This window comes from Sturnira hondurensis, unplaced genomic scaffold (assembly GCF_014824575.4).
Source record: "Sturnira hondurensis isolate 20B ecotype Veracruz unplaced genomic scaffold, ASM1482457v3 Scaffold0008196, whole genome shotgun sequence".
NCBI lineage: Eukaryota > Metazoa > Chordata > Mammalia > Chiroptera > Phyllostomidae > Sturnira > Sturnira hondurensis.
The window spans coordinates 17,944,273-18,188,065 of NW_028080827.1; the positions used below are offsets into that span (position 1 = coordinate 17,944,273).

The 243,793-nt window shown below is 48.2% G+C and overlaps 5 protein-coding genes, 3 non-coding genes and 2 pseudogenes across 15 annotated transcripts in view; 4 read left to right on the top strand and 6 right to left on the bottom strand.

The window, feature by feature from the left end:
• Positions 1–3,114, bottom strand: part of CILP (cartilage intermediate layer protein) — a 12,948-nt gene extending 9,834 nt beyond the window's left edge. Inside the window, exons 1-2 of the mRNA XM_037054141.1 lie at positions 2,908–3,114; positions 1,260–1,433 (exon numbers count right to left, since the gene is read on the bottom strand). Coding sequence (XP_036910036.1) covers positions 1,260–1,350 — 91 coding nt within the window. The 5' untranslated portion in view covers positions 1,351–1,433; positions 2,908–3,114. The remainder of the gene's footprint in view (positions 1–1,259; positions 1,434–2,907) is intronic.
• Positions 3,115–37,781: 34,667 nt separating this feature from the next.
• On the bottom strand, positions 37,782–60,386 carry PARP16 (poly(ADP-ribose) polymerase family member 16). 2 transcript variants are annotated; one of them, XM_037054142.1, is made up of 6 exons: positions 59,549–60,386; positions 47,405–47,542; positions 44,752–44,958; positions 41,915–42,086; positions 40,409–40,550; positions 37,782–39,039 (listed from the first exon to the last, which is right to left on the bottom strand). In XM_037054142.1, the coding sequence occupies exons 1-6, from the start codon at positions 59,720–59,722 to the stop codon at positions 38,901–38,903; spliced, it is 972 nt and encodes a 323-aa protein (XP_036910037.1). In that variant the 5' UTR covers positions 59,723–60,386; the 3' UTR covers positions 37,782–38,900. The 2 variants fall into 2 exon arrangements, with proteins under 2 accessions (XP_036910037.1, XP_036910038.1); XM_037054143.1 differs by having other exon boundaries at positions 37,782–39,036; positions 59,549–60,385.
• A 6,696-nt stretch (positions 60,387–67,082) lies between these two features.
• On the top strand, positions 67,083–67,696 carry LOC118992527 (rRNA-processing protein FCF1 homolog; annotated as a pseudogene).
• Positions 67,697–68,745: 1,049 nt separating this feature from the next.
• On the top strand, positions 68,746–68,861 carry LOC118992689 (U5 spliceosomal RNA). The gene has a single exon (XR_005067692.1). It is a non-coding gene; the product is annotated as a U5 spliceosomal RNA (small nuclear RNA).
• A 12,880-nt stretch (positions 68,862–81,741) lies between these two features.
• LOC118992654 (small nucleolar RNA SNORD35) lies at positions 81,742–81,828 on the top strand. The gene has a single exon (XR_005067674.1). It is a non-coding gene; the product is annotated as a small nucleolar RNA SNORD35 (small nucleolar RNA).
• Positions 81,829–86,218: 4,390 nt separating this feature from the next.
• IGDCC3 (immunoglobulin superfamily DCC subclass member 3) lies at positions 86,219–127,034 on the bottom strand. Its single transcript, XM_037054436.1, has 14 exons — positions 126,923–127,034; positions 124,289–124,594; positions 94,832–94,976; positions 94,345–94,475; positions 93,783–93,920; positions 92,262–92,420; positions 90,963–91,128; positions 90,497–90,744; positions 90,143–90,307; positions 89,700–89,891; positions 89,424–89,528; positions 88,816–88,954; positions 88,438–88,657; positions 86,219–88,219 (listed from the first exon to the last, which is right to left on the bottom strand). Exons 1-14 carry the CDS (start codon positions 127,032–127,034, stop codon positions 87,995–87,997), a joined length of 2,451 nt encoding a protein of 816 aa, XP_036910331.1. The 3' UTR covers positions 86,219–87,994.
• Positions 127,035–129,583: 2,549 nt separating this feature from the next.
• Positions 129,584–165,938, bottom strand: IGDCC4 (immunoglobulin superfamily DCC subclass member 4). The gene is made up of 20 exons (XM_037054144.1): positions 165,869–165,938; positions 155,794–156,144; positions 154,956–155,097; positions 150,587–150,723; positions 148,846–148,986; positions 145,887–146,042; positions 144,811–145,224; positions 144,129–144,293; positions 143,443–143,580; positions 142,357–142,527; positions 141,130–141,366; positions 140,874–140,975; positions 138,397–138,580; positions 137,584–137,711; positions 135,864–136,034; positions 135,472–135,609; positions 134,695–134,800; positions 133,932–134,163; positions 133,012–133,173; positions 129,584–132,497 (listed from the first exon to the last, which is right to left on the bottom strand). The coding sequence occupies exons 1-20, from the start codon at positions 165,933–165,935 to the stop codon at positions 132,096–132,098; spliced, it is 3,744 nt and encodes a 1,247-aa protein (XP_036910039.1). The 5' UTR covers positions 165,936–165,938; the 3' UTR covers positions 129,584–132,095.
• A 13,398-nt stretch (positions 165,939–179,336) lies between these two features.
• DPP8 (dipeptidyl peptidase 8) lies at positions 179,337–240,899 on the bottom strand. 7 transcript variants are annotated; one of them, XM_037054145.1, is made up of 21 exons: positions 240,703–240,899; positions 238,701–238,836; positions 231,948–232,217; positions 227,580–227,692; positions 225,067–225,240; positions 223,841–224,009; positions 216,707–216,817; positions 215,089–215,217; positions 214,267–214,328; positions 208,907–209,007; positions 208,052–208,229; positions 206,808–206,967; positions 201,843–201,922; positions 198,255–198,407; positions 197,842–197,977; positions 195,430–195,575; positions 189,924–190,070; positions 188,549–188,701; positions 186,898–187,040; positions 186,254–186,365; positions 179,337–183,348 (listed from the first exon to the last, which is right to left on the bottom strand). In XM_037054145.1, the coding sequence occupies exons 2-21, from the start codon at positions 238,735–238,737 to the stop codon at positions 183,226–183,228; spliced, it is 2,697 nt and encodes an 898-aa protein (XP_036910040.1). In that variant the 5' UTR covers positions 238,738–238,836; positions 240,703–240,899; the 3' UTR covers positions 179,337–183,225. The 7 variants fall into 7 exon arrangements, 6 of the variants coding, with proteins under 6 accessions (XP_036910040.1, XP_036910043.1, XP_036910042.1 ...); XM_037054148.1 differs by lacking the exon at positions 240,703–240,899 and adding an exon at positions 240,439–240,693; XM_037054147.1 differs by lacking the exon at positions 240,703–240,899 and adding an exon at positions 240,251–240,693.
• Positions 190,423–190,557, bottom strand: LOC118992660 (small nucleolar RNA SNORA38). Its single transcript, XR_005067679.1, has one exon. It is a non-coding gene; the product is annotated as a small nucleolar RNA SNORA38 (small nucleolar RNA).
• Positions 220,124–220,688, top strand: LOC118992324 (40S ribosomal protein S20-like; annotated as a pseudogene).
• Positions 240,900–243,793: the final 2,894 nt, after the last annotated feature.

Consider the following 243,793-nt stretch of genomic DNA (forward strand, 5'->3'; position numbering starts at 1 on the left):
TTTCTGCCTCAGAGGATTGTGGGGATTAGATAGGCTCATTCATAAAATCCACTTTGAACAAAGCCTAGCCCATAGTGCTTGGCAAATAAATGTTAGCAGCTTCTGTTAGCTCAGTGCCTGGACAATGATGTCCACTTCCCTTCTCTTGGCAAGGTTTGGCTTTGGGAGTCCACCCTCCCCCTAAAGGGTTTTGGTTGTTTTTTGGTTTTTTTTTGCCCTACTTGGGGTAGTAGTCCTCAATTTTCTAACCCAGGATGGCGGGCCTGCCTGAGGATGGGTGCAAGGCAGCTCCCAGCCCCGCCCCACCCGAGGCTGGGTTGGAGCCCCGGAATGGGAAGGAGACAGGAGAGCAGAGGGCTACAAAAGCTTTGAACGGCAATGAACTCTCATGTGAGGAGCCAGATGAGAATTCTCTATCCCGTTTAACTGGGGTGATAGGAGTTCTTTTAACCAAATGATTCTGATTTCCCCTCCATGGTAAAATTTTAATCCTCCACCCAGGCAGCAGCTGTTGGGAGGAAAAGAGCAAGGCAGGAAGCAGGCACATAGGGCCTGGCTGAGACGGCCTTTGCTCCTGCACCTGTGGTCACAAAGCCTGCAGGGCATGCAGCTCTAAAGGAAGGGTTTGGCAATTTCTTTTTCTTTACCTGAGTATGTGCTTAGAAACCAGGAGAGAAAGGGGAGATGGAGAGTGTATACAGGGTTGTTCTGGGAGCTCTGGTACTTAGAAGCCTTAGAGAGTCCATTAAGCAAATTCTCGGTACCTCTTCCTTTGAGAACTGTGTCACCAGAAGATGGGGTTAGAGGACAAGGAGCCCAGAAAGGGTTCTAGTGTCTGTGAAATTTAGCTTCAGGGTCTAAATGAAACTGAGCTTTAGGCCAAAAGAATTTTCATGAAACTAAAACCAGATTGAACTTCAAACCTGCTTTTGAGAACTCAGTGATCCCTTGCGATTTCCTTTTGCTTTGGCTGCCAGGAGGCCCAGCGCTAAATTGATCATACAGGAGTGGCAACCCTCTTATTTTTTTCCCCTCTCTAAATGGCATCTCATTCTTCTCATTTAGAAGATTCTGTCCTGTGAGTTTTAACATTGGGAACCACCTCAACTCCTTGGGGGAAACAAGCAGGGCATAAATTTGGAATGCGTCTATAACCCAGTCTCAGGTCTTAAGGCAGATGCATAGTTGAGTTCCAAAGCAGACGTGACTTAACTATGTCAAGCTGGTGATTTGGGAGAAAGCAGATACTTAGCCTGTACCCAACGCAGAGGTGACCTCCAGGACCAGGAGGAAGAAGAACACCCAGGCCTTGGCCTCCACCATCTTCCCCCCAGGCCCTGTGGGGAACATGATGGAAGGTGGGTAAGGATGCTTCACAGAGTCAGGTCGTCCCCGGAATGTGGTCCCCTAGGAAACTTCTTGGATCCAATGACCTGCAAAGAAACCAAGCCTGTCAGGCTCCACATTTCTGGGTCATCTCTTACGGTCTCAGCAGAATCCTCTTAACCTATCAAGGTGGAAGGGCGGACAGAGAAGGAAGTCTTGCGGAAGGTCACACCTGACGAAGCTGCAAAGGCAGGCAGCTAGGAGGGTGCAGAGGTTCAGAACCTGGGTGCAGATGAGGCAGACCTGGATTCACACCCTGGGCCCAGGTGCTAGGGCCCCACATCAGAGTGGGGCAAAAAGGAGAGTGAGTTCCTTGCCAGGGAGGAGGAGCCTGGGCTCACTCCCAGCAACTTCTGGGTGACTCATGAATCACTTCCAAGACCTGGGTATTGGGGGCATGTTTTGCCACCCTTTGGTGGGGCTCACACTCTTACACAAAGGGCCTACATATTAAGGCTGTGAAGCCCCAACCCCAACTTCTGTGTCCTCTCACAGGGCAGGCAAGCTGAAGGGCACAGAGGCTTCAGACATGCCACCTCCACGAACACATTCCCAGATGTGCACAGGCTGCAGCTGGAACACATTTCCGGCCTGCTTATGTGGGGTCTGGCAGGAGTTATGCAGCCAGGAGCCCACTGAAGGAAAGCAGGGAGGATGCGCTGTGAGACTCCAGGCTCCCCAGTACCTGCTGGAGCGGGAAGAGGAAAGCAGCCGAGCAATGAGGACAGGGACCCGCAGGGTGTGGCCCGGGCTCCTGCTCTTTCTTCTCTCTCCCCAGAGCTCTGGTCAACCCAGATCTGACCAGTTCTTAGAGATTCAAAAGTGGTTCCCTTCAACTTCCAAAGTCCAGGATATGGTGGGAAGGGGGAAGATTTCTCCTTTCTGGAAAAAAGATTCGAAAGTACTTAGCTAACCCAGGGGAAGAACAGATCAGTCTCATATTTTTGATTATCTAGCTCTAAGCCTTCATCCCATCACCAGCTGTTTCTCAGTCCAGGGAACGGAGGCACAGGCGTCCTGTCCCCAAGGTCTCCAGCTCTTACGTGTCTTACCGCAAGCTCCGCCGGGCTCTGAGCGGGGAGCAGAGTGCTCCGCGGGCCTGCGCGGCATTCGGTCTGAGACCGCTCTGGGAAGGTCTGGGAGGCCAAGGTGGCCTGAGGCACCTCGTGGAAAAACCATTTCCCATCTGGCAGCCCACAGAAGTTTCCTCGGCATATGCTCTGCTGGTTAGGCTCCCCATCCTACAGTCCTCAGAACTCGCAGACCAAGCAGACTGGCCGACCGCAGGAAAGAAACAGGGTGCCCAGAGGTACGAAGATCCTGGCTGGGATCGTCTGAGGGCCCCTGACCTCAGAGGGGGGATGAAGAGAACTTTGGGCCAATGGGGGAACAGAGAGACCTCCAAAGCAGAAAAGGGGTTCTTCTCTAGGGGAGCTGAGGGGTGGGCAGGGAAGGGCAGGGATAGCTGAGCCAGACGGTGGGGTGCAGGGATGGGGTGAGGAGAAGGGAAGTGGGGCTCACCGGGTCCTGAGCAGGACTCCTCAGCTGGGGGGTCCAAGTCTTCGTCTCTTCAGCAGCCCAGCCTCTGGGCCTTATATAGCACAGCTGGTGGCTCAGGCTGTGGCAGTACGCCACGGGAAGCGGCCGGGAAACCAGATCTCAGCATGAGGAAGCTCAGCCTCTCTCTCCCCTCCCCACATCCCAGGCAGCTCCCAGAGGCTGGGATTTCACTTCCAGATCCTTAGGGGGAGATGCCGCAGGGCCTGGTCACTGGCCAAGTGGACAGCGGCCTGGGGCTCCACAGGCCAGAGCAGAGGGATGGGTGGGGAGCTGGGGTGGGCACTGGGAGCAGCCCTGGGAAGGGGCCAAGGGGAATCGTACGTCTGGGCAGGATTTCATGGCTTTGCTTGCTGATCCCCCACGTTCCCCTGGCTGTGGCCCACTCACAGAGAAAAGACTTTGTTGGTTTTATCACATACTTCAAACTCTTTTAGACACACAGGCCACTTGACCTTTCAGCTGGGTGTGCCTGGCTGGGGTTGGACAACCACTCAGCTTCTCAGGCCTCTGAGGTCGCACTCAGAAATCCTCAGAAGGAACAAGGAACAAAGGAACTGCAGGGCACAGGATGTCACCTGGGAGAACAGGTCTTCCCTGACCCTATCTCCTTCCATCTGGGTGTCTGTCTGTGTGCATTAGACCCCCAGAGCCCCTGCATGTGGACTCTGGGAGACCCTGTGCTGGTCTGGGAGTCCTTGTCTGACTCTGGTAACGGGTGCCCACCAGCATGTGAACAGCCCACCTTACCCATGGGTGGCATTAGCAGCTGCCTGTACCTCGGGATTTCACCTACCTCCCCCTCAGCGTGAGTTTGTCCATTGTCTCAGGCAATGGTTCTAGTTTTAGCATTTGTCAGAATGCCTTGGAAGGCTTCTTAAAACACAGATTGCTGTGCCCCACCCCAGAGTTTCTGATTCAGTAGGTCTGAGGTGAGGCCTGAGACTTTGCATTTCCAAAAGCTCCCAGATGTTATCGATGCCACTGGGTCATGGGCCTCACACAAGGAGAGAGTCCCAGCTGGCAGCAGGAAATGGGGAGGGGGTATCCACAAACTACTCGGGGCTGCCTCCTGTCCCACCCAAGCTCACTCAGCCTAGGCTGGGCGTCCTGCCTCGTGCTGGGGCCTGGAGATAGAGGCCTGGCCCCTGTGGCCTTGCCCCCATGCCAGCGTCTGCTCTCTCCTTCCACATACCCTCACTGAGGTTCTGTTTCAGGCAGGCTTTAGGCTGAGTATTGGGAGGCCACAAAGGTCCTTTCCTGCCCCTAAGTGGGTCTGAGCTGTGCGCTGCACAGAACTAGATTGGGGAGATCTGAGTATACCCCTAACCCCTCACCCAAGGACTCCTTGGAAGGACAGGCTGCTGCTCTCCTCAGCCAGAACCCCAGGAGAGAAAGACAGACAGACAGGGCTTGGGAGGTAGCCACAGGTCTAGACAGTTCAGCGCCTGACCTGGATGGGTCAGCCCTGGCCATAAATGGCCATCTGGAGCTTCTGCAGGCCAGGCTAGTCTGCAGCAGCTCCAAGCCTCTGCCTGGAACACATTGGAAACCCATCAATCACCCCACCCCTGTCCAGGGGATTGGGAGGGGGCTTGGAGCCCAGTGTAGCCAGGCCACCTGTGACCTAAGCGTATGGCCAAGGGTTCTTACACTTCTGAGGGGAAAGGAGCTTAGGAACACTGGGAGGGGTCCAACCTGATGCTGGTGGCTCTGGAGGAAGATGCTGTCTCTAAGACATTGTCTGATCCCCTCTCCCATGCTCTCATCATCGCCCCCCTGAGGCCTGGGGAGGCTTTGCAGGCCTGACTAGGGACAGGCCACCAATGATCCCTGGGGACTGGGGCACCTGACTGAAGCTCCAAATGACCATCAAGTTCTGCTGGATCCAGTACCTAGGGAGCCCAGAGACCTGGAGTCCAGGATAGTGGGAGAGATGCCCCTCTGACCTTGTTCTTCTCCCTGTCCCAGGTACAGTTGTCACTGTTCCACCTCTGTGCCTTTATAGATTTACTCCCCAGCTTCCTAATCTGAAAGACAGCCTCTCCCCTCCACTGGTGTGCATCTTCCCATCTTTCAGAGCTCAGTCTCCTCCCTCCTACCTTCTCTGACCACCCAAGTCCACCTTGATTGTTCCTTCCCATGTCTCCGATGATGATGTTCAGTCACATGCACACGGCACTCTGTGATTTGCCAAGCACCTTCATGGTCATTATCTCATCCTGAGCCTCACAGCTGAACGATGAGGCAGGGATGATCACACCCATTTTACAGAGGAACACTGAGGCTCACAGAGGCGAAGTCACTCAAACACAGTAAGTCTTCAACTCAAAGTTGACCCTGGGAACAAGCAGTCTCATGTAGACAGAGGGGCTCCCAGGCAAATCACACTCCAGCTGTATGCTTCTCAGTGAAAACATGCCCAGGAGAGTCTGGCTCTGTCTGTCTATCACATGCCCCTCCATTTCCTACACATACACTAATTTTGCAAATGTTCCCATCTACGTGACCCAGCTAGCTATCATACTGAGGTGGGTTAAATATGGTCACAAATTCTTAGCAACTCCCCAATATGAGGTGGAGTCTATTTACACATTCTTTTGATCTGGGCTGGTTTTGTCACTTGTTTTGAACAAAAGAATATGACAGAAGTGACATTATACAACTTCTGCAGTTTAGGACTCAAGAAACCTTGCCACCTTCACTCTCTTGGAACACTGGCCTGAGACCATCACACAAGGAAGGAGGAAGTCAGTCTGTCCTCCTGGAACATGAGAGAGAGACCACGTGGAGAGGAACGGAGGCCCCCAGCCAACAGCCAGGTATGTGACTGAGCCATCCTGCACTTTCCATTCCAGCAGCTGCATGAGTGAGCCCAGGCAGGACCCGCAGAGGAGCGGCCCAGCCAGGCCATCGTTGTTGTAAGCTGCTGAGCTTTCGCAGGGCTTGTTGTGCTGCCATAGGTAACTGATATGCGCACTAAGAGGAAAAGCTCTTTCCGTTGCAAGTGACAAAAACACAACTCGGATTGGCTGAAGCAGAAAAAGAACCTGATGGTTCTCATAACTGAAGTCTTGGGGAAAAAACTGGATCCAGCTTCAGATATCATAAGGACTGTTCTCTTTCCATTTCTCAACTGCTTTCTCTGAGATCACTTCATTCTCAGGGAGGCTGTGGCGGCCTGTGTTTCTCAAAGACGGCTGCAATGGCAGCTTCCACTGCACGTAGTCTTGCGCGATGAGACTTCACTATTCCACCATCCAGAGGTAGAATCTAGGGAGCATTTTTAGATCTCGCTCCCTGGCATATGCATCAGTTTGGTTCATATAAACCCTTATAATAACCTTCTAAAACATTTTATTTATGTATTTTCAGAGAAAGGGGAAGGAAGGGAGAAAGAGAGGAAGAGAAACATTAATGTGCGAGAGATGTCGCCTCTCGAATGCCCTCAACTGGGGACCTAGCCAGTATGCAACCCAGGCGTGTGTCCTGACTGAGAATTGAACTGGCAGCCTTTTGGTTTGCAGGCTGGCACTAAATCCACTGAGCCACACTAGCCAGGGCAACTTTTGAAAAAGAGGTAGAATGCCATTTCCCTCCCCTTGAATCTGAACTGCCCTCTGACTTGTTTGTAACCAAGAATGAGGTAGACCTCTAAAAGTAGGTCAGAAAAGGTCATGCAGCTTCCATTCGGCTCTCTTGAGACATTTGCCCTCGGGAAAGCCAGCTGGCGTATAAGAAGGTCTAACCACCCCAAGATCACCATAGTGGAGGGACTGGTGTCCGTGTGTGGGTGGGTAGTCAGTCCCGCTGGGTCCAGCCTTTCCGCCTGCACCACCCGGGCACTAAACATGTGTGTGACAGTCCTGGACCCTCCAGACCAGACCGGCTTGTTCACCAGATGAGTGTCATGGAGTGGCCTCAATCAATGTCACAAAAAGCAGAATTGCCCTGTCAAGCCCTACCTGGTACACTGACCTACAGAACTCATGGGGTATAATAAAACAATTGTCATTTAAGCCACTACAATTTGGGGCAGTTTGTTACAGAGTGGCAGTAACTGCAACAGAGGCTGTTCCCACGCAGTGTTATTTCCAGAAGCTCTAGGCTCCCTCCTAGCACATCTTAAATCTCCGGTTGAAAGAGTGTCTCTCCCACACTTGTTCCTGGGAAAGGCTCTCGTGGCTCACCCCTGACCCAGCCCCTGTAGCCGTGGGGACAGAAGCCCCAAGCAGCCCAGTTCTGAAGTCAGGGGTAGATCACCACACTGGGATTACATGGACTGACTTTTCCTGAAGGAAAACTGTGGTGACAAGACTAGGAGTAATGGATGCTGGGACATAAAAAGTGGCATGTACCCACTAAAAACACAACCCCACAAGCACCCTTTTCCCAGTAGGAGTTAGCCCGAAATGTCTAACTACTGACCTTGACATCAGAAGCTGAGTCTTGAGAGACCACTTTAATAGCTGTCAGCCCCAGGGCTCACCCTCGCTTTGTTCTGTTGCAAACCCACCCATGTATGACTCTCCCCACCTCCTAACTGCATCAACACACCCTGGAAGAGCTGAGCAAAACTGAACCATAACAACTCCAGCTTAGAAAATGGAAGATAAAGAAACATTCAGGACCACGCACGCCACGCAGGTTGCTGTGCATATTGCAGTCTGCGGGTCAGCAGGCGAGGTGTGCTTACTCAGTACAGATTGGAGGTGGAGACAGATTCGCTGAGAATGAGCCATGAGTCTGGTGGATACCCCACGACACGTCCAGTAGAGCCCTCTGCCTTATGTAATGTGCTTACTGTGGTCATCATAGAACGCTCCTTGAGCCTAAAAAGAGGGCTACCTCACTGTCCCTATAGTCACAGTTACAACTTTATGTTCATATTCAGCATCTTAACACAATGCGTCCACCACCCCCCCCCCTGAGGGCCCAGTGTTTTCCTCACTGACTACGGGATTCCCTCTTTGTCACCTCGATGTCCACCAAGCTTGCCATGGTGTGCTCATTTTCTTATTGTCCCACACTTTACATTGGGTTAGCCAAAAAGTTCATCTAGTTTTTTCTAAATGATGGCTCTAGTAGTGCTTAGTTGTCTTTAACTTCATTTGAAACAATTTCATTAGTTGTATTGTGACAGCTGCCATATTGGCATGCATTTAAAAAAACATCAAAATTGGTCAATATTTGTGTAGCCATTTTAATATTGAAGATGGAAGAAAATATACAACACTTTTGGCATTTATGCTTTATTATTTCAAGAAAGGTAAAAACAAAACTGAAATGGAAAAAAATATTTGTGCAGTGTATGGAGAAGGTACTGTGGCTGATTAAATGTGTCAAAAGTGGTTTATAAAGTTTCTTGGTACAATTGACATTTTGACCAAATAATTCTTTGCCGTGAGGCCGTCTTATGCATTAGAAGATGTTTAGCAGCACCCCTGGCCTCTACCAGAAGTCAGTAGCGGGAGATAGCCAACATACTCAAAATATCCAAATCAATAAAGTTATTGGTGAAAATGAAAGATGTGTCTTTTATTTTATGGAAAAAAACTAAATGGACTTTCCGGCCAGCCCAGTAGTCAGCTCACACCCACTGACATTTTAGTGTTGACAGCACACACCAGTGAGTTCATATTCTGTATATGGACATCATAGTGTCCCAGCAGTGCCCCTGTATTTGTGAAACACCCACATTCATGATTTTGTCTAGGATTAGGGGTGCTCCCTTACCAGGGTGTCATCTCAAGAGTGTTCACACTTTCCTCCCCTAACTAGACATACCCATGTGACATGTTTGCCCCAGTTGTAAATCCAGTTGACCCCACGCATCTCCCAGATTGTGTCCTGTGACTTGAGGCCTCTTTTCATGACTCCCTAAGAGGCCCCAGGTGGCCCTGGGTGTGGTACGGCTTCAGCTCTGAACAAGATTATGGCGGGTCAGAAGAGCTTTCGACAATGACAGGGGTGGCCTTGCTTGGGGATGAGGTGACGCAGATGCCGAGTAGATGTCCTCTCTGGCTGTATGTATCTGGACATGCAGCTGTTCTAGGGACTTGGAGATGTGGAAAGCTGAGTGTGAGGAGCCTCCTTCTTTCCAGGCAGAATCCTTCTTCACCCACACAGTGCCAGGGCCGTAAAGGATCTGGGACTCCCATGGCCAGGGGGAGTGGGCAGACAAGGGGAAAAGCAAATTAAAATGGTCTTAGTGGCTACTTCTGGTCAAAATGGTGGCATAAACAGACACAGCCGGCCTCTTCACACCACCACATCAAAATTACAATTAAAATATAGAACAATCATCACTCAGAACTGTCAGAAATAGAATTAAATGGAAATCTGACAACTAATGGAATTAAAGAAACCACATCTATCCAGACTGGTAGGAGAGTCACAGATGAGGAACAGGCTGGCCCCACATCCACGTGTGGTGGATAAACATTCAGGGGCAATATCCTGGGAATGAGGAGTCCCAGACTCACACCAGGCCCTCCAGCCCAGGGTTCCAGTGCCAGGAAGATAAGTCCCCACAACTTCTGGCTGCAAAAACCAGTGATGATTGAATCTATGGAAGAAAATTCTGGAGCTCCAACCAGTTCCTCTTAACCCACACACAGACTCACCTACTCAGACTCACTGCCTCTGAGCTCCGGCACCAGGTTAGCAGCTTGAAAGACACCAGTGTCAGTGAGGGAGAAACTGAAGTGTCTGGCATCAAGGCCAGCAGAGGCCATTGTCCCTTTGCTAAACCCTCTCCGCACAGTGCCCGCAAGCTGGTGCCATATCTGAGGCTCCATCAACCTGGCTAGCGCTGTTTGACCTGCCCTGGAGATCCTGAGAGACTCTGCCCCACCCAACTTACAGGACCATCAAAGCTGCTTTTTTATATGAATGGCTGGTCTTGGTTCCTGCTTCACAACCTTCTAAATCCTCTCAAACAAGCAGCAGCTATAATCAGTGAGCCCCAGGCCTGGCACTGGCAGAAACCAATTTAGATTCACACCTCAGCTTTGCCTGGGAATCTCCAAGCCCAGCACAAGTAGTAGCCATCTCAGATTACTTTATAGCTCAGGCAGGATGGCCCAGGGAAAAACACAGGTAGGGGCTGACCTTAGCCTGCATGACTCGGGAAACCTCACAGCCAGTGCACCCAGTAGATAGCTACAGACCACATCAGAGTACCACCACCCTGCCCCTGCACAGCTGATCCTACATGGAGGGCAGGGGTTGGTGGTCAGTGGTAACAGCCAATCCTTGCAGCTGACTGGCCTGGGAAAATCCTTCCCATTGATCTGCTAACAACAACCAAGGCTCAACTACAAGAGGAAGGTGTACCCAGCCCACACAAAAGGCACACCTCGAGTACCCAGGCTGGGCAATAGGGGAGGCTATGCCACTGGACCCTACAGGACATCTACTACATTAGGACACACTACCAAGACACAGTCAAAGCAGCTCTACTTAATACATAGAAACAAACACAGAGAGGCTGCCAAAACAAGGAGACAAAGAAACATGGCCCAAGTGGAAGAGCAGATCAAAGCTCCAGAAAAAGAACAAAACAAAATGGAGATAAGCAATCTATCAGAAGCAGAGTTCAAAACACTGGTTATGAGGATGCTCAGGGAACTTAGTGAGTACCTCAGCAGCATAAAAAGATCAGTCAGAAATGAAGAATAAACTAATTGAGATAAAGAACAATTTACAGAGGAACAACAGTAGAGTGGATGAGGCTGAGAATCAAATCAATGATTTGGAACATAAGGAAGCAAAAAACAAACCATCAGAATAAGAAGAAAAAATAATTTAAAAAATGAGGATATTGTAAGCAGTCTCTGGGACAACTTCAAGAGGTCCAACATTCACATCACAGGGGTGCCAAAAGGAGAAGAGAAAGAGCAAGAAATTGGCACTCTATCTGAAAAAATAGTGAAAGAAAACTTCCTTAATTGGGTGAAGAAAATAGACATGCAAGTCCAGGCGGCACAGAGAATCCCAAACAAGATGGATGCAAAGACGCCCACTCCAAGACACATCATAATTAAAATGCCAAAGTTTAAAGATGAAGAGAGAATCCTTTTTTTGAGATTTTACTTATTTATTACTAGAGAGAAGGGAAGGAAGAGAGAAGGAGGGAGAGAAAGAGCCATGTGTGGTTGCCTCTTGCACGTCCCCTATTGGGCACCCTGCCTGCAACCCAAGCATGTGCCCTGATTGGGAATGGAACTGGTAACCCTTTGGTTCACAGGCTGGTACTCAATCCACTGAACCACACCAGCCAGGGCTAAAGAGAGAATCTTTTTTAAAAAAATATTTTATTTATTCATCTTCAGAGGGGAAGGGAAGGAGAGAAGGAGAGAAATATCAATGTGTGAGTGCCTCTCGTGAGTCCCCTGCTGGGAACTGGCCTGCAACCCAGGCATGTGCCCTGACTGGGAATCGAACCGTGATCATGTGGTTCGCAGGCCCGCACTCAATCCACTGAGCTATACCAGCCAGGGCTAAAGAGAGAATCTTAAAAGCAGTAAGAGAAAAGCTGTTAGTTATCTACAGGGAAATTCCCATAAGACTGTCAGCTGATTTCTCTAAAGAAACTTTGCAGACTAGAAGGGACTGGCAAGACATATTTGAAGTCATGAAAAGCAGAGACCTACAAGATCTGCCAAGATTGCTCTACCTCAACAAATTGCTCTACCTCTACCTATTATTTAAAATCGAAGGACAGATGAAGAGCTTCCCAGATAAGAAAAAAATGAAGAAGTTCATTATCACCAAACCATTATTATATAAAATGCTAAAGGAATTTATTTAAGAAAAGATCAAAACTACCCTTTATCAGAACAATAATATGGCAAAAAATACATATCTATCAACAAATGAATCTAAGAAACAAACTAAGCAAACAAGAAGAACTGAGACAGAATCGTGGATACAGAGAACATTTTGATGGTTGCCAGATAAGTAAGGGGTAGGGGAGAACAGGTGAAGAGGTGAGGGGATTAGGAAGTACAGACAGGTAGTTGCAGAATAGGCATGGGGATGTAAAGTACAGTATAGGAAATGGAGTAGCCAAAGAACCTATGCATGACCCATGGACATGAACAGTGGTGTAGGAACTGCCCGAGGGAGTGGGGGGTGCTAGGTAGAGTGAGGCAAAGGGGGGAAATCAGAACAATTGTAATAGCAAAATCAATAAAATATCATTTTAAAAAATGGCCTTAGTAAGCAAGCTTACCAGGCAGGGTGGGACAAAGGGAGACTGATATGTGGGCCCACAGACATTCTTCTTAGTGGGCTGGCCTTTTGTTCCAGAAGCAAAGCAATGTTCGGAGAGTTTGGATCAGGGCATTTTTTTCCCCAGGAAAACATAACTTTGAAAACAGGATGCTGGAGGTGACAAGGAAGGCAAAGACAGAGAAGAAAAAAAATCAATTTTACCACTCCCATTAAAAAATTGAAGTATAATTTTCATACTATAAAATTTACCCTCTTGAGTGTACAGTTCAATGATTTTTGACAAATGTCAATAATCATGTAACTACCATACAATCAAGATATAAAATATTCCCATCATCTCAGAAGTTCTCTTTTTAGTCCACCCCCTCCCTCCCTTCCTAGGCGCTGACAGCCACTGATCTTTTTTTCCCTGTAGTTTTGACTTTTCAAGTATGCTGTATAAATGGAATTCTTTGATATGAGCCTTTTAAAAAATATTTCATTTATTTATTTTTAGAGAGAGAGAAAGGGAGGGAGAAAGAGAGAAACATCAATGTTTGGTTGCCCCTCATGCGCCCCCTGCTGGGGACCTGGCCTGTAACCAAGGCATGTGCCCTGACTGGGAATCAAACAGGTAACCCTTTGCCTTGCAGTCTGGAGCTCAATCCACTGAGCCACACCAACCAGGGCTGACATGAACCTTTTAATTCTGCTTTTTTCCATTTAATGTACTTACCCACGTTGTTGAACATGTCAACAGCTCATTACTTTTTTACTGCCAAGTAGCACTCCTTTGGACGGCTATACCACAGTTTATCTACTCATTCACCAGTTGAAGGGCATGTGGGTTGTCTCCAATTTTTTAGCAATTACATCTTAGTTATAAATGTTTCTGCACAGCCCTGGCTGGTGCCCCAGTAGGGGGTGAGGGAGAGGCAACCACACTTTGATGTTTCTCTCCCTCTCTTTCTCCTTCCCTTCCCCCTATCTAAAAATAAATTAATTAAATCCTTTTAAAAGTAAATATTTGTGCACAGATTTCTGTGTAAACATGTTTTTCATTTATTTTGAGTAAATACCTAGGAATGGGGCTAATGAGTTGTGTGTTAACTTTATAAGCAACTGCCAAACTGTTTACAGAGTGATGGTACCATTTCTATTCCTACCTGCAGTGTTTAAGAGTTCCAGTTGCTCAGCATTCTCATCAAATCTTGATACTGCCAAAGGTTTACATTTGATTGTTTTCTTGTTTTTAGCCCTTCTAATGGATGCGTACGTAGTATGACCTCAGCCTGGTTTTAATTTGCATTTCTATATCGACCGATGATGTTGAGCATCTTTTTATAGTATTTACCATGCAGTTACCTCCTTTGGTGAAATGTCTATGCAAATAGTTTGCCTACTTTGTAAGCGAGTTGTCTTCTTAGTGTTAAACTTTGAGTGTACTTTATATATCCTGGAGATAAGTTCTTTACCAGATAATGTGTTTCAAAATATTTTTTCCCAGCCTGTAGCTTGTTTTTCATTTTCTTAACAGTGTCTTTGGAAGAGCAGTTCTTAATTTTGATGAAGTTTAATTTTATAGTTTTTTATTTCATGGATTGTGCTTTTGGTGTTGGAACTAAGAAATTTTTGCCTAGTTCATGATCACAAAGAATCTCTCCTATGTGTTCTTTAGCATATTTTTAGTTTTCGGTTTTATCTTTAGGTCTGTGGTTCATTTCTAACTTAGCTTTCCGCATGTAGTACAAAATGTGGGTCAAGTTTCATTTCTTTTGCATGTGGATGTCCAATTGTTCCAGGACTGCTTGTTGAAAAGACTGTCTGCTCTTTTCATTGACCACGCTGTTTTTTGTTTTTTGTTCCTTTAACACTGTTGGATGTTTGAGGCATTGGCACAAGAACCCGAGAGCTTTCTTGAGCATAACAGGAATGAGTGTCTCTCCTACCTGATCCCAAAGCAGGACTGCTTATGCCCAAGATGCAGAGTTGTCGATGAAGTATCTCTTAGAGCTCTCACTTATAGCTCCTCTGCTCTCCCCAGGAGACTCGAGTCTGCTGAGAACTGCAGCAGGAGAAGACAGCTAGGAGACATTCCTGGGTCCAGAACTGCCCCTCCTGTGGCTTGCCTGTCTCCCAGGACACTATATACTAAGCTAATCAGCCTCGGTCAAATAAAGGGAGAGGCCCTGGGAAGACATTAGCTGCCTTTACCTTTCTGGCTGCTTTCACCTGTCAAAGTTGCTGAGGATTTTCATTTTAACCTGACCCTGCCCAGTGAAGATCAGCATACTCTGCAAGGTGTATGAGACTTCTGCCAAGACCTGGCTCTTGGGGGAAGCTTAGGAACTTGATTCATGCTCAAACCCAGGTTGGGTGTCCTAACTTCCAATCCTCTGATCTTTTCCTTTTCTCAAAGTGGCCTCTCATACAGGATGGTCAGTGAGTCGGCGGCTCTCTGGGATACCAGGGAGATGAGGGGGCTCCTTAACTGGTTATGTACTTCAGGGGACAAATATGATAACTCTCTGGCAATTCTGAGAAAAAAGGAGAATTGTTATAAAGATAGTCAAGTCAGGAGCCGGGGCTGGGCAACTCTTGGACACATCCCTCTCTCACAGGCCACCTGGTATTTCTTCTGTAGTATGCCTTTGCTCTACCCAGGAGCTCCCCTTGCCTTTTGCTCCTGACAGGTCTATCATCTGTGTTTTCTTAATTCAAATCCTAGCAGGAACCATCCGGATTGGCTCAGCTAGTTCCCACCTCTACCCCTATTGGGTGGTGAAGCCTTTCCCATGAAGCCCTTCACCAGTCACCAGCCAGCCTATGAATGGACTGGGTTTAGGTCAGATGCTCAGCTTGAGCCAATTGATGGTTACTCCTGGCCAAACACCGTGGTGGTCCAGCTTCCCCAAGTAGGGGGCTGTGAGTGGGCAGTTAGAGCTAGAAGGGGATCTGGGGTGTGACAGTACCATGAGGGTTGCCAAAAATGAATATAACTTTTAAATAGAAATATTTATTTAAATTTAGATATGTGTTTTGGGTATTATAAAGGAATCTTAGCATTTATTTTTGAAATACGGATATTGCTTTCTAGAGTTACACTTTTAATGCATAAGCATAAATAATTAAAAACAAATATATAGATGCAGAATTAGTACTACCCACGTACAATGCACATTCTTATTGTTCCCTCAAAAATCTGAGTTAAAAATGTACACATTATACGCAGCAAAATACAGTATTTCTTCCTTCTAAACTGCCAAGCCCCAGCTTCACCATCTCTCATGTGGCTCCACCCTGCATTGAAGAGCTCTTTGCTCTACCAGAAAATGCTGTCTTCCCTCCCTTGAGCTCCTGCAGTGTGAAGACCCTGTATCTGGCTCAATATAAATTCATAGATCTCAAGAGGGGAGGGGGTTTATCTAAGTCCATTCATGGAGGGAGGGGCAGAGCCAGGGTGGAGCCCAGGTCTTCCATTCCGAGTGCAGGCTCCTCTCTACACCCCAGTAGGCTCCCTGGCATCTCACTGAGATGAAACTAGGGAATCACAGTCCCACTTCTGGGTCTGGAAGCCCTTTGGCTCTGCCCTGAGATGCTAGACATACTCCCTGGAGGATGCAGGCCCAGCCCTGATGCTGGGGCAGCTCTGAGTCAGTTCTGGGGTGAACCTCCTGCTCTGCTGGAGGAGGCCTCCAGGGAATGCTCCAAGCAGACCCATAGATAGCATGAGTCCAGGGTCCCAAATGCTGTACTTCCCGCTATGGGCCACATGACTCGTGAGGGTTAGAGTGGAGGGGGGAATAGGCAGACAGGTTTGACCCAGCTGCTCCAGCTTAATGAGGGACCAGAACCTCCCAAAGTGTACACAAAGCTAACCCAGTGGATAGCACCTGCAACTGTAGAGTGGCAGTGTGCACCCCTGTGTGTGTGTAGGGTGAGCAGCTGTGCGGGAGCATGAAGCTGTGTGTTGTGATGTGCATATGTCCACACTTAGCTCTGACTCCCAAGTGCAATGTAACTAGGCATTTCACCTCCCTGCTCTGGACCTGTTTCCTCCATAGTGAAATGAGAGGATTGGATGGCCTCTAAAGCTTCCTATTCCTCTTCCACCGCACTCCTTATACCTCCCTCCAGACCCTTTTCCCTGTGTTCAGTAGAGCAATTTCCCCAGCCTCTGAAATCCTGTCCTTGCAGACTCCCAGCCACCAGGAAGGAGCCTTATCTTCTATTCCGAGTTCTTACTAAAACTGTTCTCATATAGGAACCGCTCTCTCACCGAGATGATTTCTGGTACATACAGCACTATCTTGTACATGCACATGTGCTTATGTGTAATTGTGACCACAAGTTTGTGCTTAAATGTGTTTGTGATGGGCAGTAGGAAAGGGAGAGATGGCAGGGACCCCCGTAGGGAGAAGGAGTCCATGTGCTTGTGTCTGTGTCTTTTTTCCAAACACAAGAGACACACTCCTAAGGGCATGTGCTCAGAATGTGCCCAAAGCTGTACCCACGTGACAGCTTTGGGCACATTCGCACATCAATTCGTAGCAAGACTCAGCAGGGGCCACCTCCTCCAGGAACCCTTCCTCGTTGCCCTGGACTGAGCTAACTGTGCCTCTAACGTCTTCTATAGGACCTGTGCACTCCTTCTGAAGAGCATCTCTCACATTCTACTGACATGGTCTGTTTTCCTGCCTGCCCTGTCTCCACAGGGAAACTCCTGGTACACAGGGACCATGTCTCACTCTCTCAGCACCCAGCACCCAGACCATTTGGAACCCGTGTGTGGTCTGGGCTGGCCTAGCTCAAGTGCTCCCAATAAGATGTCCCGGCTCCAATGGCCTCACCCCACTATGCCCACCTTCCCCTCTGGAATGCGGGGTAAATTAAACCTAATACACCCATGGGCTTTCCCCTTGGAGTCACAACCCTAAGACCTCCCTCTGGCCCAGGAGAGGCTTGCTCTGACCCTGAACATGGAGGCAGCCTGGGGTGAAGGGCATGGGTGCCTGGCTGATCCTACAGCCTGGGGGGGCCCCCACTGCAGGGAGCTTCCCTCCCTTTTTCTGAACTTCCTGGCCCTGCTGCGAACCTTGCTGGCACCCATGGGTTTTTAATATTTTCCGTTCCTGGCTGTTATACAACATTTCACCTCAAGAATGCATCCCTCTCCTCACCAAAGGACACGCCTTTCCAGTGAGAGGCACGGGGAGCTGGGTGAGTGGGGGCAACCTGGTGTCCTGGGCTTGGAAGAGCCCCGGCCCAGTGCTGCAGGGAAAGAGGTGACAGAAATGTCTTCACGGCCAGAGGACACCAGCTCCCAGGCCAGCCTGAGGTCGTGTGGTTCCACTGAAGCCTTAACCCAGGAGCTGCCTGCTCACTCCATCTAGGACTCCCGTCCCACCCCTTCCACTTGTCCTCTGACCTTGGCCAAGTGTCTTTACCTGTCTGAGCCCCAATGCCCCTGCCTGTACCATGGGGATAGCGAGCCTGTCTAACAAGGTCCGTGTGAGGCTCAAACACTGCCCTTTCAGGTCCCCTGGGGAGCTTTGAGACACAGCCCTGTGTGTGTGCGCCCCCCCACCTCCCCAGAGGTGCCGACTTCATTGGTGCGGGCTGACGCCTGGACCTGCTGTTTTTAAAAGCTCACAGGTGATTCTACTAGCAGCCACGGCTGAGGACCACGTGCTCTGGTGGGAAAACACTTTCTAAGGGGACTTCTGATGGGTGCCAGCTGCTGGTTTGATGAGCTAAGGAAGCACACCACCCATTTTCCAGAAAACACGACTCCACAGGTGCCTGAAACCCACTGGCAGGGTGGAGGGAAAGCACTTAGAAAAGGCAGGTGCGCTCTGGGACTTGAGAATTTCCAAGCCCATCCTGCCACAGACAGATGCCTCTGAGCCACCAGCCTACCCCAGGCCAGGACCCAGCAAACCTGCCCTGGTGACGCTTCTGCAGGGCAGGCCAGAGCCTCCCCAGAGGGACCCAGGCTTGTGGCTGAGTGACAGCCACCCGGGCCCGGACACAGGCCCTGAGTGGGACTGGGGGTCGAGGCCACCCTGTTCCCATCACCCCCTCACTGCTTGTTGGTGTAAGGGGCGGCAGTCACCAGAGAATTAAACGAGAAGAGCCATTTGTCCTGTGCAGGCGGAGGGGGGCTGTGTGGGGGCCTGGTTGGAAGAGTGGCACCTGCTTTCTCCATCCTGAGGAGGGAGCATCTGCAGGAGGCTCCACAGCCCAGAGGAAGAAAACAGCTGGAGAGGCAGGCGCCTGGGGAAAGAGAGCGGAGAGCACGTGGCCTCTCCCAGCGACAATAGCATCTGCCCCAAGGCCACGCCCAGAGTCAGCAGGTCTTGGACAAAGGAGGGGAGGACAGGTTCTCTCCAGGGGCAGCTCAGCTCCTACCTGGGGAGCTTCCACCAAAGTCAGGCCCCAGTGGAGGCCAGAGCCCTCCAGGCCTGAGCTTCTCCAACAGGGCAGTGAACAGGGTGGGGGGACTCGAGCCCCCCGTGGGAGACTCCGACCATGGGAGGTGGCTGCTTTTCCTCAGGTGAGCTGTGGTTGAAACAGGCTCTCACTGAGACACAGTTCTTTTGGGATTTACTCACAGTGCTGTGCCCCAGGCTCCTGGCCAGAGAGAGCAAGGTACAGGGAATGTGGTATGGGGCCCACCTCCAAAGGCAGGAAAGAGGAGCGGACAGCAGAGCTTCAGATTGGGCCCCACCAGAGGGCACCCAGGAAGAACAGAGGCCACAGCCCCACGCCAGGGAACACCGCTCTGCCCAGGTTCTTCTTTCTCCAACTGGGGGCACATGAAGCGTGGGCACAGGGAGGATCTCGGCCCCTTGGGCGGGGCTATGGCCTCCACAGAAGCACCTGTATCCTCAGCAAGACCAGACGAGACACGGAACTACTGAGCTGAGGAAAAAAAACAGTCTCAACAAGTCTGCCTCCACCCCCTGCTATCTCAGGTAGAAAACGCATAGGTTTTGAATCCAGAAAAATCTGCCTTAAACCCTCCTTGCCTTTAATACAGATTACCTGTATTCACACAATCATCCCTCAAATATTTTTAGCTTCTAATATGTACCGGGCCCTGAGCTAGGGGCTGGCTGTTCAGAAAAGAATGAAGCACCGTCCCTCCTTTGAGGAACTCACCCCATGGAGGGGAAATGGGGCCAGAAACACGTCCCTAAAAAATGGTTAGTGTGTATATATGTGTATATACATATGCATGCATTTCTACCCTCTTATTTTGTATTTTTCCAAAGCTTTTCTAGATTTCTTTTTCTATTCTTTCTTGCTTTCTCAATTATTTTTCTTATTAGATTTTTCTCCCTTATTAGTTTGCAAATTATGACTTTTTTGCTATTTTAAGTGGTTACACTAGAACTTTTAATATGCATATTTTATTCATCTAAGTCTAAATTTAATCAGTATCTTTATTTTTGTGTGTGTAAATAAAACAAGGACCTTAGAGCTCATTCTAATTTTCCCTCTCCTACCTTATGTATTATTGCTTTTATGTATTTGACTCTTACCTTGTATTTTCTAGCCTACAAGACATTGTGATTATTGTTTACAATATTTGTTCTGGTTTAGTCACATATGTACCATTTTGTTTGCTTTACATTCCTGCCTGCCTTTCACTCCTCCCATCTGGGAACCCTTTCTTTCTGCCTGCTGGTGGCGAATACAGTTTTTGTTCATCTTGTTGTGTCATTATTGTTTCTTACTATTAAAATATCCTTTCACTGGTTTCAGAACTCTTGGCTGATAGTCATTTCTTCTCAGCCCATTGAGGATATAATCCCGCCGACTTTCAGCTATTCAGGAATCAGCTGTTTTAGTCTAACTGTCGCTGCCCTGAAAGCAATCTGTCCTTCACACGTCTCTGTCTTCGGTATCCTGCATTTCTGCCATGGTGCATCTGCTCGTAGATTTTTTAAAATTTATTTTGGGGTGATTTATTGAGATTCTTGAGTGTACGTAAAGATTGGTGGATTTCTGGGTCTCAGCCACCAACCCCAATATGACTTCTGCCCCATAACCTCTGTTCTGTCCTTCTGGACCCCCTGGTTATATGTTTCTTGGACCTTCTCACTCTCGCCTCCATGTCTTTTAATTGTTCTTTCACATTCTCCATATTTTTACATATATTTTAGAGGGTTTCTTCAGATCTATCTTCTAGTTCTAATTTTATTATGTCTGATGCAGTCAATTGTGTCTAATCTTCTATCAAACACAACCATTGAATTTGTAGATTTAGTTACGATTCTTTGAATTTCTAGAGGGGCATTCTATTTCTTTCCTGTTCAAATACACTTGATCTTTCTTCTGAGTCTCTTGTTCCCTGCTCAAATGTTCAAGCTTCTCTATTTTCAGCATTTTAAACAGTTATTTTAAATGATTTGTCTGATAATTCCAACATCTGAAGTCCATGATGATTTTTTTCCACTGCATGTTGTTCCCAGGAATGTTTTGTGATTTTCACTACAAGCTACTCATTTCTTGGAACTTGGTGGGGATTCTCCAGGCTTCGCGTAAAGGTGGGGTTTTTCCAGGAAGGTTTGTATCTGATTTGCCACAGCATTACCAGACTGGGCACTCTTTAATGTTTGACTTAAATATTTTAGACCACTTAAGTAGTAAGAATTTGGGCTTCAATCCACTTAGCTATGGCTCCTCATTACATATTTTCAGGGGATGTTTCATTTTCTCCTGAGAATAGGGAAATCAAGGCAGACGTTTTTCTTCTCAGTCTCTTGGGAGGTGGTGTTGCTTATACCCAGCTCATCCATTCACTAAAGTCTTGGTCTTATGTGGGGAAGGTTTTATTAGCCTTCCCACCTGAAACAGATCCTTGGTTTCTCTCAGCAGTGCTGGAACTGGCTCTTATCAGCTCAAAAGAACCAAATATCCAGGAATTTTGCATACCAGTTCTTAACACCAGTAATAGCTTAAAATTGGCCATAGTGGAGTATTTACACCATGGAAATCAGCAAACACTAAAAACAGGGTGTGTTGCCTTATTGGAGAGGCAATTACTAGCACCCCACTGGTTTCTCTCAAATCATCCCACCCCAACAGGACCATAAATATTCAAGTTCAAGTTTACTGAGTTTTAAAAAATGATAAAGTTTCTGTTGTGCAAGATAAAAAAGTTCTAGATATCTGCTATACAACATCATGCTTATAGTTAATAATATCACACTGCACATTTAACAGTCTGTTGGGCACAGATCTCATGCTCTTTGTTTTTTTTATAAATAAAATAAAATAAAAGTGTGCTCAAGGCAAAAGTCAATTTCATCACTCAACTTTCCTGTCTGGTTTCCTGAGTGATCAGGCCTGAGTATTCCTCACTTTCTTGCCGGCACAGCAATGTGTTTTTAACGAACTATAGAAATGATCCCTGAAAGTATAGTCTTGCAATGTATTTTTAAAAGATTTCTTTTATCCAAAACTGTTTTCAGAAGGAAGCTTTTTCAGGGTGCCTAGTCCACCTCACTACCTGAAAAGAGGGTCCTCAGTTTCTTAACGTAGAAATTAAGAGAGTTGAACTAATCAGTAGTTCTTATCACTTTGAGACCTTTTAAAAATCTGATAAAAATTAGATCCTGGAGATCCTCTCCCCACAAAAATGCACACCCACACAGAGAAAAAGTATGGTTTTGCTGCCCTGAAACCAAACAGGGATTTAAGAATCTCCAGTGACGTGAATGCTCTCTCCGAGGTTCCTACCAGAGTTAACTTTCGATGGCCTCTCCGTGGCCTCTGCCCAGAGCAGAGACTTGCCACGAGTCTCTCTCCCCTTGGGTGGGTACGGGGAGGGCAGGCCTTTGCATTTCCAGGATCTGCAGGACCTCCTGGGGAAGGAGAAACTGAGAGTCGTCAGCTAAAACCTGCTAAAGCTCAGGCAATATGCCTCCAAGCAGAGCTCTCCACGTTTAATCATGCAGTAAGTATTTACTGGACTCTGTTCTAACTATCTACTGTTACATAACAAATCATGCCAAAACTCAGGGGCTTATATAATAACAACTTTATTTTTATCTCCCACAGTTCTAGGAGTGACTGGGTTCAGCGAGGTAATTATCCCTTGGGGTGTCCCGTGTGGCTGCAGTCAGGTGGCAGCTGAGACTGGAACCATCTCAAAGCTGTCCTCAGCGCCCGTCTGGCGGTCCACGCTGGCTGCAGGCTAGGTTTTCAGTGGGGCTTTTGGCTAAACCACCTACATGTGGCCTCTCTACATGGCCTGGGCATCCTGACAGCATGGCATCTGGGTTCTGAAAGGGAGCATCCAAAAAGAGAGCAGGCCAAGAGGATGCCATATTAGCTTTTATGGCTGACAGCATCATTTCTGCCACATTCTGTTAACTAGATGCAAGTAATTAGACCAGCCCCTATTTAAAGGGAAATCAATTAACTCTATCTCTTGTCGGAAAGACATGTTTTTGCAGACATGCTTCAAAACCACCACATACCCCTTCTGGGTGCCAAGCACTTAACAAGGCACTTGGGACAGAGTGGTGAGTCATACAAACCCTGCCCTTATGGCACTTATGGTCTAGTGGTAGAGATAAATATGCATAAAGCACTATTACACATGGTGCTATGGAAGATAAGGGAAGGGAGCCATGAGACAGTATATTACACATTTGTATGACCTGGACCAGGAGCCCAAGGAAGAATTCCCTCAAGAAGAGACATCTGGTTTGAGAGCTGAAGCATCGGTAGTTGCTAACTCTGTGAAGCAGGTTGAATAAGAGGGACTCCCAGGAGAAGGGAACAACAGCCATGGCCGTCAGGCAGAAAGAAGATGGCCCAGAGGCAGGCAGTGTTTCTGGACACAGACAGCCAGGGAGGCAGGCAGCAGGTGTGACACAAGGCTGCAGCGATGGGCTGGGGCCTGGCCCCCAGGCTTTGTACGCTCGGTGAGGATATCCATCCAGCTATCCATCTTCGGCCTAAAAGCTGTGGGAAGCTGTTTAAGGGTCACTCACTGGAGAGTAGTATCGATAGCTCTGCATTGTAAAGACCACTCTGGCAGCTGTGTGGACGGCCACTGCCAGATGCTGAGTCATGACTGGGAGGGCTGGGAGATTCCTGTCTATTGTACTTCCCCTCTCCACGAGACTCCCACACGCATGCTCAGACCAGCAGCAGCCCACGTCCTTTACCTCCAGACTGGGCTCCTGTAACCTGTATGCAACCTCCTCAGTCCCTCTTCCCAGGCACAGGAAGTCCTGCCATCTTGAATTATTCAATTAGTCATTCCTTTAGTTTACCAGTCATTTGGTGTAGTGTCTTGAACTGTGCCCCCCCCAACATATGCCTACATTCTAATCCCCAAAACCTGTAGTGTGACCTTATTTTGGGGGGGGAAAGGTCTTTGTGAACATAATTAAGAATCTCAAGATGAGGAGATCATCCTGGATCATCTGGGTGGGCCCTAAACCTATGACAAATGTCCTTAAAAGAGTGGGGCAGAGGGAGACCTGACAAGGACAGAAGAGGAGGAAGTAATGTGATCATGGTGACAAACCCAATGTGGCGAGAAGTCAAGGAACGCGAACAGCTGCCAGAAGCTGGGACAGTCAAGGAACACACCGTCCCCTAGAGTGCGGCCCCAGTGACGCCTTGATTTCAGGCCAATGATCTGATTCTGACCTTCTGGCCTCCAGACTGTGAAAGAGTAAACTTCTGTCTGTTTTAAGCCACCGAATTCGTGCTAATTCGTTACAGCAGCCCTGGGAAATTCATACGTCGGGCACTTCTCCAGTCGTTCCTCCCCAACTGGAGCTCTACTGGCTCCTCGGGGACCTCTGGGCGATGGAATACCCAGGGCTGAGTCCTCAGTCTCTTCTTCGTCTCTGCCCTCCCCTGTGTGACCTCACCCACTCATCTGGCTACAGAACGCCAATTACTTGCGAACACCCTCCAAAGTTTGTCTCCCTCCAGACCCTTCCTGTGAGCCCAGCCACCAGCACAGGCAGATGAAAAGAGGCCTCTAGTTCTGCTCCCACCCTCACCCCCAAATCTGCCTGGCCAGGCATCCCCAGCCACTCAGAGCTCAAGTCAGAAACGTGTAGCCATCATCCTAGGTCTCCCCATCTCCCTCATGCCTAACGTACGATTGCTAGCAGGTCTTGTTGTTTAGGTCTCAAAATATTTCTTCAATCTCCCACTCCATTCCCACTGTCACCACCGCCACCAGCACCTCTCACCCAGACGACCGACTAGCTTCCTGATGACTCCCAGCTGCTCCCAGCTGCCAGAGTGAGTTCAAAAAAGTTAGATCGGGTTTCAGGTTTTTGAACAACTTTATTGAGGTATAACTGACATGTTAAAGTGTACAACTGAGTAAGTTTTGACATATGTATTCACCCATGAAATTACTAGTACAATAGAAATAAGGAACCTATCACTCCAAAACACTTCTCAGTGCTTCTTTCCAATCCAAGCCTGCCTCCCAGCCTCCCACCCCCAGATCAGCAGGCAACCACTGATCTGCTTTCTGTCACCAAAGGCTAGTTTGCATTTTTAAAATTTTATAAGTGGAATAATACGGTGTGTACTCTTAAAAAACGTGTTGATTTTTTTTGAGAGAGAAACATCAATTTTTTTGCTCCACTTATTCATTGGTTGCTTCTTTTTTTTAAAGATGTTATTTATTTTTAGAGAGAGGGAAAGGAAGAGAGAAAGAGCGAGATAGAAACATCAGTATGTGGTTGCCTCTCATGCACCCCCAACTGGAGACCTGGCCTGCAAGCCAGGCACGCACCCTGACTGGGAATTGAACCAGCGACCCTTTGATTCACAGGCTGGCGCTCAATCCACTGAGCCACACCAGCCATGGCTGGTTACTTCTTATATGTGCCCTGATGAGAGATCGAACCCACAACCTTGGCAAATGGGGATGATGCTCTAAGCAACTGAGCCACCTGACCAAGGCTGTTTGAACTCTTTTTTATGTGGATTGATAATTTTAAGATTCATCCATGTTACTCACTGTATCAATAATTAATTTTGTTTCATTGTTGAGTATTATTCCATTGTATGGATGGACCAGGATTTATCTAACTATTCACCTGATGATAGGTATTTTATAGCTATTATATATAAAGCTGTATACACATTCCCGTGTAGGTGTTTGTATGGACTTATGCTGTCATTTCTCTTGGGTAAATACCTAAGAGAGAAACAAGGGGGTCAGATTAGAGGTGTGTGTCTAACTTTTTGAGAAACTGCCAAACTGTTTTCCAAAGTGTTTCTATTACTTAACACTCCCACCAGCAGGGCAGAAGGGTCACAGTTGCTCACACACTTGCTCACACTCCGTACAGTCAGTCTTTTCATTTAGCTTTTCTAGTGGGCGTGTAGTGGTCTCCTATTGTTTTACTTTACATTTTTCTGATAGCCAAGGAGCATTTTCTCAAGTGCTTGTTTGCATATCTCCTTTGAAGAAGTATCTATTCAAACTTTTTGCTCATTTTTCAAAAAACGTTTTGTCTTCTGAGTTGCATATACTTTCAAAATATATTCTCAATGTAAATTCCCTTTTTCATATATTCTATGTATATAAAGAGGTTTTTAAAAATACATTCTAAAAAAAATACATTCTAGACACAACTCCTTTGTTGGATATATATCTTGCAGACATTCCCTCCACTGGTAACTGTCTTTTCATTTCCTAGTGGTACCTTAGAGAGCACAGGTTTAAATTTAATGGAGGCCCTGGCTGGTGTAGCTCAGTGGATTGAGCGCGGGCCTGTGAACCAGTCGATCCCGGTTCGATTCCCAGTCAGGGCACATGCTTGGGTTGCAGGCCAGTTCCCGGCAGGGGCCGCTAGTTCCCAGCAGGGGATGCACAAGAAACAACCATACATTGATGTTTCTCTTCCTCTCTCCTTCCCTTCCCCTCTAAAGATAAATAAATAAAATATATTAAAAAAATAAATAAATGTATTTAAATAAAAAATTTAAAAAAATAAATAAATTTAATGGAGTCTAGTTTACCAACGTTCTATTTCATTGTTAGTACTTTTTGTGCTAACCCTATCTGAGACCTCTTTGCCCAACACAAAGATATAAAGCTTTTCTCCTTTGTTCTCTTCTAGGAGTTTTACAGTCTTTGCTCTTCCAGGTAGTTTGTGGTCCATGTTGAACTAATTTCTGTGCCTGGTGTGAGACGGGGTGGCTGTTCATTTTTTCCCACATGGACACCCAGTTGCTCCTGTGCCGTGTGTTGAGAAGCTTATCTTTTCCCTAAGGATGCCCTGGCAGTCTTTGTTGAAAGCCAAAGGGCAATACCCGTGCAGCTTTATTTTTTTTGGACTATCTTTTCTGTTCCATTGATCTATATGCTTATGTTTCCATCAACACCATGCTGTCCTGATTACTATAGCTTTGCATCGAGTCCTGAAATCAAGTAGGGAAAGACCTCCAACGTTGTAATTCTTTTGAAAATTGTTTTGCTATCCAAGGTCCTTTGTCTTTTCACATACATCTTAGAATCAGCTCATTGATTTTTTTAAAAACCTGCTGTGCCCTGACTAACAGGGCTCAGTTGGTTGGGCGTCGTCCTGAAAAGCCAAAGGTTGAAAAGATTCTTTGATAAGATTCCAGGTCAGGGCACAGAGCCAGTCTGTGGGTTTGTTCCCCATCTTCAACCCCATCCTCGTGGCCCAAATATGAGAGGCAATGGATCGATGTTTCTCTCTCAAGCAGATGCTTCTCTCCCTCTCTTTCTCCTTCCCTTCTGCACTCTCTAAAAAATAAATTAAAAAAAAACCTGTTGAGACTTTGATTGGAATTATTTTGAATCTGTATATCAACTCGAGGAGAACTGCCATATTGACAGTATCAGGTCTCTGGAGCCATGAACACAGGGCCTCTCTCCGTTTACTTGGGTCTTATTTCATTTCTCCCAGCCCTGTTCTGCATTTTCAGTGTACACAGCTAATCTTACACAGCTGTTGTCAGATTAGTCCCTAAGTATTTCATATTATTGACAGTATTGTTAAAGGTATTGTTTTTGCAATGCCAATTTCCAAGCATCCATTATTCAAATACAATTGGTATTGTATTTCCTTTGGTATTCCTTTTTTTAAAATGATTTTTAAAATTGTATTTTATTGTTTTTATGCAATTACGGTTGTCCCAGGTTTTCCCCCTTTGCATGCCTCCGCCTACCCCTCCCCCCCCCACTTCCTCAGGCAATCCCCACACTGTTGTCCGGGACTGACCCTTGAATAACGCAGGTGTTAGGGGCGCTGACCCCTGCCCCACCCAAGCAGTGGAAAATCTGCAACCCAAGTTGGCCCTCATCATAAGGGGATCCCAATCGTGGATCCGACAAAACTGCAGTTGACCTTGAATACTTTTTACACGCAGATAAGCCTCTTTTCCTTCATGTTAGAGAGAATTTGGCAGACATTCTAGGCCTGGAGTTTTCTTTATAGGAAGATTTTTAACTATAGATTCAATTCTTTAGTGGACATAGGGCTATTCAGGCTATTTCCTCTTGAATGTGAATCACACTTTCCCTTAAAGCCCTCAGGGTCTTGCCCTCACACCTGAAGTCCTTCCTGTGGCTGACAAGGCCCCCTCTGCTACGCTCCTGCCCATCCCTCCAACCTCATCTATGTGCCGCCTCCTCCTCACTCACTGTGTCCCAACCACACTGGTCTTCTGGTTACACCAAGGTTATGCCAAGCTCTTCCCCAACGCAAGACCTTGGCGTTGCTTTTGCCTCTAACTGAAAAGCTCTTCCACAGGCTCTTTGCATGGTTTCCCCTGCCCCCCAATTCTCATCCCCCAGGTTTCAAACTATGTAGCAGGGAGGTCCTTCCTGACCATTATGCCCAGGGCGGGGCCTGCTGGATCCCCTCTCCCACACAATCCTGTCTACTGCCTTCACATAATCACACTGTCACTCTTTTGTTTGCTTATTGTTAGCTCCCCAAGAGCAGGGATCTCGTCTCTTATTCACTGCTCTATCCCCCGCACCCAGCATACGACCTGGGACAAACAAGATGTTTAGTTACTATTTTTTGAGTAAGTAAACTAAATCAGTGAGTTGGTCTGTTGATCAGTCAGGCCACACGTGAGTCCCGTGAGCCTGCTGGTCCGACTGAGGATGTTGGTCAGCCTGGGGGAGGTCAGGCAGGCATGGCTGCTCTGGCTGCTCTGTGGGGCGGGTCTGTGCGACTGACGAGGCCCTGTGAAGTCAGCCCAGGGTTCGGGGGCACACAAAGACGTCAAAGGCTAAGGCCCACCACCAAGAGGCTTCTCGCCCACCTGTCTACTTGGAGGCTCACCTTCGCACTGCCCAGCCAGAGGGCGAAGTGGGGGCATACAGGGTGACTAGGGGAAGGTGCAGAGCCTGGCCCAACTCTGACAGCTGCAGCTCTGCCTCAGGGCTTTCGAGCCCCATAAAAGTCACTCACCTGGTGACTGCAGTGCTCAGGAAGAGCCTGTGCAGGAGGCACAGAGAGGCCTTTGTGGCTTCTTTCCCACCCCACCCAACTTCCCGACCTGGGCCCTCTGCTCATGGAAACTCCCACGCTGGTCCTGGCCGCCTGGCCCATGGAGACTGGCGGTGGCGCACGTTGCCACTGCCTGCTCTGCAGGGGGGCAGGACATGGGCCTGTACCTCTGGGGGCCATTCCTTGCAACCAAACCTGTCCTGGGTCCCCTCTCCATAGACCAGAGAAGGCCTAGCTCTCTGGTGGAGGAAGAGGCCTTGCATGGGAGCTGGCAACTTCACAGTTAACCCCGAGCTTCCCCAGGAACACCCTTGGCTATGGGGTCATGGCTGTGGCCAGAGTCCCATCATGGATGAGGATATGTAGGAGGGTGTCAGAGCCACTCGTGTGGAAGGCAGCTGTTTGCAATAACTAGGCAGTGCACCCCGGCTGCCGGCAATCCCTGAGCCTCCGTCCTGCTCACTGACACACTCCATGACCAGGGGGCCCTGCGTGGTGACATCACCTTCCTCACACAGTGCTGAGGGAAATGAGCTCAGGGAGGCCATCAGAGGCGGCCTGTTTACTTACAGAGACCCTGGCCGTCAGCAGCTCTTTGACCAGACATTTCCTGTCCTAGCCAGCATGAAGCAGAAATTTCCTTAAACACATTATTTTGGCCTCAACCCACTGCTTGCTCCCTTGCTTTGAATTTTTTTTCAAGAGGAAAATTCCCAGTTCTGGTCCCAAACAGAACAGCCTAGAGATGGTAGGGGGAGATTCCAATGACCCCCAAAAGGGCCTTATGCAGTTTAAGTTGTTCCTACCTCCCCAGTAATCCTTGGGGCTGGAGACCATCAGACCAATCCTCAGTCACCTATGTGTGGGGGAGGGGGTCAGAGGGGTGGTCAGCATCACCCCAAAGCAGACCCTCCCCCATCTCGCTCAGGGCCTCAGCCACCCTCAGCTCATATGCACTGCATTTCCCAACTCAGCAACCCTGGCTAGGCCCTAGGCTCCTCCCTCCTCCCCTCTGGGTCAGAGACATCTCAGGAGAGCCCAAGAGCCACGGGTTATCTCAGGCTCCAGGGGATTCCCAAGATGGCCACCCCCACCAGCCTTGGCTGAGAGGCACTGTCGCCTGCCCTCACCCACTCTCTTCCTGTTGTTCCTGCTGGAACTCAGCCATTCCACATGCCTTGAGGGTAGAGGGGACACAGAGGTCTCTTCAGTCCCCCAGTGCTCCAGGATCCTAAGGCCATGTATGCCAGGAGCAAAGCAGTGCCCTCCTGAGAGATCAGTCACGGGAGACAGGTGCCCTCTGTCTTGCTGGGTGTGCCCACAGTTAGGGCTGGTCAGGCAGGCTCAGACATGCTGGGGAGCCTGAGGCCCACCTGACCCGGCTCTGCTCTGTGGCCTGATCCTATTTAGCTCAGCATCCTGGGCACCAGGATGGGTGCCCAGGGTGGGCTCGGGGGCAGAATGAGGTCAGAGGAGGGCATCAAATCTGTGTTTCACACGCTTTACACGAGACGGAGAAACCATCAAGGGTCCCCATCGGAAGAGAAGGGAGCAGCTCATGCACAGATCTCAGCTGGCAGCTTCTTAGAAGACACTGAAAAAAGAGCCAGATCTTCTCACCTAACTGCCCCCGGCCCCGCCGCAACCAACATAAACATGTGGTTCTAGTGATTTCAGTTAGTCAGCGTGTCTACTGAACCCAGAATTTATAAGGTATGAAAGTTGGAAAGACCCTCCCTAAAGACAGAAACTAACACTCACAGGACGTCTGTGAGCCTGGCTCGGTGCCAGCCTCTGCACACGTTCCTATCCAAAGCCCATGCTCAGAGCGGGACTGAGCAACTCTGAAGGAGACGCTGCTCCCACATGGCAGAGCGGGACTCTCTGATGAGGCATCCCCAAATCTGGCTTCCAGGAAGTAATCACTCATGAAGTCAATCATACTCCTTCTATAAGCCAAGCAAGACTTGCAAGTTAAAGACATGGGAATCCAGCCCTTTCATTCTATAGATGAGAGAACCGAGGCCAAGTCGCAGGACTGAGCATATGACAGTTGCTTGGACCAGGGCCCCTCCCACCACCCCGAGCTGCCTCGTGGTCCTAAGTCAGCCCAGGTGAAGGGAGGGTGGGAGAAAAGCTATGGACACTGCCATATAGAAGACCAGACAGACAGAGATGAACAGAGAAACACACACAGACACACAGACATCCACGCAGGCAGACATGCAGAGACATGGATACACAAGCAAAGATACACCCAGGCTCTTGTAGCCCTGTGCTGTTTCGCTCTCATCTCTCTATTTGATGTGTGGTTCCTTTTCAGATCGCAAATTCCACGAGGAAACAGGCAAAAAGGGCCCTTACTCTGGGGGCCCCCTCTAGGTGGCCACACTCCATTGTAGACAGTGAGAAGTCCAGGGGCCAAGGGAACTGGCCCTCCGGGAGCCCAGACCCTCCTCAATTATCAGGCAGGTGCATGGGACCCATTACTTCCTACTCAGAGCCATTTGGGCAGACTTTGCCAATGCCGTAGGCACCCCTAGGCCTAAAGGATGACCAAGAGGCAGCCGCTTGTGGAGTGCATGCATGTAATTTGGACACATGTGAGGAGAAACACATGTACCCAAGGCCCCTGAAGATACAGGACAGAGCCCCTAGCTGGGTGTTGCCAAGTTCCAGCACAGAACTCAGAGGAGTTGAGCATTCAAAACTAAACCCGGCCTTCTAGGTTTTTAGAGTTGAGTATTTTCCTTAGCAGTTTGCTTTTGACTTATTAACATTTAAATATTTAGACATAAAAATATAAGCCTTCATTTGTACTCTTGCCCTGGGCCTTGCAAGTGTTGGGAGCTGCCCTGAACACCTCTCTAACTTCTCAGTCTGGGCCCAGTCACAGGGCAAGCACTTTGCAGATGTTAGTAAACAAGCAAATTGCTTTATGAATGAATTGATGAATGTGTGAGTGAAAACTTCTGTACAAGCCTTGGCTGGTGTAGCTCAGTGGATTGAGCGCGGGCCTGCAAACCACACGATCGTGGTTCGATTCCCAGTCAGGGCACATGCCTGGGTTGCAGGCCAGATTCCAGCAGGGGACCCATGAGAGGCAACCACACATTGACGTTTCTCTCCTTCTTCCCTTTCCCTCTAAAGATAAATGAATAAAATCTTTAAAAAAAAAGAAAACTTCTGCACAAATGTACACAGAAAGGCATACATGCTTTCAGGAACTCATCAACACATTATTAATAAATACATGCCCATGCCCCCAGAGACACACATGTCTAAACTTACAGCTGGAAAGTCAAGGACATATGCACAGCAAAATAAGCCAAGTGCTCACACTCATACTCCCCAACACAGGCAGGCAGGAGAGGACCCACTCATCTGTGTAAAGACATAGAGACCTGTACTTTCCCTTGAAGCACACACGTGCACAGACCTGGACACGAACACATGCAGGCAAACACATAAGTACATGCCTTCCCCGCCCAGGAACCCAGCTCCAACTGGAAACACAGCCGCCTTCACATACAATCCACACTGACACACACAGCTTCAGAGAAAGCTGGAGGCTGGAGACAGACTGTGAGAGAGACACCTGTCCACAGAGACCCCAGGGCCACCCTGGGCTCCCGCACTGTCTGCTTGCCCCACCCCCCAACCCTGGCCGTCTGCTGCCAGAGGGGCTCCTGCAGGAATTCCTTTTGCGGACTGGCTGAGAAAGGCTGCTCTCTCCTTCCCCAAAGTCCGCGGTCGGAGTCTTAGGGCAGAGAAGTAGATGGCGTGTGCTGGAAGGGTGGGGGTGGGGGGAGTCCACCGCCCCAAGCTCTGCTCTCTGTCCTGTCCACATCCCATGGCCTGGTCAAGCCCAGATGGGGCACTGGGCTCTGGACAGTGTAGGACCCCACTCAGGCCCCGCTGCCCCAGCTCTGCTCCTGACAGGATGATTTAGGAGGAGCTGGTTGGTGAGCAACCTTTTCCAGAAGCCTTGCTTCCTCAGGAAATGGCTCGGCCTCCAGCCTGATCTCCAAAACAGGCGTAGGATGAAAACACCTCTGCTCCTCTGCAAAAACATGGGCTGCCCCTCTCACGCGGAGCCCCGGGCATCGTCCCAGCCACCACAGTAACAGCATCCCCAGGCAGTGGACGGCAATGGAAGGCCCAGTCCTGCTTCTGCTGCTGACTCAGGGTGCCCACCTCTATAAAATGAGCCGTTTGGGTGTGATCACTTCAAACCTATCTAGAATGATGCAGGAGTCTCAAATTCCCCAGGAAGCCCTGGGCAAGGGTGACGGGATTTGACCCCAGGGACAGGGGCCTGGTGTGAGCCTCCTCGTAGGTCACAATCATTAGTACAGAACTTGTGTGGGAAGTGGCTTGAGGCTGAGATGCCCAGCACTGGGGCGAAATGGGCACTCAAGGGAAGGAATGTCCTGTGCAGTCTGGAGAAACGACCTCCCCTCTCCCTTCCACTCACTCCCCATGTCCCCCAGGCCTCAGCTGGAGGTGGACACAGGGCTGCAGCCCCACCCAGCCGGGTGGGGCAACAGACATACTGCTCATCACAGCTGGCTGGACAGGGGAGACTGTTTATTCTCTGATGTCAGAACATCGCAGACAATCGGGGAATCTGGCTGCTGGCAGCTCCTAGATGTGAGGCCTGAAGAAGTCAACCTAATCAGAACAGGCCGATGTCCACACTCTGAGCAGGCAGCAGGGGTGCCAGGGAGGGGCTGACCCTCCCTGCCCCACATGCGGTGCCACGTGTGCCTCTGAGCTCACCTGTTAGGTCTGTGGTGATGGGGCTGCAAAGGCCGCTGAAGCTGAGCCCAGAGCTCTTGTGCATAGGGTGGGCATCGGGTCCCACTCTTAGGTGCCCTGGGGATGTGGCCAACAGTCTTAGCCTGGGAGGGGAGCTCATTTTGCATCCCCTGGCATGGAGGGTTTGACTACAAGGGCCCCAGCCTTCCTTTTCTCCTCCCACCCTCTCAAAGCCCCTCTCACCCTTGAATCTCTAGTGGTCTCTCTCTGTCTCACCGCACAGGCCCCCACACTCATTACTAAAACCTGTTCTTAGCAAAGGCCACCATCAGCCTTTTACATATGTGTTTGAATAAGCCTCCGATCAATATTTTAAACCTCTCTCAGGCCGGTTGCATTTCAAATCTAAGCCTTTTTAGTGAAACAAAGGCTCTGTCCTGCCTACCTTCCACTATTCCCAAAGGAACTTCTGGTGACAGAAAGCAAATCGAACTCCCTGAAATCAAGCAATAGATGTTCACAACCTTCTCTGAAACCTTCGCTCACCCACACTGCCTTGCCAACGCACCTTCTCTCAAATTTAACTTCATCTAATCCCCTTTCCTGATGTTTAATCATGACCTACTATGGCAAGAGTTTGGGCATCCTTTCATCCATCTATTCACTCAACAAACTCTTTCAACTGTCCACCGTATCTTCAATACTCAGATATACAAAGGCAACCTGGACACTCCCCTTTGGCAGCTTGCAGTTGAATTTTAATGCAGGAAACATCCCTAAGCAAAGCCCAACCCACTAGGTGGCATACAGGAGGAATTCAAAAAATGCTGCTTCCCCTTCTCAGGGCTGCACTATATGGACATTGAAGTGAGACACCGGAAATTTTCTAAAAACCCTCCCCAGCTGGACAAGAGTGCCCGCAGGAGTGAGTGGTTTCTCTCTTGGTCCAGAGCACCGTGATTTGCCTGGGATGTTCCTAACATCAGGTTGGCGAGGCATGAGAAGGAGAGGGGCTTATTCTAACCAGATCAGGGCTAGGGCAGCCCGGGACACCGTCTCCATGGTGCAGAGCCCCAGACAGTTCGGAAACAAACAGAAACCCATCCAGAGGGAAGAGACTGACAAAAGCAAAAACAAACAAAGACCAAGAGATGGAAAACTCAGGAGGTGGGGCAGGGTGGAGATGAGGGGAGAGGGGAGGTGGGTGTGGGCTTCAGAGGGGACTTAGGGAGGGGCCTGGTCCTGGGATTTTTGTGTATGTGAGGAAGGAATCCAGTCCTACACCCCCGACCCAAGAATCACCATGGCAACAGGGAGGGTGAATGCTGCTGATTCCAAGCCAACACAAACCTCCTGGGTTTAGCAGCAGGAATGGACTCAGATGCATGGGGCCATGTTCTAAAGAAAAATATCTGAATTGGGCTCTTTAAATCACAAACTCCCCATCCATTCCTGGTTTGGCAGGCGGGCAGTGTTTAACGAAGTGAATTAATAAGAAACAACAGTGAGCCACATCCCTACTCCACATCGCTCACAGTCACGGAAGCCCACAGAACAAAAGTCTTTCCTCCGGTGGTGGAAACTGACAGCTCACAGGGCTCTCAGCACCTCCCAGAAGCAGGTACCTCACCCGTAGGAGACTCACTTGCCACCCCTCCCAAAGCTGTCCTCCTTGACAGCGACTTTGGTGACAGAGTCACTTTGGTGATGGGATTGCTTTCACAAGACCAAGGCAGCTGGCGCTTCAATGTGAGAAGGTTCCGACCGAACCACCGTCCAGCCTCCTCTGCCATCAGATGCCCGGTGAAGCTCTTGGCCCAGGGGGTTGGTCAGCACAGACACTGCTCCTTCCTCCTCCAGGAAAAAGTGTCTAAAGAGGAGCCTGCCGAACCACTCCCAACACCCAAAAATGTGCCTTTGCCTGGAGCTGCCTGGCCTCTGGCCTTAGATGTAGGGTCAGTGCTACATAGAACTGAGTCTTTAATGTCCCTCCTACCTCTCTGTTCCCAGGGACACAGAGACCTCATCCTCTCCCCCACTACCCTAAGTCCGGGCTGACTCACCCATTAGGCATTACAGGCACAACGCCTAAGGCCCACATGGTGAAAAGTCTTCACTTCCTTTATAATCAGAAGGAAAGAATGCGCTTTCAAGTGAAAGAAAACATTTTAGTATACAATAATATATTCACCTCTACACCAATGTAGTCATAAAATATAATTTTAAGTATTTTTTTTATTGAGGAAGGGGCCCACAAAGACAAAAGTTCCCAGGGCCCTCGAAAGTCATCAGGCAGGCCCACTCTAGTCTTCCCTCCTGCCAGCGCGGGTCCTCAGACGCCAGGGACTTTCTTCCCCACGTCAGATGCGTCTGTCCAGTGGCCCCCTCCAGCCTGGGAGCTCCTGGAGGGCAGGCCGTCCTTCACTCACCCTCACGTCCCCCACACACTCAGTGCCTGTTTCGCTGTCACGTCAGATATTGCACTGCCTCTTTTTCTGGTGGGGGGTGGCACTCAGGAAAAAAGGACTAGGTCGTAAATAAACATCGCCTGAGAACCCTTGGACACCATGCACAACATTTCACATTTATGCAGTCAGACTTTGTCCACATTGCCTACCCTGAACTCCTCCGGCCGGCCAAGTTCACCAGGGAACTCCAACTCAGTACATCCAATAGAAACCTCTCAGGTATAACCTTGACTATGCAGCAACATTTGACACTGCTCATCAAGCCCCCCTTATTGGCTTCTATGACACTGTTGTCTTGGTTTCCTCCTATTTCCCTGGATATTCCTGCTGTCTCCTTTGCATGCTCATCTCCTCTGTTAGGCCACTAAAAACAGCCAGTCAGAGAAAGACAAACACCACACAATCTCATTGATATGAGGAATCTAATGAACAAAATAAGGTAGCAAACAAAATGAAACCAGAGGCATGGACACATGGAACAGATGGACATACCTCAGAAGGGAAGGGGTGGGGGTACTGCAAGAGATTAGTCAAAGAACACACATGCGTACATGCAGAGCCCACGGACGCAGACAGCAGTGTGGTGAAGGCTGGGGATGGGGAGGTTGGGTGAAGGGGGGCAAGGGGGGGAAATTAGGGATATCTGTAATATTACTATCAATAATTTAAAAAAATAGATTTTAAAAAAGATACAGGACAATAGAATAAATAAGAGTGACAACGACGATGATGACAACAGCACTGAAACATACCAGGTGTTTATTTACTCTGTGCTGCACACTATTGTACATATCAGTTCTTTCAATCCTCGAAATAATCTTAAATCCATTCTTCAACCACCAGCCAGTGGACTGAGTGCAGGCCTGAGAACCACCCGATTGCGGTTCGATTCCCAGTCAGGGCACATGCCTGGGTTGTAGGCCAGTTCCCAGCAGGGGACACACAATATCAACCATACATTGACATTTCTCTCCCTCTCTCCTTCCCTTCCCCTCTAAAGATAAATAAAATCTTTAAAAATTTTTTTTAAAAATACACATCTGACCTTCCACTTAAAAGCTCTGCTTGAAACCTTCTAACAGCTTCCGCAGCCCAAGTGTGTCGGGTCCTTCAGAAGCTGGCCCCTGCCCTCCTCTCCAGCCCTGTTTCTCACCAAACCTCTTCCCAGGCCCCTCCTGCTCTGGGCTTCTCCACCAAGAACTCGAGGGCTTTGCATGTGCTGTTCCCACTGCCTGAAATACTCTTCCTCCCCCTCTCAGCCAACCACTGATGGCTCTTTCAGGTTTCAGTGGAACATCACCTGTTCTAGGAGCCAGGGCTGGGGCTTGGGGGTGTATTGTGTGGCAGTTACAAGACCAACACTGAACCCAGCCTGCCAGGTTCAAGCCCCGGCTCTACCACTTCCTAGCCAAGTAACCTGGGGCAAGCTATTGAAAATCTCTGTACCTTCGGGTTTTTACCTGTCGTGAGGATTAAAGAAATCAGGACATAAGGCACAATGCAGGGCCACGTGTGTCACTTCCATACTTCTAAGCCGTGTTAAGACGTTTTGCCAAGTATTTTCCAAAAGTCCGCTATAATAATACCACATAATGTCAGCGTGACTGCTGAGAACATCCATGTGCCCGCCGAGCCTGACTGCCAGCTCGGCGAGGCCAGGGACTTTTTGATCTTGGTCCCGCCCACTTCTAGTGCCTGGCACGCAGCAGGTGTTCATATTTCGTGTATCAATGACTAGAAATCCCACACCTACCAGATATCCTGATGATACATGCTTTCTAGTAAACAGCCATCTCAAGCAAGGAAGGAAAAGGAGGGTAAGGTTTTTTAGCAAAAGTTCATACATGGCAGACCCAGGCTGGGACTAAACACAGTCACGAAGACGACCTGGTAATTAAGAAAATACTTTTATTATTTCTGAAATGTTCCAGTATTCAATGTAAAAACCATGATAGTGGCTTTTTCACAATTTCACAAATTATGGAAAAATGACTTTGCCCCTTCTTTATAGAAATCCACCCTCCCCACCATCTCCAAATGAGCCAGGGTTCCATCACGACTGAAACAGGGCAGGAGGGGGGATACAGTAAGTAACCCAAGGCTCTTCCTGCACATGTACAGCCCAGGCGGAGTCCCAAAGACCCATGACCCCTCTGGGGGATGGCTCAGTCTACACGCATCAGTGACACAAGGAGGCAGGCCTCTATCTCGAAGGCCGGCAGCGACGGAGGACCCGAGGCGTGGCACTTGTGGCTGGCGGGCAGGCCGCAGCGGAGGCAGCTTGGTGAGAACCAGATCCGGAGGCAGGCCTACAGCTATAATCAGTGGTCGGTGATATTTTTAAAAAGACAACTTGAGTTGCTCACTGTTAGGTTTTTATCTTTCATCGGATCTGACTCCCTCCTTTCTCATCCACAGTCGGGCACAGGGGTTACGGCTCTAGCAGAATGCTGTTTGTTGATTTGAGAAAAACTGAAAATGTTTTGTACTCACAAAGGCGGATGGAATTCAAGAACCGTCCCACCAATTTTTATGAGAAACATGACTTCCCTCCTGAGTGTCTCAAGTCAAAACAAGGCAACCGCCTCGTGATTTATCGCCCCCACTGCACATTTTCCGCCGTCCAGAAGGCATTAGAGAGAGGGCCAAAGTCCTCCAGGAGCGATTGTAAACATACCGCTGACAGCTTGGACACTTTGTTTTTAAATGCAGCAGGACTCTTTCCTTTGGCCCTGATCGAAAAGCCTACTCCCTCGGACTGATTCGGCAGGAGTAGACAGGAGGGCTCCTGGAAACCTATGGGTTAGGGACCGGCAGTCCCTGTTGGCCGGAGCGCGGCGGCCGGAAGTATCATCAAAGGCAATCGAAACATTTAATGGCATATGAGAACTGTCCTGTGGTCCCCAACTGGCCCCAGGCTCGACCTGACCAGACACGGGACACGGGAGGTACAGCACAAGTTGTTATAAGGCACACGGCTGAGGCGGTCCCCACACCAGGCCCCAAAAGATTATCTTTTCGCACGATTCCAGAAGTGCTGGAAAGCCGAGGAGTTGAGAACACTCACTATGAGCAGCAGCAGCAGATACAGGGAAATCGAGACCATAAACCAATGGCTGGAAAACCAGGACAGCTGGCTCGAAGCCCTGCTTAGGGGGGGAAAAGAGTGATGTTGGCAAAATGTGGAAAACATTTTTTAAAAGTGTATGCAACAGCTTCTGGCTCAGAGATGAAATGATGAATTTCACCCTCTGAGTGAGCCATGAAATGAAGCTTCGTGCGTTCTCCTTTGCTCAAAAAATCTGAGGCTGTTTGCCCTGGCGCTGACACGCCTTTCACCAGAACATGTTCTAAATGTACAAAGACAGCTACGCAGTGAGCTCATCCTGATCTTCTCTTTTAGGGCTGCTCCTCTTGGACATTCTCTAGCCCGTCTTTCCTTAATCAGGACTTTGGAACCTAGAAGAATGACCTCGCTCAAGGTGTCTGCCCAGACGGCAGCAGAGGGCAGGTTACTTGGCACAATCTTTTCACTTTTAGACATATACAGATACCAGCCCACACTGGGGAAATCCTCTTTGGCCCACTGGGAGACGATCTCTAAACCATCCGAGCAGGCACTGAAGAGACATGGGAAGGGAGAAGTGGGCAGGAATGCAAATTTCAAGTACAAAAAGCCAGATGATTTTAAACCAAAGGATCATGTCCCCCAGATTCAGGAGCCCTACACAAATTTCACAAATTTCCCAAATTTGAGGGGAGGGCAGGTTTTACTGGCTTATGAAATCCTGAAGCATGGAAACCACAGGTGTGTACCAGCAGGAGGGGGGAGCACTCAAAGTGACCCCCTTCCCAGTCTTACCTGCTCACCTGCTGCTCCTCCCCAGGAGAAGCCAGGCTCCAACCACGTGACGAGGTCTCAAAGCGACCCTGACCTTGGAGGACCCTGTGTACAAACTACCTGCCACCTGCTGAGAGGCGATGGGGCACCCACCAGGGCTCTTAGAAGCTGGAAGACCTCATCTGCTGTTGGGTTCACTACATTCCCTTTAAAGATGAAGATGAAACATCTCAGATCCGGAGAGGGGAAGGTGGTGATTCAACAGCCACCATGGAAAGTGACCAAGCTGGGCGGCACACGTCCCAGCCAGTGTCTAGTCACACCCTGCTCCTCAGCTTGATCTAATCAGTGGGTTTGAGACTGAAATCAGGAGCCCAGGTGGCTGAGGGGCCGCACAGTCTGGGCCAGCCAGTCTGGCTTCACTCGGTCCCTCCTGTGATTTGTGTTTAAATCTCTTTCTGTCTTCCTCACTAGCGTGCACAACCCCCCAAGGGCCAAGACCACACCTGAGCCAACCTTACTCTCACGCCTCACTGTGTCTAGCACAGTGATTTACATGCCTTATACACAGTGAGGCCTTCGGCTGGGGGCAGAGGGTGCTGATCACGAAGAACCCAACACTTTCAACGCAGCCCCCAGTTGCCCTCCTGGGCCTCGGCAGGGCCCGTCCGGCTCACCTCTTGGCCTGCTTCTGTGAGTACACCAGCAGGTACCTCACTCGCAGGAGCTGGTTGTTGGTGACCACAAAGTACTTTGGGGGGACATCTCCCCCTTCGCTGTGCTTGATCCTCGCTCTCCTGCGATCTGTCTCCTTGGAATCTGAGTCAGAAGAGTAAAGCACAACTTGACTAGCGGATGGGGAGAGGAATACACTCATGAAAGAAGCAAATTATGAGTATAAATGGGTCAGGGGTCCTAGCAGGCGGAGGAATGGGCCTGTGTGTATATGTGAAGCACAGTATAAAACAGGAGAATCGACAGAGACAAACAGGAGAAGGAAAAAGAAGAAATAAGAAAGTAAAAGAGGTACAAGGGGAAAACAAACCTGAGATGGGGAAAGCAGAGGAAAGCAGCAGATCCATTCCCAAAACGAAATCTTCGGGGCGGGGGAGCAGGACTGGGCCTGAGCCACGCCCCCCGCAGGCATTTAAAACCGACCGCTCTGGACTCCAGCTCCTCAGAACCCACCTCCCGCTCTCCGTCCCAAGGCTTGTTTAAACAAGCAAACAGGAACAATGCTTTTCTTTGAACAACATGAAACGCTTTAGCAATTTTTAAAAAGGCCAAAGTTGTGTGACAGCAGACATTGCGAGGTTTTGTTCTGATGTTTAATGTCACGATTTGCAAACTTCCTAAGCATTATAAATGCAAATATTCACGTTGTCTGGTTTAGGAGGGCGGCGTCAGGCCTGGGCCTGTTCCTCAGAGTTCCAGTTGTTTTACATTAGGGGCCAGGAATGGACGGTTTTTCCTTTATTGGTGGAACCAACAGACCCCTTCTGGGGAATAGAATGACAGTTCTGTGAATCTTCATCCTTTGCAGGCAAAAGAGTGGGGGGGTACAGGCCAAGTGATCTGAAGGACATGTCGGGGAAGAGGACTGAGGTGGCCAGCTGGTCACCTGTTCCCTGAGGCCTGGGCTTTTCTGCCCATGGCTCAGCAGCTGCCCACATCCTCCAGGAGCCCCAGCACACCCTGGAGCAGCCCGCAGAGACAGGTCTAAACACACCTTTAGCTTTGGTTTGGCAAATATTTATTGAATGTTAAGTACATACCAGTTCCCTACTGATACCAGGTGCCCAAGATGGAATGAGACCCACTTCCTGCCCTCAAGGAACCCACACTCTGGCCGCACACACCCCCTTCAGCTATCACACTCACTTCCTCCCCAGAGCTTGCTCTGAGCATCGGGACCCACCAGGCCAGCTCCTTCCTCTGTGCTGCCCCATGGATCCCATCAGCCCCCTCTCCTGGCACACTCTGCCTACCCCCTGGTAGTCCATGCTCCCTTTTCCACTGTGCAGTCCACAAGGAGACTGCTCACTGCTTGAAGGCAGACCCCTGTCCTGCATTGCTCTGGACTCAGCCCATCCCTTGGCATGCAATGCCAACAGCTGGGCCCACAGCCAGAGCCCACCCACCCTGAGGCCTGCAGCCCAGGTCTGGGCCATGTGCCCACTCACCTTTCCTCTTGGTTTGGCACTTGACGTCAGGATGGTCAATGACCTCGCACACAGCCACGCAGCTGAGGATGGGGCCGAGGAGGCTACGCTGCCACCCATGGCCGTGGGGGCTATAAAGGAGGGCCAGGCTCAAGTCGCTGGTGAGGTAGGTTCCTTCCCCGAACAAGGACGTCTAGAACGGCAGAGGCCATCAGAAAAGAAATAAGGCTGGGTAAATATCGACTGGCACAGCAAAATGACACAGGTCTTTCTTCAACAGAGTCATAAACACAAAATTTTCAAGCCTCTTTTTCTCCCTGCAAAAGGTATAAGATCAAATAATCCTATGACATCATCACAGGGTGATTACTAAACACATTCCTACCCAATGACAGTTTAACTGACTGTAGATATACCCAACTAGCCTGACAAACTAGTAGGTTGAATGAGGTCAAGGTTGAATAAAAAAACATAACAGTCCAAACAGACCTGAGTTTGAATCCTGCCTATAATTCCAACAAGCTGGCAAGTTATATCGGCTCTCTGGGTCTCAGTTTCTACATCTACGAAACGGTGATAATGGTATTTCCTTCATTAGGTCGTGGGTGGGGACTCAATGAGGTAGTGTGTAGAAAGCATCCATCAGGACACCTGGCACACGGGAGGCACAGACACTCCGCCGCAGGACCTATGCCGTGGTACACGGAGTCACTCCTGCCCCATGAATGCGCCAGCAGCAACACTGAGGGGCTCGCGGGAGCGAAGCCACGCCCCTGAGTGCTGAGGCGGGGATCACACCTGCGGGGGGAGGTAACCAGAGCCATTACTTAGAGAATGAATGACTCTCTCAGACCAGAAACTGTAACTGAACAAGGAAGGCCTACAGAGGGGGCAGGGTTCAGTGACCTCTTTGTACTGGTGCTGACCTAGAAAACGTCCAAAAGTCTAGAAGGCAGGTCCCGGGTGGCACATGCTACCCCGAGGCCCTCCGTGAGGCGGCATGCCAAGTGAGAGAGGAGGGTATCAGGTTAAACACCTCAAGCAGAAGGCACAGCAAACACATCCTTTGCCCATGGGAGACGTCGATCTTCAACCGTGATGGCCAACATAACGACATCAACCCTGGTACTCACTTTCACTGACTCAGAATCCTCCTCAACACAGCATTCCAGGCCGCTGTTCCCCAGAATAGCTGCTATTCTGGGGCCACGGCATCAGCACCCCGAGATGATGAGTGGGGATGCCGTTGGAGCACACTGAACATCCTGTGCTTGGGAATTGAGAAATGTCCTATTCGGTGGCACTAGACTCCTCCAATTCCAAGCCAGTGAAGTGAAGCTTGGGGGACGTGAAACGGGCCTTTGCAAAGCCCCTTGTCGGGTTAGGCAGAGTTCCCACGTCTCAAAAGCTGACACAGACCTTCAACAAGGACAGTGATGTGCTCTGGTCTGACCCCACGTCCATTCTCCCTCTATGCCTGCTATATACACGCCCTTCCCCAGACTAGAGAACCGAGCATGGCTGCAGTGAGCAGAAGAGAGGGAAATGTGGCATCTCTCTACCATGACAACAGCCTCCCAGCTTCAGCTGGCCGGCCCCTCACTGAGAACCCAGACAAGAGGGGGCCGGAAGAGCAGCCACTTCACTGAAGGACTCTGATGAGACTCGACTAGGCAGCAAACTCCCGGGCGCACTGAGGCGGAGGCCCCGTGTGAGAGACTGATCAGCAGGCAACCTCTCCAGGCTGACTCTGCTGGGCAGGGAGGCCCCGGATTCCAGTAGCCTGGCCGGAACAATCTGCCCAGAGCCAGTGTAAACAAGCCCGTCATCCTCAACAAAACTCAACCGTGCTCCTCGGCTGCAGCACTGTGGGGAAGGCTCTCCCGCCTGCGGCTCAGGGAGCCAGCCCCTCAGACAGGGCAGGCGCCGTCCCCGTGGGAAGGGCTGGACACTTCGACTACTCTGGTCCCTCTCCATCAGCCTAGGAAAGCAGCATCCTTGGTGCTTAGTACAGAGAGGGCCCTCACACACACAAACTGCTTCAATCCTCCCAGCATACCAGGGGTGGGTCATGGCGTCCCATTTTACAGATGAGGACACTGAGACCCAGAGAGTTTAAGTGGCCTTTTGGGCTCCTGTCTGCACACTTTCTTCTAAACTTCACTGAGAGGCAAAAAAGTGGCAGCAGAGGGTGTCACTGCTTTGCAAGGGAGGTAGCTGAAGGGAGGCAGCAAGCTCAAGGTGGGAGGAGAATGGCCTCTCCAAGGGCCCCTACACCAGTGCTCCCCAAACCCCAACGTGCAAGTGAATCCCCTGGGGAGCCTGTTAAAGTGCCATTTCACAGCAGGTGGCCTGGGCTGGGCCCTGGGATTCTACTAGTCCAACAAGCTCCCAGGTGACACAGATGCCACAGGTCCCAGAACCACACTGAGTGGTGAGCGCTGCCCACACACTGGGGTCGCCTGGGGAGCCTTTACAGCACGCTGCCTGTGTCTGCGCCCCACTCCTTGAGATTCTGACTGAGCTGGTCTGAGATGCAGCCAGGCAGGGGGATTTTTACAAGCTCCTCAAGGGATTCTACACGGGCAGCCAAGCTGGGAACCATCTGTAAGTCCAGCTTCTCAAACTGTAATCGGTATAGGAATCAACCAGAGATCTTAAAGTGCAGGTTCTGGTTCCCGAAGGTCCTGAGTGGGCCTGAAACTCTGCATTTTCACAGGCTCCCCACTGCTGCTGCTGGTCTGCGGACCACACTTTGAGCAGCAAGGACTTAGTGACCTGACCCTCCCTGGCCCCTCCCCAGCCCTCCCCAGCTCTGACCCGCCCTGTGCCCCCAAGCCAGCAGGTGCAGGCCCCACCTTGTTCAGGTGGCAGTGCAGGCCATTGTGGAGGATGGAATGGAAGTTTTCTAGGCGGCTCCCGTGGAAGGCGTAGATTAGTTCTCGGTCTCCTTTGGTCTCATAAAATTTGGTATTTGCTGGGTCGGAGTACTCGATCTCAAATAGGAAGTCCGGCACGGGAACAGGAGTGTGAGGGGCACCAGTCAGCTTTTGGATCTTTTCAAACTTGAAAACACGAAGGGAGGCGCAATTTTATTTGGGACGCTGGTAAAATGTGCTGCCAAAATGGCCTCCTAAAGCCTTGGGCTTAAGTCCAGTGGACCGCACTCACGGAAACAACTGGTTTCATGAGAACAAAGACATCAATTTATAAATAAGCTCCGAGCTTATAGCTCAAGACTGCCTTCCTCTAATAATGGTTTTACCCCTACAATAGGCTGAGAAGCCTGCACTGCTCCCTCTAACTAACGATCACTTTTAATTTTCATAACACCTGCACATCTAATTCCTGTATTCCATCTTTACAACACTCTCAGCAGGTAAAAAGGTGTGATGAATGGCAAAAAATGGCCACATTCTGTTTCTCCCACCCCTCCACATGTGACTTTGCAGGTGGAATTCCACCAAGTTTCCATAAAGAGATGGAAACTTGAATCTGGGCTTGGCCATGTGACTTGGCTTAGCCAATGGGACCTTGGTAAACATAAGGCAAACAGTGACTTGAAAAGGACTTGCCCTTCTTGCCTGCTGCTGGGACCCCTTCACCCTTCACTGCTATGTGAACATGCCCTGTTAGCCTTTAGGCAGATGAGAGCCTCAGAGAGGAAGGCCCCACCCACTGCAGCCATCCCAGCTGAAGCCCCAGACATATAAGGGAGGCTACCCTAGGTTATCCAGCCCTAGGAAGCCAGTCCCACCCAAAAGAACCACCCAATCAATACACAAAATCATGAGGAACCATCAGTGTTATTTTAAGCCACTGGTTTTGGGGATGGTTTGTTACGCAGCAAAAACTAATTGATACAGAATGGTGAACTCCTTCCTGAGGAACAATAATTTTTTTTAAGGCAGAGATCACATTATTTCAGTGATTTCCAAACAATAAGTCACAGTCTATGGTGAAGTCACAGTCTGGGTTGTGATCAAATAAGGAAAATTAAGGCATCCTGGCTGGTATAGCTCAATGGATTGAGCACAGGCCTGCGAACCAAAGGGTCACCTGTTTGAGTCCCAGTCAGGGCACATGCCTGGGGTGCAGACCAGGTCCCCAGTAGGGGGTGCATGAGAGGCAACCTCACATTGATGTTTCTCTCCCTCTCTCCTTCCCTTCCCTTCTCTAAAACTAAATAAATAAAATCTTAAAAGAAGAAAAAGAAAAATTAGGGCAATGTAACAGATATAGTTATACTACTTTCAGGTTGCCATAATCCTCTCTTTGGAAGGACTGTTCCATATTCATGGTCAGGGCCATTCTCCTTTTTTGGTGTTAAAACATCCTTTTATAAGATGATGATTCATGACTGGCTCATGTCTTTGCTTGGGCACAATAAAAAGCTAATAACCCTGGGAGCCAACAATCCATATTTTTATGGAAGTTAACTGGTCCATAATCAAAAGCCAACGAACCATTGCATGAGCGACTTTACCTGAAGTGACACCTAGGAGGTGCCTGATGCCCAATGAATAAACGAGTCTCGACTTAACCGTTGACAAAGCTGAAACCCAGAGACCGCGTGGGAGTTAACAGCCCAGCCTGGACCTGACGGTGGACCTCCCGATGCGCCCGCTCGACGGCTCCCTGTGTTTCTTTCCCATCCAACACGGGTGACACCAGAATTCAGGACATCAAATTCTTTGCCACTTAAAGAGGATTTCTGTCCTTAGTAGAAGCTTGTAACACTGAGTCCTCTTAAATTAAAATTGATTCACTAAGTGAAGAACAGTAGAGATAAACCCCTGCTGCCTCTCAGAGGAAAGAGCACCAGACTGGGGACCTGCCATCCCACACTCTGGCCCTTGTCATCCCAGCCTGTCCCTGGGAGACCCAGCCAGGCAACGGACACCGAATCATGGAATGTCTGGTCCATGCCAAAAACCATACTGTGTGACACACATTCTATTATAGCTCCCCTCTGAGGTAGCCGTTACTGTTCTCAACCAGGAAAAGGAGATCCACTTATGGATGGGAGTGGAATTTGAACCCAGAGCCCGGACTTTTCCATGACTTCAGTCTCTGCCTCTCTGTTTCCTAACAACTGGATTGGGCCACTGTTTCTGAAGGTGCGGTCAAGAGTCCGCCCTCATCAGAATTGCCTGCGGTGCTTGTGACACCCAGCATCCACTGAGCCCTCAATACGTGCCCTCAGGTGTTGTTCTAAGTGTGAAAATTCATTCAAATTTCACTGCCACTTTCCTGATGGAAGTGTGCTATTCACATCCCCATTTTATAGATGAGAAAACCGAGGTACTGAAACGGACCAAGAAGCCTGCTCAAGGTCACACAGCAAGTAGGAGAGAGAACACAGCTTTGCACTGCCACTGCACAAGTTCCTGGGCCTCACTTCCGACACAGATGCAGAATCTCTGGGGGCCGGGGCCAGGAGTCTGCATTTGCAACATGGTGCACAAGGAGGTCCCTAGGATCACAGGTTCCTAGGGACCAAAGCCTCACCTCTGACTTCCCTGCACTGTGGACTGTCAGGACCTTTGAGGATAAAATCCAGTTCAGCAGGTCCCAGGCCCATTTGTCTCTGTCTTCGGAGGACTGGAGAAGTTCTTTCAGGTTGGGTAACTTGCTGGCATCTGCAAGCTGAAGTGAGGAAAACCCCTGTTAGCGAGGATCCTAGACAAAATGAGAACCAGGGGCCCTCTAGTGGTACAGCAGACAACCTGCACCATTTTGGGGTCATGAATTTCCTAAGAGGAGGAGTTACACAGGTCTACCTTCTACCATTCCCTTTCCAAATAACACCTGACCCCAAAAGCTCCAAACACTGAGAAGTTGTTTTGTAACTCCTCTGGTACAAAACCTGCCCTGAGCTGATGTGTAGTTCACTGAATCTATTTATCCCATTTCATGTTACATTTTGCTGCAGGAATATTAATTCTGATTATGGGATGCAACCTCACTGGAGGTGTTACCAAACACATGATATATACACATGGGTGGACAAAGGGCCCATGAAGTAGGAGAAAATAAGCTTCAGTTAACCTCCTGTCAGCCTGTCCCCCTGAAGGCCGGAGAAAGGTAGTACGACAACTATATGTGAGGGCTGTCCAGACTAAATCTAGCCAATGCTAATGTAACAAGAACCGTTTGCACCACAACCATGTGACCAGGCAGCCAAGGAGAGAGGACTGGAGTGCACATGTGTGAACAATGACGACTTCACTGTACTTGTCAGTGGGGGCGGTAGATGCCGATGAGTGAGCATGTGTTCTGTGTGGTTGTCACATTCAAAACGATTGAGCAAGCAGAGCAACAAATCTCCATCAAATTTTGCATTATGCTTGAACATTCCTCTGCAGAAACTATTTGGATGATTCAGAAGGCCACAGCTATGGGCAGCTGGTGATTGGCAGCTTCATCACAACAACACACACGCACCATGTCTACTGTGGTTTTGACAAAACATCAAATTACTCAGGTGATTCAATCCCCTGAAGCCCAGATTTGGTGCCCTGTGACTTCTGGCTTTTCCAAAACTAAAATCACCTTTGAAAGAGATATCAGACCGTCGATGAGATTCAGGAAAATACAACAGGGCAGCTGATGGTGATTGGGAGAACTATGTGAGGTCCCAAGGTGCCTCCTTTGAAGGGGACTGAGGTGTCATTGTCCTATGTACAATGTTTCTTGTATCTTATAACTTCTTCAAGAAATATTTCTATTTTTCATAGTGCATGGCCGCACGCCTTCTGGACAGACTGCATACATAACCAGGCAACAGTGCTCGTGGTGAAAGTGACCCAGAATGGCAGGCTGCGCCTTCAGTGGGAGGACCTGCGAGCGGGGAGTCCAGGGTGTGGGGTTTCCCTGAGTGTGGTGACCTTCTCTGAGGGCCCTGGCAGCTCTGTCCATGGCACTCTCGCCAGAGAGACCAGCCTCTGTGGACATGGGGCTCCATGAGGCCAGAGCAGCTCCTACACCCAGATGACATGAATGCCCTCTCCTCCTACGAGCTGTCACCCTCGGGGACAGGCTGGACCTCTGTCCTGGCCTGCCGCAAGGACTTCCACAGAAACAGAACACCCTGCTGAAGGCTGTGACCTGTCCTAGGGCCTTCTGATTCGGGCTGGCGCCCGTGTGGCCTGCAGAAGATGTCGGTTTGGTTGTGCCTTTACACCACATTGCTACCTTTGGAAACTCCGGCAGAAGCTGAATTCCAAAACACAGTGGGTGCCGGGCTTTCTGATGAGAGACTAGGCATCTGGACTGACAGCTACCAAGTAACTAGCTTTTCCTCAGAAATCATGACTAGAAGCCAGCTCTCCATAGTGTAGCATTTAAAAACACCACTGCAGACTGGTGCCGTCTGTGAACGTGCCTTGAGTTGTACCACCTCCAACCTGGTTCACTCCACACCCTGGATGCCCTTTCCTCCACTTCTACCAACCCAGCCACCTTCTCTCTGAACCCCGCAAGCACTCAGCCCCTGCGCTCTCTCCCTAGTATGGCCAAGATTCCCAGAGGCCGGGGACAGTCTTGTATTTTTCTAATTCTCCTCTTTCTTGGATGCAGGAGGAAAAGTGACGTATCCCGGTTAATCCAGCTCCTTAAGCAAAGCGCTGGCCCAGCCTCAATCTCCTCTCAAACATGGGAAGCCCACTATTTCCACGCCAGGTTGTCAGGAAGATCAAAGAAAGTAATGGAATCCCAGCGCCTGGTCTCTACATGTCCATTTCTTTTTCCTTATTTGTATTTCTCGCTGACAACACTCCCACACGCTTTCCCTGGGGATGTCGTTGGTAGTTCATGGTATCAGTGGTTTTTTCCCAGTGTTTTACACCACGGATGCTGACCTTGGGGGTTTTACTCTTAAAATCCATAGTTGAAAACTGAAAACATTTCAGGGCTGCTTTATTCCTGTCTCCATGCCAAAGAGTCAATCAATAGCCTCAGACTCCTAATAAAACTATTTGTACATTCCTTGTGGTACAATAGTTTAAAAAAAAACACCATGGGTGCGTGCGCGTGCAAATGCACCATGAGCATCGGTGCTGCGAGTGGGGAGTCAGAAACGTAAACTGTGACTTAAACCTTCACTGTCACAGCAGAGATGGATACAAACTACTAAGGAGACCCAGTGGGACTTGTGTCGGGTGGAGGCTTGGGGACAAGCAGGGGGTCAGGAAAGACTGCCGTGTGACCCGGTTTGATACGCAGAGACAGAGAAGCACGGGAGTGCAGTGAGTGGTCAGGGCAGCAAATGGGGGCTGCAGTGAGTGGTCAGGGTAGCGGATGGGGGCTGCAGTGAGTGGTCAGGGCGGCAGATGGGGGCTGCTTACTAGTGAAGGCTCTCCTCCCGGGTAGGCGGGGTCCAAGCCTGGGCTCGAGGACCTGAGTGAGTTGCTATGACTTTCTGTGTCTTGATTTCCTCAAACACAATGGGATAACATGAGCAGCCACTTCACAGGATCTCCGTGCAGGTGAATCACGTTAAACAGGTGCCGTGCTTACAGCGATAGGAAGGCATGAAGTAGGTACTCCAATGTCAGTGGGACTGCCATGGGTGTTGTCAACATTAACAGCAGGTGGTCTGGTGCCACTGGAGCCTAGAGTGTGGGGGAGGGGTTGCCAGGAGGTGTGAGAAGGTGATGAGATCAGCCTGGGAAGGCCTTGGATTCCAGCCTTGGGGTCTCTGAGCTTTGTTCTGTGCAATACAGAGCCACTGAGGGTATCTGAAGATGTGTTCCAAATGGTGCACCCTCAGGTCGCCACCCATATGGCCCGCTGCCTGCCCAGCCCAAAGGACACCCCCCAGCACCCTGGGATATCCCCTGCCCTGCTTTTCCGCTCCTGGTCCACACCTTTTTTTTTAAGATTTTATTTATCTATTTATCTTTAGAGGGGAAGGAGAGAGGGAGAGAAACATCAATGTATGGTTGCCTTTTTGTGTGTCCCCTGCTGGGAGTTGGCCTGCAGGGAACCCGTCTGCAACCCAGGCATGTGCCCTGACTGGGAATTGAACTGCGATCCTCTGGTTCACAGGCCCGCACTCAATTCACTGAGCTACACCAGTCAGGGCCACACTTTTTATCCCAAAGCCAGAGCTGAGTCTTCTCTCCCACAGTTACCATCCCCACCACCGTTCTCAAGTTCCGCCTGCGAGCCATGGTCCTTGCCAACAGTCCAGACCTGGGCACAGGAAGCCCCTCAACATGACAATCAGCTAAGCCAGGTCCTTTCAGGGGCTCCATCTAGGAAAGTGGAAGAGACTGTCCCCAGCTCTGAGCTTGGCCCAGGCCTCGCCTGAGCTCCCTGGGAAAGGCCCTCTTCCCGGGCTCAGGCCCACCCACCCTCTCCTGCCCTCTCCCACCCGCCTGTCCACCCGGCTGTGACCCACAGGCTGCTCTCTCTGCTCCCCACTCTTTAACCCCTTGACGGTCCTTCCTTAGGTCCTACTTTGATTTTCAGGCCACTCTGAAAAATAAATCTGCTCCAACAAGTTAACAGGATTCTTCCTCTTGGAACTAAAACCTGTCTGCGGGGCCTTTTGGAGACCAAGCACACAAGCAGGGCTGAATGATAAAACACAGTCTGCCCAGTTAAATTTGAGTTTCAGATAAATAACAAAACAAAACTGTTAGTATAAGTATAAACCCATGCAATAATTGGGGCATATCTACATTTTAAAAATTCCTTGTTGCTTCTCTGAAATTCAAATTTAAACAGGTGGCCTACATCTTCCTTTGCTAACTGTAGCCACCCTGTCTTCCAACGAGGCCCTTGGGAATCTGCTCTGGCCTCTCTGCCTAATGGCACCTCCTGCGACACTCTTCTCACCTGCTCCCTGCATGCCAGTCCTCACGTGCCCTCTGTCTAAAGTCACCTGCCCTCACCTGCCCGCTCACGACTTCTGGGCTCCCCTGTGCTCCATGCAGAATCTGACATTGGTATTGACTCTCTGTGGCCCCCCCAACTCTGGCCAGGATGAAGGGCCAACCCCACCTTATGAATCCTGGAGCCCCTGCAGCCAGCCTAGAGCCTGGCATGGAGATCAGAACAAGATAGTGAAAACTAATATTTACTGAGGCCTTATCACACACCAGGCACTGGGCTAATGCTACGTACGCGTCAGCCATTTTATCCTCATAACCCCCATTGGAAAGGGGAGGAAACTGAGGCTTGGAGAGGCTTGGAGCACCGTGCCTAGGACCCTGCAGCTCTCCAGTAGCAGGACCATGAAGCCAGACAGCCTGACTCTGAGGTCTGATTTCTGTGATTCTCTCCTATCACGGGAGAAACTTACAATGGACTGAATATCTCAGCCCAAGGGAGCAACTCCAGCAGAAGTTTAAGAGGCTGTTTGGGAAACCAATCAAGTAGGTGTCTGGGGTCTCCCCCCACCCCACCTCCAAATAACACAAACAAGACAGCTGCCAGCTGTGCTGAGGCCCTGTAGGAAGTAGGAAGACACATGTCATGTGCAGTAGAAGCGGGCGAGGAGACAAGTGTTTCGACCCATCAATCACGGTGGTAGGTTAGTGAACTGGACTGAGGAGAACACGTGTTCAGGAGGGCAGGCATTTCGGGGGGATGAGGGAGACGACAGAGGGAAGGGTTCATGGAGCAGGCAGGGTGAGAATGGGACCTGGAGGATTTTGAGAGAGAGCCTTCCCAGTGGGAAGGAGCTTAGCAGAGAGGCAGGTAATTGAACAGTGCCTGTTCCAAAACGTGGTCCCAGGCTCAAGTGCCCCAGAGCCAGAGAGGTGATGAAAATGAGTAAGGGGGGACTCTAGGAAGGAGTGGTGAGGGCTATTGAACAGAGGTCCCCGGCCCCCGGGCTAGCAAAGGGCTCAGCCACCAGCCCCCAGGTCCAGCTGGTTTCTGCCCAGGAGTGATCCTTACTCAGGCGGCTGAGCCTCAGAAACCAGCCCAGACTGGCGTGGCTCCGTGGGCTGGGCGTCAAGTTCCCAGTCAGGACACTGACACTGGGTTGTGGGCCAGGTTCCCAGTTAGGTGTGCAAGGCAGCCAATCCATGTTTCTCTCCCTCTCTTTCTCCTTCCCTTCCCTTTTCTCTAAAAATAAATAAACAAACTGTTTTTTAAAAAATAAGTAAATAAAAAGAAATCTGTGCCCTGGCTGGTGTGGCTCAGTGGATTGAGCGCTGGCCCATGAATCAAAAAGTTGCTGGTTTGATTCCCAGTCAGGGCACATGCCTGGGTTGCCAGCAAGGTTCCTGATTGGAGGCATGGGAGAAGCAACCACACACTGATGTTTCTCTCCCTCATTTTCCCTCCCTTTCCATCTCTCTGAAAATAAATAAAATCTTTTTTTTAAGTTTTTATATTTTAATTTCCCAATTTCTTAAAGGTTAGAGGACAAGCAAAACCTGTCATCCTGCAGAACAGCCTTTTGCAGCCTCTGCTCTTGGGAACAAGGAAGGATTCAGTGGGAGAAGAGGCTCAGGGAGCCAGGGCAAGGCCTGAATGGCGGGCAGTGCCAGGCTGTTGTGGGGTGTGAGAAAGGAAGCCTCTCAAAAGCAAGGTGGTTTGGGTGACCGAGAGGCCAAGGGCAGGAACCAGCAGGGGAAGAGCAGAGAAGAGAGAGGACTAATGATGCTGGAAGGAGACAACTCAACCTCCCTGCTTTGAGTCAGGCGACAAGATAGCCCAGCGGACACTAGGCAACCACCCAGGTCACATTCTCCTGGGGAGGAGGCCCAGGAATCTGTTTGCAGAAGTTGCCCCAGGTGCTTCCTGTCTCCGGGAGGAGGTGGGTGCACTGAGGTTTAGACAGTAAGCAACATTGTCCTAGAAGGACTGGCAACAGGGAAGACAGAACATCTGAAAAAAATCCTTATCGAGGAAGATGCCAGAGGTGGAAATTACTGGATGTGGGAGCAGTTGCTGGAAGGAAATGAACCAAAGGTACAGCCAAGGTCACCAGCCTCAGGACCATAGTGACACCTACAACAGCGGGTAGGAGAGGTGGGTGGAGCTGGCAGGCTGCCGAGATGCGGCTGGAAAGGTAAACACTGTGGTTACATCCACGTGCGCCTGGCTTTGCACAAACCTAAGGCATGAAAATCACTAACACAGACTGGGGGTGACAGTCTACTTTCCGAGAGATCTCTTCACAAAAGGAGTCATCATGGGGCCCTTTAACGGGGTGGTTCTTCACCCTGCCTTCTCGTCAGCAACACCTGGCAGCTCGGGGGTGGTCTGCCACCAACACACACCCAATTGGCTGATGGTGACAGAGAATCTAATAGAACCTGTCTGTACCCCTGGATTGTTAGGAAGGGTAAATGAATTCCACATAGAAACAGCTCAGACAGTGCCCAGCAAGTAGTAGGACTTTAAGTATATTGTAAGTGTTAGGTACTGTCCTATGATTATTAATCAAACACCCCTTTCTACTGCTCTCCAATCTGCCGAGGAAAGGCCTGCATTTCTGGGGTGGCTGGGAAGGGAGGAGGTGGTTTCCACCTGAAAGATGAACCCCACCCCTAGATCCGCTCATCACCCCCCCACTGGCTAAGGAGCCCTCCCAGCCACACGCCCACCGCCAGTCACATTCCATTATATCGATGTCAGTATCCATATCTTTTCATATCTGTATATTCCCCCTGTGCCCAGATACCATCTTTGAGGGTAGGGAAATTAAAAGGTAATCTGACAGACTGAGAACTTTAATGTATGTACCTAGACGAACACTAACTGATTGGACTGAATCTCATTGTTATGATTCCTCAATTAGTAAAAAAATTTTTAATTACATATTTTCTGCTAATAAACAAACAGAAAAGTCCCCATGCCCAGGCTCCACCTCAGAGCAATTAAACCAGAATCTCTAAGGGTAGAGCCCAAACAGCAGTAGTTTTTAAAGCTTTCCAGGTGACCCAGTGGGAACCAAGGCTGAGAGCCTTGTAAAGAGTGATCTCCAGTAAATGTAAATGTTCAGTTTCCAATCTGGAAATGAGCATCAAAAACCTTCCTCAGAAAGCTCTGTTAGCCTTTGAGCTAGCACGTTCACTTTCCAGAATTTATCTCAGGAAAATAACAATGATTAATGTGGATGGGCGTTTATCATAGTATTATTTATGTATAAGATAATACATAGTCCTGGCTGGCGTAGCTCAGTGGATTGAGCACAGGCCTGCGAACCAAAGGATTGCGGTTCGATTCCCAGTCAGGGCACATGCCTGGGTTGCAGGCCAGTCCCAGCAAGGGACCCACGAGAGGTAACCATACATTGATATTTCTCTCCCTCTCTCCTTCCCTTCCTCTCCAAAGATAAATAAATAAAAATCTTTTAAAAAAGATAATACATAATATCTTTATAACATCGTAAAGGAACCGTAGGAAGGACTCCTAACCGCTGGGGGTGAAGGCACCAAGTATGCAGAGGTTTCAGCTGTGTCCTAAAGGATGAGGAAGTGTCTGCCTGGACAATGTGGGGGATGGCATGGGGAGCGGAGGCCTGCCCTGGGGTCAGGACAGGGAAGAGCTTATTGGTGTTTTTAGCCCAGACACGGGGATCCAGCTTGTCTAGAGAGTGCAAGCCAGAGACCAGAACCAGGAGGGCAATTACAGCAGTTCAGCTCCCAAATGGTGGATGGGAGCAGGGCAGGCTAGGTGCAACGCTTGCCAGACCTGTTACAAGTGCAGACCTCACCCTGGCTGGTGTAGCTCCATTCACTCAGGGCACAGGCCTGGGTTGTGGGCCAGGTCCCCCAGTTAGGGGCGTGTGAGAGGCAACCCATCCAACTGATAGATGTTTCCCTCACAGACTGATGTTTCTCTCCCTCTCTTTCCCTCTCTCTACAAAAATTAAAAATAAAAAATCTCTTTTTTAAGATTTCATTTATTTATTTATTCATTCATTCATTTATTTTTAGAGAGAAGACAAGAGGGAGAAAGAGAGGAAGAAAAACGTCAATGTGTGGTTGCCCCTCGCATGCCCCCTACTGGGGACCTGGCCTACAACCAAGGCATGTGCTCTGACTGGGAATTGAACCTGAGACCCTTTGGTTGGCTTCGCAGCCCATGCTCAATCCACTGAACTACACCAGCCAGGGCTAAAATCTTTTTTTTTTTTTAAGTGCAGATCCTGATTAGGTAGGTCTGGGGATAGCTGGATCTGACATCCTGCATTTCTAACAAGCTCCTAGATGCTGCTGCTGCTGCTGCTACTGGTCTTCAACCCCACCTTGAGTGGCAAGGGCCCAGAATTAATACAAAGAAACCATTCACACATACCCAATTTGATTCCCCGAATACCTGATAAGCACCTTCCAGGCCAGGCACGGGGAATACAAAGACCTCCCAGTGTAAAATTTAAGTGTTGACTTAGAATAAAAATATCCTCAAAACTAGGCACCTAAGAGATGATTTGGGACTTTGGGGAGTGTGAGAGAACAGAGTCAGAGCACAGCCTAAAGCCAGGAGTTTGTTTTAGCAGGGGGCATTCTCAGGAAAGCAATAATCAACAAAGTAATTCAAGCCATAGCTCTAATTTTTGGAAACTGCAACATATGTATTTTAGGTGTGTAATGACACCCTGCAGTGCAGAGCAAATTAATTACAAAGGGCTGAAAATGATAAACTGTTACACACTACTTTCAACTGCTTTTAGCTAAACAAACGCAAATGAGAGGCTTTTTTAAAAAACAGCTCCACACCTTCCTTCCTTCTTCAGGTAACGACAAAATGATGCAGAACAAATCCAGACCCCATTCCCCTTTCTTTGAATCAGATATAGGCCCAGATGCCAAATTCTCCACATTTTTTTCTGTAACTCATGTAACATGTGGTGAAATGAAACCTGAAGTGTGTTTATATAATTCTAAGCACGTGCTGGAGAGTGGCCTTGTCCTGGGTAGCGGTCATTAAAGCCATGCCTACAGACAACCCAGAACTTCTATGGCTTGGGCTGGTTCCCTCATATAGCGACAAAACAGGCTGGTAAGAATCTGTTTCTGCAGCAGCCCTTGAAAGAAAGGGTGCGCTATAGAACCAGCACAGTGAGCCCCATGAGGGCGACAGGCTGTCCCTCTAGAGGAGGTGGCTCTTTGGGGCTGCCTGCTGCTCTCTGAGGATACAGGAGGACTGGAGTGCCCTCAACTTAGAGCACTGACACCTATAGGGAGGGATGTTCGGTAGTGTGAGCTCTGTCAAGGGCACTTTTATCACTCGGTTGGTGTCATGTGAATTTTTTATAACAAAAATATATTCAAACATTACTTGCATAATTAAAAATAATTCTTTAAAAGCATAAACAGCCCTGGCTGGTGTGGCTCAGTGGACTGAGCTTGGGCCTGAGAACCAGAGGATCGCGGTTTGATTCCCAGTCAGGGCGCATGCCTGGGTTGCAGGCCAGTTCCTGGCGGGGGACCCACGAGAGGCAACCATACACTGATGTTTCTCTCCTTCTCTCCTTCCCTTCCCCTCTAAAGATAAATAAATAAAATCTTTTTTAAAAAAGCATAAACAAAGCAAACCATTCCAAAGTTCCCTCTGCATTTATCCCCTGTTCATCAAGCATACCTGCCTGTTTCTGTTCACCAACAGCCCTTCCGGCAGGAAGAGAGGCACAGAGCAGCCCAATCTGCTTGGATGTTTATGGTAAAAATGAATGAAGCGCACAGTGGGGCACCATCTCTGAGGAATTCGGTCCCTCCGACTCCAGTCTCTCCTGGACAGATCGATTCCTCTCTCACCCTGCCACCATGGCCGTCTTTCAGAAGTGCACCCTGGATCTTGCCAATGCTGCCCTCCGACCAAGGACAAAATCTACACACCTTGGCAGGACATGACAAGCCCTGCATGCTCTGGCTGGCCTCCTTTTCCTGCTCCCCATAAGAGCCACACTAAAATACAGACTTGTTCTTCTCAGGGAGCTCCTGGCGCCCGCCCATCCTGCTACTCCTCCTAGGATAGTACTTTCCTCCTCTCTGCTCCTCAAAATCTCCTGCATCCCTAGCCTGGCATCAGCCACTGTCCCTGGTTAGTGTTCCCTGACTCCAGCTCAGTGCCAAAGGCTGGGGTCCCTGCTCTGGGCTTCTCCGTCATATAATACAGGCATACTTCATTGTATTGCACTTCACAGACACTGCACCTTTTACAAATAGACTGGCAAAAAGACTACAACTACTTTATCACGGCGCTCTGGAACCGAACGTGCAATATCTCTGTGGCACACCTGTAGGGGAGTTCCTCCCTGAGGGGTTTACACCACAGTACAGCTGAGCACATTGTTAACCTTGCTGGGGGTCCTTCCACATCCTCAGCACCTGGCCCTCAGCAATGCTCCATTAACATCTATTGACAAAAAGGTAGGGTCGTCCCCAAAGCCCCAATACCACAAACACAAAACTGAACACCTGAATTTACAGAACAAGTTGTGGGGAAAGTCAGTTGGCTTATCCTTCTCTGACCTCCCACTCCCTGTACCTGAAAACACCTGTGCATGCTGGCCTAGGCCCGAGGTACCCTCCACACATCCCTAGCCTGGGCTGCAGTGCACCAGGTGGGGGCCAGGCAACCCAGCCTTTGCCCTTTGACCTCCTGGAAGTCAAACCAAGGAGGGAACCCAACACTGACCACCTCAGCAGAGATAATTCTAAACATCTCCTTTAACCTGTTCATGTGGTTCATGACACTGATTGATTTTCAAAGGTTGAATTCATTTTGCATTTCTGGGATACACCCAACCTGTCATTGAGGACTTATTCTTTTTATACGTTGATGGATTCATGATTCTAATATTTTACAGAGGACTTCTACACTTATATTCATGAGTGACAATGGCCTGTAATTTTCTTATATCATCCTTATCAAATTTAGGTTATACTAGCCACTTTTTCAATATTTCAAAACACTGAAATATTCTTCAATATTTCAGCTGTACATAAATTTTTCAATAATTTTCAGTACAGCTGAAATTATTCCCTCAGTCATTGCTACAACTCACCAAGGAAACCAGCTAGGCCTGGAGCTTTCTTTGAGTAAATTACTAATTCGATGTCTTTAATGATTATAGACTACTTCCATTTTCTATTTCTTATAGAATTGATTTTGAAAAATAATATTTTGCTAGGTAATTCCAATCATTTAGATTATAAAGATAACTGATACCTGGAATGCGGAACCTGAAGTGAACACTGTAAGAAATTAAGTACCTTGTGAACCATCACAGAGATAACAGCTCACATGTGTACTGTAAGTTATAATTTACACCAGCACTGCCCATATAATTACCTCATAAGGTATAAGGGTGGCTTTGGTTATTTTTGGTGTGTTGAGTATTTGCAAAGAGTTGGATAACTTCCTATTTGGCGAGTCAGCTGATTCAGATCAACACCCTACTGCTGGCCCCACTAGGAAATCTTGTGGAGGCCTATGTAGCTATTTAATTCCTCACTTCACTCTTGCAAGTCACTTGTAATTAACTAGAGGAAGCCACAAAGTGCCTTGGTAGTTTGACATTAGCGCGCGCATATGTGTGTGTGTGGGGGGGGGTGTTCTTAGCTCAGGGAAACCTTTTCCAAGGCCAGGTTGGGGGCTGGCATGGTTACTATCATGGGTTCGACAGTACACGTGGTATGGGAAGCAGTGGACAGCTCCGGGGAAGGAAAGCACACTCACCAGGGCCTCAAAGTCCTTGCAGTCATGGCGGGCATATGATGCGGGAAAAGGCCGCAGTGCAGAGTCCCGCTTGTAGCTCTGCAGGGCCGAGGTGAACAGACTGCACCGCAGATCAGCGGCCAGCGAGTCCCGGGCCACCGCCTCCCTGATGGCCGCCCGGCCTGCCGGCTGCATCCTGGGTCGCGGCGCGTCGACGGGGTGGGGAGGAGTTGGGAGGGTTGGGGCTAGGGCCGAGCCTCTGGTCAGTGCAGGGCTGGGCCCGGGGACAAAGGGCCACCGGGACAGGGCCTAGGGTGGAGCTAGGCAGAGGGATACGATGACCGGAGTGAGAACGTGCTGACGGGTGCCTTCTACTTGGGTCTCGGCCAGGGCGCTCGCTGCCCGCGGAGACAGACTGGTGGAGGAGAGGAACAGGACAGGGAACACGGGTCAGCACACGACGTGGGGTTCAGAGGTGGACTGGGAATAATGGGGCTGGAGCGGGGCGGGGGGGGGGGTGTCCCAGGCCTGGGGGACGGGCTATGATGGGATGAGACCACGACGGCAGGGACGGGCTGAAACGTGTCCTCTGGAGGGGCCTGGGGCTGGGGGAACACCTAGAGGAGACCGCGGACAGAACCCCTTCCCCGCGCTGCGCGAGGCTCAGGCGCCACCGGTGCCTTCCTGTCCCGCCTCCGGCTGGGCGCTGCCGAAGCCCCGGCGCTCGCCCGGCTGTCCTCGGCGCCGCCTGAGTTCGCCAGCTGTGCGGGTCCCCTCACCGTGCCCTACCTGCGGGAGGAACTCCCGCTTACGGCGCACGCCCCGGCCTACCTCCCCCTTTCACTCCACGCTCCTGAGGCTGCTCTGCGCTCCTCCCAGCCTGGCGAGACCCCACCCCTTCCTGCGATCGTTCCCGCCCCGCGCAGGGTTTGCCCGCCCAACGCTAACCGAGTGTTTCCTTGCTGCTAGGTGTGCCACCCGGCAAAGTGCCTCACGCTGCTGCGTGCCATTCTCACGGAAGCCCAGAGTAGAAACTGATCCAGGCTTCCTGTGATCCGCCCTTGGACTTGCCTTTGTCCCAGTTCCGCGGACTGTGACTAACCTCTTCTGGGGAATCGCTACTATCTACAACCTCCCTCTTGAATAATTTCCGTCCTAAACTGGCTGCGTAGAAGGAGCCATTTATCGCTTAGTGAAACTGAGTCTCAGAGTGCTGCAGTGCGTATCCAATGTCCCACATCAGGACCAGGTTAATCTGGTATTCATATCCAGATCTGAAAACCAAAAGACCTTCCCTCTGCCTTTCAGCCTCAAGAATTCTCTGCATTGCTTAAGTTTATGGCCTCTTAGACAAAGCATGCCAAGACCCTCCCTTGAGGCCCTCTCTGAAAGGGAACTTGGGGGCACTGACCTAATTGCAGGAGGCAAGGGACTAGACTCCCATCCCCTCTGCCAACTCACAGCCCCATCAGGGAGAAAACCCCAAAGTTTGGCTGGCGGTCACATGGAAATCTAAGCCCAGGATCTTGCTACTACTTAGAACAAGAAGCCCCTCAATACTCTGCCCACCCTATCATCTTCAAAGGAAGGAACTTCCCCTCTTTCTGCACCCAGGCTGAGCTGGGCCCAGGGCTCAGAGGAGGGGTGGTCTATGCCATTGGATTGTATGACTTTGGGAGGAAGAGGTACGCCGGACCCCAGACACCGAAGGCTTCCCAGGCCAGGCAGTGAGTGCTGTCTGCTCCCAGGAGCCCAAGTCAGACCTCTGGTTACTCTGGGGCCTGGACTGGTCCAGAAAAAGTGTCCTCGTGTACTCAAAGTCCTGGGGTCCTCAAGGCACCCAGGAACTTTAACATGGCTGCTGAAGGTCAGGCCTGGAAAGGCAGACCCTGCAGCAGTGGGGCGGGAGGCCTGGGAGCGCCCCCATCGTTTCACCTCCTCTCCTCCTTGGGCCCTCCTCATTGTTGGATTCAAGGATTGTTGTTGGATGAATAGTGGAAGCTGCTTTTCAAAGCATACTGATAATAGCGTGTTAATGGTGGGGGCAACTGGGTGCGGGGTGAACTCTACACTAGCTTCACAATTTTTCCACAAATTTAAAACTTTTCTAAAACACAAAATCTCTTTTCACTATGTTATTGTCAAGTTGAGTTTAAGCTATAAATGCTGGGATGATTTATAATCTATGAACAATATCTTCCACATTGTTAAAGAGGAACCACAGACTCAACATGGCATCGCTTGTGCTAAAATCCTGTGATGCCAAGCCTAGCTTTAACAGCTAACCTAATGGCGGTTTCAGCCTCTCCCCAAACTGGATGCTTTTATTTTTTAGATTTTTAAATATTTATTTATTTTTCAATGAACAAGGAAAGGAGGAAGAAAGAGGGGATGAAACATTAATGTGAGAGAGAAACATCAATTGGCTGCCTTCTGTACACACCTGGACCAGGAATTGAACCTGCATCCCAGGCATGTGTCCTGACCAAGAATCAAAACTACAATCTTTTGGTTTGCAGGATGATGCTCAGCCAACTGAGCCACACTGGCCAGGGCTAATTTTTTTTAATTGTTATTGATTTTTTTTTTTTGAGAGAGAGGTAGGAAGGAAATATCAACTTGTTGTTCCACTTATTTATGCATTCATTGGTTGATTCTTGTGTGTGCCCTGACTGGGGATCACACAACTTTTGTATATGGGGACGATGCTCTAACCAATTGTTTAATTTTGGGCCAGGGCCCAAAAGTGGAATTTTAAACCAATCAGTTTGGAATTTCCTGATCCACATTAGTGAGGTAATCTGCCTGTTAAGATCCTCTGCCTTCCCCTAAGGAAGGTATCCCTGCCTGGAGTAATCCACTCTCAACTTCATGGTCCTGCCTTCTTTTTGCCTATTAAAAAAACTTCTATTTTGTAGACCCTTGGGAGCACCCTTCTAGTTAGTGCTAGAAGGTATGTTTTTGAGTCATCAATCACTTAATAAACCCAATTAGGTCTTTAAATTTACTCAGTTGAATTTTGTCTTTTAACAGCATTAATAGATTAAAAGGGAAAATTCATGATGCTCTCCATACCCACCTATGCTATTTTAAAAAAGTATATCTGTTTTTCAAAGCAAACTCAGACTAGACTTGGGGTGGTGAACACACAATGCAATATTACATGGTATATTATAGAATCATACACCTGAAACCTGTATAATTTTATTAACCAAGGTCACCTCAATGAATTCATTTTTTAAAAAAGCAAACTAGGAATAAAATGGAACTAGCTTAATCAAGAGTATCTACCAAAAACCTGTTGAGACCCAGTACAAAATGAAGACATAGGACCTTTGTTCAAGAATTATTAAGAATTTTACAAAGGCGATAGCAGAGCTGGGGCCCAAGGAGCACAGGACCCAGAGTGACCGGGCGCACAACCTTTCTGCACCTCAAGGGCCTGAGGGTGCAACTGCGCAGACTATTTGCCCATGTAGCCCACCTGTCTCCAGCAAACTTACCATGCTAATCCTCTCTTGCTTTTCTCCCCGCCCCCCCCCCTTCCATCCTTCCTCAGAGAATTTAACAGAAGAGCTACTGTACTAGTCAGGACTCTCCAGAGAAACAGAACCAGGCTGGAGAAGCAACAGAACCAATAGGTTTTATACAGATATAAAGAAAGATTCATTATACGACTCTGGACACTGAAAGGTCAGTCCCACAATCTGCTGTTTTCAAACTGGAGGCCCAGGAAAGCTGGTGACATTGCTCCAGCCAAACCTGAGAACCTAAGAACCAGGAGAGACGGCGGCCTGAGTTTGGTTTCGAGGCCCTGAGGCAGGGGTGTCGGAGTCCTTGGGCGGAAGATGAATGTCCCAGCTCACTGCAGAGAGTAAATTTACCCTTCCTTTACCTTTCGTTCTAGTTGGACCCTCCAAGGGTTAGATGATGGCCACTGCATTGGTAAGGGTGATCTCAACTCTACTGATTCAAGTGCTAATCTCTTCCAGAAACACTCTCAAAACACATGCAGAAATAATGTTTTACCGGCTCCTTGGGCATCACTTAGTCCATCAAGTCGACACGTGTAATTAACCGTCACAGCCAACCTCATCTCTAAGTTTCATCCTCATAACTACCGCATGCGGGAGGCTACTCTCTGTTCTCTCTTTACCATTCTCGGACCCAGAGCACCCCAGAGCACTGCTTCTGTCCTGAACTGCAGGCTCAGTTTGATTGTCTCTCCTTGCACAATAAATCCTGCCCAGCATCTCCTTCTTGGGTGGTTTTCCTCCAAGGCTGGTAGCCAGGACAAAAGGATCCATTCAAACCCAGGGAAACGGATGCGGGGAGTGGTACAGGTCACAGGGTCAGAAGGGTGGATCTGGATTGCCATCCATGTTGCCTTTCAGCCCTAGGAATTTTTCACATCGCTTTAAGACTTTGCTGTCCGATGTCTCAAGATTTTCCTTTGGGGTCCTCTGTAATGGGGTTGGGATGAGGGATACTTTGACCTATCTTCAGAAGAGAAAGGTCTAGAGTCCCACCTCTTCTCCCTCTTAAGAGAAAACCCAACAGTCCAGTCCATTGGTCAAGTGCAAAACCCAAGCCAGAACATTGTTGAAATTCCCTAGCTCTGCGCTGTCCAATATGGTAGCTGTTAGAATGCACAGGGACTTGGGCCTAAGGGCCTAAGCCACAGCCTATGCTAGAACAAAGAAAGTTTGTGTCACTGGCTAAACACCTGACCTCGAGATTTCCTATTATCAGAAGCAACTGAGGCACAGCCACAGGCATCCTGCTGGAAACCAGCTGAACCCTCACTGCCCATCCCCTCTCCCTGGAACTTTTTCCCAGAGGCAAGGCCCATAAATCTCCCAGACTTCCGTCCCCAATCAGCCATCCCTGAGCACAGGACATGGTCTTGCAAACACCTGTGCCCAGGACACCTGGGGCAGATCAGCAGGGTGACCCACCCTCTCCGGCAGATCAGCAGGGTGCTACACACCCTTAAAAACCTTCCATCCTTTCCCTTGCTACTACAGTCTGCTGGAACCCAGCCCGCTTGAGTGCAGTGTCCCTCCTTGAATGAAAGCCCTTGATTGGACCTTTTTGCCACCTCAGCTACTAACAGTAGCCTCTAGACACATTGGCTATTCAATTTAATTTGACTTAATTAAAAATTCAGTTCCTTAGATGCACTGCTCACATTTCAAGTGCTCAACGGTNTATGGTAGCTGTTAGAATGCACAGGGACTTGGGCCTAAGGGCCTAAGCCACAGCCTATGCTAGAACAAAGAAAGTTTGTGTCACTGGCTAAACACCTGACCTCGAGATTTCCTATCATCAGAAGCAACTGAGGCACAGCCACAGGCATCCTGCTGGAAACCAGCTGAACCTTCACTGCCCGTCCCCTCTCCCTGGAACTTTTTCCCAGAGGCAAGGCCCATAAATCTCCCGGACTTCCGTCCCCAATCAGCCATCCCTGAGCACAGGACATGGTCTTGCAAACACCTGTGCCCAGGACACCTGGGGCAGATCAGCAGGGTGACCCACCCTCTCGGGGGGTCTGCTACACACCCTTAAAAACCTTCCATCCTTTCCCTTGCTACTACAGTCTGCTGGGACCCAGCCCGCTTGAGTGCAGTGTCCTTCCTTGAATGAAAGCCCTTGATTGGACCTTTTTGCCACCTCAGCTACTAACAGTAGCCTCTAGACACGTTGGCTGTTCAATTTAATTTGACTTAACTAAAAATTCAGTTCCTTAGATGCACTGCTCACATTTCAAGTGCTCAACGGTCACATGAATTGGACCGTTCAATTCATGGACAGCACAGAACACAATAATCTCCATCACTGCTACCCTAGGCCACGGAGCTCCAGACACCCACACCCAGGGCAAGAATCACTGAACAACCTCTCCGCCCTAGGGAGACTGGGCTGGGCCTGGCCGCACAGGGGAGGTGGCTGAGGAGGCCTGCTTTTCCGCTTCCATTTCACTGACTGCCCTTCTCCTACTTCCCAAAATAAAGGTTCTCCTGTCATCCGCCCTATACCTTTCCCAGATGCAATGCTGGAGGATCAAAACGTGTTCAGAGCTCCCAGGAAATGTCAGTGTAAACTGTCTTCAGTTGCAATGAGGGTATAAGGAGACTAAATGTTCATGGAAAAAATACAATAAAAATATTTTAATACATAAAGTATTTTCAGGCATTTTGAGGAAGCGGATGAGTCTGGACAACAAATTATTCTGTAATTTAAAAGATCCCTACCTTTTTTTCTTTCAACAGAATTTAAGGAGGATTTAACTCAGTTGTCACCTGACCATTCACTGAATAAACTCCTTCCATCAGTTAATTTATGAGAACAAGGTTTTTTTTAGGTTAGCCATAAAAATGAAAGAAATATCATTGGGACTAAATCCTGTCTCCTCTGGCAAAAAGTAATATGTATACATCTAATTAAGAAATGTAGTTCCAATGTAGTTCCAAAATGACACTTTCATATTTAATAATTATCAAAATTTGTAGTATATTTATAGTGGATTGATAAAGCAGGTACCACAAATAATTGTAACAATAAGTCAGTCCAGAAGAAAATCATTAATGCACAGAACTTTAAGTTCAAAGAATATGGGAAAAATTTAAAAACTCAATTATTAATGTACTTATTTTGTCATAAAAAATATGATTGGGTAATTAAGAAAACACTTCCAGGTACAAAAAATATATTTGTATTCAGGTCTTGGATAAATGGAAGTGGTAAACAAGTTCAAGAACAAAAATAATTATGCAAAAAGTTAAAATTAAGAAATTATGATGGTATCAACTCTCCTGGGTATTTACCTTCCATTGTTTAAACTTCAAAGTGATGTAATAGCTTAGAATATCAATATTTACAATGTACAAAATATTCACCCTTCCCATCCACTCAAACCTATGCTATCAGCACCTCAGCCCTGGGCCAAGCCCTGGGCCAAGCCCTGGGAGGTATGGCTATCCTGGTAGGATAGGAACCTTGCTTGTCTGAGGTCTCTAACTTTCCATTACGTTGTGAAATATAGCAAGCATGCAAAAGAGTATCAAAACAAATGTTTGTGTGAATGACCCTGACATTATGTTAAGGAAAAGAGGCCGGTCACAAAGGTCAGCTTCCATTTAAGTTGGCCAACCAAACACTGATGGAAAAATATTCAGGAAAAAGTGTTACATTGTTGCTGATATGCACAAAGTAGTAATGGGTTCAGAGTTCCTTTTTGGGGTGACAAAAGGGTTGTAAAATTCGATTGTGGTAATGATCACACAACTCTGTGAATATACTAAAAAACACTAAATTACGCACTTTAAATGGGTAAATTGTAAGGCAAGTGAATTATATCCAGTAAAGTTTTTTTTAATGTAGTGTATTAGAAAAATTTAAGTCGAGTATATGTCAAATATGATTGACTTGTTAGCAAAGGAACCAGCAAAATGTGCCAGTTCAGAAAGCTGTCAAAGCTGGGAAATGGGATGTTTGCACAAGCAGCCAGAAGTAGAAGGAAAAAAAAAAAGAAAAGCAAGAGTGCCACGTGATCATGGGGAAGCAAAAGAAAACAAGGAAATATGAGATCATGAAGCTAAGGTGATGCTTAGTCTGAGAGAGCAGAGCCTTAAAGCAAAGGATAGACTAAAACGTAAAAGGAAAGAAAAGAGATCCCAGTGCACTCAAGGAAAAAGAAGTCCCCCAGTGCTCTTCCTGCTTATTCTGCCAATATAACACAAAACCGGGCCCACCTTACCACATCCGGGTTGATACCAACTTTATCAACTTTTCCATTAAAGGCTAAACTCGACTTCGTGCCCACAGTGATGGACTGTCCCTATGCCAAGTGTATCCCTTGTGTAACTGACTGGCAACTGCTGAAACTGAGAAATCGGGGCAGAAGGATCCAGTGTCTCTAAAGATCACCAAGGATCCAAAATTTGAATGATTACCATGCACACACAAAGGAACCTGTGCAGATGACTGTTTAGTAAAGAGAAGGGGACACAGGGGACACTAGCGACACAAGTGTTAAGTTGTGGCCACCATTGACCCCAACCTTAAACAGAGAATCAAAAGATTCCTGGAGTTCCCATCAGGTTCATTTCTAATCACAGGTACAACACTGAGCAGATACCAGATGATTATGTAGCCCCAAGGTTTTGATACTTAAAAGATGAAGTTCCTCTGCTTTCCTTCAACTAACTTTCTCTGTTGCCAGTTTACTAAACATGCTACAGAATGAAAAAAGAAGAAAACAAACAACAAAAAAAGAGCTGCAGTTTTCCTTACCAAGGTTGTTCAGGTACCATGATGGACCCGCATCAGTGAATTGTTAGGGAGGCCCGTGTACTCTGGTTGGATCTGGCAGCTGAGCGCCACAGAGGAGAGAACAGCACGGTTTAAAAGCACAGGATGAAAAGATGGGAGATCTGAAACACGAGTACAAGACATCATTCTGCAACATTAGCGTCTGGCTGGGAAGGAAACCTGAAACTGAGCAAGCAAGCTCCAATTTTAAGCAGGATACTGCCAGGAATTTTTCTCAAACGGCAAAGATGGAAAATATTCCAGAGTGTATACCCTGGAGGTGCACGGTTAAAAAAAGAAAGGGGGGGAAAAAAACCCCAGGAAGCCAAGCACCCGTGCGCCCACCATGCAGCTTAAGAAAAAAGAAATTGTTGAATTTTAAACCCCCTCGGTGCCCTTTCCCAGTCATACTCCTAAATCCCCGCCAAAGGGAGAACCACCGCCCTGAATTTTGTGCCTGAATTTTGTGTCAGCGACTTATTTGCTTTTTTTCATTTTCACTTTAACATCAAAGTCCTTACTTAGCAGAACTCAAAGTCAGGTGTGTAAATGCATACAACACACACAAAAAACAAGTCTCATAGACAAACGTGGCGTTTAGATCCCATTCAGGGAACTCTCCGCTTCGCCCCCTATTGGTGACACAAGCCACCGTCTGAGTAAGATATTTCCCGAAAGAACAGTGACTGGCCTTATTTACATACCCACAGTGCACTGCACCACGTCCAGGTGTAAAATGGCAAAACTTTAAATTTTCTTCCACTTATATTTTCTGAAAATTGGACTTTTATTTACAGAGTAATCTGGAAACTTTTATTCAGGTACTGAATCTTGGAGTCAACTAGCCACCATCAGTGCAATAGAAGTTTCTTTTACTCGAGGTGTGGATTAGACAGTAATTACTCATACTCTGGTTTCTCTTCAGATCGTATAAATCTTTCGCCTTTTACTAAAGATTTCCGTGGAGAGGAACAACTCTGAGTCTTAACCCAATTTTTTGAGGCCTTGTTTCGGCAAGGCTAATAACTGTGTTTAAAAAAAGACTTGTTAATTTCTATTCTCTTGTTTAGATAGAAACTAAGTAAGTAATAACTAGGTAGGGCAAACTTAGCTTTTAGCTTCTAATGGCATAATATAATAACACTCACAAACTTCGTTAGGGCTTGTCAACCTGGGAAGTAGTATTGTGCTGAATTTTGTAAGTCCAGTGTATGCTTTACACTTACCACATTTCAAACACTTAGCAGGCCTTTGTGACCTAAGGTAACCATGGGACAGTGTGACTCTAGCCTTACAATATGTCAACAGCTTAACAGTTTATAGATCCATTGTCCCTGAATGGAGGACTCACCCCACCCCATATACAGATAATGGTTATTAGAATGATGTTACACATGGTGAGCAAGTACAAGATACTCTTTCTCTGAAGCGTGGGATGGAATCATTGCATCTAGAGCAGGTAGGAATAATACTTTTCCCCCAAATTGAGTGTACCCATTTACACTCCCACCAATGGCTTCAATGTATTCCCATTGCTTCTCATCCTGACAGGCCCTTGGTACCTTGACTTTAATTTTTGTCCATCTGGTAGGCATCAGATGATATCTTACAGTGGCTTTAAATGTACTTTTCCCTAATTACTAATAAGGTTCAGCTTTTCAAAGTTTTTCAGGCCATTTTTAGTTTCTCTTTTGTGAAATACTTGTATACATGTCTTTTGCCTGTTTTTTCTTAGATTGAAAATATTTTTCTTAGTGATTGTAGGAGGTCTTTTTTTTTTTTACACAGCCTCTAGACTCCAGACTTTACATAGTAATTCTTTATTGATTATATGCCCCTTCTCCCATTTTTCGGGGGGTGGGTCACAACCATTCAGTCTATTGCAAAACCCAGCTTGGTCATATTATATTTTTGAACATTGTTGGACTTAGTTTGCTAATATTATGATTAAGCTCTTATGTTTAAATTCTCTAGTGGAATTGGCCTATAAAAATATTACTTCACTACACTGTCCTTGTTTTACTATCAATGATATAAAACTCATAAAAGAAGCTGGAAAGTATTATCTCTGCAGTTTTAACTTTCATTGGTATATTGGCACACAGTTCTTAACATTATTTTTTAAGGTCATTTATTCATAGACAGAGGGGAAAGGAGGGAGAAAGAGGGAGAGAAACATGAATGGGTGGTTGCCTTCACATTGCCCTCACTGGGGACCTGGCCCGCAACTCAAACATATGTTCTGACTGGGAATCGAACCAGCGACCCTTTGGTTTGCAGCCCACACTCAATCCACTGAACCACACCACCCAGGGCAGTTCTTAACATTCTTTATCATTTAGGGCTCTGCTGTCCTCTTTTTTTCCCTCCCAGTATTATTTATTTCTTCTCTCTTCTTGCTTATACTGTAAATCTTGTCAGAAGTTGTCTATTTTATGAGTTTTCTTTTTCAAGGAACCAAATCTGGAATTTGATGGACTTCTCTAGCATGTCTTTTTTTTTTCACTATTAATTTGTTACACTTCAATATACCCTCTGTTTACTTCCTTTGTATTTTTTCTACTGTTTTAAGAGGAATTTCTGTAGCACTCAACAAGCTGATTTTTTAACACATTTGGGAAGGGAAAAGGTGTAGATTACTCCTTTCTAAACCCTCCTCACAGTGATGTTGTAAATCACCACACCCAGCTTCTCAGGCTCTGCTGGATGACATCCTTATCCCTGCAACAGAGCTTTCCTGCCAGCCCAGGTGCTCCATCCAGCAGCCTCGGCCTCCCTCTCCGGGCGCCCCTGGCCAAAGGCCGCAGCAATGGAAGTAGTAGGTCCCAGAAATGTGGCAGGGAGCAGCAGGAGGAAAACAACCTCTCCTGAAGTGGCCTCAGGAGGAGCCCCTCCTCTCCGTGAGAAACAGGGTGTGGTGTCTAGAAGAGAGGATGGGTCCCAAAGGGAAATGTGGTCAAGTGATACGCAGAATCAAACATTGCTCTAATCTTCCCAAACCAGACAGTAGTAACCCAGAGGCTTCCTGCAGAGCCCGTTCCTGTGTCTTCAGTTACAGGTGTGGCCTTCCCCAGAAAAGCAGAGGCCCTCTATTCAGTGACTGCCCCTCATTTTGGGTGTCTTCAGGGGGTGAAGGGACCCCTCTCTCATGCTCAGTCTGCTGCAGAGCCAAGAAGGCAGCCCCAGACAATCACACTCTTCCCTCGGGGCCCAAATCAGCACTGTTAGGGCTGGGAGGGTCATTGCACAGCCCAGAACCGCTGCCCCGGGCCCTCCCGAGGACCCCATGGCAGGCAGCACGTGCAGCTGCCTCCCCTTTCAGAGCCCCCCCCAAAGAACCCTTTCCCACCCAGCCTTTCCAGGGGCAGCCCCAGGATGGTCTCCAGAACACATAGGAATTCTAATTACACCCCCTTTCCAGAACAGTTGGGCTGTCATTGAGGGGAGCCCCTTTCCTGTCATAGAAAAGCCTCTTCATCTCCTCAAAGACGATTTACCTCCTGAGGGGATGCAGAGGACTCCCTGGCCTTTTTTGTTTTGGCGAAGGGACCAAAAACCACTCAAGTTCAATCTCTCCCAGGCTCCTCTTAATACTGTCGGCCTTCATTCTTCTGTTCCAAGGACATTTCCAAGACTTTCATCAAAGATACCATTTGTAATTTTTTCTCATGAACTCCACCTACTGTAAGAGGTTTGCCCACTGTATTTATCAAATAAGAATTTGTTTTCCATTTGTAATGAATCAAAAGCATATCTGACCACCAACTACAGTCCGGCGTGAGAAGACCAGAACACTCTCCCAGAGCTCGTATAAACCTGGCCCAAAGTGGAGACAGTCGGGGGAAGGGCCCAGTGTGGCCATATTGAAGCAGCTCCAGACTGCCAGACACCTTCTCTCGGGTAGAATGTTCTCACCTGCAGCCTGGAACCGTTGCTTTGTCATTTGCAGACTGTGGAGCAGACCCAAGCCCGGGCAGTGGGGTTGTGGCGGGAATGTAAAACTGGGTGCGGGGTGTATGGATTCTCATCCCAGCTCTGCCTGGGACTGGCTGGGTGACCTCCTCCAGGCAGAGTACCTTCTTTGTCAGGGGAGGGGCTGAGTTAGAAAATCTCCCAATTTCCCTCCAGGCTCTGACATTTTACGATGATAAACTCTGGGCTCAGGGGAGTGGAGATAGGAACAGCAGAAGACACACAGCACCCCCCGGGGATCAGAGTGCTCTGCTGTCAGTCACTCAGCGGAGCCAGTCAGGCCCCTCCCTCTGGGGGATGAAGACTCAGCAAGGCCAAAGCAGGGCTGCTTGGTCACACCAAGATGTCCAGGCTGGACACGCTGGCACACACCCTCACAAACATGCACAAGCACAAATGCACATGACGCATGCATTCATACATGCACTCAGTGCACGCACACATGTAAAGATGCACACACACAAATATGCATGTGCACCTGCTCACACATGCACAAACTTACATGCATAAACACATCCATCCCAAGTGCTGTAAACTATGCAGCACCACAGGGTCTTGTGGGCCTGCCCACTTCTCTGCCCTAAGTCGCCAGCTACCATTTCTTGGGATCTATGAGGCTGGTTATGGGGCATTCTGCTGGCCCAAATGAGTAGGCCTCTGGGTGGGCTGAGTCTACAGGACTGCGGCCTGGCTTTCCAAAGCAGACAGCAGGCACAGAACACAGGCTTCCTCTGCAAGCATGCTGCTCTGGGTCTCTGCTGCTGGTTCCTGTTCACTCCTGTTTCATGACTTTTAACCCTGCTCTGGTGTCTGCCACAGGGCGATGGAGGCAGGCAGAAAGGGGGCTCTGTTGCTACTTGGGGTGGGGGAAAGGACAGCGGGAATGAAAAGGGTGGAGGGACAGACACAGGCAGATGGTAGGAGCTGACCTGGTGTTGGCCCTCCCAGGGGAGAATTCCAACATTCACATTCATATCCCTGGCATTGACCACAGAGGTAGGCACCTCCTGGGTTGGAGAAATGTTTCTTGAAAGGATGAATGGATACCTGACTAGATAACGGAGATAAGAAAATAAGATGCAAGGGAGGAGGGAAGCAGGTGGGGAAGGGAAGATGAATAAACAGAAGTGAGAAGGGACAGGCCCAGGGGAGTTTTCCTTTGAGTCTTAATTAGAGAGGGGCTGGGCTGACACTGCAGTGCCTGGGGAGGGCATTAAATTGTGGACCAGGCACTACAGTTTCCCTCCTCTTTCCTCTTGAGATAAAATCTGTCCCTGTTGTGCCATGAGCCTGGGTGATCTCTCTCTGAGCCTTAGTTGTCCCATCTCTAAGATGGGCCTACCTTTCCCTCAAAGGGTCATTAAGAAGTTCAAATGAAAGAACAGAATAAGAGTAGTGCTTTAGAAAACAGGTCTAAAAATAAATACATATGGAGGCATGGGTAGATACATGGTGCCTCCTTGCACAACCTAAAGAAGGACAACAACAGATTTAAAACCAAAAAATAACCAGAACTGCCAAAAAATTCAACTGTATGGGAGCCCAACAACCAAGGAGTTAAGGAAAAAACATTCATCCAGACCGACAGGAGGGGTGGAGACAGGCAGCCTGGCGGAGAGGACTTGCGGCACGGTGGTGGCTGGAGGACCAGGGTGGGTGAGGACATAGCGGCTGGCAGACTGGATGGTCCCACATTCTCATGCAGATAACTGGGAGGAACCACTGGGGAGAGAGACAGACTGCACAACCCAGGGTCCCTGCATGGGAAAATAAAGCCTCTAAAACACTGACTGAAAACACCTGTGGGGCTTGTGTTGTCAGGAGAAACTCCAGGCCTCACAGGAGGGTTCATTGGAGAGACCCAAGAGTTCCTAGAACATACACAACCCACCCACACGGGAATCAGCACCAGAAGGGCCCAATTTGCTTGTAGGTAGCAGAAGAAGTCACTAAAAGCTGGTAGAGAGCCCAGCAAGCAGCATTGTTCCCTCTCTGACCCCTTCCCCACATACAGTGTCACACAACCCAGCAACTGGATTGCCCTGCCCTGGTGAATACCTAAGGCTTCGCCCCTTACTACATAACAGGTGCCTAAGACAAAGAAATATGGCCCAAATGAAAGATCAGATCAAAGCCCCAGAAAAAATACAACTAAGCAATGAAGACGTAGCCAACCCAGCAGATGCACAGTTCAAAACACTGGTAATTGGGATGCTCACAGAAATGGTTGAGTATGGTCACAAAATAGAAGAAAAAGTAAAGGCTATAAAAAGTGAGATAAAGGAAAATGTACACGGAACCAACAGTGAGGGAAAGGAAACCGGGACTCAGATCAACAGTTTGGACCAGAAGGATGAAATAAACATTCAACCAGAACAGAATGAAGAAACAAATATTCCAAAAAATGAGGAGAGGCTTAGGAACTTCTGGGACAACTTTAAACATTCCAACATCTGAATCACAGGGGTGCCAAAAGGAGAAGAGGAAGAGCAAGAAATTGAAAATGTATTCAAAAACATAATGAAGGACAACTCCCCTAATCTGGCAAAGGAAATAGACTTCTAAGCAGTCCAGGAAGCTCAGAGAGTCCCAAAGAAGTTGGGCCCAAGAAGGAAGACACCAAGGCACATCATCATTAAGTTACCCAAGATTAAAGAGAAGGAGAGAATCTTAAAAGCATGAAGAGAAAATGAGACAGTTACCTACAAAAGAGTTCCCACTAGACTATCAGCTGATTTCTCAAAAGAAACCTTGCAGGCAAGAAGGAACTGGAAAGAAATATTCCAAGTCATGAAAGGCAAGGACCTATATCCAAGATTACTCTATCCAGCAAAGCTTTCATATAGAATGGAAGGACAGGTAAAGTGCTTCCCAGATAAGGTCAAATTCAAGGAGTTCATCATCACCAAGCCCGTATTATATGAAGTGTTAAAGGGGCTTATCTAAGAAAAAGACAAAAAATATGAACATAAAGTGACAACAAACTCACAATTATCAACAACTGAATCTAAAAAAAAGAAACAAAAACAAAAAGGAACTGAGCAAACAACTAGAACAGGAGCAGATTCACAGAAATGGAGATCACATGGAGGGTTACCAGTGGGGAGCAGGCGGCAGGAGAGAGGGGGAAAAGGTACAGGGAATAAGAGGCACAAATTGTAGTACAAAACAGACAGGGGAAGGTTAAGAATAGTACGGTAAATGGAAAGGCCAGAGAACTTATATGTATGACCCATGGACATGAACTAAGGAGGAGGAATGACAGTGGGAGGTGGGTACAGAGCAGAGGGGAATAAAGAGGAGAAAAAATGGGACAACTGCAATAGCATAATCAGTAAAATACATTTTTAAAAAAGGAAAAAAAGAAAACAAATGTATGTGCCTAACTGGTTGATGTTTCTCTCCCTCTCTTTAGTCCTCCCTCCCTCTCTCTAAATTCAAAGTTAAAAAAATAAGGGATATATGTGTTTAATTCTACTTATTTATTTTTGGAGAGAGGGGAAGGATGGGAGAAAGAGAGGGAGAGAAACATCATTGGAGAGACCCAAGAGTTCCTAGAACATACACAACCCAGCTGTCTCTCCCAGGCCCCCACCTGGGCACCTGGCCCATAACGCAGGCATGTGCCCTGACCAGGAATTGAACCTGCGACCCCTGGGTTTGCAGGCCCACACTCAATCCACTGAGCCGCACCGGCCAAATAAATAAATGAATAAATTTAAAAAGAAAATATGTTCCAATGATGAGAGTGGTATGCCCAACGTTAGAGCTTGAAAGGCAGCCTGCACGCTGGTCACCACCAGGCCCCGGAGCCACACTGCCTGCATTCTGATCCCAGTTTTCCCATCCTGTAACCTTGAGAAATTTGCCTAAGTTTTCTGTGCCTTGATCACTTCATCTGTGAAGCAGATGTGATGATAATGGTTTCTACCTCACAGGTTTAGTGTTGAGTGTGTGAACATGGGTACTTGGCCCCTAGGCTGTGCTGTGTAAGAGAAGCTATTGAATCATTTCTAAAGCAGTTCAGGTTGTTGGAGTTGAACTAGCTGTCTATCAATGGGCAAAGCTTCTGGAACCACTCTTTGGTCCTCAGAGCAGCCTTAGGAGAAGCAGAAGCTGCCTGTCTGAGACCAAAACAGTCTGGGTCCTCTCATAGACGCCGACGATGGAGGGTATGGATGCACCGTCACTTACTGGGCTCCCTTGGGGGTGGTCAGATCCGCAACGCACATGCCTCGCAGCCCAGCAAACCCTCTCGTCCCTGCTCTACAGAAACACACGCTGATGAGCACAGGGAGCCGGTGTGAGGATGTCCTTTGTAGCGCTGGAAATTAGAAACACTTTGGAAAGGTAAATGGCATTATTTAGTACACCATGTATTTGATTTAGGTGTGTATGAAAGTGTATAATTACACAGGAAAGGGCCTGGAAGGACACCATTAGCTCATAAAAATTACCCCGAGAAGAGACTGGGCTTGGAGTGGTTGCCAGAGGAAATAATGTAACATTTTACTTTTTTTAAAGGGAGAATGTTTTTGTATATTGCTTGCTTAACTTAAATTAATAAAAAAAATTTAAGACAGAATTACCTGAAGAAGAACCAAATTCATCCTGATGGAAGAGGAATTTGGGCAAGAATGAGAGAAAATCCAGGACAGACCGGAGTTGGGGAGAAGAAGGGGGGTTTGGAGGGGAAGGAGGGGCCATGAGGCAACAGGGAGAAAGGTGGGCAAAGAGAGTAATCAGGACCCTGGTGCATAACACGTAACGTAATCCATCCTCCTGTGCCGCTTCCAGGCTATTCAGCAAAGACTTAAACAGTTTTTCGATTCGTTTTTGGATGCTGGATTTTCTTTCAAATGTAAAACTAAGATTGATTACAAGGCAGCCTGGTTTTCTTTGAGTTGAAGCTTTTTTGACAAATATTTATGGAGAACCTTCCATGGTGGGCACTGAGCTGGGACCTAGACGGACCTAAGGAGCCTCTACTACCTTGAGACAAACCATACGATGAGGCCGAAACTAAGGGTTGTGGAAGAAGAGAGGAGGGAATAAAGGAAATTGATCCTGCCTCAGAGTCACGAAGGGGACTCACGGGGTCCCCGTGAGAAGACACGGGAAAGTGCAGGGCAGACTGTGTTGGGTGGATTCCCTCCCAAGGTTCTAGGCTGCCGCCTAGAACCGGTGGGGTTGGAAGAGTCCCGGAGAGCGCTCGCCTCCAGCGGCTGAGGCTAAGGGCACTCCTGCCCGCCGCCCCGCCCCGGGGAGCCGCCAGGGGGCGCAAGAACAAGCACTGGCCTTTGGCTGGAAACCCCTCACGGACACAGGGGCATCCTGGGCCTCCAATTGGGATGCCCTAAAATGTACACTGTTCATGGCAAAAATATTACCTGACTCCCTAGGCAGGAGGCTACATGAGACAAATCCACACTGTGGGTCACTCTGCAGAACAAACGACCTTGTCCCTTCAGCAATGTCAATATCAGGAAAAACAGAGAAGGCTGGGGCTGTTCTGAACAGGGGAGAGTAAGGAGCCCTGACAACCGAGAGCCTGGCTGGGTCTTGGTTGGATCCTGAATGGAGGAAAAAAGCTGAGAGGAATGTTGTGGGACAGCTGGGGACAGTGGATTATGGACTCTATGTTACATGACAGTTTTCAACCATTTTTTCTTTTGATGATTGAAAAAAAATCATGGACAATGTTGTTTCCCTGGGGTGAAGGAGGCAGGGAAGGGAACCCACGGTTTAACAAGGAAAACAGAAGCCAAGGCGTCAATCCTGGCATGCCACTCCCCACCTGTGATGCCTGGGACCGTTGTGTGACCACTCAGAGCCTGCTTCGTCATCCGGGAGAGCGGAGTTACCGTAGTGTCCACCTCCCGTGGCTGGGAGGGCCGACTGAGCACCCACAGGAGAAGTCATGGCCAGGGGGGTCATCTCACTTCAGCCCGAGAGGAAGGCTTGCCGGGGCTGGCCGCAGGGGCAGCGTCCACGAAGCCCGTCCCTCTGGGCGCCTGCTCCGAAAGTGGGAGGCAGACTCGGTGGGGAGCGGGGTTGCGTCCTTTTTGTCCCTCCACCGACCCCACCACACCCCATTTCCCAGCCAGCCCTGTCTGTTATAGGTGCTCCCAGCAAAATTTCTCAACCGCAGGGTGCTCAGATCCTCTGTGTTGGTTTCTAGCAAATTAAAATTTATCTCTCAGGGAGGAAATGAGGGGTCGGAATGGGGGGGTGGTTCCTTCTTCTTAATGGGCCCTGATGCAGGAAATGAATGCAGGGAAGGGATCAGAAATCCGATCCACCGCCAGCCTACTCGGAAAGGTCTGGGGGCTCCCTGCACCCTCAGAGGGGGCAGCTGGGCGCAGTGTGTTTTATTATGTAATTAACCTTGACCCTTCTGGGTTCAAAGAGAGAGTGTAGTTGGAAATAAATCAATAGTCTGGTCTGGTCACTTCAAAGGCTTCAGAACCCGCTGGAAAATTCCATGTTGATTCAGTGTGTAAATTAGAATAGGGTGTGCAATTCTTTTTGAAAGGTGGGTGGGGAGTGAGTCTCAAATTGAAATTAATTGTGTATCCGCTTCCTTTAATCAAGCAATCAGAAGTCTTTATTGTGTGTCTTGTTGGGGGGAGGAGGCTGGGGAGGCCTAGGAGAAAACACCATGTGACCTCTGTGTTAGCCACTGGGCCGGGCACCAGGACAACGGACACCTCTCCAAGCTTAGGAAGCGCCTCCCCTCCCTGGCAGTGTACCGCTTTTCATTTCAGCATGTCTGGAATTCTTGGAATCACTGAGCCATCACCACCATGACACAGCATTCACTGTGGACCAGGTGCCAAGGATTTTCAGGCTGTTTTCTCATTCAACCCTCACAACAACCCAATTAGATAAACACCATTATTATCTCCATTACAGATGAGGAAATTGGGCTCCAGAGAAGCTACACAGCAAGTTCAGAGCCACTCAGAGGTTTGCAAAGTCCGTTCTGATGCCATGGCTCAAGCAATGAAAATAAGACCCATCGAAGAGCTGCCCATCACCCCAAACCTGCAGCCTCCGAGTTCTTTCCCCCTCCCCACCCCTGAAGTCATTAGCAGGGCAATGGAGCCGGGGCTGCTTTCTCTTAAAGTCTGTCTTGGCATCATCTCTAATTCACCTTTCATCCTCTCTCCTTTCTCTTCACCTTTCGTTCTTGCTCCTTCCCTCCCTCCCTTTTTGCTTTCCTTGTTTCTTTTCCACAAGCATGTTCCAAGTATTCAGCACTGCTCCATGACAGCCCTGATGGGTCATCTGGAGACGAGACACTGCGCCTGGCCTTGGGAAATGCACATTCGAAAAGCTCGGAGCAGGGGTGACGGAGTGCATTTTGTGCGTATCCTGCTGCAGGAGACTGAGGGCTAAGCAAGATGCAGAGGAAGGGCAAAGGGAGACGTGGTGCTAGCTGCAGAGGATCAGGAAGGATCAGGCAGAGGCGAGGTTTGGAAGGATCTGGACAGGTGGGACGGTGGAGCGGTATCATTCCAGGGTGAAGGAACATCCTGCAGGAACGCCCGGAGGCAACACTGCACAGCACGTTCCAGAGAAGTCAGGATCCCACCTTGGAGGATTGGAGTCAGTGACAGGAGCAGAAAGATTAGACTCCGTTAATAATAAATAAAAATAAGATGAGCAGCAAGCATGGTCCTAAGTGCTTTACATAACTGACTTATTGACTGTTCACGGCAACCTGTAAGGTGGGTGTGACCTTTATCCATAGTTTATAAAGAAGGAAAGGTGCTGCAGAGGTTAAGGGATGTCCACTGGGTCACACAGCCGGACAGCGGCTGCGTGGAGAATGCAACCCCAGGCTGCTACTCTTGACCACTGAGCCAGCGAATTCCAGGCCAAAGGTAGTGACTGAATGGGCCCTGAATGCCAGGCCAAAGGCAGTGACTGCTCTGGGAGCGATGGGGAGCTATGGCAGGTTCCTAATCCAGCCTGAATTTTAGGGTGTTCCCAAGCCTCCTACTCCAGGGTCTGGTGTTCCTGGGTCTCCCCTCATTATTCAAAAAGAAAATCTCTCTGTCAGCCAATATAGACCATTCTCTCCCTCCTTCTCCATCCCTACGTCCCTTGCCCTTTCTCTTCTGTACACAGATAAGCCATCAGAGAGCCTGGGCTTAGAACAAGGAGGCCAGGTTCAAGCTCCAGCTCCACCACGTCACTTTTGGGGGCCTCAGTTTGCTCATCTGGTGTTAAGTGGGACGCTGACAGTACGTCCAGCCCCGCCTAGCACAGGGCTTTGAGAAGACTCAGACGTGGTGATATGGAGGCATTCTGTCACACGCCACAGGAAGAAGTGGTGGAGTTGTCATCACTAACACGGGGGCACTAAGGACTCCATAGGGGCTCTTTCCCTTCCCTGAGGAAGTTCTAGGCTCCTGACCCTCTTGCTGGGTTCCCTTTCCATCTGGTCAGCCACAAATGGCTTTCCTCAGACACATCACTATGCAAAAAGCACGTGCTCCGGAAATGTGGTCATCATTCCCGTATACATGTATTGAGCACCTACTGAGTGCCGGACCCCGTGCAGCAAGTGACACCTCCTGGCCGCTCCGTGAGCTCACCATGCACTTCACACCTGCAGCCTGTGCCCTTGCGGTGTCTTCAGCCTTGAACATCCTTTCCCGCTTTTCCACTCCTCTTCAGAGGCTTCCTTAATCCTGAACTTCAGGGAATCACATTTCTTTTTGTTTCTACAGCTTATTGCTGGTAGCCATGCAAATAAGTGTATAGATAGATTGCAATTAATTTTTTTCAAGCCTGTACTGTCAGCTGGCTGGGTCTGTCTCTGGCCTGCATGGGGCAGAGCACATGTTCACTGCTACCTTCAATGAGATCAGGCCGTATTCCCCTAGCTGTAATCTTCAACAATTCCACCAGGTGGCAGCAAACCCCGCCAGTCGCAGCCCTTCGGGAGCACAGAACTGCCAGGCTCCCTGAACTCAGGCCAGGCCAGGCAGGGGGGCCCTCGGACTGTACTTTCCACTGTCTCTCGCCCCCACCCTCTGCTTTGGTCACTTTGCCTTGCCCGCCCGTTTCTCTACTTGTAGTAACGGATCGTTTGAACTCTTAAATTGCATAATTCACTTATGAACGTAGTGAGTCCTCATCAGCAAGTTTTTTTTGAGAGCTTTATCAAGATGTAATTGACATACTATACAATTCACCCATTAAAGTGTGCAATTCAGTGGTTTTTAGTCTATTCACATCATTCTGTAAACATCGCCACAATTTTAGGACATTTTCATCACCCTCCAAAGAAACCCTGTATCCATTAGCACTCACCCCTCATTTCTCTCCAACCCCCAGCCTAGGCAACTACTAAATCCTTCATCTAAGGACTTGCCTATTCTGGACACTTCATGTAAATGGAATCACACAATATATGGTCCTTTGGAACTGGCCTTTTTCACTTAACATAATATTTTTCAAGGTTCATCCATTTTTTAAATTTATTTACTTATTTTTATACAGAGTGGAAGGGAGGGAGAAAGAGAGGGAGAGAAACATCAATGTTGCCTCTCGTGCATCCCCTACTTGGGACCTGGCCTGCAACCCAGGCATGTGCCCTGTCTAGGAATCGAACCAGCAACCCTTTGGTTCACAGGCCAGCGCTCAATCCACTGAACCACACCAGCCAGGGCAAGGTACATTCATTTTAATGTTTAAAAAAATTAATATGTATGGATATACCACATTTAGTTTCTTCGTCAGCTGATGGACATTTAGGTATTTTACATTTTTCCTCCATTATGGATAATGCAGTTATGAATATTGGTGTACAAGTTTTTGTGTAAACATGTTCTCAGTGGGTTCCAGGGGATGCTGAGGGACTAACTCAGGGGTCCCAGGTCCACGGGGGAGGTGAGTCTGAGGTCCCCAAGACTGACAGATGATGGCTGTTTCTCACGATGGTCTGCAGATGCCACTGTGGGCAGCACCGTTAATGCCAATGGCTTAGCTGATGCCGGGAGGAGCACGGAGCCGCTACAGGGGTTTGCCTATCTAGGGTGTCTGGCTCATGAGCTTGGCTGGAAGTGCCAGGCAGTTACAGCCACTCTAGAGAAGAAGAGGACGGAGAAGGCCCAGATCTGTTACTGGAAGAAAGAACAGCTCATGAAGCTATGGAAAAAGGCTGAAAAGAATGTGGAGAAGAAAATTGAGATACACAGAGGCCCTCAAGGCTCATGGACTCCTGGTCTGAGTCTGATAAAATTGACTGTTAATTCCTAAACAAACAACAACAACAAAAACCCAGAAACGTGTTTTTCCAGGAATGGAACTGCTGGGTCTTGGGTCTTACAGTGACTGTATGTTCAGCCTTTTGAGGAGTCGACAGGCTGTTTCTCACAACAGCTGTCCCATTCTTTCATTCCTGCCAGCAGTGTACGAGGGTTCTGATTTCCTCCACATCCCTGTCAACACTTGGTATTATCTGACTTTTTGATTCTAGCCATCCTAGTGGGAATGAGCTGATTTCTCCTTGTGGTTTTACTTTTCATTTGTGTATAGTCTTTTTTAAAAGATATGTTATTGCCTGGCTGGTATAGCTCAGTGGATTGAGCATGGGCCTGAGAACCAAGGGTTGCCGGTTAGATTCCCAGTCAGGGCACGTGCCTGGATTGCAGGTCCCCAGTAGGGGGTGCTTGAGATGCAACCACACATGGATATTTCTCTCTCCTTCCCTTCCCCTCTCTCTAAAAATAAATAAATATAATTTTTTAATCATATTTTATTTATTTACTTTTTAGAAAGAGGGGAAGGGAGAAAGAGAGGGAGAGAAACATCAGTGTGCTGGGGATACATGGATCAGCTCCCTCTCACTCACTCCTTGCTCACTCCCAACTGGGGGCCGGTGCTCAACCCACTGAGCCACACCAACCAGGGCCATTGCGAATATTCTTTAGAGAAATGTCTATTCAGATCCTTTGCCCATTTTTAAATTGGGTTACTTGTATATTTATTATTGAATTATTATTATCAAATTATAAGAGCTCTTTACATTTTCTAGATACAAGTTCCATATCAGAGACATAACTGGCAATTACTTCCTCCTGTTCTGTGGCTTTGCATTTTCTTCATGGTGTTACTTGACACATAGAGGTTTTAAATTTTGATGGTGTACAATTTATCTATTTATTTTCCTTTTTTGATTATGCTTTTGGCATCATATCAAGGAACTATTGCCTCATGGAGAGTCCAGCTGGGCTGTGGGCATTCTGGAGTGAGGGCCAGGGCCAGACCCTGCATCGGGCAGTGGGCACAAGGCACGGCGTGGCCGGCTGGCCATATGTGTGCGCCAGAGCTTCTCCCACATCCCTCCTGAGTTCAAGAAGCAAGGCGCCTCCCAGCCTGGCTCCGCCCTCGGCGCCCCTCTCCGCCCCTGCTCTCCCCACCCCCTCCCTGCCACGGGTGGCTCTGTGAGGCCCAGGGGGGCAACCGGTCTCCGGGCCAGTCCTTATAACACCTCCTCGTGGGAGGGCATGGGTTTAGACGTCCCTCTCCCTCACGCCGGCCTGAGTCCAGAGCTCAGGACAGTCCCTCCCATTGTTGGTCACTCCCGCTTCATTTCCTGTCTCCAGTCCAGCTTCCCCTGTCCTGGGCAGCGCGACTCCCCTCACTGCCCACCTCAATCCCCAGGTAATAACCACCTGCCCTCCCGTGCTTACCCTGGCCCCATTCTTCCCCCTCTCCCTTCCCTCTGGGCTCTCTCTGGGCTCTCTTTGGGCCCTGGAGGGGCTGAGTGGAGAGGGCTCAGGTGGGGTGTGGCTGTCGGGGGCTCCACCCCTTCTGAGCTCTACCTCTAATACCCCTGTGACCCTGAAGGACCCCTGCCCCTCGTGGACGCTGTGTTGCTTCGTCTGTCTCATGAGGGGTCCGTGGTCCCTTCCAGCACTGTCATTCTGGCATCTGGCATCTTGGGAAGGCAGGGTCCTCGGGCTTGCACCAGCTCCCCTCCCCCTACTCCGCCCCCAACTGCGTGAGGAGATGGAGCAGGGAGTGGAGAAGCCCCTGTCCAGGTGTTCACAGGAGCCCGGTCCCCCTCCCTGCAGCCTCAGAGCCAGCCCCCTGGACTGATGCTCACCAATAACGGAGACGGGACCCACAAGCAGGCTTTAGTAGTAGGAGTGGGAGTGCTCCCCGACCTCTGTCCACAGCACGGCAGGGGCCCCTCTGGGCTGCGCCTCCCCTCCCCTCACGGGGCCTCTCGGGGCCTCTCCCCTGGGCCCACCCTGGCTGACACTCTCCACCTGTCCCTCCGGAGTCGTCCTGTGGTAAAACACGTCTGCTCCTCTCTTACTGTATTGCCATCAAGAAGGGGAATCCAATTCCCTTCCCTGGAATATGACCTCTTTGGTGGCTTGCTTCTAATGAATAGAACATGGCAGAGGTGACACTGTGTGACAACCAGGGCTAGGTCTGAAACAATGACACAGTTTCCACCTGGCTCTCTCTCTCTCAGGACGCCTGTCCTTCCACCCCAGCCACCCTGCTGTGAAGATGCCCAGGCCACATGGAGAAGCCACATGGGGGTGACGGGCCTGGCAGCCAGCATCAGCCACTGGATATGTGAGCCAGGAGCCTTCAGCTGAAGCTGGGCTTTAAGCTGCCTCGCCGATGCCGAGTGGAACAGAGACAGCTGTCTTGCTGAGCCCTGCCCAAACCGCAGAGTTGTGGGTAAAATACATGCTAGGGGGAAGCATTAACTTGCAGGTGGTTACTGAGCAGTAGCTAGTTGCAGCAGGCTGCTGCTGGTTCCTGACCAAAGACAGTGTGCACACGTGTCCCCGAGCATGTGTGCATGTGTGTCTGTGCATATGTGCAAGTGTGTATGTGTGTGTACGTGTGTGTACATTGTGGGCGTCTTCAGCCTGAGGCCTCCAGATTCTTTGAGATCTCAGGACCCAGAGTCCAACCGGGCCTCTCAGTTTTGATGTCCATTTCTGCTAAACTCCTAACTGCAACCCTGCTTCTCCCTCTATTTCGGCCCAGTTCAGAGCCTTGTTAGCACAGGCCCTGCCTGCATCTGATGTAACTCGTGCGTGATTTGCATCCACCTACATGAGTCATATTAGGTGGTTTCTAAATGTCTACCTGATGCCTCCATGGGGGAGGTACTGGCATCTCAGACACTCCAAGGGGACAGGGGCCCTGGAGGTTACCTGGTCTAGTCTCCCACCCTTGCAGGGTCTGTTTGAACAAATGACAAACCCGCCACCTTCCCAGGCAGCCCTTGGGTGGCTGGAGTTGGTGAAGAGTTCCTGTGTTGGTCCAGTTTTGTGTAGAGAAAGGTGATGTAATCTGTCCACATTGGGGTTTCGTTCTTTCCTCAGAGAGGATCAGGGCAAGTCAACTATTCCTCTCTCCGTGCCCCCCACCCTCCCCCCACCCCGGACAGGCACCATGGTGGCCTCAGGCTCTCTTCCTTTGTCTAGCGTCCACAGTACCATCTGCTCTGGCTTGCCCTCAGCCCCAGCCACCCCAGCAGCCTCTTCCAGAAGTGCCAGACCAGGGGCTTTCAAAGTTCTTTCGGGTGTAGAACCCTGTTTTCAAGTGAGATCTCATGGTGAGGCCAATGTAGAAGGCAGATGAACATGGAGCTGCTCTGGGTGAGGGTAGGCAGGAAGAGCAAAGCCCCCCATACAAGGGAACCCCTAGCCACAGACAGGGAACCCAGCTTGCAAGCCATCGTCCTGGTCTGCTCCCCTCCGAAGGTCCTGTGGGGGGGTGAGCCCCAGCTCTCCCTGTCTGCAGCAGGGGGCATTGCCAGTCTAAGCAGTGGCCTTATACCGTGCCACGCAGTAAGCCTGAGGCCTGCTGAGTCCCTGGACCCTGGTCAGCACAACTACCCTTAGGCCAAGGCTCTCCACCTGTCCTATGCCTCAGCAGCCCCAGACAGCTGCCTTCAGGAGCTGGGAGGAATGGAGAGGCCCGGGCGGGGGCTGTGGTCGTGTGCCCTGGAAAGTCCCTCACTCAGGGCCCCCGTTTCCTTCACTGTGGAGGAGGAATCGGTCCTTCCTTGTAGACAATGCATGAAAAGCACACAGCCCTGCCCAGAGCCTGGCTGTCCGTACAGAGCGGAGGGCCTGGCCTAGGGTTTCTCTCTGCTGGCTAAGGAGGCGTGGCACGAAGACCCTGGCCTGGAGGCCAAGCCTGATCCTGCCATCACTGGCTTATCCCTTCTATAAAATGGAGTTGATGAAAACTAGAATATCTACCTCCCGGGGAAGCATCCCCACCCGTGGGAAAGACTCAGCATGCATGGTGCCCGCTGGCGGCAGGAACTGTGAGGGTACAGCCTGGCCCACACTCTCGCCCGCTCCTCCAGGGCCTGACACAGCCACCAAAACACATGAGCTTTACTTTGGCAACAGGACTTTTATTCAGTCAGAATGAGTAGCGTGACAAACACCAGGCCGAGTCAGGCCAGGTGGTGCCCCCGCCCCTTTCCTCCCCCAGACCCACCCTTCCCACAGGGGAGGGGGTACATGACGAAGCAGGGTGCAGAGAGGCTAGTGTGGCGACCAAGGGGGCACACCTGGGAGCCTTGGGGAGCCCTTGGCGTGGCCCCAGCATTTGGGAGAAAGGGCGGACTGCCCTTCTGGGTCCATTCGGACACGACTCGTCTTCTAGGAAAACATCACAAAGTCTACCGTCTTCAGCTAATTAACTAAGGTCCAGGGTGAGGGGGTCCCTAGAGGGCTGGGGGTCAGGGACCTTATTATAGTCTAATCTCACACTTCAGGAATACACGTAATCTTTTTTTCCTTTAAAAAAAAGTTTTCTTTCTGCTATTTAAAAAAATGTTTCTGAGTGTAACCAAAAATAGGTATTTGTTTCCTTGGTTTTCTTTTTTCTTCTTTAACTAAGTATTTCAAAGAACAACACAACAGAAAAGAGAAACAAGAAGTCACAAGAACAAAACAAGCTTTAAACACACCTCGTATAAAAATAGTTTCTGGCCACATTTGCTGACAGTGATCGTCCCACTGTCCAGGGGGTGGCCCAAGGTGGCTGTGTCCCACGGGACAGAGGCCTCGAGCACCTCTGCTGGGGGTGCCCCCACACGTGTGCACACCCACCACGCACACAGTACATTCCAGGGACCAGCCTGCTCCAGGGCTCTGCGTCTGGGCGGGACAGGAGGCAGGCTTCGGAGTGACATCCCGACCTCCCGAGGCCCAGGAGGAGAGAGGGTTATGGAGACCCCAGTCAGGGATGAGTTGGCTGACAGGGTCAAAATGGAAATGGACACACAAGACAAGACAGAACAGAGCGTGGGTAGCGTGCTGGGAGGTGCCTAGTCTGGAGCAACAACTTATATTTCCTCTCATATTTGGCTTTTTTTTTTCACATTTTCTTTGACCAATTCCATGTTTATGTCTATAGGCCCCAAGAGGCCTACCCTTGGTGACGTAGCCTGTGACCTCCTCTCTGGGGAGAGAACGGGGCTGTGGCAGGAGGAGGAGCCCGGAGAGGGTCCAGTGATAACAACACAGGCCCGAGAGCCCGTGCGCCTTGAGGTAGACGGTTTCTATCACACCTGGAAATAGGGAAGTGCTTTTTTTTTGCGTGTTTTTTTTTTTTAAAACTCTGGACAACAATGTGGGGAGGAGAGAGGGGCTGCCCACCAAGGGGCTTGAGGTAGGAGTGCATTCGGGGCTCTGTCAGGGAGGGGCCTGAGGCCAGGCCGCTCCCCCAAGGACATTCATTCCGGCTGAGGTAGGTGCTGAGAACCAAACAGCAAAATCCATCCTGAGAAAACAAGGTCGGTGGGGGTGACAGTGCCAGGGCCCGGCCGCAGCAGGGGCGTGTTTTCGGAATCTGATTCATCTTCCTCTCTCTTCTCTTTTTTTCCATTTTAAGTTTTTTTAAAGAAAACATTAGTTCAGTTCCAAGTCATGTGGGTACCAGGCAGAGGTGAGGGGGTATTAGCCCAAGGGAGGACTCCTGCAGCGACCCCTCCAGGTGCTGGGGTGGGCGGAGGGGGCCTCTCTGCTGAGGCTTCTTTAGGTCTGGACAACCTGTGGGGCAGCCAGAAACGCTGAGAAGCCCCCATCCACATCCCACATGACAGGAAAGTCTTGCCTTTGACCTGAGAATGGGGGGGTGCCCCCTCCGGAGTGGGCCAGACACTGGCTACTGTCCCGAGAGAGCTGACTGAGCAGCTAGTGCTGAGCAAGGCGGGGCAGCTTGTCCTTCACTGAGGGGGCCGGAGCCTTTGTCCCGGGGTGAGGGCGCAGCTTCGGGGCCTGCACGCGGGGCCTTGGCCTCCGAGGTCCTCTCCTCCCGGAGGCTGAACCCCTGACGGGGCAGCGTGGAGAGCTGGGTCTCCTCACACAGGGCAGGGGCCACCAGATCCTGCTAGGAAATCAGCCAGACACACAGGTGTCAACATGGGGGCCAGGGGCCCCCAAGCCCTCTGCCCAGAGGCTCGGGCTCTGGGTCCAGTCCCGCTCCGGGCTCAGGGGCTTGTTTTGTGCCTGGAGAAAACCTGGAGCTGGGTGAAGGCCGACAGCCAAGGTAAAGAGAGGGCAGGATCGGGAGGCGGTCAGAGCCCCCCGGGAGGTAGGGACACTCACCGTGGGTCTGGGGTTGGCTCTGGGCTCGGGCTGGCCTGTGGCCCCCCCCGGGGGGAACAGCTGCTCCAGTTCCTTCATGTCCACTCGTTTCTCATCTCGGCTCAGGTGGCCCCGATCTCCCAGTCTGGCCCCATTCAGTGCCAGGACACCAGGGTCCCTCTGGCCCCGGGGGCCCTGAGGAGGGGACAGCTGGTTTTCTACATCCTTACACAAGAGGACCCTAAGGGGTGAGCCAGGAGTTAGGGGAGGGCTGTGGAGTGGGGAGAACACGGGGACAGAGACAGCGAGCCGGACTCCCCTCTCCCCTGAAAGCTCCTCCTCCTCCAGGCCTTCGCACCCCAGGTCAGCGCAGCCGCCTCTCCTTGGCCCAACACTCACCTGCCCCTTCGACCAAACAGGAGGAAGAGGACACAGAAGATGATGCAGGTGACCCCGATGTGGATGCCGATGACAATGCCTGTGGTGGACATCTGGTTGGTGGCTTCCTCCTTCCGGCAGTCACATGGCGGGCTCAGGGCTGTTGGGGGGCAGGTTGCGGGCTGTGGTTCTTCGGGTCTGAAGCACGCCCCAGACACCCAATCTCTGGGGCTTCTTATCCCCACTTCCACTGCCAAGTCCACTGATCTTTGCCCTTGCCCATAGGACTCCAGCCCAAATTTTCAGTTCGTTTTACCAGTTACTGAGCATTATGTGCCAGATACGGGGAATAACACTGTATATCCTTGGCATGGCTCTAATAGAGTAGTTATTATTATCCCTCTTTTATAGAGGAGAAAACTAGGGCTCAGAGAGGTTAAGTAACTTGCCCAGTGTCACACAGCTAGAATGCTGCACAGCCAAACTTCAAACCCAAATCTAAGCCTATGTTCTCAAGGGCTGCATGCACTCTTTCACCCTCTTACCTTCCCTGGGTCCCTGCTCCCTTCTCCCCTCAGCCCTGGCCTCCCTGAGTGCCAGTGGCCCCACATCCCACCCCCAAACCTCACCTGTCCTCTCAGAAGCCCCTCTCAAAGACACGAAGCGGATCGTGGCATTGCCATCGCCGTGCTGGTTGTAGGCGAGCAACTTCACCTCATACACCGCAGTGGGATCTGGGGGGAAAGCAGGGAGCCCTGCTGAGTGACCAGCCCGTCACCAGTGGGTGGCTCTATCCCAGCAGGGAAACAGGTGACTCCTGGGTCCCGCCTCCTGGCCCAAGGTACTGCACCCCTGCCAGGCTCCCCAGGCTCCCCAGGCCCAGGCCCAGGTAGTGCCTGCCTCACCGAGCTGGCTGAGGTTGTAGGAGGAGACAGTTCCAGGCAGCAGGATGGGGCCGGTGAAGGAGGTCTTGCTGGCTGGGCGGTAAAACAGCTTGAAGCCGCCCTGGTGCTGGGCTAGCCGGGGCCAGGGCTCCCACAGCAGCTGCAGGGTGGAGCCGCCCAGGACTCGCACTGACAACAGGGGAGGGGCAGGGGCTGTGGGCAGAAGAGGCCAAGACGTGAGGACCTCTTCCACCTTTCACCCGTTACCCACACCCCCATGAGCTCCACAGCTCTCTGGCTTTTGACCCTAGCCCGCCCAAACAGCAGCTTTACGTGAATTAGAAAAGACAGAACCAGCCCCCACTGGGCCTGTGTAGTGCAAGACCTGAACCAGCGCACATATGGTTCCGCTCGAATACCCTGGGTGTCTGCAGATTGGTACGCCACAGCCAACCATGCCTCACCTTCGCCCAGGGTGCTGACCAGCGTGGGGGGTGAGGCTGAGCTGGCCCCCCGCGGCGTGTAGGCCTTGATGTAGAAGCTGTAGGCTGTGGAGGGCTCCAGGTCGCTCACCAGGTGCTGAAAGGTGCTCTTGCTGACCGCTTCCTGATACTCCAGCTCTGGTGGGTCTGGGGAGGCGAAGGGCAGTGTAAGGGGCAGCAGGGAGGCCTCCCAGCACCGGTGAAAGGGGGTGGCCAGGGTGCAGGGGGAGAAAGAACAGAAGGTGTTGGGTCAGGACACGAAGATGGAAAGGGATGAGAAAGAGTGAATAAGGGGAAGGGGCTGCTGAGCCCGCCTTGTCCCCGTGCCCCGCGCACCAGCAGCCTTCCTGATGTGCAGGACATAGCCGATGATCTCCTCGGTGTTGACCAGGGGCTCATCCCAAGACACACGGACCTCAGTGGCCGATATGGAGACCGCTCGCACGTTGAGGGGGGGCCCGGGCAGCCCCTCGGCCCACAGTACGGTCAGCCTGGCACTGGCCTGTGAGGAGCCAGCACTGTTCTCGGCCACACACTGGTAGATGGCCTCATCTTCAGGGCCGATTCCAGAAATGGTGAGGGTGCTGGAGGGGTAGAGAGAGAGCCTCAGGTCCCAGCACCCTCCCAGAGGCCCCTGTGGGTGGCCAAACCTCTCCATTTGAGACATGAGGAAACTGAGCTCCCCCCAGAAAGCAAATGATGTGCCGGGCTCTCCCAGCAGGTCAGTAGCAAGCCTGAGACTCGAACCCAAGTTTCCAACCCCCGGCTCGGCACCCAACCCCGGTGCCCACCCCACACATACCTGTTGTTATTCTTGAGCCTGACGTGGCCCCCAGGCCCCAGCACCTGGCCATTCTTCAACCACGTGACATGAGGGGGTGGCTCGCCCTGCGCTTGACAAGTGAACATGGCAGTGGTCCCAGCTGGCCTGGAGATGGACTGGGGGTGCTGGACAAACTCTGCTGGGGCTGGATGGGGGGCACAGAGAGGCGGGTGAGGCAGTAAGGGTCAGGGGAGGAGGGGTGAGACAGCTGTGAGCGCAGGGGTGAGGACAGGGGACAGGAGGACAGGGTGGGCTCCCAACACACTCTCCTTGGAGGGTCCTCAAGGTGGGGCCCAGGCTTCAGGACATGAGGGTAGGCCCCTCTTCCCTCCACCTCAGAGACAGACCCTAGAGAGAACTCCGTTTTAATGACTATTTAAAAGACTGACATTTGTATCCGAAAGCAATCAAGCTGAGCTCCCTGTTCGGGAAATTGTTAAATAAGTAAATGTGCTAATAGGTTCGGCTGCACCTCCAAGGCCGTAATGAAGGGGAGATGGATGAACCCGCAGTGCTGGCCCGCCCCACCCCTACACTCAATCCCTGTCTCCTCCAATCCCAGGCCCGAAGCCTCCATTAGCACCGAGAAATGAAATGCTCCATCACTTTCATTTGGACAGATTAACGGCACATGGGATGCTAAACAAACGGGCATTTAAGTCCCTAATACCCTCCTGCCACCCCTTCCCCAGCTCTCCAGGTGGGCACACGTGCAGACCAGCCCTGAGAAAGGGAATCTGAGCCCAGTCCGCGGGGGCAGTGGAGGCTTAGGGCAGGAGGGTGGACAGAACAGCCCGGTGGGTCGGCTGCTGTGGGCGTGGGGGGGCCAGCTGCGTGTGCGAGGTGGGAGCTGGGGTGTGAGTGTGAGAACGACAAACACTCTGAGAGTGAACAGGCAGGTGTGAGCATGGAAGTGCTGCACTTGTGAATGAAAACAGCACGTGGTGCAAGGGACACGTGTGACTGACACAGGGGGAAACCAGCTGAGGTTATAAAGTGGAAGTGACTGGGGAGGGTGTGCTGGCAGCTGCGGGGCCCACGAGGGCCCAAGGCTGAGAGCCCTCCCATTGCCAGCACATGCATTCCTGGGGGAGAGGGGAGAGCTGCCCCTGAGGCCTGGCCTGGGGGCCAGGGAGGAGCAGGGATTGGGTAAGAAACTGGGTGAGCCCAGGGTCCTGGGCTTGGGCCAGCCGTGTTGATGGAGCAAGGAACAGGGCAGGAGGCAGGGCTGTGGGGGAGCCCCGTGTCCCCCTCGCCCAAGGGTGGGGAGGCAGGTACCTTGCACCACCAGCCGGCCCTGTGCTGTTCTCCTCACCCGGGTGCCGGGCCTGTTGGCCGCGCAGACGTAGATGCCTGAGTGCTGGACGGTCACGTCTGAGATGATGAGGTTCCCTGTGCCCAGCACCTGGATGCCCTCCACCCCGATGGGGCGGCCATCTGGGGAGGAAGGGGACTGGAGATGAGGGCGGGCCCAGGAGACGGGTGTGGAAGAGGGGGGAGTATGCAGACATTCCAGGCTGCGTGCAGACCCACCAGCCTTCCAGGGGCCCCAGTCTGCGACTCAGCACCTTCCCTCCTCGGCATTACATGGCGGCACCGCGGAGGCAGCGGGAGCCGCACAGAGAACTCCAGCAGTGGGGACCTGGGTCCTAACTCTGGCGTTCTTAGTGACAAGGTGGTGACCTTCAAGTCCCTTTCTCTCAGTTTCTCAACCAGGAAATTAAGGGGGTTGAATTAACCAGGCCTTTCCCAGCCTGACTTGTCCTTCTTGAAAAAAGGTAGGTGGTCAAGCATCCATCCTGTTCCTGGCCTGTCGCAGTGCCCATTAATACAAAGGCTCGGAGAGTCCTGCGGCAGAAGGACCTGGTTAACTCTGTTTCCTAAACTTGTTAGACTGCCAAGCAATTCTTTCCCTCTGCAGAGCACACTTTGGAAGACGTTGGGCCAGATGGCCCTTGCAGGGCCCATGGGCTCCTCCTAATGGTGAGGCCACTCTTTCCAGTCTCTCCCAGGGACCAGCCCTCCCCCCACCCCAGGATCAGATTAGCACAGTCAGAATGCGAGGAGACAGCTCCCCATTCAGTCCCTGAAGTGGTGAAATCTACTCCATTATCCTGCCTGCTGCCCCCTCCTTCCCCGATCACTCAGCTGCTACAATGTGGCGCAGTCTCCCTGTGAATGCCCACCCCACCCTGCCCCTCCAGACTCTGCTTCCCCCGTGACCTTTCTGCTCAGACAATGTGGGCCCATCTGCATCCTTTCATTTCTCTCCTTCAGCTGCCTAGGGATTTGGGCTTGGGATTTCGGGAGGCAGACCAGAGACCAGGGAGCCCAGAGTAAGGTTGTGACAACTGGCTGAGATTTTGAGGGGTCTGCGATCGCAGAGCTGGGTGTATGGCCGGGGTGAAGAGGGCAGAGGTGAGCAAGAAGGGGAAGAGACCAGAGTGCTGAGAGCTGAAGAGGGATGCTGGGCGGGGTGGGGTGCCCAGTGCTGAGGGTGAGGGGAGCAGGGAGGAGGGACTGGTGCTGGACGGAAAAGAGGTAACCCAGGGAGCTAAGCCATCCGGGCAGGGGGAGGGAGAATGCAGTGAGCAGGCGGACCTCCAGCAGACCTCCCTGGTACTGCCAAGGAGAGGGAACTAACCACCCCCTGTGCCCCCCCACCCCAGGCCTTGCAGAGACCAGACCCCCACAGAGAACAAACAGGATTCACAGTCCCCCAGAGCTGGGTGATGAGACTGGCCCTCCCAGGGGGTGGGACAGGGGTGGGAGAGGCAGGGGCTCTGGGATGAGGCTCACCCAGGCGGCTCCAGGACACAATGGGGCGCGGGTTGCCCGTGGCGACACACTCCAGCACTGCGGTCTGGTGCACGGTCAGGGTGAGGTTCTCAGGCCCCACGAGGATCATAGGCTCCTTGTAGGCCCCGGAGCCCGAGCCTGGGGTGAAGATGCCACATTTCTTCACTTCAGCTGGGACTCTTCCTACCTCCTCCCCCACCCACAACACAGGACATGGGGGTGGAGAACAAACTCCAGCCCAGAAATCAGGTCCTACTGGTGCAGAGGTGATGCCAGGGGCCCCAGGATGTCTGTCGCTCACACTCATCTCTCTGTTGCTGTCCCTGCAACCTCCAGCGTCAGCAGAGGCTGAGCTTCCTCAGGTGGAACTGAGCCAGGGTGTACACCTTGGATTCCTCCTGAACCCTCACTGCCAGGAGCCCACAGCTTTGGGCTCCAAAGGTACCCTGTCTGCCCTTGGCCGACAAGTCTCGGGGGCCAGCTGAAGGGGGGCTGATCTGGGGGTGGGGAGAAGTCAGGAGGCTGGTTGGGAGAGGGACTCGGCAGAGCAAGGGACCCTCACCTGACACAGTGAGCCTGGCCCCGTGGCTGACACGGACACTGGCAATGTTCGAGGCCACGCAATGGAAGACGCCACTGTCCTCAGCTCGAAGTCCTGTGATCTGCAGGACGCCCTTGGGCAGCAGTGTGTACCTGTTGATGAGGGGGGCACAGATGACCACCAGCACAGCCACTGGCACCGTCGGCCACAGGAACACTGAGCATCACAGACACAGCCAGGCACCAGGTACTGTTCCATGTCACTGTCACCATCGCAGACACACCTGGATCCTTGCAGGTAGTCGCACCCACAATTCCACCCCTGACAACAGTCACACATGGTCCCCCTGGTGGATATGTCCACGAGCATCAACTCTGGGACACTCAGGTTCAGCACAGCTGTCGAAACTCCACACCGGGGCAGGCAGGCAGGCAGGCAGGCCTTCCGCAAGGCCCAGACCTGGGCCCACCTCTCTGTCCTCCCTCCAGCGTTCCCACACGGGGCTCACCTCTCGTTGTCCGTATCGATGGGGACTCTGTTCTTCTCCCACATGATCAGGGGTTTGGGGAGTCCGTGGATTTGGCACTGGAAGCGGGCCACGCCGCCCTCCTCACCCGCAATGGCCTGGGGATGCACGTGGAAGTCTGACATGGCTGGTGAGAGACGGGGAGGTGCGTGTGGGAGAGGCCCACTGCTGAGGAGCAGAGAGAGGGGTGGTCACAGGCTAGTGTCCTGGCACCCAGGACCTCATCCCACCCAGGGGTGGGGGTTGTCCTAGCACTGGCAGACACACGGCATCAGCCCGGGACACATCAGCACTTGTCCAGCCTCCCATCGTGGGAAATGTCTCCCCCTAAGGGGTCGTACAGGCTGGGCTGGCACATTTAGAGAAAGATCTGGATAAACTCTTGGATGACAAACCTCTAACCAGGAAATCTTGGGCTGCTGACCCACACAGGCCAGTCAGAGAAAGCCCTGCCTCTGAGTTCTGCTGCCTACTTTCCCCGCTGCTTCCCAATTTATTTTCATAAACTCCCCCCTTGGCAAGGCCTCCGTGTTCTGCTGTGTGTTTCACAGAACAGGAAATGAGGCCCAGAGAGGGAAGCAGGTAGTCCAGTTGCAGCCCAGCACCAACAGTATTCTTCACCCTTCCTCACCACCCCATCCCCCATTCTTCTGCAGCTTTTGGAGGTGCCCCAAGGGGGTGGCATTTCCACCCAAGGTGACAGAAGACTGTCAGGCCTACCAACCTACATTTCAATGCATCATATATATCCAGGGGCCCCTTCCCCACCTTTTGGGAATCTGAACTGCTTCAAGTCTGGTCTGCTGAGGCTGGTGCAGGGGGGGCTGTGGCATACCGCCACCCCATTTTAGGCTGGTTAAGTGTTTCCTCCCACCCTCGTTCCCTTCCCTCCCCAAACCTCACCCTGTAAAGCTCAGGGAAAGGGCCCCTCCCTCTCGAGTTCCCAGCTTCAGCACCAGGGCTGTGATTTCATTAAAATCCACTTTGCTTCAAGTGCGGGAAGGCAGCTCACCATCTGTCCAGGCAGGCAGCACCTCCCCTCCGGCACTCCATCAACTGGGACAGTCGCCCCTCCCCGGACCCCTCCCCCCACTGCAGCCGGGGTGCTGGGGCTGGTTCTGGCTCCTGCTCCCGGCTCCCTGGCATGGGTGGGCACACCCTGCCTCAGACCCCCTCAATCTGCAAGCTTGTTCTGGACTCCAAAGCAGCCCCGAAAGGCGGAGCCTTTGTGCCCTTCTTCCCAGAGCCTCTGGGGACTGATTCTTTTGTGGCATGTTCTCCATCTAATTTGCATGTGGTTCATTAAATATAAACATGCATAAAAATCCCCTGCCCTGCCTCCTCCTCTTTCAGGGCCTCTGGGGAACCGGCTGATGGGTGTGAGCGCCTCCTCTCACATAAGCGTGGGGCCATGTCTGCCGGGAGGATGTGGCTGTCCCCGTGTGCGTGGTCTGAGTGTCATGGCTGGATGTGAATGGGGGTCTGTATCCCCTTGGCTCCTGTGACTGGTGTGTGATTCTGGTAATCAATCACACGTGTCCCCTTGTAGGTATGGCCCTTACAAACAGCACCTTGGGGCTCTCAGAGTAGGAGGTAGGGGAAAGTGCCCCAGCTGGTGTCCCCATTAGGCCCGCTAGAGGATTCCCCAGGGAGCCCCGGGGAGGTCAGCCTGCCCTGTCTCAGGCCAAAGGCTGTTTGGCCAAGGGCCTGCAGGTCGGCTCAGGGACTTGGGGGTGGGGGCTGAGGCACTGCTGGGGCCCCTCTGTGGCCTCCAGGCCTCTGTGCCTCTCAACCTCCAGGGCATGGCTGGAAGTGGGCCTGCTGAGCAGACAGGGCACCCAGGCTCCTGGGTGCGGGGTGGGGGGGGTCTCTGCCCACTGGGCCCTGCCCATTCAGGAGCTGGGGAGCTGCCTGCCCCTCCTCACTCCAGCTGGAGAGGAGCTCGCAGACCCCCAGGGTCCAGGGGCGGGGACTAATGGCCCTGCTGACTACAGATGCCTTCTCATTGAGGAACTGAATCCTTTTGTGCTTCTAGCCCCTGTTCTGGGGTCCCTGGAGGCACCTGGAGCTAGGAACTGGCCTGAGGAGAGGTACAAGGGATAGGGCCGCTTCCTTACCAAGGAGTAGGGGGCATTGGGGATGGAGAAAGTCTGGCCTCTACCACGCAGCTCCTCTTTCTCCCCCCAAACTAAACTACAGCAGCAGCATGACTTAAATGTGACGCTGGGGAGGCATGCTCGAGAGGGACGGGGTGGGGGGGGAGCTGCAGAGCCAGTCTGCGCCTCTTCACAGGTACAGCAGGACTCCCGAGGGGCCCCTGGGGCCCCTGGATGCAGAGGAGCCCCTCCTTGCTCAGGGACCCACGTTTCCCTTCCACTGAACAGCAGAGCCCTGCTGTGCCTCTCTGTCTGCTCTACTCAACAGCAGTCCTGCCAAACGTTTCGTCTGAAGGGCAGCCTTGCCTTTCAAAGTGCTTGACAACCACCCCTCTAAAGCCAACCCCTTCATTTTATGAAGGGGAACCTGAGGCCCAGGCCCAGCTGTGGCTCCAGACCGGAATCAGAATTTCCACGTCCTAGACCCTCTACTGGGACGTCCCTTCATTCTCCAGCAAGCTTTTCACTCTCCAAGGGCAGGTAAGTCCAGGGGGAACTGCAGGCTGGACTGGAGTCTTCTCGCCAGTTGGGTTGGGAGGAGGGCCGTACTGCAGGTTGCAGGGAGGATTAAGAGCCCCAGAGATGGTTCTTCAGTCCATTGCTTACAGCCCAGCTGGTTACACAGATGTGGTCCAGGGAAGGTGGGCCCAATAGGGAGATGCAGTCCTCTACGTCGGAGGCTCCTTCTTCCCTACTGGTCCTCACACCCCTGCCAACCCTCTGATCTGCTTTGCACATCCCTTGGGTATCCTGAGGATGGCTGTGTCCAGGGCCAGTCCTCTCATCTGTGAATGAAGAGGCGAGCAGGCAGGCACTCTTTGGAGCCTTCTAGCTTCGACTCCTGCCACCTTCATGAACAGGCCTTTGTCCACATATAGCTGGGGTTTCTTGGAATCTTCTGCTCCCTCTTAATTTATAGGTCTCAGCACTTTTTTCTTTAGGAAGTCAGGGGAGTTTGGGGGGCCATTTAGGCCTTCTCCAATCTCTCAGAGTGGGACATGTTTGGTCTGCAAATCTGTCTCCACTCTTGCTTGTGCTAGCAGGACACAGCTGGGGGAAGCTATGCCTCACCGTGTCTCTCGGGGCAGAGGGCCCTCGGGCAAGCGTGGGGGTGTGAAGCTGAGGGTCAGGCCCCTGTGCACCCTGAGCCCCAAACAAGTCATCCTGGAGGCCACAGTGAGGTGGATAATGGTGTGCACAGGTTACAGACACTGTGTGTGGCTGGTGTTGGGGGTATTTTGTCAGTAGCTGGTGGACACACAGGTGGGGTAGTCGCTTGCAGCAGTTGATGCTTTATGCTCCTGCTGACACCTTGGTCAGGTAGGGACAGTCTTTGGTCCCTCACTCAAGCTGGGTGATGAGAGGAAGTAATTTAGGGCAGTGGTTGAGAGGCCCTTCCAGTGTGAGGGCCAAAGGGAGTGACCGGGTGAACAAAGGCATGTTTAGGGGGGACGGTTGTGGAGAAAGAAGAAACACCTTTGTCCCCAAGCAATCTGGGAAGGAATCTCCTAGTCCCTCTCTACCTGGAGTTTGGGTGGAGCCAGGCCATAGGGAAAGACAAGGGCAGAGAGTGAGCCCAGCAACCCACCGAGCTAGCTAGGAGAGAACAGAAACGGGCAGGAAACGACTCCTGGACACCCCTATAAATCACCCCGAGGGGAAGGGGTCTCCTAGAGTGAGATCTAGAGTGGCTCGGGGAGGGAGGGAGGCTTTCTTCCTGGTGCAGGACCTCTGGCGAGGTCAGGCCTGGATCTGATTAGACAGGCTCCAGGGGGACGCTGAGGGGCAGCGAAGGGTCGAGGCAGAGTGCTGGGAAGGAAGCTGGCAGCTCCCCGGAGCCCAGCCTCCCACCCTGTGGCTACAGCCAGACTCTTATCCGGTGTGTGATGACAAAAAGATCAATGGGCGTGTTGGGATGCAGAGCTCAAAACAGCCTTTGCAAAAGCCGCGCCACTGGGGGTCCCCAGCACAGACTGTCTGCACTCGCAGTCACTCGAGAGGAACGACCATGAGCTACACGCTCTTCCCAAGGTCATCAAGGCCAGCCCTTCCTGGTGCCCATCCCTGCCAAGGACCAAGGACACGCAGCCTCCTGGGTGCCCAGGCCCTTCTCAGGCAGCTTGGGTCATCATAATGTTTCTCCTTACACCAGGGACGTGTCTGAATCCCACTTGTTTCTACCCACTGCTCTAACTTCCCCTCCAGAATCACATTTTCCAATATAGTAGCAGCCAGCTGTGAAGCCCCTAAAATGTGATGGTCCAACCTGAGATGGCTGTCAGGGTAAAATACACCCTGGATATCGAAGACTGTGCATAAATAAAAAGACACTAAACACTCGGGAAAAGCGCATCAAAATCATCATGAGATGCTACCTCAGTCCCATTAGGATGGCTACTATTAAAAAAAAGGGGGAAAAACAGAAACAACAGAAGATAAGCATGTAGGGAAATTCGAACCCCGGTGTACAGTTGGTGGGAATGTAAAATGCTACAGACACTGTGGAAAACAGTATGGTGGGTCCTCAAAAAAAATAGAATTACCATATAACCCTGCAATTCTGCTTCTTGGTATGTACCTGAAGAATCAAAAGACACACACTGTGTGACTCCACTTGTATGAGGCACCCAGGACAGGCACGGAGACAGAAAGGAGAAAGCTGGCTACCACGGGCGGGGGGGGGGGGGNCCCCGGGGGCGGTGCTGGGGAGGCAGTGTCTGTGTCCTGGGGACCAAGGCCGTGATGGTTTTCACAACAACGCAAATGGACTGACGCCACGGAACTGGGACGTTTACACATGGTTAGGGCAGTACATGTTCTACCACATGTATTTTTACCAGAATAAGACAATGCACAATTTAAACTGATAATAATAAACAATGAAAAATGTAAATTTTAAGTTGAATATAAATATATTGAATATAATAATAATATTTAAAACTTTAGGGGGCGGGCAGGGTTGGGAATATAAGACAGAAACCTGTACGTGAACAAGAATTAAATAAAAATTATATTTTAAAAATTTTTTAAAAATTAAAAAAAAACTTTAAAGACAGCCCCAAAGTATAAAAATATTATTAATATTAAAAATAATTATTACAAATGGATAATACTTTGCATATGTTAAGTCAAATAAAATTTACTATTAAAATTGACTTCATCTGTTTGTTTTTAAACCTTTGTTTTGTAACTGCGACTATCAGGAAACTTCAACTGCCCTGCGGTGGCTCGCGCTGCATTTGCACCACACAGTCCTGCTCTAGAGGACGACGAGAGCCCTTCGAACACTTGGGGTCTGGGCTGCTCCCCGAGAAACTCCTCCTGAGGTAAAACACCCTTTTCAGCCACTTGTGACGCGAAATATCGTGCAGATGCCTCGGGCTGCCAGCCAATCCCGGGCTCCAAGCAGGCACGGCCCCTTCCGATGAACGTGGCCCCTGCGCAAGGCCGGAGCCCCGCAGGGCGGTGCCCACAGGACCCTGCACACCAGAGAACTCTGAGCAGATGTCAGCCGCCAGCAGCGGTGGGCATCCCCTGTGCTGTCCCGTGTAGCAGCCACTAGCCGCAGGTGGCCATTTAAATTAAAGTTAAGTACAATTTAAAAATCCGTCTCTCTGACTCACTAGCCACATTTCAAGTGCTCAACAGCCCCAGGTGGCTACTGGCCACACTGTGGGGACGCAGCAACAGCGCAGCCCCATCATCACAGAAAACCCTCCTGGGCAGTGCTGGTCCAGACCAGAGGCTGGGCTCGGCCCCACTGGAGAGCCGCCCCCTCCTCTCCACCTTCGTTCCTGGCCTGGCCTTGCCCTGACAGCTGCCGCCACACCAACAGACGCAGAGACCACGGATGAGGCCCACAGCCGATCAGCATCCCAGGGCTGTCCCACCCACCGCAGGGCAGAGAGGGGTTCGAGGGGCAAGATTCTGCTGCTAGTGGGGAAACGCCTGCCAAGAGCTGTTTGAAGCAGTGTCACGGGGGAGGTTAACAGGCCGTGGAATCACACTGGACGGGGCTCCCACTCAGCCCCGCCACTGTCAGCTGTGTGTCAACCGTGGGCAACTCAGCCTCTCAGAACCTCTCTTTTCTCACTTCCAAAAAGCAGGGAGAATAACAGGCCACGGTGCGAGAGCTGCGGCACTAGGAAGAGTCGAAGAGTAACACTTTGCAAAGTGCTTACTTAACACACTCCTCCGCAAACAGCAACTACTTGCTGGCCACTGTTGAGGGAAAATAGTAGGATCTTGAGTTAAAAGGGAGCCAAGAGGTTATGAAAGGGTCGAGCTGGGGGTTGGGGGGCTAAGGTGGTGGCAGCTACCTTCTCCAAGGGGGCATCCAGCTCCCCTGGGAAAGCCCAAGGCTCACAGGGTTACTGGCAGAGCCTTCTGCTCTCTGGAGATGGGAGTCAAGTTAGAATTCGTGAGATTTGAATGACGAGGGGGTTTGTGGGGGGCTGGGGGCAGCTGGGTATAAACCAGAGCAGGGCTTCTTCTATCTCACTTCTGCCTGGGGGCTTCATAGAGGCCCCGATACACCGAGCTGTCAGTTGGAAGAGGCCATTGGGTAATTGAGGCCTTGATTTCTCTAGTAAAATGTTTATGAAGCCCATAAACTCATGCCTTTATAGGCCAGGCTCATTCCAGAGGATGGATGTGGCTCTCTGAGGTGTAGTTAAAGCACCTGCTGAACTCGGGCACCCGATGACGGCACTGGCCTCCGCCCAGACCCACCAGGCAGAGCCACCAGTGGGCTAGAGCTGGGGCAGAATGGCCCTCAGAGGGAGGCCGGTGACTTGCCCATAGTCCCTAGTGGGATACTGGTCTTGTTCTCAGGGTTCTCCAGCCCAGCCAGGGTCACCCTCTCCAACACTCTGTCTCCCATTACCTGGTTCTCACATTGCCCTTGGATCTATCTGTAAGGGAAGAACCCCCATACTGACTGGCTGTAGGCTTCTGAACTGTATGAACTGAAAAGACCTACATTTACTTCCCTGGGCTTCCAAAGGGGAGTCTGAGAGCTGAATCAAGGTTCTGAGTCCAGAGTATGTTTTGAGGAGGAAGGGAGGGTGTGTTCAGGGTTTGGGTGTTACATGGATCTAGGCAGACCGTGTCTAGCACTTATAAACAGCCCCAGAGGGCTTCAATGGCTCAGAGGCCCTGCTCGGCTTCCCTGGGTGGGGGGGTGCGGGTGATTGATTCCTCTGGGCCTTTGCTGGGTGACCCTGCTCTGAGAAGCCTCTGGATCCCTTTGTCTGCCTCCTCAAACCCTTCACCCCCTGCCTTGGGCCCCTGAACCCCAGCCCCTCCCTGCCACCCTCCCACTCCACCACCAGCTCACCACTCCCCCCACCGCCCCAATTCTAACACAAAAGACAACTTTGTCTTTCAAGTCAGCAGCCATAAATCCACGTCTCTCCCCTCCCTCCCAGCAGCCACCTCTGACAAATGGGGGCCTGGATGGGGGAGAGGTAGGAGGCAGTGGGGGGGCTAGCCTCAGCTTGGGAAAGTCCCTGTATCCAGCTGTTGGCCCACGGTGGAACTGGTGAGCCTCGAACCTTTATGGCCTGATCTTGGATTCCAGTGGACTGTGAGGCCCGATGAACGGCTGCAGGGGAGGTGATCTGGGCCTCTCTGCATCCCCTGGGTTGGGCTTTTACAACCCAAGGAAAATAAAACCTCTCAAAGCCCTACTTTTAATTACTCAGCCCGTAATTGGGAGGCTCCAGTTCTTCCTCCAGATCAAGCCTTGAGCTCCGCCCCCTGCAGCCTCCAATCTGCAGCGCTGTGTATAAAGTGTGCTTGGAGGCGTCTGCCTGAAGGACGCAGGCTTCCCAGCCTGCTTAAGGGACAGATTGGATGTGCCACTGGGTGGGTGTGCCCCACTGTTTTCAGGGGTGGCCTCTTACACATTCTGGGAACAGGAAAGGGAGAGGAGCACACCTACCCCATGTGACTGCCCTCCCCGCCCGCCCCGCCACCCCCCCCCCGCCCCCCGCCCCGACTGACAGGTTTGCAAAAGCAGTACCCACTTCAAAGTATTTGTTTTCACCCCAGGTATCAGACAAGGAGTTGGAAGATGTGTCCTGGTTTTCGGTTTGGGAAATGCAGTCCTCTCTCCTATTTACACAGCAGACTCACTGAGTTGACTCTAAGCCTTCATTCAACAGATAGCTACTGACCGCTGATGCATTAGAAAGAATGTTATGGCACCCCATGAGCAAATTCTCTCCATCTCACAAGCCCTGTCCTTAGTGTTCCCACTCCAGCTCTTAAGACATGTCAGAGCTCTGGCTGGTATGGCTCAGTGGCTCAAGCTCTGGCCTGCGAACCAAAAAGTCCCCAGTTCAATTTCCAGTCAGGGCACACGCCTGGGTGGCGGGCCAGGTCCCCAGTTCGGGGTATTCAAGAGGCAAAGCAATCAATGTTTCATGCATCGCTATTTCTCTCCCTTTCTCCCTCCCTTCCCCTCTCTCTAAAAATAAATAAATAAAATCTTTTAAAAACAGAAAGAAATGTCAGAAGAGGGGGTAGAGATATAAGGGGGCTAAATGGTAATGGAAAAAAATGCACACACATAAGAAAGAAGGAAGAAAGGAAGGAAGGAATGTCAGAGTGAAAGCATCAAGGTCAAGGTCTTAGGTCTACAGTAACATGCAGGAGCCATTGGTTAACCACTATACTTCTGGTAAGTAGGGATTACTAGCCCTTCTCAGGCTCAGAGAGGTTAAGTAACTCGCCCAAGGTCACACAGCTAGTTAATGGTGTTAAGGCAGGCATTTGAACTTCAAGTGCTCTCCAAATCCAGTGTTTCCCCCCCCCAGGCACCACAGCTGACCTTGGAAGTGGGGAATACAAATGCTGCTCAAATGTCACTGATGATCCCTAAGGACATTCACACTGAGAAAAACAGAGGCACACAATATCCTAGACCCTTATAAACACCACGCCTACTCACATTTGGGTACCCATGACACAGCAGGCTTCACTTTAATTGAACTCCCCCAGGGTCTGGGGTAGGTTTCATAGTGTAACTAAGGCAGATAAGCACCATGATAAGGTGGTGTTATCACCCCACTAACAGCCACTGAGCCAAGCTTGTTTCCTAAATTCTATCAACACAGGTGAATAAATAACCAAGACCATTAGCCAAGGGTACTCTTCCCTGAGCACTTCCAACTTGGCAATCGAGGAAGTCCAAGCTACAGGGCTACTCCTCTTCAGGCCTTATAAAAGAGAGAAGCAGTTTATTTTCCTGGTTTTGGTGGGGAGGGTAAAGCATTGTGAAATGCTCGTGGCTTCTGTGGAGTGAGTTGGGGGGAGGAGGTGGTGGAATTGCTAAAAGGAGGGGTAATCAGGTAACTGATTAAGTTCTTTTAATGACTGGATGTGTGATTTTTAAAAATTTCTTTTTATTTTTTAAGTTGAGGTATAATTGCCATATTTTCTTTGTTTCAGGGGTACAACATAATGATTCGATACTTGTATAAGCTATAAAATAATCACCACTATGTGTCAACATCCATCACCATAAACACAGTTACTGTATTGTTTTTTTCTTGTAATGAGAATTTTCAAGATCTTTTCCCTTAGCAACTTTCAAAACTGCACTACAATATTATTAACTATAGTTGCCATGCTGTCTGTACATCACATCTCCAGGACGCTATGAGCTCATTTTTAGATTCCACATACAAGTGAATAGAATTTGTCTTTCTCTGACTCATTTCACTTAGCATAATACTTTCAAGGTCATTCACGTTGTTGCAAATCTGGATGTGTGATCTTGATAAAGCCAAAGTCCTTCCCTGGGCCTCTCCTTCCCTCTCTGTAAAATGGGGGAGCTGTGTTAGACAAGTTACAAAGTCTCACCCAGTTGCAGCCTTTGAGGCATATCTGCTTCCAAGCGCCAGCCAAGGGTGCAGGGTTAGGGGCTGCGAATGGACTGGGGAATCACTCTCTGCCTTAGACTTGAAAATGTCCAGGCCCAGCAGAGCCCCTCTCCACAGACTGCCTGTCTCCGCCCGTGTCAGGGTCACCAATCTTCCTTATGTAAACCTGCCCAGGCCCACAACATCCTTAACTTCCGTCGTTCTGGTCAGGACACCGGATCTCCCTCACCTCCCGGAAGGGCCTCTGGTTAGGGGGCTCAGGCTGGAGCTATTAAGTAAATTGCTTTCACATGACCATGAGGTTTACTCAACAAAAACAGAAACTTCCCCCAAATTTCCAGAGCCACATACAGTATTAGGGTCTGTAAGGACTAATGTAGTAGGGGTTAGGTGGTGCAGAGGCGACCTGGGGTCATGCTGGCCTCTGTCGCAGACTCCTTTTAATTCCAATCTGTAAAATGGGAGTGGGGTAGAATGGACAGAATCATCTCCAAGGCCCATCCCAACATTAAGATTCTAAGATAACACAGGCTAGAATGGCTCCCCTTCACCCATCGGAGGACCTCTCCAGTTCTCGAACCCTGATCCGGTGCTGTGCTCCTGTTCATGGCTGTACGAAATCTCTGCGACTCAACACCAATCCATAACAGGGTAGGGCCTGCAGTTCCTCTACCCCAACACCACTCCAGGATAAGCTTGACCTGTTTGGGGGAGATGGAGCCTACATTCCACGGCAGGACCAGGGAGTCTCTGGGGGCCACCACCCCATCCTCTCCCTTTGCCTCTCCCACAACAGCAGACTGGTCACCGAACCCCTGTCTGCCCTCCCTTTTCCAGCCTTGGCTTAGGTTCTTACCACTCTTAACTATTTCTTTCTGTAATAGCTTCCCCTTTCCAGCCTCTTTCTCCAGCCTGAACCCATAATCATCTTCCGGAAGATCCACTACGTTCACTAAACATCTCCGTTGGTTCTCCATCACCTGAATCAAGGTACTGTCCTTGGGACGACATTTAAGGTCTTGGTTATTAGATCCTGCTTCATCTTTCCAGCCTCAAGTGCAGGCCAGTCCTCTCTCTGTGGGAACTGTACTCTGATCATTTGAGATAAGTTTACCTTCTCTGGACATGACATCAATGTTCCTGCTTGTATTTCTTCTGCTGTCCCCTCTGCCCGAAACTCTTTTCTTCTTTCTCTGTGAGCACCTTCATCCTCCACATGCCCCAGAGGAGGCAGAATGAACTCCTGCCTGGAAGGTGTTGTCTCCTACTTCCGTCCTAGCATTATCAGACTGTGTTGGTCAGTTTTTCACTCGTCCACCCTTCCACTTAGCCCTTAGGGGCAGAGAAGAGTCTAATCTACTTTTCTACTTGCCAGCACCTAGAACAAATAAATGAGGTAAAGAAGAAGTCCTCACAAACTATTTCCTGAATGACCTTAAGGGTCACATGATCTTAGGGATCCTCTCTTTCACTCTGCCCTGACACAACTCAGTGTCTATCACTGGGTAAGTTACTTCCTCCACCTGGGTCTCGACTTCAGTAAAACAAAGGGGTTGTACTAGGCTCCCCCATCAGCAAACCTGGCTGCACCTCAGAAGAATCGGGAAGCTGCGAGGCAGTGCAACTGGACTCCACCGCCAGACTCTCAGCTCCTGAGGTCTGGTGTGGTGCTCAGGAATCTCTATCCCTACTAAAGCTCCGGGCGTGTCTCATATGCATAATCAGGGCTCGGAACCCCCGTTCCGCCAGGTTCTTGAGATTCCCCATCTAGGGCTCCAGCGTCAGAAAAGAGCAGACTCTCCGCCCAGCGCTCGCGCCCGGCGGGAGGCCCGCGGGCCCGGGCAGCCCGACTGCCCCGGAGTGGGCCGCGCGGCGGGCGGAGGCGCCTGCGGGCGGGAGCGCAGTCCCCGCGGGGCCCCAGTTCAGGCATTCGGACGGCGGGCGGGGTCGGGGCCCGGAGCCTGAGGCCCTGAGAGCCGCGGGCTCGGCGGCAGGAGTAAGTGGGACCATCTGCTCCGCTCCTCCGAGGTCAGCGCTTTGTGTCAGGCTCCCACCCCCCTGGCTCCTCCCGCTCCTTCCCCTCCTTGCCCTTTGACTCCCGGGACTCAAAAGAAAAAAAAGCACTCGAGGTCCTGATGAAAGTGGGAGTGTGATGGGGGGCGACAGCGGCCGCGGGAGCCCGGGCCGAGCAGCCCGGGCGAGCGGAGGGTGCGGCGGCGGCGGGCGGAGCAGGGCCGGCGGGTGCGCTCCGCGGCGGCCGGGCACCGTGGCCCCGGGCGGGGGCGGCGGGCACCGCGGGTTCCCACCGCCGGCCGGCCCGCCGGGCCCCTTTGAAGTGGCCGCAGCTGCGCACCCCGGCCCGCGGCTAATCCCCCGGACGCGGGCGTCCTCGCCCCCCCGCATAGCAGTAGTGTCCGCGCTGAATGGCGCTGGCTAATTACCTCGCTCGCACCGCCGCGGGTGAATGAGAGAATCCGGCATTGTGCGCGGCGAATGGAGAAAATAAGACAGCCATTGTCCTCGCACGCCAAACGAGGGTTTGATGTCGCTGGGGCGAGCGAGGCACCATTTCCCGCCACCCCCTCCCCTTCGCAGCGGTGCAAATTCCCCAGCTGGGCCTGGCCGGTCGGACTAGACTGCGGCCCCGGGGAAACTGAGGAAGGGGCGCCCGTCTCCTTCCGTGCGATACGGGCGGGCACACAACTGCCGTCCCACCCCCACCTCTGGGCTGCTCACCCGGCTTTCTCCGCCAGCAGGTTCTTAGGGACACCTACTGAGCCCGCCCAGTGCTGTTCTGGACTCAGAGAAACAGGCATGGCCCTGCATTCAGCAAACTAATTAGATTTCGTTCTGAACACATGAAACAAACTGGTTCAGTTGGGAATTTCATACCTCGGTGCCCAACTGTGTGCCGCCAACTGAAAGGGCTGGAGAAGTTCAAAGAACGGCTGGGAGGGATTTGGGCAGAGAAGGCAGGAGAGAAAAGCTCAGAAAAGGGGAAGGACGGTGGGGCGTTGTGGGGAGCCTGGACTGAGGGAGGGACTGGAGTACTCAGGGTGGAAGAGGGCCATGACTGGAAAGGGGGACCCAAGTTTCTGAGGAACTGCAAGCGGGCGTCCCGCTGGGATGTAATGCTCAGAACTCGGAGGCCACGGCTTTGATCCGGGAAGAGCTGCGGCTGATAGGTAGGGTGAGGTTCTGTAGATACTGGCTCATTATCAGAAAGGGGACTAGCCTGGCGCACGTCACCCTTTTCACATGTAAGGATGTGAAATAGCTCAGCTTAGAGATCAGATCTAAAGAAACCACAATGCAGATGGACCAGCTGATTCTCTGGGCTCCCTCAGGCTGCCCTTCCGCCCCCCCCCCCACCAGATAAGCTTGGTGTTTCTTTGGGGGTGGACAGGGGGAGAGAAGGAGATTACATCCTTCAAGATCAAGCAGGGTCTCATTTATCTGTTCCTCAGAGTAGTTAGCACAGAGGAAGGTAGGTACAGGATAGATGTTCTTGGAGACTGGTGTATTTGAGAACTGACCTGCTTTAATATCCCTCAATCCCACAGATCCTTTTGCCAGAAACACGTACCTTCTACTCCCTTCTGACAGGCCCTCAGACTATTTCTGCCTGAAGGAAGAATGTAATACACCATGGTCATCAAATGGTAAGAGGCCTGGTATGCTGCTCAGATCAACATTAGGCCACTGGTCTGAGCCAGCAGCCCTCAGGGGCACCACACCTGTGATGCGGATCACAGAGCTCTTTCTGAGGCTCCAGTCCTTTTCAATGCCCATGTCACCACAGCTAGACTATAAACCCTTCGTGGCCACCCATAGCCAGGCTCATAAACAGGACCATCCATCTACCCAGCCATCCGTCCACTTATTTAAGAACAAAACTAAAGAATGGACAACGATGTTGAGCGGCTGAGTGACCAGCAGCCAAAACTGTTCCTCGCTCTGCCCCACTAGCCATATTTAACATCACCAGGCACTAGTCATAAGAGTGATAGATAAGAAGCATGATTTGACTTTTTAAAAAAAGATTTTATTTATTTTTAGAGAGAGGGAAAGGGAGGAAGAAAGAGAGGGAAAGAAACATCAATGTGTGATTGCCTTTCATGCCCCTCCCCTCCCCCTGGGAACCCAGCCAGCAACCCAGGCATGTGCCCTGAGTGGGAATCAAACCAGTAACCCTTTGGTCCGCAGGCCAGTACTCAATCCACTGAGCCATACCAACCAGGGCGAGAAGCATGATTTTATTTATTTATTTATTTATATTTTATTTATTTATCTTTAGAGGGGGAGGGAAGGAGAGAAATATCAATGTATGGTTGCCTCTCGTGGGTCCCCTGCTGGGGACTGGCCTGCAACCCAGGCATGTGCCCTGACTGGGAATTGAACTGCGATTGTGTGGTTCGCAGGCCCGCGCTCAATCCACTGAGCTACACCAGCCAGGGCAAGAAGCATGATTTTAAAGGAGAAAAAAATGTAAGTATAGCTCATTGTTTTTCTGATCCAATGCTGAATCAACCCTGGTCATAACTTCAGATGTGATCCATAATGTTTTTCTTTTTTTATTTTATTTTATTTATTTATTTTTAGGGAGAAGGGAAAGGAAGGAGAAAGTGGGAGAGAAACATCAATGTGTGGTTGCCTCTCATGTATCCCCCACTGGGGAACCCGGCCTGCAACCCAGGCATGCGCCCCGGCTGGGAACCGAACCAGCGACCCTTTGCTTCACAGGCCCACGCCCAATCCACTGAGCCACACCAGCCAGGGCCATAATGTTTTTCTTTATAATTCTCCTAAATCTTCATCTTAGTATCATATTTCTTCTGCCTAAGGCTCTGGTTGACATCACAGCACCTGCTGCTGCTGAAGTACTTACTCTGCTTAGGCCAATCAGCCTAGTTAACGGATCTGCTCAGTCGGTTGGTTTAGAAACCTCCAAAGCAAAACAAAAAGATAGAGCAGAGCTGCTGTGGATGGGGGAGATGTGGGAGGCCTGGAGCCCCACCAATCTAGCCTCCCCTCCCCCCATTTCCAGCCCCTGAGCTCCCTCCACACACTCAAGGACCCTGAGGAAGGATGCTTAAGTCTCCTGTTCTAGAAAAAAAATATTATCCAAAGAAACAACAGTTGGTTAGCAGATCAGAGGTCCTTCTAATGCTGTGCAGACCACTAGCTTCATTTCACAAGACTAAAATGACCATTCAGGTTCTGGCTGGGTGGCTCAGTTGGTTAGAGCATCACCCTCCCCACCCTGGCCGGTTTGCCAAGGCTGCAGATTCTATCCCCAGAGTACACAGAGGAATCAACCAATGAATACATAAGTAATCAGGACAACAAATCAATGTCTCTCTCTCTCTCTCTCTCAAATCAATAAATAAAATAAATAAAATGACCATTCAAACAGGAACTACAAATATAATTGTTACTATATATTACTCTATGTGTCTTTATGGTTTGCCCAGACTTCAGCAAGAGTGTCTGAATGTCTAATCCCCAGATAAATTGTACTTTGGAAAATGATCTCCTATACAAAAAGCAAGAGCTGCCTCCAGGCCTAAATTAGAGACTCAATACTTTTAACTGAAAAAGTGCTTTCAAAAGAAGCCTATTTCCGCTCACATCTCTTCTTTCTCCAAACCCAAGACCATAAGTAACTTTAAAAATAATGCTCTGTGGGGGAGTATTCCGATAGGAAGATAATGAGTATAATAATGAGAGTGAGTTTTTTTCTCTCCCTTTACCATTTCCACAGCAACCTGCATTCACAGAATGCTTTGTTACCCAGTCCTGACTTTTCAAGGTAACAGAAAGGTGGGCATGAGCGCACAAGGCTAGTGCTTCCAAAGAGGATACACGAGTACTGGAGGGCGGAGGGATGCTTCTTAGCATGGAACCTGGTTTATCAGCTCTTTGGTGGATGAGGCCAGTGGACTGGCATTCTGGGACTTTCTCCAGCTTGCCTGGGAAGGTGTCCCACCCCTAGGGTGACTGATTACCAGTACCCACCCTCCTAGGTTGGCAACACTGAGGTCTGAACTCACCAGGCCAAGTCCTTCCCACTTACCACTGAGTCACTGCCTTCCACTCAGTCTAATCCCTCTCCTCCCCCAGGTGGCCCTTGGGAGAAGGGTGTTCTCCCAAAGGAACAGAACAGGGAGATAGAGGTGCCTTTTAAGACCAGAAAAGTGTGGGATAAGAGACTTGGGACACAGTTAGATGCACCCATGGCCATTCTCAGCTCCTGACATAGGGACTCAGGAGCCTGGAAGAACAGCTTAGGTAAAACCACCCCGTAGGCCCTTGGGGAGTAGAATCTGACTCAACTACCAACCTTCCCCCCAGCCCCAGGCTGTTAGCTCCAGTGGGTGAGGGGCCCACAGCAGGCAGGAGGTGTTCACATACCCACGGCTCCCCATTCTCTCACCTTCTCCAGGTTCCAACTCCAGGCCAAGTCCCACCCTCAGCACTGAGGATGCAGAGGAGCCAGCCCCTCCCTTCAAGGGGTCTGCAGACCAGTGAGAGGGACAAGCTACACACTCACTGTCTCTGAACAGACTAAGTCTTTTGATTCCTCCCACCCCCAAAAAGCGAAGCTGGGCGCACAGACCAACCGATGCATCTTTCTTGAATTTATGATGTCATGAAAGCTCTATCACTTTATTTCAGGAAAGCCTTGATCTTATCAATATCACCATTAGCAGCTTGCTTGTAATTATCTTGATTTTTGTCACAGTTTGATGAGAAAATGACTGATTTGAGAAGTAAAATCAGAAACACAGGAGGGCAGGAATATCAAGCAGGCACAATCCAGAGACTCATTCTCTATAATATCACCATTAGTAATCTGACATAATAGAAGGAAGAATATTCTAATCCAATCTGCAAGTGGGACCAAATCAGGGCTTCTCTAAGGTACTGGAGGTTTGGAATACCATTGTAAGAGATCTCCAAAAATGAGGGTGAAGGGAATTATTGCAGAAAGAGGGTGACATTTCACATAGCCAGGATGGAGGAGACAAAACAAAAGTAACCGAACCAGGGGTGAAGATGGCAGAAAAAGATCCAAGAATTGGCCCTGGCTGGTGTAGCTCAGTGGATTGAGTGTGGGCGAACCAAAGGGTCACCAGTTCAATTCCCAGTCAGGGCACATGCCTGGGTTGCAGGCCAGATTCCCAGTGGGGGCCATGTGAGAGGCAACCACACACTGATGTTTCTCTAACTCTCTCCCTCCCTTCCCCTGTCTAAAAACAAATAAAATCTTTGAAAAAACAGATCCAAGAATTGTTTATCACAAACCAAATACTGGCTTTCAATTATCCAAGATCCTGGCTCTGAAGTTGGAGCCCAATCCCATCTGGCCAATCAACCTGTTTGTTGGAAACAGCACCTGGACCTTCCATCCCAGCTCTCTGCACCCAGGCCTTGGGCGGGGCTCTCTCTCTCTGCCTCAGCTTCCAGGGCTGTGAAACAGGAACACGCGCAAGAGGCTGGGGAGAGGGGAGGGCAGGAGGGTCACCAAATCCTGGACAGCTTTACACCCTCCCCAGTCCTGTCTGTCCCGGAGGTGAGAACACTCCCGAGCACCGTTTAAGCGACGAGCGGCCACCCCTGTGTTCGTCTGCTATTGGGAAAGGCTCTTTCTTTTCTTCCTTTTCCTCCCAGAGTTGGCCTGGGGAGAAAGGTCTGCCCACAAACTTTGTCTGGCTCTAGCTCCTCCTCAGTAGTCCCTGGACTACACCCCAAGCCAATTGGGAGAAAGGGAGCCAGGAACCCAAGACCTCGTGCCCTTGCTTCATTTCACCTGCCACAACCAGTTCCAGGCTCCTGGATAGGCGGGGCGGGGGGGGGGGGCGGAGTGAATCATTGAGTTAGCAAGTGATAGTCTCTTCCGGCCCTGGCCAGGATCAGCCAGGGAAGTAGTGACTCCCAAGTGCCGAGCTGAGGGCTCCAGGAAGCAAGGAAGAACACACGCACATTCACAGACAACATATGCTCACACACACACATCTTCACAACCACAGACACACTCTGGAGCAGTGACAAGGCATGTCTGCCCCTGTGCAGCTCGGGGTTAAATGCATGTTGATTCTGCTGCGCATCAGGCCCAGGAGCTCTAGGCCAGAAGCAGCCGCTTTGTGCCGGAGGAAGGGGTTGAGGGAGGGGTTGCATCTCCTGCCCGCTGCAAGGGACAGAGGTCATTTGTGAAGCCGGCTCCTCCCTGGCCACTCTCTTTCCTGGGCCCTCGGCCCTGCATGGTATGGGCTTCGCATGAGACCCAGCTCTGGGAGTGTAGGCGGGACAAATGAGCTCACAGCAACATCCCACGGGGACAAGGTCGGGGAGCCCCAAGGACCCGCCAGCAGCTTTGGACACGTGAGCTGGCAGAAGTGAGAGGAGGGAGGCCCCCACGTAGGGGCAGCGAAAGAGGGTAAGAATAACTAGAGCTTTCTCTGCAAAACTTTGATCTTGACATTTAGGAAAGGAGGAGGGCCACCCAGCTCAGGGCACAGGAGCTCTCGAGACAGGGATGGAGGGCGGCAGAGGAGAGAACTGGAGTGAGCCTGGAGGCAGGGAGGGGAAAATGGGGAGGAAGAACCGAGATAAAACACAACCAGTGTCTCAGAATTGTAGAAGTGGGAAGGGACTTTAGGAATCTTTTAATGTGGTCCTCTCCAACCACCTGCTTTCTACGAGGAAACTGAGGCTCAGGGAGGTGCACTTGTGGATCCATAGTCACAAAGGGATGAGTTGAATATGCACATTTTAAAGCAGTTTCTTACTGAAGTGGGAGCTGGGGGAGGGCACAGAAGCATGATGGAGCCTGAGCCAAAGCTAAACTTGTCTCGTGAACCCCAGTCAGCAATGGTGGGATTAGAGGAGGTGACCCCCACCCCAAGCCTGGCACTTCCTGTGGGGTCCTGTCTCCGCCCTACTGAAACATAAACTAGTGGTGCCTCTCTCGGAGGATGGGGGTGGATGGGCCGCAGGACGCTACTCATCCTCTCCCCTTAGGCAGGACCATGCTTCCACCCATGTCCCACTAAGGCAAACTGAGGCCTTTGAGGGAGAGAGAAAGTTTGAACCCAGAACCAGCCCTCAGTGCAAGTCTCTTTGCATCTTGCACCAGCTTCAGATCCTTGAGGGGGACCGCAGGCCCCCACGGTCCTAGGCGAGAACACTGGGGCTTCATTACAAGTCGGGTTTGGGGATGAATTCTGGACTGTCCCTGATTTCCCCCCACAGAAGTGTGCAGAGTCTTCGCAGATACAATCCCAGGTGGGAAGGGGCTGATTTGAGACGGGACAGGAGGGCTGCTGTGGCAGGCAGGGCTGCCGCAGGCTGGGGCTCCTGCGGAGGAATTATTAAGGCCCCTAAATTGAGGTCCTCTGGGTAAGGGATGGGAGCTGGAAGCAAGGCCCTCATCAGAAGTCAGACTGCGGAGAAATGAAGGTGAAAGTCCTGAGTTGCCAGGGCTCCTACAGGCTCTGAGAGGGTCTGGTTTGGTGCTCCCTGGAAGTAGCAGTCCCCTTACAGGTTTTCACCTTCGAGACCCAGTGCCTGCCCCTTTTCCAGGGACCCACTCCCGCCCCACTCTTGCTAATAAGGACCCCTGCACCATCCTTGGGGCTGCCCCTACCTGCTGGGCTGCTCAGGTTACTGTGCCTTTGCCCAACCCATTGTTCAGTGGGGCCAAGAGGGCAGGGGACCCTCAGGTCAGGATGGGGCAGAGTCTTCTAGCCACCATGGCAGGTAGGGAGGGAATGTGGCCTGGGGGTGGGGGAGGCATGTAACTCCAGGAGGCCCTAGGCCACCTTGCCCAGGCAAGGACAATCAGCGAGCAGCCTGGCTCCTCGCCTAATTGTGGCTTTTCCTACTGCCCCTCCCCCCAACAGAACCCCTGGGGAGAAGGAGCCTTCCCGAGTCACACCAGTTCCTCTCCTGTGATCTGTTCTGAATTTTCAAACAAAGAGTAATTATGACAGATGTGGAGCAATCAGCATCATTATTCTGGAAAACTAGAAAGGGAAAGGGAGCTGAGGGGGCCCCAGGGGGAGGTAGCTAGTCTTCCCTCTGCGGAGAGAAGCAACTCCCACCTCCACCTCCAGCAGCCCTAGGACCCTCCCTCCCAATTTCCTTTCCAGCCAGCCAGCTCCTCCCCAGCCAGCCCTGCCCAACCTCACAGGTAGGGCGAGACTCCAAGTGGAGCCCAGCATCCCAGCCCAACTGGCCCTCCAGAGTCTCCAAGGGCCTCCAGCAGTGCCTGGGGACAGTAGGGGGTGGGGGTAGCCTGCCTGGCCCACCCAGAAGTGGCTCCCACTTTGGCCAGAGTTCTAAGCTGTCCTCTACTCCCAATACTCCCCGACCCCAACCCTGCACATACCATGCACCTGCCTCTATTTCTGAGGCATTAATACTGATTATGTTCTCAAAGGGCTCTAGCTCCTTCTCAGGAACTCCAGCCATTGCATTTTGGGTCAGGCAGACCTGGGTTTAAATCCCAGTTCGTCTACATACTTTGTATCCTTGGGCAAGTTAATTAATCATTCTGGGCTTCTGTTTACTCACCTGTAAAATAGAACTAGTGATACCTATTAGTGAAATTGTGGGAATCAACTAAATTAATACATAAAGCGCTTTAAGACAGTGTAGCCCCATAATACTAGGACTGTTTCTATGACTATGAGTTAATTCACCACCAGCACCAACACACAGGTGACCCTCAAACCACTCAGCTCAGCATCCAGGGGGCCTGGGAAACTCAGGGACCCTCTGTCATGGATGACAGGAGCCCCTACCCAAGGTTTGCTGGTTAAAACTCACATCCAGAACTACAACCACTGACAAAGCCTGGGGCACAGCAAGGACCCAAGAAAAACAAAAATATGCCTGCCAGCCTGCTCTGCAAAGATATAACAGGATAGTCCCTTTTCCGACCAGAGAAGTGAAGCTCGAGAGACCCAAGTGGCTCGCTTACCTGCCCAGGCTGGAGGACCAGCCAGGCTTGGTGGGCCTCAGTTTGGGAGGCTGTGAAATGAGAAGATTGGACCAGAAGGGCTCCAAGGTCTCCCTCACAGCTCCGGGTGCCTGGGACTCGACCTGGAGGCTGGGAAGACCTGCAAGGTCCTCTGTGGACTGGGAGTTGCGGGATGCTTTTGTTGCAGTCTGCGATTCCGTGACAGGGCTAGAACCTGGTCCTCTCTGCCGGTGGTCTGTCCCCTCCTCTCCATCTAGGTGGTCTGGTCTCCATCTGCCCACCCCAAGTCCCTGGGGCCTCTTGCTTGTTCCCCCTCACATTCCAATGGCCTTGGGGGCAGCAGCCAGACCAGAAAGTCCAGTTCCTGCCCATTATCACTGCTCACATCTGCACTGCAACCTAACACCAGCATTCCAGAGAGCTGCCCCCACCACCCACTGTGGTCAGTGTCCAGGCTCAGAGACAGGCCCCAAGCAGGGGCCAGTGTTCTCAGATTCCTCTCAGTGAAGTTCTGCCCCCGGGGAGGCTTCAACTTGCTGGGCAGGCTGGGGACCCTTTCCTCTGGGGTCCTCTACGAACCTGACACTCTCTGCCTTTTTCCTGTCTCTTTGCTCTGTGCTGAGGCCTTAGCTCACTTACTTTGCTCTTGAAACAGAAAGATCTCCCTCCACGTGCAGCAGAGGATGGTGGACCCAGAAATGACCACAAATGGAGAAAGAGGCAGGAAGAAGGAAAGGACAACAGATAGAGAGGAGCTGGGGAAGGGAAGACAGTAGGCAGGAGAAACGAGGGATGTGGGATGATAGATAAAGACCCTAAACGTGGTCTCACAGGAAGGCAGAGGTGAAGGGCAGCGTATGCGGGATGTCGAAGAGCACTGAGATGGAGAAGGGTGAGTGGGAGGTAACAGCTGGGATGTGAGCCGCTGGCATGGAATTTTCCTCCCACTGCCTGAGTCAGGTGGCTAGCTGGCCTGTATTAAGCCCCTGACACCTCCCTGTGAGCTGGCTGTGGGGCCTCCTGCTGACCCCTCTTTAGGACTTTGTTCGGCCTCTGCCCTTTCCACACTCACTGGGTCCCAACATCACCTGTCCACGTGTCCCTTCAGGAGGCCACTGGGACTGCTCCAGTCTGCAGAGATGGCTCTGTCGTCTGCCCTTGCCTTACATTTAAGGGCTGTCACAAAGGGTTAGCATTTCTTTGAACTGGGTGAACAAAGTTGGGGGTAGAAGGAGGCAAGCTCAGAAATCAAACAGCGGTCCTTTGGGGAGGATGGAGCAGCACAGGGCAGCAGGCTCCGATTGCAACCAGATAGTCAGCACCCGCCTCATGAATGAGAAAACTAAAGCCTAGACTCCCCGAGGTGCTGTGGCCATGCCTGCGTGGCCATGCCTGCGTGGCCATGCCTGCCCGGCCATGCCTGCCCGGCCATGCCTGCATGCTTATTGTGGAAGCTCCCACCCTCCGCCCTCCACCAGTGACCTAGGACTCACCTTCCTCCTCTCTCACTTCAGGTGACTGGGTAGGTGTCACCCCCCTGCTAGACCTAATAAAACTATCTACCATTGCCTCCAGCCTGGCACCAGCTCTGTCCACTCTGGCTCTCTAGTCTAGCCACAAAGCTCAAGGGGAGATGGATTCCCACAAGAAGACCCTTCAAGGAGAGCTGGACCCCAATCCCAGGTTCTATGCACATCCTTCAGGTATGCATTGGTATGCTTAGGTCCCCACACAGGTACACATGGCAGTACGCAAGCACAGCTATGCACGCATATACACACATACACCCCTAGTCTCTACGTTCCTTGTTGCGTCAAGACTATGGCCAGAGAATCTTAAGAAGCCATGGGTTAGCTACACATGGCAGATATTTTTGGAATCACTCAGTCCAGTGTAAACAAAAACAGCAGTGAGCTGTTCGGTTTTCCATCCTGGGTGCCCTTCTGTCCCACCCTACTGTTACTGAAGACTGTGTAGAACAGCCTTCGGGCTGCTGTGAAAAGTCTCTCTCTTTCTTACACACACACACACACACACACACACACACACACACACACACACATGCCTGCAGGGGCTCTGTGCAGCGAGAGAAAGGCAATACAAGAAGGCCAGGAGTGAAAAAGTCCTTTCTCCCTGGGGGTGGGGAGCGGACAGGGAGTTGAGGGGGGCTGGGGGCCTGTTTCATTTGCAGGCTGCAAATGCCTCTCCTATTCACCGGCCTGCATTCCCAGCCAAGGCGCCTGGCCAGGGACAATGCCGGGAACAGGAACAGAGAAGATTTGCACATTGTGTTCAAGGGGCCAGCTGGCTGCCTGCGACAGTGGAGCCAAGGTGTGGGAACCAGAATTATTCGACTTCCACACTCAAGTCCTGTGGGTGGAAGTGAGGGGGCCCCTCCCCAACAATCGGGGGCCAATGAGTCTGGGGATATAGGCCTCATTCAGCTAGGGAATAAAGTCCAAGGCAGGAGACCCCAAGACCCAGCCATGAGGGATACCGAGCAATTTGGTCTCTGATTCACACCCCATCTGGCAAGGAAGAGGGTCACAATTTCTCCGGAGATAAACACGCAGCAGCCCCCGCCCCATGGCCACGCGTGCCCCAATAGTGTTATATTCCCCTGCCGATCCTCCCTGCTCACAAGCTTCTGCTCCTTTGGGCTATGCTATCAATTATGAGCCAGGGAGAGACAGTGGGGAGAGAGAGAGAGAGAGAGAAAGAGAGAGAGAAGGCAAAAAAGAAGCAGAGGGAGAAACAAGAGAGCCAGAGCTCTGCACCCGGAAGGCCACATGTCCATTTAGTTTTTACCAGGCTCCACAGGCAGGGGATGTGAGAAATACAAAAGAAAGAGAAGTGAGAAATACAAAGGAAACAGAAGCCCTTTAGGAGCTTAAAATCTAGTGGAGGAGACAGATGGAATATCCAGCCACAAAACAGTTCCTTAGCAATGCAAGCAGCCATCTCTGAGAGGGAGGCTGAGCCTGAATGCCCCAGACCACAAATACTGCCTGCCTTAGCAGGGGGGGCAGAAGAAATGACTGCAAACTAACTGGTCTTTAGGGAAGGACTGGATAAAGAGAAGTAGGCTCAAGAATAGACTGGGAAAAGGCCCAAAGAAGGTAGGCATATACTACCTTAGGGCGGAGATGAACCTCAGTCCAACTGCCCAATTTTACAATGAGAAAAGCGAAGCCCAGAGAGGGAGAGTGACTTGCCCAGAGCTACCTAGGACGCCTGGTGTCCACGCAAGGGTCTTTCCTTCACACCTCACAGCCTCCCAGGAGTGTCAGAAGGGGCCTGTCTGTGGAGTGCTGACTGGGCAGGTCAAAGGGCCTGAGCCTTATCCATCTGCACCTACTTCTGTGCCATGGCGTATGTATGGGGAAGCCACCTAGGTATGGCCACTCACTCATCACACCAGTGACACTTCAGCTGCAGCACCTGATTACTGTCCTCGTGGGGAGGCAGATGTGCGTTTGAGGGCCAGTGGGGGAGGCTCCCTCAGGGCTCCCTCTGCTGAGCTGCTGTTCGGGAGAGAAGAACCTGGGTCCCACGTACCGGGTCTAAGCATACAACCACCAGGTGGTAAAGGTCTCCGGGGTCACCAGCCACGGTTCCAGGAACCACTTCCCTCCATAACCCACTGCGCTGGACAGAGGCTCTCCTCCAGGACCCCCTGCATCCAGTGAGAACCCACACAAACTGTGCTGCCAGCCACTCTAGCCCACAGCTTGCCCCACCCCACCTGGACCGGGACCTTGTTCCACAGACCTGTGCCAGACTCTGCCTGCAGACGCACACGGCCACGGGTCTTGCTGCTGCGAGGGGATTTCAGAGCAGCTGGTTAAACTGCCCTCCCGCAGGCAGGCTGAGAGTGATCGGGACTTCAGAAGTCAGTACCTGAGGGCCTCGGAAGTAGGAGAGGGGCCCAGTGTGGAGACAGCAGGAGACCAGAGCTGGACCTTCTGCGCTCTCACCCCGCCCCACTGCCTCTCTCTAGGAGTCTGGGCTCCCCAGGGGCCTTGTTGGAACCACCACAATCAACAGAGTTTAGAACTTCACATTTCTCCCCTCTGATACCTCCCCGGAATAATAACAGTTACTCTTCAAGGAAAACTTCCTATGTGCCCGGTATCTGCTCAGTTCTCTACTCATATCACCCTAGGTGATCCTCACAGGATTTCTCCTTGGTAAGTATTATTTCCCCATTCTAAAGATGAGGAAACTGAGCCCTGGCTGGTGTGGCCCCAGACTGAGTGCCGGCCTGTGGACCGAAAGTTTGCCAGTTAGATTCCCAGTCAGGACACAGGCCTGGACTGTGGAATCTCATGCCCAGTTGGCGGCATGAGAGAGGCAACCAATTGCTGTCTCTCTCTTCTTTCTCCCTCCTTTCTCCTCTCTCTGAAAATAAATAAAGTCTTTAAAAAAAAAAGGAACTGAGCCCCTGTCTGGTGTGGCTCAGTGGATTGAGCACGGGCCTGCGAACCAGAGGGTCGTGGTTCAATTCCCAGTCAGGGCACATGCCTGGGTTGCAGGCCAGTTCCCAGGGGACACATGATACATTGTGTGTTCTTGGCAGAGGCAACCATACATTGATATTTCTCTCCCTCTCTCATTCCCTTCCCCTCTAAAGATAAATAAATAAAAATATTTTTAAAAAAGGAACTGAGACACAGAGAGGTTAAGTGACTTGGCCAAGCCCATCTAGCCCGAGTCTCCTGACCTCCATACTCCATAGCCCACCCTCATAACCGCCATTGAGCATGCCCAGTCAGGACGGCCCCAGGCTCAGACGGAGGCACTGAAACAGGCTGGACCCCATCCTAAACTAGTGGTTAATACCTAACACTAACAACAGCACTTAATGAACATTTCCTAGACACCAAGCCTGTGCGAGGTGCTTTACACCCATCACCTCATTCACTCCTCCTCCAACAGCCCTGATAGCCTGCTGGGACATTATGCCAATTTTTGTCGCAAGTCAAGAGGGTTAAGTGACTTGTGCTGAGAACACACGACGAAGGTGCAGCAGAGATGGGTTCAAGCCTACCCACCTAGGCCTGGCCCTGGAGTCCACGTGTTTCCATGCGTTTCAGACTTGGCTGCGCTGCCTACGGACCCGACACCAGTGACTATGGCCTGTGGGCCAGAAGCCTCAGCATCACCGGGGCTCCTGTGAGATGCGCAGAACCCGCCTTGGCCTGGCCCCACAGATTCAAAGTCTGAATTTCATCACGACCCTCAGGTGATCCCCAGGCACAGTCAGGTTTGGGATCCTGCTCTAGATCCCACAGCTCTCTGCTCCGGTTCCCCCGAGGGCCCGACACCCAGAACTGAGGCTAGGGCCTGAAGGGCAGGAACTGAGGGCTTCTGCCTGAGGGCAGCTGGGGGTGCCCCCACCCAGTGTCCCCCCTCCTGTAGCTAGCACATTCCTCTTTGGAGTCATCCAGGCACTCAGACCTCAACAGATGTGAATCAGCACACACGTTCCCCTGGGTCAGGTGACCCACACGCCCACCCTGAGCCCCTCCAGAGGGATGGCAGAGGGTCTCGACAACCCAGCTTCAGCCGAGACCCAAAGGCTTGGGAGAATCCCCAGGCCCTCCCAGGAAGGGGCTAAAAGAGAACAAGTTCGACTCAGGCTCCAATAATTCCACTCCCTGAGAGATTTCCCTGGAGTGCTGCAGGACCGAATCCCAGGGAGGGAGGAAGCCACCTTTACATGGAGACTGAAGTACTGGCTCCCACTACCGAGTGCCTACGGGCCAGGCCACGTGAGGGGTGTGCCAGTCCCCACACCCATCTCACGAAATAGGACGTCCATTTCACAGGTGAGGAAACCAGACCACAGAAAAGTGAGTATGTCCAGGGTCTCCATTTCTAGCCCCCAAACGATAAGCACATGGAACGGAGCAGGAAGGCAGAGAAACCAGACGTGCTGGAAGCCCAAGTACTCTGAGGACCTGACCCACTCCATCCTAAAGGGGGATACTTGGAACTGAAGCCCCCAGGAAGTCAGCCCATAGTTTAGCCCAACCTGGTCAGGCCACTTTCCAAAGGTAGCATCTGAGCCCACTGGGATAGAAGGGGAGTATTTCCAGTAGTCAGGCCAGACGTCCCAGCAGGCCTGCCCATGCAGACTTGGACCCACTCACACACCGCGCCCCCCCACCCCCCACCCCGCGCACCACACTGGGTTAATCCTCCAGGTGGCTTGTGCGTCAGTGAGGGGTGCTTAGCATGCCCCTCCCTATCAGCCTCTGGGGAGCAGGGGGCTTCAGAGGGCGCCTCACACCTTTTCAGCAAAGCACCCTCCCATGTCACGCAACATCTGTAGTGCCTGCAGGCACACGGGCAGGGAGTTATCACCGAAGGGGGAAACCTGGGCCGCTGAGCAGCTTTAGAGGTTTTTAGGGACATCGGCCTGTGAAGTGAGAAAAGGGGTCCAGCCTCTTGGTTGGTTATCCCCTGAGGCCACCAGACTTGTGGGGAGAGAGAGGCCGTATCAGACTGCCAGTGTCTGAGGGCAACGTGCCCAGCTGTCCCCAGGACGTCAAAGGCTCAACCAGGCTGACCTTACCCATGGCTGCTTCCCCCAGCCAGAGCCCTCAGTGTGATTTTTTTTATACTGTTAAAAGTTTAAGGAAACCAAACATCTTGAAAGTATTATCATTTATAGAAAAGCACACTTACGATTAACTATATAGAAACACCTGGGGATTTATCTCCCAGAATTCTGGGCTGGTGGGGCAAAGGTCACCAATCCCTTGGCACAGATGCAGGCCAGGGTGTGGGGTCATCTCCCATCTGCAAACTTCCTCAAGTCCCCACCCTCTGTCCATACTTCTCTTCCTCACACCCAGCCATCTACTCAGAGGCTGCACCAGCCACCCCCTACACTTGCAGGAGGGCCAGGGGACGAGGGGTCGCTGAGCCAGAAGTGTTGCAGTCTCGAGGTCCAGAGCTGCCTCCCAGAGAGCTCCATATGGGGGCCTGCGTCAGCCTCCCTCAGAACAAAGGGGCATCTCACACTCAACGAGAAGGCTCCTGCCTCGAACGATTCATCACTCAGCGGCCGTTCAGAGCAACTGTGCAAATGCCCGCAGAGCCAGGAAGAAGCTTGTCAGTGATCAGACAGGAAAGAGGCAGCGTGCCATAGGAGTTAAGTGGGAGGGGGTAGGGGTCAGACTGCCTGGGCTGCAGTCCTGACTCCTCCGCTTACTGGAATGTTCCCACATCCCCCTAGATCCCCCTAAGTGTCAGTGTTCTCATCTGTAAAAGGGGTTTCTGCCTTTCTTCCGGGGTCACTGTGATGACAAAATGGGATAATTATGCAGAGCACTTAGGGTGCCCCTCATGCAGCAAGTGCTTAATAAGCATCAGCTAGAATTACTGTCAGCCAAAGTTAAAGCAGTCCCTTTAAGGTAGCCCCTCCCGGAGCAGGTCAAAGACAGAGAACAGAGACTGGCTGCACCTGCCGCGACTTTTGTAGTTTCTCAGGAGCGGTGGTTCTCGTCCACGGTCCATGCCTCCCCCGAAGTAGCCTGCCATCTCCCCAAGATACAGAACTAATTCTGCTTTACACAGCACATTCCCATGAGTATTCACAGACGACACTCAACAACAACAGACTTTTGCGGACAGGGCAGGAAAACAGCCGTTCTCCCACCACCCACCATCAGCATGGGCAGGGCACCTCTCCAGAGCCGGGACACCTGGCCTGGCCTCTTGTCTCCCATTCCAAAGGGCACATCAGATATCAAGTCACAACAATGTACCCTTTAAGTAGCTTATGATCTTACTGTCAACTACACCTCAATAAAACGGAAATTTAAAAAAACACATCTGCATGAAGGTGAATGGGAGTAATGTTAACGCCATTATTGTAATAACTCTGAAATCATTCTACCAAATTTTTTGTGAAGCAAATTTTTGCCAAGTTTCAGGATGTCATTGCTGGTATATGGAGGTTTTATCCTACCCGAAAGGTTTAAAGCCAGCACATAATTTAAAATTCCACGTAGCCAAGAACTTCCCTTCAAAAATCTCTTAAATAACCCAAAGGTATAACAACTGTTTATCTTGAAACACCAGACTCATCCGCAATGGACCAGGAAGCTCACAGCATCCAGGCACATGGGAACGAAGACACACGAAGTTGGGTGAAGAGCTCACACACTCTCCCTTCCCCCGCTCCAGTGTTTGGCTATATTCTGGCCAAATCACATCCAATCAGTTAAGTGAGTATATGATATAACTTTGCCACCATAAAATTACAGCTAATTCCATGGGTCCCTCTCAACGGACCCATGAGAAATTAGTCCTCCAGAAGGCTGCATAGGATGGAATGGCTCCCTGTGCCCCCCACCCCTGGTCTGGGAAAGAAAAGTAAAGGGCGCCCACTTACTTGCAGCCTGGATGCGAGCCTTCCGGCTGACCACCAGCCCAAAGCGGTTCTGAGCCACGCACTCATAGTCACCTTCATCTGAAGGGCTGCCTCCTCCATCCAGCAGGAAGTGATGAATCATCAAGGACCCATTGGCCAGCACGGTGGAGTGGGCACTCTCTGACAGTTCCACCCCATTCTTCCTCCAGGTGATTCGCACTGGAGGGGTCCCATCCACCCTGCAGCCCAGCACTACAGGCTGCCCAGGGACAGCCACATCATCGCTTGGCTCCACAGCAAACGCCAATTCGGCAGAGTGGTCAAGACCTGCATTGTGCAGGGGAGACAAGAGGAAAAGGAGAGGTCAGTGTGGAATGAGCAGACAGAAAAAACTCCACGCACAGGAGTCCTACGTTCTCTGGATCTGTACATCCCCACCCCCAACTTCCTGTAATGTTAACAGGAATCTCTATTAACATGTAGAACATTATGCATTATGAAGTGTCATCTCATGTAATATTTTACTCAATCAGTACAGCACCTCAGAGAGGTGGATGTTATTTACACTATTTCTTCTTTTACAAGGAAATTGAAGCCCAGAGATAATGAAGCAACTCGTCCAGAGTCTCACAGTTAATAGTTGCAAATCTGGGATCCCAAAGCAAGACTGATGCCAACACAGCTGCTGCCACTTCTGTGGTCACCGTGGTTAAGCAATGAAGCATCCCAGATTTTCAGAGTGTGACCTTAGGCAAAGTATTCAACCTGTCGTGGCTCCTCATTCCTCATCTGTTTACATCAGGAACAACAACGCAGCCTGAGTTACAGGGTTGTTGACTACGATTCACAGACTTAGAGGCGCTATGAAAAATGTCCCTTGGTCAGGGCACACACAAGAATGAATGAATGAATGAATGAAAGAATAAGTGGAACAACAAATCAACGATTCTCTCTAAAATCCATAAACAAATTTAAAACATTCTTGATGAATATAAAGTGAGATAGAAATAAAACAGTGCTTCTTTTTGCTTGCAAAACCATCGGAGGCCTGGTGGCTGCCTGGCAGGGAGCAGGGTTGGTGGGTCCAGTACTAAATACAGGCTCGGCTAAGGCCCAACTCCACTGACCCTCCCCTAGGATGTGCTGGGCATCCCCCAGCCCAGTGCTGGGCTTTTGTCTTAAGGAGAGAGGAGAGGTACCAAACATCAACTCAGATTTCCCAAAGTTCAGAGAGAGGGGTTTCCTAGAACCTTTACTAGTAGCAACAGATTCATTCCTGCAGAATAGAGAAGAGCTGGAAGACGAGGGGGAAGGAGGGATGGGTGAAGACCGTAATGGAGAGAGAAATCAGGAAAAGCCTTAAGGGAAAGAAGTGATCCAATCCCAAGCATGATGCCAAGTCGCCAACTTCTCCAACAAGCAACTCACCAGACCAGTTACAATTTCACTGCAGGAGATTCGAACCCACCTAGGCTGAAAGGGTAGCCACAGACCCCTCCTCACATTGCCAGAAAACTCGTGATCCTGGGGCTCTTCCTCCCTAACAGACTAGGGCCCTCCAGGGTGGAGAGAAAGAAGGAAGAGGGCTGGGATTCCCCACACCCTCGTGGATATGTAACATTTTAAGACATCTGAGAATCAAACCCCTTCAAACCCCTACCCATCTTTCCATGACCTGCTTTTCAACTGCCTCAGCCCCCAAACCAACCCTGTAGAGCAACTGGGGAATAAAGTTTCTACTAGATGCAGACCCGATAGCAGCTTCTCCGAGCGGAGGAGAGAAAGAATTGGGAAAGAAGTGTGTCTCCGTTAAGAGTTTGTGGTGGGAGAGAAAGGACAACATTTTCACCCATTATAGCCACAGACAGGACAGAGCGTCGTTACAGAGCTCTGGGCAGCAAAGCCGGCCGATCCCGGAGCCCGGGGACAGGGCCGCTGTGCTTATGCACACTCCGAGGAAGGGCGGGCACGTGGCAGCCCCGCACTCGCTCCCTAGCTCTCGGTCAGCTTCCATTCCCCTTCTTCAGCTCGCAGGGGGTCTCTCGGGTGTCCTCCCCCGCAGCGCAGCCGCTGGGAATCTTCCTCTCTTTCTCCGTCCCTCCCGAGCACTCGGCGTCCGGGTCCTACCTCCAAATCCAGTTCTGGCCGCCCGCTGAGTCCCGACCTCCGCCCCCAGGTCGGCGGTCTCCAGTTTCGGTCTCTGTCGCTTCGGACTACTGTGTGCCCGCCGCCGGGCTCCGAGCCCCGGAGCTCGTGCCCTCCGACCAGACTCAGCCCTGCGCCACCCCCGCCCCCGGGCTGGTTTCTCTCGCTCCCCAACTCCGGGCTGTCTGCCTAGCTCCTGCTTTGCCCCGCTCCTTAACCCTCTGTCCAGGGGTCGGGTTTGTCCCCGCGTCCTGGAGCCGCCTCGGGCTAAGCCCTGTCTCTGTCGAAGGGTTCCGTCCTCAGCAAAGCCCTGCTGGCCCCCCCCGCAGCCCTGCCTCGGTGCCCTCTCCCCGGGCTCCGCCCCTCCCGCCTCGGCTCCTCTTCTCGGGCAAGTCGCTCCTGCACCGGCTGAGGGTCTGCCTGCAGGTCCGCCCCTCACGCCCGCTCACTCCCTTCTTTCCCTTCTCGGGGCTCGGTCCGCAGCCGCGCAGAAGCGGCGCCCTCGCTCACCTGCGCTCGGCGCGAGCGGCGACAGCAGCAGCAGCAGCAGGAGCGGCAGCGGGAGCCGCGGCCGGCGCGGCGCGGGCGGGCGGCGCGGGGGCGCGGCGCGCGGAGCGGCCATGGGGCTCTCCGTCCGCTCCTCTCGGCGCTGCGCGACTCCGGGGCCTCTCGCGGCTCACAGCGTCCCGCGGGGCCGGCGCCGGGGCCGGGGCCGGGGCTCCGGCCGCGGCCGAGCCCGAGCGGCGGGGGGCTGGGGCCACATGTCTGCCTAGGAGCTCCGGGGGCGCCGGGGGAGCGCCGCTTGCGCCATCTTGCACCTACCCCGGCGATCTGTCAGCCTCGCCCCGGGTGCGCGCTCCGCACTCACACTGCCCGCGCCCGCCCCGCCCTCCTCCCGCCGCCCGCCGCCCCCCTTCCCTCCCCTCCGGTCCCCTCCCCCAGCCCCCTCTCCCCGGAGGCCGGGTCTGGGGAACAAAAGAGCCGGCGAGCGCTTTAAGCGGCCGGACATTCCCGGCTGCTCGGCGGACGCGCCCCCTGCGCTTTGAACTGCGGCTGGAGCGACCAGCGCCGTCCCAGGCTGCAGTCCGGTACCCACCCCAGCTCGGGCCAGCCCGGGGCTTGGGGGGCTGGGAATTGGAGACCCGGGGGACTGTGGAGTGGGTCCGGGCTGCGGAGAAACACTGCAAGCTGCGGAATTTGCTCTGACCACCTCTCTCATCTGTGCCCTCCTCCACCGTGTCCAAGTAGTCTATATTTTCGAGATAATTCCCTCAAAACTGCATAAAGTTGTCAAAGATTCGGTTTTCCATGGGTTTCGGGTCCTTCCCCTCAAAGGCTAGCACGTTTAGCGGCAAGACTGCCCACCCCCCCACCCCCTCGCCCCGACGGAAGCGTTCTGGCCCTTAGGTGAACCGGAGGTAGGAGCGGTTTCTCCCAGGGTGGGGCGAACCGGCCCAGCGGGACAGTGAGAGCGCCAAAGTGACCAGGGTTCCGGCCCAGTTCTGCCTGCTGTGTAGCCCAGCCAACCCAGGCAGTCACTCTCTGAGCTCACCTAAAAAATCATCATCTCTCTCTTACTCACCCCTAGAGACCTTTAAACCACCCAGGTCCTGACAAATGACCTGGGAACTGGAAAAGCAAATTGAAAGTTAAAATTTCCAGTAATATTTCTAGGCCCAAAGACTCAAAGTTTCACGTCAGAGAAAAAAATGAGAAAACACAGGTCCTGTGTGGGAATGTTATGATGTGGGCATGCCTCCTAGGAGATTACACGCGCATGTTAGCCCTCGGAGGTCTCGAATCTTCACCACTCACTGTTACACGATCTTCTGCGGGTCCAGCATGATGGGCTAGTCCATCAAAATTATTGAGCTCCAATTGAGTTCTAGGAGCAGGAGGTTCAAAGGGAGTAGCTTCTACCTCACTCAGGTATTTGCTCTTCAGCTATTTGCAGAAGGATAACCACATCTCTCTTTGGAGAGCAACTCTGCAGTCTTGGGATCAGGAATGTTCCCCATATATAAACCCTTCACTCTGTGCAGGTGAGTGAAGAAGTGCAGGCTTCCAGAAGCCACATAAATTTATCAGTGATGGGGCTTGTGCAGCCCGGGGACTCCTGACTCTGCAGCAGTGATTGGAATCTGAGTCTGAGAGGCAAGCACTTGAGGCCTGTGAGCAGTGGGCGGCAACACTGCTGGTCAGGGGACACCAGCACACCAGAGCCCCAAACTGATACTGCAGGGAAGGGCAGGAATGACGAAACTCTACTGGCCATGGGACGGGGAGGGAGGGGGCCCCTCCTGGTCGCAAAGTCCTGGAACTCCCTCCCACAGGCTCGAATTCTCAACCACCCCTTCTGGGCTTGTGCTGGACTTGGAGAGGTCAAATTGGTGTCCTGAGCGGCTGTCATTTTAAATTCATTTTGACAAGTGTTTAATTCTTCTTTATCACAACCCTTGGTCTGAGAGTGATATGCAAATAATGGCTATTCTGCTGCATGCAAAATGTTCAGTATCTCTCCGTATGATCTGTCAATTAACTCGGGTCTGGCCCACCAGCCGCTTCAGGGGTGGTCCTAGGCAGGGCAACCCTGGCTTTTGGTTCCCTCCAGTAGAAAAGCCTGCACCTTCTAGGCTCTGTTGAGATCTTAGCAGAGCAGCTGCCAACCATGCCCCGGAGATGAGTGTGAAGTATTAGTGTGGCTCTGCATGTGACCGGGTGCCATATTTGAATTAATGGACACAAAGGTGCTTCTGAACGTAAGTGCGCATACGTGGGTCTCTGAGCATGCCTATATGTGTGTTAATGTGCAGCCACGAGCAGTTTTGGAGACCACAGTGATACAGAAGAATAACAAAAAAATATTCTGGAATTGTCTGTTCACTCCTCTCTTGCACCCAAGAAAGTTAAAAAAAAATGTGTGTCCAGATGGAAAGAGATCCTTTGGGAGTCTAAAAGAGTGCCATTGATGAACGCATCTCCCCTAAGCCTACGTCCTTCTCCTGAGCACCTGTGGAGGGAGGAAGGTGGTTCAGTTCTTTCCCCAAACCACCTGCTCTCTACCCTCAGGAACCAACATTTCCATCTGGTAGGAAATACGTTCTCTATTCAGAAAGGCTGAAGAAATTCTAGACATTGGTTCCAAAAGAGAATTCTGCATTTCTGGAAAATAGTTTATTAATTCATTACAAGGACAGATACATGATCAATGCCTTGGTTTAACACTAAAAAAATGTCCTATTTGGAAAGGGAACAAATGCTGGAATAGTAATTAAATAATACAGCATAAACTAAATAAGGACAGATAAATGAGCAGATCCCGATTACGCTTGTCATGCATCAAAAAAAAGGTTTTAAAATGAGACAAAAAAACGTAAGGCATCGATGGTAGGTGATAACGGGATTAATACCCTGTAAAAGGCCAATAGACTCCTTTCTAATAAAAATACTGCTACAAAGACACAAACCTAACACTTCCAAATTACCCAGAGCCCAAATCATATATAATACTAGTGAGTAATGGCCACTTGCTTATCAACTGTGAGTTATAGGCAGATACCAGATTTATTACTTATTTGCTTTTGAGAAACAATTTTCCACCCAACCTAATGGGTTATAAATTGTCTCATTTGCAGCTATTTAATTTAAACCAGAACCTCAGTGCCTGTTAAACAAGAACATGAAAAATGACTATGCAGTGTAATGCTAAGAGCCTACTGTTAAAACAGCCATTTAACTCAGGGCAGGGTTTTTTTCCCCCTTTTAGGAAAAAAAATCAAACCAGCAAAATAAAACAAGGCTTTTGACCTTCAGAGCAATGATGAAACATACAGAGTGGTGTCAGCCACAGCAATGCCGAATGCTACAGAAATAGTACAAGTGACAATTCTGTGCTTAACAAGATACAAAAGCAACATTAATAACCTTTAGTGTTATCATAGGCTGGTTGAAGGAGGGGAGGAGGAGGAAATGTAGGTGGGATGTCAAACGTGAGTGACATCCGAGTGTAACAAACACGATGCTGAAAGGGTCTGGGGAAGCTGCAACTCCGCTGAAAGACATCTCACCATTTACAAAAGGGTGGTGGTGGTGGAGGAGATAGACTAGTTATTTCTAATTTAGCCCAGAAGCCAGTGTTAACCCCTGATATGCCAATCAGTTAGAAAGATGCATTTGGCGAGAAAAGACCCCGCATTCTACGCTCTATGAAAGGCTGAGGTGCAAAATCAAATAAATTACATTATTTTCTCTACACGGGAAATAGAAGTCAAGCTTGTCCTTCTATGGTAGGTTGACAGAAAATGACCTCAGGACTGAATTAAAAACAAAACAAAATAAAACAAAATGAGCCAGTTGCCCTTGTCCTGTGCAAAGACCTCCCTTCCAGCATCCCAGAAGAATGAGATTCCTCTCACCCCTACCCCATCAGATCATGTTCAAGGTGCACAGTGGGAAGCTGCTGGGCTGCAGAGCCCCTAATTCCCATCCCCCCTTTTCTCCTTTAGCTTCAGCTGAAAAGGAAGGTCCCAAACCCCCCTCCACCAACAAACCAGCCTGCCTGCACAGAAGGCAAGGAAGAATTTTACACCGAGCCTCTGGGTTTCATTCTGCTTTCCCCATCTCAAAAGTCCCCCTGTGTGACTTGGATTCATCACCTCAAAGAGAAACCCTCCCATCTTTGTCCCAGGGAAAAAGACACAAGGGAAGCTGGAAGGTCTTCTCCAACCCTGCACTAGGGACGGGCAGTCTGCCTGGGGAGGAGGCACAGAAAGAAGGGGGCGGGAGGGTAATGGGGAAAGGGAATGGGCAGATGGAGGAGTCATGCTACGGCCTTGAAGCAGACATGAGGTAGTCATGTTGTTGGGGGAGGAAGGCAGGAGAACCACATGACACAGTCTGGGAGAGGCGTGAGAGACGGGAGAGGCACAGAAAGAGGAGACACAGAAACAGCAGAGAGGGAAGGAAGGCGCACGGGGGCGGGGGGGGGGAGTGAAGGGCGCTGGAAGTGGGGGAGCAAGCTGTCTGGGGGAGAGGCTACCGGAGTAGTGAAGGAGAAGGAAGAGGGGAGAGCAAGAAGAAGCAGGTGTTCCAAACCAGGCACTTCCCACATTACAAAATTAAATGCAGACTTACTCTGAGGGGAACGGGAGTCACCCTCTGTATTTGGGCGATAGACTGTGGTGGGAGATGGGCAGCAACTAAAACGTTAGGCATTCAGAGCCTACTTGCACTCAGCCCAGCCAGTCGGAAAGTGGGCTGGGGCTGTCTTTGTCAGACAGGGCATTGCAGACACTCTCAGAGTGTGTAATAAAAGGCTGGGTGATGGAGGTGGGGGACCCACAGGGCTGGGGACTGACTGCTCAGGGGCACTGTCCTGACCTGGAGGATCAGTTAGGCTGTAGTGACCACTGCCTGGACCAAGGTTTCCCAGCTCACCCACCAGCACACACACACATGTACTTCACGTATGTGCACATCACATATAGCTATGCCTCACTTGTCTCTCACGTCACATGTGTCGCAGAGTATGGGGGCGTGAATAATCCATGTCTTCCTCTCCCTCTAGTCAAAGCACTCTAGGAGGCTCTCCAAAGGGCTTGATGACCTTCAGTATCTGCAGGTACTCAGGTATCATATCCCATGAGCCATAAGAGCCTGCCCCAAACTGCACCCTCCAGGGGAGCTAAGCAGAGGAGGAGACCGGGGCTCTGGGCAAGCCTGGGCTGGCTCCCAGAGGGCTGGCCTTTGACTGGCAGCTGTTCCCAGGGGCCTCCTCCAGAGCTGCCCTGGGCTGGAGGTCAGGGTAGGGGCGGAAAGGTGCCTCTGGCAAGCAGGTAAGTCTGTCTGGCCCAGTGGTCGTCTGCTCACACCCTCCCAGCTCCCCGTCTAGCCACTCTACCCCTTGCCCTAGATCCACGACACCCGGAGTGAGGTCAGCAGCCTCTGAAGGCAGGAAGTCCTCAGGTTCTAAGTCTTGGAGGTGGAGGTCAAGGTTCCCTCTGGAGGCACCAAAGTCAGAGTGAACAATAACTTCAGCCTCCACCTGGTTCCTGCAGGCCGGGGGTGGTTTCTTCCTCCCGTTGCCCTAGTCAGAGTAGAGAACACAAAGACAGGTGACCACCACTGGGAGTGATCAGGAGACGAATGACCCAGGTGTCTGGGGTGGAGAGAGACTGACACCCACCTCTGCCTCCAGTGCCCCAGAACACACTGGGAGCTGGTAAAGGAAGCTCGATGGCTGTCCTGCAAGAGGTGGTGACTGGGCCCATGGGAAGGCAGGGAAAGTGGAAAACTACTACCTGCCCGTGCCCAAGAGTTCCAGAAGTGTGGCATTCAGTCCGGGCCTCAGTGAGTGGAAAGACAGGCTGAAGACACTCAGGCCCACAGTAACTCTGCTGTGGCTCACGTAGGTCTGAGCAGGACTGCCCCCCAACCAGGTAAAACACCGATTCCTGAGAAGGAGGCTCCAGTGATCTCCTGGCTAGACTTCTGTCCCCAGGGAAGTTACCGTCAGGGGTCTCCAGAGAACTAACTACCTGCTCCTCACAAAGCATGGGGACCCTTCTCTCCTTTCTTCCCCTTTCCCTCAGGACACCGACCTTTATGGCGTCATACACCAGAGCCTGCAGCAACAGCGTCTGCCCAGTTCCAGCAGGGGGCAGCAGGGCCCGGGTCAGAGAAGGCACCGGGCCTGCCTGGGGCAACTCACAGCCGGCCCAGGAACCTGCCCAGCTCGGCCCACAGGGCTGAGCCCATGAGATCTGCAAAGGGGAGAGAAGAGGGAGCACTGAGAGGCTGGCTGGGAGAGGGAGGAGGGTGGAGCCCTCTCCACGGACTCTGGCACCACGTCTTCTCCCTCCCCGAGGCTATGGGGAGGAGCGCAGGATATAGGCTGAGCCTGGAGGGAACAGAGGATGAAGTCCTTCTACAGAAAAGCTTAATATCATTGCTTTGGTAAAGCCCAGAGCTTTCCCAGCCAGGCAGGGTCTCCTTCAGCAGAGGGGCAGGGAAGAGGGTGAGGAAGGATGTGGGTTTGAGCAGGCTGGTCTGGAAAGGGTGGGATGAGCCCCCACTGCCAGCATGGAGGGAGCCTGTCCTGCATGGCCCACCTTAACCAGGTCCCAGTCCCACTTGGCTACAGCCGAACTGACCACCCTCTTTTTCCCATATTGGGGAGGGCTGGATCTTAGAGGTCTCCCCAGCTCCCAGAATGAGGGGGGATCTGGGTGTTCTGGCTGCTCAGGGTCACCAGCAAACAGCCAATCGGGGGCCCTTCCCTCCTTTCATAAGAGCCAGGCTGACCCATTCTGCTTTCCCACCCTGCCAACCTTTTCAGGGAGGAGAGACAGAGCTTTTTCTTCAGCATCTGGCCCAGAGGAAGATGGGGCGGAGGTGTGGGGGCGGTGGGGGGGAAACGTTTCTCACAGGGTCACTCGTTATGCTCTCACGCCCCCTGGCGACCTATGTAGGAGTGTGCCGCAGCGAGGCACTAACTAACCTATGCAGGAACCAGGCTCACCTTTCTCTTGGAATGACCCCTGCAGTCGGAAACTCCGCCACCCATGAGGCTGTGCACTTCAGCTCTGTCCTCGATGTCTGAGGGTGGTGGGGACCAGTCCTGGGGACGAGGGTGCACAAGGGACTCTAGTTCATGGGTAGCTGGGGGGCTGGGGGGTCCAAGGTGGGCTCGAGAGTACAGTGCAGGGTTCCCAGCAGTGGCCGCCGTGGAAGACAGGCCTGGGAGGGCTTCCCTGGAAGGGAAGATGGACACAGTGGTGAGAGAGTGAGGGTGGAGATGGTACTGGGGTCCAGTCTAGCTTATGTCCCTGGGCAGGTTCCTGACCATCTCTGGGACTTGAGTAGGAAACTGTTCAAAAAAGCCATGACACTGAAAATGGGTCCCTTCCTCCCTCAGCTCCAGGCATCTGGAGATCTGGGGTCCCTCTTTCCAAGACTCTAGCAGCTAGAGGGATAATGGGAGATAGGAAGCTCCACCTGTGTCTGCCCTTATTGAGGGAGTATGCTGAGGGGTCCCCTAGAGTCACCCCCCTACTCTCATGAGGACATCCCCCACAAACCCTTCACCCAGAGCCCTAGTTTTAATGGAGTGGGTGGGGGTGCCTATGGCAAGTCCTGGCCACTTTTCCTGTTTCTCTCATCTCAGCTCAGGCAGTAGCTTCTGACTGTTCCTCCCTGAAACTCCTAGAAGCTCAGCATGACTCTCACTACCAATCCTTCCGGAAATCTCTCTTCTTTGTGGTCAGACTGGCTCCTTCGCCCACCTGTGGGGGCCACGGCGCAGTCCAGCACACATGCAGGCCAGGAGGCAGAGGAGGCCCAGGCAGACGCCCACGATGATGCCCGTGACTGAGTGCACGTCCAAGGAGTCTGGTTGAGGGAAGAGGGAGGGGACAGGACAGGTCAACACAGGGGGACCACTGGCTTGAGTCTCACTCTTTGGATATTCAGACTCGTCTGATGCAAGGACAGCAGGGCCCCGCAGCCTCACAGAGACCATAGCTACCTCTCCCCAGCAGTCCTCCCCACTGGACACCTGGAAGTTCTGGTCCCTCCCTATCAACCTGCCTACCAACCAGGGCTGCTTTTGAGGGTGTGCAGGAAGCCCACACTGAGAAGGCCCCCGTACTTGGCTTAATGCTGTGCTGTCACCATCTTGAAATTCTTCCTAATTTTAAAATAAGGAATCCCTCATTTTCATTGCACACCAGGCCCTGCAAATTATATAGCTGGTCCTGCTGCCCACCAGCACCCCATAAAGCTCCTCCCCTCTCCAAGCCAGCCCTCCAATCAAAGCAATCTCCCAAAGAAGCCAAGCCAATCTCCAGAAAATCTGATCTCTCAGCCGGATCACCACTGAACCAAACCACACCTACTTCCCTTCATGTCTGTCCTGGCTGCAGCAAACCAGGAGGGAGGCTGCTCCAAACAAGGCCCGGGCAGCCAGGCCTTGGAAGAGATGATGCTAGGGTTAGAAGTCAATTCCAGGGGCCTCTAGGGGCCTCGGGCTGGACCCCACTGCTCCCTTCCTGCCTTCGTACCTGAGAGCTTCTCCTGGAGAGTGATCACGTCCTGCAGGCGCGAGAAGGGCCCGGGCCCCACCTCTGTGCGCGCCCCCATCTTGAAGAAGTACCTGGTGTCGCTCTCAAGGCCTCGCACCTCAGCACTGAAGATGTTTCCTGGCAGGTGGGGGAAGCAGGGAGAGCAGGGCTAGTGAGCTGAGGAGGGGTGGGGGGTGGGTCGGGGCACAGTCTGGGAGGCAGGACCAAGAAAGTCCGGTCCTCCCACTCAGGGTCTGTCCCTGAAACCCTAGCACCTCAGCACCCTAGCACCTCAGCGGCACTCTCAGAACTGACCCAGCTATTGTAGAGGTGGGAGCAGGGAAGGGGTGGGCACGCTCTTGCTCCCGCAGCCTCGGGGCAGGAGCCCTCACCCTCCGTGGTGAGCAGCGTCCACTGGTGCTCGGGCTGAGTGTGGTTGTTGCTGTACAGGATCAGGTACTCCACAATCTCCCCGTTGGGCTCTGTGGGGGGGCACCAGTGCAGCAGGACAGTGGACGGTGTCAGGGAGCTCAGGCGCAGGTCAGACGGGGGCGTGGAGGGCCCTGGGGTGCAGGGGAGGAGAAAGGGAGAGGCAGGATCACTGGGAGCCCCAGTGCTGGGGGCAGCTGTGAGACGGGGTGGCGGTGGGACACGGCCTCTGTTCTTCCTCCCTCACTGGAACAAACCACAGAGCAAAATGAGGTCTGGCCTCTGTTGCGGGGGGGGTGCTATTTCTGGTGGGAATAGCTTCACCACCACCATGCCTCCCTTCCCTGGAACTCCTCTCCACTCCTTGGAGCAGAGCTCCCCAAACTCTCACACCCAGAAATATCCACAGGCTGAGGAGATTGCCGGGTGTTCTAGGGACCTGGGGGAGGAGCGCAAAAGTTTTTGGAAGGCTTTTTGTATTTTATTTTAAACTGTCACACTAAGTTTGCCAGCTATTCCATGGTAAAGTTTAATATAAAAATAGTGTTGAAAATTATTTAGCATTTAAAGTTCCTAACTTCCCTGGCCACCCACGTCTTAAGTGAAACTGGCTGATGCTCTGTGTAGCCTGCGTCTAGGCCCCCCAGTCTCCAGGGTCACGGGCACCCCGGCGTGAGAAGTGCCACCTCAGCAGACTTTGTGGCTTGTTTTCGGAGAAGCTGATCCTGGCAGGTGGGGGTGATTGAGGAAGGTTGAGAAGGAGGGGCACAAGGTGACTGGTGAGTGGGGAGGGACAGAGATTTGGAGTTCAGGTCTTCAAGGCCTGACAGAGGGTGGGATGGGGACCCAGGCTGCTAAGAGGTAACAGAGCCACCTCTCGGACCCCACGTGACTCTCTGCTTCTCGGGCTCTAGTTTCTCACCTGAAGGAGAAACCATCCCTTCTGTGGTCCGGTCACTTGTGCCGGGGATCCTACGTCATAAAGTCAACCTCAAGAAAACACTGGGTCTCCCTGAATTCCGTGTACAATTTAAGGCGGTAATAATGGAGGTCGTAGTGGGGTTAGGAACAGTTTGAAAGCAGTTTCTTAAAGAGCAAATTCCTGAGAGCAGAGGGCCCCCACAGCCCAGCCTGCACAAATCTTCCTGTTTCCAGCCCCAGGACAAAGGTTTTCTGGGGACAGGAAGGTGAGCGGGCGTTAGGACCAGCAGGACCGCAGAGCCTCTGCTGTGAGAACAACGGCAGTACTTTTGTCTTGAAATGCGTTTCCAGAAGGTTCCAGAGTCACGGGCTTGCAGAGTGAATGGTCCCACCCTCTTTTCACAGATGAGGCCCTGGGTGGGGCCGGAACCTGCCCAAGTTTACCTGTGTGTACAGGAGGATGGGAACCCATCGGCAGAACCCAGGACACCTGCCCCTTGCCCGGCCCTCTTCTCCAGCACCGTGGGGCTTGGCACAGCCTCTCAAAGGAAGGCGCTTCTCTACATTCTACGTTATTACCTTTAGGGTTGACCGGTTAGGACCAGCACAGGACCGGCCTAGGTCAATGCGAGCAATGACACGCCCTTGAGGGATCCTGAGGGGCATTTCAGAGAAGAGGGTTTCTGGGCAAGAGGGAGTTGGGTAAAAGAGGGGAGGTGGCATGAGGGCCGAGGGGCCACTCACGGTCAGGCAGCCACTCACGGTCAGGCAGGGTGGAGCGCTCCACCACCGAGCCGAAGGGCCCATCCATGTCCACGCCGTGGGACTGTACCGCAAACTCGTATTTGGTGAATGGCTTCAGCCCACCAATGAGGATGTCTTCTCCAGAGCTGCCGGGACAAGAAATGTGACTAGTGGTCTCAGGGACACCCTCCTAGCTGGGTGGCTCCTCCAAACCTACTCCCCTAGCCCTGGCCCTAGCCCCAGGCCCTACCCTGGGAAGGGGGCCACTAATACTAGCCAGAGAACCTACGCAGACGTCTGGATGGATGTGTGCTGTTTCTAGGGTATCACGTTCCATGTCCAATCTCCAAGCCAGGCCTCCTCCTCCAGGATATCTTCCTGGATTAATCCAAGTCATCCTTCACCCAAGGAACTATCTCTGATGCATCTTTTCGTTGATTTACTTTTACTTGAACTGCAACATCTATTGCTTTTTATACAATATTTCCTTTGCCAAACCGGCAGCTCCTGAGGACAGGGGCTCTGTCTCCCCCTCTGATGGGGGGCCCCCTCGGGACAGCAGCTGGGCTGTCTCTTCGCCATCATATTGGGAGCCCTCTGAGGTTACAGAAATAGGTCTCTCCACATCATGTCACCAAGCATTCAGCACAAGGCTCTGTTGTGAGGGGGTGGGATTGCATGGCCTGTCCTTCCCCACCACCAGCTCATCTGACCCTCAGTGTTCCCCGGGAATAACACATGACCCCCAAAGGTTTGTGAATTCCCCAGGTTCCCTCTCCTCATCACCACCTGCTGCCTCTCCCGCCTTATAGCATTAGCCCCCCTTCCCACCTGGTGTAATAGGTGACCAGGGAGGCATTCCTGAGCCCCCAGGGGCTGAAGCGCACAGTGTAGTTGACAATCTTGACTGTGGTGAAGTCGGGCTTTTTCCACCGAAGCCAAATGGATGTGGAGCTGTTTGATTCCGCGTGAACATGGGCGGGGGGTAAGGGCGGCCCCCTCTGGATGGGCAGGTCTGGAAGGTGAAAATGAGAGTGTGGGGAAGGGAGGGACACGAACCCTAAAGACACATGGTGCTTTACGGTGCCCAGTTCACAGTCATCATCTTCTACCCCTTCTCCTTTCATCCAGTGGGCGGGGTAGCACCATTTCCACTTTGTAGACAGGAAAACTGAAGCTCCCAAACACTTAAGTGATTTTCTTTTTGCCAAGGTCATATATATATAGCAGATTGTAAAAGAGAGAGGAAGCAAATCACGGCAATTAAGAGCACAGATTCTAGAGCCAGGCTGCTTTGGTTCAAATCCAGCTTTGCCACTTACGTGCCGTATGACCTTGGAGAGGTCATAACTAACTTACCTCTCCCTGTCTCCATTCCCTATTCAGTTAGTGGGGTTTATAATAGTACCTACTTCATAGTATTGTTGTGGGGCTTCAGTTAGCTAATATTTGCAAAGTATTTAGAGAAGTGCCTGGCATATTGTGTTACGTTTAGTTTTTGAGATATAATTCACATACCATAAAATTCAGTTTTTAAATGTACAATTCAGTGGTTTTTAGTACATTCATAAGGTTGTGTGGCCATCCACACTAATTCCATAACATTTTTATCACCCCCAAAAGAAACCCTGTTCCTTTTAGCCATGAGTCACCATGTCACCCTTCCTCCAGCCCCTGACAACCACAAACCTACTTTATATCTATATGGGTTTGCCTGGATATTTCGTATCAGTGGAATCATACAATGCACAGAGGCTTCTTTGTGTGTCTGGCTTCTTTCACTTCTCACAACGTTTTTAAGGTTCTTCCTCGTCGAATGATGTATCAGCACGTGTTCCTTTTTGTGGTATCTGGCGTATTGTTAGGAACCAGATGTTTGTGTCCACACCCCGTCCCCAGATTCATGTGCTGGAATTTGGACAAATGGTGGTGCGCTCATTAACGGCACTGGGGCCTGTCTTTCCCCGCTCGGGCTGCTGTAACCAAGCACCATAGACTGGGTGGCTTATGAACAACAGTTTACTTTTCACAGCTCTGGAGGCAGGAATCCGAGATCCGGCGCCAGCGTGGTGAAGCTCTGGTGAGCGCCCTTTCCCGTTGCAGGCGGCCAACTTCTCACAGCGTGGTCGCATGGGACAGAGCAGTGAGCAGATGCCACTCTGTTGTGGTTCTCATGGGGCACTAACCCCATTCATGAGGGCTCCACATCAGGACCACATCTAATCCCTGATTATCTCCTAATACATCACATCAGCATGTAGCGTTTCAACAGACGAGTTTTGGGGATGTCACAACTTTCCGCCCCTACCTGGTAGAAGAGAGCCCAGGGAGCCCTCGAGCCACAGTGAGAAGACAGCAGATGGCCTATGAGACAGGAAGTGGGCTCTCACCAGAAACTGATAACCAATATGTCAGTGCCTTGGTCTTGGACTTCCCAGCTCCAGAATGTGAGAAACAAATGTTAGTGGTTTAAGTCTATGGTATTTTTGTTATAGCCCCCTAAAGTAAGATATATACAGCAAGCCCTCTGCTGAGCGTATGAATGATGTGTTCATTACACAAAAAGCCAAAATGAACTGCATGAGAGCAGGCCCCTTCCTTGTGTTGTTCACTGCTGAATTCCCAGAACAGCAGATGAGCCGTAGGCACTCAGGAAAAGATCTGCTGAGTGAGCAAACAGGAATCAGAACCCAGGTTTCTTGGCCCTGGTCGAGTGTTCCTTCCACTAACCACATGGTTAAAAACCAGCCTGGGAGGTTAGGGGTGAGGGGACATCATGGTGGGCAACAGTGGGGTCCGGTACAGGGCCCCAGGCAGCGCACTGCAGTGGAGAGGCTCCTGCCTGGGAGCCAGGGGTCCTGGTTCCTGCTCAGGCTCTGTGCGACCTTGGACAAGTCCCTTTACATCTCTACGCCTCAACTTCCTGGGGGACCACACAGGGATAATCCCCTGCCTGGAGTGGAGGGATGGATAATCTGACAGTGTAATGTAAGTGCATGTGTTTTAAAAACTGTCCAAAGGTCAAACTCGGGGTCCAGAGTCACTGACCAACAATGGGTTTCTCCACCCAGACCTTCCAGAGTAGCCCCGCTCACACAGGATAGAAATACGGCAGCAGACCCAGAAGACAGCGGTGCGCAGGCCAGAGCTACTTTCCACGACAGAGGCCGTCTGCGTCTAAAAGAGGACCCCTGAGCCTAGGAGAAGGATTTTGGGGGTGGCTGAGGCTACCAGAAAGCCTGACCACCAAGGCCCAGAGGAAAGAGAAGGGGAGCCGTATGCAGACCCTTCACCGGAGCCCCCCTCACCTGGCGTGGGAGCCTTCTCCGTCTTGCCCTTCCATACTGCTGCGTAGCCATCCTCGTGTTTGTTGAATGCCACAAGCTTCACCTCGTACAGCCGGCCGGGGACTGGGGAAGGTCACAGGGGTCACTCACTAGCTAGAGGAACCTGTGGGTCACACTCTCCTCCCCAGAGAGGATTCCATCTCCAACTCTGCACCCAGCTTGTCCAGTCCCCCAAGGAAGCTGTGGTGTCTCGCTCCCTCCCTGCAGCCCTCCTCACCTAGCTGGGTCAGCTCATACTGCTTCACTTTCTTCTTGAGCCGGACAGGCCCCACATCCCAAGCCTGGTCTCCACGGCCCCCTGGGGGGCTCTCACCATCGGCCTCCTCCTCGGTCCCCACCTCCCTCCAGTACAGTTTGTAGCCAGAGATCTGGGTGGGGTGAGGGGGCGGCTGCCAGGACACAACCAGGGACTCCATCCTGGCCCGTACCTTCAACTCTGCAGGGGCAAAAGGGACTGGGGAGCAGGATGAGAAGGAGGAGGTGGTGGAGGAGGAAGTGGATGGGGAATGAGGCCAGGACAGGAGAGAGGGAGGAGGCAGGAGGAAGCAAAAAGGAGAAAGACGGTATTGAGTGACAGCCTGGCCAGCCTTCTCTGAGGATCACCCCTCACCACCACTCTACGTGCTGGGCCAGGGCTGCTGCAGAGGTGAGCTCACTGCTCCACGAGCCTGGAGTACAGGCAGTGGAGGGTGTCTCCTGGGCATGGTGCAGCCTTAGCAAGGAGCACCTCTGTGGCAGGGCTGACAGTCCCAGAACAGTGAAGGTTCTGGAAGTTTTCCGAAGGAATGCATGCACGGGTACTGGCCAGGCAAGGGGGTCACAGGGGTGGCTGAGCCCAGGAAGGAGCGGTGGAGCCATTGGAGTGGGGACCCTACTTGGAGCCTAAATGTGGGGAGCTTACTCTGTCTTAGACACTATCCTAAGTACCTCATACATATATTTTAACTTCATTCTCACAACCCTATAAAATAATGAAATACCATTATCCCCATTTTACAAGCAAGAAACTGAGGCTCGGAGAAGTAACTTGTCCAAAGTCACTCAGACAGTATGTGCACCAGGGTTTGTCTGCATGTAATCACTCTACTATTGGGCCTTTCAACAAAACCAGCAACAATCATAATCATGGAACAGCTGCTATTTACCAGCTATTGTGTACTAAACACTTTGTTTACAGTACATTCATTATCAATCTTCATGCCTCGCTTGCAAGTAAATGAAGCCTTAGAGCTGTGAATGGTTTGTAGGAGGGCACACAGCAGAAGAGGCACTTGAGCCCAGATGTGTCCACAAAGGCCAGCCCTTCGCCTCTACACCCACCCTCCCTGTCTGGCAAACAGGGGGTGCCATGGCAGGCCTCTGGTGGAAAGGGTGGCTGGGTTCCAGGGTCACACATACACACAGTCATGCACACCCGCAGGTCCTGGCCCCTCTGAGCCTGTACCGTGGCTCTGGTTGTGCACGCTGGGCGTCCTGTGCTGCATCCATTGGGAGGGTGCCCCATAGCCGGCGCCCGTGCCTGCCGAAATCCGGACTCGATACACCTTGTTGGGCAGAAGTGAGTTCAGTGTAAACTGCGTCTCATTCCCTGGCACTTCGGTGGAGAAAATTTGATCTGTGAGACAGAAAAGACTGGCTGCTGGGAGGCCACCTAAAGACAGTGACCCCTAAAGTCCCTTACACAGATTCTTCTGCCTCCCTGGTTGCTTGGTGCACATCAGAGCCGGAGGCCCTCTCAGCACTGACTCTGCTGTGCCCAGATGGGCTCCGTGGCTCCAGGGCCGACCCTGGGCCTCCCACCCTAGCTGACACAGCCTTCAGCCTCAGCTCTGAGTGGGGTGAATCATGGCATGCAATCCTCACTCGCCATAAGTGGTCATTGACACTCCCCTCCAACACACACACCAGGGCGCAAGCAAAGGGGTTGGCTGTGAGGGCCGTCGGGCACCGCCTGCCTTCCAGAGCCCTGACAACAACCCAAGCCCTCTGCCTCACCTTTCCCTCCCTCCGCACCCTCACCTGGGTCCTCCAGCAACTTGCCTCCTCCTAACTCTTTCTCCCTTTCAAACTCCTACCGACACTTGCTCTAACACACCCTGCTCAGAGCTCCATTCTTCCAGCCCACAAGCACCAGCATCCCTCCATCGCCTTCCTATCCCTCATCTGCTCTTTGGGCTGGAAGGGACCCCAGGGATCACCTAGGTCATCTGCCTCATCTCACAGATAGGGAAACTGAGTCAGGGATTCAGTAGGATGACACACTGCAGATGTAGAGGAGGCGGGGCCATAATCCAGGCCTCCCTCCCTCTGCCTTGAGCCAGCCGTCTTTTCATTCCTGCCACTCCTACCCTTAGCCCACACTCCTCTTTTCCAGGCTCACCTTTCCCTACTTCCCTGCACCACCTAACTTCCTCAGACTGTCCCCCCCGCCCCCCCCGCCCCCACTCTGCTCCATTCCTCAGAGGCTCTAACCAGCTCTTCACAGACCCAATTCCCAGCCAGGTGGAGCCCACACCCTGTCTCCACTCACCTTCCTTTCCCAAACTGTACTCTATCTTGTACTTCACCACCTGCCCATTGCTCAGGCTGGGAGGCAGGGGCAGCCACGCCACCCTGATGTCCGAGGGGTTGGGGCTGGACAGGGAGAGCTGGGGCGCTGCACTGGGGACTGAGACAGAAGAACATCAGCATGAGCTCTGCTCCACCGACGTGGAAGGTGAGGCCCAGGAGCGGTCAGAGACTTGCCCAGGTCACACAGCAAGTCAGAAGTAGGCCCAGGACCAGGATCTGAGGGAGGAAAGGGAGCCTCTCAGGGGAGCCCCAAGCTGGAGAGGAGGAGACATCCTTCCCACCCTGCAAACGGTTTGGGCACAATCTTCCACACCCAGCGGGCTGCAGTCACACTGGTCCCTGCCTGACTGGACGGCATATGGGGGTCAGGAGAAAGGGCCACGTGATACAGTAAATCATAAGCTGAGACCTCAAGTCCCAGTTGTCCTACGGAGCCTGGGCAAGCCACTCTCATTTTCTGGGCCTCGGTTTCCCCAACTGTAAATTGGGGAGAAGAACCCCTGCCCACCCCTTTCAGGGTACAAAAGTCGAGACAAGGCAGGTAAAGGAGCCTGCCTGGCGTTCACTAGTAAAGAGAGGCCCAGCTACCACTGCTAGGGAATTCTCTGGACCCCAAGGTGCCCACTGCGGGTATGGAGGCCCTACCATCATCCAGCGTGTGGACCAGCGCCGGGGTGGAAGTGCGGCTGGCCCCCAGCTGAGAGTAGGCCACTACGTAGAACTCGTAATCCGTGTTGGGTTCCAGATCCCGCACCTGCAGCTCTGTCGTGTCATTGTTCACGGCAAACTGGTACTCCACATTGTCCATGCCTGGGACGATGACACAGGGGACAGAGGGACTGTCACAGGAACACCACCAGGGGCGCACCAGCTGGAGGCTACCATACAGTCCCAGTCTCAGGAACAGTCTGTTTATAGCTAAATCATCCCAGATAATCCGCATCGGCGAGGATAAACTTCCCCGGCTTCTGGTTCCACAGCACTAATTCCTCCACTGGTTAGGAAGTTCTCCCCAGCGCCTAACTGAAGCGACTCCCACTGCATTTACTAGCTGGCTCCAGGAACCCCTGGGAGGAGAAGCATCCTCTCCCTCTTCTCCGGTAAACCGCGACTGACGAGTAAAGTGCCACGGGGACCCCTCGAGCACCAGCCTACCCCATCTACATGGGGTCTCCTGCGGGCTCCCACCTCATCCTACCCTAACCCCAAAGGTAGCGAAGGGCAACTCTTCAGCCACCCAACTTGTCCCCGCCCTTAGGGCGTCCCCGCTTGGGCCTTTGCTGGGACGTCTCCTCCACTCCCCACCACCCCAAACCCGCAGACGTACCCCGAGCCTTCTGGTAGTGGAGGGAGAAGCCAATGATCTGGTCGCTGTGCAGCTCGGGCCGCTCCCAGGCCACCAGGACGGTGGAGCTGCTCAGCGGTGTGGCCGTGACCCGCGTGGGGGCGCTGGGCAGCCCCTCGCGCACGACTACCGCCAGCGGCGCGGCGGCGCACGCGGTGCCCGCGCCGTTCTCCGCCACGCACTGGTAGTAGCCGGCGTCCTGCAGGCCGATCTGCGTGATGACTAGACTGCCGCCGCCGCTCTGCACCTTCACGCGCCCGTTGGGCCGCAGCGGCACCCCATTGTGCAGCCAGCGCAGCGCGGGCCGCGGCTCGCCGGACGCGCGGCACACGAAGCGCGCGGTGCTGGCTCGCGTCCGAGACAGGGCCTCGGGCGCCTGAGAGATGGCTGGAGCCGCTGGGGGCGAGGAGGAGGAAGCTGACAGCACGCTCCGGCCACTGGGGACTGTGCTGCTCCCTCATCCCTTCCGATCTCTCTAACCTCCCCCCGATTCACGCCTCTACCGTCACTTCTCCCCACCTACCCCGGCCCCACGCTGACCAGGCCTCCTCAGCCTTCCCTCCTCCTGGGTCTAACCCACTCCCTCATTTATCTCCTCCTTCTCCCTCCAGATTCACTCCTGTCTACAGTTATCTCTGTACGGAGCACCTCATCCCCTTGTTTCCTTTGTGCCACTCCGAGTTCCACCATCCCCTACATCCCTGCCCCCACACACACACTAGCTTCAGTCCTGCACCTCCCCCATTACCTAAGTTCCACCCATACTACCCCTTCCCACCCTTCAGTCACTTGGAAGCCAACCACCCCTCCTTCTTTCCCTCTCCTCCTACGCCCTAGTCCGTCCCCTCCAAGACCCCGACGTACGAAGAACTTCCACCAGCTCCACACCCCCACCCCCAACCCCTACCCGTTTTTCCTGCTCCAAGGTGTCTCTCAATCCCTCCAACACACCCAATTGCCCACTCCCCACTCCCGCCCCGCTGTTTTTCCCTCGGTTCCCACCCCAATCCGGCGTCCCGCACTGCCTACACACGCCCCCAGCCTTCCTGCTGCCTCACCCAGGATGCGAAGCTCAGCGGCGGCAGTGGCAAAGTCACGCGTGCGGGGCTTATTAGCTCGGCACACATAGACGCCGGAGTGCCGGGGCTGCGCGCTGGTAATCAGTAGATTGGTGCGGCCCAGGACGATGACGTCGGTGGAGATGGGCTTCCCGTCTAGGGACGCAGAAGGGAGAGCGCTGGAGGTGGGAGGTAAGGATTGTCCTCCATCCACTCCCAGGACTTCGGGGCCTCTCTGCACTGGGGTTATGAGGCTATAAGAGTTCCTCAGTTCTTCCACTTGCCGGCCTAATGACCCTCTCTGAGTCTCAGTGTCCCCCTCTGTAATATGAGGAGAGAGTCCCTCACTGGAAGGACTGCTGTGGAGGTGGAATGAATAAGGTGTGTGAGAACCCCTGGCACAATGCAGGCACATAAATAAGTGCTGGGCACACTGGTCAGTGATTACTATGTCCATTGTTGACACTGATTTTCCCAAGGAGGACACAGCCCTGTATGGCCCTGGCCCAGTCCCTGGAATGAAATGTGGCTGGAGAGATCTGACTAAAACCAGAGATTTGAATACGTGCAGAGACTTTCATCTTGATGTGAACCGGAAACCATTTTTAAAGCCCTTGCCATACGGACACAAACAGAAAATACAGGGGAAAAAACACAAATGGCCAAGAAACACACACAAAAAATTGTTCAACTTCACATAATCAAAGAAATGCACATCCATAAATACAGTTACTTTTCACCTATCATAATGGGAAAGGGTTAAAACCAGCAAGTTGCAATGCGGGAGAAAGGGTCAGTGCTAATGGGCTCCACAGGGCTCCGCCCAAACCCTCAGGCCATGGATTCCACTACAGGCACCGTCCGGGGAGGCGTGCACAGGGCTGGTCACTGTGGTGTCAACTGCAGTGGTGGACAACTGGAAAGACTTAAAAATTCAACAGTAGGTCCTGGAAAATTACACCGCAGCTACACTCAAATGATGGAACATCACATAGTCATAATGTTTGAAAAAACTGTAAAGATGGGGAAGTGCTTATGAGATACCAATGAATGAAAATGGGACTTGGAATTGTAAATTCAACAGGCTCTCGGTTTCAGGGGGAAATGTACAAGAGCATAGACAAAAATCTGGAAAAAATACATATGTTAACAGTTTTTACCTCTGAGTGGTGAGATGTTTTGTTTCTGCTTTCCCCTAGTTTTCTACAATTAGCACATACAGCTTTTGCAATCAGAAGAAAAGGACACAAGAGGCCCTTCCCTGACTCAGTGGAGCGGGGTCAGGAATGAAGTCCCTCTGTGGCCTTTCTCTTCCCAGCCTCCATCCAGCAGTGTTGCTAGCAGAGTTTCTCTAAGTGAGTCCTCGAAACTACAGAGGCCTAGGGCAGGGCCCAGATTCTGCATTTCTGACCAGGCCTCCAGGCAGCAGATGCGCAGACCCCCAGTTCAGCGCTCTCCTGGCGGGAAGGGAGGGACTCTGCAGTCTTCTCTCTGATCGTCCAGGAGCACGGTCAATGTTTGAGAAACACTGGCATTAGAACTCCTGGGCAACAGCACAGCCTTACCCCAATTATAGTCTGAGGTCCCTGCTGCCGTGGGATCCCCCTAACTGGGCAAATGTCACACGTCTAATGAGGCCATGCAGGTAAAGGAGGTGCAAAGACTTCGGAACTGCTCTATCTCATCAGACCAGTGGGAGAAGGTATATAGTTGTTTGGTTTATTATTTTTCTTTTCTTGTTTTTTTTAATCCTCACCTGAGGATATATTGAGAGAGAGAGACACTGATGTGAGAGAGGAACATCAGTCAGTTGCTTCCCACCGGAGCCCTGACCAGGGATCAAAGATCCCAGGGCACAAACTAGGTATGTGCCCTGACCAGGAACAAACCTGCAACCTTTAGGTGCACGGGATGACGCTCCAACCAACTGAGCCACCAGACGAAGGCTGGTTTATTATTCTTCTTTAAACTCTATGTATTCATTATGTACTCTTGAAGGTGAGATACAAACTTACAATGAGGAGGCAGTGTAGGGTAACGGACTGAGCCAGGTAAGAAGGGTAAAGAGGGCTGGGTTTAAGATTTACTTCTGCCATCAGCTTGGGACAAATCACTTCTTATCAACAAATGGAAACAAAGATAATCCTTGCTTTTCTTTCATACCGAACAGTAGGGAGTGGACCGGAGAAAGGCCTAGCTCTCCGGTTGGGCCATGGCTTCCGACTTGCCTCTCAGCCCCAGCTTCCTTGCCTGCCCACTGGGAATAATAGTCCGGGCCCCTCCCCTCCTCCATGGGCTCTTGGAAGCCCAGGCAAGAGGCCAGTGTGAGTGTCAGTGGACTGCGAACTGCCGGTTGGCCCAGTGCCCTCATTACCCTGATAGCGTCTCCAGGAACACGGTCCCACTTGGCACTTATCACTTGCTGTCTGACACCATCAAGCCTCTGTTCACGCTGTGCGTCTTATCTCCCTCGCCCAGTCGGTGTGGGTCCTGTGTCTCTCATCTGGGTTTTCTATTCCCTGTGCCCAGCACGAAGCCAGACACGCAGAGGAGAGGCGCACTGTGTAGCGGCAGCTTTGAGATGAAACAGAGCGGCAGTGGGGGCCTGGTTCCACCTGACTTGCTGGCTGGGTGGCACCTTTCCAGCTCTCACACACTCCTCTGCCACACTGTTGTGAGGAATGAAGGAAGGCAGAGAAGCCAGCCTGGGGCCCACACCGACTAAGGCTCAATAGCAATTTTGTGAGTGGAAAATTCCAAGCACCTTGTAATGTGAACATGCTATGCAGATTGACGAGTCCAGGTCCCCCACCCATACTCAGCCTTGGGAGAGGAATTCCTGCCACCCCAAAGGTTGGTGACTATGAAGTGGTCACCGTTACAGCTTCCTGACTTGAGGACCCATGAGATGCCACACCCCTCCTTTCCCACGCCCTTCCATTGCCCTCTCTCCACTTACCCTGCCGGACCCAGGACACAAAAGGAGTGGGGTCAGCGGAAGCCACACATTCCATCACCACACTCTGGCCAGATACCACCGTGGTATTCTCTGGAGCTGCCACAATGACCACGTCCTGCTCCCTGGTGGACACCAGGGACCCTGGAGAGAAGGCAGACCAGCAGGCAGTCTTAGCAGTCTTAGCATTCGGCATCTTCACATGCAAACTTCCCCCGGTGCCCCTGGTGAGGCAGGCGGGGCACGGAGCAGCCAGCTTCCATCCGACAGGGAAAGCAGCCACATAGTTCCACAGAGCTGTGACTGGGACCCAGAGCTCTTCCGCTTGGAGCCAGGAGAGGAATAACCTGGTCTCCAACACCCCACCCCACTCTTCCCTGCCAAATCAAGCCCACGCTCCAGGTAGAGGACAGTCAGGGTCATGAATAGACTTGGAGTCAAGAGTCATGGTTTCTAGTTTTAGCACCTATTAGAATCGTCATCATCCTACAGCGTGACCTTATACAGGCCCCTTCTCCAAAGGGTCTGTTTCCTCGGGTGAGAGGGAGGGGGTGGGCCCAGGTTTCTGCGGGCTTTTCAGCTCCCTGAGCACCAATTCCTGCCCAGTTCCCAGTGCAACTCGGTGCCCTGGGTCAGCATGGTGAACACCTAGTTTGTCCAGCAGGTGGAAGCAGAGACCCCCAGGCACTGGAGGGAGAGCAAACCAGACTCTAGAGAGAGCAGCTCACTAGCCAGGCCCCCAGGGTGGAATTGGAGGTTGAGGGGGTGGGAGGAGATGTGCAGAGGGGCAGGGGTGTGGGGAGATGTCCATGGCAGGGCAAGGCAAGTAAGAGGTCTGTAGTAAGATCCGTGGAACGTTGCTAGGTGCCAGGCACTTTCTGTTCTCACAGCACCCCAGAGCTGGACATTTGATAACCAGCTCATGGCCACACAGATGGTGAGTAAAGCACCTAGGATTGAAATCAGGTCTTTCTGACCCCAAAGCCCTGTGACCTTCCCACTACATCACCCTGGGCCTGGAGCTTTTCAGAGAAACACCAGACTGCAGGGAGCCAGACTTTCAGGGCACAGCAAGCAGTGAGGGGCAAACCCCCCGGTTCCCAGAGCCCCTGGGGCACACAGAGCCGCAGGGACCGAGCCATCAGTGCCTTACCTCCCCACCCATCTCCAGCCCTGGGTGCTCCAACAAACCCAAGGGAACACAGGGTCTCCACGGGAAAGGAGCACTGTGCTGGGAATCCAGTCCCAGGTCTCCTCCTGACTTGCTGGGTGGCCCCACCTTCTCTGGGCTTCATCACCTCACTTGTCTGATGGGAGTGATGCCCCACCACCTATTTGAGGCATACCTTGGACCTCATGGGATTCCCTCCAAACGTGGAGGCATCCACACCCCCCACACCAACCCAACTTCTATCAACCAAAAATGTTTCTAGACATTGCCAAATGTCCCCTAAAGATAGAGAGACATACCTGCCTGAAAACACTGCTCTAGGTTTACAACTAGTCTAGTTTTGTGGTAGGCAGTTAGGCAGATATGAGCTGAATAAGAACAATAGGCCAGGTACCAAAGGTCACGAGGGCGGAAGACTGGCAAAGACTAGCAGCAGGCAAAACTGGGAAAACAANGGAGTGATGCCCCACCACCTATTTGAGGCATACCTTGGACCTCATGGGATTCCCTCCAAACGTGGAGGCAGCTGACTTCAGAAAGACCCTGGTTTTCCCCAACAGCTAGCCCCCTTACCTCTGCGGGCCACGCTGAGCAGAGCCTCTCGGCTAAAGCGCTGCTGGGCTGAGTTGGTGGCCACGCAGCGATAGGAGCCTGCGTCACTCTCCTGAACGTCCAGGATCTGGAGAACGCCGTTGGGAAGAGTGATGAGCCTTGGGAAGGAGGAGAGGGCACCTGTGAGGTGGGCAGGAGTGCTACAGGGAGGGCGGCACGCCCAAACAGGCCTCCTCGCTCCAGCCTGAAATACCTACGGTGTCTCACTTTCAAGCTTAATTCATAATTTTAAAAATGCAAATCAGAACTATACCACCTTCATCTATCAGATGGGCAAAGGTCAAAGGGTTTAATAACAGCCTACTCGGGGGAAGGAATGGGGGCAGGGCTCCCCTGCCTGGTCGGGAGCCGTGCCAATCAACGCACGTGCCTTTCCAGGGCAGGCTGATGACAGCTCAAACTTGCACCCACGCGTGCACCCAGCAGCGCCACTCTGAGGACTCTATCCCACAGATATTCTCGCGCCATGTACACAAAAACGTGCGTTTAACAGTATTCACTCCAGTGTGGTCTTTATTCGCACGAGACTGGAAACAACCCAGTGTCTGTCTGCAGGCTGGGCACTAGCTAAATCGGGGTGGGTCTGTTCGTACAATGGAAGGCTAGGCAGCTGTTACAAAGGAGGCAGCTCCACGTGCGCCGGCCTAGGGAGATCTCCAAAATGTGTGTGGTTCAGAACAGCACGTGTGTGTGTGTTGGGGGGGGCGGTATGTACATGGACATGCTGGCACCGAATGTCCCTAGTGGCTGTCTCTAGGGAGGGCCCCTGGGATCCTGGGAGCTGGAAGTAGGAGAGAACTTCTTTTTATTATAGAGCCTTCTATGCCTCCTTCTTCCCCTGATAAAGTCCCCTTTATTCACACTACTTCATCTGACCCTCAAAACAAGCCCAAGAAATGCAGGGAGTCACAACCTTTGTTATATTCATGACGACACTAAGGCTCAGAGGGAGCAGGGGATTTTCCCTGGGTCACTCGGCGGGAGCAGGGTTAAAAGACTTGAATCCAGGTCTTCTGGTACCAAATCCCAGGTTCTCCCCGCCTGCCTGTTTCAGCAGCCCTTAGATGGCTGGGAATGACAAGGGAAGGGAGGTGGTCCCTAGTGAGCCCCAATCAACATGTCCATTACTAAGGAGGAGCAGGATGGATGGAGGTGGTGTTCTCTGCCCTCCTGGGTAGAGGGCTGGAATGTGGTTGGGGAAGCTGAGACCTCGCTTGAGAGACAAAGTGACACAGGGCAGGGGGTGTCCATGGTGGTGGGCTCTGGCCCAAGCAGGGAGTGAGTGGGTCCTCCTGGATCCTTCAGCTGTGATCCCTGCAGGGTGGGTTCGTGGTTGAGCTCTCAATTTCTCGAGAAAGCAAACAGTGCAGGCCCATGGATTAGGTTGGACCAAGGTCAGAGAGGAAATAGAGCAGCTGTGCTCTTGGTGCAGAATCCCTTAGCTTGTGGGGAAACAGGGCATAATAAAACGTAAACACAGGACAGCAGAACTAACTCAAGGGCGTTGGGAGAGAATCCTGGCCATGGGTCTGGAAACCGACCATGGCCCAAAGACTTGGCGAAAGAAGCCTGCATCAGTCCCTTTCTCACCCCAAAGGCAAACCCACCGCTACCCCAGCTTCTTCTCCTCGGCTCCAAAAGCTGCCCACACCCATGCTAGGCCAGTAGGGGAGAAGGGACAAGGAAGCCAAGCATGGTTGGAGGTAGAATTCTGGGCCACGGCCCAGCCTGCAGCCACAGAAAATTTAATGGGAAAGACCAAGTGGGGAAGGATAAGCAGGACTCGTCTGGGAAACAAAGCCCCAGCCCCATCCAGGTCTCTTCCACCTGAGATATTCTACCTTCAAGACCCCTTGTCCTCCTCTCCATCCAGCTCGCTGACTCTGCCTGCAAGTTCCTGCCAGGAGCTGCCCACACTTCCTAACCCCAAAGGGCCTTGGGATTTACAAGGAAATTGTGCTCCAGGTACCCGAGAGCTAATATCTCCTTTGACAAGTAACATTTCCTTAATTATGTGTGTTGAATGAAGAATGAATACCTTTCCTCAGATGTACTGTCGCTACAGCTAACAGAGTGAAGTAGAACGGCTGTTAGTGTTCACCTAAAGTCTTTCCTGTTTTGTTAAAATGTGTTTTTTTAGCCCTGGCTGGTGTGGCTCAGTGGATTGAGCACTGGCCTGAGCACCAAAGGGTCACCAGTTCGATTCCCAGTCAGGGCACATGCCTGAGTTGCAGGCCAGGTCCCCAGTGTGGAGCATGTGAAACACAACCACACAGTGATGTTTCTCTTCCTTTCTTTCTCTCTCCCTTCCCCTCTGTCTAAAAACAAATATATACAATCTTTGGTTAGTGGGGAAAACAGTCACAGGACAGTGTTTGTGAAGCAATTCCACTTTGGGAACATAAATAAATGAGGTGTTAGGATATACACCAAAAAGTCAAGGGTGGTAAAGCTCCCATCAGTGACCGAGGTTTTCTCTGGAAGCGGGATTACTAGGGACTTTTCCTTGTGTTTTTAAAAGGTTTTTTTTTTTTTTTTGCAGTGAGTATTTATTAGTTTGGATACATAAAACTTTAAACATTTAGGTTGAAAACAGCAGATGCTCTCGTACCCTTTGTTTTGCAGTTGCGGGCGCTGTGGGGAGAGCCGGCGCCAGGACTGGGGTCGGCTCGTGTGAGGTTCGCAGGTTGCACCTCACGTCACCGCCTTGGGTTCTCCCCTGAGAAGTGGGTGAGACAATTTCTGTCCTGCCTTCTTCACAGCCCTGCCCCTTTTTACATCTCAGGAGTTCACATTCGCTAATGGACACAAGCACCACCTACGAATCACAAGCTCAAACACATCTGTACAATGGTGTAAACTGTACACATATTTTAAAAGACTGGAAGGAATACTCAAAATGATAATAGTGGTCTGTGTTCAGGAGGTAGGTGATTTTTTTCCTGTTAAGTTAGTATGTATTACCATTCAAGCATTTAATTCAAATTTCACATAGAACAAAATAACTACTTGTAGAAGGAAAAGAGACTTCTACCCAAAAGGAAGGACTCATTCTCTCCAAGCATGACCTTGAGACTGCTCCCACTCCCCTAAAAGGCCACTTGGCCCCAGGGATTCAAGAACACAGAAGAAATGACAGCTGCTCTGAATTCCTGGGGGCCAAAGAGCCCCCACCCTAAGCCCTACAGAGACTGTCCCCTGGGGGGAAAGGGACACCAGCTGAAGGTCACACAGTGTCAGCAGACTTGATGGACTATGGGAGGTGGGTAGGGCCGAAGACTGGACGAGGGGGCCCACGGCATTTAAGTCCATCAGGGCCCTGTTTTTAAAGTGTGAGCAAGTGGCGATAACAAAGCAATTTCAAAGGGGTCTAGACACACTTTTTTATTCCAGTGGTTACATGTTTATTTTTATGGCCGCCTTCTATTTATGGTAAGTGTTGCTGGTTTTCCATTTTACTGCTGTGAGATAATGTTCCTGTTTAGTATGTGTTAAGTTACAAAAGAGAGAGTTGATTTCAAGAAATGAACTCAGTGAGTGATTGTGTAAACGGTTTAGGGACAGCCAAAATTATAAAGGCGGGTTATGAATGCCTGGATTTGGGGGAACATTGCTCTTGTTGATGACTAATTCCCATGGAAGAAAAATGATCCCCTATCATTAGAAATTAGTATAAGTACCGGGGAATTGCCTTAGGGTCTAGTCTCCACCGCCAGTCACAAAACTGTGCACACACACCCCGACAGAGCGTGTTTATTAACTGCACATGTGCACACCCCACGCCAAGGCACATGGTCTCCTTCAAGCCGCTGGCTGGGTCTATGAATAGCATATTTGTGCATGTGCGATATCTGGGCACGTGCGAAAGTGCATACCTTGGGCATAATCAAGTTGCTGTTTTAAACATTTCTTTATTCCCCCCACACAATGTGCTGGGACATGCGAGCCCGGCTTATTTATAGATGAGGATCACTTTTCAGAGGACTCGGGGGCAAACGCTGCCAGAGCTCAGGAACTGGCTGCTCCAGGCTCCTGGGAGCGGCCTGCGGCTTCATGGAATGAGGCCTGAACGAGATGAGTGGAGGCGAGGTCTGAATCCCACTGTTTGCTGAAGAACTTTGGGGGAGCAACCTCCCTGCCCCGAGCCCAGTTGGACCACAAGACCTCTAAGCTCCCCTGCAACAAGGATCTCCTCCGACTGGGCAGCTGGCCCACCCCGACCGCTGAAGCCCAAGAGGCCAGTGTGCCGTGACCCTGACCCTACAAATCCCTGCGCCCTCCCCAGCCTACCCACAGGTACCCACTCTCCATGCCCCTGCTGGGCACTCACCGAGGCTCCTTAGGCACTGTGACCTGGTCCTTCTCCCAAGTAATGATAGGTGCTGGCAACCCTTCAATGTGGCACTCAAATCGAGCTGTCCCGTTCTCCTCCACTGTCTGAGACTCCGGGTGCAGAGAGAAGCCTGTGAGGGCTGAGGATGAGGACAGGGACACACAGGCAGGAGGGTGAGAACAGGGACACACAGGCAGGGACAGGAGAGGAGCAGGGGAAGGTAGGCCACCGAGAGCACAGACAGTGAAACACACCCACACAGAAACACGAGCAGAGCAAATCCAGACCGACAGAGACAGTTGGAGAGAGGCCCTCCGGGGAAAGAGGTGGTCATAACTGGCCAGATGCTGTGAATTCCAAAGTCCCCGGGCCTAACGTCAGCATCACAGTCAGACTAGAGTAAGATGCACATTTCTTCTGGCCTGAAAATGATCTCTTGGTGATCTGTGCCTCCTGAGAGCCTCCACAAAAGGTGGGCTGGCCAGTGGGGCTTGACTCCACATACTCCACCTGCTGTAGGGTGGGGAGTTCCCTGGGGAGGCACCTCTGTGCCCCTGACACATTACAAGCCTCTCTGGCTTCCTGGAGGAGAGCACAACGTTCGACTCTTGAACTCCATGGGAAGGAAAAGGAGAAGGAACAGATGGGCGGAGAAATGGGACTAATGAACAGTGAGGCAGACATATCAGGGAGGGACTCACTGAGCAGGACGAGGGGCAGGGACAGGGGGCCTGGGCTCTAAAGATGGGCCTTTGTGAAGGTAACTAATCAGGATCCCACGCCCCACACCACGGGCTTCCTGGGTCTTAGCCCTGACCCCGATACAAGCACTTACTGGCAAGCTTGACCACTGCAGGCTGGCTGGCCACTATTCCGAGGGGCCCGTGGGCTAGGCAGGAATAGCTGCCCTCAATGACATCTGAGGCCCCAGGGGCTGCCTCCTCACTGCCATTGGGTGCTAGTGGCTGGGACAGCCACAGGGAGCCATTGGGCAGCAGGCGCAGGTGGCTGTGCTCCAGCAGGGCATCTCCGTCTTTGCTCCACGTGACGCTGGCGGGGGGTCCTGCAGCAGCGGTCCCCAGACTGCAGCCCAGCACCGCCACCTGCGCTGGGGCCAGAACCACTTGCACCGGCCCGGTCCCGCAGCTCAGCTCCACAGTTGTCTCCTGGGGCAACGGCAGCTCCCCTGCACAGAGGAGGGCACCAGCGCCATCAGTGTGTGTCCTCCCACCTCCACGGTCCCCAGCTGCTGATTCACCCACCCCTGGGCTGGGGCAAATCGTGGAGAGAGCCTCTGAGAAAGACCTGAGTCTAGGTGCTGGCTCTGTCCCTCGACAACAACGGCCTCCAGCAAACTGCCGCATTTCCCCACGCCTGCCTTCCCCAGCTGCCCCATGTCCCTACCCACTAAAACACCCAGTTCTTAGCAAAGTTACTCATAACAGGCAATAAGTGGAAATGTCCCGAATGCCCATCACCTGATGAATGGATAAATACGTTACTCAGCCACCAAAAGGCACACAGTACTGGTGCACATTGCAACGTGGACGAAGCTTGAAAACTATATGGTGAGTATCAGAAGCCAGTCACAAAATGCCATATGTCATATGATCTCATTTCTACGAAATGTCCAGAATAGGCAAATCCTAGAGACAGAAAGTAGATGAACGGCTGCCAGGGCCTGGGTGGAGGGAAGCGGAGTGATGGCGGTGAAGGGGCATGAGGTTTCCTTGTGGGATGATGAACTGGACGGCAGTGAGGTTGCACAGCCTAGTGAATATCCCGAACCACTGGCTTGTGCTCTTTAAATGGGGAATGCTGTGGTCTGTGAACTGTATCTCAGCAAAAAGGGCACAGTAATGGCTTCCTACTGGGGCTGTTGTGAGCTGTTGTGAATGAGAGAGGTGCGGAAAGGAGCACAGCCCAGGGCCTGACCTGGCGCAGGATTGGCGCTCAGCGACATCAGTCCCTCCCCTGGAACCTCACAGATCATCTGGACCACTTCTGCCCCAGTGGCTGGAGGAGCAAGGCACTCCTCCCTGCAGCTGATTTCCCCAAGGCCACCCGCAAGCCGGAGCCAGCGCCCAGCCTCCTGCCGAAGCCAAAGATGTGTTCTCCCGAGGCCCCAGGGAGCCTACAGCTCCAGCCCTGCCCTTGGCACAAAGAGAAGAGGAGGGGACAGCGGAGGGAGGAAATACCATCCCACAGTCAAAACTAAAACACGCAGAGGCACACACACACACACACACATATACATAATATATATCATATGTAATATATACTAGATACAATATAGTACGCATTACATATGTAATATATGTGTACTATATACAATATGTACTATACATGTATAGTTCTACATGTACTATAGAACTATGCAATATGTACTATATGTATACACATAATGTACATATTATACACGTGTACTATATGTACTATACAATATAGCATATTAGTATAGTATGTAGTATACTATACTACATTATATATTATATCTGTGCTATATACTTCATATATCACATACATTATATACACTATATGCTATATACCATATACTATACAATGTAGCACATATTACTACATTATAATATACTATTATACTAATACACTATTATAATGTAATAATATACCATTACTTATAATATACTATACTATTTTTTTTTTAAATTTTATTTATTTACTTATATTTAGAGGGGAAGGAGAGAGGGAGAGAAACATCAATGTATGGTTGCCTTTCATGTGTCCCCTGCTGGGAGTTGGCCTGCAGGGAACCCGCCTGCAACCCAGGCATGTGCCCTGACTGGGAATCAAACCGCGATCCTCTGGTTCGCAGGCCCGCGCTCAATCCACTGAGCTATACCAGCCAGGGCTACTATACTATTATTATACTGTCATACCATACAATGTACCATAACACTACTATTATATAACACACTGCATTACATATACAATATACCATATTACATGTATAGCACATGTGATATGTATTATATTACATATATGCTACATGATCATTATGAATATATTGTGTATTTATGTGTAGTGCATTATATAAATATATAATATATTATTGTAAATATATAGTATGTATATAAAGATTTTATTTATTTAGTTTTAGAGAGTGGGAAAGGGAAGAAGAGAGACACTGATATGTGAGAGACATATCAGCTGGTTTCCTCTCACATGCCCCCAGCTGGGGACCTGGTCCACAACCCAGGCATGTGCCCTGACTGGGAATTGAACAGGCAAACTTGCACTTTCCAGGCCAGCACTCAGTCCACTCTGCCATGTCAGCCAGAGCAGCAATTTTTATGATTTTAACCAACATTTCAGCAGTGCCCAGGAACCATTGTTCCTAGAGAAATGGTTGGTTCTCCAGCTGTGTCTCCCAGAAGGTTGACCCGCTGCCTCCCTGTCCCATAAAAGCTTCTCATCCTTTGACCTGACTCCTTCCTTCCAGGCAGAGCAGGGTATCTGAGCAGGAACCGGGGACCATGGCCCGTGCTCATTATGAGGCAGGTCTGTGCGGACAGAGCCATGTGAGGCAAATGGAAAGCACAATGGCTAGGGAATCAGGGACCCCCGGTTTTAGACTCAGCTCTGTCAGTCTAGCTGTGTGGCCTTAGGTCAGTCACTTCTTCTCACCTCAGTTTTCTCAGATGCAGCGGGTGATGTCTGAGATTCTACAATTTCAGGATTATTAATGAACTAAACACGCCTATTGCTGAGGAAACACAGAGCATCATCTAGACACACAAACTGCAGACAAAACCTGCCACACCTGAACACATGCACCCCAGTCTCCACCACACTTGTCAAAACCCGCACTTAGGACCCCGGTCGGCCCCCCAGCTCCCTTCTCACCACCCTCAAAGAAGGTCGTGTCTGAGAGATCTGTCTGGCTAAGATACGGGGGCCAGGGCAGCAGCCAGGGCATCAGACAGATGAGGCCTGAACCAAGTCTCGGCCTTTGCTAATCTACGAGGAAGGCTCTGCTGCACCCCCACCTGCACGGCTGGCCTCAGCATCAGTGGTAGACGCAGGGAGGCAGCCCTTGCTCTCACCCGGTTTCCATTCTAATCAGGGAAACCAAACTGGCATTCACGCCATGGCAAGCCATTTGTTGTGGTGAAAAGAGCACTTGACCTTGGTACAGAAGATCAAGGTTCCAGTCCTTCCTTCCGCCTACCAGCGGTGTGACAGACCACTTAACCTCTCTGGGCCTCAGTTTCCACAGCTGTAAAGTGAAGATGACCATCACCAGGCTTGGGAGGGTTAGACCAGACGATGGAAGTGAAGGCTCCAGCTCAGAGCCTAGCCAGCATTGACCAAGGAGAGGGAGTCCATCACTTAAAGGCACTGGGGGGGGGGGGGCTACATAAATGCTAATCACTGTTCTTAACATCCAGTCCTCACTATCTGAGGCCCTAGAATCTAGGATTCAAATGCAGTCAAGCCTGGGCTCTCAGCCCAGCAGCTTCCAATTGCCAGGTTCCAACGGCCTAGCAGTCAGTTTGAGTTTCAGGGGAGAAAAGCCCCACATGAGAGGAATCCCTGAGCCCTCCGACAGCCTCCCTGCCCCCCAAAGCACGTCTGGGGCTTGGAAAATCCCCTGCCGGGCTGAACAAACAATGTGAACAGTTGGGGCCGGAGCAGCTGCTGGGTATGTTAGCAGCCTGGGCTCTGGCAGGCAGGACGGAGGCCAGAGGGGCCGGCGGCTGGCTGGGGAGCCCAGAGGAGGCTCTGGTTCCCTTCCTGAATATTCATGGATCAGCAGATGTCTGGCTTCCCCACCTCTGAGGAGCCCAGCAGCACCCAATAAGGCAGAACAGGGAAACCAGCAGGGAGGTACATGCAGAGAGAACACAGGAGAGGACAGGGCTGACAGGCCTGGAGCCCAAGCCAGCCCATGCTAGGAAGCCTGAGATTCCTCACTTTATAGATGGGCAAACTGAGGCCCAGAAGTAGGGTCTGGTCTCTCTGCAAGGCAGTTGCTCCTAAACAAGAAGCTTCTCTCTGCCTCAGAGCCCCACCGAGCTCCTGTGGTTGGGACCTTCGTCCTCAGGGGCTCAGCTTGAGCAGCAGCCCTCCTCAAAGCCGCCCGTCTTCCCCAGTGAAGTCTTTTCTGAGTCTGACATCACACAACCAATCGGAAATCACCCTTCCTCTTGCTGGATGGACAATGGGACTTGGTAGAACAGGCCTTGCCCTAGATCAGAGTCCTGAGTCCATCATTTGTTGCATGACCTTGGGTCCACTACTTTTCTCATTTCTGCAGGTTTAAAAATGAAGAATCTCCGTATTTCTCATGTTCACCCAAACTCTCCCAGCAGCATCGAGGCGTGTACGCAGGAGGTTTGCTGACTGCCTGAAGTGGTTTTATTTTAAACCTTTGGAACAGTTTGCATTCTGTGCCACCACACAGAAATGTCTGTTTTAATACAAAGTGGTTCCTATACCGCCAATCTTCTTGTCAGAGGGATGCTCTGGGAAGTGGGCCTTGTTTGTCCAGTGGTGTGGTGGCCACCCGCTTCCTGCCACCCCCAGACCACTGCCATGGCCGACCCCCAAGGCCCCTCCCACAAGCATTTCTCAGCTGTCCCTCTCAGGACAGTCGCTGCCTCCCAGCTCTCTGCCTCCAGGGGGCCTCCCTCTCCCACAGTCCTCCTCAGTCTCCTTGACGAGACCCTGCCAGAGATACAGAGCTTCTACACTTGGGAGCCCCAAGGCCATCTCTCAACCCCCTTTTCTGACAGACTGCTGTACCCATTTACCAGATAAGTGAGGTTTTGTGAGACCGGTTAGAAGCGAGACAGAGAGGAGCTCCGCTACTGAGCCCCAGGGCAGGCTCAGGGCTGTTTGCAGGGTCTGCGCGGGCCTGGCATGGGCCAGGGCTCCATTTCTCAGCAATCTCTCAGGAAGGAAGTGAGTGAAAGGCAGGGAATAAAGCTGAGATGACTCTATAATTAAGCCAAGATCTTGCCACAAACATCAATGCCTTGTCACTCCTGAACTCCAGGGCCTGTAAACAAGATTTACAACTTGTTTTTGATTTAGGGCGATTCTGGATGACACCATCACCACTCTCTTTGCCAGGAGACGAAAGTCCGTTTTTTTCCAGAAAACTCCCTCCCTGCCCCCCACCTTGGCCACGTCCCTAACCACACAACAGGCCTCTCTCACTAACAGCTTGGGATGGTTGCCTGGGACACCAGGAAGGCCGGAGCACCCCCTTCAGCCAACTTGACAGCAAAGCCACCCTCAGCTGCCTACCTCCTGGTCCAAGACCTTCTGTCCCCACCAGACCAAACCACCTCCAGTTCTCTGGGAGCTCGTCGCCATCCATGCGTTGCTCACGCCGCTCCCTCTCCCCGCAGCAGCTGTGCATCGGGATCTGATTCAGACACCTTTCCTTTCCCACCCTAAAGAACCCTGGGCACCCTGACCCCTGCAGCCATCACCCTCACGTTCGATTCACCTTTCTCCCCAACTAGGCCACAAGCTGAAGATTACGTCCTACTCAGCTTTCTGAATCCCCAGGTACCTAAAACAGTACCTGGTACAAGGTGGGTGCTTAGTAAATACTCCTTGAACACATGAATGCACATGGGAGACACATGCAGAAAGACACAGCCCAGAGCCCTCATCATATTTTCCAAGCCTCGATTTCCTTCTCTGCAAAAATCATAGGCACTCCCTTCAGGGCTAGAGATGATGTGATGTGACAGTGCCTGGCGTACGCCGTGGCACCTAGTAGACACCTAACAAAACGCTCGAAAAGCGCAGACAGAACCGCAGACTCACACTGAACAACTCTGTACTCCGACATCACCAGGGCTAGGGAGCTCACTAGCTCCCCCTCCAGCTGCATGATGTGAATGGTGATGAAAGTATCTTCCTCCTGTGCCCACTCTTTTCTCCCTGTGTGCTCCACTCACTTGCTAGGGCTCTGTCCTCCACACTCCATGACACAGTAATGACCCCCTAATCGAATCATCCAGAAGGCTTGTCTCTGCACTACTTCATACCTAGGAGAGCGCTTACTGAACCTTTGCTTCCCTGACCCCAGTGACCCCATGGCCCCTCAAATTCAAAGGATGCCTCAGCCTCCGCAGTAAGGCAGCATTAGCTGGCAGCCCCCCTACACCAGAGAGAATTCCATTTCTCTGCATGTCAGGCCCAGAACATTCTCTCTGGTTTTCCTTCCCCTGCAGCTCCCATCACCCCCCTCTGACCAGGCTGGGGCTGGGGTCCTCCCCAATTAGAGCTGCTCTTACTCTTCTCTCCCCCCACCCCAGGGAGTGGGAGCCCCCAGGCAGGCCTGGCAATGACATCTGTTCTGCATCTGGAACTCTGTGTCAAATCTGGTTGCTGTACCTCAGAAACAGTGGAGGTTGAACAGAAGACAGTGCAGGGAGGGGAGGGGTGGAAAAGCGCCGATTCCAGAGCCCAGCCCCACCAGTGGAGGGGGACCAAGCCCAAAGTTGATAACTTCTCATGGGGGGGGGTGCAGAGAGGTTGAACTGAGGTATGTGTGTGCCAAACCCCAGGAAAGTTTGGCTGCTCCAAGAGCCAGGAGACTGGATCCAGCCCCAGCTCCGTGCCTATCCATGTAACTTGGGGAAGTCACTCAGTTTTTGCATCTGTAAAATGGGTTCATGCTAAAAATTATTTCTAAGTTCTTTTTAGTGCTGACATTCACTGATGCTCTTAATTGTGAGACCACTGAACTTGAAAGAGGTTCCTGGAGGATAAAGAAAAGGGAATGCTGATTTGTACATTATGTGTGATTGACTGAGCCATGAGAGTACATATGGGATCAGGGAAGGTTTAGATAACTTCTGGATAAGAGTCACTGTTAAGAGAAAGCTGTTTCACCTGGTTCCTGAACTCCAAGAGGGGGACAGAGAAGGCCACCCTGACACTCCAATGGACAGGCTGGCCTCTGAGCCTCTAGACTGAGGGAGGGGTAGGAAGATGGTGTTTTCTGGGTGAGAAGAAAGAAAGTCCCTTTCATGTTCTTAGAGTCCTTCTATTACTGACTTCTGGCTTCTCCACCCCGCAAATTCTGACCTGGTGAGAGGGAGAGTCCCACTTTTTGCATGCCATGAAAACAGCACACTAAGCCTTCCAGCACCAGCCCCATCCCTGGAAACGTCCCCAAGTTCCCTGTATCTGACTCAAGGAAAGTGTCAGAGGAGAGCGGGACAGTCAGCATCCTGACCCCAGCGCCACCGGCCCTTCCTTCTGCCATGATGAGGTTGTTGAAGTGGCTATTATTTTTTTACTTCCCTTTTCCTCACCCCTGCAAACTCAATTTATTTTCAAGTCCTGCTGAGTCTACTTCATAAATATCTCTAGAATCCAGCTACTCCAGCCACCCCCACCACACTACCCTAGTTGCCACCATCCTCTTCTGGATTACTGTGACAGCCTCCCAAGAAGCTGGAGCTTCCTGCCTCAGCCCCGCCCAATCGATTCTCCACACTGGCTGGAGTGAGCTGACGCAGAGCTGATCTGAAAACCCACCAAGAGCTGCTAGGGCCTCAGAAACCCTGGTGGGGCTGACAGGGCCCTTCATGAGCAGGGTCCAGGCCAAACCCTCTGCTCTCTCGACACTCCTCGGCCCATCCCATCCTTCCCAACCCTGCACACTCTCAGCCTTTGTACTCTGAACTCCAGCCAGATGGAGCTTCATTCAATGGTCTCAGCTAAGTCAACTCTGAGCACTTGCACAGGCTGTTGTCCCTGGAAAACTTTCCCCATCCTCACGCTCCTTCTATAGGGCTAACTAACCTGGGTTCTGCATCGAGCTGCACCATTCATTGCTTCCTGAAGGCAGCCTTTCCAGAGGACCTGTCAGTATCCACCACCCTCATCCTGCCCTGCCAGACTAGAACCTTGGCACCAGGGACCAGGTCTGCCTCCTTATTTACTGTAGTCTAGGCACCAGGTGCCTTCTAGCAAAAAAAAAAAAAAAAAAAGTGCTCAGTAAATATTTGTTGAATGAATGAGTGAGTGAGTGAATGAGCAACCTTGGTCCAGATCACTGTGGCTAGTCAGAACTCTGTAGGAGTGTCTCAGGCCTGGCCTGCTGAACTTTGCACAGGTTTGGGACTGAAGGCTGGTGGAGGAGTCACTTGAGCCGAACATGCTGCTGTCAAGGAAGCCCCGGATCTGCCCCTGCCACTGTCTTCTGCACTCCACTCCGGAGCAGACAGAGGCCAGGTCTCTGAGGCCAACTGAGCCCCTTGCCAGAGGCCCCACCAAGATTCATAATGCTCCAGTGCACTCCCCAGCCCTGGTCCTGCTTTGCTGGGTGACAGACACCAAGCCCGTGTTTGGAGCTCCTGGAAAAACCAAGGATAGGGGGCACAAGTATTCCTTAATCTCTGGGGATGTGCCCTTGCCCTCTTCACCTTGCAACCCTGAGCCCCCCAGTCCCCTGCGCCAGCCTTAGGGCCCTGCCCCCAGGCCTCCAGCCAGGTGGGCAGTCAGCCTGGAAAGGGGCGTGTCCTTGTAGCGAGGGAAGGGGTCCCAGCGGTTCCTCGCACTTTTCCACCCGCTTTTTGGGTTTCCTGGAAATGGGCCTAAGGCCCGCTAGGCGAAGGCTCCTTCCCCCTCCGCCATCCCTGCTCTCTCCCACGTGGTCTGGCTGAATCTCTCTGGAAAGCCGCAGCAGCTGGAGAGAAATCCCCCTCCCCACCCCCACCTCCAAGTCCCTCCCCGACTCGCCCCGGACGTATCCTCAGCTCTCCCCTCAACAGGGAAGGCAAGAACTGGGCTAACAAAGCGGGCAGCCCATCCCCCTCCCTAGCCCTTCTACCTACCTTCCCCTTGGGCTGTCCCCAAACGCTTATGGGACAGAAAGCGACAGGCTAAAAGCGCAAGCAGGAGCCCTAGGCATAGAGACTCCGGACTCTGTCACCCCACTCCCAGCCCTTTTTCCAGCGTGGGCAACTCTGGCTCCTACCTCAACCCCGAAATGAGTTTGGTGGCGGGGGGTGGGGGTGTGGGGGGGTGGGAGGGGAGGTTGGAGGAGGCCTCTCTGACCTCGTCCACGCTTCCCAGACCTGCCCCTTGTGGAGGGGGGGGAGGCGGAGTGACACGCGTCCCATCCCCACAACGACTGCTGGATACTTCCACAAAAGCAACTGGTTTCCTGCCCCTCCAGGCCACGGGTTTGGGGTCGCAACACTCCCTGCACACATACACCAGCCCCAGGGACCACACCCACTGGGCAAAGTCGAGTGTTTTACTACCACTAACCCGAGTCAATCAGAAACCTCCTGCTCTGTCGCTCCCTCACCACCGGCATGGGCTCTCCCCAAAAGCTAAGGCCAAATATTAGCTCAGCCCCATAAACACAATTACACACGGTCTTGATAGAGATGGAGGTGCAGACCCTCCCCCCAAAAACACAACCCTCCCCTTTCACACACACACTCAACCCCAAGGCACAAGCGGACAAGGCAGAGCCCACTCCGAGCAAGTCACCAACACCGCCGCCACAGCCCCGCGATGCCACGCGGAGAGAGTGGCACGCACTGCGGACACCTATGCCCGCAGAAGCCCCCTCCCTACCCTGGGCAAGCGCGCGCGCACACACACACACACACACACACACACACACACACACACACTCCACTCCGGACTCGGAAAACCAAGACACACACCCCCTGCGGACAAGTGAGAGCCGCAAACGCCCCCAGCCGCTGCTCGCAGACCCTTAATCGCAGACACCCCGGGACCCGGACGCGCAGCCCACGCCCGCCGACCCAGTACTGGTCCCGGACCCGGGATGCACGCCAGCCCCGCAGTCCGCAGCCCCGCAGCCCCGCGCAGCCCCTGGCGCGGGCGCACCGACACACCGCAGCCGCTCCGGCCGCGGGCACGGTGCCCGCCCTTACCGCGCGCGGCCAGCAGGCAGAAGGTCAGCGTGATTAGTCCGCCGTGGCCAGCGTCCCCCTGCGCCATGGGGCCGGCCCGGGCCGCTGTCGCCGCCGCCGCCCCGCGCCTCGGCTGCCGCCGCCGGGGGAGGGCGCGCCGGGCGTCAGTGGCCCGGGGAGGCGCGGCGCCGCGGGCGGGGGCGCGGCCTCGGGGGCCCGGGCCCGAGCGGGGGCCTGCGCGGGGGCCGGGGCTGCGGCCGCCTCGCCCGCCCCTCCATCGCCATCTTGGGCGAGCGGCCGAGGGCGGGGGTGTGGGGTGCCTCGGCGAGTGCGGCCGCCCGGGCCGGGCACCGTGACCCTGCGATGCGCTGGGCTCTGTCCTGCTGGGGTCTGCGCCACAGTGCCTGGCCCTCTCTGGGTTGCCTTGGTCTCTGTTGGGCCACTTGTTTCTGAGTCTGTCTCTTAGTTTCTCCGTCTCTGGGTCCACGGGTCTCTCTGCCTTGGTGTCTGCGTTTCTTTTCCCTATCGCTGCCTTAGTGTCCCCCAACCCCCCATCTCCATTCCGGGCTAAAGGGAGGCAGATTCAAGGCCCCTGTTTCTGTCCCAAATGGGCCATCTTGCCTTCGGAGCCCAGTCCACTCCAGCCCAGGTCCTGTCCTGAATCCTGGCTAGCCTCTCCATTCGCTGCACCCACAGACGAGGACAGGCCAGTTCCCTCCTCACCCCCATTTCCATTGCCATTCCAAGCTTAGGGCTTCTCTTGGCCTCTTTGCCCAACTCTTGCAATAACCAACCCAGGTCTGACATTTACTCAACACTGAGCCCATTCAGACATGTCTGCAAACCCAAATAGGACAAAGAAAGCTTAATGGCTTCCATTTTACACACAGGGAAGCTGAGGCTGGAGTAGGTGAAGACTCGCTTAAGGACCTGAGGCCAGGGAACAGCAGATGCAGTAGCAGAACTCTGGGTTTCTGACTCCAGGAGGTCATTTCCACTCATTCAACTGTGCCTTCTCTGTCCTAGTCAGACTGGTTGCCTCAGTGCCCCACAAATACTTCTTGCTCTGAAGCCAGGGATTGGATCTTCAGGCTATGGTGGGGAGAGGAGTACAGATTAAATGACCTATCTGAGGTACCTTGCAAGACCAAGATGCTGTGGTTTATTCCCCGCGTTTCCAGTGTTCCCATGACTTAGAGCCAGTTTGTCTCTGTACCCAGTCGGTGCCTCACTCGGCTGTTGCTAGTTGACCCTCAGTGATGACCTGTACTGTGCAGATCTAATGGGACCAGGAATTTATTCATTCATTGCCGGGCCCATCGGCAGCATTTGACTTAGCCAGTCACTCTCACTGGCTTCTCGTGGTGATGTCTGGTCACCAAGTCTTTAAAAGACATTTTTGTACGGAAGATGCCTATATGTATAGCTGCAGGCTGCACCACCTCCCCTGAACCCCCGCCTTATCCAACTCCCTGCTCAACATCTTCACAGGCATCTCTATTTTAACATGCCTAACACTGAGCTCTGATCTTCCTTCTCAAACCTGCTTCTCCCAGTTTCCCCCATCAGTTCCTAGCTGCTCCATCCTTCCCGTTGCTCAAGTGGAAAACACTGGAGTCATCCTCGACTATTCATTTTCATGTCCCTCTGCTCTGTCTCCCCACTGCCACTGGAATCCAAGCACTTCTCACCTGGATTGTTGCAGTAGCCTCCTCATGGGTCCCCTTGTTCCTGTCCTTTTTCCTTTCATTCTTTTCTCAGCATCAGAAGTGACTCTGTTCAAATGTGAATAAGATTGTGTCACTTCTTGGCTCAAAACCTACCAGGGCCTCCTAGCTCAGAGCAAGAGCCAAAGTCCTCGTTCTAGTGAGAAGCTCTGATCTGGAGGACTGTGTTCTGATCTCAACCCCTACACCACCCCCTCTGCTCACCACCTCTCCAGCCACACTAGCCTCATGGTTGTAACCTGATCATGACCAGCCCCCTCCCTCTGCCTCTAGACCTTTGCCCAGCTGGTGCAAATCTGAAACTCTGTCCGCCAACCCCTCCCATCCTCACAACTTCCTCCACTCTCCCTATCCCCAATTCTTTCTAACATGCCCTACAGTTTATTTATTTTATTTATAGCCTATCACCTCTCAACCAGAATGAGGGCTTCCTGAAGACTGGGATTTTTGTCTGTTTTGTTACTGCTGAATTCTAAACAGCTAGACCAGTAGCACTGTGTAGGTGCCAATAGCCAGGATAAAGGGTACCAGTCACTCCCCATAGGGACAAGTGTCTAGGTGGCATGGGGTAGCTGGGAGGATGGGAACAGGAGAAGGAGGGTGTGGGGGGGTGGTGTTGAGGGAGAGGGCTTCATGGAACCGTTGATTGCTGTAGATGTTCACCCTGGGTCGTGCCGGTTTAGGGAGGGTGGAACCGCAGGGGTGAAGGGAATAAACAGCCGCTGCAGAGGCCCTGCAGTGTGAGAGCACAGACGGTGTTCTGGACGTGGCAGAGCCAATCACTGACTGCACACAAATGCACGGGCCACCTGTCATGGGTCAGGTCCGCTCTCGGCTCCGGGACACCGCGGTGAACATGGTTCTTGCCTGCATGGCACTGGGTCTAGTGAGGGAAACAGACAAGGACAAAAGCAACCGTAACACTGTATGACAGGCTGGGTTGGGCGCAGGGAGGAGAGGCACCCTGGCCAGCCTCGGGGGGGAGGCAGGGAAAGCTTCTGGAGAAAACAAACACCTGAACCCAGTGTAAGCGAAATGTAAGTGCGGACTGGGCAGGAAGGAGGGCAGAGGTGGGAGAGGAAGCCAAACAGGGAAACTGGGACCCGATGGTGACGGTCTTGTGTGTTGCCTAGAAAGCAGTTGATGACTTGGCGCTCGATTCAATGGATAAATGAAGGAACAAGGTGTCGCCATGTAGTGTCGCTGATTCCACAAGGCGCACACAAAACTCCGATTCATTTCTGTCTTCGTGTCTCAGCACACAGGTGTGGAGTAGATGTGAAGCGTGGCAGCTTCAGGCCGCTAAATCCCCTTAGTCCTTAGGTGTAAGGACTAGGAGGCATGGTTCTGGTCCCACCTCTGTTACCAATTTGCTGTGTGACATTGGGTGACTTCTTTCCTCTTCCTAGGCCCCAGCTTGGTTGGTGAGAAAAACGAGGCCTGGGGTATGTATGATGCGCTTTCTAACCAGCAATGCCAAAGAGTTCACACCATTAAAAATGGATGTGGCACTTGCCTTAATTTCTCTCTTTTTAAATCAGTCCTTAAAATATCCTGTTATTTCCCCCTTCAGATGATACCACGGACTGCCTCCAAATGTGGGGGGGGGGGTGTTCACAGATGCAGGGCCATGGAGGGCCAGTGAACACGCTCAGGTGAACGTCATTAGCCGCTATCACGGGTTTTTACCGTTCAAGAGCTTAACTTGTTTCCCATCTTAGTTACGTAGATATTGTTTAATTTATAGCCTGGTTGGACCATGAGAAAGATATGACAGGAAGTATAAAGGAGCATCGATGGTTAAACCAGAACAATCTGATGCTGAGGAGAAAATGATGATTTTGTGAATTTGCTTCCAACTGACAGAAAAGAATGTTACAGCCTTCTAATCAAGTCATTATTCACAAATATATAGAGACTTTTTATTTTATTATGATTACATTTTAGAGAGATAGAGGAAGTGGGGAGAAAGAGAGGGAGAGAAACATCAGTGTGAAAGAGAAACGTTGATCGGTGTCTTCTCCTAAGTTCTCCAAACCTGCATCCCAGGCCCACGTGTGCCTTAACCGGGATTCGAACCAACGACCTGTTGGATTGAGGGATGATACCCAACCAACTGAGCTACACCAGCCAGGACGAAAAGCCAATGTTTAAAAAAATAAATTTAGTGATAATTCACTCTAATTTGGCGTTATACCAGAAAGGCTGACCTATTGTATCTAAATGTTTTCTGTGCAGAAGTATTTACCAAATAGATATAAAGCCTTTTATTTCAAATTTCAGAAATAAAACTAAAATTTTTAAAGATTTTTTTATTGTAGCACAAAATTGAATCATATCACGAAAGCAGTTTTTGTGCATTTTTGATCCTGTGGTTAAATTTCAATGTATAGTTGGCCCCCAGATTTGATTTATAGTTTTGTTTGTTGACAGATCATGTGGGTTTTTTTTTACAATTAATTTAAAATCAGCACACATCACTTCTTAAATGGGGAGGAGGGTTTTTTAACTCATCAACTTAAATATATTTACGTTTCCTTCAACTAACAATGCATTGTTACACATTCTTTTCTTTGAGACAATCTAAGACAGAAGTAACATCTCAGGGACAGCTCAGTGTAGGGGTTGAGAGACTAGGAAAAGGGTAGAGGACCATAGTTTTCACTGTTTTGACCAGGCGGATAGGACAGGATTAAAGACAGAGAACGTGGGAGAGTGAGACAGCAGAGGGAAGGTGATTGGCTGGTTTAAGATGCTGAGGAGGAGGTGCCTTCGTGGCGTCCCCGTGAAGATGTTAAAAGGACCAGACACGCTGTTTTGATCTGAGCAGAGAGATCAGAACCAGAGAAATTATTCGGTGAGCTGGTATGTCTCCTATCAGAACATCGAATACACTTTATTATAATATTCTTTATCACATTGTCTGGCTCTCCTGCAAGGCAGTAAGCTCCTGTGGCAGGGACTGTGCGCATCTTGCTGCCTCTGGTTTTCCTGGCATCTACGCAGCTTAGTAAACCCCCCATGAGTGGTTGCGAAAAAGCTGCTCCTTCATCATGTGCCATGCAAACATGAGGAAAGTTTTAAGTCACTACAGGTGTTCTCAAGAGAGCATGTTATGTAAAAGAGGTTTGGGTGTCAGAAACTGCTGAGAGGCACTGCCTGAGTGATCTCCAGGCACTTTCTAGGCTCTGTGACACCAAGTCAAGAATTTACGGGCCACTTATCTTGTAGGACCCACGGAGGGGTCTGCGGCACTCGTGTCAGTCTAGAGCAGATGATGGAATGCACCATGGCGGGGGCCAAAAAATATGTGCACAATTTTTGACACCTCTCCCTGCAGCGAGTAGAGTCCACTTCCCTGCCCTTTGAATCCAGGCTGACTTCAGGGACTCATTTCTACAGGGCAGAATGTAGTGACGGCGACACGGAGTGGCTTCTTAGGTTTGTCGTAAAAGAAGACACGGCTCCCACCTGGCTGTCTCTGGAGGACATGTGCCTTTGGAGCCCTGAGCTCCAAAGGGCATGAAGTTGGGCCACCTGGAGGCCACCATGCTAGAGACCGCGTGAGGAGATGACATGGAGAGGGGAATGCTGCTGCTCCAGCCCAGGAGCTGGATGTGTGAGTGCCACTGTCCTGATGTCCAGCCCAGTCGCTGTCTGGCTGTGACCACACAGAGACCCTGAGCCCAGGTAACCCCAGCCGTGCACAGGACAGGAATAATGATAAATGGGGGTTGTTGTTATTCACCACTGTGTTTGGGGTGGTTTGCACTAGATAACCAGAACAACTGCTGGAATCTTTTTGTTTTTTATGTTTATTGATTTTAGAGCAAGAGGAAGGGTGTGTGTGCGTGTGTGTGAGAGGGGGGTGGGGGAGAGAGACATATCTATCAGTTGCCTCCCATTCGTGCTGACTGGGAATTGAACCCGAAACCTTTTGGTGTATGGGACGATGTTCCAACCAACTGAGCCACCCAGCCAGGGCAACTGCTGGAGTCTTTATTGCACTGGGCTCACTATTAAACCCACTCACTTCCTTCCCCCATTTACTCTCCTTTAAAGAAAATACAAAAAACAGGTATGTTTTCATATCTTCAACTTTCATTTTCAATTTCCCTCTCACCCTGTACCTCGGCTCCAACTCTCTGAGCCCCTGGGGCTCCTCTCCACCCGGGTGCCTTTCCACCCTCTTCACATCAATTGCAGCCAAATTGCGGGACTGGGAACATTTTTATTTTCTTCTTTGTGCTTTTCTTCCAAATTACCTACAATGAACACATATTATTTTTGTAATCAGAAATAGTACATGTAACAGAGAAAAAATACAGTCTTCAATTTGGGATGATGAGAAAGTTCTGGAAATAGTGGTGATGGTCACACAACAGTGTGAGCACACTTAATGTCACTGAGCTGTACACTTAAAAATGGTTAAAATGACAAATATTATGTATATTTTACCACAATAAGAAGAACGTATATAACCCCTCAAAACTCAGCTCAAAACCCTGCTCCTTCAAGGTGATCGTCCAGCCCTCGCCCACCTGTCTGGACCACTCGATAGGCACTGTATTATTTCTGCCTCATACAGCGATTTCTTCATTTATGTAATTTATTTGTTTCAGTCTTGTATCTCAGATGATACTGGAAGCTCCTGGAGGGCAGAAACTGGCACCGAACAGGTAGCCGTGCCTACGGTACACTTAAAAACCAATTGTGTAGGTGTGGCTCCAGGGGCTGACGGCCAGCCTGCAAACCAAAAGGTTGCCGGTTGGCTGGTCAGGGCACAGGCCTCAGTTGTGGGTTCGGTCCCCAGTTGGGGGTGTGTGAGAGGCAACCGACGATGTTTCTCTCCCTCTCTTTCTCCTTCCCTTCTCCTCTAAAAAAAATTAATTAAATCTTAAAAAAATTAATTGCCTGGAAAGCAAAATATGTTTCCCTAAAGAACTAACACTGTAGCCCAGTGGATTGATCACAGGCTGTGAACCAATGGGAACTGAACTGAGGGGTCGCTGGGTTTACTAATTCAATCCCCAGTCAGGGAACATGTTTGGGTTGGGGGCGTGGAAGAGGCAACCACACATTGATGTGTCTTTCCCTCTCTTTCTCCTTCCCTTCCTCTCTCTCTAAAAATAAATAAAACAGTAAAAAATAATAACACTACAAATGGTGGCTATGTGCTCAGACTCCCCAATCAAAACCCCCTTCACTCATTAAATATCCGAAATGTTGTATATTGGCAATTAAAACATATTACCAAAAAAATTTGGTAATAGTAGCAGTTAAATAAAACAAAACAAAAATCTATAGAAAGGCAAAAACGTTTAGGATTGAATTAGTATTAGATGCATGTGCCAAAAAAAGAGAAAATTATTAGCCAGGTAAGACAAAGTTCTGCATGAATAAAAATGATTCCGTTTATGACATGACTCATCTCTGGATGCGGTTACATAGCACAATGATGTAAACTCTGAAATCGGTCTAAGTGAAATTACAATGGACTGCACTGGGAAGATGAGGGAGATGGGATGTGTGCGTGTTGGTGGAAACGGAAGGAGAGGCACACAAATTTGAATCTTTCATGGTGGGATACCACTAGATAACACATAAGAAGTAAAAAAAAAAATCACAGAACACGACGAACATGTTATTTAGAGATTTGTTTTAGAACTTGACTCCTTAAGCTATGTGCCTATGTAACCATGATATTAAAACTAAAAAAAAAAAAGTGGTGCACATCTCTGCATCGTTCACACGAACGCCCCTGCCCTGGGCCATCTTTCCTCATCAGCTCTCCAGGCTGACGCTGTTCTTCCGTTCGCCCTGCTCCCACCACCACCTTGCTGCCCCTGACAGCCAGCTCCTGCCCAGAACCGCGGCTGCTCAGCACCCGCCTCAAGGCCAGCCTTGCCCAGTAAGCCTGGGATTCAGAGGCCTCCTTTCTGGTCCCCATTTATGAGGGCCCCTGTACATACACCCAGCACAACAGGCTGTGCGGCCGCCTCTCTCCAGAGGTCTCTGGATGCTTTGCCTGCGGCTGGGCACACCTGTCAGGATGGGTGCACTATGGCCCACAGAACTGAAAGGTAGGTGATGCAGGTCACATCATCCACTGTCTCCTTGGCAGCTGCACCCTCTCCTGCTGGAGACCGGCATCCTCCCCTTAGGCCTGTCCTGCCCGATAGCCTTCTTCCTCCTCCGTTTCCCCATCAAAGTGTGTCTATTCCATGGCCCGCCCTCTCCTCTGGTGTCTCAGACTGACTAAGGTAGTTGAGGGGAAGCAAGAAAAGCCAGGGCAGGTGCCTTGGCTCCCATTATTCAAGGCCCTTTACATTCCAGCCCCAGCACTCCCACCTTTTCCTATTATTGCCCCACCTGCCGCTCAGGATCCTGCCTCCCAGTGTGCCAGCTCCCCTGCTTTATTCCTTCATGTCTGTTTGTAAAGTATCCTCTCCTCCTGGACTGACTTCCCCCCACCTGGGGAAACTCACTCCTTAACACCTAATTCAAACACCACCTCCTTTGTGCAGCCTCCCCTGACCAGAGAAAATAGTAGCTTGTGTTTGTTGAGCATTGCTTGTCAGATACTAGGTGCTCTGCAAGCATTTTCTCATATCAAAGATCACAGCAACTCCACAAAGTATTACCATCATTAGCTGTAGGTTAGAGAAGAGAAAGCTGAAGAACAGAGAGGTTAAATAACTTGCCCAAGGTCACACAGCAGGTCACACTCCTTTCTTACTGTTGTCCTGCTCTGCCTTCTGGGGACTCTCACAGCACTCAACACATCTGTGTTTGCACTGACCCTCTTGTTTGCATATCCATTTCCGCTTCCAGACGGAGACTCCTGAGAGAGTAGAGAACGAGTCTGACTCCCTGGAGCCCTCAGCAAGAGCCTAGCCCACTGCAGCTGCTCAGTTCACACAGCAGGTGAGTAACGCCGGGATTAGCATTCCACTTCTGCACTGTGACCCCAGGCAGGACTCACAACCTCTCTGAGCTCTAATTTTTTCTGGGGAGACATGGGAGGAATAGTAACGCTACCTAACTGATGATTCTGGCCTATGGTGAAGATCCAATGGAACTGTCCTAGGTAAATATTCTGTAGGTGGTGGGACATCACCATACAAACGTTGGCAGGCTCAGAGGGAAATCTGTCACCTGCTCAAAGGTTAAACATGCTATCCCTAACAAGTTAATAACGCCTTTTATACAAATAATGTGAACACTGGAAGACCGGCCCTTGGTCAGACAGGTGGGAAGCATTCGAGGCCAAGGCAGAGAGGGGCGGAGGCTTCTGTACACCCCCACCCCCCACCCCCCGCCTTTTTGCTCACATCCCAGAACCTGCTGTTCACCCAAGGTCTCAGGGCTGAGTCATGCTCCTCTTCCCGCCCAGCATCTATCTTCTCAGCAGGGCTTGGGCCTGACAGCTCAGATCTTGGAGAGCACACTGCTCCCACTGGCAGTCTTACATGCCTTGGAGGAAGTGGGGTCAGACCAATGGCAAGAGTGCCAACTTGAACTTCGTAAATCACTTCCAAGCCCCCAACCCATGTGAGGCCTGTGCTTGGCACGTTGGCCTTGCTGCACTCTGAGGGAAGTATTAGAATACCATTTTAGGGTCCAAGTTTGGATAAGCAAAAGGCTAGCTCCAAGTCTTAACTGCTGGACTTGAACCCGCCTGTCAGATTCCAAATTTTCTAGTCTTTCCCATGCTCCCCTTTCCTCTCTGGGCAAGTTTGGGGAGAGTCATATCCAAGACCCGCCCGGCGCATGCTTTCTCAGCATGCACTCAGTCCCCGAAGGAACTCAGATTGCAGGCAAATACCGTATTTCCTTGATTCTAAGATACATTCTTACTCACCATTTTATATTTCTGATACCAGGATCATACAAACAGTAGTATCTTGTATTTTAGGAAATTTACTAGGCAACCTACAGACTGCATTCAAGTGTCTCTTTTCAGCTACCAACTAGTTTTCTGACTCTGGGGAAGTCACTTTACCTGTAGCTCAGAGAGCACAGTCAGCCTGACTTTGGTACCACCTCTGCCGCCTGACTGTTGTTATGAGTCTTCTCTGGGGCTCAGCGTCCCCATCTGATGGAGAGGTCACTTATTTTTTGAGGGGTTACCCCTTCTTTGAAGCTGCTGAACATGTGTCCTCAGTCACACAGAAGTATAATAAAAGGCTGAGCAGCTTTGTGTGAAGTAAGGGCTGCAGGGGCTGGAATCCCGCGGTTTCCTGGCAGCGACCTCAGCTTGTTCCCTGTGGCGAGGCCCTCTGCTAAGCTCTGGTTTGGGAGAGAGTGGCTCTGGGAGGCTAAGGCAGAGCTGGAAGACCTGCACTCGAGCATGGGCTCTCTTTAAACAGCTGGGATGGCTACAGTATCATCGCTTTCTGGCTGTGGGCCCCTGCTTCAGGTCTGCGAAGCAGCAGATGAGATGATTTCTAAGAATCTGTTCTGGCTCTGACATTCTGCGAATACAGTCTTCCACTGCCCTTCCTCCCAGGCACTTCACTCTGACTGCACATTAGGGTCACCTAGGGAGCTTAGTGAAAAAGTAAAAATAAAAGATGGCAGGCCTACTCCCTCCCCGTCCACCCCTGCCCCACGTTGATTAATTGATCCCAGGAGGGACTTGGATATCAACATTTTTAAAAGCTCCCCAGGTAACTATGATAGCAGCCAGGGCTCAGAAGCACCACTCCTCCAGACCTCAAGTTTCAAAGAATAAAAATTCCAATGACATTTCAAAGAAGGAGTTGAAAAGCTTTTAAATTAGGGAGAATTTGGTTTCTTTGGCAGTCTTTTTTTTTTTTTTTACAGTTTTTAAAAAATATTTTTAAATTTTTCTTTTGCAGTTTCTCACAAGTAAATTGGTAGATGGGTACTTAAAAACCCACCACTCAGCAACCAGGCAACCCTAACTGAGGGAGGTCACAAGACTTTCTTCACCTGAACCCTGGCTGGTGTGGCTCATCGGGTTGGATGAGCACCGGCCTGCAAACCAGAGGTCACTGGTTCAATTCTGAGTCCCTGGTTGGGGGCATCTCGAGAGGCAACCGATCGATGATTTCCCCTTTCTCCCTCCCTTCCCCTCTCTAAAAAACAATGAAATCTTTCGAAGAGAGGTTTTTCCTCATCTGAGAAATTTTGGGTACTTGAGGATCTAGTGAGTGATTGCTGCATATCCAACTCGGCAGCAGGTACGATGGGGAGAACGGACCAAGTGTGCCACAGTGCCCACTCTGCACCTGCAATCTAACTGGAGAAACAAACCAGGGGCAAACAGTACAGTGTAAAATGAAGTGCTAAACCTGAGATAATGTTTATTGAGTACTTTTATTGCATGCCAGGCACCAAAGGCTTTATAGTGTGGTAAATGAACTTAATCCTCACAATAAATCATTAAGGAGGGTTCTGTTATTATTCCTATTTCACACCTAAGGAAACTGAGGGTCAGGGTGTTATGTAAATATGCCTAAACCCATAAAGCTGACCTGAATCAAATGCAAGGGTTGAAGCCAGGCTCCAAAGCCAACGCTGGTACCATTCCCATGGCGCCTAGCCCAGGTGGGGAAGATTCCCTATAAGCTCCTGAGGATGCCAACAGGAACCTGGGTCTGACCAACCTGTTCGTGAAAGAAACATCTCGGTTGTCAGACAAGACTTCGAGTCTCAATTCTCTGCCTGACAACCCTTTCAGGCTGATACCTGTGTGATCAGTCACTTGTTTCTCGGGCAACAAAGGAGATTTGATTTTTGAACAAATCATTTCTTGAACAGTTTTCTCAAACCAAGGTTGCACTGTATTTGCTGAGCAAAAGGTTGAGAACTGCTTCTCTGAGGTCACTTGGAATTCTTCATCTTCACCTCCAACTCTGGCTAGTGAAAGCCGCTGCAGCAGCCCAGCCTGCCCCCGCTGCCCTGGACTAAGGCAGGAGCAGCACAGCGTGCGGAGCGGACAGTGCAGACGATGCAAAGCAACGACCTGGTGCGGCAACACATTAGTAAGTACCCGGCTGAACTACATCGGACAGCAGCACTCACATGTGCGCTTAGCGGTGCCACTATGACCGTATATATGGGCAGTGACCAGGCTGCCACGGAGAGGTCATGTTACAGAAGGGCTGTGTGTTTTCCAGAAACTAAGTGGACAGCGGACCTTCCTCCACAGATGTATCGCCTGGGACTAGAATGTTAAAGAAAACCGTGCCCTTTCTGTAGGGTGCTCTTCCAGTAAAGGAGGGGAGGGGCGAGAGGAATTCCTGGGAACTGGCTAAGGACAGCTATCCTGTTTCCCAAACTTCTACTTCAAGAACTCAAGTCTGGGAGCCAATTTAGAGAGCACCTTTTAGTAAGAAGCACTCAGCGAACGCAGCAATCCCGTTGCCTGCGTCGAAGCTCAGTCCCATCCACTCCAAGTCAATGGGGGCTCAGCGTCTTCCAGCGTGGCAGTGCTAGGGCACCCGATCTGTGGACAGAACTGGGCTGATGAACACTTACACCTTGGTACTCCCCCGGCCGCTCAACACCCCCAATCAAGTTATGGCTGGGTCTCACACTGCAGCTGTTTCCACTCTGCTCACCCAAACAGACCAAGGGACTGAACGCTGTTTCCTCCTAACCACTGAGTGGGTGAGGTCAAGCCAAAGGGAAGTCCCGAGGCTCCAAGGCCACAGCTCTTGCTCTGATCCGGCTGGGGCGCTGGAGTCCTAGAGACACGGGAGTCTGGGCCTCAGAAGTCTTTGCAGAATGCTTATGGCCAGGTTGAAAGCTGATTCTTGATTAGCATTAAATCCAGGCTGAATTTGAGACCAAGGTGCTCTGTAAGTTTCTCAGAATGCCATAAATAGATTATGGGTATGCTGAGATAATGTGAGAGCTGGGTGGGCCTGGCTGATCACTTCTGGCTGCATACTGTCTCAACAGGTTACTAGGTTAATCCAGTGTACCTCAGTTTGTCCCAGAGTGTCATACAAATATCTTTTTTTTTTGTCATGAGGTGAAAAGGTTAGGAAGCACTGCTGTTTAAAGATTATCTTTATTCCTAATAATTTTGTATACAAATTAAAAATGTAAGACCCAAATACATAATACAGAAGTGGTTCTTTAAGATCATTATTCTTTTGAGAATCTGATAAAGCCAAAATCCTTCTTCCCAGAACGCACCTCCACTCATTCATGCAATATTTTGCATAGAAATTCAGAGGGTTATAGAATCCCGGTAAAGTGTCTGTTCTGGAAAGATTATCAGATGAGTCAACATTTATTAATTTTGTAAGAGTTCATGTGCTTCTTTCTTCCCCACCCTTTCTCTAGTACAGCTTCAAAAGACCAAAGAACTGTCAAAGAAAAAATCTGAAGAAATGACTATACTGAACTCCCTTGAAGTTTTCTGGGGAACATGCAGAAACCACTACCCCCTCTAAGTGGTACTACTCCCAAGAAGCGCCCAGCTGCTCAGGGAGGGTGTGCTAATTACTGGCTCCAAGCACCACCTCCCCTTGCTACACCAATTGCGGGGCACTGGGAACCACTCACAGGCACAAGTGGTGCTCTGCACACCCTTCTTTGGGTGGGATGCATTTTTGGGTAGTGGGTATAGTACTAGGAGCCCCACGTCATCACCTTACAGTCTTCCCTTTCCACTGCAAGCACATGACCTTACTCATGTGTGTTCACCACTCCACACTTGCCACTAATCAAGTCAGGATTGTTCAAATGGAGAATAGGGGAAAGAAGAACACTTACATCAATTAATTTTAGCAGCATCTTTATTGCAACAAAGAACCTGTAATAAAATGCAACAAAACTAATGTTTTGCTTTACATGATTAAAAGCTATGTAGCTGAAAATGAGAAAACCCATAAACTTACTGGTGTGAGACATGCAATTCTTTTAATACAAGTCAATGCTTAAAGCAGCAGGCACTTTATGTCTAAAATTAAAGACCTGAACTCCAATTGCGCTGAATACAACATAAATCTGTACTTGGGTTATTAAAAACAAACATACAAACACTCCTTTTCCTGTCTGTGAGGGACTTCTGAAATGATCACCCAAAGCTGTCTCTCGACAAAATGAGGAGGAGCCAGCACCTTGCACTAACACGTCTCCATACTCCAGGCTCTGTGATGGACAGGCGAGGCTGGGAGAGGTTGGGAAGGTGGACGTCAGGGAAGTCTCCTTATTCCTTCATGTCTACTGGGAATGGACGCTAACACCTTGATTTAGACGGGGCCATGCCTCTTTCCTTACTTCGAGCAGCGCCAAGGCGGGCTCCCAGGCCTCAGCCAGCACACTATACCCTCGTCCTCAAATCCCTCCACTCCACCAAGGACACATTCAGTACAATTTCCATGAACTTCAGAATGTCATAAACTAATGAGAAGTACTGCTTCATTAATAAGCATGCTTAGCATTTACTTTAGAATGAAAAAATTAACCATTTTATGTTATCTTTAAAATGTTTCATAGGAATATATTAATAAATATTTCTTTAAAAATTTGCCTTTTCTACGTATTTAACTACCACGAGTCAGGACATCTGAATGGAGTCTAGTACTGACTGAACACCGGCCATGGGTATATATTCTTCTCTCTATAGATGTAGGTTCCTCTTCTAACAAAGAGTATTAGATTATATCAAAGATATAAGAGTTTGAAAAACATATGACTCCACAGTAAGGAGAGATCTTATGGGAATCATCCCACCCAAAGAGCGAACGATGTTACAGAGAGGTGGGGTACACCTTCCGTAAGGAAAACAACAGGGAGTGAAAAAAGTAAGCCTCATCACCTGTATCTCACTCTTTTAAGAAGCAATGCATGCACTGTGACTCCATCCTCTTGTATGAGGCTTTGAAAACGACCCAGGAATGGCACAGTCCAGTGTAAAAATTGCCTATTATTTTCTTAGTCCAGCTCCACTGTCTATAGAAAAGTTTCTTAAAGCAGTCCACAAATGCCTTGTTTTAGAACCACCTGGAAAGCTTCTTAGAAATACAGATTCCTGGTCTGCATCCAAATAAACCGAATCCAAATTTCTAAGAGGCTTGAAGACTGTATCTAAGTGTCCCAGATGAATCTTAGATTTTGAGTCCCACTGGCTGAACAATGCACAAGCGACCCTACCTGCCAGTGACTGAACAAGTGTGTCCATTCATCAAGCCTGCAAAAACGCTATTTCATGTTTAACCTCGTGCCTTTTGGCTCTCACCCAAACTGCCGCTATTTTTATATATTCTTGCCTTTTAAATTGTTGCTGTAGACAAAGGACCTGCAGGTTTAGTGATATTTCTACTGATTGCTTGAATTGATTATGGTGTCTTAAACATCAGTTTATAAAAACCGAATTCAGTCAAGCTGTCTTTCTGCAAGTGAATTCAGTCAGGTATTTCCCCTACAGAAAGAGACCGGCATTTAAGTGACCGAGAATCGTAACAGAAGCATTCCTCGTGACAGGAGGAAAGAAGGCAACATGCAAAAGGAAAACCTGTGAATTCCAGAGTGCATGAGGTTTTTTAAGGTTTGTTTTGGTAAAATAAGAGATGCTATTTTAAAGAAACAGCCTGAATGGGTGAAGGGCTTCAAATGCATAGCTAACAGCCACCGTCCGAACCATTTCTACCTGGCAGATTAGGTAAGGATGAGATCCCTGGGGCCAACCAGACCACAAAAAACCCGCTTTCGATCGTCAAATATATGCTTAAATCATGTGGGAAAATACTTTCTTGGGGAAGAAAAGTTACCCAAATCAATTTAATTTAACATTGAAAAAATAGAAACAAATCTTGACATGGGAAAGCACCATAAACAAGAAAATCAATACATACACAGACCAAAGGGGAAAGTGTGGCGCCTATGATACAGGACAAACATACAAACGGCAAAACCCAACCCCCTTCCCAAGGACAGAACCCCAGGTCACCCTGCCATTTCTGGACGCCTCCCACCTGCCATCTGGCCCCCGGTGAGGAAGCCCACCTCTGCCGCACAGTCACTGTTCTTAACTGAGGCTGGGCCCTCGGTGGGAGAAAGCTACTCTGTGTAGTGGCAAGAGAGAGAGAAGAAAAGCGATTTTCCCTGGAGCATTTTTTAAAAGTACTAGTAACAACTTTCCAAACACTGAGGTCTGTGATAAAAAGGGTCAAATTCATAGGTGCATCCTCTGCCCGTGGCTCCAATGTGACCCACCCCAGCACCCAAGACTCCAAGGGACAGACCCCAATCAGCACCTGAAAGCCTGTGAGCTCCCTTAGCAGTCAAGTGCTAGAGCTCACCCAGGAACTGTCATGGCCGTTCAGGAACTCGCTTATATGGGCTTTGAACACTGAAAAAGAGAGACACGGCTTGTTGGGATCAGTTTATGCTAAAGAGGTTGTTCTGGAAATCTCTTTAAGCTCATAATACCAAAATTATGCTCAAATGATTTAAAAAGGATGAAGGCAGTTTAAATTTGTAATGTTTCTAAAACTAAAAGAAAATAAAAAGTTAGAACTTAGAATTATGAAAGTAACTCTTAAGAACTTTTCCTCTCCTGAATAATATTAGTCTATAACTGTGTTGGCAAGAGAGTAATTTTTAAATTCTGGTTTCCTAACATTCTAGGAATTTAAATCTTACCTTCCAAACTTTTCATGAGTACCTATGGTCAAATGACACTCCTGCCCGGTTCTCAGGCAGGCCCTCGCCTCCCGCTGCCCGCCACGGCCAGGTCTCCCTGCCCCACCGCGCTTCCCGCTCGTCTCCCTGAAGCCCTGGAACATTTTATTTAGAAAATACCCAGTGGGAACTGGCACCGCTCTTTTCTGAAGAATACAAGTGAATGTGTACTTTTTTCCTTTTCCTAAAGGAAAAGAAATTGCCTATAAATATTCAAGCTCTAATAGTTTGATTAAAATTTTTCTGCCTGTAATTATCAGTATTATATGACTAATTAAATCCATGCTACGTAGTTACTCGCCTTTATGCGAAAGGAAAACTCACTCTGTCATATCATCGAAGAGAACTATTTATCCTAGATACAGTTAAAACTGGCTAAAGACCGGTCAGAGCCTGAATGGAAACAATGTAAGTGTCTCTAGGCGGCCACTATGTTTTCCTTGAAAAATCATTAATGACTGGTTAAGTCATAGGTTTAATAGTGATTAATCCATAACATGCCGGATACACCCCAAGCAATGAAGCATAAGCTATTCAATTACATTTAAGTGCTATCATCAAATCTGTAACTAGTCAGAGATTCTGGAATTGAACCAAACCAACCACTAATATCATCATATTTTAACAAACTCAGAAGTATACTGTAAAAATACACTAATTAAGTCCATGAGGTTTATAATGCTATTAAAAGTGAAAATAAGGTAACAGGGATACATAGTGCTAATGTCTTACTTCTGTCAGTAATTCTCAAGGTATTGCTGGATCCCTCAGAAAGGTCATTCAATTTTCTGTGTGTCTGGTTAAGGTATTAGATTACTATCCACAAGATGTAGATGTCTGCATGGCACCAAATACCCTTCCGGAAGTAGATGTTATGTGGCAGGAATCGAAATGTGATGATCAGTTCTACGCTCTCCATTGATTAAACCTCCTCATTTGGTTAAACAGCCAGTGCACACCAGAGTCCCACACAGGTCAGAACTATATCACTTTCAGAGCAGCAATGCGCGATCCAAGGTTTTCTTGAAGGTAGTGCAAAAGATGCAGTTCATAATGTTCTCCAGATTCAGGAACTCTTATGCTGTGTCTCTCCTGAGGATAGATCTTAACAACAAAAAATTAAAATATAAAAAATAAGAACTTAATAATATATCTCTTTCCAAAGCTTTCCAGAGATTCCCCCCAGGATTTATAACCTAGCGCACACCCTCTCAGACGTTATCTTAGACATCCTATCTAAAAGCCCCTCTCTTCTTTTTCAATTAATTTTTAATGGCATGTTATTTTGTATTAGTTTCAGATGTACAGCACAGTGGTTAGACAACCACACACTTTACAAAGTGGTCCCCTCGATGTTTCAAGAACCCAGCGGGCACCTTACATTACATCCCCGTGACTACTTCGTGACCATCAATCTGTACGTCTCAATCCCCTCACCTTTCTCACCAGCCTCACAACCCCTGTTCCCTCTGGCAACCACATCTGATGTCTGTATCTATGAATGTGCTTCTATTTTGCTTGTTTACTTTGTGCTTTAGATTCCACATATAAGTGAAATCATATGGTATTCTGTCTGTCTGACTTATTTCACTTAGCATGATGTCCTCTAGATCCATCCACGGTGTTGCAAGTGGTAAGATTTCATTCATTTTTATGGCCAAGTATATCTCACTGTATATACACACCACAGCTTTTTTATCTATTTGTCTACTGATGGCTCTTGGGTTGCTCCCATGTATTGGTTGTTGTAACTAATGCTGCAAGTGGGGTGTTAGAAAGCCTAGACAGATACATGCAAAAAAATTAAACTAGACCACCTTCTTACACCATATAAAGAATGAACTCAAAATGGATTAAAGGCTTAAATGTAGACCCTCTCCTCTTTTTATAATTCCCTACACGTCATTATGCTTATAGAAGGATTTTTGTGTGGACCAATGGTTCTTCAAGTGACATGTGCAGACTTCTGGGGTCTGAAGAAACACTTTCAAGGGGTACACTAGGTCGAACTGCTTTCAGAACAACTCAGACGCTATCTGCCTATATTCCCCGGGCCGGCCTTTGTACTGGTAATGTGAAAGCTGTGGGAATAGTGCTGGCGCCTTAGCTTGCGTCAAGGCAATGGCATTAAATGGTAGTAGAAGTCACAGTATTCTTCACCACCACAAACTTGCAGTAAAAAGAAAGATGCTAATTTCACTTAAGTCTCAGTAAAACTTAGAGTTTAATTTTATCACACTGCAACTCCTGAGTAGATGTCTTTTTAATACCCTGTGGTGGCGAAATGGAAGAGAATGCATAAAGCGCTTCTGCTATAGGCTGTCTCAAGAAAAACAACGTGTGCAACCGAGTTGCGAGCTGGGCTGGCACTTTCTAAATGGAACTTCATTTTTAACTTGAAAGAAGGGCTGGTGATTAATAGTGATTCGGATGTGGGCATTTGACAAACATTTTCTCAAAAATGAATGAAGTGAGCTGGTCACTTCAAGGACAACACCGGCAGTATTTGTTTACAATGATGAAATTTGAGCTTTTAAGAGAAAATTACAATTCTGGAAAACTTGAGCTTCTAGCTCATGAGCTTCCCAATATGAACTTAAGAGACTTTTCTGATGAGATCAGTGGAATTTTCATGTGCGGTTTAAAACACTGCATGACGAAACGAGTCAGCATTTAGAAGACTAGCATAACACAGCGGCCCAGGATTTTCCAGATGACCAATGCATGACAGAAGATCCATTTGAAATACAAGATCCAATAGGTTATAATGTAACAACACAGTATGAAAAACTAACAAATATGGTTCGGATTCCACACAAAAACTAACCTTCAGGACACTAACATTTGTCCAGTTTTATAGTATCAAAGAAGAATATCCACAATTATCTGAACCAGCTAAACCCTCCCAACTCCTCAATACGTATTCTGTGAGGCTGAAAACCGCAATTCACAACAGACAGCACCTGAAAGTTGCCGTGAGAACCCAGGTGTCTTCCTTATTAAAGCCAGACGTTAACGGGATTCACAAAATGTAAAGCAGTGCTATTTTTCTGAGTAAATTTTGTTTTGTTTTGGAAAATAGCCTCCCCTCCCCATAAAAATGTGATTTTTGTTAACATGCAATTGTTTATTATTGCTGTTTTTACATAAATAAATATTTTCACAGTTTTAATGTCTTACATGAGAAATATGACAGCCATCACCCACATAAACAAAAGCTGTTTGGTGTATACAGGGGCCAGAATGCCTGATAGCTGCTGCTGCAGACAAACATCTCATAGTTTACCCACAGAAATGACAAATGAGACAGAAAAGGAAAAAGTAACATTTTGCATTTCTTATGAGCATATAACTTATGTAAAAAGTAGAAAGGAGGAAGTGTTTCTCTTAAAATCTTTTTATTTGAGTAATGGAGCAATGTAATCAGGACCTAAAAATTCTCTTTACAACAATGAAATCAAGTAACATCTTGTCACTCTCCCAGGGGAGGAAGAAACGCAGAGGACAGTAAATGGGCCCCTGCAACTTTCCCATGATTACAGACCGAAAGCGGATACCAACACTCAAGTCGTGGAATCGGACAGGCAGGTTTTGGCCTAACTTCAACAGAACCTTAACTTTCATCCACCTAGAGGCACTGTTCCCTAGGCCTATCACCTCAATTCTCTTAAGCAAAGAATGGCCACAACGGAAAATTCAGCCCTACTCCATAGTTTATTTATTTCATTTCAAAGTAATCAATCACTAATCACTATTTATTTTTTAAATGTAGAAAACCAGCCCTGGCAGGTGTGGCTCAGTGGACTGAGTGCCAGCCTGAGAACCAAAGGGTCACTGGTTCCCTTCTCAGTCAAGGCATACATGCCTGAGCTGTGGGCCAGGTCCTTGGTTGGGGGCATGTAAGAAATAACCACACATCGATGTTTCTCTCCCTGTCTTTCTCCCTCCCTTCCCCTCTCTCTAAAAATGAGTAAAATCTTAAAAAAGAAAAAACAGTAGAAAACCTCACCTGTAAATCGTATGGCTTTCCAGCCCTCACTAAAAAACTCAGTAATATACTGGTGTGTGCAAAGTGGACATTCTCATCTAAGAATCCATGTAAGAGCAGTAAGCGATTTGGTCTGGAGAAACAAATATCACAGGATTAGGCAAGACAGACTCGCTTCCTTTAAACTAATCACAATGAACTACGTTAACTTCCTTACAGTGTAATGTTAGAATGAGGATTCAAAATTTTCTGTTATATCTGTAACACGTTAACCAGATGCTTTAAGTATGAAAGTTTAAAAAAATAAAAAGATCATGTGTAAATTTCCTATTAAAATATTAGCATACATCAATAACGATAGCATGTCCCTAGAAAAAGAAAAATCATGAACACTATTTGTAAAATAAAGCAAAAATAACTTTCCCATCTTAAGTAGTAGTACACTTCAACTTCCTTTAGCACGAGTGAATTGCTTCAAATATAATTTGTAGAAAAATACATAAACTGCCCTACAATTCAGCTTTGAGAAAGATCCATGCCATTCTAGTATTCTATAAAATATTAGTCTTGGCTACAGTATTATTAGTTTCCACCATTATTATTAAAGACAACTTTCAAAAATACAATTTTAAATTTATAATCTTAATTTTAAAGCCTGAACTTACTCAGAGGGGAACTTTTCTGCTTGCATGGCCACAGATCCTAAGTAATAGCCCTGTTCGTTCTGGTCAGGGTGGCCCATGTAACGTTCCGTGTAGCCTGTGTCATAGAAGATCCACAGGGTGACTGGGGCTCCGGCAATAGCAACCTGCACAAGGCAACAGTGATACTCAAGTGTGGTCCAGAAAAGAATGGCTAGCAATGAGAATCTGTACCTGCAAATTCACAAGCCAAAATTATCCTTAGGCTTTAGCCCAGGACTAGAGCTACATGGTCTCATGCCACTCAAAAAATCAAGGTGGAGTACCAAGGTCAATAACTTGATACTTTGTGCGTCAGTTAGCGTTTTGTTCCACAGGCATGCTGTACACCAAACCCTTAACCTGGGCTAGTTGAAATACAAACATGTTTGTTAAAAGGGTAGACGAACTAGAACGTATGAATGAATGCCCCAGTGTAAACTCATTCCTGCTACTGGGGGGAAATTGTGCAAGAAGGGTCTGTCGGCTTTACATACACAGGGAAAGCAGTCGTTTTCCAAAAAGCTTCTGTTGGCAGTACAGGATTTAAAACAACAAATGAGACATATTTGAACACTAAACAGTTACACTTCATTTTAAGGTTCCCACGCATAGTTTTATATTTAAATGTTACAATTACAATCCCGACAACTATAAGCATGGACAAATTACAACAGTTTTCAGAGTTCCTTTTGTGGTTACTTTATTAAAGGTTATCTGAATATACACAAAAGGACAAAAACCCTATCATTTTTGTTCTTAAAAATAATCTTTCACTGCGTAAAATAAAATCGAATTATTGAAATACAGGGTGGGGCAAAAGTAGTGAGTACACAAAATAGTTTATTCTTGTATTCTTATTTCTTAATTACTGGATTATTTTCCATGTGAACCACTATAGCCCTGGCTGGCGTAGCTCAGTGGATTGAGCCCAGGCCTGTGAACCACATGATCGCAGTTCGGTTCCCAGTTAGGGCACATGCCTGGGTTTCGGGCCAGTTCCCAGTGGGGGACCCATGAGAGGCAACCATACATTGATACTTCTCTCCTTCTCTCCTTCCCTTCCCCTCTAAAAGATAAATAAATAAAAATCTTTAACAACTATATACCTACTTTTCCCCATCCTATATAAAAAAGAAAAGCGCTACTCATAATTCCCACTCCCTTAACAACTGTAAGCATTTTTCTGTATTTTCTTCTAGCACATTTTTCTGAGAAGTTGTTTACAGAACTGTAACTATCATCCGTAGATTTAATAATTTGTCCATCTAATACAGATTTAATTCAGACCTATTATGTGTTAAGCACAGTGTTTAGCTGCTGAGGAGACAGTGATCCTGTGCATCTGAGTGACAGGTCCCTCGGAGCTTGCAGTCCAACAGTGAAACACGTAACAACACTCCACTGTGTGTGTGTGTGTGTGTGTGTTTCTACTAATCATAACTAAACCTCATAACCTCTGGCATCTGTCTACAAATAACCAATAACTGGTTACCAAGTTGACAAGCAATTTTTTAAAAAAATCTATTTAATATTCCAACTCTGTAAAACTTCAGAAAAATCAGCATCTTCCTCATATCCTCACCGTGTAGAAAATTCTATCCTTACAACCAAAAGTACAAGGGAAGCCACATACCCTGAAGACATCCGATCGCTGGATTAAAGCCATCAGGGAGAGGTATCCGCCATAGGACCAGCCATGGATGCCCACGCGATCTAAGTCGATGAAGTCGTACTGGGAGGCTAGATACTGGAGCCCTTCCACCTGGTCGTCAATTTCTATCTGTCCCTGTCAAGAAAGGGGGAGTATTTCACTGACTCTGATGAATGGAAGTCTCATTGTAGGGCTGCTTTTAAAGCTAATAAACGCTGGTGACTGAAAATACCTGTGGTTTTTAGATAACAATTCATGATCAATTGACATTCTGTCGCCCAAAAAACTTTTTAAAACTCTATTTAGAGACAGGAGTCTATAGCTTCTGTTGCTAGCCCGTCCTAGAGTTTAGTTATCCTTTAGCCATCAAGTTCTTTCCTGTTGCAACCCAAACTGCCCCTGGCCACCTGGGTTATTTCCCATTTCCATTTGTTCTGTTGTCTGCTAAGAGCCAGCCTCTTCCTTGTAACAAGCCTTCCCATACCCGAAGATGAAAAATTAGCCCCCTTAAGTGGGTGACTAATTTTATTTCTCCTTTTTAAAATGTAATGCAGTATAGTAGAAGGAATCACTCACGAGGCCTTATCCTCCTATCTCCCCACAGTCTATCTCTAGGAACTAAACATACTGTTTCTTTAAAGTCCTATTAAGTATTAATTCCTACCACCACCACCCTGTCTGTATTACTAGGCCTGCCAGTGCACACAATCTCTCTTCACTGAGTGAAAACAAAAATAAAAACAAAAAAAAAACTTACATGAGAATACAACATAAGGTCAAAGAACTGGCTGTGGGAGAAAATCCCCATGTCTTACTCAGCATGTCCAATACACTGGCAAACACAGTAACTGCCTTACTGTGCAAAAGGAACATCGGATTCTCATCATTTCCCAAAGCAGCAGAAAGGACATGGGACATCTCTAAAAGGTAGCATTTAAAGCTTCCTGTAGAGAGAAAGAGGCTTGTCACAAGGAAGGCACTAACCAGTTGGTTTCTCTCTTCACAGAGGACAGAACAAACCTCAATTATTCCTCTCAATAGTGTACAGGATGCTGAAAGCTTAACGGTGCTGCCATCCGGCTAAGCTGGATGTATGAAAAGCAAAGAGAGGCTATTTCTACATAAAAGTGGTTCTGTCTCAGCTCCCCAAAGTTACATGTAAGTAAACATGAGCTAGCCTTGTGAATATTAAGTTGCATCTTCCCTCCCACCCTCAAACTCTCTCACACACTCACACACTCCCTCTCTCTCTCATTCACTCAGAGCCCCTTCCTCTGACTCTCTCTCTGGGATTTCACCCCAAACAATGCACCAGAAAACGTGTCTTTAAAAGAAGAATGACTGTATGTTCACACACCATTTTATATTTAAAGGCGCCTTCGAATTTAAGCCCTCGGTGACAGGATCCCCTGTTGTCTATCACTACAACCACGTAACCCAGAGAGGCTAAAGTGTTCAAGCGGAAATACTTGACTCCTTTAAACCGGTTATTCACCAGCTGCACCTGAGGAAGAAATACAACTTCAGTGAAATTTATTTTATGGAAGCATACAAAAGCATAAGAGAGGCAGGACACTGCAAAAAGTAGAAAGCTTAAATTTTTAATATCATTTTTGCCTTTGAAAGGACATTTCTCTGATCTTGTGGGCAAAAACACTTAACATGAGATAGACCCTCTTAACAAAAATTTAAGTATACAATGTTATTATTAATCACAGGACAATGTTGTACAGATTTCTAGAACTTATTCATCTTGCATAACTGAGACTTTATGCCCATGTAACCACACCCCCAATTTATTTTTAAATTAACAAATTTTTTCATGTTTATGGTGCTGCTGCTTCTTCTGTATTACTCTATGTAGGATGGCTGATGTCGAGCCTGCAGGGAGCAAGCAGACTCCCGATTTCTCCACGTGTGCACTCCTTTGCCTCCGGTTCTGGCATGTCCAAACGCAGGGAACCACTGACTCCCTCCCCTCTGTGGGAGCGTGCTTCTTTTCTTTATTAAGTTTTTTTAGTTTTGTTTTTATTGTATTTTTCCATTACCATTTATTGCCCTTTTCTTTCTTAAGTTCACACTTAATTCAGGGCAATTACTGAACTAATGCCTTTAAAACTATAACCTACATATTAATTACATACAAGAGATTTAATCTATCCCACAGAAAAAGTTAGTAGAATGATCACTTCTGCCCTGAGGAACTGTGTCATTCAAATGATTCAGACAAGAATAACCAGATCGCTTTTCTTCCCTATGCATCTCTTCTGGGACTATCTCTGACCAGTAGAAGGAAAACTTAGTATTTTAATAAAATAAAACACCACTTTAAATAAAAACACCGTAACCAGTCCAGCTTCTTTTTTCCTGTTACGCAAATCAGTGCAAAAGGTAGAATAATTCTTAAATACCTTTATCTCCCTACAAACTGTCCTTCAAAGTGACTGGGAAATTAAATGTAGTTTAGTGTTTCACCAGAAATAAACAATCTAGTGAAAAGAGGACTTTAATAAGTGGGCAAAGAGTTACAGAAGTTCAAGGGTTAGTGAACACTAAGACAGATATTAAATAACAACAAAATAAACATTCTTTCAAGTGAGAAAGAAATTTTCTCTGACTGAAACCAATGGAAAAACCAAGCCAGCCAGTAGTTAACAGGAATCAACACTGGCCCTGGCTGGGTAGCTCAGATGGTCAGAGCATCGCTAAGGTTGTGGGTGTGATCCCTGGTCAGGGCACATTCAAGAATCAACCAATAATGCATAAATAAGTGGAACAACAAATTGATGTTTCTCTATCTCTCTCCCAATAAAAAAATCAATCAATAAAAAATTAAATAAATAAATTAGTAAGAACCCATACTGTCTTTACTCAATAGCTTCTGAGCATTTATTGGACTAGATTTGGGGAAAAGGGCAGAGAACCTTCTCTCTTTGACATTTGCATGTTAGTATCACTGGTCGTCCTGTTCCTATTCTTGTTCTCCTATACTATAGGACCTACAGTGTTCGCAAGGCAGCAGAGCAATGTTTTAAAAGTGTAAATCAGTTACGATTTTGTAGCTTAGCTCCTGCCACTGGTAAGGAGTTTAGAGCTATACTCCTCACCACTGTCTTTTGAGACCCTATATTATCTGACCTTTGGCAATTTCTCTAACCTCATCTCACACTATTTCCTTCCTTACACACTCCTTCCTTACACACTGTCCTCTAACTGTATTATCAACTATTGATTCTAACCCAAGGACCTTGACCTTGAAGCTTACTATTCCCTCTGTCTGGAACACTGTCCCCTCAGATCTTCAATGTGACTCATTCCTGCTCATCCTCTGCAGAGACCTTTCCTGTATCCGAACTCCCACCTTAGTCACTTTGCCATCCTACTTTTGAACAATTATTCATGGCACTTCCATTTATGAATTTTATTTTTTTCTCTACTTACTATTTTCTGAATTAAGCTCTGTAAGGGTAGAACATTAGTCTGACTTGTGAGAATAGTACTTTGTGCATAATGGGAACTCAATAACTTCTTCGAAACTGAGATAGAAGAATGATGTTTTTCCTTCCTACCAGTAGGAAAGAGGTCTGATGGGCAGAGGTTTTTCTTTTCTGTTTATTCTCTCCCTCTCTCAGGAAGCCGAAATAAGAAGCACTATGTATGGAACACAACTATGAAGATTTAAAGAAAACTACCTAATTTCTTTGCCTATAATCATATAAAGACGGCCCAAATGCCTGGTAAAAAAATTTCCCCCAGAGCCAGTGTTTCTGCCTTTGCAGTCTAGAGGCCTCTGCTACTTCTGGAAGGAGGTGCTTAAACATCATGCCCTTTGACACTGAGAATTCACGAGTGCCTTCAGAATCAACTCATCAAAACCTGTGTTCTGCTATCACCTAGTCTGCTCTTTCGTGCATTTACATTTGCAGAAAGTGTCTGGCACATAGGAAGCATCAAAAGTGCTTGTTAAACAGACATTTTTTAAATAGATTTCATTTATTTATTTTTAGAGAGCAGGAAAGAGAAGGAAAAAGAGAGGGAGAGAAACACCAATGTGTGGCTGCCTCCCACACTTCCCCTACTGGGGACCTTACCTGGCCCGCAACCCAGGCATGTGCCCTGACTGGGAATCGAATTGGCAACCTTTTGGTTCACAGGGCAGCGCTCAATCTGCTGAGCTACACCAGCCAGAGCTAAATAGACATTTTTAAACATAGTGCTATTACCAATGAAGAAGGTAAAGAACCAAGTCTTGATGACCTTAATGGGAAATATTTTTTGCTTTACTTTAGATTTTACCTTTGTTCTACTACAGACATGGTTGTATTTAGTGACAAAGTAATTCAACTCATGTTACAAGCTGTGGCATTTTGACCTGAATATACACCAAGAAAGAACATGGAACACTCCTATCATTTCATCAAACTTCACAAAGCCGTCAGAAAGACTTGGCTCATGTCAAGGAGCCTCTTCACAACCATCTCACATGGAGCCATCCAACCAGAGGACGAATGCTCTGCTCTCCCCGTGGGTGCAGTGCCAGAGGCACTCTACCTGCCAAGTCTCCCGGGGACATCTCCCTGCCAACCGCATGCCAGGTTCTCCCAAGGCCTTGCCAAATTCGAATGTTTCCAGAAAACACTTTGAAAAAGGAACTGTTTCTACAAGTACAGTTATATTCATCAAGCATTCTAAACAACTAAACAATTTTGATTTCATTGCAGTGACTAAGATTTTTTCATTATGGTAAAACATACATGACATAAAATTGCTCATTTCAACCCTTTTAAGTGTACAGTCCAGGGGCATTAAGTACATTCACACTGTTGTGCAATCATCGCTGCTATACATTTCCAGAATTTTTTTTGTCATCCCAAACAGAAACTTCATATCTATTAAATAGTAATCTCCTATTTCTCCCACAGCCCCTGGCAACACCTAGTCTACTTTCTATTTCTAAGAATTTGCTTATTTTAAGTACCTCTCACAAGTGGAATAATACAATATTTGTCCTTTTCTGTCTTGGCTTATTTCACTCAGTACAATGTCTTCAAGGTCACGTATGTTATATTCCCCCCTTTTAAGGCTATATAATATTTCATTATATACCACGTTTTGTTCACCCATTCACCTGTCAGTGGGCACCTGATTTGCTTCTAGCTTCTGGCTACTGTGACTAATACTGCAGTGACCACTGAAGTACCAGTGTCTGTTCAAGCCTCTGCTTTACATACACACCCAGAAATAAACTGCTGGGTCAGGCTGTAGTTCTGTTTAACTTTCAAGCAATAGCCATATTGTTTTCCATAGAGGAGTTCTAATTTCACCACACCCTTGCCAACTTTTGCTCTCCCCCTTTTTTCTGAAAATAGCTCTCTAAATAGGTATGATGTGGTATCTCACTGTGGTTTTGATTTGCATTTCCCTAATGACTAGTGATGTTGTGTATCTTTTCATTTGACTTAGACTTTTAAACTTAATTACTAATATAAGGTGTCTCTTAGTCTTAAAAGTCTAGATAACCAGATAGTTTTTATAGTATGTTTTTCACATATTTCATGTATCATTTCTTCACTGGAAAGGAAAAATACCCTTCTTACTTAGCCTTAATATCAAAATGATATAACAAAACATATAAAGCTTCTGAGAGTGTTCTGTAATTTTCTTTTGAATTTCTTTGTATTAAGCTTTTTTTTAAGGTAACAAAGATTTGGCCTCAAGTTTTTAACGGAAGTCTAAGTTAACTTTTTCATGATTTTTATGTGTAGATAACTATAATACAAATCATGTTGGTTTGTAAAACATACTTAATGATGGCAAAGTGATTTAACTTAATATATTAAATAGCTTACTGCTGCAATTTCATGGCTTATGTAGTTATTTTACTTCCATTTTTTGCATGGTTTAGAATCTAGATATATTTTCAGATACTAAATAACAGGATAGAACTATAAAGGATTTTTACTGAGCCCAAGAGTTAACAGTGTAAAAACAGTGCAATTATATTCTAATTTCTTCAATGGCTCAATGTAAGATATGTAATCAATAATAATGATTTAAAATAATTTTCAATTAACATACTCACCTACTCCAAATACTTTACTCTGATAGACAATAGAACTTGCTTAATACTCACATGCTATTATTTTATCTATTTATCTATTTATCAAAAATATTTTATTTCTTTATCTTTAGAGGGGAAGGGAAAGAGAGAAATATCAATGTATGGTTGCCTCTCGTGAGTCCCCTGCTGGGAACTGGCCTGCAACCCGGGCATGTGCCCTGACTGGGAATCGAACCGGAATTGTGTGGTTCGCAGGCCCACGCTCAAACCACTGAGCTATGCCAGCCAGGGCCACATGCTATTATTTTAATAAAGGAAAAAGAAAATCAAGGTTAAATTTCTTGCAGTGCTAAACAGTAGTATAATAGTTGCCTTAGCTAGGTAATAAAAGTACTCTAGTTTAAGAGATAGAGCCTTAGAATGAAGAGGACAGAATTCATCAAGTTACCACAGCTTTCTAAAAACAGCTATTCAGTTCCTTTTTATTTACCAAGAAATTTACTTAATTTCATTTCCCAAACAAGTTTCTATATATAGAAAACAGCATGTTCCCTTCCCCATGACAGTTACAGTCCTTGTTATAAACTAAGAAACTGACAATGACTTACAAATTAGATATCTGACAAACCCAGCTTCCTCAACTGGACAATTAGAACACAAGCTAGAGTCAGTAACAGCAGAGGCTCAACGAGGCTCAAATCTTAAACAACTGACTAGCCATTCAAAAAAATAAATAACCTGAAAAATTGTATATACATATATGAATGTGTGTGTATGTATATGCATAATAAAATGTACCCACCTGGGGACCACCATATATGAACAGCACAGTGGGGTATTTCTTTCCAGGCTGTAGATCATGAGGTTTGTAAAGCATCCCATACAATGTAAATCCAGTAGTACTTTCAAAAGAGAAAATTTCTGGAGGGGTATAGTCAGGAAGAGGACCTGCAAGGAAGTAACATTCAGAGTGTGTAAGAGGAGCTATTACTGGGAGCTCTACAATCTGAGCAAGGAAAAGGTAAATCTACAATCGACCTCACACACAAATACCTGACCATCTTCCCTTCAGGTGACAGGCAAAAAATTAAGCAACAACATTTGTATTTTTTTTAAAGATAGAGATTTTTTATTCTTTAGAGAGAGGGGAAGGGAAGGAGAAAGAGTGGGAGAGAAATATCAATGTGTGGTTGCCTCTCATGTGTTCCCTACTGGGGACCTGGCCTGCAACCTAGGCATCTGTCCTGACTGGGAATTGAACTGGCAACCCTTTGTTTCACAGGCCTGTGCTCAATCCACTGAGCTATACCAGCCAGGGCATGTATTTTAAAAAGAAAATCTATTAGGTTATCTATTTCAGAATTAAACACAGATTCTGAATAATCCTTGGTGCCTACGTGCAGTACTATACAAATACTTTGTGCTTGGTTCAGTGTAACTTATTGATTAGAACTGGAAGCACAAATTTAACTCAGTCAATTTAAGTTAGTTGCTCAAGGCAGGTGCTCAATAAAATCTGTTTCTGATTATTGAAGAATAAGTTTAACCAGAAGCCAGAAAAAAAGAAAAGTCATCGCCCTAGCCAGGTGGCTCAGCTGGATGGAGTGCTGATGTTTCTTTCCCTCCTCCTCTCTCTCTCCCCTATCCTCTCTCTCTAAAACCAATAAATTTATCCTTAGGCAAAGATTAAAATACACACAAACACACACACACGTGTGTATAAAAATAAAGTCACGAACAGTCTTTGTTTGTGACTTTGGTTTACCAAAGCTATACAGACCTATTTCTAAGTCTGTGTATATTGGATGAGGTTACTGTTTAAGCAGAAACCATCACCACATTACAAATTCTACTTGCTCCTGTTAGAACAATTTATACTAATTCTTAATCCCTTGCAAATATTAATGCATAAAATACCTAACAGAAAAAAAATTGGGGATATAGTGGCTTAAAAGATACACAAAATCAGTCCATATTTTATGTTTAAGAGATTAAGCATTTTTCCCTGGCTGGTGTGGCTCAGTGGATTGAGTGCTCGGCCTGTAAATCAAAGGGTTGCTGGTTCGATTCCCAGTCACAGCACATTCCTGGGCTATGGGCCAGGTAAGGTCCCCAGTAGGGGGCACATCAGAGGCAACCACACGTTGATATTTTCTCTCCCCTTCCTTCTCCTTCCCTTCCCCTCTAGCTAAACTAAATAACAATTTAAGCATTTTAAAAATAAATAATTCACAGTATTCTTCATTCCCATACAGAACAAGTGTTATATCTTTAATAAAGATGGCCACTGTAAGTGTTTTAAAAGTTTAGGGAAGCTGCCAGCTGGTTATTACCTAAAGATGCAGCTTCACTGCTCAATGAATATGACTAGTTCAGGGCACATTATCCTCAAGGTCACTTGTTGATCTGGGAAATCATCCCAAAGTGTGAATAAATGGCTTCCTGACTGATATACTATTTTATTTGTTTTTTAAAAAAATATTTTATTTATTTATTTATCTTTAGAGAGAGGGGACGGGAAAGAGAAAGAGAGGGAGCGCTAAATAGTAGTATAACAGCTGCCTTAACTGGTAATAAAAGGTAATAAAAGTACTCTAGTTTATGCGTGGTTGTCTCTCATGTGTCCCCTACTGGGAACTTGGCCTGCAATCCAGCCCTGACTGGGAATTGAACCAGCGAACTTTTGCTTCACAGGCCCGTGCTCAATCCACTGAGCCACACCAGCCAGGGCCTATTTTAATCCTTCTTTCAAAAAGGCCTTCCAGCCCTAGCCAGTGTGGCTCAACTGGTTGGGGAGCATCCCGCAAGGCAAAGGTCACTGGTTCGATTCCTGGTCAGGGCACAGGCCGAGGTTTTGGGTTTGGTCCTCAGTCAGGGCACATAAAGAGGCAATCGATCAATGTTTCTCTCTTTCTCTTTCTCCCTCCCCTTGCCTCTAAATCAATCAATCAATTGAAAAGGGGTACCCAGCCTGGCTGAGGTTCCTAACATAAAAAATAGAAATAAAAATAAAAACAACACCCATGTTGCTTGGTAGTTGATTGACTAGGAGGGGTGGGCTCAATCAGAAACCCAGCAACTCAGGAACAGGCAGTGGTGCAGACAGACATGGGACAGAGACAGGAAGACTCTGCCCAGGAAATGTGAACACACACACAGGCTTTAGAGCACTAACGTATGAATGACTTAAGATCGGGTTTAGAGAAATGAGTACCTGCTGAGTCCAAAATGGTGGCCCAAAATTCCTTTGTTTTGCAAGTTGGGTCATCTTCAGGACTTGACAGCTTATAAAGGGTCACAGAATGTGGATTCTTCTGGTTACTGTACTTACTTATAAAGAAGTCACAATGCTAAAGAAAGGAGAAACAGTTACTTTTTTCACAGGAAAACTAACAAAGGTTATCTGCTACTACATCTGCACTGATGCTATAGAAGAAGTATAAGAGTCTGGCCATTTATGTACATACACAATGCTGAAGTAAAGGCTAAACTTTTCAAAGTTTTTCCTAAAAGAATCAAACTTCTGCAGGCCAATTTTGCCAATTTTCATATTACTGCAAAGGAGTATTACATAAGTAAAGGTTTTTTCATATGACAGGAAAGCCTTTTCAAACAAGGACTTAATACCTGGCTGATGCAGCAAGAGTGGGAATAGCCACGGTCGGTTAGCCTTGTCACTTCTCCAGGATTTACATAGCTGACCACATACAGGTGATGTTCTAAAGGAGAATCTTTGGTGCCTTCAAAATATACCAGCTTTCTGACTTCATCAACCTGGATCTGCCAAAAGGACAAGATAAAAATCAGTGCTCGCATGACCTTGGCAAGGTCAGTAACTTAACCAACGATCCCCAATTTTGTTCGGAATCATTTGAGCCACCCTTTCATTTGTGCCTCTTTAAAAAAAATTTTCTAGCCCTCACTGGTGTAGCTCAGTGGATTGAGCTAGGGCTGTGAACCAAGGGGTCACAGGTTCGATTCCCAGTCAGGCCACATTAGAGGCAACTACACACTGATGTTTCTCTCCTTCTCTTTCTCCCCCTCCTCTCCTCTCTATAAAATAAAAAACTTTAAAAAACTTTCCACAAATGTTAATAAACTTGTCAGTTTGTTTATGACTTGTCGTTAAGAACAAAATTTACCTAGAAGAAAAAAGGACATAAGAGTCACACACTATTGGTAGAATTTCCTATATGGTCAGAATGTGTACTTTTCTTAAAATACAAGTATTCCATTAAAATGACAACCCTCTACAGAAAAAAAACCCCTGTCATATTTCAGCTTAGGTCAACCATTCAAGCACACTTAACAGTCTAACTTTAGCATCCTACATATTTCTCAGTGCAATATTATCTTAGACAGTATTTTTTAGTCTTTTGTACAGATTTGCAGAAACGTTTTATCTGTTGGGTTGGGGAATGTTGAACTCAATCACAGTTTCAATATTGTTATAGTTTATAAACAAGTATCAATAACACCTTTTAAGTCTTCATTCAGAACTCAAAAAAACTGCAGTAAATTCACAAATTCACTTAATATTTTTTCCTAATCACGAGATTCTAAATAGATGCCTTCTACTGTTTCTTTAAAAAAATTTTTTTTAAAGATTTTATTTATTTATTTATTTTTTAAGAGGGGCACGGAGGGAGAAATAGAGGGAAAGAAATATCAATGTGTGGTTGTCTCCTGCATGCCCCCTACTGGGGACCCGGCCCACATCTCAGGCATGTGCCCTGACTGGGAATTGAACTGGCGACCTTTTGATTCACAGACCAGCACTCAACCACTGAGCCACAGCAGCCAGGGCTCTTTTAAAAGTCTTTCACCAGCCTACTCAAACAAGTTTAATAAAATTCAAAAAATTTTTTTACAAACCAAAGAAAACACAGATATTTTTCTAAAAGCAAGTATTTTTAAATGTCACATTTTCTCCAGGAAGCTTCTTCAATAAACACAATTGAGATATACAGAAAGGATACAAGTGATAGGAAAAGGAAGAACAAATATTCATGAAGTTTCAAAGGTATGTGTTAATCTGTGCAAAAAGTAGGGACTGGTTCTACTCTTGTCCTAGCAGTTGGGAGGCCTTTCAAAATTGAAAAAATAACTGGTTAATTCCTCACCCCCTCACTGTATTCAACAGAAGCATTAAAACCACCAGAGGGGTTATTAAACAGCTTGCTGAGTCCCACTATCAGAGACATTTTGGTTTAGGAGGTCTGGGGTGGGCCCCAAGAATCTGCATTCCTAAAAAGCTCCCAGGTGTTGCTGATGTGCTGCTCCTGGTCCAGGGACCACACTCTGAGAACCACTGTGAACAATTAAGGGGCACACAAGCTTTACCAGTCTCAAATTCTTACTCAATTATAGCCATTAAAAATCTTTGGGTGGGAATAAGGACACTGGCAAAAGTAGAGAGAAAAAAGTAACAACAAAAACAAAAAGCGGCCCTGGCTGGTGTAGCTCAATGGATTGAGCACCAGCCTGCGAACCAAAGGGTCGCCAGTTCCATTCCCAGCCAGGGCACATGCCTGAGTTGCTGGCCAGGTTCCCAGTAGGGGGTACGTGAGAGGCAACCACAGAATGATATTTCTCTCCTCTTCCCTTCCCCTCTCTCTAAAGATAAATAAATCAAATCTTTTTAAAAAAAGATTTGATTTATTTTTAGAGAGAGGGGAAGGGGAAGGAGAAAAGGGAGAGAAATATCAATGTATGGTTGCCCCTCTTGTGTGTCCCCTGCTGGGAACTGGCCCGCAACCCAGGCATGTGCCCTGATTGGGAATTGAACCGTGATCCTTTGGTTCACAGACCCACTCAATCCACTAAGCTACACCTGCCAGGGCTAAATAAAATCTTTTAAAAATATAAAGCAAAAATAGAAAAGAAAGAGACAAACACATCACATAAATAACCGTGACATAAACAAAGAAGAAAGTTGATGCACATAATGGTAAGTAGTAGAAAGACATTTAAGTTGACCAAATAAAGTTCAGGTCAATGTAAATACAACTTTGGCGGTTCCTTAGGTATTACCCAACCATTATACTGCATGAAGTTTACATTAGTATAATTTTTTGTTAATAAAACTTAGAATTCCACAAAAAAGATTTTTCTCAGTTGACAATAACATCCAAGGTCCCTAAACAGAAAACAGGAAAAAAAAGGGTATATAACCAGAGGGCCATCTGAGATCTGAGTGAAAATTAACCTAAAGGTTGCCTACGATATTCTACAGTTTTTACCAACAAAAACAAACCTGGGACCTGGATCTTCATTCTCCCTCCTTAGTCACCTTGGGGACTATGAGAGACTTTTCTTAGTAACCAGTATATACAATGCTTCAATAAACCTCCAAATCTATTTGAGGAAATCACAGGCCTTCACTAAATCCTGGTATCACGCAACAACTTAACTGTATGTATCACACATACAAAGGATGGAGTTCTTAGGGAGCTCACAAAACTGACACCTAACTGAAGGGTGAAACAAACCGAAAGTACTATGAAAGGCAAAAGAAAAAAACTGCAATTCATTTAATAATCACAGAAACCTATACGCTAAGAGTGAAAGAGAGGGTGGACTTCCCTCCTTTTCCCTATCAATCTATGCTCTCTGTATAACATCACTCTTTGCAGATGGTGGATGAAACTGAATTTGTGAGATAAGATAAACAGGCAAATGAAAGGGAATTACGACTTCAAAAGTAGTAATGTAATTTCTAATGCAGAAATGACAGAAGTAGTTTGTAAGAGAATTAAAAATAATTTTCATCGCGGTTCGATTCCCAGTCAGGGCACATGCCCGGGTTGCAGGCCAGTTCCCAGCAGGGGCCAGTTCCCGGCAGGGGATGCACGAGAAGCAACCATACATTGATGTTTCTCTTCCTCTTTCCTTCCCTTCCCCTCTAAAGATAAATAAATATTAAAAAAAAGAATTTTCACACTATATCTTAATTTACAATTTTTATTAGACTTTTCCTTCCCTTATTAAGCAGCAATAGTATCTTTGAAAATGGTGATCTGTAATAACCTGTCCACATCTAATACCAGGGCTATAAAATGAATGAGATTTGTAATTTAAGATTCTTCTTTTCCGACAACTTGAGTTCTTCTAGGCCTGAACTTAATTTTTCAAAACATTGGGGTCATACAGAGTTACACTACTGATTTTCAGTAGCAGACATTTACCAAACATCAGCAGAATAAAGGGACATACATTAGATCCATGCCGGCCAAGAACTTCCCATTCACCGCTGGTAACTGCTATTTCTTCTTTGATAGGACACTTGAAATCACCTAAAGATAAATATAGTTGTAATTCAGCACTTCATACTAAACTATAAGCAAATGAAACAATAAAGAATAGTATTCTGAACTCTTTTTGTCCAAAAAGGTGCATTTAAAATGTCGAGTCATATCTGGGGTAATGAAGATGTTTTGAAACCAGCCCTGGCCAGGTAGCTGGGTTAGTCGGAGTGTCACCCTAATACTTCAAGGTTGCGCGCCCGATCCTGGGCCAGGGCACACACAGGGGTCACCTGGTGAATGCCCCAATGGGTGGAATGACTAATCCATGTTGTTCTCTCTTTCTCTTCAACCCCTCCAAAGCCAATAAATAAAAAAGAAAAAAAAGAAAATGTTTTGTAACTAGTTAGAGGCAGTGGTTGCACAACATTGAATATACTAAATGTGGCTGTTAATTTTAAAATGGTTAATTTAATGTTATGAGAATTTCACCTTAATTTTTAAAAAGAGGCCTACAGTTAAAAAAAAAACCCTCCAAATTATGAGTCTTCACAATACTCTGGAGTAACCATGGAACGATCCATGTAAACAAAGTGAGCCCTGGCTGGTGTAGCTCAGTGGATTGAGCGCGGGCCTGTGAACCAAAAGATCGCGGTTCAATTCCTAGTCAGGGCACATGCGTGGGTTGCAGGCCAGTTCCCAACATGGGGCTCACGAGAGGCAACCATACATTGATGTTTCTCTCCTTTTCTCCTTCCCTTCCCTTCTAAAGATAAATAAAAAATTAGATAATAAAGATAATTTAAAAAAAAAGAAAGTGAAAACACCAAAACAGATTCTCACGGCAAAGCCAGAACTTGAAAGCACCTGTATTCGAAGACTTTGGTTAGACAAACACAATCTAACAGGTCAACAAGGCATTATTTTTCTAGAAATGCAACAAACTACTTTAAAAGCCACAGGAGGAAAATTTTAATGAAATTGTTCATCATTTGCCCAAAACAAATTGGGTATTAGCATATTAAATGCCAACGTGCCCCACTCGCCTTTACGAACTTCTGTCCTGGTAGACGAAGCTCTCTCAGTGGTTTGAGGAGCAGGTTAAGAAACGGAAACTATTTCTCACTGCCTAGCTACTGCTAACTCCAGCCGCAGAAGTGATGGCTGCGGGAAGGCCAAGATGATGAGCAGGTACTGGGTCTTAGCTAGTACCACTCAAGTTAGACACAAAAATTCAACCTAGTACTTTACATATGATGGCCAGAAAACAAATATTATTTTATATACACATATATAAAACAAGTACTAATTGTTTTCACATTATAGCCACTTAAGGAAGAAAAGAGAAAGGAGGAGGAAAATAAAGTGGACATTAAAGGAGAAAGACTTGGAGCAAGACAGATTAAGAAAAAAGGAGGGAACCAGAAAAAAGAGGTAGACAAACAGAAGGGCCCGGAAACAGAGGGAACAGTGGCTAGGTGTTCTAAGATGCATATGAACTGAGTAACAGCTCTTCTTTTAAATTATCATCTTTTTATTGTCGTTCCCTAAGTATTTTTAGCTAGTTAACTACCATCCACAGCTCTCCGACCAGTCTTTATTGCTACACTATTTAGAACTCAAAAAATGGAGTTCATTTCTGAAAAACAGAAGGTTTGGCAGCACAGTTTCACACTAAGGGCCACGTTAAACCAAGGCTCTGAGGAAAGAAACTCATCTTAGACATATAAGATCTTGCCTGTTTTTAAAATAATTAGGCTATGCAAAGGAGTGCCCATCAGACTGTGAGTGGATTTCTCAAAAGAGACCTTACAGGCAAGAAGGGGCTGGAAAGAAGTATTCCAAGTTGTGAAATCTAAAGACCTACAGCCAAGATTACTCTATCCAGCAAAGCTTTCATTTAGAATGGAAGGGCAGATAAAGTGCTTCTCAGATAAGGTCAAATTCAAGGAGTTCATCATCACCAAGCCCTTATTATATGAAATGTTAAAGGCACTTATCTAAGAAAAAGAAGATAAAAAATATGAACAGTGAAAGGACAGCAAACTCACAGTTATTAACAACCACACCTAAAACAAAAGCAAACTAAGAGGACAACTAGATGGGGAGCCGAACCATAGAAATGGAGATCACATGGAGGGTTAGCAACAGGGAAGTGGGAGGAGGAGAGGGGGGAGAAGGTACAGAGAATAAGTACCACAGACAGTAGGTAGAAAATAGACAAGGGAGGAGGGCAGGAATACTATGGGAAATACAGAATCTAAAGAGCTTGTGACACATGGACATGAATGAAAGGGGGGAATGGTGGGGGAGGGGTGTGCAAGGTGGAGGGTAGTGAAGGGGGGAATGGGACAACTGTAATGGCATAATCAATAAAATATATTTTTTAACAAAGAAAAAAATAAAATAATTAGGCTAAGGAAAGGAATGGAGTCATAGGTAGGATTTACTATGCTAGTCCTAGATACAGCTGTTTCCCAAACAGCAATATTTAAAAGGTCATGCTGAGTGCTGGCTGGTGTGGCTCAGTGTATTGAGCACCGACCTGCACACTAGAAGGCTGCCGGTTCAATTCCTGGTCAGGGCACATGCCTGGGTTGCAGAGGCCTCGTGTTGGGTTGGGGGCATGCAAGAGGTGGGTAATTGATGTTTCTCTCCCTCCCCTCTCTAAAAACAAACAAACAAACACAAACAAAACCTTAAGAAAATTCCTTTGTCCTTTTTAAAAAAAGACCACACTGAAAAAACAAACAACCCACACTTCTCCAGAGATATTCAAATGGCCCATAAGCATATAAAATGATGCAATGTCACCAGTCATTAGCGAAATGCAAGCCAAAACCACGATGACATACTACTTTATACCCATCATGGCAGCTATTAAAAAAAAAAAAAAAACCCTAGAAAATAACAAGTGTTGGCAAAGATGTGGAGAAATGGGAACACTTGTTCACTGCTAACAGGAATAGAAAATGGTGCAGCCACTATGGAAAAGAATATGATGGTTCCTCACAAATCTAAAAAATACAATTACCATAAGATCCAGCAATTTCCCTTTTGGGTATGTACCCAAAAGAATGGAAAGCAGGGTCTCAAACCGATGTGTTTACACACATGCTCACAGCAGCATCGTTTACAGCAGCCAAAAGGAGGAAGCAACCCAAGTGTCCACGGACAGATGACTGGGTAAGAAAAATGTGGTATATACACACAGTGGAATATTATTAAACCTTGAAAAGACTTTCTGACACATGCTACATGAATGAACCTTGAGAACATTATGCTAAGTAAAATAAGCCAATCATAAAAGGATAAATACTGTATGATTCCACTTGAATGAGGTATCTAGAATAGTCAAATTCACAGATACAGAAAGTGGTTGCCAGGGGCTGAGGGGAAAGAAGGGATGAGGATTTATTTTTCACTAAATTGCATATTTATTGGCTGGTTTCAGTTTTGGAAGATGAAAAAAGTTCTAGGAATAGATAGTGGTGAAGGTTGCATAAAAATATTAATACTTTAATGCCATGAAACTGTACACCTAAAAATGGTTAAAATAGTAAAATTTTTAAAATATTTATTTTTAGAGACAAGGGAAGGGAGGGAGAAAGAAAGGGAGAGAAACATCAATTGGTTGCCTCTTGCACGCACCCCCAACAGGGGACCAAACCTGCAACCCAGGTATGTGCCCTGACCAGGAATCGAAGCAGCTGAGGTCTTTTGCTTTGCAGTATGATGTCCAACCAACTGAGCAACACCAGTCAGGGGAAAAGAGGAGATTCTGTTATGTATATTTTACCACAGTTTTTTCCTAAATGGCTATGTTCAGTCTGTTAAGTTACAAGGAACAGCGAAGCATATAACATAACATCATAAAGTGCCTACCATTCCAAAACAAACTATTATTAAAGTAGAAAACTATAACTCGATTTTTTAAAAACACAGAAGGATTCGATGCACCATTTCATTTTTCCTAGGCTTACACATCCACTCTGTATTCCATTTCCCAGAACGAAAACCATCACTCTTTTTAAAGACCGAGTGATGGGTAACTTCAGCTGACACAATATTTAATTTCACTTCCGGCAACGTAATTATACCAATATGAAGTGCTGTAACTATAAATAAACTTCAGTGTAGATGAAACTATAAAAAATCTAATATGTAAAAATATCAAGTAACTGTGTATTTAAAAAATATTTTTAAATTTAAGAATGACATGGGCTCACTTTAAGCAAATTAAAAATTATAGTTAAGGCAAAAGTCGGAAATAAAACAAGTAATCCCACTACCTAGAGATTATCTACTATTAATCCTTTAGTATATATCTATCAAGAACTTTGTCCTATGGGCCACAGTCAAGATGGTAGAGAGGATGCCAATTCAACTCCTGGAATGCAATTTTCCAGATAGGGTTTGCAAATATTAAAATGAACACATTTAAAAAAATAAAGCAAAATGCCTGTCTTCTATATTTTTACACATGTACGTATTTATATTTTAGTTTCTATTGGGTTTAATGAAGCAGTACTGATGCTTATGAAGTTCATGAAAGAGACAATACATTACCCTGCACCTCCCACCTTCTCCCCTAAACATTTTTCTTTTTTAAATAAAACCTTTNAGTATATATCTATCAAGAACTTTGTCCTATGGGCCACAGTCAAGATGGTAGAGAGGATGCCAATTCAACTCCTGGAATGCAATTTTCCAGATAGGGTTTGCAAATATTAAAATGAACACATTTAAAAAAATAAAGCAAAATGCCTGTCTTCTATATTTTTACACATGTACGTATTTATATTTTAGTTTCTACTGGGTTTAATGAAGCAGTACTGATGCTTATGAAGTTCATGAAAGAGACAATACATTACCCTGCACCTCCCACCTTCTCCCCTAAACATTTTTTCTTTTTTAAATAAAACCTTTTTCTTACTTGGGGCAGGCAGTCCACCACTGGATCGTTTATATTTGCTCTCCTTTAAAATGGATGTAATTTTATATAAATGACGAAAACCTGTTTTGCATTCAGAGGCAAAAATAAATTCAATCTCATCTTCATGACTTTGGGGAAAAACATGAAAGATGTCATGGATCTGTAAAATGAATAGCTCAGTTTACTACACACATTAATGAAATACTACATAAACAATTCAATTAAGCCAGAGAAAGACCTGATAAACATACTCTGCAGTATAAAATAACTGTTGGTGCTAGGGGCTATTATATATTTACAATTACAGATTTGCCTGGGCCTTTCAGATTTATCTTACTTTAGTCAAAAACTTTATCCATTGTGAAGTGAATGTTCCCAAATGGAGAAGAAAATGCCCAAAGCTTTTTCTTAACTCCCCATTTCTGTAATACTTTAAAACATGACATGAGACTTACTTAAGGATATAAATATTACTACAGAAATGATGAGGAAAAAAATTTGTTTTACATTTTTTTCCAAAGGGAAGTAATCTAACAGTTGAAGGGAAAACAGATGTGTTTAGCCCTGGCTGGTGTAGCTCAGTGGATTGAGCACGGGCCTGCGAACCACATGATTGCGGTTCGATTCCCAGTCAGGGCACATGCCTGGGTTGCAGGCCAGTTCTCAGCAGGGGACTCACGAGAGGCAACCATACATTGATATTTCTCTCCTCTCCTTCCCTTCCCCTCTAAAGATAAGTAAATAAAATTTAAAAAAATTCTTTAAAGAAAAAAGAAAGCATATGTTTTAGGTGAATCATTAAGCTTATATTCAGCAAGGGAGTGAGCTGGCTTTATTTATTTTGTATCTTAAGTTTTTCCTATTACATTAGAAAATGCAAAATTCAACCCCAGAGTGTTATATTTTAATATCGTTTCCAAACAAAAGGGCAAACTTTTTCTAGACAGGACTCCTATGAACCTCTAAGAGGTACTGATGAGGCTGTGTTTTCAGTACCTGACATGTCCAGGATAATGGGTAAACCTGCAGCTACAGAGACATCGTTTCGATGGCATCTGCATTCTACCCACACCCTTTCATGATTCTAAATAGAACCATCACACCAATGTGAAATGTTAGAACTTAGCAAATAATATTCATGGTTACTTTGAACTTAAAACTTCATTTTGACTATCTGCTGTAAAGCCTCATTTGCTTTCGCACCCCGAGAAAACATTTCACCAAGCGCAGGAGGACAGGCGTACATTTATCCAGATGTCTGTCGTTTCTTCATAGATGATCAGTGGTGTCACAGAGTCAGGCACTGACTCGATGAGCCTCTGTCTTTCCATGGCATCATCTTCTACTGGGATAAATAATTCGGGTGAGATCAACACTATCTGTAGGCGAGTTTGGGAGCGATCTAGCAGGATGGACCAAGCACTATGTAAACAAACAAAAGAAAAGCACCAAAAATAAAGCAAGCTCTCAGAAAATGAATATTCCCCTATCCTCTTGCCTAGCACCCATCAGTTATTTCTATAACTATAATGAAAAAATTACTTTAGCATATATTAAATCATCCCTTACTTAAGACATGGCTAATTAAAAGTATTAACTTATTCTACATTTATTTTTAAAAGTCAAGCTTGAATAGAGGTTTTAAAGTGCTTTTCTTCAAATTTCCAAAATCACAAATGGCTTTTGAAAATTTCTCCCTGTAGTATCACCAAATGCCAGCCTTGTGGAACTTGAGGTCTCCGTTAGACACAGAACTGTATGTAACCATGTTCACACAAAGCTCCACAAATATTTCTGCTTAGATTACACAATGAAAAATACACACACGTGAGCCTTGAAGTCATACTGTTTTTTAACCAAATAATGGGAACTGTGACTGGCTGAGTAAAAGTCAATGAAAATGTAATGCACCTATGCTTATAGGATTACACACCCAGAAGTCCATTTAGTTTAAAAAAAATTCTTTGTATATAATTAACTACACTGCAGATTTACATGTGAAGGCAGCTCCAAATGAAAGGCAAACCTAATAGCACAGACATTTCTAAAGTTCTGGATCCTAAATTATCTGTAAAGGAGTGTCAGTTTAACATACGTACTACTTTCCCTCTGGAGTCCAGCCAGCTCTGGCAATATATTCGACACCTTCAAAGAGAATCTCAAAAGGCTGAATTAGTTCCTTATCTATGACATCTATAATCTATTAAAAAAAGAAAAAAGAAATCTAGTTATAAAAGACTCAGATAAATAATCAGCTTACTAGTCTACTAAAACCATTATCTTTATTATTAGTGTGATACTTTTTCAGACTTAGGCATTTAAAAAGGCACTCAGAGTACAGCAAAACCAGAAATTGTGGGTTACCTATGCAGGTGCTTTTCATGCCTAAAAAAAGTGCTAACACAAGAATTAGCACAGTCTATGACAATTCTTAGAGGGGAGGGGGCATGGCTGGGGAGCTGGTGAAAAGCATGAAGGAATTAAGAAATACAGACTGGCAGTTACAAAGCAGTCACAGGGATGTAAACTACAGCATAGGGTGTATAGTCAATAATTCTGTAATAACTATATACAGTGCCAGATGGGTACTTTAAATATCAGGGGAACCACTTTGTAAAGTATGACCAGCTAACCACTATGCTATACACCTGAAACTAATACAAAATAATGTTGAATGTAAACTGTAACTGAAAAATAAAATTAGCCCTGGCCAGTGTGGCTCAGTTGGTTAGAGAAGTGTCCCATAGACCAAAAGGTCACAGGTTCAATTCCTGGTCAGGGTGCATACCCAGGTTACAGGTTCCATTCCCAGACTGGGTGTAAATGAAAAGGCAACCAGTCAATGTTTCTCTCTCTCTTTCTCAAAGCAATGAAAAATGTCATCTGGTGAGGGTAAAAATTTAAATTAAAAAATAATAAATTTAAAAATTAGCATAGTCTAAGTGTTTTCTCATGAGTTTATATTAACAGAACCCTTGATAACTGGTTAAAAAAAGTTCTAATCCGTTTAGACTCTAGAATCTATGAGAAGAAATGGTTCCTCGTTCCTTGTATTTTATTTTAATTTTTTTACTTTGTAACACTTTTAAGAGTGAACCGAAATCAATATTCCTAAACTGTAAACAATGGGGAACTGAAGTATCAAAGGAAACACGTTAGGGATCATATATAATAGACAAAACCCCTTAAATTTTCTTATTGCCTTAATACACCAATGTGTAATGTTTAAACATAACTGAATTTCTTATTCGGCAAACATTTTTGCACATATAGACTTCTCTTTATCGTTCTGTGCCCTTATCTGCTGTTTGACTCTCAGCAGTTGTGCCTGGATGGCTTTCTCTTCCTGCACTATCTCCTGAGCTTTCTTAGTACCAGCCAATGTTTGGCCACATTCTTTAGTCCTTGCGATCCCTGAGCTCGATGGTACAGTACTTTGGTATTTGATGGGTCTATTTCAAGAGCCTCCAATAAAAACTGCCAACTGCTCCCTGTGAATTTGATACCTTCAGTTTACAAGGGCCAATATTTGGCAAGCGGCTTAAAGCTACAGGTTGCAGCCTCAATCTATCTGCCTTCTCAGTAACAGCCTTTGAACCTTCCACATATCTTAAAACCTCTGCTATATATACACACATATATATATTTTAAATTACTTTATTGTTGTTTAATTACAGTTGTCTGCATTTTTATTGTTGTTTAATTACAGTTGTCCTCACCACTCTACCATCTGCACATTTTTTAATGGCTATTTCCCAGTTCTGGGATTTGAAAAAAAGTATTTTTAATGTTTTTTTAAGTCTTCTGTTATTTATAATGTTTTATATTGTAAATAATATATATTATTTATATATTACATCTCTTTACTTATTTATTTGTACAGAGAGGGGAAGGGAAGGAGGGAGAGAAACATCAATGTGTGGTTGCCTCTCATGCGCCCCCTACTGGGGGCCAAACCTGGCCTGCAACCCAGGTAGGTGCACTGACTGGGAATGGAACTGGTGACCCTTTGATTCTCAGGCCAGTACCACACCAGCCAGGGCTTGTCTATACCTTTTAAATCTGTATCTGCATCCTTGGGGAAATCTGGGTGACTGTCACCAGAACCACCTTTTGGAAAAATTCCCCAATTATCCCCTTCCTTCAATATTCCACGTTCTGCAATAACACACAATTTGGCAGGTTTTTCACCTCTCACTCCTGCATTTCCAGAATTCTTGCTATGCCCATTCCTTTAATCACTTGGCCAAATAGCACATTTTCCCCATCCAAATGAGTAGCTGGAACTGTTCTGATAAAGAACTGAGAAGCATTTGCATTGCAGTCTGCATCTGCCATGCCCAATAAACCCTCCTGGTCATGGTTACAATAGAAATTTTCATCTTCAAACTTTTTTTTTAAATATTTTATTTATTTATCTTTTTAGAGGGGAAGGGAAGGAGAGAGGAAAGAAACACCAATGTATGGTTGCTTCTCGCGCATCCCCTGCAGGGAACTGGCCCCTGCAGGGAACTGGCCTGCAACCCAAGCATGTGCCCTGACTGGGAATCGAACCGCGATCGTGTGGTTTGCAGGCCCACACTCAATACACTGAGCTACACCAGCCAGGGCCCATCTTCAAACTTTTCACCATAAATATTTTGTTCAGCCCTGGCTGGTATAGCTCAGTGGATTGAGCGCGGGCCTGCGAACCACACGATCGTGGTTTGATTCCCAGTCAGGGCACATGCGTGGGTTGTAGGCCAGTTCCCAGTGTGGGACACATGAGAGGCAACCATACATTGATATTTCTCTCACTCTCTCCTTCCTTTCCCCTCTAAAAGACAAATAAATAAAAGCTTAAAAAAAATTTTGTTCACTTGTCCCATTCTGATTTGAGAAGTCTCCACCCTGAATCATAAATTTCTTAATCATTCTATGGAATGGACATCCTTTGAAATGGAGAGGTTTGCNCGAACCACACGATCGTGGTTCGATTCCCAGTCAGGGCACATGCGTGGGTTGTAGGCCAGTTCCCAGTGTGGGACACATGAGAGGCAACCATACATTGATATTTCTCTCACTCTCTCCTTCCTTTCCCCTCTAAAAGATAAATAAATAAAAGCTTAAAAAAATTTTGTTCACTTGTCCCATTCTGATTTGAGAAGTCTCCACCCTGAATCATAAATTTCTTAATCATTCTATGGAATGGACATCCTTTGAAATGGAGAGGTTTGCTAGGGGTGGGTTCAATGCCTTTTTCTCCAGTACACAATGCACAAAAGTCTTTTTCAGTTTTGGGTACACCATCTGCAAACAATTCTAAAACAACTAGACCAATTTCCTCGCCTCTGATATCCATGCCGAAGAAAACTCGGGGTTACTGGAGTTGGAGGGCTTAGCTCAGGTGGACCAGTATGACATTTTGACTTGCAGATGTGTTTGGAGGTGGGTTTGGAGCACCTTGTGACCACCTGGCAGCTGAAACCCAAACCTAGTTTCCTGTATTTTAGCCTAAAATACTATTTTTATATTATAAAAATTATAGTGAACTATTCCTGGGCTAGCAAGCTTTTCTCCCTCAGAAGTCTAGACAATGCAAAATTTTCAAAAGATTTTATTTATTTATTTTTAGAGAGGGGAAGGGGGGGAGAAAGAGAGGGAGAGAAACATCGATGTGTGGTTACCTCTGTGGCCCCCGACTGGGGACCTGGCCTGCAACCCAGGCATGTGCCCTGACTGGGAATCAAACTGGCGACCCTTTGGTTCACAGCCCATGCTCAATCCACTGAGCTAGACCAGCCAAGTAGCCAATGCAATTTAAAAAATTTTTTTTAATGGACAAAGATCTGATGAGACAGTTCTCCAAAGAAGATATACTAATGGCCAATAAGCAGATGAAAAGATGCATAGTATCATTCAGCCATCAAGAAAATGTAAATCAAAACCACAAGTAGCCCTGGCTGGGCGGCTCAATGGAATGAGTGCCAGCCTGTGAACCGAAAGGTCGCTGGTTGATTTACAATGAGGGTGCGTGCCTAGGTTGTGGGCCAGGTCCCCCTTTGGGGTGTGTGATAGGCAAGCAATCAATGTGAAACATTGGTGTTTTTCTCCTTCCTTTTCTTTTCCCCTCCTTCTCAAAAACCACACAAACAAAAAAAGAACCCACCCAATGAGATATAACTTCCAGCCCACTAGAATGGCTGCAGTAAGTACAAAGAACATAAGAACTGTTGATGAGGATGTGGAGAAATTGGAAAACTTATCCATTACTGGTGGGAATATAAAACAATGCAGCTGCACTGGAAAACAGTTTGGTAGTTCCCCAAAAGGTAAAACAGTTATCTTATGACCCAACAATTCTATTCCTAGGGATCTAGCCAAGAGAAATAAAACCATGTGCCCACATAAATATTTATACACACACATTAGTGATAGCATTATTCATAATAGCCAAAAGGTGGAAACAACCCAAATGTCCATACTGATGAGTCGATAAATAAATAAAATGTACTGTATCCATGCAATAGACTATTAGGTAATAAAAGTCATAAAGTACTAATACATGATGCAACATGGATGGAGGTTCAAATGTGATGCTGCCCTGGCAGGGTAGCTCAGTTGCTCAGAATGTTGTCCCGATACACCAAGGTTGCGGGTTTGATTCCCAGTCAGGGCACAAACAAGAATCAACCAATAAATGTTAAACGCGTGGAACAATAAATTGATATTTCTCTCTCTCTCTCTCTCAAAAAATCAATAAATAAAAAATTTAAGCTAAAAAACCATGATTCTAAATGAAATAAACCAGATTAGGTATTATATAATTCCCTTTATAGGAAATGCCCAGAACCGGAAAATCTGTAGACTGAAAGTAGATCAGTGGTTTCCCAGAGAAGGGGCACAGGGAGGTTGGGGGGTAACAATTAAGGGAAGTTGGGTTTGTTTTTGGGGATGATGAGTATGTTCTAAAATTGACCGTGGTGATGGTTGCAGAATTCTGTGAATATACTAAAAGCCATTATAAACTTTAAATAAGTAAACTGTACTGCATATGAATCAGATCTCAATAAAGTTTTAATAAGTCTTAATTAAGTCTATAATTAATCCTGTGTGCATTCTGCTTCTAAGCATTTGATTGTCCAAATGGAAAGCACTACAAGAGAAATATGGAACATTAATATACCAAAGACACATATACAACACAGAAGGTAATTTAGCAGTCAATAACCAGTATTTCAAAGATACTGATCTAGAGAATTAAAAAAAGCAAAGAAGAGAAAACACTGGAAAGGAGTCGTATATGTGCATATCCCCATATTCCTCTTTTGGGAACCAGCAGGAAGTTTCCAAAGTGGAAAACAAAGTCAAACTGAAATCATGACCAACAAGCCCCCAAAATGATCGTGTATCTAAGATCTACACTAGACTGACCAGTCAAGTGACACATGCAAAAATCAACTCAACATTTTATACTTACCCTTCCTTCAGGATCAATCATTATTTCTGACATCTTAAAAGTGACTTTTGGATTTGCTGTGCCTTTAGAAAGAGACATAAATGAATAAAAATGCATATCCAAAATTACTGAAATTTTGCCAGATCAATCCTCTTTACACTTCAAGTTAAGTCAGACTACTACAGTCAGAGCTTTATTGCATAAGAATTTCAGAACTCCATTGCAAAATCTTAGTTTTTATATATATATATAAAAAAAGAGGCTGCCTGGCCACATAGTTCAGTTGTTTAAAGCATCATCCTAATACACCAAGATTGCATGTTCAATCCCCAGTCAGTGCACATGTAAGAATCAACCAATGAATGCAGAAATAAGTAGAACAACAAATCGATGCTTTTGTCTCTCACTCTCCCTTCCTCTCTAAAAATCAATACAAAAAATAAGATGAAAACTAAAAACGAATAATTTATAAATAGGCTGAAAAACATCAACAATTAGTATGAAATAAAGGGAAATTTTGTATCATTTTGAAATGTTATAAACAACAAAATGGGGGGAAAACTACCAATTTATTAAGAAATTAACCCCTTAAAAAATCTTAATTTTCTGGCAAAGACACCTTTCTGTTCCCTCCTTGAAATGACCAGTTTGGTGCACTTCTCCACCTTGAAAATAATTTAAAAGGACCAGCCTGTAATTAAAAAATCTACCCAGCAACACTCATCAACCCGTCCTGACTAAGGGCATAAACGACCAATGTGGACCGAAACTCGGACGGCTGTGGAGATTCTTCTTTGGAAAGTAGAAATGAGTGAATACAAAAATGCCAGTGGAATACAGTACCTGTTTTAGGATAACGAAATGAATCTGCCCTTCTTGTTTCCAACATAGGGGATGTAACATGAATAACTTCCACCTCAGACTCATCATTTTCTTCATACAAAATTCTAAGAATTTTGTTGCCACTGGGAGCTTAAAAGGAATTTAAATATCGAAAATTTAGAATTATGCCAGAAAGCAATCATAACTGACATTCTCTCTAGTATTATATTTCAAAAGGGAAAAATAATTTATATATAAAATATGCTACCTTTTATGTATAAAATATCACTAGTTTTTGCAGTGGCAAGGTGAATTTCTGCTAAGCCATTATTACTAGTTAATAAATGTTAACTCCTTTTGGAGGGGAAAAACTGAAGATAATTACATATAGATACATAATTAAAATGGAAACACAAGTGAAACACTCTGGTTCTTGCATACATTAACATGCCCTGCTTATTGAAAGATAAATGGTATTTTAAAAGAGTCTGGTTTTTTGAATAGTTCCTCTAATTCACGCCAAAATCTTGCTCTACAAAGTACAGTTGTAGCAAAACATTTTACATCTTACCATAAAATGTCCAATTCTAAGACATGGATTAAAAACAATTTTATTTTCATGATCCCTTAGAGAAGTGTTCAGACGCTAGCTGTAATCCATTAGTGGATTACAGTCCACTAAGGAAATCTATGAATGGGGCATAGGCAGTCAAAAAATACAACAGGAATAAGTTCTGGTCAAGATGGCAGCATAGGCAGACATGACTCACCCCTTCACACAACCACATCAAAATTACAACTATAATATAGAACAACCGCCCTGGCTGGCATAGCTCAGTGGATTGAGTGCAGGCTGCAAACCAAAGGGTCACTGGTTTGATTCCCAGTCAGGGCACATGGCTGGGTTGTGGGCCAGGTCCCCAGTGGGGACCAAGTGAGAGGCAACCACACACTGTTTCTCTTTCGCCCTCTCACTTCCCCTCTCTAAAAAATAAATTTTAAAAATCTTAAAAAAAAAATAGAACCACCACTCAGAACAGTTAAAAAATACAAGAGAAAAAATACACATGAGTATGTTACACATATGTATAAGTATTGCTTCAAAACACTTATTTTCTAGTTTTATACCGATAGTATATTATACAATGCACTGGAACGTAAAGCAAATTTCTCATTGGGTCATGGTCAGCCACTGCTTTAGACAGCTGTTTCTCAGGCAGTAAAAGAGTTGTAAATTCACCAAGAAAAAGGAGGAATTTGTGGCTTTTCCTGATCCATTCAAACACTAATTGGGCCACCTGTACATAAAGATTCCCTAGTCAATCCTACAACTAATCAAGGTATGGTATTTTTGTATTTTGCCACCAATATTACTAAGACATGCTTCTAGATGAAAAATTGGCAAGGGAAGTTGAAGGACCTAAATCAATGAACCACAGCACCATTGTTTTTATGAGAATTCATTATGGTAGAATACAGCCTATACATTCTAAATAACCACTAATAGAATCTAATCTTCATCAATTCAGAATCTACACACCAAGATTTAGAATCTGTGCACTTAAGTAATTGGCAGTTGAATCTCCTAAAGCTTTTAGTGAACTCTCTCTATATATTATACAATTTTGAACCCCCTTACTTGTTTCAGCTTCTGGACACCACCAATAGCCAGAGTATCTATCAAATTCTTCTTGAAGAACAAAGGTAGCCACTCCAGCTGATCTGGGATCCTCTTCCATGTTAGCTAGCTCTAGATAAACATAAAAGGCAAAATTATCACAGCACATTCTCTGTTTTTTCATGGGTACAAAGCAGAATAATTCAGTTAATTTTCAAAGGCAGCTGTGGTACAGTGGTGAACTCTGGAACCAAATGGGCTAAATTCAAATCTGAGGTCCATCACTCACTGACTGACCGACCTTGGGCAAATCACCTAATCTCACTCCACTGAAGTGTCCCATTTGTAATGGGACTAAGAACCTACCTTTTAAGGCTGTTATGAGGATTAAGTGAATTAATTCACATAAAGTACTTAGAGTCTGAACTATAGTATATGCTCCATAAATGCTATTATTTTCCAGTGTAGCTAGAATCATGGAAAAACATGTAAAGGGTCACGTTGCTTGGAACTCTTCTATACAGAGAAGTACATCTTTAGACCTAGAATGGGTCTTACAAACCATGTAATTCATGATTCCTTCTCCCTCTCCTTCAACCAGAGCTGCTCAGTTTTGGTCTGTTTTATATTTAACATTTCCAGCAAATAGTTTGAAGGGAACTTGTGCTTTAAAAACAGAAATACTAGGAGACTTCCAGCCAAGATGGAGGCACAGGTGGATATGCTTTGCCTCCTCACACAACCGAAAGGACAGCAACAAATTTAAAAATGAAAAATAACCAGAACTGTCAGAAAATCGAACTGTATGGAAGTCGGACAACCAAGGAGTTAAAGAAACATTCATCTAGACTGCTAGGAGGGGCAGAGACAGGCAGCTGGGGAGGGGAGGACTCAAGGCAAGGTGGTGGACAGGGAGGGCAAGGTGGTGGCTGGCAGACTGGGTAGTCCCGTATTTGCATGCAGGTAACCTGGAAGAACAAATGGGGAGTGATGCAGACCGAGCAACCTGGGTTCCAGCACAGGGAAATAAAGCCTCAAACCTCTAGCTGTAAACACTTTTGGGGCTGTGGTGGCAGGAGAAACTCATAGTCTCATAGGAGAGTTCTTTGGCGAGACCCACAGGGTCCTAGAACTAAATAAGCCCACCCACCCAGGAACCAGCACCAGAAGGGCCCATTTTGCTTAGGGTTAGTCGGCAAAGTGACTGAAAGCCAGCCCAGAGCCCAGCAAGTTGAATTGTTGCCTCTCATACTCCTCCCCCACATATAGCGTAATGACGCACCTACATGGGTTGCCCTGACCTGGCGAATACCTAAGGCTCCTCCCCTTATTACGCAACAGGTGCATGTGACAATAATATATGCCCCAAGTGAAAGAACAGATCAAAGCTCCAAAAATAAAACTAAGCCACGAAGAGATAGCCAACCTTCTCTCATGCAGAGTTCAAAACCCTGGTAATCAGGATGCTCTCAGAAAAGGTTGAATATGGTCACAAGACAGAGGAAGAGTGAAGGCTATGCAAAGTGAAATAAAGAAAAATATAAATGGAACTAATAGTGAGGAGAAGGAAACTGGGACCCAAATCAACAATTTGGAGCAGAAGGAAGAAATAAACATTTAACCAGAACAGAAGGAAGCAACAATAAATCAAAAAAAGGGAGGAGAGGCTTAGGAACCTCTGGGACAACTTTAAATGTTCCAACATCTGAATCACAGGGGTGCCAGGAGAAGAGGAAGAGAAGAAGTGGAAAACTTATTTGAACAAATAATGAAGGAAAATTTCCCCAGTGGCAAAGGAACCAGGCATGCAAGTCCAGGAAGCTCAGAGAGTCCCAAAGAAGTTGGATCCAAGGAGAAACACACCAAGACACATCATCATTAAGTTACCCAAGATTAAAGAGAAGGAGAGAATCTTAAAGGCAGCAAGAGAAAAGGAGACAGTTCCCTACAAAGGAGTGCCCATTAGATCACCAGCTGATTTTTCAAAAGAAACCTTGAATGTTAGAAAGGGCAGGAAAGAAATATTCCAAGTCATAAAAGGCAAGAACCTGCATCCAAGATTACACTATCTAGCGAAGCTTTCATTTAGAGTGGAAGGGCAGATAAAGTGCTTCCCAGATATGGTCAAGTTCAAAGAGTTCCTCATCACCAAGCCTTATTATATGAAATGTTAAGGGGACTTATCTAAGTCCCTTAAAGGGACTAGAAAAAGAAAAAGAAGATCAAAACTATGAACACTAAATGACAACAAACTCACAACTATCAATAACTGAATCTAAAAACTAAAAAAACAGAAACAATGTTTTTAGCAAAACAACTAGAACAGGAACAGAATCACAGAAATGGAGATCACATGGAGGGTTATCAGTGAGGAAGGGGAGGGGGAGAATGGAGGGACAATGTTACAAGGACTAAGAAGCATAATTGGTGGGCATAAAATAGACATGGGGAGGTTAAGGTTAAGAACAGTATGGGGAATGGAGAAGCCAAAGATATGTAGACCCACAAACATGAACTAATGGGGGGAATGCTGGTGGGAGGAAGGGTGCAAGGCGTTGGGAATAAAGGGGACAAAAAATGGGACAACTGTAATACCATGGTCAATAAAATATATTTTAAAAATAAAAATGAAGAAAAACAAAAGCAATAAAAACCACAAAGCCACAATTACATAAGATTTCATGACATGAGGAAATGGTTACAATAATCTTGAATTAAACAAAAGCATATTACAAAATGGCCTGTATACTGTAATTCCATTTATAAAAATGTTACACAAATATGTATTTTAAAATATATTGGGATTTAAATCAAAATGTGGTTTTCTCTAAATAGTGAGACTATGGACAGGATTTTTCAAAAAACTGGTTTATAATTTATCAAACCTTTAGTGCACTTTTTATTTTTGAGAAATGCATACACTTGTATAACCAAACCCTAACAAGGTACAGAATACTTCCAACACTCTAGAATGTTTTCTCATGCCCCTTACCAGTCAATGGACATTTTTGCCCAGAAGTAGCTATTGATCCGATTTCCATCACCATAAGTTAGTTTTGCATATTCTAGAACAGCACATAAATGAAATTATACAATATCTATTTTGTGTCTGTCTGCTCTTTGAGATCAATCAATGTTGCATCAACACCATGTGATATCAAGGTATCAGTAATTCCTTCCTGTTTATTGCTGAGTGGTATTCCACTGTATACCAGAGTTCTTTTCTCCATTTATCTGTTGACGAACATCTGGGCTGCTTCCAATTTTTGGCTATTATCAAAAAAGATGCCATGATCATTCTTGCATAAGAATCACTGTGGCTCCTTGAGGAAGATGTTGTACCAGCTGTAGCAGGGCTCTGTTCCACCCACTCCTGCTTCCGACCCAAGGCTGACTGCTCTCACTGAGAACTGTCAGTCAGGCAGCATCGCTACAGCTATGGCTTTGAAAGCCACTGGAAAAACACCAGTGGAACCAGAGGTGGCAATTCACCACTTTACAATTACTCTAACCAGCTGCAATGTAAAATCTTTGGAGCACATGTGTACTGACTTGCTCAGGGATGCAAAGGGTAAGAACTGAGAAGTGAAAAGACCAGTTTGGATGCCTACCAAGACTCCAAAAATCACCATGTGAAAAACTCTCTGTGGGGAAGGTGTTAGACTTGGGGTCGTTTTCAGATGAGGATCCCCTTGCACAGTCCTAGAAGATTGTGCACAGTCCTTCTGAGATTGTCAAGCAGATTACTTCCATCAGTACTGAGCCAGGAGTCGAGTCCAGGCAGAAGTAACCACTGCAGGTGCTTAAATTAACCTTTTCAATAATGGACCACCAGTTGCTAAGAAAAAAAATCTTTGAGGATGTATGCTTTTATTTCTCTTAAATAATGACTTAGGAGTGGAATGGCTGCATAGTATGGTAAGCACATGTTTAACTTTTAAGGAACTGCCACAGTTTTTCAAAAACTGTGTATTATTGTATTATGTCATACGCGTAGTAGAAATGTATGATGAAAGAGCCTCTCCAACCTTTGATGTTCTTTTTCACTTTGGCCAGTCTAATGGGTATGTAGAGTAGTATCTTACAGTGAGTTTAATTTTACCTATTATTTTTGTCTATATTTTCTATATACTGTCTGAAATGAATGTGTAGCCAAGGTGTAACCAATAATCCCTTATCCAAAATTTCTGAGTTCAGAAGTGTTTGGAGCGCTGGCTGGTGTCGCTCAGTTGGTTGGGAATCGCCCCACAAACTGAGAAGCTGCCAGTTTGATTTCTGGTTGGGCGCATGCCCAGGACGCAGGCCAGGTCCCCAAGGGGACCTGACTGATGCAAGGGGAAACTGACTGATGTTTCTTTCCCTTTCTCTTTCCCTCCCTTCCCCTCTCTCTAGAAATAAATAAAATCTTAAAAAAAAAGAGAGAACTGGTTGGAACTCAGAATTTTGGGGATTTGTCACGTACTGTATCCATGTGTGGTTATGTGACACCTCCAGCAGGGCAATCAAATACCCTGTAATCTAATACACCACTGTTCCTGCAGCAAGTATGTGAACAGGCACACTAAGTAGGGTTAAGATGATAAATATCCTCAGGTCAGGTTAGGTCAGGTTTTGCTACCAAGTAAGTTTTAGCACCAAGCTAATGAAAAATAATCTGCGTTTTTAAAGCTTTTTAAATCTTGGAATTAATGATACAGCCAAAACCAGTGCTCAGTTTTCTTGGATCTTTCAACTACCCCAAATTTATACCCCAAAAACTGTTTTAGATTTTGTTCTCATTTACAAAATAAGTACCACTCATTTGTATTTCCCTATTACTTATTTAAGATCTTAACTATCAAGAGTTATTTATTAAATGAATAAATGGTATTATCTTGTTCTCTCCGTGAGATACATCATTTGATAGTAGAAGGTGGTATGAACGTGACTTTTAAGTTCCTCTACCGCACTACGCGGAGTGCAGACACAAACACACGCACACACTGACCGACTGAACCCGACTGAAGGCAGACTTTCACTTGAAAAGCTGTTGTGAACAAGAAGAGTAAGAATGTTGATGTTCCCTCTCTACTTACCTTTCTATCTAAACAAACACATAGCACTTACTATGCTTCAGACAATGTCCTAACCACTTCACAACTATTGACTCATTAAAACCTCATGAAAACCCTATGGTGACATGTCATTAACCTTTCTTTTAAATATACCACATACCTACATGTACACAAAAGAAAAAAATGAAAACTCTATTAAAGAACTTTGCAGTGTTTCAATGCTGTCTACTTTGAATTCTGCCAATCTTCACAATAATGCTGTGTGGAAAACAATTCCACAGAAGGAAAAAAACAGACTAAAATGTGCCTTAATTCTACAGTTTCTTGGGGGCCTGAACTGTATTTTATTCAATTCTGTATCCTTAGTTTCTGCCACACTGCCTGGCACACAGGCACTTAACATTGATTTTTGTTTGATTGACTAGTCAGTTAGAACAGATTTCTTGACTTCTAATTAATCTGTTACCATCAGGACTTCGCAGAGTCAGGCTCAAGTACAGTAACTAGGAAACAATAAGTGTCAAAGTTTGTTGAAAGCATAAAAAAACTGCAAAGATTTCCAATCTAGATTTACTAACTACCAACCTAACCTTCCCACTGACATTCATAGCTGTTCTAATTCCCTGACTCCAACTGGAGAACCATTAAACACCAAAAGTATACTTTTTACTTAAAATTTTCCCTATTCCACCCCTTCTCTCTACCTTACGCTCTAGTTCCAGGCCATAAAACCTCAATAATTGCAACAGTCAAACTTGGGCATCCCTGTCCCTAGTCATGTGCGTCTGAGATACAACTTTCACAAAGTACACTAAACAATTAATTTACAGTATGACTGACCATTCCACTCCACCGCTAGAACTTTTCAATGGTCCCCCATATCGTAACAAAGACCTTGTCCATCTACATGAGCCAGAGTCTACCCTTGTCCTGGCTTTTCTCACCTGCCAGTTTTGTCTATCCCTGCTTCTTGATTCAGACCCCATGCTTTAGGATCATCACATTGCTTCTGACTCCTGACACACACCGTGGTACCTTCTGCGTCAAGACCGTTCTCATCCAGTCTCCTCGCCTGTAGCGTAATAGCTAAGATCAGTTCGGGCTCCCCCTCTTCTGGGAATCCTTTCTCATCACGACCCCTCCACGGCGCTCTCATAACACCCTGTATTTGCTTATCATCATTCTGTTTTCCTGTCATTTGTTTAAACGGTTTCCCTGAGGGCTAGATCTACGTCTTACTCAATTCTGCATCATTGGTTCCTGTCACGATGTCTAGCACCCAGGAACTTAATGTATTTTGGTTGATTGACTAATAGAACAGGTTTTTGGACTCCTAATTTAGTGGTCTTTCTATCAATTGTTCAGGAAAAGGCTTCTTCTACAATACTGATTATTCTAATGAAGAAAATGTTTGCTGTCAATACATTATCATATTCTTAAATACCTTATTAAGGAAGATGCCCAATAAATAAACTTTGTGAACATTAACCAAAAGTTGGACAAATAAATGATCAGAGTGACCATTCTTCATTATGGAGCTCATCTTTAAGCTCTGTTTCACATGTTCAAAGAAAAAGCAATACATTCTTTTCCATCTTTCATATGGATGAAAGCTTCAGAGGAAAACATCTACATCTTTTCTGTGCTTTGAGTAGTGCTTAGGGCTATTCTAGTTACCACAGTAAGAATTAAGTATTCCCACAATACACAGAGTTCTACAAAGTTCTGTATTTCCTGTTATGACAAAAGAACTAAGTAGGCTCTCCAAAAAGGGGAGATAAATCTTCAGGTAGTTCTTACAGTATTAGTTTTTTCTGTTTAAAATTTTAGTTAACTGAGAGCAGATTGGGGAAATCCTGGCAGCCTCACCTGGCTAAGAGAATAACCATGCCAGGGCGCTACTGCTGTGCTGTCTGGGAGTGAACATTAAAACAAGGCAGCACTGCACAGGTAATACGTACCACTCACTGTCTGTATTGTTTTCTTTTTTAATTTTAGAGATCTGAATACAAAATATAAAGATTATCCACTTTGCTTCATTTTCAAAATGTAAGCAAAAGCAAATTACATTTAAAAAATACTTTTCAGGAACTGTCATTACCATTGTGCACATAGGTGAGCCTTCTTTCTTCTCTGGTTACAATGTTGGAGATCCAAATGTCATTGCTGTGTATAAAAGCAATCCAGTCGGGATCAGCTGGGCATAATTTTGGATCCATCCTAATGTTGGGACAACTAGTCTCCACCAAATTGGGCCGTAAGGGTTGTTGCTAGAAAAGTAAACATTTTAAGGCCAGAATCAGGTTAATACACACATACTCATTTGCCAGTACTCTTCCTAGAAAACAATAATTCCAAGTAAAATGTCAACTACGATAACTGTACCCCAGAAAAAATACTTTCATATACCTTAACTTATAAGAAAGGACTCATTTTTAAAAATGAGTCATTTTTTAAATATGAATTAAAAAGCTAAACATAACAGGAGAGAAAATAAAGATGATATAACAGCACTTCATAAATTTTGTTGCCCAAACCTATTTAATAAAATAATTATTACTTTTATTAAACACTTATCATTTTATTTATTAAACATTTCAAATTAATTTTACCAATATAAAATAGTTGGCTCATAAAAATCTCATGAAACCCAGAATGATCACAATTCTATCAAAAGAATAGTTCTAGTAGCACATAGAAAATTGCCTGGAATAAAACCAAACATTTAAACCATTTATTAAGATGAATTAAGCTTTCAATAATACCAAAAATGGACTGCCTTGTGATGAAATCCTCCCAGACCGCCCTCAGCACTCAGAAAGTGGGCATCGATGCCCTTTACTGTGTCTTCTTACACAGCAAGTGTTTCTAGCACTTAAAATTGTGTATTAGTGTCACTGGATAAATGAACTCTTTTTTTTTTTAAATGAACTCTTAAAATTGGAAATTAACACCCAAATTCCTTGTTTTCTTCACTACTAAATTTCTTAGTTGATGGGTAAACAGAGTATTTTGGTTTGTTTAATTAACTTTCTTCTTCTTCTTCTTTTTTAAAATGATTTATTTATCTTTAGAGAGGAAAGGAAGGAGAGAAGGAGAGAAACATCAATGTATGGTTGCCTCTCTTGAGTCCCCTGTGCTGGGAACTGGCCTGCAACCCAGGCATGTGCCCCAACTGGGAATCGAACCACGATCGTGTGGTTCGCAGGCCCGAGCTCAATCCACTGAGCTACACCAGCCAGGGCTGTTTAATTAACTTTTTGATCTGGGTGCAAATAACCTTTAAGACCCCCAAAATATACTTAATGAGTAATACTGCCAACTTACAGTAAACCCCTGTGGCCCTCCATCTTTTACATGATATATTCCACTACCAGCTTGAAAGAGGAATGTTCCACTTCCTTGGTGATAATCATAAGAAGCAATTCCAACCGTTCCAATGCGTTTTCTTTCTCTTAATAGTTCTTCTTCTCGAGAATACATTCCATAATCCAGTGTTGCCTAATGCAAACAAAAAGAGAAATCACCTGTTTCAGTCTTCTGAAAGCTTGATTTTGCTTTTAGCACTGAAATTCTAGCATCTCCAATATTATTAAGTCTACATTTTCAGTGACCCCAAAATTCACCAGCAACTTTAAGTAGATTAATTTGAGGAAGTCTGGTAAAGGTATCTTGGTAAAGGGTCTCTAGATGATTGTTACATACATTTGAAAACAAGAACTACATCTCATTACCTTGGCTTGGCATTCAAGATCTTCTATACTACTGAAATGTTACTTCGCAGTTTTACATGCAGTCAAGAGGTTTGAATCTAGGCTTTGACCCTCACTAGAAGTCTGACTTTGAGCAAGTAGCTTAATTTCTTCAAAAAGCGCAATACAAGAAATCAACCAATGAATGCATAAATAAGTACAATAACAAATCAATGTTTCTCTTTCTCTCTCAAAAGAAAAAAAGAAAAAAAAAGAGGTCTAGATAAGCTTCTTGGAAGGAATGTACCACTCCAAAATTAAGTCAGCACACCGAAAGTAAACATTGTTTTCAAAGATAGCAAATATAAATGTGTATTTGCAAACCTGAAATAATGTTAGATGAGATTAAAAAAGGGACAATCTTGGAATGCTGGTAAAAGCTCCCCTAGTTTCTTGTATTCATTGTATCACTTTTTCAATATATTTTAAACTTTTTTTCATTGATTTATTTTTAGACAGAGGGGAAAGGGGAAGAAAGAGAGGGAGAGAAACATCAATGTGTGGTTGCACTCACGTGCCCCCCAGTGGGGACCTGACCTGCAACCCAAGGCATGTGCCCTGACTGGGAATTAAACCACAGACCTTTTGGTTCTCAAGGTGGCGCACTCAATCCACTGAGCCACACCAGCCAGGGCCACTGTACCAGTTTTTTAAAAAATGTATCTTTTTTTAAATCCTCACCTAAGGATATGTTTATTGATTTTAGAGAGAAAGAAAAGGGGTGAGGCAGAGGGGGGGGGCGGAGAAAAAAAATAAATGTGAGAGAGAAACATCAATCAGTTGCCTCCTGTATGTACCCTGACCAGGGATCAAACCTGCAACCTAACTATGTGCCCTGACCAGGAATCAAACTTGTGAGCTTTTGGTTTACAGGTCAACGCTCCAACTAACTGAGCCACACTGGCCAGGGCTCTTACTGTGACTAATTTATAAATTAAACTTTATCAGAGGTATACATAAACTGTATTACATGTACAGGAAAACACATAGTATATACAGAGCTCAGTATTATCTGTGGTTTCAGGTACCCACTGTGGGTCTTGGAATGTATCCCCCACAAATAAGTGGGGGGACTACCTTGTGATAGCCATACAATAGAATATTAGCCAGCCATAAAAATAAATGAAGTATTGCTATTTGCTACAAAGTAAATGAATCCAGGAAATAGTGGTAAGTGAAACAAGTCATGGAGGCCCACATATTGTATAGGCAAATCTACAGTGACTCAAATATTAGCGTTGATCAGGCCTGGGGTAGGGAGTGTGGGGAGACAGGGAGTGCCTGCTAATGGGTTTCTTTTGGGGATGATGATATGTTCTAAAATTAGATTTGATGAGAGCTGTATAACTCTGTGAATACACTAAAAACCATTGCACTGTGTATACTTTGAGAGAATTGTGTGGTATATGAATTGTATCTTAATAAAACCCGTTAAAAAAAGAGAAGAATGCAAAAGCATATTCCCTGTTAACATAAATCAAAAGAAAGCTGGAATGGCTGTATTCCAGTTAAAGTAAATATTAAATTTACTTTAATATTATAGTAATATTATAGTAATATTAAAGTAAATTTCACAGTAAAGAATATTGCTAGATACAAAGAAGGTCATTTCCTAACAATAAAGGATTCAATTTATCAGGAGGACACAATAACCCTATCCACTTATGCACCTAATAAGTTTCAAAAGAATAAAGCACAAACTAACCGAAACACAAAGAAAAACGGTCAAACCTACAATGTTGAAATAGATTTCAACATTCTCTTTCAATAACTGATAGAACAAACAGAAAATCAGTAAGAACATAGAAGACACAAACAATATAATAAACCAATTTGATCTAATGATCAGTTATAGACCAAACAATAGCAGAACATGTATTCTCTTCAAGTAAACACAGACCATTTACCAAGAGGAACCATATTATGGGCCATGAAATAAGACTTAATAATTTGCAAAAGATTCATGTAATCAAAGTATGTTCTCTGATTCACATCTACTTCAAATATAAAAGCCCATTTGAATTTCTGCCTCTAAATAAATGCTAAAAACATATACCAAATCGCAGGAGTAACAATGTCTAATCCTACCTGAAAAAGATCCAACAGAGGCTTCCAAGAAAGCATCAAGACTGCTGCTTTGTTGATGGTTTTGGGAATTTCAGAATAAAACAGTGTATTTTCTCTGTTCTCACCAGACATAGCTATAAGAGAAAACAATCTTTTTAAAAACATTTTTTAAAAATAGTGATCTACTGCAACCATAGTAGTAGGTACCAAATGTCTTCTATATCTGCACATTTCTGTTCTCTATGGGACCTATAACAAACACTAACAAGTAGGGGATGCACACACCACATGCCCTGGGAATTTGCTGTGATAAAACTTGGACTTCACAGAAAAATGCTGTTTCATTCTGACATTCAGATCTTAGTCCCTCTAAAAAAAAAAAAAACCATAATAGTATACAAAATGATATATGGACAGTATCATCTTAGTCTTTTTGGTTTTTTTTTACTCTAATTTCTACTCTACCACTCAGTTTCTTTTTTTTTTAAGATTTTATTTATTTATCTTTAGAAGGGAAGGGAAAGAGAGAAGGAGAGAAATATCAATGTATGGTTGCCTCTCATGCGTCCCCTGCTGGGAACTGGCCTGCAACCCAGGCCATGTGCCCTGACTGGGAATCGAACTGAGATCCTTTGGTTCGCAGGACCACGTTCAATCCACTGAGCTACACCAGCCAGGGCAGTTTTCCTTCATTACAAATGTAATCACTAATAAGTTTCAAATGAAAGTGTACTTATAGTCAAACTACACAGAACTGCTCTCTGATTTGCTAAAAATCTCTTCTTCTACTGGGGAAGGGTGAAGGAAAGAGGTCTGTATTAAGTAGAAGCCAGGTCTATCACCCAGTAACTGAATGGGAAGATCACCGCAGTATACAATGACCTATCTACAAAAGAGAATAGAAATACTGATACACTTTGGTTTGAAGATGCGAACCAAAGAAAACTCAAAGTAAAAAAAGCCCTTGAACCCTAAATGGCATTAGAAAGGTATCACTTCCAAAAAGCTAGGAGAGTGAAGGAAGGAGAAAATAAAGCTCATAGTCAGAGCAAGAAACTCTTGGGTGGAAGAGAATCTCAGCCTAGTGCTTTGGACAGAGGCAGAGAAGACGGTTTGTGGAAGGGCATGGAAACTTCCAAACGTCCCTGGCAAAGGTTGGAGATGAACCCTGAAATAGCCGTATCTTCCTTTTCCCTTATTTTCCTACACTTTTCTTAAACCTTCCTTAGTTTGTGTTGCCTTTTGTAGTAAAAAGTTAAATACCAGCTGACATTTACTCCAGCACATGCTTTTGCTGTAAATCTATTTTGTATATTCCAAGTTACTTTGTTATAGAATTCTTAAGACTGCAGTCACCTATCTTTACCATTTATAATTTAACTACAATAAATGTGATCATATCCTCCTTAAGCCCTCCCTTCTAAGAGTTTTCAGCCCTCAGATATGAAAAAAATTCATGGTTCACGGCTATCCTCAAATGAGAGGCATTTCCCATTACCATTTCAGTTGCCCCTCTTGAAACTTCTCCTTATTCTTTCACGGTTCCCTCGGCTTCATCCATGACCAATACGAATTTCCAAGTCATGGGTGTCATGGGTGGGGAATCACTTCTTAAGTTACATAAATGTCTAACCACTATGCTGTACACCTGAAACTAATATAATATTGAAAGTCAACTATAACTTTAAAATTCTTTAAAATTTCCAAGGCATTCTATGTTCATACACACCATCTGTATAAGCACAAAATGGGCTTTTCTCACTGTTTATCTTCTGATAATATGTGAATTATTAACTGTTTGAAGTATATTTAAAAATTTAAAATAAATTCTTTCTCAATGTACTTATATTAAGAAAAAATTTAAAATTCAAATGGACATAAGACTTGAACGAATGAAAAGGCACACAACTTTTTGAAAAACTCGACATTCTAAAGACTGCCATTTTCCCCTAACTTTATCTATAAATATAATGTAATCTTAAATTGTACAAATAGAATTTGTGGAAAAGCACTATATAAGCTAACTTTAAGTTCTCACAGGAAAACAAGCAAACAAAAATAGTAAAAAAAAGTATGAAAAAGAGTGATGAAGAGCAACTAGTGCCATCAAACAGTAAAACATACGGAGCTATGATCATTGTAGCAGCACAGTACTGGCACGACAGGTCAATGGAACAAAAGAGAACACCCAAAATACATCAAGATGTCTTGCCCCGCTGGTGTGGCTCAGTGGACTGAGTGCCGGCCTGCGAAGTGAAAGGTCAGTGGTCGGCTTCCCAACTGGCCCATGTACCTGGGTTTCGGGCCAGGTCGCCAGATGGGGGTGTACAAGAGGCAACCGATCAATGAATCTCTTGAACGTAAGATATTTCTCTCCCTCTCTTTCTCCCCCTTTCCCCTCTCTCTAAAATAAAGTCTTAGAAAATATATAAAGATTTCTTCAAAAATATAATGTTGGAGTTTGGAAAACCTCTCTAGCTAATGCAAAAATAAAAATTTAACTCCCAAAAAAAGAGTCTCTACATGGCAAAAGACAAATTAAACCTCAAAGGAAAATACCACAATGGATTACCTCATCATACTAAAAAATGCTTTAAGTCAATAAGAAAAACACCCACAACACAGTAAGAAACAGACAATGATTATAAATTGGTTGCAGAAAAGAATATAAATGTCTTTTAAATATGTTAAATATTAAAAGATGTTAACTACTTAAAAGAAAAGATGCTTGACCTCCCTCATAAGAGAATGCAGCTGCTCCCTGTCAGGGGACATGGGGGTGGTGGCCATAGGTCATAACACTGTAGTGCATATTTGACAGTTGCTCAAAGAGCAGATCTTAAAAATTCTCATCACAAGAAAAGTCTTTTTTTTCGCCCTGGCTGGTGTAGCTCAGTGGATTGAGCACAGGCCTGTGAACCAGAGTATTGCGGTTCGATTCCCAGTCAGGGCACATGCCTGGGTTACAGGCCAGTTCCCAGCAGGGGATGCACAAGAGGCAACCATACATTGATATTTCTCTCCCTCTCTCTTTCCCTTCCCCTCTAAAGATAAATAAATAAAAATAAATAAAAATAAAAATAAATAAAAAAATGCTCAATTTTTTTGTTAACTATATAAGGCACTAATGTTAACTACATTTACTGTGGTGATCATTTTGCAGTACACACAAATATTGAATCATTATGTTGTACACCAAAAACTAGTATGTCATGTTACTTATACCTCAATTTAAAAAATAATAATTAAAAAAACCTATACTGAGACTGTTGTTCACTGAACAGATTGAAAAAGATAAAACATTTTGATTACTCACTGTTGATACAGGTTTGGGAAATAGATACTTAAATACTGATAGGAATATAAACTCTATAAGGTCACTGGAGGGGCAATTCGGTAATATCAATAAAAATTCAGAATATATGCACTTTTGTCCCAGCGATTCCCCTCTTTGGAGTTAGTTCTATAAGTAAATACACAAAATGATCTAATACTGTGATGCTCACTACCTCATCTTCTTTTTTTAAGAGAGAGGGGATGGGGGGGAGAGAAACACTGATGTGAGAGACACATACCCATCGGCCACCCCTCGCATGTGCCAACCGGGGACTGAACCCACAATGGACGTCATTTATCCAACCAGAAATTGAGCCCACGACCTTCTGGTTCACAAGATGACACTCCAACTGTGCCTGGCCTGGAGTCTACCTCATCTTTTGTAATAGAAAAACAGGAAAACCTAAATGCCCATTATTAGAGGCCTGGTTAAGTAAAATACGGCACAGTCATATACTGGAATACTCTGGAGTTGTTTAAAAGAAAAAAAAAATGAATGACCAATATGGATTCCTCCAGAGAATATCTGTTAAAATACACACACACACACACACATAAGAAAGAGGAGGAAACTTGCTTTAAAATTTAATAAACAAAAAATTTAATCAGTGGTATGATATATTTAATTTAGATAGACTTTAAATCTCGACTGAATGGACTCCGGAAGAAGAGACCAAAACCAGTCGTGGTTTAAAAAAACAAAAGCAGTAGCTGTTAAAAGTGGGAATAAACTAATGATGTCAGAGTTTGCGCTCCTAATCTGACCATTACTAAGGAGAGGCATTTTGAACTAGCTTTAGGAAGGTAATTTCTGGCATCTTTAACTTTGACACTGAAAATAAGATCATGATTAATCCATGATTTGTTACCTGAAAGTAAAATAAAGTTCATGGGACAAACCAAAATTAAAACAGCACCAAAACTGAAGTTCTTCAAAGCAGATTTTTCCTTTAATGGTACCATCACTGACGCATTTTTAATTCACCAATTGTATCTAGCTTCTAAGTTTGAATTAATAAAGCATTTCTACTCAGAAACTGACTTCATACTCACCAAGGTAATAGATCCTGTCTGAATGAGGCCCATCCGGATCATTCCTCTTCACAAACATAAAATCATGTGGTGCCTTAGCCATCATGTAGCCATGGTATTTTCTGGTATCAGCAAGCAGCTTTTTAAGCTGACTCCAGGAATATCGCTCAACATAAAATGGCTCCAACTTGGGCCGATCCCCTGATTCGATGTTCTCCTCACACTCTGCAGTTTCAAAGATCTCAACACCCAGCTGTTCTGTTTCCATAGCTGCTGCCATGTTGCATTTTCCTATAAAAACAAAACACACAGAGTTGTTCTCAGGCCCATCTTCTCTTAGATGGAACAGAATGACAGTGTGGTAGGGACCTTCACCCTACCGGAATGAATGCAGTGGGAAGAGTCTTTGGGGTTGCAGTTTGAAATTTTCAAATGTCATCCTGAACAGCAACCGGTCTGCTGAGATGTTTGACCAGCTGACATCAAGCCTGCTGACTCCTAGCTGACTCGGTACAGACTGTGTGACATTCATTTGTAAGGGCTATTAGCATACTCACAAATGTTGAGACTTTCAGAAGCTCTACCAGTTTTTTGTACCCGTCCCCTCAAAAAGAGGCAAGGAAAAAATGCTTTTCAGCACAGTTGCAATGAAACCTAGTGAGAAAAGCAACAGCTCCCCCTTCTCTATGTTCAGTTTAAAAATGAGATTAAAAAAAAAAATTGAGGTCATGTCTGTTTCACAGTGACTATAAATCCCTTTGGGAACCTTTCTAAAAGGCTCTCCTCAGGTACCTCTTGCCAAAATTCCTTTCTTCTTTCCCACACTGGAAGGAAACAGGCCATATGCCAGTTGGCTGTTAAGCTCCATCCAAGAGCATGTCAACAGTGAAGCTAAATGTGCCAAGGGAGTTAAGCGCTTCTGCATTTTAAGAAGTGACACATTTAACAAATTCGGACTTCTTCAGCTAAGACTAATCACGACCAATTAAAAAAGTGATAAAATTGTCACAAACAACATGCTTTTAATAGTTTTCCTAGAGCACTTACCAAGATAACATAAATACTATTTCCTTTCTATTGGAACTCCAAGCAATAAAAGAACAAAAGACTTAACTGGCTGGTAAGTTTTTCTTTGTCTTCTGCTCTTTCCTAGACATCACTATCTTATGATCATTTGTGGGACTCTAGACTATAAGGAATTTATATATTATTACAGATTACACAAGTGTTACTCCCCCGATTAAATGACAGGAAAAAACTGTTCCTATCTTTAAGTGGTTTTAATAGTTGATGTTCAGAGACTTCCGGCCAAGATGGAGGCATAGTAGATACACTTTGCTTCCTTGCACAACCAAAAGAAGGGTAACCACCAATTTAAAACAAAAAAACCCCACAACTGCCAGAAATTCAAACTGTATGGAAGTCTGACAACCAAGGAATTAAAGAAACATTCGTCCAGACTGGCAGGAGGGGCGGAGACAGGAAGGTGGGCAGAGAGGATGCATAATAAGGTGGTTGCTGGTGGACTGGGATATCGACATTCACGTGCAGATAAGCTGAGAGGAATAACTGGGGAGTGAGAAAGACCATGCAACCCAGGGTTCCACCATGGGAAACTAAAGCCTCAAAACCACTGGCTGTAAAAATCAATGGGGGTTGTGGTGGCAGGAGAAACTCCCAGTCTCACAGGAGAGTCCACTGGAGAGGTCTGCAGGATCCTAGAACATACACAAGCCTGCCCACCCACCCAGGAATTGGCACCTGAAAAGGCATAATCCACTTGCAAGGGAAGGGGGAAGCAAGGGAAGTGACTGAAAGTGGGGTGAGAGCCAAGCAAGTGGCATTGTTCCCTCTCTGACGCCTGCCAAACTTGGAGCACCACAATGCAGTGAAGTAGCTTGCCCTGTCCTGGCAAATACCTAAGGCTCTGCCCCTTACAATGTAACAGGTGTGCCAAGAGAAATATGGCCCAAATGAAAGAACAGATCAAAGTTCCAGAAAAAGAATTAAGCAGTGAGGAAATAGCCTATCAGATGCAGAGTTCAAAACATTGGTAATCAGGATGCTCACAGAAGTGAGTATGGTCACAAAAGAGAGGGAAAAAGTGAAAGCTATGCAAAGCAAAATAAGGAAAAATACACAGGGAACCAAGAGAGAAAGGAAAGAAACTAGGACTCACATCAACAATTTGGAGAAGGAAGAAATAAACATTCAACCAGAACGGGAGAAAGAAATAAGAATTCAAAAAAAAAAAACACAAGAAATTTAGGAACCTCTGGGGCAACTTTAAATGTTCCAACGTCCAAATCATAGAGGTGCCAGGAGAAGAGGAAGAGCAAGAAATAGAAAGTTTATTTGAATAATGAAGGAAAATTTCCCCGGTGGCAAAGGAACCAGGGATGCAAGTCCAGGAAGCTCAGAGTCTCAAAGAAGTTGGATCCAAGGAGAAACACACCAAGATACATCATCAGCAAGTTACCCAAGATTAAAGAGAAGGAGAGAATCTTAAAAGCAGCAAGAGAAAAGGAGACAGTTCCCTACATAGGAGTGCCCATCAGACCATCAGCTGATTTCTTAAAACAAACCTTGCAGGGAAGAAGGGGCTGGAAAGAAGTATTCCAAGTCATGAAGGGCAAACACTTGCATCCAAGATTACTCTATTCAGCAAAGCTTTCATTTAGAGTGGAAGGGCAGATAAAGTGCTTCCCAGATAAGGTCAAGCTGAAGGGGTTCATCACCACTAAGCCCTTATATATGAAATGTTAGAGGGACTTATCTAAGAAAAAGAAGATAAAAAATATGAACACTAAATGACAACAAACTCACAACTTAATAACTGAATCTAAAAACAGAAACAAGCCCTGACTGATGTAGCTCAGTGGATTGAGCACAGGCCTGCGAACCAGAGGATCGTGGTTCAATTCCTAGTCAGGGCACATGCCTGGGTTGCAGGCCAGTTCCCTGCAGGCTAGTTCCCAGCAGGGGACACACTAGAGGCAACCATACATTGATGTTTCTCTCCCTCTCTCCTTCCCCTCTAAGGATAAATTAAAAAAAATAAAAACAGAAACAATATTTCTAGCAAAACAACTAGAACAGGAACAGAATTACAGAAATGAAGATCACATGGATCACAGCAGGGAGGGAGAAGGGGAGAATGGAGGAAGAGGTACAGGAAATAAGAATGACTGGTAGGCACAAAATAGACAGGGGGAGATTAAGAATAGTATGGGAAATGGAGAAGCCAGAGAATTTATATGTACGACCCATGGACATGAACTAAGGTAGGGGAATGCTGGTGAAGGGCACGGGGTGGGGAGGGGAAGAGGGGAATAAAGGGGAAGAAAAAAATGGGATAACTCTAAAAGCATGATCAATAAAATATATTTTTAAAAAATGCATTATGGGGTGACTTCCGCCAAGATGGAGGCATAGGTGGAAACACTGTGCCTTCTCCCACAACCAAGTTTGAATACAACAAAGGTTTGGAGAACAAAGACACAGCCAAAGGACAGAAAATTGAATTATACGGAAGTTCGACAACCACTAACCGTTCAACTGGGATGGTAAGAGGGGCGGAGCCAGCAGCGAACAGGGTCGGGCAGGACAGATCCCCCCCGACCTAGGCACGCAAGTGGCCCGGAACCAGTCAGGGTGTGGGGCAGACTGACCTTGGTTGCACATTTGCGCACAGTGAGATGGACCACGCAGGCCCCAGGGGGCGAGGGCTGACGGTGGTGGCACACTCACGTGCAGTGGGATGAAACGCGTGGGCCCGGTGACGGTGGCAGCTGCAGCATCTGTAGCTGCGGTGGCGGCAGGCGGCAGACGGAACACCATTGTTCCTCTTTGACCCTGCCCCCACATACAACATCACAACCCAGCGACTTAGTTGCCCTGCGCTAGTGAACACCTAGGGCTCTGATCCTGCTATGTAACAGGCACAAACAGCCCGAAAGATGGCGCAAGAAGAACTCAAAGTCCCAGAGGCGATAACTCTCAGAGACCAAGAAATTGCCAGCCTCTCAGAAGCACAATTCAAGACACTGTTTATCAGGATGCTCACAGAACTGGTTGATTATAGTCACAAATTAGAGGAACAGATGAAGGCTAAACTAGTTGAAATGAAGGGAGATGTCCAGGAAACCAATAGCGATGGAAAGGAAACTGGGACTCAAATCAATGGAATGGACCAGAAGGAAGAACGAAACATCCAACCAGAAAGGAATGAAGAAATAAGAATTCAAAAAAATGAGGAGAGGCTTAGGAACCTCCAGGACATCTTTAAACGTTCCAACATCCGGATTATAGGGGTACCAGAAGGGGGAAAGAAACAGCCACGAGTGGAAAACTTATTTGAACAAATAATAAAGGAGAACTTCCCCAATCTGGCAAAGGAAATAGACTTCCAGGAAATCCAGGAAGCTCAGAGAGTCCCAAAGAAGTTGGATCCAAGAAGGAACACACCAAGGCACATCATAATGACATTAGCCAAGATTAAAATGAAGGAGAGAATCCTGGAAGCAGCAAGAGATAAGGGGACAGTCACCTACAAAGGAGTACCCATCAGACTGTCAGCGGATTTCTCAAAAGAGACCTTACAGGCAAGAAGGGGCTGGAAAGAAGTATTCCAAGTTGTGAAATCCAAAGACCTACAGCCAAGATTGCTTTATCCAGCAAAACTTTCATTTAGAATGGAAGGACAGATAAAGTGCTTCTCAGATAAGGTCAAGTTCAAGGAGTTCATCATCACCAAGCCCTTATTATATGAAATGCTAAAGGGACTTATATAAGAAAAAGAAGATGAAAAATATGAACAGTGAAAGGACAGCAAACACACAGTTATTAACAACCACACCTAAAACAAAAGCAAACCAAGAGGACAGCTAGATCAGGAGTGGAACCATAGAAATGAAGAACACATGGAGGGTTAGCAATAGGGGAGTGGGAGGAGAAGGGGGGAGAAGGCACAGAAAATAGCATAGAGGGTAGGTAGAAAATAGATAGGGGGGAGGGCAAGAATAGTGGGGGAAATATAGAATCTAAAGAACTTGAAACACATGGTTATAAACTAAGGAGGGGAGAATTGTGGGGGAGGCTGTGTGCGGGTGGAGGGGAATGAAGGGGGGGGAAATAGAACAACTGTAATGGTATAATCAATAAAATATATTTTTAAAAAAGCATTAAGGTAGAGGTCCCCAACCTGCGCACAGGTCCTCCTCCCTGCTAGTGACGCCACTCTTAATTACCACCTAAGCTCCACCTCCTGTCTTCCCTCTAGCTCACCTCAGTTTGTGGGAAAACTGTCTTCCATGAAACTGGTCCCTGGTGCCAAAAAGTTTGGCAATGCAAATGAACTAAATGGTGTAGCCATTTAGTTCATTTAACACCATGTCTTTTTTAAAAAAGATTTTATTTATTTATCTTTAAAGAGGAAGGGAAGGAGAGAAATATCAATGTATGGTTGCCTGTCGTGAGTCCCCTGCTGGGAACTAGCCTGCAGGGAACTGGCCTGCAACCCAGGCATGTGCCCTGACTGGGAATTGAATGGTGATCGTATGGTTTGCAGGACCACGCTCAATCCACTGAGCTACACCAGCCAGGGCAACACTGTGTCTTTTTTTACGTTACAGCAAACTGTACTATCACTTGCAATGTAATAGTAGCAAACGTGGCCAGAAATGCCACTGCAGAGTTATATAAGGTATACAATGTATAACATTATTACAAATTTATATATATTACAACTGGCATTTACCACCAATGACTGAACACACAGCTCAGCAGGGAAAATGTCATTCAGTTCAACTGGTATTCAGCACATTAATATTAAGTGGCAGTACCTGACCAAGGTGGTTGTCTGCCCATCTAAAAGCTAGTGTAGGTCTGCGTTCTATCAAATGTCAGTGATTGTCAACCACTGTGCACAAGAATATCTAAAACATGTAATACCTGACTATTTAATTAGAGGCATTGATCTTTTTTGATTAGGTTATCCAAAAGTGGCAATAGCCAACACAACAGTAACACGCAGTAACCAGTGTGAATAAATAAAAATTATACCTTTTTTTGGTCAGATCAGCAAAAAATAGAATATATTTTTTGGTGTGCCACAGAATTTTAGTAATTAATTAGTTTAGGTGTGCCATGAGATGAAAAAAGTTGAAAATCGTTGAAATACATCAATGTGTCTAGCTTTGGGTTTAATGGAATGAGAGAAGCAGCTACAAAAACTGGGCTCATTTTCCTCAACTTCCCGTGTTAAATCTGAAATTTCACCCGCCAATAGGGTTAGGGAATAGAACAGGGGGCAAAGCACAGACTAGTGAAGTGTTCCTGCCCAGCTTCTTGAGTTATCATTCACCTGATTGACATCTCTCCTATATACAAGGTGCATTAGCTTGCACTAAGCAAAATTATTGGTATTCCTAAATCGTACAAGGTCCCTAGATTACTTCTCTGTCTTTCTATACATACATACACACAAAATTTTATAGTTCAAATGACACTACCACTTCATGCTTATGGTGAATGTATAGCTTGCATTTTCTAGGTAAGACCAGATATATGTATTTAGTAATCTACACAACTGTGTAACACAGTGATTTAATTTCAAGATTTCTGTAACATCTACATACAAATATTCTCAAAATAGGAGACTCAAGTTTTTTCATTTCAAAATTTGGAACACAGGTTAGCACATATTGTCAGCATGGCACCAGCTTTTCACTGCCCCACCTACCTCCTTCCCTAAGGACCTTCCCTGGTGCTTACCTGATTGTATTTTCATCTGCTCAGATCTCTTCCACATCCAAAGAGATCTTTTTCAAGTGACTCAACTTCAAGCATAGATCCCTCCACTCATCCTGCTCTCTTCTCACAGGAGTCTTCCTTTTGTTACCATCCAAACCTGTTCACCAAAATGATGACATAAGCTATAAGGCTGCTGATCATTATTAAAATGAGTTTGATGTGGCCAAAAAGATTAAATTTTAAAACTCTCAAATAGTACTTTAAACTGACACAGAAATACTCTATTTAATTAAAATATAATGCTTGAATTTTTTGTATATGCATTTTAGATTAAAATTATAAAATTATTTCAGAAATGTATAGCCCAATTTACTCAAAACAGTATCTTAATATCCAGACATACATTAAAAGTTACAGAAAAGACTTAAAATACTGTAGTAGGCATACAGATAGATGTGAGGTTACTCTTAGCTATTGCAAATCCTCAAAAATGAAGGATGATTAACAAAATTAATTCCTATGGTACTGTCCCTGCCTTACATAATAGAACATTTTACATAATATACATTGGGCTGGTTGGAAACAGAATGGAGTCCACAGAACAACCACTGATAATTATAGAACAGGCTCTGGCTGAGCAGCTCAGTTGGTTAGAGCATGATCCTAATAACCAAGGTTGCAGGTTCCATCTGTGGTCAGGGCACATACAAGAATCAACCAGTGAATGCATAAATAAGTGGATCAACAAACCAATGTTTCTCTCTCTAAAGTCAATAATTGTTTTAAAGAATTATAGAACAGGCCTATATTCTTGTGGAAAGGGAACTAACTGCATTGAATAATTTCAGCTTTTCACAAGAAAAAGAATGTACTCTCCATTTAAAGTGCATTCCCCTTATGCTTTTCCTTTCCAGGGGCACTCAGAAAATAACCGAATAGGCAACTTTTCTGGAAAAGAAAGCATTCAGATTGTTGAAATTATGGCTCAGTAAAAGAAAAATAAAGGAGGGTCTGTGATTACATCTGTTACTTCATCGGTTTTAATTCTGGGCTCTGCCTAGTCCAAGCCGGTGGTGTTGGAGAGAGACGTGGTGAGAAAAGCTCCGGGGCTAGTGGAGGGAAAATGCTGACGTTACGACAGCACGGCAACAATGCACGATGTCAGGACACCTTTCCATGCACTGTAAGCCCCTCAGAGAAGAGCATACAGGATTAGAAAACAGCTTCGGTCAGGACTCTTGAATTTGGACCCACTGAAATAAATATTCACTATTTTTAATCCAATCCAAGGGCCAAATCGTCGTCTACTTAAACACCTCAAGCCTCACTGAAGCTTAGCTATTTTTTTCAGGGTCTCCAGGCAGATGAGAGGTACTTATCTTTCCTTACTTATCAGAGTAGGCAAGGATTTTGGAGGCTGTGGATGAGAAATGTCAAGAAAAGACTGGGGAGAGGCCAAATCTTTGAAGTCTTAGAAGAAAAATGTGTCGCAAGAAAAACTTAAGAAAGTATCCCAGATGGGTGATGTAGAATACGAGGGGGCTAGTAAGCAGGGGAACGAGGGAATCGACCCAGAGTGAGGCAGTATCGAGAAAAAACCGGCTGGGAAACCAGAACGTCTCTGTCCAAATCCGATCTATCACAGTCTGGCTTTAAGCAAATCCCTTCGGCACCGTGGGCTTCCGTTCCGTTTCCTCATCTGTAACCCCGGCCAGTACCCGGCTCCCAACCCCGGCGAGGCTCAATTAAGATAACGAACGTGGAAGTTCGAAGGCCAGCACCCAGCGCTCAGGAGGTGCCCAGTGAACGTTGGCTGACTCTGAATTTCAGAGCTTCAGCTTCCTCTTCCGGCAAGGGGGGCCCCGCCACGGTCTCCCGCCCGCGCAGAGCAGGGCGCCGGTAAACCGCAGGGCGGGCCAGCTCGGAGAACGCGGGGCGTCCCCCGATGGAGCGGGGAGGGCCCAGGTGGGCCGGGGCCCAGGCCTCGCGGGCGAAGAGGAAGGAGAGGGGGCGGATACTGCACCTTCTCCCCCCACCCCGGCCCCGCCCGGACGGTCCCGACGCGCGTTACGGAGCGGGCCAGCGCCGCTTCATGCCGCGCCGCCTCTTCTCCCGACTCGGCTGCGGCGGCTTCCTCGGCGCCGACGCCGGCGCCGGCGGTAACTCAGACGGAACGCGGTACTTAAAGGCTGCAGTGGGGACGGCTCCCGGGACTCCCGCGGCTCCGGCACTTCCGGTTCCTCGCGACCCGCCCTTCGACCAGCGCAGGCGCAGCGGGGCCAAGAAGGCCGGCACTTCTTGCTAGATGGGGTCGGTTCCGACAGTGCCTTCTTGTGGCTGGAGGAGCGAACTGGGCGTGGGAAGGAGACTGGGTGGGTTTGGGGGCGGAGATGAAATCCTGAAGCCGATGCGGGACGAATAGTGAGTGGCGTGTCTCTACTCGTCCGCTTTCTTCACTCAAATATCGAGTGCCTGCTCTGTGCCTGGCAGACTTGTAGGCGCTCTGATTACATCAATGAGCAAAACAGGTAAAAATCCCCGCCCCTTCATGGAGATTACATAGAGATGGAGGGACCGGGGCCTTGGGGATCCTCTGAGCGTCCGTCCCGTCGTTGTGGTGAAAAGAAACCGGAACTTGGAGTCAGAAAGCTTGGCTCTGGTACTAATTAGTGGCCTTCAGCAGATTTCACAATGTCTTTAGGCTTTTTATCTGTAAAAGAGATACAGTAACATGTTACTTAGTTGCAATTAAGGGAAACCATGTGTGTCACACTAATATAAAAATGGAGAACCTGGGGCCCAGCGCAGAGAAGTGAGTGACACTTGCTATAATCAGAACCAGAGGCAGGTCCCTTGGCCCACAATTTCTTTCCTTGTGTACAGCATCATTGGACGAGAGAAGAAGAAAAAGGGAGCCTGGGAGATGACTGAGGAAGTGGTAGGCTAGAATGAAACAGTGGGGAAGCTGGGCCTCCGCTATTTTTTTTATTCTGAGGAACCGTGTGTCAGAAGTGTGTGTCATTAGGATTTATTATAATAGCACTAATAAAAGATACATTGGGGTGTCATTTCCATTTCTCGGTATGTAATAATTCACTCTGAAGTTAAATGAGTCTTCCCTGAGATTTTGTTTTTTATTTGAGCTCCCCTAAAAAACAGGTACAGTCATTTTCACTGGAATTTCTCTGAATTTGCTGCGCATGACCCAAAAGTAGGTTTTAAGTCTTTGAATGCACATACTAACAAACTACAGTGAAATATCCCACACTTTGTTGAGGGCAAGGGGAACTAGCCAGAACATAGCTGTAAGGAAGCAAAAGGTGTTTTACTAACTAACGCAAAGAGGCTCCAGGACACGCCGGAAGAGCACGGTGTGTTCCAGGATGTGGGTTAAGAGCAAAGGTTAGTCAGGCAGATAGCCATCTGGACAGTCACTAGGGAGGGAAATTTTGCCCCTGTGCACAAGCTCAACTGACCAATCAAGTAAAGGAGCACGAGCCAGTGCACGAGTTAACTCACCAATAATCAGTAACCCTATTGTGCCCCTGAGCCAACCGCTAACCGCCACATCTGCTTCTGTATCCAGCTTGCTTGCGCGCCTCCATAAAACCCTAAGCCTGTAAGCGTTTGGCGCGACTCTCATTTGCAGCCCTTGCGGGCACCGTGTCTCCGGACACTTTGGAGAGTTCGCCCCTGCGCAGGTTAAACTTGGCCAATAAAGTAACATCTTTGGAACCCCGAAAGTCTCCGACATTTGTTCTCGCGGTTGGTGAATGCAACAACTTCATTTCACTCATCCGACAAGTGTTTGTTGAATCGCGGCCACATGCCTGACCCTGTTCTAGGCACTGAGGCTACGATAGTGACCAAAGTAGGGGAAACGCCTGTCTTTGTGCAGTGTACTTTCTAATAAGAGGGAAAAGATCTGAAAAACAAACAAAATATATAATTTTATGATTTTTAAAAATCAAGCCCTGAGGAGGTAAAGGACTTGCCTAAATCACATGGCTAATTTTTCATTGAACTGGATTTGAGTTCAGAATTCATGGTTTTTGGTCTTATTCCCTTTCTCCATGGGAAGCTTTAAAAGCCTCAAACCCTGAAAAAGCTATGCGGGAACATCTACCCCAGGCACCTGGCAACCTTGCATGTGTCCATATAGGCCCCACCGGCAAAGGCTTCAACCAAAGCATATCTGAGTCTTAGCAGAACACCTTAGGATCTTTCCAGAACAGGAGAGGATGGGAGGCTTGTGATGACCTCTGTCAATCAGCAGCACATACTAATATCTTCCTCCTGGATTTAGAGCATGACTCAGGTCAAAGGAAGAGAAAACTCTGGGAACTCTGGTTTTCCAGAAGGGCACACCCAAAACCTTATTGCACAGCAGTATCTATGCCACCTCCACCCAGCAACAAGCATCATTCTTTCAATTTGAATTTAGTGTAGATACAACTTTTTGACATCATTAAAGAAATATCCACTAATAATCCTACTAGCCTACCATAATTTTTATTTTGTATACATATTTTACCTATGTAGCATGCGCAACATTTTCAAGCCACATACAAATGTATTCATACACTTAATATCCTTACCCTTTCTATCATTCAACCCAACCTGTACTTATATGACCATTCACTACATAGTGAAAAGTATAATCATGGTTAGTTCCAGCCAAACCCAGTCACACAGTTCAGGATCTTCCCTGGGGGAAGGGATAATGACCAGTCTCTGGTCTATACCAGGATCAGAGCACATATGAGAATCAACCAATGAATACATAAATAAGCAGAAAATCAAATTGGTGTTCCTCTCTCTAAAACCAATAAAGTAAAATGATTTTTTTAAAAAGAAGGCCATGTGAACACATACGGATGGACACACGCATTCACAGAGAAGGCCTTGTAACGACAGAGGTGGAGATTGGACTGATGCCAGTACAGTTGAAGGACGCCGGGGATTGCCAACAACCAGCAGAACACAGGGAGAGGCAGGAAGGATTCTTCCCTGGAGCCTTCGGAGCACGGCCCTGCTGACATCTTAACTTTGGACTTCTAGCCTCCAGAACGGAGAGAATACATTTCTACTGATTTAAGTCACTTGGTTTCTGG

Bases quoted from the DNA above. Each gene is read 5' to 3' on its own strand.
- PARP16 (XM_037054142.1), bottom strand. From the start codon at position 59,722: ATGCAGCCGGCAGGCCGGGCGGCCATCAGGGAGGCGGTGGCCCGGGAC. The intron at 44,959-47,404 runs GTGAGGCTTTGG...CGTGTTTTCAAG, and splicing joins ACAGTGCAGGGAAGTCAGAG to TTTGAAAAGATCCAAAAGCT. The intron at 42,087-44,751 runs GTGGGGCCTGCA...CTGCCGTTCTAG, and splicing joins TGCACTGCCACCTGAACAAG to ACGTCCTTGTTCGGGGAAGG.
- IGDCC3 (XM_037054436.1), bottom strand. From the start codon at position 127,034: ATGGCCGCTCCGCGCGCCGCGCCCCCGCGCCGCCCGCCCGCGCCGCGC. The intron at 90,308-90,496 runs GTGCGCGGGGCA...TCGCCTCCCCAG, and splicing joins GCACATCAGGAAGGCTGCTG to ACCCACCAGAGCTGGAGTAT. The intron at 89,892-90,142 runs GTGAGGCATGGT...TTCTGCCCACAG, and splicing joins GGTCAGCACCCTGGGCGAAG to CCCCTGCCCCTCCCCTGTTG.
- IGDCC4 (XM_037054144.1), bottom strand. From the start codon at position 165,935: ATGGCGCAGGGGGACGCTGGCCACGGCGGACTAATCACGCTGACCTTC. The intron at 148,987-150,586 runs GTAAGGGGGCTA...CCTTCTCTCCAG, and splicing joins GCTCAGCGTGGCCCGCAGAG to GGTCCCTGGTGTCCACCAGG. The intron at 133,174-133,931 runs GTGAGCCTGGTT...TCCCCTTTGCAG, and splicing joins GGGGTCATTCCAAGAGAAAG to ATCTCATGGGCTCAGCCCTG.
- DPP8 (XM_037054145.1), bottom strand. From the start codon at position 238,737: ATGTGGAAGAGATCTGAGCAGATGAAAATACAATCAG. The intron at 206,968-208,051 runs GTACGCCTGTCC...TTCATTTTACAG, and splicing joins CGACAGACATCTGGATAAAT to ATCCATGACATCTTTCATGT. The intron at 188,702-189,923 runs GTGTGTGAACAT...CTTTCTTGACAG, and splicing joins GCGCCTTTAAATATAAAATG to GGACAGATAGAAATTGACGA.